General features: G+C 40.2%; 2 protein-coding genes, 1 non-coding gene and 1 pseudogene across 11 annotated transcripts; 2 read left to right on the top strand and 2 right to left on the bottom strand.

Moving 5' to 3' along the window:
• Positions 1 to 17,466: 17,466 nt before the first annotated feature.
• TRNAG-CCC (transfer RNA glycine (anticodon CCC)) lies at positions 17,467 to 17,539 on the bottom strand. Its single transcript has one exon. It is a non-coding gene; the product is annotated as a tRNA-Gly (tRNA).
• Positions 17,540 to 61,073: 43,534 nt separating this feature from the next.
• MOSPD2 (motile sperm domain containing 2) lies at positions 61,074 to 147,750 on the bottom strand. 5 transcript variants are annotated; one of them, XM_055564564.1, is made up of 15 exons: positions 147,591 to 147,750; positions 147,377 to 147,446; positions 127,406 to 127,561; positions 125,418 to 125,504; positions 123,592 to 123,746; positions 120,202 to 120,262; positions 117,863 to 117,901; positions 107,401 to 107,525; positions 77,534 to 77,710; positions 76,658 to 76,770; positions 74,560 to 74,656; positions 73,695 to 73,791; positions 73,195 to 73,324; positions 64,336 to 64,438; positions 61,074 to 63,809 (listed from the first exon to the last, which is right to left on the bottom strand). In XM_055564564.1, exons 1-15 carry the CDS (start codon positions 147,615 to 147,617, stop codon positions 63,657 to 63,659), a joined length of 1,590 nt encoding a protein of 529 aa, XP_055420539.1. In that variant the 5' UTR covers positions 147,618 to 147,750; the 3' UTR covers positions 61,074 to 63,656. The 5 variants fall into 5 exon arrangements, with proteins under 5 accessions (XP_055420539.1, XP_055420542.1, XP_055420543.1 ...); XM_055564567.1 differs by having other exon boundaries at positions 61,074 to 61,968; XM_055564568.1 differs by lacking the exons at positions 147,377 to 147,446; positions 147,591 to 147,750 and adding an exon at positions 143,961 to 144,095.
• FANCB (FA complementation group B) lies at positions 147,554 to 181,987 on the top strand. 5 transcript variants are annotated; one of them, XM_055564560.1, is made up of 10 exons: positions 147,904 to 148,173; positions 155,613 to 155,779; positions 159,704 to 160,768; positions 165,051 to 165,203; positions 166,001 to 166,093; positions 171,151 to 171,279; positions 174,150 to 174,316; positions 175,073 to 175,503; positions 175,622 to 175,859; positions 176,561 to 181,987. In XM_055564560.1, the coding sequence occupies exons 3-10, from the start codon at positions 159,836 to 159,838 to the stop codon at positions 176,973 to 176,975; spliced, it is 2,559 nt and encodes an 852-aa protein (XP_055420535.1). In that variant the 5' UTR covers positions 147,904 to 148,173; positions 155,613 to 155,779; positions 159,704 to 159,835; the 3' UTR covers positions 176,976 to 181,987. The 5 variants fall into 5 exon arrangements, with proteins under 5 accessions (XP_055420536.1, XP_055420535.1, XP_055420537.1 ...); XM_055564561.1 differs by lacking the exons at positions 147,904 to 148,173; positions 155,613 to 155,779 and adding an exon at positions 147,554 to 147,689; XM_055564562.1 differs by lacking the exons at positions 155,613 to 155,779; positions 171,151 to 171,279 and adding an exon at positions 171,956 to 171,997.
• On the top strand, positions 177,173 to 185,868 carry LOC129640236 (cardiotrophin-like cytokine factor 1; annotated as a pseudogene).
• The last annotated feature ends 29,208 nt before the right edge of the window (positions 185,869 to 215,076 follow it).

Genomic DNA, 215,076 nt, shown 5'->3' with positions numbered 1-215,076 from the left:
AAGAAGTACACGCTTTTCAAATAATGATGAAAGTCACATAAAGGAGAACAGTAGAGACAAGTCCAAGTTGTAAAACAGTCTTAAACTATAGAAATGTGAGTTCAAACACATTCAGCCTCTACTTTCACACCTGATAGGAGTTTTATTCCAGTAACCACGGATGTTCATAAAGTGGCAGAGATGAGAGAAGAGTAAAGTTAAGCTCTACTAAGGCAGGGACTGGTAATATAATAGAATTTCCTTTTGCTTTGAAGATTTAAATTTGCATAAACACTGATCTATGGTACAGACATTTGGTGCAAGCTATTTCTGGATATATATTTTACCTGTATCAGAACTATACTTTGACAGGTAGGTAATAATATCTTACCATCTAGAAAGGCAAAACTTCTCATAGAAAAATGTATACTAACTGGTGGTGGGATAATGGCAATATTATGGGGGAGTTGGGATATTCGAGTAAGAGGGGAAATCAATTAAGCATAGCATATCAATCATAAGATGCAGTACAAATCACAGTATTTATGAGAAGGACACACAATTACAGCCAAGGATAAAAAAATACGGGAACTTCTCCCTAGCATAAAGCGATAAGTGAGTCCAAAGAGCTGAATTGTGTTACCGCATTATGAATGAATCATTTGGTGCAAGCCTATGCAGCTAGCTGACCACAGGCACATTCTTTTTTTTTTAATCAAGTTTTACTGGAATATAGTTGATTTACAATGTCGTTAGTTTCTGCTGTACAGCAAAGTGAATCTGTTATACATATATCCACTCTACTTTTAGATTCTTTTCCCACATAGGTCATTACAGAGCACTGAGTAGAGTTCCCTGTGCTATACAGTAGGTCCTTATTAGTCGTCTGTTTCACAAACCCATTCTTGTCCTTGCTCTGGTTTAACATTGCCTGTTGACAGTTGTCTTCTCCGACTTGAATATTGATGGGGATGATTCCGAGACTCTGTTAGATGGCACCCCTTTTGTCAACCCAGGGTAGGAGAGTTGATCCAAGAGAGCACTCAGGTCACAAGGACATTCCTTCTACCTCTGCTTCCCCCCTTTCAAACAACCCTCTGTTTCCTTGGAGATTCACGGGTTTTAGGTGCATTTGAAAAGAACTAAAGAGCTTCTTGAGGAAATTGAAAGAGGAGAGTGAAAAAGTTGGCTTAAAACTCAACAGTCAAAAAACTAAGATCATGGCATTTGCTCCCATCACTTCAGGGCACATAGATGGGGAAACAATGGAAATAGTGACAGACTTTATTTTCTTGGGCTCCAAAATCACTGCAGATGGTGGCTACAGCCATGAAATGAAAAGACGCTTGCTCCTTTGAAGAAAAGCTATGACGAACCTAGATAGCATATTAAAAAGCAGAGACATTACTTTGCCAACAAAGGTCCATCTAGTCAAGGCTATGGTTTTTCCTGTGGTCATGTATGGATGTGAGAGTTGGACTGTGAAGAAAGCTGAGCACTGAAGAATTGATGCTTTTGAACTGTGGTGTTGGAGAAGACTCTTGAGAGTCCCTTGGACTGCAAGGAGATCCCACCAGTCCATCCTAAAGGAGACCAGTCCTGAATATTCATTGGAAGGACTGATGCTGAAGGTAAAACTCCAATACTTTGGCCACCTGATGTGAAGAGCTGACTCATTGGAAAAGACCCTGATGCTGGAAAAGATTGAAGGTGAGAGGAGAAGGGGACAACAGAGGATGAGATGGCTGGATGGCATCACTGACTCAATGGACATGAGTTTGAGTAAACTCTGGGAGTTGGTGATGGACAGGGAGGCCTGGCATGCTGCAGTCCATGGGGTCACGAAGAGTCAGACATGAGTGAGTGGCTTAACTGAACTGAACCAAGGTGCCCTTATTTTTCTCATGTGCCCATGAGTCAAACATGAATTCAGACAAGCTAGTCAAAACATGTCATCTTTCTGGCCATCTACTCATGGGTGGGTGTATCACCTATGCCTGTACAATCTGAGTGCATCTCAGGACTTCTTTGGGGCAAATCTGAAACACAGACCTTCTCTCCTTATGGATACTGTGGTATGCACATGTGAAGACTGGAACTTCTGCATCTTACATTATGGGGAAAGCCTGTCTTGGAAGAAGACTGACTCTTGAAAAAGGGAAGGGCTGCTGCTGCTGCTGCTAAGTCGCTTCAGTAGTGTCCGACTTTGTGCAACCCCATGGACGGCAGCCCACCAGGCTCCCCCGTCCCTGGGATTCTCCAGGCAAGAATTATGGAGTGGGTTGCCATTTCCTTCTCCAATGCATGAAAGTGAAAAGTGAAAGTGAAGTCGCTCAGTCATATCCAACTCTTTGCGACCCCATGGACTGCAGCCTACCAGGCTCCTCCATCCATGGGATTTTCCAGGCAAGAGTACTGGAGTGGGGTGCCATTGCCTTCTCCTCTCCATTGCCTCAGGGAAGGGCTGAGGGGATGACAAAGAAATGGAGCCAGAGCACTGCTCAGACCACACCTAAAGCGTGACATTTAGTCCAGTGAGCTCTCTGCTGTAAACTCAACAGATAATTTTCCTTTTATTTCAAGGAGGAAATCAAAATTATTAGACAGCCCATCACCAAATTTGCAAGCCAGATTTACAGTGGCAAAATATCTTTTCCTTTCTAAGCCTAGGTGTCACCCATGCTCTGGATCCAGGTCTTTCTCTATTAGCATTCAAGCTCACTCACACCTCTCCCATTTCAAAGTCCCTCTTGCTAGCCAATTTTCATCTAATGGATGCTTTATTTTTCTTCCCCTTCTCACACAAACTTCTCAAAAGGATTCTCAATACTATCCATTTCTTCACTGTCCTCTCTTACTCCATGTTTTATTCTACAACTTCCATGTCATCAAAACTACTTTTTACCAAGATCGTTGGTGACCTCCATGCTGCTAAATCCAATGAAGAGTCTTCACACTTCTCACTTCCTGCCTTGGATGATGATGTACTCTTTTCTTTTTTAAAATAAAAAAAGTATTTTATATTTATTTATTTTAATTGGAAGATGATTACAATATTGTAATATTTTTGCCATACCTCAACATGAATTGGCCACAGGTACACATCTGTACCCCCCCTCATGAACCCCCCCTCCCACCTCCCTCCCCCACCCCATCCCTCAGGGTTGTCCCAGAGCACCGGCGTTGGTGCCCTGCTTCGTGCATGGAACTTGCACTGGTCATCTATTTTACATATGGTAACATACATGTTTCAATGCTTATCTTTCTTTGGTTTATATGTACCATGCTTTTATGGCCACTCTAAGGCTCTCTCCTTTTAATCATCTCTTAAATGCTAGAGTTCTTGAGACACTGACTCTAAGCCCTCTTCTCTTACCTGAATGATCTCACCACTTTCCATGACCTCATTGTTGTCTGTGAGTCAATGGCTTCAGACTGGTTCTCTCTCTCATGAGCTCCAGATACATTTATTGTCTAAAGGCATAGTAGGCTAATTGTATCTAAACTTCAACTCATCATTTTCACCTCCAAAATCTGCTTATCCTTCAGCGTTTTGTACCTTGGTAGCAATCCTTCCATAATGTTGCCAAATGCTAAAGGCAGAAACCTGAGAGTCCAAGAATGAGATAACCATACCAGACAAGGTTGTGAACTGCGAGCAATACTTCAGAGTCCAAGATTTTAGAGGTGGAAAATTTTTAGGCAGTGTTTTGTTCTAAAAGATGACTAGGAGTGTAGAAGTCTTAAGTGGATGAGGAAGTGAAGAGCATAGATTGAGAAGGTTAAGACAGCTTTGACATTAACATGTTGGAAGTTTCTACATCGTTCTAGAAAAAGCTTAACTCTCTGCATACATTTAATCAGAAACAAGCATTAGTTTTTCTTAATTAACATTCCCTTGGTGCAAACTGTTTTGCCAGGAGTTAGTGGACACATGGTTCTAAATGATTTCCAGCAACATGCAAATGAATTCTGCGACAAATAGAGACATTCTATAGTGTTAAACATGAAGCTGCATACTTCTTTTCCCCAATTAGGAGAAAATGAATTTTTTTCCTCCTAACCTTGCCCTTTGAAGGTAGAGCTAATTTAAAAGCTCTGGTCTCTTAGCAACCATAGCTGATTCACACACTTAGCGTGGATAGTAGATGTGCTTTTCTGGAAAGATTTGAAGTTACTGTCTAAGCTTCCCAGAGAGTGTTTTTGAAATGTATTTAAACAGGATATAGCAAGGTATTTTAACAGAGATAAGAGTACTTTCATCTCAGTAGTCATCCCTTATTCATCATCTTTATGACAAATCTATTCCAAGTTTCTTCACTTCCCACTCTTACCTGGCTGCCTGGGTAGAACACACGTTTACTTGCTTTAATTAAGGGATTTGCATTGAAATTTGGTCTCCTGTGCTGCTCACAATAAAATGGGTAGGTTATTACCCATTACAACCTGTTCTTCTAGCCACTATACTGGTTGACGCACAAGTACATTCTGACTAAAGGCCCACTCTCGTCTTCAGAGTTCAGCTTCTAAACTGCTTAACTCAAGAGTCACAACCTTTGTTGAAAACTCTCTTATCACACTCAAGGTTTTAAATTATGGTAGTAGAGAAAGCTGTCAAAATATGGCTCGGTTAGCTGTTTGTGGGAACTTTAGTCCTGGCTGCGTGTTTTGTTCTGTTCTTTTTCCAGGGCAGAAATACACATTCATGTAATTGCTTTCAACATATATCAGTAAGAAGAAGGTCAAAAGTTCTCAAGTTTGATTTTTGTGTTTACCCCATAGGCTCCAACACTTAGTTGGGGGCTTTCAAATTGATTGAAGTTGATTTCTTTGCTTTTCCTCCAAATAATGAATGGTATAAGTGCATGGTCAGTAGTTCAGGGAAATTAATAAAAAGACAAAAACATCCTTACAGGCAATGCAGAAAGAGCACAAAGAACCAGAGAGAGAGGTCATGCAATTTTCAAATAAGCTCGAGGACAGTGCTGAAACCAGAGGAGGAAATTCATTAGAGGATAAAGTTCCTCCCGGGTGTAAGAGATTTTTGGAACCATTGACAGTCTGTTGGCTCTATTCAGTCACCAGTTTTTCTGTTCCTTTCCTTCTTAACTGGAGCATCTTCCAATCATACTCTGGTTGATAACTCCAATGAAATAAGATCAATGATATTCCCTTGGTTTCAGTTCTCTTTTGCCTCGCCTGGTTTAATTTATGAACTATCTCAAGCACAAGCCCAGGGTACCCTAGGCATTCACTAACTATGGCAGAAATAAACTCTTCTTTTTATCTTGTGAGACAACATACAAAATGTGCATAAGATGTAAAGATTTAATTTAACAAATTATTGAAAAGCATCAGTGTGTCTTCCCTGCAGGTCAAAACATAGTAGGGCATCTGTCCCTGAGAAGGCCTTCACCTGGCTCTTCCCAATCCTAAGCCCACCCAACCTCCTGCCAGAGACCACTGTCCTGACTTCCACTGTATTATTTTTGTGTCCTTTGGAGTTATGCATAATTATCATATAATTATAGTATAATTGATGTACAGTATATGTGTCTATGCTCAGTCATGTCTGACTCTTTGTGACCCCATGGACTGTAGCCCGCCAGGTTCCTCTGTCCATGGGATTCTCCAGGCAAGAATATTGGAGTGGATTGCTATGCCCTCCCCCAGAGGAATCTTCCTTACCCAGGGATCGAACCCATGTCTCCTGCATTGGCAGACATATTCTTTAACACTGAGCCACCTGGAAAGCTCACTGTATAATAATAGCTTAATTTAATTTGGATTACATTTGAAATATATATTAATGGAATCATACAATATGTCATCTGGCTTCCGTATCTCAGTCTTCTGTGCTTAAAATTGCTCCCTGCTGTTGTAAGGTGGTGTAGTTCATTCATTTTCTTGCTCTAAGCATGGTGTGGACCTACTATTTGGTGCTCTTGTTTGGAACATCTATTAACAATACTGCTGGGAACATTCAAGGGCATGTTTCCTAGTGCACATAAGCATGCATTTCTGTGGGGTTTAGAGAGCAACAACTGGAATCACTAGGTCATAGACTGTACACATTTTCAGCTTTATTGCCAGACACACTCAAAAGTGATTTTATAATATTTACTCCCATCAACAGTGTGTGGGTTCTCATTGCTCTCCATCCATGTTCAGTTCAGTTGCTCAGTCGTGTCTGACTCTTTGCGACCCCATGAACTGCAGCGCGCCAGGCCTCCCTGTCCATCACCAACTCCTGGAGTCCACCCAAACCCATGTCCATTGAGTCTGTGATGCCATCTAACCATCTCATCCTCTGTCGTCCCCTTCTCCTCCTGCCCCTAATCCCTCCCAGCATCAGGATCTGTTCAAATGAGTCGGCTCTTCGCATGAGATAGCCAAGGTATTGGAGTTTCAGCTTCAACATCAGTCCTTCCAATGAACACCCAGGACTGATCTCCTTTAGGATGGACTGGTTGGATCTCCTTGCAGTCCAAGGGACTCTCAAGAGTCTTCTCCAACACCACAGTTCAAAAGCATCAATTCTTCAGCGCTCAGCTTTCTTTATAGTTCAACTCTCACACCCATACGTGACCACTGGAAAAACCATAGCCTTGACTAGACGGACCTTTGTTGGCAGAGTAATGTCTCTGCTTTTCAATATGCTATCTAGGTTGGTCATAACTTTCCTTCCAAGGAGTAAGCGTCTTTTAATTTCATGGCTGCAGTCACCATCTGCAGTGATTTTGGAGCCCAGAAAAAGAAAGTCAGCCACTGTTTCCACTGTTTCCCCATCTATTTGCCATGAAGTGATGGGACCGGATGCCATGATCTTCGTTTTCTGAATGTTGAGCTCTAAGCCAACTTTTTCACTTTCCTCTTTCACTTTCATCAAGAGGCTCTTTAGTTCCTCTTCACTTTCTGCCATAAGGGTGGTGTCATCTGCATATCTGAGGTTATTGATATTTCTCCCAGCAATCTTGATTCCAGCTTGTGCTTCTTCCAGCCCAGCGTTTCTCATGATGTGCTCTGCATATAAGTTAAATAAGCAGGGTGACAATATACAGCCTTGACTTACTCCTTTTCCTCTTTGGAACCAGTCTGTTGTTCCATGTCCAGTTCTAACTGTTGCTTCCTGACCTGCCTACAGATTTCTCAAGAGGCAGATCAGGTGGTCTGGTATTCCCATCTCTTTCAGAATTTTCCACAGTTTATTGTGATCCACACAGTCAAAGGCTTTGACATACCTGTGGTATAGTCAATAAAGCAGAAATAGATGTTTTTCTGGAACTCTCTTGCTTTTTTGATGATCCAGCGGATGTTGGCAATTTGATCTCTGGTTCCTCTGCCTTTTCTAAAACCAGCTTGAACATCAGGAAGTTCATGGTTCACATATTGCTGAAGCCTGGCTTGGAGAATTTTGAGCATTACTTTGCTAGCGTGTGAGATGAGTGCAGTTGTGCGGTAGTTTGAGCATTCTTTGGCATTGCCTTTCTTTGGGATTGGAATGAAAACTGACCTTTTCCAGTCCTGTGGCCACTGCTGAGTTTTCCAAATTTGCTGGCATATTGAGTAACATCTATCAAAGCCGTATATGTAAAAAGATCTTGCCATTCTGATACGTGAGTACTGGCAGATGCCGCTCTGATGTGTATGTAGTGGCGTCTTAAGAGTTTCAAGTTGCGTTTACCTAGTTGCCAATGAGGTTGAACATTTTCTCATATGATATTGACCATTTGAATTTCCTCTGTTGGAATGTGCCTGTTCAGTTGGTTTTCCTATTTTCCCCCCATTGTCTTTTTCTTATTCATTTATAAAAGGTCTTTATGTAGCAACAGGAAAGTTGCTCTCACCAGGCGCTGGAGTTGCTAATGCATACATTTTATCTGTATGTACTTGACGGTATCAGTTTCCTTGATGGTTCATAGTGGGCTACCTGTAAAGTTGAAAAAGATTAAGATAGTTAACTAGAATTCCTTAATATTCAACATAGTTCTAAGTTTTTTGCAGTTCAATTGTTAATATTTTCCTTTCATTTTCATTATTTATAATGAAATGGTTTACTTAGCAACCATTTTATCACTTGAAAATCTCTACCAATCAGTCTATCTAATTTTCCCAAGTAAAGGACAAATTATTTTTTTTTCCAGTGGAATCATGTTTAACAATATGTGTAGTAATAAATTGAAAGAGATAATATTCTAAAGTGATTAGCATACAGTAAGAGCTCAGTTACACTAGTTAAAGATTGTATTTAAGAATAATCTTAATATTACCTTCCTGAATCTTGATTCCTTAAAAGGAGATAATCTATATCTTGTGAAAGTTTTAGGAACCAGAACTTTGATTAACCAGAATACTTTATTTCATCTGAAATATTGCATAACCACATTCCATTTGAAATCTAAAAGATAAAAATACTTAGTCTTTTATATATAATTTACAATATTTTATATTAATGCACCTTCAACTATCCTATATCTTTGCAAACATTTCTATTTTTCTTCCTTCTGAGCTCTACCAAAAGAGGAAGCATTTATCTGAGAACATTATCAGTTCTCTAGAGGGCTCTATTTAATATGGAACTCTGCCTCCTGTGGCTACATAACAAATTGCAAAAAGATATTTGCATAAATGAAAACATAACTCCAATTGCAGTAAATTACAAATTTCTAATCATGTTGCAACTCATCAGGCCTGAAACTTACAAAACTAAATGAGAAATTTTTAGTGTTAGCTGTGGAAAGCAATTTCTGGCAACTATCCCTGAAGAAAAAGAGTTCTAACAGAGAAACATATTTCTTCTGATCCTTTCTGAAGAATTTCTGTTTGCTTTAGAACCCACTTGGGACAGAAAGACACCATGGGCTTCAATGATTGATGTCTCCTTGGCATCATTTGAAACTGTGCTGTAGGAAACGTAGGGACTCCAGAACCTACCTCTTTAGTAGTTACAGCCTAAGTGACCCTCTTAGGTATTTTGCAAAATGTAAATGCTCAGTGCTTTGATAGATGCCCTCACTCTTACAGCCTTACAGGAGCCTTTCATCATAAATGGTCTTTGAAAATCAAAGGTTCCCCATCCTCAACGTGAGGACCCATAAGGCTAACATCTGAAGTGCTTTTGTAACTTCTTCTGACTTACTGCTATAGCTCTAGGGCACCAGATTTTTTATTTCTCTTTCTTTTCAGAGAACACATTTTATAATGGATTTAAATATAATGTTCTCATACGAATTCAGCATGACAGAAAATGTATAGAGAGTCTTTGAAAGCTTAGGAATTGATTGGATCCATTCATCAACCTGATGAAACTGGATGTCAGCAGCATAATCTATATTTCTTCTTGGAGCCGGAGTCTGTATACGATGATTGTATTGGGCCAAAGTCTAATAGGATACAGGCCATCTATTAAGAAATGTCTCAACCGTGAGAAAATATCTCTGCTGAATTTGCATTATTATTCTAGGTGTAGGTATGATGCTTTAATAATGGGGGAAAAATGTAATGACCCAAGTACATTCTGCCCATAGCTTCATGGATTACCAAATGAACATGGAAATGAAACACTAAGATTATTGATATAAGTGGGGATGCTTTAAAAAAAAAAAAGGCAAAACAAAAATTAGATATTTTATGGTAAATAACTCAGCTACACCACTGACTACTACAGGCATATATCAAGGTCCTTTTTACTAAAAAGCACAGAGAGGCTGTATAAAACATGCTTGCAAGTGTCCACATCTTTAGGGAAAAAAAAAAGGAGGAAAAACTTTCCTTTTGAAGACTATTTCAAAAATACTTTTTGAAATACAGTAAAGATGTTTAAAATAATATTAAAATATCATCCACTTATTTCTCAAAATAAACATACGTTAATTTGTGCATATTTTTAATATAAATGAAATTATGGAGATAGAAGTTGAAATCTCCTCTGTTCCCTTCCCTAGGCTGTCCCTGTTCCTCCCTCTTCAGATGTAGCTACTTAAAAGCTTTGGATGTATATCCTGTTGTTGACTATATGGACCTTTGTCAGCAAAGTAATGTCTCTGCTTTTTAATACACTGTCTAGGTTTGTCATAGCTTTCCTTCCAAAGACCAAGCGTCTTTTAATTTCGTGGCTGCAGTCACCATCCGCAATGATTTTGGAGCCCAAGAAACTAAAGTCTGTCCCTGTTTCCACTGTTTCCCCATCTATTTGCCATGAAGTGATGGGACTGGATGCCATGATCTTAGTTTTCTGAAAGTTGAGTTTTAAACCAGCTTTTTCACACTCCTCTTTCACCCTTGTGAATTTTTTTCTTTTTTAACAAATTTTTTTTATTGAAGTATAGTTGATTTACAGTGTTGTGTTAGTTTCAGCTGAATTTTATTCTTACTTGTGCTACATGAAAACTTTATTTCAAGTAAACTTCTTGATCATTTTGAATTTCTCTTGGCTGACCTTTTTTTAAAAAATTGATTGATTTTCATTTCTAACATGACTGATACACATCTCATCCCTCCTACCCCTGCCCCATGCTTGCATTATTAGTATTATTAATACTATTGTTGTTTACTGGTATCTTTTAAACTCACTTGTCCATTTGGGGGATTCAAGTTAATTAGCATTCAGTAACACAATCTGGAGACACACTGCATAGGCATTCATAAAGCGCACTATTTCGCGATATGCTGACAACCAGAAAATGAGGGCAGAGGAGCCACTGGCCACTCCTCCTTGCTGATCTAATTGTTCCCTTGTGTTATAATGAGAAAAATGACCATCAAGAAAAGTTTTCTTTCCCCTGCCCTACACTAGAATATCTTGTCCATCCCGGAAAGGTGTGGACTCTTTTGCAGATCTCTAGTCTTAACCAGGGCCTTCCCTGGTCTCTCAGCAGTATAAGAATCCACATCAACGCCAGAGACCTGGGTTTGATCCCTGGGTCAGGAAGATCCTCTGAGAAGGGAATGGCAACCCACTCCAGTATTCTTGCTTGGAGAATTTCATGGACAGAGACACCTGGCAGGCTACAGTCCATGGGGTCGCAAAGAGTCAGATATGACAAAATGACTAAGCAACAAAAACAAATTTCAACCAGGGGGTAATGAGCTTCCTCTATACAAGGGCAGAGTAAATATTTTTTGCCTTGTGAATCACACAGTGTTCACATCTACACAACTCTGCTCTTAGAGAAGAAGCAGAAAATACATGAGTGAATGAATGAGCATAGCTCTGCTCCAGTAAAACTTTATTTACAATAACACAGGGCAGCCCGTTTGGCCTGTGGCTGTAATTTGCCCACCCTCTTGATGAGGGCAGCGACAACTCAGGCTCTCACAAAGGGAATTTGACACGAAGAGTCTTCCTCCCAAGAAATAGTACAAGGTGATAAATACTTTTAGGCTCCAAGATTTCTAAATATAGGTTAAGGTTATGAAAGCAGGTGCCAACTTTGTGGGTCATTGAATCTAAGTCTTAGAGGGTAAACCGCCAGGTCCCAAGATCAGAGGGGCTCTCATGGTGTGTGTTATCTTGGACTGTATGAAAGTGCTGATAGTTGACTTTTTTTTTGGCCACACAGTGTGGCTTGTGTGATTTTAGTTCACTGACTAGGGATCAAACCCAGGTCCTGAGCAGTGAAAGTGTGTAGTCCTAACCACTGGACCACCAGGGAATTCCCTGAGTTGACCATTATTGACAAGCAAAGATGGCAGCATCCTATCGTTGTACTTATGTATATTTATATATTTATACATATGTGCAGAAATATAAATAATAATGGTTAGATTTTATTGAGTGCTTACTATATTCTTGACACTGGGCCCCTATTATGCATACAATCTTTTACTTATCAAACCTCTAATGTCACTATCAGTATTTACATTTTCCTGATAAGGAAAACAACATGTAAGCTGTTTATTAATACATACCTTGCCCAAGGTCTCATGGCTGGAAAAGAATCCAGAGTCTCTTTCCATACTGTCAGATGTGGAAATATAACCATTTGTGGAAAAGAACCATTCTGGAAAAGCAGGAAAAGGGTAGTTTTATTTTGATTCATTTTTATATAAGTGAGCCAATTATACCCCTGTACACTGGCCCCTGTTTAATTCTTCACAGTGGGTTGCGACTGGCTCAAAAGTCTGCTGGTGCCAAGCTCAAATTCATATGCATCCAAATATTTTAACTATAGCCCTACCAAAACATATATTTATAGAGTATGGACTCAAGAACAAGTTTTTGTTGTTCAGTTGCTAAGTTGTGTCCCACTCTTTGTGACCCCATGGACTGCAGCACCCCAGGCTCCTCTGTCCTCCACTATCTCCCAGAGTTTGCTCAAATTCATGCCCATTGGGTTGGTGATGCCATCCAATCATCTCATCCTCTGCCACCCCCTTCTCCTTTTGCCTTCAGTCTTTCTCAACTTCAGGGTCTTTTTTTAAAATTTATTTATTTTAATTGGAGGCTAATTACTTTACAATATTGTAGTGGTTTTTGCCATACATTGACATGAATCAGCCATGGATGGGGAACACATGTAAACACATGTAAACCTCAGGGTCTTTTCCATTGAGTTGGCTCTTTGCATCTGGTGGCCAAAGTATTGCAGCTTCAGCATCAGTCCTTCCAATGAATAGTCAGGATTGATTTCCTTTAGGATTGACTGGTTTGATCTCTTTGCTGTCCAAGAGACTCTGAAGAATTTTCTCCAGCATCACAGTTTGAAAGCATCAATTCTTCAGTTTTCAGCCTTCTTTATGTACCTACTCTCTGTTGTGTTTAAGATATTGGTAAATAAAAATATGAAGCATCCTAATTAGCAAGACTTTTAAGATCTGTTTTAGTTCATCTGTTTCATGTTAAGTTTGCAATTTTGCTTTCTTTTATAATGTATGTACTATATCAGAACTATAATATATGTATATAATTTAAAAATATACAACCAAGCATGTAACAGTAGGGGTGTGTGTGTGTGTGTGTGTGTGTGTGTTAGTCACTCAGTCATGTCTGACTCTTTGTGACCCCACAGACTGTAGCCCACCGGGCTTCTCTGTCCATGGAATTCTCCTGCAAGAATACTGGAGTGGATTGCCATTCCCTTCTCCAGAGGAACTTCCCAACTCAGGGATCGAACCCTGGTCTCCTGCATCGCAGGAAGTTTCTTTACTGTTTAAGCAACAGGGAAGTCCTGTAGGTAGGTACTTAGATTTCCTTTAGTTCCCCTTAGAGCAGTCTGCAATACATCAAAACTGGGCACCATAAGTCCAGGCTTCTGCATGCTGGAGCTCCTTTTGTAATGCCTGTATTCACTGGCTTTATTCAAAATTGTATTAATTACTTAATTATTTTTGGCTGTGCTGGGTCTCCATTGCTTTTCTCTAGTTGTGGTGAGCGGTACTCTTCGCTGCAGTACACAGGCTTCTCATTGCGGTGGCTTCTCTTGTCATGGAGCACAGGCCTCTCGGGCGTTTGGGCTTCAGCAGCTGTAGCTCCCAGGCTCCAGCGCACAGGCTCAGTAGTTGCAGCTCTCCAACTTAGTTCCCATGTGGCATGTGGGATCTTCCCAGACCAGGGATTGAACCCTTGTCCTCTGCATTGGCAAGCATATTCTTTACCACTGAACCACCAGGAAAGCCCTCACTGACATTTTTGTGGCTGCCCTCCTCCTCCCTTCCCACATGGGCTTGTACTTACAATCTCCTTGTTCATCTCCTAAACTAGTGACGTCTCCAAGGCCTTGCTGGATGATTACTGGGTAAACTTTAGACTTGGAGTAAATTTCCTTTAGACTCATCTTAAATATCTCTAGCAAGGGGGAAAAGCAATGTGTTAGAGTAGAAAAACTATGCAAGCCCTAGGGATATAATGTCAGTGGAAAGGCGAGTTTGCCAACTAGCCCAGTAGCCATGTGTGCTGACACATTTATTACTCCAGCCCAAGGTGGAGGGCAGAGTCTCAGCCAACCAGAGACCACAGGTTGGTGGCCTTTGGCTGGAAGTAGCCTCTTGTCCTCCTTATTCCAGTTTCCCTTGTAAATATCATTTTTCTCCTCATGCTTTGATGCAGAAAAGGGTTAGAAAGTGGTTAAAAACCATAGGCAAACTGCTGACCTCATTGAATCGTCATCCTCATACACAGACATACATATATAAAATAATAATTTGTAGAGTTATTATTTATAATCACTTTATTACCCTTGTGACAAGTACTAAGAAGTACTCAGTTCAGTACAGTTCAGTCGCTCAGTCGTATCTGACTCTTTGCGACCCCATGAATCGTAGCACGCCAGGCCTCCCTGTCCATCACCAACTCCCGGAGTTCACTGAGACTCATGTCCATCCAGTCAGTGATGCCATCCAGCCATCTCATCCTCTGCTGTCCCCTTCTCCTCCTGCCCCCAGTCCCTCCCAGCATCAGAGTCTTTTCCAGTGAGTCAACTCTTCACATGAGGTGGCCAAAGTACTGGAGTTTCAGCTTCAGCATCATTCCTTCCAAAGAAATCCCAGGGCTGATCTCCTTCAGAATGGACTGGTTGGATCTCCTTGCAGTTCAAGGGACTCTCAAGAGTCTTCTCCAACACCACAGTTCAAAAACATCAATTCTTTGGCGCTCAGCCTTCTTCACAGTCCAACTCTCATATCCATACATGACCACAGGAAAAACCATAGCCTTTACTAGACGAACCTTTGTTGGCAAAGTAATGTCTCTTCTTTTGAATATGCTATCTAGGTTGGTCATAACTTTCCTTCCAAGGAGTAAGCGTCTTTTAATTTCATCGCTGCAGTCACCATCTGCAGTGATTTTGGAGCCCAAAAAAATAAAGTCTGACACTGTTTCTACTGTTCCCCATCTATTTGCCATGAAGTGATGGGACCGGATGCCATGATCTTTGTTTTCTGAATGTTGAGCTTTAAGCCAACTTTTTCACTCTCCTCTTTCACTTTCATCAAGAGGCTTTTGAGTTCCTCTTCACTTTCTGCCATAAGGGTGGTGTCATCTGCATATCTGAGGTTATTGATATTTCTCCTGGCAATCTTGATTCCAGCTTGTGTTTCTTACAGTCCAGCGTTTCTCATGATGTACTCTGCATATAAGTTAAATAAGCAGGGTGACGATATACAGCCTTGATGTACTCCTTTTCCTCTTTGGAACCAGTCTGTTGTTCCATGTCCAGTTCTAACTGTTGCTTCCTGACCTGCCTACAGATTTCTCAAGAGGCAGATCAGGTGGTCTGGTATTCCCATCTCTTTCAGAATTTTCCACAGTTTATTGTGATCCACACAGTCAAAGGCTTTGGCATAGTCAATAAAGCAGAAATAGATGTTTTTCTGGAACTCTCTTGCTTTTTTGATGATCCAGAGAATGTTGGCAATTTGATCTCTGGTTCCTCTGCCTTTTCTAAAACCAGCTTGAACATCAGGAAGTTCACGGTTCACATATTGCTGAAGCCTGGCTTGGAGAATTTTGAGCATTACTTTACTAGCGTGTGAGATGAGTGCAATTGTGCGGTAGTTTGAGCATTCTTTGGCATTGCCTTTCTTTGGGATTGGAATGAAAACTGACCTTTTCCAGTCCTGTGGCCACTGCTGAGTTTTCCAAATGTGCTGGCATATTGAGTGCAGCACTTTCACAGCATCATCTTTCAGGATTTGGAATAGCTCAACTGGAATTCCATCACCTCCCCTAGCTTTATTCGTAGTGATGCTTTCTAAGGCCCACTTGACTTCACATTCCAGGATGTCTGGCTCTAGGTGAGTGATCACACCATTGTGATTATCTGGGTCATGAAGATCTTTTTTGTACAGTTCTTCCATGTATTCTTGCCATCTCTTCTTAATATCTTCTGCTTCTGTTAGGTCCATACCATTTCTGTCCTTTATCGAGCCCATCTTTGCATGAAATGTTCCCTTGGTATCTCTAATTTTCTTGAAGAGATCTCTAGTCTTTCCCATTCTGTTGTTTTCCTCTATTTCTTTGCATTGATCACTGAAGAAGGCTTTCTTATCTCTTCTTGCTATTCTTTGAAACTCTGCATTCAGATGTTTATATCTTTCCTTTTCTCCTTTGCTTTTCATTTCTCTTCTTTTCACAGCTAAATGTAAGGCCTCCCCAGACAGCCATTTTGCTTTTTTGCATTTCTTTTCCATGGGGATGGTCTTGATCCCTGTCTCTTGTACAATGTCACGAACCTCATTCCATAGTTCATCAGGCAGTCTATCTATCAGATCTAGGCCCTTAAATCTATTTCTCACTTCCACTGTATAATCATAAGGGATTTGATTTAGGTCATACCTGAATGGTCTAGTGGTTTTCCCTACTTTCTTCAATTTAAGTCTGAATTTGGCAATAAGGAGTTCATGGTCTGAGCCACAGTCAGCTCCTGGTCTTGTTTTTGCTGACTGTATAGAGCTTCTCCATCTGCAAAGAATATAATCAATCTGATTTCGGTGTTGACCATCTGGTGATGTCCATGTACAGAGTCTGCTAAGAAAGCAGATAATGGAGCTCTCACCTATCTGGGAATCAGGATAGGGGTTTACAGTGGAAAATATACTTAAACTGAGAGTTTCATAATGAGAGTTTTCTATGTCGGGTATGGGCAGAGGATTGGAGGGAAGAATTAGAATGTGAAATACCCAGGTAAGAATTTTGAGTCTTATACTAAGAGCAGTTGGAAGAAATTGAAATGCTTAAACATGAGAAGATTTGGGTTTTAAAATGATATCTTTAGTAAATTAATTGATGGAGACAAATTGCTTTTAAGGAAGCTTATATTGTTATAGCAAGTGAAGACTAATGGGGCCATGGGAATGGAGTGAAATACAGTGTCGGATGTTTAACTGTCTGGTTGGGATGTGGACATGAAGAAGGAGTATCAGAAATTATTCCTGATAAACTGTGTGGGTAGGTGGTGGGACCATCCCCAAAGAGAGGAATCCCTAGGATGGGAGAAAGAGTGCGCACATCCGGTTTGCAACATGTTAAGATGGAGATGCTTCTGCCACAAGTGGATGAAGATGGAGAGTTAAGAGTTAGGCATACAAGTCTTCTACCCATGGCCGAGGGAGGTGCAATGGCTAAAACAAGCCAGAGAATGAATGACGTGGGTAGAAAATCGGGAGGAAGAAGAAAGGGGAGAAAACAAGGGGATGAACTAGACTTCAAGGTGAAATAGAAGAGACAAGGGGGTTCTGAGGGAGCATTCAGAGCCTTAGGGAGACAAGCAGAAAAACTAGTGTCATGCTAGCACCATGAACAGGATGCTTCTTTTTTTTTTAATTTAAATTTATTTATTTTAATTAGAGGCTAATTAATTTACAATATTGTATTGGTTTTGCCATACATCAACATGAATCCCCATCCTGAACCCCCCCTCCCACCTCCCTCCCCATACCATCCCTCTGGGTCTTATTTATTTATTTGACTGCCCTGAGTCTTAGTTGCAGCACACGAGGTCTTTTAGTTGCATTATGCAGAATTTTGTAGTTGTAGCATGTGGGATCTAGTTCCCTGACTGGGTATTGAACCCAGGCCCCCTGCATTGGGAGTGCAGCGTCTTAGCCACTGGAGCACCAGGGAAGTCCCGAGGATGCTTTTGGAAGGGATGCATTTAATGATGCCAAGAGCTCAGGAAGGTTGGGAGCAGAAGAGTTTCTGTGGGTTTTAGCGGTTGGAGATTGTGATGACATGAGTGAAAGCTGTTTGGTGAAAGGCTTGTTGGGAAGTGAAAACATGCTGAAAGTTCAGACACGGAGTGTAGTTTAAAGGGAGAGGGAAAGGGGAGCATTTTCTGGGGATGGGAGATGGGGTCGAAATGAACTCAAAGGAGGTTTTCTTTTTGTCCAGATGAAGGAGACTCGATTGTGATCAAAACCTAATAGAAAAGTTCTTTGCTCAAAAGTCAGCTGTGTTCTAATGTTAATACTGTCTTATTCATGTGGAGAGTACTGGTCCTGCTAAATGCTAGATTAATGTTACCTGGTCCCTAATTATGAATGCAGAAAATGAGTTGACATAGTTAAATAATAGCACATACTTTTGAGTAAAAAAATTATATATTTATTTTTCTTTCAAATTCCAATTCTGCATTCATATATCCATTCACTATTCAGCAAATATTTATTGAACAGGTACTGTATGACAGACTGTGAGAGAAGCTTAGATACAGAGGTAACCAAGATCTTGTTAAGAAGAAAGAATGTAATTAGGCTAAAGTAAATAATTTATATATTATCAAAATTAATATAATACTTTTATTATAAGATTATAAAAATAAGTAAACAATGTCATTTTAAGTACAGGACAATAAATCAGGGTAAAGGTGTTGAGAGAGACAAATGACAGGGGTGGAAGCAATTGACAAGGAGTAGCCCACACTTGGCCAAATACATAATCTATTTTTTACCATTGCTTCTGACTGAGACCCAAAATAACACATTCAAACATAACCTCATGGGGACCTTAAATGAATGAATACATGCATGTATGAAAATAGACTTGTGGGCTTTTGGCATTTGAAATATGTCAGAATATTTGCAGTCTTCCCTTCCTCCCCAACCTGGTTTTGTTTTATTCATTTTGCATAAAAGTTTGCCTCTTGCTTTGGATTTAAATCTCTTGATAGGTAAGGATGCCCCAGAGGTGGCTTCTGGCTTGATTGTGCTTCTTCTACAAGGCAAGTAGTGAAATTTCTCCAGGAAGATGACTGGACCCTGAAATTGTGGAACAGCCCTAGAAATCTCAACAAAATGCAGAGGGGGCACATGACCTCTATAAATTTGGAGTGGGAATGCAGATCATGCATCTAAGCTCAGTGTTTCTGATTCTGTACATAAAGCAAAGTGGATTCTCCTGGAACTAGGCTCAAGGATGGATGTGTGCTTAATGGTGAAATTATTCAGTTAAGTAATGAATAGTAATGTGGTGGGTAGGTGAAATGCTGGAGGGGCATTTCACTTACCATAGATGGTGCAAGATTTCCTTATGCTTCATTAAAGATGGTGGTTAGCTGTAAATATACTGTTAAAGGACAGAAATGGTATGGACCTAACAGAAGCAGAAAATAGTAAGAAGAGATGGCAAGAATACACAGAAGAACTGTACAAAAAGGATCTTCATGACCCAGATAATCACGAAGGTGTGATCACTCACACTCACCTAGAGCCAGACATCCTGGAATGTGAAGTCAGGTGGGCCTTAGGAAGCATCGCTATGAACAAAGCTAGTGGAGGTGATGGAATTCCAGTTGAGCTATTTCAAATCCTGAAAGATGATGCTATGAGAGTGCTGCACTCAATATGTCAACAAATTTGGAGAACTCAGCAGTGGCCACAGGACTGGAAAAGGTCAGTTTTCATTCCAATCCCAAAGAAAGGTAATGCCAAAGAATGCTCAAACTACCGCACAATTGCACTCATCTCACACGCTAGTAAAGTAATGCTCAAAATTCTCCAAGCCAGGCTTCAGCAATACGTGAACCGTGAACTTCCTGATGTTCAAGCTGGTTTTAGAAAAGGCAGAGGAACCAGAGATCAAATTGCCAACATCCGCTGGATCATCAAAAAAGCAAGAGAGTTCCAGAAAAACATCTATTTCTGCTTTATTGACTATGCCAAAGCCTTTGACTGTGTGGATCACAATAAACTGTGGAAAATTCTGAAAGAGATGGGAATACCAGACCACCTGACCTGCCTCTTGAGAAATCTGTAGGCAGGTCAGGAAGCAACAGTTAGAACTGGACATGGAGCAACAGACTGGTTCCAAATAGGAAAAGGAGTAAGACTAAGAAGGGGTACACAGGGCACTTCAAACATCCTAGAATGTTTTTTATCTTCAGCTTGGTTGTGCATGCAGAGATGTGCATTTTATTATCCTCAGATATACTTATATATTGCATATACTTTTTGGCTATATAATTTTTCAAGATAATAAAAATTAAAAATTATGAGGATACAAATAAGTTGTAAGTGTAAGGAAATAGGCATGGAAGAAACCGAGGGACTTCCCTCATGGGCCAGTGGTTAAGACACTGCTAGGGATGTGGATTCGATCCCTGGTTGGGGACCTAAGATCCCACATACCACTAGTGTGGCAAAAAAAGAATAAAGAAACTGAACCTATTATCATACATGCATGCATGTATTCATTCATTTAAGGTCCCCATGAGGTTATGTTTGAATGTGTTATTTTGGTCTAAACCAGGAGCAATGGTGAAAAATAGACTATATAGTTGGCCAAGTGTGAGCTGCCCAAAGGGCTTCTTCATATGACTATGCCACATGTATTGAGGGTTCTCCAGTTGTTAGGGTTCCCTGATTCTGCCAGGTTCCTGCTCTGTCCAGCTGAAGTTTCACTCGGAAGACAGAGAAGAAACTACAGACACACACATTACCTTTCACTGATGGTTGGATCTCTCCCAGACCCTGAAACTGTCCAGTACAGTGGGTACCAGCGTGAGAACTGGAGGCAGGCTGCCTGGGTTTGCCTCTTGGCTCTGCCTCTAGCAGAGTAGTCAAGTTCATCTCTCTGGGCCTCTATTTTTGCCTTTGTGAAAGGAGAATATTAATAGTACTTAATGATTGAACTGTTCTGCAGAATGAATGAGGTAGTGTGTGTAAAACTGTATAACAGTGATGGCATGTGTTAATCATGTTGCTTATCATCACCATCATTTATTCTCCCTACCTTCTCTCCTTTCAAGTGTACAGCAAAATGCTCAGTTATATATATTCTTTTTCCGATTCTTTTCCATTATAGGTTATTACAGGTTATTGAATATAGTTCCCTGTGCTATACAGTAGGACCTTGTTGAGTATCTATTTTATATATACTAGTTTGTATCTGCTTATCCCAAATTCCTAATTTGTCTTCCCCTTTCCCTTTTGGTAGCCGTAAGTTTGTTTTCTATGTCTGTGGATCTATTTCTACTTTGTAAATAAGTTCATTTGTATCATTTCTTTTAGATTCCGCCTATAAGTGATATCATATATTTGTCTTTCTTTGTCTTACTTCACTTCATATGATAATCTGCAGGTCCATCCATGCTGCTGCAAATGGCATTGTTTCTTTCTTTTTTCATGGCTGAGTAATGTTCCATTGTATGTATGTACCACAACTTCTTTATCCATTCCACTGTTGATGGACATTTAGGTTACTTCCATGTCTTACCTATGGTGAATAGTGCTGCTATGAACACTGGGTGCATATCTCATCATTCTCATTCTTAAAACCAATACAAAAAGTAGATCTCAGCAGTCCTTCTTTGGCTCACCATCTCTCTTCTCTTCATAGAGAGACTCTCCTAAGCCCTCTTGCAACAGTCTAGCAGCAGAGAGGCAGAGTAAGAGGGATCCATGAAGAAGAAGGGACTCTCTTTCATTCCTCCAACAAACACTTTGCTCTCTAGTATGGGGTGCAGGCCGTGCTGTCAACTGGGTGACTCATGGTTCTCTCTCCATATCCCCAAGTTCTGCTTGTCCATGGAAAGTAGATTGTGATGGTTGCAAGGTATAGTAATTAGAATATGTTTAGCAGCTATACAACAAAAAACAACTTACAAATGGTAGGATGATTCAAACACAAAAGAACTGCATTTCTCCATAAAGACAAAAAAGAAGTGTTCATAATTGGCAGGAAGCTCCCTCTCCATCTTGTGGCTCTACCATCTGTAGCACATGGCTTCCAAGTTGCTGAGCATATTTGCACAAAGTTGGCAGAGGGGAAAGCACTTAGAAGAGTGGGGAGAGGGTTTTATGGGCCTGGTCTGCATGCCACACACATCATTTCTACTTACATTCCATTGGCGACAACCCAGTCACATGACTGCACCTAATAACACAGAAGGCTGTGATTGGTAGACTAATAGGGAAGAAGATGGTGATATTTGGTGAATTGCTAGCATGGACGGGGAGAGGGGAGGATGTCATTGAATAACATACGCCTGGTACAAATCAGAATTCTGGTGGTGGAGGGAGAGGGGAATGCCTGATGACTTAGAAAATTAATTGGCAAGGCTTAGTCCCATGCACACCATATGGAAGAATATGCTGTCCTCTGAAATCTGATTTCACTGAGCAATGCTGGTAAACATGGGATTACTGAGGGTTCATCGAATCCAACAGTCTGTCCAGAGGGCACAATATTCTATGCTAGGAAATGCTGAGCATTTCATGTAGTGAGGCCTGGTAAGAGAAATTAGGATTTCAGCTGTTGCCTCACCAGAGACAGGATATAACACTCTCAATGGGGCTGAATGGCTGATGTCGTCTTGATTTGATCTGGTGCTTGCTCTGACTCCAGCCAAACCAGAAGGTCTCGGCAGCTGGATATCTTTGCATTCAGTGGAGCACAACTTTGCTAGGCATTTTGCTGCTATTCATACGTTTGAGATACATTCCATCTAGGAGCTTGTTAGAAATGCAGTGTCTTAGGCCCCACTCCAGACTTACTAAATCAGAGGAGTCTGCCTTTTAGCAAGATACCCTGGGGAATCTTATTCAACTTAATAGATCAGAAGTTCTTCAAGACACTGACTGTTTGGGTTTTTTTGGCCACTCTGCGCACCTTGTGGGATCTTAGTTCCCCAGCCTGGGATTGAACCCATGCTCTCAGCAGTGGAAGTGCAGAGTCCTAACCACTCGGCATCCAGGAAATTCTCAGGGCACTGACTCTTAAGCTTAGTTGCACATTGGCATTGCCTGGGCAACTTCAAAGATGCCAGTGCTTGGATCCACTTGCAGATTCTGTTGTAATGGGTCTGGACTAAGGCCTGGACTTTGGATTTATAAAAACTCCCCCAAGTGATGTCATTTTGCAGTGAATTTTGAGAACCTCCGCTTTAAATGGCCTACTCTTTCTCACCAGAGATTCCTCCTTGATCAGTGCGAGTGCTTCTTGAATGGATTGTTCTAATGCGTGTTTGATGGCCAATCCAACGGCCCAGATCCATTCACCTTAAACTGAGAGAGACAAGGGGTATTGTGTAGGTCTTGGTCAGCAGAGCAGCAGCTGACCACGATGTCACAGCTAGGGGCTGTGCTCTTGCAGAAGGCCTGGGCTGCTGAACAATGAATGTGTTTTTTCCCCTAAAGGCCACTGCAGGTACCTACCACCACCACCTTCTTCCTGGCTGGCATGGGCTTGGATAGAAAGGAAAAAAAAAAAGAGTTTCACATAAGTGTTTTCTGTTCCCCTGTATCATTTTCTCAGAACACATTAGTTGATATAATGTTCTGATTTTGAGACAGTTTTCAAACTGTATTTCAGTTTGGAATCTGCACAGAAATAGATAACTTTACTGGCATTCCCTCCCGCCCCCCACCATTTCTTGAAAGATCCCAAGACTGCCAGAAGACATCCCTTCCTTTCATTGCACACTCTGCCCCAATCCCATCATATGCTTAATAAACAGTGAAAGAGTAAAGCTGGGTCACTCATGTCTGCTTGATAAAAATGAAAAATGTACCAGATTGCTCTCAGTGTATAAAACATGGCCTACATTTCTCCTTAGGTTGTGTTGACCTGTGTTTATTTCTGTTCACTGTCGGCCAGCAAAGCCTAGAGCAGTGGTTAGCCTGTAGACTCAAAGCCTGTATCATTCTTGTCCCCTGAGAACTTGCTAGAAATGCTAATTCCACAGTCCACTCCAGGTGTTTTAGCAAGCCCTCCAGGAGCTGATCCTGATGCATGCTCAAGTTTGAGAAAAGCTGGCCTAAAGATTGACTTCAACTCAATAAGCAAACAGACTATACTCTGCCATCTTCTGTCTTGATAAGTTTTTCAAACTTTATCAACTTCAGTTTCCTTAGCTATAAAGTAGCAATAATAATAATACCTAATCTGTGGAGTTGATGTGAGTTTTCCATGTGTCAGTGCAAGGAAAGTAATTTGCAGGCAGAAAGTCAATGTCCTATGAATGTTAATCATCGTTTGCTGTTGTTCACTTATAGACTTTTGCATTAAGTGTCATTTATGTATTTGTCAACAGTTGTAAGTATATTGCACACGCCAGTGGAGTTGTCTTAGGTAATGTAGGTGCCAGTTGGGCCAAAGCCCTACATTCAACCCCAAGGAGTTCTTTTTTTTTTTCTTTTTTTTAGTATTTGTTTATTTGGCTGTGCTAGGTCTTAGTTGCAGCACATAGGATCTAGTTCCCTGACCAGGGATTGAACCTGGGCCCCCTGCACTGGGAGTGCAGTCAACCACTGGACCACCAGGGAAATCCTGATATAAAGGAAGAGTCAGGACAAGCAGAGAGTTCCTAACGGGAGTAAATCAGGGCCTGGATGCTATGCTCTTCAGGAATCTAGGGCAGGGAAGGGAGGAGAACGGAGTGTTTGGCTATGTGGTATACATGTTGGTGAGAAATGTGAAAGAGAGCAGGACATGCCCCCCCCTCTCCAAATATGCCTCTTTGGCATACAGATTATTCTGAGCTGATTATTGTTAAGAAACAGCCTATACAGGAGTAGCTCTGAAAACAGAATAGAAGTTACCCTTTTGTTGTAAGTGAGATCTCCATTTGTAAGGGCTTCCCAGGTGGCTCAGTGGTAAAGAATGCCTGCCAACACAGGAGATAAAGGAAATGCAGTTCGATATTTGGGTCAGGAAGATCCCCTGGAGAAGGAAATGGCAACCCACTGTGGTGTTCTTGCCTGGAGAATCCCATGGACAGAGGAGCCTAGTGGCTGCAGTCCATGGGGTCGCAAAGAGTCAGACTTGACTGAACATGCATGCACACTCCGTCTCTGTACCAGGAAGAGAGGAGGATGATTCTTAATGTCTAGAAATTCTACCTGTGGTAAAGGTATCAATTTAAATCTGGTTAACATTCTTACCCTTGTTTACTGTGCTTTGCCTGCAAACCTCACCTGAACCCACTTCCCTCCACCCAGCATCTTTTGTCTTTAGCTGAAGATGGTATTTACAGTGGTGACTTGGACCTTTTGGGGGAGATACTGAGTTCTGCTAGGGCTTCCCTGGTGGCTCAGATGGTAAAGAATCAGCCAGAAATGCAGGAGACCCAGGTTCGATCCCTGAGTCAGGAAGATCCCCTGGGGAAGGAAATGGCAACCCACTCCAGCATTCTTGCCTGGAGAATTCCATGGACAGAGGAGCCTGGCCAGCTGCAGTTCAGGGAGTCGCGAAGAGTCAGACACGACTAACACTTCACTTTTCAGTTCCGCTGGGTCTCTCCCACACGTGCAGGAGGTATTCATGTTGTTAAACTTCTGTTCTTCTGTCTTTGATTATGGGGATCTCAGCCAAGTACCTGGAAAGGTAGAGGGAAAATGATTTTTCCCTGCTACAAACACAACTTAGAGTCTGGAAGCGCGAATTCCAATCCCAAGTGGGCTCCACCTGGCTATGAGACTCCAGGGCACATCCCTCATGTCTTGGCGTTGTCTTCTTAACCACAAAATGATGGGGTTATCCAAGAGCAGTCCCAGCTTTCCTCCTGCTGTAGATACCTTGGTTTTAAAAATAAAAACCAAGGAACCCAGTGTTGTTGTAACCAGTTAAATGATCCATCTGAAAAACAGACATGTATATGGATCGAGAATACAAAAATGTATATTTTTATATTCAAAATGGGGACTGACGTATAATAAAGAATTGGTTGGCCTTTGTCTCTGTAGCTCCTGGGAGGGAAATGTTAAATCCTTGGAATTTCCTGAGTTATAGAAAGTGAGCGTTAGTCATTCAGTCGTGTCCAACTCTTTGCGACCTCATAGACTGTACCCCTCTAGGCTCCTCTTTCCATGGTGTTTCCCAGGCAAGAATGCTGGAGTGGGTTGCCATTTCCTTCTCCAGGAGATCTTCCTGACCCAGAGATTGAGCAAGGTCTCCTGCATTGCAGGTGGATTCTTTACAGTCTGAACAACCAGGGAAGCCCCAAATGATAGAAGGATTATTATTCATGGTGGGTCCTTGTACCACATTGGTGTTCATGCTAAGGAGACAACTCAGGATGGGGGCCAATCATGTGATTAGACAACCTTGTCATTAGAGGGTTGTGGCTATGAGACAGATGATGTCTCCTGGACCTCCAGGAAGGTGGCGGGGGGTGGGGGGTGTGCTGGATATTGAGTTCCATCATGTAGCCAATTATCTAGCTGATCATACCTATGTAATGAGACCTCAATACAAACTCTGAACAGTGGGCTCCAGAGAGCTTCCTGGTTAGTGAGCACCGTGTGCTGAGTTTTACATGCCCTGATTCCACTGGAAGAGGATGCAGCAGCTCTGTGTTTGAGACCCTTCTAGACCTCACCCTGCAGGTCTTTTCATTTGACCCGTCCTCACTTGTATCCTATATTACAAAATTGCAATCATAACTATAGAGACTTCCTGAGTTCTGTGAGTCATTCTCATGAATTCTCAAGCATAAAGGAGTAGTGGGCTTCCCTGAGTAGTGGGCTTCCCTGAGTTAGTGGCCAGTTGGTCAGAAGTGCTGGTAGCTTGACGACCCCCATACTTGCAGCTGGCATCTGAAATGAGGGCGATCTCATTGGCAACTGCGCCCTTAGCCTTCTGAGTCTGCCCTACCTCCAGGCTGGCATCACAGTGGTATTGCAGGATGGTGGAGATAAAAGCTGCTGCTTCTTTCTTCCCGTGAGAGAGGGAAGGTGCTGGGACTCCATTTGCATGTCTACAGGCAATAATTACTTTGCTATCAATTATCTCCAGCTTACAGAGTTGTTAAATAGCTTTCAGAGACTCAGAATGAGGTCACAGGGAAGGGTGAACTATAGACAGTGCATAGCATCCCACTGAAGCACTGACTTTTCTTTACATGCTTTCTTTACCTAAAGAAGAAATAGCACTTGAGATATCATTATATCCATTCTCCTGCATCTAGGAGAGTCTAACTAAAACCAGCCCTGGCTGCCCAATAAACAATGGTCGAGTCCCAAATTTAAGTCTTCAGGGAAGACAAACTCCACTTCCACTGGCTCCTTACCCCAACATCACAAACCTCCCGAATAGGATATTCTTTCAGATGTATAGCTCACCACAAGCCCATGCACCCTGTGGACATTAATAGTCATGAGATTAGTAAATAAATAACCAACACCCTCCTGCTCCTTCCCTGAAGGCTGGTCTGTCTTCCATATAAAAGATGAGCATCTCATCCACAAAATAACATTCCTTCATCTTCTGAGTCTCTCACCGTGCCCTCCCCGCCTCCAACTCCATCCCACACACACTCTGCTTTCTGCGCGTGGGGTTTGGTATTTCCCTTTATGCTCCCACCAGTGTTTTAATGGTATTTTTCTTATTTGACATTCAGCTGCTATTTAGTATATGAAACCAGAAGTGGCTGTCACACCAGTCACGTCCTGGGCAGCCACAGTCAGCACCTTCCATGTGACTCCTAGTCCTGTGCTCACTTGACCTACTGGAGACCTAGATATTTACAAAGAGGTACTTGGGTATGAGTGCTCAGAGTCACGTGTAAGTCATCCTTTATGGTTAAACATCCCCAGCATCATCCTCAAAGCAGTGACTCTCAGAACATGACCACTGGCCCATTGGAGTCCTCTGAGAACTGATTGGAGATGGAGATTCTCGACCCTCTCACAGCCCTGCAGGACCAGAGACATGGAAACGCTGGGGGGTGGGGGCGTTCTTCACAGGCTCCCCAGGGGATTCTGATGCAGGCTGAAGTGTGAAAACCACTTGTACAGAATTGTATTTTTACTGGAATTTGAAACTCAGTCTGGAAAAGCCAGTGGGCTTAATGAAACACAACTGCTTCTCGTCTCTCTTTCTGGCCGTGACCTGGAGAGACAGCTCTGCTGGCAGAATCTGCTGCGCTTCCCTAACAGAGTGGTTTTCTTCTCCCTGGCTGAGTCATCTCTTCACCCCCAGACTGCCCTTGGTGTGGGAAGAGGACCATGTCTCACCAGGGGGTTGTTGACAAATAGCAGTTTCCCTTCTAACCCACAATTTTCTTGAGTCCGTATCTCCATCTGCATGTGGCGAGAACTCCCAGGGGGCTCAGCCAGGCCAAACCACCACCGTGTCTCCCAGATGTTTTGTATGTTCACTTCCAGATGGCTCAGCCTAAGAAAATCTGAGGCCACAAGCTTTCCTCCCGCTTGTCTGCCTTCAGCCATGGTTCAGAAGGCTCCTGTTACATACTGTTCCTTGCTTTTCACATTCCATCCCACTCGGCATGACTCATCATCTGGCATGCATCCCTTTCAGCCAGAGGATGGACTTTTCACCACAGAACAAAGCATCCACTTCTCTCTTCTGACATTTATTTAAACTCCTCTTCCATATCTCCCTAAAGATTGTTGCCAGGAGTGGCGACTCCTCTCTGATGCTCGTCTGGACATCGAGAGTGTCCTCTGCAAATGTGCAGAGAGGATATTTGAAACTGGGGAAAATGTCTTCCACCACTGGGGATCCTGGGAATGAATGCAGGAGGATAGTTTCAGAATGAGGCTGTGTAATTAGGCACATCTGATGAAAATGACAGTCCGCAGGTGGCACATTGCTTTGGAGGTGTGATCGCAAACAGCAGCCCCCCTCGGGAGATGAGGTAGAGGCAGTTAGGACTTAAATTAGTTTATCTGTAATTTGCATTTGATGTTGGTATAACGTTGGCCCACCAGGAGGTAGAGTTGATGAGTTAAGAGACGCTGTTATGCAGAAGTACTTTGCCTTCACATCTGTAGAACTGGCATGCCCATGAACTCTGCATAGATCATGCCAGAGACTCCAAGACACTGTAGGGGTCTTAGCTGTGGAAAGGGGCAATTTAGATTTGGAATACAGTGTTCCCAGTAATGATTCATCTCTAAGCATTCTCTGTTGCATTCATTGCATTGTATAGGAGTTCTTAGTTTGAAAATATGACAATTCTGCATAGCTGCTTGTCTCGTAGACTATTTTTGTTAGAATTTTTCGGTGCAAAAATAAGTTTCTCAACACTAAATCAAATTTCACTGGGACCAGTGGTTTTCAAACAACTGAACATTAGGATCTGCAGAGACTCTTAAAAGTCCTGAGGCCCTGGGAATTCCATGGTGGTCCAGTGGTTAGGACTCAGGTTCAATATCTGGTCAAGGAACTAAGATCCCACAAGCCCCATGGCTTGACAAAAAAAAAAAAAAAAAAAAAAATCCCAAGACCCAGGTTGCGCCCCAGACCAGTTATATCAGACCATCTGGGTGGGGCCCAGGCATTTGTATTTTTAAAAAGTGTTCAGGAAATTCTAACACACAGCAAACTGAGAACCACTGACTTGGACAATTGACATGGCTGTTGAATGGGTGGTTGGGAAGAGTCTTAGGGGCTCAGGATAGATGAATCCATTTCACAAGGGAAAGGAGGGACTGTGCTATGCCCTGGTAATGAGACTAAGTGGCAAGTTTGCTGCTGCTGCTGCTAAGTCGCTTCAGTTGTGTCTGACTCTGTGCAACCCCATGGACTGCAGCCTACCAGGCTTCTCCGTCCCTGGGATTCTCCAGGCAAGAACACTGGAGTGGGTTGCCATTTCCTTCTCCAATGCATGAAAGTGGAAAGTGAAAGTAAGTCACTCAGTCATGTCTGACTCTTAGTGACCCCATGGACTGCAGCCTACCAGGCTCCTCCATCCATGGGATTTTCCGGCAAGTTTACCAGCCTTAAAAACAGGTAAAGCAATCAGTGATTTTGGAGGAACAGATTGGGTTCTAGCCACCACCCCCCAGCCTGTAAAGTTTCTCCTTCCTATGGAAGCATTCACTGTTGAATCCTGTGCCAAAACACAACTGACATTGCAGCTGAATTCAGCCTCTGTACCTTGACACTGAATCAGATCTCTGAGGCAGAGTTCTGGGTGAAGCAGAAAAGAATAATTTTACTGCTTTGCGAGGCAAAGAGGGCCTCAGTGGGCTCCTGTCCTCAAAACTGTGTGTCCAGACCTGGAGAGGGTAGTGAGGAGTTTTACAGGAATGGGTCAAAGAGGGCGTGGTCAGCTCACGGGCAGTCTTCTGATTGGTTGGTGGTGAGGTAAGTGGGAGTCAGATCATCAGCCTTCTGGTTCCCACAGGTCTGGGGTCTAGTGCTTGTGGGCAGCATGCAGTTAACTTCTCCCACCTGGTGGGGGTTTCGCTATCTGTGAAACAGCTCAAATATTTTGTTCTGTATATGCCTTGAGAGGGGGGACCAGGACCTGCCCAAGGCCGCACTATTGTTTCTTTTGACTGTTATTCCCTTGTTGCCTCATCCCCTCCCTTCCGTAATTAGCATCCGTTTGAACCTGCTCCTTGAAACTCAGGAAGGTCTTGGAGGCTGAATGAAGCCTATTTCCTATAGTCAAGAAAGGGGGACATCGAAAGGCTTTTGTGCTCAACAGCCCCTCAGTATCAACATTGCTGTAGAAGATTAGGGAAGGTGAGTACCTAAACTAGTGGTTTTCAATCTTGACTCCATGTCGGAAGGAATTGGGGAGCTTTAAAAATCTGCTGACCTGGCCACACCCCAGAGCAATCAGGGTCTTTAGCTATCAGGCATCAGGAGATAGGAAAGTTCCCCTAGGTAATTCCACCTTGCAGGCAAGGTTGAGAGCCAGTGGCTTAAAACAGTGGTCCTCAAAAGTCCTTGCTGAAGGGGAGGAAAAGTAATTTTCCTCAACCCTTCTGAGTTCTTAGCTGAGATCCCTGTGATGAAAGATTAACAAGAGAAATACAATGAGAATTTTTTATAACATGTTTACCTCATGTATACATGGGAAATACCCAGGGGAAATGAGTAACTCATTAAAGTGGCCTCAAGATGGCCTAGGTTACCACCTTAAATACCATCTTCCCCTAAAGACAAAAGAAAAGTGGTGGGGAGAGAAAGTGACCAGGAAAAGAAGGGTAAACAGGGTAAGGCTTGCTATGAAGACTAAGTTGGTGCCTTCTCCATGGATGTTCTGGTTGGTTTAGTCATCTTCCTCTTCCCAGTACAGAAAGGGAGACCCCCTGACAAATGGAGCTTTCCCTTGTAAATGTCCCTCCCAAGAGGGTAACTTCTACTCTGTTCTCAGAACTTCCCCTGTGCCTGCTGTCTCTCAAAATAATCTTTGTGCTGAGCAGGCAGATTTCGGGTTGGCATATTCTGCTCCCCTTCACTGTATTAGAGTCCCTGGGGGAGATGCCCTGCTTACACTCTGCACCTAGGAAATGAGGATCACCAGAAGCAGGACCCAGGTATCCACATTTTTTAAAGCTGCCCTTCCTATAAGAAGAGCTCACAGTGTTTAATCCACCTGTTAAATTTGCCCAAATCCTGTTCTTTCCAGGGGTTAGAAATAGCTGGACCTCTGGCGTGACATTATGCTGGATTGTAAAACCTCCTGAGAATGAGCTGCATTCTCCTATTTGGGGGGTTGAGTGTGAAGATAACCCTCAATTCAAAAGCCCCAAGTCAGTTGCTTCCCGCACCTGCCTTCAGGCTTTATGTTATAAGTTACTATTAATCTATGCTCTTTATCCCCAAAGAATTGTCCTGAACCTTGGCTGTGCATGAAAATCACAAGGGGAGATTTTTAGACTCTCAATGCCCAGGCCATACTCTGGACCACTTAAATCAGAGACTAGAGGAGTGGGAGGATGGGAAGGGGAGGGTCGTAGTACTTTTGAAAATTGAAGTTTTTATTGAGATCATTGTGGATTCCAGTGCGGTGTTTTAATTTGCATCTCACTAATGATGTCGAATGTCTTTCCATGTGCTAATGTGCCATCTCTGTATTCTCATTCATTGAAATATCATGTTCATGTCCTCTCATTAGATGATTTGTATTCTTACTGTTGACTTTGAGCCTTCTCTGGGTAGTCTAGATACTTTATTACGTATGCGGCATCTCGGTATTTTCTCCTAGTCTATAGTTTGTCTTCCTCAATGGACTTTGAAGAAGCTTATTGGGGGTCGCCCCCAATTGAGATTCACTCCAATGAAATGAATTTCTGAGTCATATATGGGATTTGAAAGTGAAAGTTGCTCAATCGTGTCCGACTCTTTGCAATCCCATGGACTATACAGTCCATGGAATTCTCCAGGCCAGAATACTGGAGTGGGTAGCTTTTCCCTTCTCCAGGGGATCTTCCCAACCCAGGGATCAAACCCAGGTCTCCCGCATTGTGCCAAAGAATTGATGCTTTTGAATTGTGGTGTTGGAGAAGACTCTTGAGAGTCCCTTGGACTGCAGGGAGATCAAACCAGTCCATCCTAAAGGAAATCAACCCTGAATATTCATTGGAAGGACAGATACTGAAGCTCAAATACTTTACCTGATATGAAGAACTGACTCTGGAAAAGACCCTGATGCTGGGAAAGATTGAAGGTGGGAAGAGAAGGGGATGATAGAGGATGAGATGGTTGGATGGCATCACTGACTCGATGGACATGAGTTTGAGCAAGGTACAAGATTTGGTGATGGACAGGAAGCCTAGCGTGCTGTAGTCCATGGGGTCACAAAGAGTCAGAGATGACTGAGCAACTGAACTGATATGAGATTTTTGGTGTTTGTTTGTTTTTGTTTTGGCGTAATTTGAACAGAAGATTTTCAATTTCATGGAGTCCAGTTTTTATCCATTTTTTTCTTTTATGGATGGTACTTACATAAACATCTAAGAATTTGCTGTCTAGCCCTAGAACTGAAGCTCTTCCCCTCTGTTTTCTTTTCTACAAGTTTATAGTTTGACATTTTGCATTTAAATCCATGATCTGTTTTGAGTTAATTTTTGTATAAGATGTGAGATTTAGGTCTAGGGGGATTTTTAGTTTGTTTTGCTGATGGATGTCCAAGCATCAATATTTTTTAACAGGTCTCCAGTGTAATTTCCTCAGATTTTTCAGGAGCATCATAATAAAATTTAAAAAGAACAACAGAAATGTGTGCTTTTAGAACAATGCTGTCCAGTAGAAATACATAATATATATGACTATATTATTATATATACATACAACATTTAAAATTTTCTACTATAAAATTAAAAGTTAGGTGCAATTAATTTTGATAATATATTTTATTTAGCTCAGTATATTGAAAAATTACTTCAACTCATAACCAAGCTAGAAATTGTTGAGACATTTTGCTTTCCTCTTTTCTATAATAGGTCCTTGAAAGGCAGTATGTATTTTTGTTTTGTTTTTTTTTTAGTTAGGTGGCCTCTTTATTTTGGCGATGCTGGGTTTTTGTTGCTATGCACAGGCTTTCTTTAGGTGCAATGAGCAGGGGCTACTCTCTACTTGTGGTGTGTGAGCTTCTCATCGCGGTGGCTTCTCTCGTTGCAGAGCAGGGACTCCAGGGCACATGGGCTTCAGTAGTTGTGGTGCAGGGGCTTAGTTGCCCTGCAGCATGTGGCATCTTCCTGGACCAGGGATCAAACCCATGTCCCCCGCATTGACAGGCAGATTCCTATTTACTGGACCACCAGGGAAGTCCTATGTAGTTTATATTAATAGCACATCTCAGCTGGACTCACCACATTTCACATACTCAACAGCCACATGTGGTTAGTAGCCACAAGATTGAAAAATAGTTTTAAACCAAAATAGTCTTGTTCCCTACCCCCTGTTCTTTGCATGTTTGCTGACTGAATTAAATTCTTGAGCTACTCCTCCCTGGCGCAAATGTAGGGCTACTCATTTCAAATAATACAGGCTGTATTTAGAAAACCTTGCTTCTGCTTGCTGTGCCTGATGACACACTTCTTTTCTAGGCAGATGCACTCTGGGTGGAATGTGCTTTCATAAATATTTATGTTGCACTGACAGTAAGGGGCCCCCGGCCTTGGAGTCATGATGGTCTTCCCCCACACTTGGATTCTTATCTGATTTTCCCTCAACTCAAGTTATTAAATTCACATGAGTGTGCACAGTGTTCTAAATTCATGAGGACCCTGTTTATACATGGAGCCGTGCTGCAGTGAGGACAGGACAAGGTAAATCTTACATGTCATCCTTTAAACTGTCTAAGGAAGAAAGAGCAGAGCAGGACTGATTTCCATTCCACCAGTAAAAGCACACCAGCTTCAATAAGTGTCGCCTTAGTCATGCGGCATCGATCAGAACAGAGTTTCTCATCTTCCGCGCTATAGATGTTTTGGATTGGACCACTCTTTGTCAGGGGGCGGGGCTGTTGTGTGCACTGGAGGGTGTTTAGCAGTGTCTCTGGTCCCCAGGGTCTACACACTTCACAGGTGTGACTTCACACAGTGTCTCCAGACAGGACCAGATATTCCCTGGGGTTCACAGTCACCCCCCACTCCAGTCAAGGATCACTGGGCTCTACTGAAATGGATTTCTGCATCATGTATGGGCTTTTTGGTGGGTTTGGTGGTTGTTTCACTTTTTGTTTTGTTTTGGGCCTAATTAACAATTTTACTGCTAAGTCGCTTCAGTCGTGTCCGACTCTGTGCGACCCCATAGATGGCAGCCCACCAAGCAGCAGTTAGCAGCAACAATTTTACAGGGCTAACTACGTTCGAACTCTTCAAAGATAAACTGAGGCCTATTAAAGAATTTTAGTTTATTTGAGCAAAAGTGATTCAAACCAAGCATCCAATTTAGCCGATAGAAAAGAATTCTGAGGAACTGTACAAAATGAAAAAAAAAAAAAAATGAAAGACTCATAGAAGGAAGGCAGTGGAAATGAAGAAGTTATATAAGGGGAAAGAGCAGTTTGGTTATTGCAAGGTGACTTCCTATCAGGCAGATGACCTAACTAGTGCTGCTGGGGTGACTACTGATGGATTGGTTTAAGAGTCCATTTGGGGGAGATTCCATTTGGGGGAGAGCTAAGACTAATTAAGTCTTGCTTTGGTGACATGGGGCTTAGTCTAAGCCACTTCATTTGGGACCTGTGGTCTGGTTTGGTAACACTTCATTTCATGGAATATTTCATTCTCCAATTTGTCATCTTTGGGGGAACCTACATTTCTAAATGTGCCTCTAAAGTGAAGTTACTCAGTCATGTCCGACTCTGTGACCCCATGCACTGTAGCCTGCCAGGCTCCTCCGTCCATAGAATTTTCCAGGCAAGGATACTGGAGTGGGTTGCCATTTCCTTCTCCAGGGGATCTTCCTGACCCAGGGATCGAACCCAGGTCACCCACACTGCAGGCAGACTCTTTACCGTCTAAACCACCAGGGAAGCTATAGCAGACTTTAATCATTGAGAAAATGGTACTCTTAGTTCTGGGCTGTGGTACTATGGCTCATTGAGACACAGAAATAGGACATATTCTCATCTAATCTTCAGTGTATGATTTATCTTTGAAAAAGACCTCTATTCCCTGCTTGACAAATTCTTACTCATCCTGTAAGGCTAGCTCAAATGCCGCCTCATTTGTGAAGCCTTTGCTAATTTTCCAAGAAAAATGGTGCCTTTGTCAGAAGTCTCCTTGATTTTTGTTGAAGCTCTGCTAAAGGCATCTGTTCATTCCTACAGACATCCCGTCATGGTGAGTGAATGAAGGAATGATGTCAAGTGACATTACGGGTAGAAGCTAGAGGATCAATCACAGCCAGCTCTTATTAAACCAAGAAGCACACTTCATGTACACACAATGGAGAGAGCAAAAGCAATCAGAAGTAGATGCATCCTTAGAGCATGGTCGAGAAGCTCTCCAAAAACATTACAAAGTAAATAAAGAAGAGTGATAGCCTCCCTGCAGAGAACACCCAAGGCCAGGGTAGCTAAGAAAAATGGTTGTCAGTGCTGTTCATCCCCTTTGGTAAACCGGAATCCATGTTGCAAACTCTGCCCTATAATTTGTGACTCTCAAGATGTCTGAATCAACATTCACAGTAAATGTCCTTTAGAGTCAAGAATCCCTAGAAAAAGTTATTGTGCAGATGCTGAAATAACTCATTTATACAAAACGTGACACTTCTGTCACTATATGAAGATTTTATAGTTTTTAGTTTTACAGTTTTATAGATTTTATAGTTTTACTTTTGCTCCCTGAGCATCAGGGAGATGGCGAAACTCTGCAAGTGCGTCTGTCTGACTAAACTGGAATATTGGGAAGAAACGTGAGTCAGTTCACTTCTAGGTGTGACCAAGAACAGGATTCCAATGTCCAGTTCAATCTGCCTTTATTTTATTTTTTTTTAATTTTTTTTAAATTTTATTTTATTTTTAAACTTTACATAACTGTATTAGTTTTGCCAAATATCAAAATGAATCCGCCACAGGTATACATGTGTTCCCCATCTCAATCTGCCTTTAAAAAGAAATACTCGATTCAGTGGTCCTCCAACTTGAAGCTACAAGTTAGACAGTAATAAGCTGCCTGATTTCCTGGAGGATTCTGATTCAGATGGCCTGTTGGGGCTTAATAATCTGCTTTTTAAATAAGCAGGGAACTCTGCTCAGTACTCAGTAAAAACCTAAATGGGAGAAGAATTTGAAAAAGAATAGATACAAGTATATCTATGAGATGGGAATACCAGACCACCTTACCTGCCTCCTGCAAAAGCTATATGCAGGTCAAGAAGCAACAGTTAAAACTAGACGTGGAACAACAGACTGCTTCAAAATTGGGAAAGGAGTACATCAAGGCTGTATATTGTCACCCTGCTTATTTAGCTTATATGCAGAGTACATCATGCAAAATGCCAGGCTGGATGAAGCACAAGCTGGAATCAAGATTGCCGGGAGAAATATCAATAACCTCAGATATGCAGATGACATAATGGCAGAAAGCAAAGAGGAATTAAAGAGCCTCTTGTGAAGGTGAAAGAGGGGAGTGAAAAGGCTGGCTTAAAACTCAACATTCAAAAAACTAAGATCATGGCATCTGGTCCCATCATTTCATGGCAAATAGATGGGGAAACAATGGAAACAGTAAAATAATTTATTTTCTTGGGCTCCAAAATCACTACAGACAGTGACTGCAGCCATGAAATTGAAAGATACTTGTTCCTTGGAAGAAAAGCTATGACAAACCTAGATAGTGCATTAAAAAAAAAAGCAGAGACATCATTTTTCCAACAAAGGTCAGTATAGTCAAAGCTGTGATTTTTCCAGTAGTCATGTATGAATGTGAGAGTTGGACCATAAAGAAGGCTGAGTGCTGAAGAATTGATGCTTTTGAGCTGTGGTGTTGGAGAAGACTCTTGAGAGTCCCTTGGACAATAAGGATTGCAAACCAGTCAATTCTAAAGGAAATCAACCCTGAATAGTCATTGGAAGGACTGATGCTGAAACTGAAGTTCCAATACTTTGACCACCTGATGAAAAGAACTGACTCATTGGAAAAGACCCTGATACTGGGAAAGAAAGGAGAAGGGGATGACAGGACAAGATGCTTTGATGGCATCGCTGACTCAATGCACATGAGTTTGAGCAAGCTCCAGGAGCTGGTAAAGGACAGGGAAGCTTGGCGTGCTGCAGTCCATGGGGTTGCAAAGAGTCGGAGACAACTAAATGAATGAGCAACAACAGCAGTGTATATGTATAACTAAATCACTTTGCTGTACACCTGAAACTAACATAACATTGTTAATAGTCTATACTCCAATATAAAATTTAAAAAACATTTTTAATAAAAGACCCCCATAAAAGGAAATTTTAGATACCTTGATTTGAAGGAGGGGGGAGGCGGTCCTAACTATTAACACCCCCCCCTCACTTTGTAAAGGGGTTTGAGACTTTCCATCCCAGGGCTAAATAGCAAAGCTGCTGAAGATTTTGTCTTTTAATCTGCCTTGAACATCACCTCCCATGATCCCTTCCAAAAACGAACAGGCAGCTAGAGATAGTGAGAATCTGTAGCATAGATGTGTGACTATGGCTCATGGGTTATCATTGAGGGCTTCCCAGGGAAGGAATGCATAGTTTCGTAGCTACTGGTTCCAGACAAGACTTGCAAATTACAGAGGGGTAAAGATGAAGTGAGTGGAGAGCAAGGATGTGGGTGGCCAGCTTCTAGTGTGGGTCAAAGCCCCTAATACTGACCACTGGTTCCTTCTGTGAGAAGCACTCTCATGGTACCCAACAAGCCTGGGAGAAACAAAGATGGGTAAGATGCAGTTCCTTAAGGTGCAGAGCTTATCTACATTAGTTTGTTCATGATGCTTCTCCTGACCAGTCTGAGAGCACACAAACCATAACCTTCAATTTCCTCCTCTACAGCGTTTCTTACTTATAACTTTAATCTTTCAAGGGGGTTTCCCTGGTGGCTCAGTGGTAAAGAATCCACCTGCCAATGCAGGAGACGTGGGTTCAGTCCCTCGGTTGGGAAGATGCCCTGGAAAAGGACATGGCAACCCACTCCAGTATTCTTGCCTGGAGAATCCCATGGACTGAGGAGCCTGGCGGGCTACAGTCCACGGGTTTGCAGAGTCGGACACAACAACTAAACAACAACAATCTTGTAAGAGAGGGACGATGGGTAGGATCACAGTTTGGGATCCAGTGTGCTTGAGTTGGGATCTTAGCCCGTTTGCCCACTCCTTTTATAAGCTTGGCCAGGTCTTGTCACCTCTGCGTGCCTCACTTTCATCAACAATAAAGTGGGAACAATGGTAGTACATATTGTGTAGGTTGGTCACAATGATTGAGGTAATATATTTAAAGACCTAAGCACTTTAAAGATATTATCTCACTTAATCATTGTGCCCAACCTACACAAAGTGAGCCTTGCAAAAGTATTAGCTCTTACAGTTATAGCAGCCCAATCAGAGCTCTTATTATGGAATATAAGCTGGCAATGGCACCCCACTCCAGTACTCTTGCCTGGAAAATCCCATGGACGGAGGACCCTGGTGGGCCGCAGTCCATGGGGTCGCTAAGAGTCAGACACGACTGAGCAACTTCACTTTCACTTTTCACTTTCATGCATTGGAGAAGGAAATGGCAACCCACTCCAGTGTTCTTGCCTGGAGAATCCCAGAGACGGGGGAGCCTGGTGGGCTGCCGTCTATGGGGTCGCACAGAGTCGGACACGACTGAAGCGACTTAGCAGCAGCAGCAGCAAGCTTTATAAACAGCCTTTTAATAAATCAACAATGTAAAATTAACCACGTTCTTTATTTAAAAAATACCAGGCAACAGCAGAGGACAGATTTTTTTTTCCAAGGGGCCTCAGTCGAGATTGCAAAGACCTCATTTCCAAAAACTTCAGGAAATGTGTTGAGTTCAGTTGTTTACATGCATTGGCCCAGTGGCCAATGTTTATCTCCAATGAGTCATTGACCCTGCCAACATGAAGGAAAAGGATCAGGTCACTGAAAGAAAACTGAGATGAAATTATTTTTTGGAGCAGTGCAAATAAGCATGAACAACTTTAGATCCAGTGCTTCCTATTTTCTTCAGCAAAACTTGAGAGAGCCTGTGGACATGTGTTTGAGAAGTTCTGTTCCAAGAACTTTGAACAGCATCTTCAAGTCCAGCATGAAAAGAGTTTTCATTTAGTCCCCCTTGAGATGGTTGCCAGAAGGGTCAGCAGAGAGCTCTTTGGAATGTGAACATCTAAGCATTGCTTTCACATTCAAGTTCACATACATTCTAAATGCATGATTGAGAAACCAAAGAACCAGCTGTCAGAAAAACTGATGAGAGAGGGGGAAAGAGTCATGAGACCCTCTCATTGCAAAATCATCAGATTGTGATTCTCTTTTTGCTCTGCCTTGGAGAAATCAGGGGTTTCAGGAGGAAGAATCTTTGACCCAAAGAAGAATAAAAAAGCAGGGGAATTCTTATCAAATCTCACCCTGAGCAGGTTGACCATGTGACTCTCCCATTGGTGCTTACAATGGGCAGAAGCAACTCACCAGCTAAGAAGAGGCAAAGGAATAAAAAGTCTGAGGTCCTAAACTGGCTTCAGATTGTGGGTTTAGATCTTTAGATCAGGGTTTCTCACCCTCACAGTATTGACATTTAGGGCCAGATCATTCTTGGTGGGGGGCACTCTTCTGGGCATGGTGGGCTGTTGAGCAGCACCCCTGGTGTCTCCCCACTACACAGTAGTAGAACCTACCCCTCCTCTGCAGTTGTGAGGGTCACAAATGCCTCCAGTTGGTGACTGGGGTCCCCTGGAAGGCAGGATGAAGCCCCCCCAGTTGAGAACCGCTGCTTTAGATCTGACCCAGATGAGAGAAATTTGAGCAGTAGTCCCCAAATGATCTGTAGGGAAAACCAGTTGTGAAAAACTTTCCAATCCATTGTGAACCAATATATTTTGAAACACAATAAAAATTAATTACTGTAAAAAAGTGAAGTAACAAAAGAACATAAAATAGAAAGCAATTTGTTATGGTTAGATTCAAATGAGATAAAATAACTCTGTAAAGTTCGCAAATAGGTTTCCCAGTTCTTGTCCTCCCTTTCTGTACTCACTTCTGTGATTCATTCATTGGTTCATTAATTCAACATGCATTTGTTCAACACCCCCACAGTGTACCAGGCATTGGACTGGGGACTGGGGATCCAAAGATGAGTGAGGAAGAAATTCCATCCCTGGGGGGAGGGTGTGGCATCCAGAGAACCTTCCTGGAGGAAGTGATACCCAGCAGGTCCAACACATGAGTAACAATTCACAGGAAGAAGCAGAGGAGGCAGAGTGTGAATTTCAGGCAGAGGGTACTGTGTGTAAGGCAGTCAGCACTTATTCACAACCCTTCCAGGGAACTGAAAGTAAAATATGACTGGAGCTGAGAGTAGAAGGGGAAGAGGCAAAAAGTTGATGCTGTAGAAGTAAAGCAGGGTCAGATCATGAAGTCCTGGTCAGCCCTTGCTATGCCCCCCGGTGCCTGGGACAAGCACTAGTATCAACTGGGGAACTTTTTGGAAATGCAGACTTTCAGGCCCTACCCCTAGATCTGCTGAATCAGAGTCTGTTCTGGGACTTAGGAAGGCTGGATTATTTATGGAGCTTTTATCCTGAGGGATACAGGAAAAGATTATAAGGTTTTTCATTACCTGTATCCCTCAGGATAAAGGCATGGGCCTTCCCTGGTGGCTCAGATGATAAAGGATTTGCCTGAAATGCAGGAGATGCAGGTTAGATCCCAGGGTCAGGAAGATCCCCTGGAGGAGGAAATGGCAACCCACTCCAATGTTCTTGACTGGGAAATCCCATGGACACAGGAGGCTGGAGGGCTACAGTCCATGGGGTCGCAAAGAGTCGGACACAACTGAGCGACTGACACTAATCTTGTGGGGTGCAGATAACCATTACAAGGGTTTTAGGCACTGGAGGTCGGCTAAGCTGGTATCTCTAGGCACTGCCTTTGCCGCAGGTATGACAGGAAGATGCGCACGGAGCTCAATATCGACTTTCCCAGACTCCCTTGTGGCTGGAGGAAGGGCAGAGCCCCTCACTGGAGATCCACTGTGGTAATTTTTGAGAAAACTACTGTTTCCCTGATTCAAATAAAACATGTGGCCGGCAGCTATCTTGGCTGCTGCTTTCTGCCTTGAATGAGGCTGTGTTCCCTGAGCTGAAAGCACTCCTGTGACTAGCCCAGAATGGCATATCATTAATGTATCAGTCGGCGTTGTGTCTGTACATATGCAAAATCCAAAACAGTATTTGCTTAAAGAAGATAAATATGTTTACCACTGTCACATAGAGAAAATTCAGCAATGCACAGTCTAGGCTAGTGTGCAGTTCCTGACCATGAAGCCCCAGGAACTCTGTTTTCTCCCTTTGTCCTTTTCACTGCTTGACTTCTAGCCTCATGATATTTGCTGAAATTCCACCCATCACAACTGCCCTCCAGGTCAATGGACCACTTCTTAATTTGCCAGCAGTCACCCTTGAAGTCTCACACCACACTCCTACTAAAGCTCAGTGATTAGGACTTGTTACACATTCACACTTTGCTCTGAGGGACACTTGGTGATTATTTATTTAGTTGGACTGTGCTGGGTCTTCATTGCTGCTCGGGCTTTTCTCTAGTTGTGCTGTGCAGGCCCCTCATTGTGGGGCTTCGTTCATTGCAGAGCACGAACCTCGTTGCTCTGCAGCATGTGGAATCTTCCTGTATCAGGGATCGAACCCGTGCCCCCTGCATTGGCAGGCAGGTTTTTAACCTTTGGACCACCAGGAAAGTCCTAGGTGATTTATTAGTATTTGTTTTTCTGGGTGGCCATGTACTAAACTAAAAACTAGAACTCCATGACAGAGTAAGTGGGAGGAAAAAGATGCTTGATAGCCATATCTCTCTGGAAAGTTCCATCACAGGCAGGATTGTATTCCAGGAAGATGATTCAGATAGCAGTGTGGAGGGCAGGTTCTAGAGAAAGAAGACTGAAGGGAGGCAGGCCAGCGGATGAGGCAGTGGGATGCTCAAAGGCAGGGGCATGACCGACTACTGACCATCGGCTAAATTTGGCCTCCTGGTTGTTTTAGTTAAAGTTTCATTGCAGCAGAGTGAGGCCACACACTTAGACATTGTCTGTGGCTGGGCGGAGGGGGAGCAGTCATTGTTTTTCTGTATCATTCTGAGTTCTTGGCTGGGAACCGTGTCATCAAAGATACTTCAATAACATCTATACTTCCAGTATACATGGGAGAGACCCAGAAAAACTGAGAAAAACTCCCCCAACTGGCCCAAGCCATTGCTTTAAGCATCCTCTGTTAGGTTAAAGACAAAACGCAGATGTTGGGGAGGGGAGGAAACCAGTTATGGAAGGTTAGCAGGGAAGGAAGCATGGTAAATAAAGGTCAGGTTATGCGGATTCAAGTGGGTGCCTTCTCCACGGAGGAGAGTTTGTGGAGATTTTGTCATCATTCTCTTCCTGGTGCAAGAGGGTGACAAATGGAGATTTCCTTTTTAAATGGGAATGTTCTTTACTTGTAAAGCTACTTTACAAGAGTAGGTTCTGCAATGTTTCCAGAGAATGTCCTGTGTCTGCTGATTATTTTAGATCTCAAAAATAACCAGCTTAAAATAATCCTCGGGCCCAAGGGGCCCATTTTGGGGTGGCATATCCTGCTCCCCCTCAGCTGCTTTCTCTCTGCTTTCTCTCAGTGTTGAGTAATTTCGACAGAGGCCGTGGGAACTTACCCTAAAACATTCACCGTCTGGCCTTTGACAGACAAACTTTGCTGAGTCTTGCTCTAGAGGAGTATCATGTAGGGTTGGAGAAAGTGGACATCCTCCAGAAGACATCAGGGAGGTAGAAAGAGTGGGTGAAAGTTGGATGTGGGGAATCAGAGGCAGACTGGAGCTCTTCCTGGAGTAGGCAGAATATTCTGGAAATCTTAAACCACACCCAGATCACTGACCTAGCTAATGCAAGTTTACAGGGGTGGCTTCTTCTGAGACTTCAGATGTATCATTATTTATGCTCCATTAACTAAAGAAGCAAAATAGTAATTCAGGCTTTGAGATCTTGGCTATAATGAATAAAAGATGAAAGGACACTGCTGCCTGTTTGAAAACAAAAGAGCACAGCCGTGGAAACACGGAGTGTCTACAACATGGCAGAGTCTGTGCTAGAGTTGTGTTTATGCTGCTTGTTAATACCCAGTGACAGTTCTTTTTCATTGTGTTTTTGATGATTGGCAGTTAACATTTTTGAATGTCATTTTTAAAGCATCAAAAAATTATATAACTAACATAAGTCAAAATTTGTTTTTGTTTTGTCTTTATTCTTTGTCATTGTATGATCTTTGCCTCATTTTGGGTTCTGTTCAAAAAGTAAAATTCATCTGAGTAAGTTTGAAAGATCTTTTGGCTTTATTCAGGTATTCATGAAGGGCGGCACCCAGTCTAGCAGGAAGAAAGAAGCTCTGAGGAGCTGTACTGAGCAAAAGACTTTTCACTTAGGCAGAAGGCAGCAGGAACAGGAAGTTGTTCTGGGCAAAGGAACAGGTTGGTTAGTGCAAAGGTACTTTCCTCAGGGGATGTGTGTGTGTGTATGTGTGTATGCACGCACGTGCATGCGTGCTAAGTTACATCCGATTCTTTGCAACCCCATGGACTGTAGCCCTCCAGGCTCCTCTGTCCATGGGATTCAACATTGAGAGGCTCTCCAAAGCACCTATAAAAGAGACACCTCAACAGGTGCATTTACAACTTTCTACCCCCTAAGATGGTCCTTGGAAACAGAAAATACTGGAGTTTTTCTCCCAGGCAAGAATACTGGAGTGGGTTGCCATGCCTTCCTCCAGGGGATCTCCTGACGTGGGGATTGAACCCGCCTTGCTTTCATCTCCTGCATTGGCGGGCAGGTTCTTTACCTCTAGCACCACCTGAGATGGCAGGGTTCTATCAGGTGGATTACCTAACTAGTGCTGGTCAGGTGATTTTTTTACCAACTGGTTTGAGATTCTGTTTCTGGAAGAGTTGAAACTGTAATTATATCTTGGTTTGATGACGTGGGGTTTAGCGTAAGCAACTCTGCTTGGGGCCTGCTGTCAGGTCTTGAACAGTTAAAAACCATCCTGAGCATGTGTCAGAGGTGCCTGGATTTGCACAGACGTGTGAATTTCAAAGGTCCCCTATTTCCTCCCCTGGAGAGATAAGCCCCCGACTTGATATCCTGAAAAGTGAAAGTGAAAGTTGCTCAGTCATTTCCGACTCTTTGCAACGCCATGGACTATGAAGTCCATGGAATTCTCCAGGCCAGAATACTGGAGAGGGTAGCCTTTCCCTCCTCCAGGGGATCTTCCCAACCCAGGGATCGAACCCAGGTTTCCCACATTGCAGGCAGATGCTTTACCAGCTGATCCACAAGGGAAGCCAGAGAATACTGGAGTGGGTAGCTTATCCCTTCTCCAGCAGATCTTCCCAACCCAGGAATTGAACTGGGGTCTCCTGCATTGCAGGTGGATTCTTTACCAGTTGAGCTATCAGGAAAGCCCTGATATCCTGAACATCCTACCAACTACTCAGAGGGCTTTTTGAACCAAGAGCCCTTTCCAGTACAACAAGCACTTTCCTCACTTGCAAAGAAGGCATCTGATTGTCAAGTTGGCAGCAAAGCCTTCGAATCACTGCTTTTGTTCAGTGGTATTTGTAGAACCTATTTGTAGATGCAAACTTGCCCTTTTGCTCTCGCCTTTTGAGCGACAGACAGGGTTGCTCTCCCACCAAAAACAACTCTGCTTTCCCCATCTACCTTCCAGTGACATTCCTTGGCATTAATCATAATCTAAAACCCCACCCTTCTCGCCAGCCCTGGAAATACTTGGTAGCTAGCCCTAAATTCAGGAGTAGACAAAGTCGTGAAGTTATGGATTATCTAAAGGAGCTACACAAGAAATGGAGTCATTTCACAGATCTAGCAAATCCAAAATCCATTTCATTAGCACCCAAAGGAAACATACTTAATAGGAGCCGTTGCCAGGGGAGAGTTTTCGTGGTATTTTCTGTTTCCAGGGACCATCTTAGGGGGTAGAAAGTTGTAAATGGCACCTGTTGAGGTGTCTCTTTTATAGGCGCTTTGGAGAGGCTTACCATATTGAATAATTGGTCCCCAGAATAAACTCTGTTTTGCTAATGGGTTTCGAACATTAAATGAATCCGTTAGTTCTCAGTGGAGCATTACACATCAGAACTCGTTTTGCAAGGCTGAATATCGAAGTAGTTTTTGAAATGAGAATAAACCTAGAGCCATTTATTACTGGTGATCCCACCAGCAGTTCTAACAACTCGACCCTGCCAAGTAGAGGTCAGGCCATACCCTGCCTTCTTTTGTCCTACTGTGCAAGATGAATGCTGACCAAGAGGTGTGCTCCCACTGGTGTGGAAGAGGGTAATCATCAGTTTCCTCAAGAGCAGTGCAGGGATGTATTGGGCTAAGTGTTCTAAGCTATTTGACCTAAGGCAGATGTACATTTTCTTTCCTTCAGCAAATATTTCTTGAGGGCCTCCCCTGCTTCAGATGCTACATTTCCAGGATGTTTTGTTACAAATAAGGTAAACTATTTTCCACATACAATTTGCCTCTCCTGTCCTTCTGCCTCTGAAAGGCCCACACTCTAAACAGTGAACTTTGTCAGCCAGCTCCTAGCCTGACACATCTGTGCAAGTGGGAAGGAAAGAGTTAACAGCTGATCTGCAATCCCTGGGGTCACATCAGGGAAAAATAACCTGAACAGATCATGTAGATTTGTTTGCTGGACCTCGTGATGATATTTGCTAATGGGGTATCCTTAGTGATGGAATGTTTTTGTCAGGATATACCAGATTTGTATAGGATTACTTACAGTAAATGTCCCTGGAGTTGGTGGGTTTCATGGCTAGGTGGAAAATATCATTGTCATCCTTTTAATTATCAGAATATAAAATTAATAAGTTTCATGACAAAAATAGCTCCTTTTGTATAAGTGATTGCTGTTGCTCAGTCACTAAGTTGTGTCCGACTCTTCAAAACCCCATGGAAGGCAGCATGCCAGGCTTCCCTGTCCTTCACTATCTCCCAGAGTTTGCTCAAACTCATGTCCATCGAGTCGGTGATGCCATCCAACCATCTCATCCTCTGTCATTCCCTTCTCCTCCTACCCTCAATCTTTCCCAGCATCAGGGCCTTTTCCAATGAGTCTGCTCTTCGCATCAGGTGGCCAAAGGATTGGAGCTTCAGCTTCAGCATTAGTCCTTCCAATGTATAATCAAGGTTTATTTCCTTTAGAATTAGCTGATTTGATCTCCTTGCTGTCCAAGGGACTCTCAAGAATCTTCTCCAATACCACAGTTTGAAAGCATCAATTCTTTGGGGCTCAGCTTTCTTTATGGTCCAATTCTCACATCCATACATGACTACTGATACCCTATATGTTAAATCTGGGCCAGGGCCACCCCATCCCAAGGCTGTGATTTCCTGAGAATAGAAATCATTTCTTATTCCTCTTTGTAAGATCATGCCCAGCACAGTACCAGTACCTAGAGAACACTCATTAGATGTTTAACTTTAAATATGGAACATAACCCACTTATAAATGGCCACAAACTATTTAAATAGCAAAATCTGTAAGAAGAGCATAAAGTGAAGTGAAAGTTGCTCAGTCATATCCGACTCTTTGTGACCCCATGGACTATAGAGTCCATGGGATTCTCCAGGCCAGAATACTGGAGTGGGTAGCCTTTCCCTTCTCCAGGGGATCTTCCCAACCCACGGATCAAACCCAGGTCTCCCTCATTGCAGGCGGATTCTTTACCAACTGAGCCACAAGAAGAGCAGAACATCTCACCAAAACTGTTGCAACCAAGGGAGTGATGAAAAGTCAAATAAAATGGAAAGGGCCTTAGGTAGAAGGACTTTGGAATGAAGGTAGAAGTTGTTTTGATAGGTGCTTTTTAAACTTTAATGTGCTTGTGAGCTACTTGGGATCCTGTCTATATGTAGCTGCTTCTTTTTTCATGTCTTTTTTTTTTTTTTAAACTTTTTGGCTATGCCACACATCATATGGGATCTTAGTCCCTGACGAGGATCGAGCCTGTGTTTCCTGCAGTGGAAGTGGGGAGTCTTCACCACCGAGCCACCAGGGAAGTCCCTCTATGCATCTTCTAATGCAAGAGGTCTGCAATGGACTCTGAGATGGTCTTTCGTAACATTTCTAAAGCCTTATTAGTCAACTTGTGGTCAGGAGCTGCAGTATCAGCCTGACCTAGGTGCCTGTTAGAAATGCAGAATCTTTGGCCTTTCTTAATCAGATTCTGGCTCTGTTTTTCATAGGTTCTTGATTCCCCTGAATTCACTCTTTGAAAAGGGCCAAGAACTCTTTATTGTGCACGCTCTCTCTTTCTCAGGTCACCAGGTCCTTCTTGAGAAGTGATATTTTCTTCTTATATCACTATATATAATGATATATCCTCTATGGCTGCTTTACAATTGATTGGCTTTTCCAAGCTTATAGTTGAGGGGCAACAAAGCAGATTTCTCTTTCTTGTAACTTTCTGAAACCATAAAACTTTGAACTTGCAATCCATTTGAATCCATGTTTTGTTTAGGGGCTGCCTGGCAAATAGTCTAATAGTGTTTTTAAATAAAAGCAAACTGGTTCAAAACTGTGAAAGGTGTAGAAGAAGCACAAGTAGTACAGTCAAGCAGTCTAATGCGTGCTGTTTACACGGGCACGAAAATCCGATATTGAATAATGAGCCCTGTGGGCAGGAAAAGGCATGTGGAAATTTCACCTATAATTGAGTCAAAGAACATTAGATTCAATAACTGGAGAAGGATATACCAGAGGTAAATAAAATGCATTTGTATTTAGGTACCTCACAGAGTCAGTCACTTTTTTTCCTCTCCCCTGAACCTTTAACAAAAAAATGTATATGGTTTTTTAAAAAATGTTGTTTATTTCTTTATTTGGCTGTACCAGGTCTTAGTTATGGCATGCAAACTCTTAGTTGTGGCATGTGGGCTTCAGCTCCTCGACCAGGGAGCGAACCCAGACCCCTTGCATCGGCAGCACAGTCCCAACCTCTGGACCACCAGGGAAGTCCCTGGATTTTTTTTTAAATTAATTTTTAAAAATTTTTGGCAGCGCTGTGTGGCATGCAGCATCTTTTTTCCCCCAACCAGGGATGGAATCTGCCACCCCTGCAGTGGAAGCGTGGAGTCTTAACCACTGGACCACCAGGGAATTCCTAAAAACTGTATAGTGATTTTTAAACCATGAAATGGAAGGGTTAATAGGTACAATTAGCCAAAGATCAGAGCCAGAAACATTGAAATTCATGGATGTAAGTGAAGAAGAAAATACAACTGGCATGAAGTGGAGCTCTCAGCAGAATTTCAGTCTTCAGAGAAACATCAAGATGGGAAAGAAGGCTCAAAAAGGAAATGCCATTAACTCAGAGGGAGAGGCAGGGTGAGGTGAAAGCATTATATGCAGTTATATCCAAGTCAGCCAGTACTTAGAAAATGCAATTAACTTGAAACATACTTACATTTAGTGGCTATAATGAAATCCCCTAAGTTAAGATTCTAATAAAGCCCTTGAGGTCTGTTTGGATTTGCCCTTAATGAAGGAAAGCCAACAAAATTAGGGATGTTTCCTGGAAGTAATATCTGCCTGTGGGCTATGAGCTGGGGTCCAAAATCATGTATGGGTTGGCTGAAATCCTGCCAAGCTAGAGCAATGATGGCTGGCTTTCATGATAAGCTTCTATCTAAGGGAGTCACAAATACATTTCACATGTTTGATCCACAGAAAGATAACAGACAAATATTGGTCCAGATAGGGATGGGAAGGAAGGGAGAGTTAGACATCTGTAGTCTGGCAATGACTAAAATATAAACTAGCTATAGGGAGGAAATCGGATGTGGAAAAGGAAATCCATGAAAAGACTTGGAGACTGCAGGATACTTTGAGTTAAAATACTCTTTCTGCCATATTCAGTTAATTTTGCAAATGAAATTTAAAGAATGAGAGTCAAAAGAGCTGTAGCAGGTTGAACAATATAGAGCTGTATGTTTACAAGTGTCATGGCATTTTAACTTTGAAGCATCACTTTGGCCTTAACATACTTCTTACAGGCATACAGGATCCTTCAAGTGTTAATACTCCTAACACAATGTTTTCCCAAGTGTAGGCTCAGGATCCTTAGCCCCAAAATATATTGTTTGAAAAGGGGATTCCATGGTTAGGGAAATAATATTCTCATAGATTTGTCATGCACATTAGTACACTAAAATTCTGAGAAAGTCTATGGGGGAAAACTACAATTTCATTTAATACTGGGTTACTCAAAATTGTATGACAATGGAAACCTTTTGGCCGAGAGTAAACTATAGAATTGGAGAAGGCAATGGCACCCCACTCCAGTACTCTTGCCTGAAAAATCCCATGGGTGGAGGAGCCTGGTGGGCTGCAATCCGTGGGGTTGCAAAGAGTCGGACATGACTGAGTGACTTCACTTTCACTTTTCACTTTCATGCATTGGAAAAGGAAATGGCAAGCCACTCCAGCGTTCTTGCCTGGAGAATCCCAGGGACAGGGGAGCCTGGTGAGCTGCTGTTTATGGGGTGGCACAGAATCGGACACGACTGAAGTGACTTAGCAGCAGCAGCAAACTATAGAATTAGTACTCTGAGGATTTCCTGGGGCGGGGGCAGAAATGCAGGCCTATGGAAAGAGAAGGCAGCACTTGAGCAACCATTCAGGCACCATCTTAATGAAGCCAAGTTATCTCTGCTGTGATGTGAGTTGGGTAAGAAAAGCCAGGGGGGGCTCCTTGCACACTCAAAGTGGGCGAACCCAAACACCATCCTACCTCCATGAGCCCATGACAAATGATGACGGAAGCAATTCTGTCAACGTGAGTCTCGGAAAGACAATGGTCCTGCTGACCTATACTTCCCATTAGGGCTGCAAACAAGCTATTCTTGGAGAAGGCAATGGCACTCCACTCCGGTACTCTTTTGCCTGGAAAATCCCATGGACGGAGGAGCCTGACAGGCTTCAGTCCATGGGGTCGTGAAGAGTCGGACACGACTGAGTGACTTCACTTTCACTTTTCATTTTTGTGCATTGTAGAAGGAAATGGCAACCCACTCCAGTGTTCTTGCCTGGAGAATCCCAGGGACGGGGGAGCCTGGTGGGCTGCCGTCTACGGGGTTGCACAGAGTTGGACACGATTGAAGTGACTTAGCATCAGCAGCAAGTTACATGCTTTGCGTAAAGCTGGGTTTGGTAAATGTTAGTTAATTGACGTACTTGGGGGAAAAGGTTAGAAAAGAGGAAGGGGAAGGCTAGCCTTGAACTTCTGGATAGTCTGTTTTTGTTATTTTAAATTGATTGATGATTGCTTTACAGTATCGGTTTGATTTCTGTCATACATCAACATGAATTAACCCTAAGTATACATATGCCCCCTCTCTCTCGAGTCTCCCTCCCACCTCCCGTCCATCTAGGTTATTACAGAGCCCCAGTTTGAGTTCCCTGAGTCATACAGCAAATTTCCATTGGCTATCTATTTGCATATGTTAGTCTGTTTTTTAAAACCTAGGAATTAATTCCTTCATCAAGTAGGCTATACCCATGTGGCATGTATGTACTTGGTGCTAGGGATTTGATGGTGACTGTCATGTCTTCCCATGCGGAGTTTATAGTCTAACAGGGAGAAAGGCATTAATAAATATCACACAAGCAGCAACATGGATGGACCTAGAGACTATCATAATAAGTGAAATATATCAGACAGAGAAAGATAAATATTATATGATATCACTTATGTGTGGAGTCTAAAAAAAATGATACAAATGAACTTGTTTATAAAATGAAGCAGACTCACAGACATAGAAAACAAACTTATGGTTAACAAAAGCAGGAGGAGATAAATTAGGAGTTTGAAATTCACATATACACACTATTATATATAAAATAGATAATCAACAAGGATTTACTCTATAGTGCAGGGAACTCTATTCAGTATTCTGTAATAACCTAAATGGGAAAAGAATCTGAAAAAGAATAGATAATGTAAATGCATGTGGGCTTTCCTGGTGGCTCAGTGGTGAAGAACCTGCTTACCAATGCAGGAGATATGGGTTCGATCCCTGGGTTGGGAAGATCCCCTGGAGGAGGAAATGGCAACCCACTCCAGTATTCTTGCCTGGGAAATCCCATGGACAGAGGAGCCTGGCAGGCTACAGTCCATGGGGTCACAAATGCGACTGAGCAACTAAACAGCAATAACAACAACATAACTGAATCACTTTGCTGTACATTTGAAACTAACACAGCATTGTAAATTAACTATACTTCAGTTGTATTTGTGTGACAAATGTATAAGCAGCAATGAGTGCTGTGAAGAAAATATGGTGCTATCAGAGAACATCTGATAGGGGAGATTGACCAGTCACAATCACATCCTTGGAAAGAGAGGCTTTTTCTTTTTGCGATATCACTGATATAGAACGTTGTATTAGTTTTGGTTGTAAACATAAGGATTCAGAATAGGTATATATTGCAAAACCATCACCACAACAAATCTAGTTAATGTCTATCACCACATGTAGTTAACAATTTCTTTTCTTGTGTTGAAAACTTTTAAGATCTACTCTCTCAGCAACTTTCAAATATCTAATACAGTGTTATTGACTATAGTCACCATCCTGTACATTACGTCCCCAGAACTTGTTTATTTTATAACTAGTACTTGGTACCATTTAGGCCACTACCCCCCTCCACTTCCATGCTCTGTAGCTGAGTTCATTTTTTTCAGTGATTATTTTTTGAGCCCACAAATAAGTGAGATCATATGGTATTTGGCTTTCTCTGATTTATTTCACTTAGCATAATGTCCTCAAGATCCATCCATGTTGTCATTAATAGCAACATTTCTTGTTTTGTATGACTAATACTGTGTTGTGTATATATTGTGTATTTATCCATTCATCACTGGACACAGGTTGTTTCCGTGTCTAGGCTATTGTAAGTAATGCTGCAGTGAACATGGCGGTGCGTGTATCTTTTTGAATTAGTATTTTTGTTTTCTTGGGATATATACCTAGGAGAGGAATTGCTGGATCATGCGGTAGTTTTGTTTTTGGTTTTCTCAGGAACCTCCATACTGTTTTCCATAGTGGTTGCAACAATTTATATTCCCACCAACAGGGCACAAGTGTTCTGTTTTCTCTGAATCCTCATGAATGCTTGTTATTTCTTGTCTTTTTGATGATAACCATTCTGACTGACAGATATGAGGTGAGATCTCATTGTGGTTTTGATTTGCATGTCCCTGATGATTAGTAATGTTGAACATCTTTTCATGTGCTTTATATCTTTTACCTTGCTTACCAACCACCTATATGTCATTTAAAAAAAAAATTTCTTCAGATTTTTTGCCAATTTTTTGTCAATTTTTAAAATTGTATTTTTGGTGTTGTTGCCATTTGCCTATATGAGTTCTTTATGGATTTTGGATATTAGCCCATCATCAGATATATGATCTGAAAACGTTTTCTCCCATTCTGCTGGTTGTCCTTTCTTTCTTTCTTTTTTTTTTTTTTTTGTTGTGCTTTTTAGCTTGATATTGTCCCTCTTGCTTATTTTTACTTTTATTGCCTTTGAATTGGGAGTTAAATCCAAAAAATCATAGCCTAGAAGGAGCTTACTTACCCGCATGTATTCTAGGAGTTTTATAACTTCAGGTCTTACATTCAAGTCTTTAATCCATTTTGAGTTAGTTTTTGTGCATGGTGTATGATAGTGGTCCAGTTTCCTTCTTTTGTATGTGCTTATCTGATTTTCCCAACACAATCTACTGAAGAGATTATCCTTTTCCCATTGTACATTTTTAGCTTGTCATAAATGAATTGACCATATATGTGCATGGGTTTCTTTCTGGGCTCTCTATTCTGTTCTTTTTAATCTGTATGTCTGTTTTTATGCTATTTACCATACTGTTTTGATTACTATAGCTTTATGGTAGAGTTTGAAATCAGGAAGCATGATGCCTCCAGCTTTGTTCTTCTTTCTCAGTATTGCTTTGGCTACTCAAGGCCTTTGTTGCTGCTGCTACTGCTAAGTCGCTTCAGTCGTGTCCGACTCTGCGCAACTCCATAGACGGCAGCCCACCAGGCTCCCCCGTCCCTGGGATTCTTCAAGCAAGAACACTGGAGTGGGTTGCCATTTCCTTCTCCAATGCATGAAAGTGAAAAAATAAAGTGAAGTCACTCAGTCGTATCCGACTCCCAGCGACCCCATGGACTGCAGCCTACCAGGCTCCTCCATCCATGGGATTTTCCAGGCAAGAGTACTGGAGTGGGGTGCCGTTGCAAGGCCTTTGTGGTTCCATACAAATTTTAAGATTGTTTGTTCAATTTCTGTGAAAAATGGCAGTGGAATTTTGGTAGGGATTATATTGAATATGTAGGTTGCTTTGGGCCATTGGGCCATTTTAACAGTATTAATTCTTCTAATCCATGAGCACAGAATATCTTTCCATTTATTTGTGTCTTCTTCAGTTTCTTTCACTAATGACTTATTGCTTCACTGTACATGTCTTTCAACTCCTTGGCTGAACTTATTCCTAGGTATTTTAGTCTTTTTGATGCACTTGTGTATGAGATTATCTCCTTAATTCTCTGATAGTTCATTATTAGTGTGTAGAAATGCAACAGATTTTTGTATATTGGTTTTCGTATCCTGTCACTTTATCGAATTCATATAGTCTACATCTTTTGGTGAGGTCTTTAGGATTTTCTGTATATAATATTATGTCATCTGCCAGTTTTATTCTTCATTTACAATTTGGATGCCTTTTATTTTATCTTTGCTTAGTTGCTCTGGCTAGGACTTTCAGTGCTGTGTTGAAGAAAAGTGGTGAGAGTGGGCAGAGAGGTGCCTTTTATAAACAAGTGAGAAGCTGAGAACCACCTTGAAGAAGTGAGAATGGGAAGTTGGGATGGGAGGAAGTTCCAGGCAGAGAGATGAAACTAAACTTTTTAGAGCAAGAGAGAGGGGGAAATGAGGCTGGGAAGGTAGCAAAGGCCAGCCCATTCAGCAGCTTGTAGGCCAAGTTAAGAAATTTAATCATGGGCTGAGAGCCATGGAAGCCAGGTGAAGTTTTAACCGGGGTATAATAAGATGTTCATTTTCAAGGGTCCTCAATGTCCCTGACTACAGAAATGACTGCTGAGAGTCAGAAGGAAAGCCCAGACACTGCCTGAGATTGTTGCAGAAGTCATGTGAGAGACATTGTGGATTGAAGGAGGGAGTTTGCAGTGGGGAGGGGAGGGGCCCTGTAGGGTCAAGGATGAAGGTCAGGTTTCTAGCTGGTGTAAATGTGTTACCAAACCAAACTGGGTTTTCCCCGCTCACATCCAGTGAAGCCAGTCTATTGATACCAGGTTGTGGTGAAGGAAAGTGCAGGCAACAAGCAGGGAGTATGAGTGGTTAATGCTCAAAAGACCTGTTGGCTTTCAGGGAAAGGTCTCTAAAGATAGGGCTCTAGGGTGCATGATCAGCTTGTGGGCCTTCTGATTTGTTGGTGGTAAAGTAACCTGGCCTCAGCATCATCAATCTTCTGGTTCCAACCTATCTAGGGTCTATGTGCTTGTGGGTAACATACAGTTAACTTCTTCCAGCTGATGGGAGTTTCAGTATTTGCAAAATAGCTCAAGGATATGGCTCAGAATGTTATCTATAGTCCTGAGGGGGAACTAAAGGTCCTTGACATTGTTCAGTGACTAAACTATTGTCATTTTGTCTTGCTTGCTTGTTTTCCTTTGTTTTTGCATTTTCTCACCCCTCTGATTGAATTTGCTTATTGGAATTCTGGGAAGGCCTAAAAGGCTTAAGTTTTTCTATAAACAAGAGGCAGGCAGAGGACATGGTGGGGAGAGGGTCTCTCTTGGGAGGGTCCCACAGGGTCCTGCTTGGTTATGACCCTCCATTTCCCCTGATATTCCTCAATCTTGAGGGGGAATGGGTGCAGAACAAGAAAGGGAATAAGGTTTTGGACAGAGAGGTTAATCATAAACTCAGTTTTAGGGGTACTTGGTTTTACGTGGATGGAGGGTGGTACCATCCATTGCGATAGGACCTGGAAGACTGGGTATGGGGGAGGATCATGAGTTGTTTTTGACATTTTCTGATGGACACCTGGAACTGCTGAGTTGGGGCGACAGGGTCGGGGGTCGCCCCCCTCATTCCTCCACGCCACGTGCATCACCCTGGGCCCGGCTCCTTGTGCTCGCTTGGGCTTCCCTGATAGCTCAGTTGGTAAAGAATCTGCCTGCAATGTGGGAGACCCTGGTTTGATTCGGAGGTTGGGAAGATCCCCTGGAGAAGGGAAAGGCTACCCACTCCAGTATTCTGGCCTGGAGAATTCCATGAACAGTCCATGGGGTCGCAGAGAGTCAGACACAACTGAGTGACTTTCACTCATGTAGGTTTAAGACCTAGCGGGGGAGGTATGGTTAGACCATCAGAGGGTTAATGGTTGGCTGCTGCTAACTGCTGCTAAGTCGCTTCACTTGTGTCTGACTCTGTGCGACCCCATAGACAGCAGCCCACCAGGCTCCCCCGTCCCTGGGATTCTCCAGGCAAGCACACTGGAGTGGGTTGCCATGATGCTAACTGCAGGTCTGTGTATAGAGGAGGTCACCTTTGGAGAGAAAGGAAAGAGAGCCCACTTCTAACTTGAATGCTTTAAAGACATGGTGGAGGAAGAGGAGGCAGGGAGAAAAGAAAAGCAGGAGTTTGTTGTGTCAAAAACCTCGTGGTTGATACAGTCAAACGCTGCTGCATGGCTTCATTTCTGATTCAGACTGAAGCATGTGCAATGGGTGACCTGATAAGGAGGTCATTGCTCGACCTTAGCAAGTATTGCTTTGCTGGAGTGATGGTAATAGACACTAGGATGGAGTGAGACAGCATGGAGCAAGATGCAAGTGGAGATATGGTGAGGGCCCTTCCTAAAGAGGCTTTTCCAACAGGAAGACCATATTTCATTTCTGACTTTGGCCCTAACTATGTAAGCAACCTCACTTATATCTAGGTCTCAACCCTTAGAATCAAGACGATCGTACTCCACTGTGTATAGAGTGGTCAATATGTTTTCCTTTCAGTCATTTGCAATTTTCTTGTGTCTCTCAAGAGAATCTTGTTGATGGTGATTCTAGTTTTAAGACTTATTGCATGTATTTATTGTACTACATGATCTCCACCACTACCACCAAATGAAGCAAACCAAATGCTTTATCTGCTGTTAAAAAGGTTTAGACTCACCAGGATATGGTTACTATATCATCTCTGTTTTGGCATCTTCCTAATGAATTTTGAGGGAAAATTCTGACTATATTCATTTCTACCCTAAGCACTGACTTTATAATTTGAGTCTCTATAACACACCCCCACCTCTGATGACTAAGATCTCAAGTGATTTAAGAGATCTCAGAGCAGTAAATACTGGTTTGCAATGAAGCTTTGCTTTTTATGTCAGTTTCCTTTTAAGCAACTTATTAGTTCAGTTGCGTGAAAAAAAAATTAAGTTTGGGTAGACTGCATCATATGATTGTTATTCCCCCTAATTATAACTTTCTCCCTCTCCACCTCCTTAAAAAGAAGTCGCTGGAGTTACAGAGTTGGAAAAGTACCTAAAACACATTTCTGACATTTATTTTATGACCGAGAACAGTGATTTGGTATTTGACTCAAGCACGCTTGCCTGTTAGTGGGCGAAAGCGGTTCAGGGAAAATTGAACTGCAAATAGGAAGTTCTACTGAATGAATCTCTATGACAGTATTAGGGTGAGGGTTTGCTGCAGAAAAGAGAGGAGTGTTGGCGTGAGAAAGACAAATGATCCACTTCTTTGTTGTAGTCCGAGATTCTGCAAAAGGAGATCGTCATAATATTAGTGGTTTTAAAGTTTCTTGCAGTCAGAAAGAAACAAGACTACATACTTACATAGAGGGGAACATCAAGTTAGAATTTATGGGGCAGTTGCAAATCCACGTAGAAGGAGTTTAGAGTGGCTTCCAGAAACTACTGAGATTTTTTGACACTCACATGTACATACACAGCTCTAGGAGGACCTGCAAATTTGCAGAGGACTTTCTGGCATAATAGAATTCAAGGCTCTGGACTTTGATCCAAAGTAAATTAGACAGTAACTATTCTGGGAGTCACAAGGCAAGTCTCCATAAGGAAAGGAGTTTTTTTTCCTTCCTTTGTTTTGACCTTTTCTTGTAGCTACCTTAATAGAGTATATATAGGTCTAAGAAAACTAACTTAAATAAACTAACTGAAATGGATTATTCTGAAAGAAAAGGGAAAGTTAAAAAACAAACAAACTGATTTTCACTGGAGCTTTTTTGACAAAAGCACACAATTACCGGAAGTCCTCTTTGCCCCAGCACATGAACTCATTGTGAGAATGTTTCTTGGGTATTTTTTTTTTTAAATGACTGAATCAACATTTGACATAGTGGAATTCTTTCCCTTAACAGGTTATTTGCAAAAGTTTGAATTCTTGTGCGCACTGAAGTTATGAGACTGGAGGAAACCAGCTTGGATAGAGACATACTGTCCTCCACACCTGTCATCCGGTGCCTAACAGGTTCTAGTCTGTTTCCTTTCATGTGCAGGACGTCTGTGAATTCAGAGATTGGGTCAGCTTTCTGATCCTCTGTTTCCTGATCTGTAAAATGAGGGGACCATATTGGTTGAGCTTGCTGATTCCACCCAACACACACCCTGGATAACCCTTTCCCCTTGAGAGGGGCCTGGGGCTCGTGAATGTGATGGAATAACACTTTATCCCGAGCTTACACAGAGGAAGGGATTTTGCATATGTGATGTTTCTTTCTTTTCTAAAAAAATATTAATTTGGCTGTGCCAGGTCTTAGTTGTGGCACTCAGAATCTTCACCCTTCATTGCAGTATGTGGGATCTAGTTCCTTCCCTGACCAGGAATCGAACCCAGGACCCCTGCACTGGGAGCACAGAGTCTTAGCCACTGGACCACCAGAGAAGTCCCCAGATGTGATGTTTCTAATCAGTTACCTTTGAGTTCATCAGAAGGGAGATTGTCCTGGGTGGGTCTGATCTAATCGGGTGAGCCCTTGGAAGCAGACCTTTATCCAGCTGAGCCTCCACAGAGGACTCAGGTGACTTGACAGTTTGATTTTAGTCTTGTGAGACATTATCCAGAGAACCTAGCCATGGTGTACCACACTCAGCCACATGAACTAGGAAATAATTTGGGTTGCTTTAAGACGCTGAGTTTATTGTAATTTGTTACATGGCCATAGCTCAGATGGTAAAGAATCCGCCTGCAATGTGGGAGACCTAGGTTCGATTCCTGGGTTGGGAAGATCCTCTGGAGAATGGAATGGCTACCTACTCCAGTACTCTTGCCTGGAGAATCCCAAAGACAGAGGAGCCTGGTGGGCTACTACAGTCTATGGGGTCGCAGAGTTGGACACGACTGAGTGACTAACACTTTCACTTTACTTTTAATAGAAAACTTACATGATTTGATTTCATTAAATACAACTCCTTAAGGTGACTAGACTATGGCTGAGACAACTACTAGCTGCACCCTGCTAGATGCCCTTCTATAGACTGATGGATAAACCTCTCTGAAAGTTGATGAGGCACAACACGGCCCTCCATCAAAGTAAACAGGACATTAACCTGTACCTTTCAAACCTTTTTCAATGAGGTCTGTAGCTTAGAATACCAAGAAACTTTTCCAGCCAAGGGTCTTGAGTGGTTATTTGTGTTTTGTCAACTTTGCTTCTCAAGTATGCTATCTTCTCTCCTCTTCCTCTCTTGCTGTTTAGGGAATGTGGAGTTATCAGACCTGTCCTTCAGTATGGTAACCTGATGCTCAGTCGAGGCAGTTTTGAGTGGTTGTAACAAGCAGTGGACTTGGGAGACTAGTTGAACTCTTGGCTCTGAAACCAACTGGCCTGTGACCTTGGGAAAAAGGATGAGTTCTCAGGCTTTTGGTTTCCTTATCTGTAAAACACAAGATCTTATCATGTCTTCTCACACTGTTCAAAAACAAAGGAACACGAGCAACTGGTAGTTGCAAGCATCACTCAAATTCTCAAGTCTACAAAGACTTGGAAGGGTGCATGGTCTCATTTCTGTGGGTCAGGGAGATGCTCCTTTATATTCTTCCCAGCTGAACCAGTTGTCTCAAATATTGTAACATGTGCCAGAGATTAGTCTTAGTGTGGCAGGGGACCTGAGAGGGGTAGGGAAGAGGATCTTCGGACGTCACAGGGAAGTAATTATAGTCAGTGTTAAAGATGGTATTGCCATGAAGATATAAAGGATCCTATGCGATATTTTAATGGTTGTTACAAATATAGGGGGAAACTGTTCTGGGTGGAATATTGTGGTATCAGTTTAGGGTGTGGGTGCGGTGTTTTGAGGGGTCTGGGTGCCATGGTGGAAGGAAGCGTCAAAACAAGCCTTCCTCTGACTGGTGGAGGATACTCCTTCACAGGGTTCAAGGCAGCTGATCTTCACTGGCTTTCTCCATGTGTCCCTTCACCTGGAAAGCAGAATTCAGTGATGGACCAAGAAAGGGCTAGAACAAAGCGGAAAAGTCTGGGGCACTGATGTGTGGCTTTGAGTGATGTGATGTTCAGGAAGACCAACCCCAGTGTGAAAAGCTCTGGGGGCTGGGAAGGAAGGTGGTGGAGGCAACACCAGCAGAGCCAGGTGAGCCTCTCCAGGGCGGCTTTAAATGCAAGATCTCCTCCCTCTCACACTCCTCTTGGGAAGTAGTCCTTTGATGATCACAGGCACTTGGGGATGAGGAAACTGAGGCAGAAAGGTTAATGAACATTCCCGAGTCACGCAGGAATCAAATGTCAGTGAGAGGACTGGAACCCAGAAGCCTCACTCCCGACTACCCCTGCCCCAGTCGAGACAGATGGGAGGATTTCTGTTCTGTGCTCATGGTCCAGGGAGAAAAAGGGGAGCCCTGTGCTTCTGAGGACCCATGTGGTGCTGACATCAAGAAACCTCAAGTTGCTAGTAAAAATCTAGAGGAAGAGCTGGGTTGCTGTAAAGTAACTGATCCTTTTCTAGCTCTTCTGTTCCCTAGAAAACTGTCTTTTTGGGAAAGGTCATACCCTCACTGTCCCAGGTAGGTATGGCGCGCCCTCGTAGGTTACTGGTCTTAGTGGCTCTGTTTTTAATTTCTCAGGTGGTCTTCTCTCTTTTGCAGTTTAGAAGACGGACCTGTCCTTTTGGTTCTGTTTTATGGAGCTGCTCTTGGGAGTTGTGTTTTCCAATGGCGAGGAGCCCACACACTCCCTAGGGCCTTTGCGGTCCCCGTCCAGGGCTGCCCCCACCCCCAGCTGCTCTGATGCCCTCTCACAGGGACTTCCTGCCACGTGCCTGGTAGCCAGGTGTGTGGGTACTAGGATGGGGGATGAGGGGCAATTGTGACTTGGGTGGCCACTCTAGTGGTAGGGTTCAACGATGGAGCCCCAGCTGTGACAGTGAGGCCAACGCTGAGTCAGGAACATGGAGCGCGGCCCCGAGGAGCAGACCCTGACCCTGGGCGACAAGAAACAGGATACAATGAGGTCGGGTTCTCCTGAAAACACAATTGTCTTTGGAATTCTGCAGTGCCCTCCTTATAAAAAGGTAAGCAGGTCCAGGAGAAATTAATATGATCTTTGAAAGGTCAGTGTGAACCTGAGCATTGATTTTTTAAAATGCTTTATGAATTAGAGACCAGAGGTTTTTCCTGATGATATTTATTGCATAAATGTATTATTTTTCTAAAACATATTAAAATAGAAAGCATGTTCTTTTGATCAATTTATACAAAGAAAATACCAATATAGTAATAAAAATACTGAAAATATATGAAAAGCACCAGAACATTAGAGAAATTACACTGGCAACAATTCTAGGAATATATTTTTTTTTCGCAATTGTACAATAAAGTGCTATTAAATCCAGTCAAAATTAGTGGCAAGATATAAAAACAGTTATGGTATATTATGAAATTTGAGTCTAGGTTTACCAGCAATTGTATTTTTAGGCTCTTGCCTATAATGATACTTCATTAATGTTTTCATGGAAACGCGATGAATTTCCATTCCCAAGTGAAAACAATCTAAATCTAAATGTTGGTCCTTGGTAATCTGGTCATAAACAGGTAATGACATATTAAAAAATAATTATAGAGTACTCAAAATAATCATACAAATGTGATTAAATAAAGGAAGACAGAATAAAATCAAATATAAATATATGTAACCAATCAAGACAAGTACAAAAGTTTAGATGCCTTTGATTTTATGGTTAATTTTCAGTACATTTTGCTTAGTCACATTTAATAGACACACAAATGTTAACAAGATACGTTATTAAATTCAACTGGCCAGACATCAGGGAAAAACATTTTAGTGAGTTTATGTAATTTTCACGTGAATTATTATACATTTCCAATTTTGACTAATTATTTCCACATTTATTTGCCAAAGAACAAAACACATAGACAATTTGGGATTCGATTATAGTAAAGCCAGTGATCTACCATATAAGGGGAAAGCGCTGCACACACAGGGAGAAACTATGAACAGTACTTAGGGTGGACTGCAGTCACTTTCACGTCTGGAGGTGGCAAACTGAAACAGAAAAACCCAAATTAAGACAAAGTATCAGACCAGTATCCATTTAAGGTTTTATTTCCTAGGCCCATTTCCAAGGAAGCCTCTCTCTTCCTTCTTCATAATGCCATTTAGGGTCATCAAGTTCTCAGGATGAAAGCCGCCAACACTACAAGCTCAGAATAAAACATTCTCCAAACGTGGCTCAATCACAACTCAAAATTTATTTTACAGACTATTTTTTGTCTTTCATATAAAGTAGATTTACATGTGAAGCAACAGGGACCCAAACTGGTTATATTGATGAGAAAAGAAACTACTGTTATTAGGCTCTGCTCCCGCGAGGTGTTTCATGTTAGGAATTGAGGAACTGTCCTCAGTATTGCTGTTGACAAAGGTGGAAGATCAAGTCAGTTAACCTTGGTCTGAAGGTTGGACAGTCGATCACCAAGTACTATTTTTCACTTTTAAAACGGAGAACTGACAACCTAAGTTTCAGTTTTTTTTCCACCCTCTTAAATACTCCAGTGTTTTGTCAAGTTCCCCTCTCATGCCTGATTTTAACAAGAAACTGAAATGTAAATGAATTATACTGCTAGGCATCTTTTTCAAAAATTAACTTTTCAAAAAATATGTTTATCTAACTCCTTTCATTTAGAAAAGAAGGTGAAGATGATCCAATGGAGGATCAGGCCTTTATAACAGGTGAAGCAAAAAGGTATGTGTCCAGCCAGAGAGCAACATGAAACTGCATAAAAAAGACTGGAGAGGTTCTCCTTCCAGATGTTACTGACAGATTTCAGAGAAAATCCAACCAGACTTAGTTCCCCAGCCCTACCTCAATGAGAATGTGATTGTTCAATACAAAGTCCGCTGACTCTTTGCAACCCTATGGACTGTAGCCCACCAGGCTCCTCTGTCCATGGGATTCTCCAGGCAAGAATACTTGAGTGGGTTGCCATTTCCTTCTCCAGGGAATCTTCCCGACCCAGGGATCGAACCCAAGGATAGAACCCAGGTCTCCCGCATTGCAGGCAGACGCTTTAACCTCTGAGCCACCAGGGAAGCCCTAATAAAAGGCAGGCAGGCCTTTAAGGAAGACGGATAGGAAACAAAGGCTAAAGGTGGTTTGGCATTAAGTAGTTGTACATTCCAAAAGAACATCAACTAGCACGTGTTAGTAGTCCTCAAAATGACAAAGTCCTGGTTACAGAAATGACTCTGTATAAGTACGTCTTTTTTTTTTTCTTCAATATACATTGTTCTATATACACAGTATAGAAAAACTAAGTTGGCTCAGCTATAATAACTGTGTTAAAAAAAAAAGCAGATGACGTTTTTTGGCTGCAACAAAGCAAGTTACTTTTCTGTTCAGCTAACATGTACATATATATATATATATATATAAATACATACATATATATATATATACACACACACACACACGATAAAACAAGCTTTAAAAGTATTCAGGAGGGGAAAATAAATTATCTCTAAACTATTAAGTCACACAACAGATATGCCTTTACTTACTTGACTAACTACCTATAGACTCTCATAATCAATCTCTTCAGTGTTTGCTTATTCTACTAGTTTATTTCAAGAATGTTTCAGTTCTGCCCCTAAATGCCGTACATCTCCTTGGTGGAAGCATAGATGTGCGACACTTGGAGCATGGTGGTAAAGTTCGGAGTCTTAGACTCCCACTAAGGCCCACTTCTTGAACTGTACAACAGATAGAATGAAGAAACCATAAAGGTAAATGAGAGCATAGTTAGGGCAAGCAGCAGCTGCTGGAACCAGATACATCGTTCGACTTGGTCTTCAAGCTTCCTAGTGCTCGCTACCAAACGACTGAGCTGAAGAGGGAAAAGAGGATGAAAGGTTTGCATCAGTACATTAATCATGTGCGTGACAAACAAATATTAGAAACCCCACAAACAAGTACGGGAGAGAGTGTGTGCACTCTGAGAGGCTGGGTGGAAAGGCAATGAGGAATTAGACTTGGCTGGTGAGGGGATGTGCCTCTCTCTATTCTTGTTTTGAAAAGATCTAATTTTCAAGTTGCAAAAGGAGCGAAGCTATTATTTCCTGGAGGTACTGAAACCAACTCTTCAGAAAGAGGCCCTCCACCGTTTTCAAATGTAAAGGCACTACATGTGCCTTTTCTGGGAGATCGTGTTTTTCGATGAGCTTTCAGAAAGAAACGGCTCTCTGAAAGTATCTCACCGCTTACCATTTCTGATCTGGCTTCCCTTCACAAAGAGGAGAGCATTTCTGTCATGTCTATGCCAAAAGGTTTCCTTATGTCAGTGGGGAAAAATGGATTTCTAATACTGATTAACATTAAGGACTTTGTTTTAGTTCAGAAGAAAGAACACTTACCTGATGGCAGAGGTCTTCGCTGGTTTTATCTGACATGTTAGAGGCGTGATCTTTCCATGTAAGACTAGATGGTTTACAACTCGCAACAATATGGCATCTTAACCTACGAAAATCCAAGGGAAACGTAACTTCTTGAAGCTGTTAATGAATTTTTTAAAAAGTAAAATATAAGGTGAAAAAAAGTAAACACAGAAGTGTGTGTCACAGAGGGGAAAGCATTCACTTCTCTGCCCAGAGATACCTAAGGGAGCCGCTCAGTGCGTATTTATCTTTGAAGGGCAGCAGCATTTGTCACCCCCTCAAAATATGCCTCTGTGGCACAAGGTTTATCTTGAGCTGGTTATTCTCTAAGAAAAAGCAGACACAGGAAAAGTTCTGGAAACTGAATCAGTTCAGCTCAGTCGTGTTTGACTCTGCGACCCCATGGACTGAATAGCAGTTACCTTTTTGTGAGAGACATTTACAGTTACACAAGAAGTCGCCTTCTCTATAGCAGAAAGAGGAGGATGACTCTAAACCTCTGGAAACTCTTATCAGTGGAGAAGGTAGGGACTTAAGTATGTGGGACAACCTTACCTGTGTATACCCTGCTTGTCCTGCTCACCTCCCAGTCCCTCACCCCTAACATCATCTTTTATCTTTAGTTGGAGATGATATTTAAGGTGATGTCATGGGCCACTTCAGGGAGTTTCAGTTTTCCTGGGTATCCCTCCAGTATACAGGAGTTATACATGCTATTAAACTTCCGTTTTTCTCCTGTTTTCTTCTGTTCATCTGTCTACGATTATGCAGGCTGGGGGATGTCTCAGTCAAGAACCTAGAAAAGTAAAGGGTGAACTCTCTTTCCTCTCCTACAGGTTGGCAATCTCCCATGGGACCTGCCAGGACACCATCCTCGCTTGGGACCCTGGAAATACGGAAGAAGCCAGAGAGGGTAAAGATTCTTACCACAGTCCTCTCTCCCGGATTTCACTCTGGTGGCAGCTGAGAGACAAAGGTAAACATTTCACCTTGTCCCTTCTTTTCCAAATAGAGGTTAGCAGGAGAAAATACGTGTCAGCTAGTTCCTTAGGTGTCATGACTCTGGTAGAGACTTGTTTTCAGGACTTGTTTTCTACTGGTCCTCTTTCCTCCCAGAGATGGTCGTTGTTTTATCTCTGTCTTTTGTGGTATTTGGCATAAGGAGAACCACAGGACAGGCGAGACTTTGCTTTTGTTTCATTCTGTCCTGAGAGCTTGGCTTTATGACCAATGAGAGTATTCTCTCTGGTTGTTGCCAGCTAGATGATGCTTGTATCTACATGCATCTCATGACCAACTGCATAGGCTGGGGATCCAAGACACAAAGTGATAAGCAGCCTTCTCTGATCCTTCTAGCTGTTGTGCGAGTTTGGCATAAAGGGCCCTTGTCCTTGCAACCTTGCCTCCTTTAGTGCGGGAAAAGTCCTGTTCCTACAGCGCCCACCCCGTGTCACAGATGAGGAGGTTTGTAACTGAAAGCATTATCACATTCTTGTGGGAAACTGGAGACACTTCTCATGCCACTGTCCTTAGCACCTGTGACAGTGAAGGTCTTGGCTTCCTGAGGCTAACTCTGGAAGTGAGCTTTCTGAATTTTGAGGGCTGCATCTTTGCACCCCGTTTTGGGATGCCTCTTGCATCCATGGTTAAGCCATCAAAAGGCTTATTGGTGTGGGTTGCTATTGAAAGTAAATAAGATGTTACTTGTCAATGGCCAAATGATGAATCTTTGGAATTGGAGAAACTTTTGTGTTTAACATGTTGCAGACCTCTCATCCTAAACAGTTACCTTCTTTGCTATCTAGGGAAAGACTAACTTGAAAGGAGGACATGAAGGAGTATGGCAGTCAGCCTTAGGGACATCCTTAGCAAGATGAAATGACAAAGTTCTTTGTACCTCCACTTTTAGAACATATCTATCAAATATAGAGAAGAGTTAAAAAGATCAGTTCCCCACTCCCAGGGACCTTGATTGGCTGTGCAGGGGTGTTCTTAACATCCACAATTATACTGTAGTTATCAGATACACCAGATGGCCCCCTGGGGAAAACAGGCACACTCACACGGGAAATATGACCACAATTCCTCCCAAATTATCAGGAAATGGATAAACCAATATTCAGAGGCTGACAGAAGCAATAGTAAGGGCTTCCCCTACCCTCTCCCTGAAGGTGAATTGGTCCAAGGTGGAATTGTGCACTCAGAAAAAGGAGAGCATTGAAAGGCCTTGTTGAATGCTTTATCTGAACTTTGTAAAGCATGCTGCATTAAGCCCTGAAACTCCAGAACACACAAATCATTTGATTTCCATCTTAATTGGAAATCTTCTCCCTGATATAAAGCAAATTGAAGAAAATGTAGTTGGATGGGCAGGTCAGTCCCTTGATATCATTCAGGCTGCAATCCAGTTTTTTGAGGCATTAAAAGCAACTGTCTTTGTCCTGCAAATCTTGACAAAGCCAGAAATTCAGCTCTAGAAGCAATTCGGTGTTCACCTATCCTAACCAGTTCGAAAACCTGCCCTATTTATTAATACCTCAAAATACCTGTAGGCATTGTAAAAGACCAGGACACTGGAAATAGAACTGTTCTGCACTTGGAAAAACTTATATGGTAATTACTCTAAACCTCTGATATTAGGCAAAGTACCCCCCAAACTCCAGGCAAAAAACTTAAGACACTTTCGCAGTGCCTCTGTGATGTAAATTTTCTGTCCCCACCTTCTTTAGGACATGATAGCCAGCTCTTAGAAATGCAAATTTTCGGAAAATGATTCTCATCAGAAGGCAAAAAAGGAGCTATTTTGAAGCTGGACAAATGAAAAAACATATATATATATAAGTTAAAAAAATATATCTTAGCACCCTGAGGTTAACTTACTCCAGCTGCCAGAAACACAATTTGGATTCACCTGTTCTTTTATAAGCTAGTGAGTTTTGTGTTACTGTACCAAAAATCAGGGCTAAAATTTTAGAACCAAAGCTTTAAGATCTCTGTTTGCATCTGTATGTTTACATGTGTTTATATATGTGTTAACAAATGTGTGGTATTTTTCTATCTCTGCATGGTACTGTAAAAACTAATTCATAAAAGTTCTATTTAATTGGCATAAAGAAAAATAAGTGCTTTTCAAATTAAAAATTCCTAGAACTCTCAAATATAGAAACAAGCCCCATTTTTTTTTTCAAGTTCACGTGATCTGGGATAATTTTTGGTAAATAAAAAGCTGGGTTAAGTTTAACCCAGCTGGGTTGGTTTAATTCAACAGGCAAATCTTCAGAGTTATCAAGATGAATACAATGAGAGATGCAACTTTTATTCTACCTCGACTTACTACTCAAATAAGCTCATATTAGCTCTGTTACAAAATTTGTCAGCAAGAAAAACACCTTGGGATGATGGCTGACACCGTGCCTTGATGTTTTTATGAGTAGACTGAACAATTCTATCTAAATCACTTGGCCTAACAAGTCACAGGGATAAAAGTTTGTAGGTGAGCTTTTCAGCACTGAGGATGTTTTATAGCTCTTAAAAATAGTTTTCTAAATATCTTGGATTACTTGAGAGTTTAGAGTTTTGCTAAGTTAAATGATAGGGAATTAATTGAATATCTAGGTCATTTCCAAATAAGATAAAATACTGAAACATTACTAAACGTAGGTTTATCTACTTTGGGCTTCTTCGTACAGAATGAAAGATATTTGGATATGTAAGACATAGTCATATCTTGTGCCATGTTAAAAAACTATACTAGGAGGAAACATCTGTTTTTAGAAATGATGAACTATATTCATAAATTTGCCAGTTTAAAGAATGCTGGTGTAACAGACTGCAAATGCTTGTTTGTTTTCACTAGAAATTAGTTTCTAAGAGTTATGAAAATTATAATACTAGAAATAAGTGTAATAACTCCATATGCAAGAGAAGTAAAAGTAATTATATCCTAAAGTAAAGCTAGTTATTTCAGAATAGAAAGTAGGAGAATACAGGACAAACTAAAGGCATATAGAAAGCTGGGAAGAGAGAGGAAGAGAAAGTGTTACCTTGTGTAGTCAAGAGGGCTAAAATTGAATAAATTTGTTTTAAAGGTTTTAAAAATAAGCTTAATAGTGTAATTACATAAAATTTTCTTTCATTTATTGGTTAAAGGACAGTTTTATTAGACTACTGGTCTGCCCCCACTAGGAGACTGTGAAAGGTTTTTCTTTACCCTTTCTAAGTAATCTGCCTAGAAACCAAAGATTTTAGATTGTATTAAAATGATTTCCTGTGTTTCTAGTTGTTATCTTTATCATCAGGTCTTTGATTACTTTAGCAAACAGTCTTTTAAAGATTAAGAGCTAAGTTTTGGTCACAACTATGTGACCATCTGTATTTACCTTTGAAATTTAACTGTCACTTTGGTTAATTGGATATGTAAGTATTGTTCCATAATAATTTATGATTCTATTTAGTCAAGTGTCCAAACCTTTTGATATTTTTTGACAAACTTCCCCACATCAAATTCTAAATGAAATCTTTTTGACCTCTAACTTTGGGATTTTCTACAGGGCCTCTGTGGAAAGATGTGTTTTCTCTCATTATGAAAATATATTAAACCACTTAGGCTTATTTGATAGCTGAAATTATGTGAGTGAAAGTGTTAGTTGCTCAGTCCTATCTGACTGTTTGTGATCCCATGGATTGTAGCCCGCCAGGCCCCTCTCTCCATGGGATTTCCCAGGCAAGAATACTTGCCTGGAGTGGGTTATCCTTTCCTTTTCCAGAGACTCTTTCTGACCCAGGAATCAAACCCATGTCTTCCGCATCGCAGACAGATTCTTTACCATTCGAGCCACCAGGGACGCCCCAAATTACGTGAGACACATTGTCAAATAAGAATACTAAACCTTCTTGATTGTATTTGTAGAGATACATGTTTCACCTTCAAAGAGACTCACAAAAAGGACTCTGACAAATACTGTAGGAGTCAGGTTTCTGATAACTTCAAGATTATAAAACTGAACTGGGTAGGAATTTCCAGAACTAATGGAAAAACTGGACTCAAGCAGAACAAAAATTAATAACATGGAATTGAATGAAGCTGATGAAAATGATTATAATTTTTATGACTTTTGGTTAGAAATACAATGTTTTTTCCTCCAGATTTAAGGAAAACCTTTTCTCTTAAGGTATCTGTGATTGATTGCAATTTGGTGAATTATACCTTTGTAAGCAGAATTGAGACAATGTTTTTCCATACCTGATCCCTCCAAAATCTGGAAACACTTAGTGATATTCTCATTTTCATGGTGATACAGTTATTTGCATAAGTTCAATGAGAATCTGTTCCCCTTGTAACAGGACACAATTGGAAACATGGTTGTATTATCAAGGTTTATGACTCAAATGTCATATTGAAAATGAAATGCATAAAGATAGGTATGAGCAGATGGCTGTAAGGAAAGTCACTTCCTGGCAAGCTTAGAAACCTCAGGATACTTTGGGGACCTCAAGAAGAGAGGAATTTGGCACAATAACCTTACTTACCCATGTTTATCGTGCTTTCCCTGACAGCATCTCAGAACTGGCTTGCTTTGGTCTTCAGCTGGAGGTGGTGATGGCCTGCGCCATTTGGGTGAGTTACTTAGTTTTCCTCGGTTTCTCCCGCATTTACAGGAGGTATCCATGTTATGAAACTCCAGTTTCTCTCTTTCTCTCCTGTTCATCTGTCTTTATACAGTGGGTCTTAGCCAAGAACTTAGAAGGGTAGAGGGGAAATTATTTTTCCTTTCCTACATCTTCTAGCTTAGAACACAATTACACACAGTCCTCAATAACCTATGAGAAGTTTTCTTTTATATAAGGTACTCAATAGAATTCACCCAATCTTAGGATCTGAAGGAAACCACCCTTTCTACATGGGAAGCAGTGCTCTCAGCTGGCCTTCAGTACTACACCACCAAGTCTCCCTGTTTCTGTAAGTGATGGATTCTCTTTTGACAGTTATAGAACAGCAAGCCATTAGGACAAAATAAGACAACAAAACAACTCATATGTAACAAGACTAGGAAAAAAAACTGGTAATTTTAAGGTATGGTTTCATAAGCACTTCAAAAGTAGGCCCTCTTTGTAATATAACTTGAGATTTAAATATCTAAATACTCCATTTAAAAACACATCACAACCAGCATGAGCCTTATCTAGGATCTATGTTCCTTTCTCCCTCTTGACTTAAGGCTGACCTCTACCTGGGTTTTAGGTTTTGTTCCTTCTTTCTCAGGAATTTCATGGTCAGTGATTTACCTTGTAAGGTCAGCTTCTCCTTCTGAAATTGTTCTTACCGTGGTTTTAAACAGTGCTCAAACAAACAGCTCCCACTAAAACCCCCAAACTTAACACATTCTTCCTTCTAAAGATGACCCTGGTCCTGCCTAAATGAGCCAAACCTTCAGCAGACCCAAACCTTCAGGAGACTCATCACCTATGTTTCTTTGGCAGTTGACTCCTGCCAACTAAACTGATCCTCGTGAGGTCATCAATGACCTCTATGATGTCATCAGCAGTGGCCACCACTCACATGTCATCTTTGGCAGATACTGGTAGCAGTTTGCTCCTTCATGAAACATACTCTAACCTGGGTTTTGAGGGCGCAGCTCACTTACTGGTTTCCCTCCTGACTCCCTGTTTGTCCTCCTTTGTTTGGCCACTAAGTATTCCTCTAGGCTAGGTCTAACTATAACTTTTATCCTCTTTCACTGGGGAAAAGTCAGACCTAGCCTAGTGGAAATACAGCTTGTCTTTCTAGACCCTTTCTTATTTTTCTTGCTCTCTTACCTATGAATGACCTGAAAATGGTAATCTCGTCCAAGGCATTTCACATCAGGTCTGTGTTCTCCCTGTGGTTTTACAATGGTGACCAAGCTCCTCCTCTGGGTCCTACTTCCTCCCCAACATTCTTCCTTAGTATGGGTCCTCTCACATTCTGTTCCAGCCATATGTTATATAACCTCCTCTTTTTTTGTAGATTTAAATCAACCACAGCCATGAATAGACTTCCCAGCTTCTCATCTACACAGTGAGAAAAATAATTACCTATACCTAACTTTCCAAGGTGGCACTAGTGGTTAAGAACCCGCCTGCCAGTGTAGGAGACATTAAGAGACATGGGTTCAATCCTGGGTCAGGAAGACCCTCTGGAGAAGGAAATGGCAACCCACTCCAGTATTCTTACCTGGAGAATCCCATGGACAGAGGAGCCTGGCGGGCTACAGTCTATAGGGGTCACAAAGAGTTGGACATGACAGAAGTGACCAAGCACGCACGCAGAGTTGTCCTAGTGACTAAATGAATAAATATGAGTAACACACTTACACCAGTACTAGCATATAGGAGGTTCTATTTAAGTGTTAATATTCTGTCTGCCCACAGTCTATTTTCTACACAGCCTCCCAGAGTAACCCTTTACGTAAGTCTTTCACCTCATGGCTCTGCTCAGCACCAGGTAATGATTTCTCCTCTTAGAATCAGCAATTCTCACTATGAGAATGATTTGGCTCCCTGCTACCCCCCTTACTTGATTTAGGCTCCAATGACTTTACTGTTCCTCACACAGGCCAGGAACACAGCCTTTTCATTTGTGGTTCTCTCTACCTGGAAAGCTCTTGTCCCAGTTATCTATGTGGCTTTCTCTCATTTCTTCATGTCCTACTCAAACGCCATCAGAGTAGCCATCTTAACTATCCTCAACTGAGCTTCCTCAATACATTCTGGGCTGCACCATTCTTCAGCGGTGGGGGGGGAGGTGTATCCTGTACACTGAGTAGCATCCCTGGTGTCTACCTGCTAGATGCCCACAGCACCCCACTGTCCAGTTAAGACCAACAACTGTCCCTTGGGGGGCAAAACTGGGCACCCTGGGGAAAAAAAAGACCCATAACCAACCTTCTCTTACCTATCCATCTTTTTAAGATGTAAAAGGCTTGTATGCATGCACAGATGTACATGTGTAATATGCCTATACAGTCATAGGGTTTTCTCCTCTTAAATAGGATAACTGTCATACATATTTTTCTGTGAGTAGGTTCTTTTCTTTTCCTAATACTATATCAGATGTCATCTTCCTGTATCAGAGCAAATAGACATAGTACATTCGTTTGAATGACTGCATAGTACTCCTTCAGAGAAGGCAATGGCAACCCACTCCAGTACTCTTGCCTGGAAAATCCCATGGGTGGAGGAGCCTGGTAGGCTGCAGTCCATGGGGTCGGGAAGAGTCGGGCACAACTGAGCGACTTCCCTTCACTTTCATGCATTGGAGGAAATGGCAACCCACTCCATAATTCTTGCCTGGAGAATCCCAGGGACGGGGGAGCCTGGTGGGCTGCCGTCTATGGAGTCGCACAGGGTCGGACACGACTGAAGTGACTTAGCAGCAGCAGCAGAGCCTTAGTGTGGCTATTCTCGAATGTATTTCACTGTTACTTTCCTGATGATCATTTAGGCTCTTTTTCATTTTCCACTAGTACAAACAATGCTGCAGCAAACATTCTGGTACATAAGGTGAGCATTCCTACAAAGGTTTACTGCTGCAAGAGAAATACCTGTGCTTGTACTTTTGACACATCCAGAGTCTTGCACTGGCCTGCCAGCAAGTCTCTGCTATTAGCAATCCTAGAGCCACTCCAGGGCCCATGCACCTGGGCACCCTAGAGCCTTTCAGCAGTCGGAGCCCACAGTGTAAGCCTAGTGTCTGCCAAGTGCAACAAGGAAGGAATGCCTGCCTAGCCCAGGTAGGCACATCCCTCTTTGGGATTTTTTCCCATCACAGTTTGAGAGCTTATGAGTCAAAAAGCATACCTGTGCTCCATCACTTTGTTTCTAGGAACTTCCTTCCAGAACTGAGTTAATTCTGCTGGACCCGTGCCAGATGTCTGTTCCATTTCTGCAGCCATTACCAGAAAACGGTCTTGGGCAGAGACTGTTAAACCTGCATTCCAAAAGGGCAAGTTAATACATAAACAGGAACCTTTACAAAGGGTTGGGCATGTGGCTTAGGCATTGTTCTAGAAAACAACACTAAGGAAAAAGAATAATATGGAACTATTGTAAAACAGGCAGCTCTCCTATAAAGATGAGGACTTTTGTGGTTTGAAATTCAATTTCAGCTGGCATTAGTTTCAACAAGTTTAGTTGTTCAATTTTTTAAATAAGACTCATTCAACCATCTTGTTTTCCAGTTGGCCGAGGTGACTTGCTGACAGTCCTGTTTCGAGATTCCAGTCGAGCTCTGCTGACTCATCACCCAGCCCTAAGTCCCCCATAAATAGCCTGTTGCGGCCACTCAGGTGACAACTCACCGCCATGGGGAGACACAACTATATCAACTGATGCACCAGGGTCACAACTGCTGTTGCTGGGCTTGACTCTGTACTTTTCTGGAGCAGTTGTTCTCACCTGTTTATAAAGACAGTAGTCACAGTAACTTTCATGCTCTTTGGGGGGAAATGGTTTAAAAATGACTTTAAAAAACCAGTTAATAAAGTCTATAAAACCACCTTGGTTAAAATGTATCTTTTCCCATCAACAGGTAAAAAGCACCTCAATTTATTGGGAAGAAACATTCATTAGTCCAACTGTCACTGAGCCTTCCTCTTAAATTAAAAAAATGAGCCCAACTGTTAATTATTAAATTCAGGTGGTTAACAGGATAAATATTTCATATTCAGAAACACAACATACATTAGAATACATGTTACAACAGTGTTTAGAAATTGAAAAACATTAGATAATCAAAGGACATCCAGAAAGTAGATAATTTAAGGAAGTAAACCTACCATATGGGCAATAGTGGGCTCAGTCCTGTTATACTTACTGCTCAGCATCAGGTTAGTATCCAATATAAACTACACTCCAGAATATACCACACTTGGGGGGAAATGCACTTTTGATTTTATAGCTTTATTTTTCATTCTTACTTATTATTCATATAATGAAAAAAGGATTTTTTTTTAAAATAACAAACATTAAACCCTGGGACTAATTTGGACAGTACCCTATTACTACATATTATAGAAGATACAGACCTCAAGGGAACATTTTAGATAAGCTCAGAGCTAAAAGGCAGTTTAACAAGCCTAAAAATATCATAAAAACATGCAAGCTCAAAATGATCAATCTTTCAATTTCCACACATAACTTATAAATTATCTCTCAGATATTTACCTTAAATGCCACTATGTTTTTTGTTACATTTGTCAACACTATCAAAGCTTTCTTCTCTCCTGAGTCTGTACTTCCAAAATACAGTTCTTCCGCTGGGCTACATGGTAATAAAAGCATAAGGCATTGGTATTGCTCAGAAGAAATGACAAATCTAATCATCAGCTTGAAGAAAAATATCTGGCTATGCCCATTTATATAAAGAGATTTCATCAAAGAAGATTACAAAACAATTACCTAATACATTTTGTATTTTAATCTTACTGACTGAATGAATGCATGCTATTTGAAAAGTCCTATGGTTTCCCCCCAAGATCTAAAAGAAAAATAGGCAGGAACAGAAGGGAGAATTAGGAGGATTCTGAATTAGTCCCATAACCAGCACCGTCTTAAGGTTTATTTACTGAAACTCTTTGGCAGGTGACAGATAAGAACCAGAGAAGAAATTGCCACTTCAACTTTACCTAATTACAAACATTAGAATGGGGCACATATCTATACACCAAAAAGTCAGAGATATATTTAAGCAACAGAATAATTCCTGACTATATATAGTTTTTTCTAAGTAACATGGAAGGAGAATAACATAAGATTTGCTGTGGGAACTACAGGAAAATTGGTCAAAAAATCAGTAAGCTTCAAAATGCAATTTTTACTGTTATTAGCCACTGTAATGCCCACGATCTAAAATAAAACTGAAAAGACTCAAGCAAAGATTGTGTAATTTAATTACATGAGCTAAATTTAAATTGCATCAGGTGCCTCTCCAAACAGTACAAAGGACTATGATTTTTAAATAAAAAGGTGAATTCGCCAGATAGCCCTTGACTTTGAGCTCCATCTTTATAAACAGACTCATTTTATATCAGGAATGTCTGCATATCGGATATTTATTCATGTAGAGAACACACATTGTTAAAAGCTCTCCCTGGAGAGCTGTGCCTAGCTTTGGACAAGACATAAATTGGCATGACTGCTGGCTTCCTTTAAAAACCCAAGTGAAATATACCACGGAAAAGATAGGAAGTTTCTGTCAATTGTTCTCAGTACCCAGCACAAAAACCATGAAAAGGTCTGGGAAGACAGAGACTGGTTAGGTCCCCGGGTCTGTGGAGGAGAAGCACTGTGATTTTCTGGTGGGCACTGCAGAGCTGGCTTTCTCCCTAGTTGGCTCTTCCAGCCATATCTCGATAAGGTTGTGACAGGCCTCCAAAGGAAAAAAAAAAACTAGTTTGCAATCTAGTAGAGGGGAAAATGGGGAAAAAAATTCTGAAGCAGGGAAAACGACAAAGCAAAACCATGGAAAGGAGAACAGGCACGTGTGTTTCCCTCCCTGCACCCGCCACACACACACTCATGCAGATGGTGAAGATAAATCCAAATATAACAGTAATCAAAATATGTGTCAACAAATCACTGTCAATTAGAGAATTTCAAATTCGATCTTTAGAATGTCTGGCTCTACTGTTCATGAGTCTTTAACAGTTATATAGAAAGGTTTCAAGTAAAGGGATAGAAAATGATACAGTAGGCCGTTACCAAAGACAGTTGATAAAGCACTGTTAAATAAGGCTATATAGATTTACCAACCACAAGCATCATTAGTGAGAAAGGTCTCTACATAATGATAAAGAAATGATACTAAATTTTGTGGATTGAACACCCTGGAGAGAAAAAATAGAGATGTGCTGAAATTTGGCTTTGGTAGAAATCCTATTTTTCTGGTTCAGCTTTAGTTTTGGAAGGTTAAATCAATAAAGGGCTACTTCAGTGTCACTTCTGGCAACCTCATACTTAAGCAAGTCAAACACTATCAATAAAATGAGAAAAATGTATGTCATTCAGATTTGTTGTTAATATGGGAGTATTCATGATTACCTAATGTGGGATAAGGGCCTTTTAAACAAACTCAACAGAATAAATAATAAAAAGGTAGCTACAAATATCCACTATGTTTGAAAACCAACGTGAGTCTTCAGATACCCCTTAATTTTATATTTCCACAGTTTCAAAAACAGTCCAGAAATTTTAACTTTGCAGTTCTCTCAAAACAATCAAGATATGTTACAAAAGCACAGCTAATAAAATCCACAGCCATTACCTGATGTGTAATAAGGGCCCTTTAAACACACTCAGTGGTTTCTTGAAAGTTTTCATTTTGGAATCAACTTTTTCATTCTCATCTGCTTTGGAAGTAGGTTCCATTATGTTACCCTAAAGACAAATTATATATATATATGAAGAAAGATAAAAAAAATTGAGTTTCACACAGGCAGTTCATTAGGTCACAAAGTAAGCATTATAGTGACTCGATCCATATTATAATCTTTAAGCTAGGTTTACTATATGTTAAATATATAATTTAGATATAATAATCAGATCATTAACCTATATTTGAGTGCCTACTATATAAAGAAGCCCCTTTAGAAAATGTAACATGGTCTTTCTCTTGAGTCTTTTTATTTTTAGTTTTTTTGGCCACACTGCACGGTTTGTGGGATCTTAATTCCCCAACCAGGGATTAAACCTGGGCCCTGGGCAGTGAGAACACTGCATCCTAACCACTGGACCACCAGGGAATTCCCCTCACTTATGTATTTTAAAATCTTTTCTACACAGAATATATTTATATCTCTATCAAGTTCCTGATATAAAAACATAACAACTCAATGTTCTTTAAAAGTGACAAAGAGGGGGTAGATCAAGGGTACGTTTTAAGTTACTTTTATTTTAGATAAAACATTTTTTGGATAAAAGGATTCTTTCAAGGTGTGTTTTGCCAATTTTTATACAAAGCATGGAATCAGCCTTTTATATACTGTAGTGGTACTAACAGTCAGCTAGTGCCATCCTTGCTCTTTTTACATTTCAAGATATAGAAGGGCAGCAGGTTTAGTGAATTATCTAAATTCACATAGCCAGCTAGTGGGATGAGATCACATCTTTTGTCTCTCTCAAATTTTTTTGTTAAAATTACCTTTTTAGGAAGAGTTGTTTGTTCTTCATTAGAAATTGTTTCCAAGGTATCTTTGCCATCACTTTCTATATCTTCTTTACTTGAAGCTTCATCCTCACTGGCAATAGGCCCATTTTCACACAATGGTGTTTGGAAATCATCATCTACAAGTGGTGGGTAGCTATACTTGAAAGGATCCTGAGGAAAAAGAATTTTGTATCAGCTTGCTGAGAGGTGGGTGGAGAAATAATTCTCTTAGTAAAGTTAAAATCCATTCCTCTGGCCAAGGAAACAGAGTTAATTAGATAGTGAAATTTAAAACAAAGCAAGCATTTCAAAACAGCATGGGAAAATGCAGTAAGTGGTGCGGGACAACTGGCCAGCCATCTGTACAAGAACCAAGTTGGATCTTCAGCTCATTCTTTATACCAAAAAGAATTTCAGATGGATAAGAGCTTTAAATGTGTGTATTTTAAAAAAAACCATGTAAGTTTCAGGAATAGGGGGATTAAAAACAACAAAATGAAGAAACACAAAACCTAAGTAAGGAAAGGCCTTTTAAGTATAACACGAAACCTAGAAGGCATAAAAATATTTACAAAAAATCAAACATTTCTGATTGAGGGCTGAGACAAGATGGCAGAGTAGAAGGATGTGAGCTCATCTCTTCTCATGAAAACACCAAAATCACAACTAATTGCTGAATAACCATTGAGAATAAAACATGGGAACCGACCAAAAAGATACTCTATATCCAAAGACAAACAAGAAGTCATAAGGAGACAGTAGGATGAGCACAAGCATGGTCAAATCAAATCCCATACCTGCCAGGTGGGTGACCCACAAATGAAAATAACTGTATCACAGAGGTTCTCCCACAGGAGTGAAAGTTCGGAGGCCTACACCAGGCTCCCCAGCCTGGGGGTCTGGCATTGGGAGTAGGAGCCCCCAGAGCATCTGGCTATGAAGGCCAATGGGATTTGACTGCAAGAATTCCACAATACTGGGGCAAACAGAAACTCCACTCTCAGTAGGGACACACAAAATCTTGTGACCACCAGGACCCAGGGGAAAAGCAGTGACCTCGTGGGAGCCTGGGCTAGACCTACCTGCTAATACTGGAGGATCTCCTGCTGAGACGGGGTGGTTATGGCTCACTGTGGGGACAAAGACACCGGTGGTGGTAGTTCTGGAGAGTATTCATGGGTGTGAGCCCTCCTGCAGGCCACCATTTCCTCACTAAAACCTGGTCCCTCCGAACAGCCTATAGGTTCCAATGCTGGGATGCCTCAAACCAAACAACTAACGGGGTGGGCAACACAGTCCTGCCCATCAGCAGACCGTCTGCATGAAGTCTGAGCCCACAGGTGCCCACTAAACACACCCCTTCACATGATCTTGCTCACTAGAGGTCTTATAGGAAAGAAGTAACTCCATGTCTGATCTTTTTTTTACTTTTAACCGTTGCCTGATTATTGCAACTGGATTACAACTAGTTACATGAATCATTGTTTTGTTTCTTGTCTCCAAAATGTTTGTGCTTTGTGTCTCCCTGCTGCATTATGTCTTTGTAAATGTTGCTCCATGTATTATTTATATCCTGTCTCATTTATAAGATGAGTTGTCTATCACAGTACCAAGTGTGCAAACAGGCCTCCAAAGAAACACACTCCAAAGGAAATATATCACATTGATAACATAATTGTAATAGTGTGATTCTAGATATGGGAAGAGGCAATAAGTGAAAATGTCTCCTGGATCATAATTAGACAGATCTAGAGAATCATTAATTATTGATGGGGGTCTATCGACTTGATAGATGTTGAGTTTGAGCAAGCTCTGGGAGTTGGTGATGGACAGGGAAGCCTGGTGTGCTGCAGTCCAAGGGGTCACAAATTAAGTATTTTTGCCTGATCTGGGAGGGGCCACCCAGTGTCATGGGACAAAATTTCATCATAAAATGTCTCCCAAATATTGGTTAAATTCCTGACCAAGAGGGGAGGATCTGAGAAATGGAATGTTTCCTGCCATATCAGCCATCAGCGATTGCAGCCCCCTGCCCAACATGAGCTGGTGAGCCCTAGGACACTCAGGAAGGAGAATATCTCCTATCTAGCAGCCATTAGACTTCAGCCACTTGCTATGGTGAGTCCTGAGGAAACTCGGGATATGAGAATACAGGATTATAGGCCCCAGATACCTGAGGTACATGTCAAGGAAATGGTTTCAATGAGCCCTGACTCTTGCATCTTCACATACACAGAAAAGTTGCTAAATTCTTTACCTGAGCAGCTGCCTGTCAGGCCTTAAGTCCTCAAAATTCCCACTGAAGAGAACATAACTCTTAACTTTTAGGTTGTGAGTATTTTTTAAGTGTACAGGTGTAAAGTAGACACTTCCCATATAGGAACAAAAGAAGCAACATTTGGAACACCGGCACTGATGGCAGACATTCCCAGAGACATCTGTCTGACAAGATGCAACAGGAAGCAATTAGAATGGTCACGGCCCCCTTTCCTACAAGACTGTGGATGGATGGTGACAGTGCACGACTGTTACTGCGAAGAACTGACTCCACGTTGGCTCTGTTTCTTCCACTTTAACCTTTGCTTCCCATTGCTTTTGTTCACTAAAAGGACACTGTCCATACACAGTGGCCTGCCTTGGGGAACCCTGCCCCACTGCCTGAGTGTTAAACCAAAATGCCTTTGTTCCAGGCCCTGTGGATGGCTACAGGAAGGAATTAACGGATCCTCTCCACGAGGCTGTCTATTCCAGGAGATATTTGCAAGATTAATGGAACTTTTACTTGACTTCCTCGCCTTCTCCCATCCCTGTTCTATAAAAAGAACCTGGCATCCAGACCCTGATATGATGGCTTTTTGGAGACACTAGTCTGTCATCTCAGTCTGCCAGCTTTCCAAAGAAACTCGTATTCCTTGCCTCAACACCTCATCTCTCGGTTAATTGGCCTGTCATAGCAACCAGAGCAAACTTGGATTCGGTAAAAGAGACACAATACTCAGCTCTGCCCACAAGTTGGCAGGAACCAGTCCCTCCTAACAGGAAGCCTGCACAAGCCTGTTAAATAATTTTTCTTTTTTAACCATGCTGTATGGCTTGTGGAATCTGTTTCCTAACCAGGAACTGAACACGTGCACTCAACAGTAAAAGTGTGGACTCCTAACCACTGGACCACCAGGGAATTCCCTGCACAAGCCTCTTAGACCGGCCTCATCCACAAGGGAACAGAGGGCAGAAGCAAAAACGAACTACAACCCTGCAGCCTGCAGAATGGAAATCACAATCACAGGAAGTAAGACAAAATGAGACCAGCAGAGGAATAAGTCCCAGATGAAGGAACAAGATAAAATCTCAGAACAACAACTATGTTTAGTGGAGACAGGCAATCTACCTGAAAAAGAATGCAGAGTACAGACAGTAAAGATGATCCAAGATCTTGGAAAAAGAATGGAGGCAAAGACTGAGAAGAAAGAAAAAATGTTTAACAAACACCTAAAATATCTAAAGAACAAATAGAGACAAACTACAATGAGTGAAATAAAAAACACACTAGATTAAACCAATAGCAGAAAAAATGAGAGAACAGATGAGTAAGTGGGAAGACAGAATGGTGGAAATCACTGCCACAGAATAGAGAAAAAAGAAATGAGGACAATCTAAGATACCTCTGAGATTACATTTAAAGCACCAACATTCACATTAAAGGGGTGTCAGGAGAAGAGATAAAGGACCTGGGAAAATGTTTGAAGAGATAATAGCCGAAAACTTCCATAACATGGGGAAGGAAATAGTTACCCAGGTCCAGAAGTGCAGCGAGTCCCAGGCAGGATAAACACAAGGAGGAACATGCCAAGACACATGTTAATCAAACTGACAAAAATTAAATAAAAAATATTAAAAGCAAAAAATAACGTACAAGGGAATTCCTGAAAGATTATCAGCTGATTTTACAGCAGAAACTCTGCAGACCAGAAAGGAATGGCACGATATATTTACAGCGATGAGAGGAAAGAACCCATAACCAAGACACCTTCCCAGCAAGGCTCTAATTCATAGTTCGTGGTGGAATCAAAAGCTGTCATGCAAAAGTTAAGAGAATATAACACCACCAGACAAACTATGCAACAAATGCTAAACAAATTTTTCTAGGTGGAAGGCAAAAAAAAAAAAAAAAAAAAAAAAAAGGCCACAACTAGAAACAAAAAAACAATTAATGGAAAAGCTCACTAGTAAAGAATGCATATAGTAAAAGTAAGACATCATCCACACAGAAATAGGACATGAAATCAGCAATCATGAGAATAGGTGTGTACAAACTCAAGATATTGGAAATGCATTTGAAATTAAAAGGCCGCAATCTGAAAACAATCTCATTTATAGACTACTATATCAAAACACGGTAACTGCAAACTGAAAATCAACAATAAATACATACACACAAAAGGAAAAATGAAATTAAACACAACACTAAAGTTAGGCATCAAATCATGAGAGAGAAAAAGAGGACGCAGGGAAAAAGACCTATGAAATCAAATTTAAAAATTAATAAACTGGCAATGACAAGGGAGTTTCCTGGCAGTAGAGTGGGTAGGATTTGGTGCTTTTACTGCCACGGCCTGGATTCTATCCCTGGTCAGGGAACTAAGATCTGTAAGCCATGCAGCAAGGCCAAAAAAAAAAAGACAGTAAAACAAAAAGATATCAATACTTACCTTAAATGTAAAATGATTTAATGCCCTTTCCAAAAGACAGACTGGTTGAATGGACACAAACATAAGCTGTCTACAAAATACCCACTTCAAATCTAGGGACACAGACTGAAAGTCAGGGCACTGAAAAGGGTATTTCATGTAAACAGAAATCAAAAGAAAGCTGCAATGTCAATACTCATATCAAACAAAATAGATCTTAAAATACATACAGAGTGTTTTAAGAGAGAAAGAAGGACACCATACAATGATCAAGGGATCAATCCAAGAAAAGAAAACAACTGTAAATATACTTGTACCCAATATAGGAACAGCTCAATATATAAAGCTGGTACTAAAGGCTAGAGCCATAAAATGAAAAATTTACAGTAACAAACTATTAGTGTGGGACATTAACACCCCACTTTCATCAATGGAAATATCCAGACCAAAAGTCAATCAGGAAAAACAGACCTTACATGACACATTAAAATAGATCAACGTAATATTTATAGAGCATTCCATCTGAAAGCAGCAGAATACACTTTCTTCTCAAGTGTACATGGAACATTTTCTAGGATTGATCACAAGTAAGGCCACAAAGTCAGGCTTGGTACATTTACAAAAACTGAAATCACATCAACTATCTTTTCTGACCACAATGCTCTGAGATAGAAATCAACTAAAAGGAAAAAAAGTAAGAAACACAAACTTGTAAAAGCTAAACAATATGCTAAGAAACACCCAGTGAGTCACTGAAGAAATCAAAGAGTAAATTAAAAAATACCTAGTGACAAATGACAATGAAAACATAAAGATCCAAAACCTATGGGAAACAGCAAAAGCAATTCTAAGAAGGAAGTGTACAGCAATACAATCTTACTTTGGGAAACAAGAAAAATCTCCAATAAAAAACCTAAACTGAGTTCTGACAAAACATGGTCCACTGGAGAAGGAATGGGAAACCACTTTAGTATTCTTGCCTTGAGAACCCCACGAACAGTATGAAAAAGCAAAAAGAAATGACACAGAAAGACGAACTCCCCAGGTTGGTAGGTGCCCAATATGCTACTGGAGAAGAGTGGAGAAATAACTCCAGAAATAATGAAGAGACGCCGTGAAAGCGAAAACAATTCCCAATTGTGGGTGTGACTGGTGATGGAAGTAAAGTCTGATGCTATAAAGACCAATACTGCATAGGAACCTGGAATGTTATGTCCATGAATCGAGGTAAATTGGAAGTGGTCAAACAGGAGATGGCAAAAGTGAACATCAACATTTTAGGAATCAGTGAACTAAAATGGATTGGAATGGGTGAATTTAATTCAGATGACCATTATATCCACTACTGTGGCCAAGAATCCCTTAGAAATTGGTGTAGCCCTCATAGTCAACAAAAGACTCTGAAATGCAGTACTCGGGCACAATCTCAACACTGACAGAATGATCTTGGTTCATTTCCAATGGAAACCATTCAACATCACAGTAATCCAAGTCTAAGCCCCAACCACTAATATGGAAGAAGCTGAACGGTTCTATGATGACCTATAATACCTTCTAGAACTAACACCAAAAAAGATGTCCTTTTCATCACAGGGGATTGAAATGCAAAAGTAGGAAGTCAAGAGATACCTGGAGTAACAGGCACGTTTGGCCTTGGAGTACAAAATGAAGCAGGGCAAAGGCTAACAGAGTTTTGCCAAGAGAATGCACTAGTCATAGCAAATACCCTCTTCCAACAACACAGGAGACGACTCTACACATGGACATCACCAGATGGTCAATACAAAAATCAGACTGATTAGATTCTTTGCAGCCAAAGATGGAGAAGCTCTATACAGTCAGCAAAAACAAGACTGGGAGCTGACTGTGGTTCAGATCATGAACTCCTTACTGAAAATTTCAGGCTTAAATTGAAGAAACTAGGGAAAACCACTAGGCCATTCAGGTATGGTCTAAATCAAATCCTTTATGATTATACAGTGGAAATGACAAACAGATTCAAGGGATTAGATCTGATAGAGTCCTTGAAGAACTATGGATGGAGATTCATAACATTATGGTACAGGAGTTGGTGAACAAAACCATCCCCAAGAAAAAGAAATGCAACAAGGCAAAATGGTTGTCAAAGGAGGCCTTACAAATAGCTGAAAAAAGAAGAAAAGCAAAAGGCAGAGCAGGAAAGGAAAGATATACCCAAATGAATGTGGAGTTCCAAAGAAAAGCAAAGAGCAATAAGAAAGCCTTCTTATGAGAACAATGCAAAGAAATAGAGGAAAACAACTGAATGTGAAAGACTAGAGATTTCTTCAAGAATATTAGAGATACCAAGGGAACATTCCATATAAAGATGGGCACAATAAAGTATAGAAATGGCAAGGACCTAACAGAAGCAGGGGAGATTTAGAAGAGGTGACACAGAAGAACTGTACAAAAAAGGTCTTAATGACTCAGATAACCATGACAGTGTGGTCAACAACATAGAGCCAGACATCCTGGAGTGTGAAATCAAGTGAGTGTGGGCTTTAAGAAGCATTACTATGAACAAAGCTGGTGGAGGTGATGGAATTCCATCTGAGCTTTCAAATCCTAAAAGACGACACTGTTAAAGTGTTGCACTCAATATGCCGGCAAATATGGAAAACTCAGCAGTGGCCACAGGACTGGAAAAGGTCCATTTTTATTCCAGTCCCAAAGAAGGGCAATGCCAAATGATGTTCAAACTACTGCACAACTGTGCTCATCTCACATGCTAGAAAAACCAAGAGAATTCCAGAAAAACATCTGCTTCATTGACCATGCCCAAGCCTTTGACTGTGCAAGTCACAACAAACTGTGGAAAATTCTTTAAAAGATGGGAGTCTGAACCACCTTACCTGTCTCCTGAGAAACCTGTATGCAGGTCAAGAAGCACCAGTTAGAATTGGACATGGAACAATGGACTGGTTCCAAAGTGGGAAACGGGTACGTCCAGGCTGTATATTGTCACCTTGCTTAATATATGAAGATTACATAATGTGAAATGCCAGGCTGGATGAATCACAAGCTGAAATCAAGACTTCCAGGGAAAATATCAACAACCTCAGATATGTAGGTGATACCACTCTAATGGCAGAAACTAAAAAGTAACTAAAGAACCTCTTGATGAAGGTGAAAGAGGAAAGTGAAAAAGCTGGCTTAAAACTCAACATTCAAAAAACTAAGGTCATGGCATCTGGTCCCATCATCTCATGGGAAATAGATGGGGAAAAAATGGAAACAGTGACAGACTTTATTTTCGTGGGCTCCAAAATCACTGCAGATGGTGACTCCTGCCATGAAATTAAAAGGCACATGCTCTTTTGAAGAAAAGCTATGACAATCCTAGAGAGTGTATTAAAAAGCAGAGACATCACTTTGCCAACAAAGGTATGTACAGTAAAAGCTATGGTTTTTCCAGTGGTCATGTACAGATATGAGAGTTGTACCATAAAGAAGGCTGAGCACCAAAGAATTGATGCTTTAGAACTGTGGTGTTGGAGAAGACTCTTGAGAGTCCCTTGGACAGTAAGGAGATCAAACTAGTCAATCCTAAAGGAAATCAACCCTGAATATTCACTGGAAGGACTGATGCTGAAGCTCCAAAACTCTGGCAACCTGACGTGAAGAGCTGACTCACTGGAAAAGGCCCTGATGCTGGGAAAGATTGAGGGCAGGAGGAGAAGGCGACGACAGAAGATGAGATGGTTTGATGGCATCACTGAGTCAATGGACATGAGTTTGAGCAAACTCTGGGAGATACTGAAGGACATGGAAGCCTGGCGTGCTGCAGTCCATGAGGTTGCAAAGAGTCAGACACGACTTAAGAACTGAACACCACCACCTAAAGCAAATAGAGAAAGAAGAAGAAGCAAACCCCAAAGTGAATAGAAGGAAACAAATCATAATATCAGAGCAGAAATAAATGAAATAGAGAGGAAGAAAACAACAGAAACAATCAATGAAACTAAAAGCTGGTTTCTTTAGATCATAAACAAAACTGATAAATCTTGTAGCAACACTCATCAGTAAAAAGGAGAAGGCAATGGCACCCCACTCCAGTACTCTTTTCTGGAAAATCCATGGATGGAGGAGTCTGGTAGGCTGCAGTCCATGGGGTCACGAAGAGTCGGACACAACTGAGCAACTTCACTTTCACTTTTCACTTTTATGCACTGGAGAAGGAAATGGCAACCCACTCCAGTGTTCTTGTCTGGAGAATCCCAGGGACAGTGGAGCCTGGTGGGCTGCCATCTATGGGGTCTCACAGAGTCGGAACAACTTAGCAGCAGCAGCAGCAGCAGTAAAAATAAAATAAAATAAAGTGAGGACTTCCCTGATGGTCCAATCTTTAAGAATCTGCCTGATAATGCAGGGGATACAGCTTTGATCCCTGGGCCAGGAAGATACAACAAGCTGCAGGGCAACTGAGCCCATGTACCACAACTATTGATGCCTGAATGCTCTAGAGCCCATACTCCACACATAAGAGAAGCCACCACAATAAGAAGCTGGCACACCACAACTACAGAGTAGTCCCTGCTCACAGTAACTAGAGAAAGCCTTAACAGCAACAAATACCTACTGCTGCCAAAAATAAATAAGAAAAAAAGGTGGAGGGTTCCAGTCAATAAAATTGCAAATAAAAAAGAGAAATTATAATAAATACCACAGAAATACAAAGGATCACAGGAGACTATTATAAACTATACGCCAATAAAATGAACAATGTAGAAGAAACAAATTTTTAGAAAGTTACAATCTCCCCAAAATGAACCAGTAAGAAACAGAAAAAATGAACCAACCAATCACAAGTACTAAAATTGAAACTATGTTAGAAAAATTCATAACAAACAAAACTCCAGGATCCGATGGCTCCACAGGCAAATCCTTGTGAAAATCTTCAAAAAATCCACTGAGGAAAAAACACTCCTAAACTCATTCTACGAGGACATCATTATCCTGTTACCAAAACCAGACACATATCACACACCCCTCAAACAATCACAGGCCAGTATCACTGATGAACACTGATGCAAAAATGCTCAACAAAACACTAGCAGACAATATTCAACAGTACATTAGAAGGATCATACACCAAGATCAAGTAGCATTTTATCCTTAAGGACACAAGGATTTTTCAATATTTGCAAATCAGTGTGATATACCACACTGACAAACTAAGAATAAAAATCATATGATGATCTCAATACATGTAAAGAAGGTTTTGACAAAATACCAATGAAAACAGTATGTAGATTCCTTAAAAAAGCTAGGATAAAACTACCATATGATCCAGCACTCTTACGGCAGAAAGTGAAGAGGAATAAAGAGCCTCTTGATGAAGGTAAAAGAGAAGAGTGAAAAAGCTGACTTAAAACTTAACATTCAAAAAATTAAGATCATGGCATCCAATCCAATCACTTCATGGCAAATAGATGGGGAAACAATGGAAACAGTGACAGACTTTATTTTCTTGGGCTCCAAAATCACTGCAGATGGTTACTGCAGCCATGAAATTAAGACACTTGATCCTTGGAAGAAAAGCTATGACAAACCTAGACAGCATATTAAAAACCAGAGACATTACTTTGCTGACAAAGGTCTGTCCAGTCAAAGCTATGGTCTTTCCCTTATGATTATACAGTGGAAGTGAGAAATAGATTTAAGGGACTAGATCTGATAGATACAGTGCCTGATGAACTATGGACGGAGGTTTGTGACATTGTACAGGAGGCAGGGAGCAAGACCATCCCCAAGAAAAAGAAACTCAAAAAGGCAAAATGGCTGTCTGAGGAGGCCTTACAAATAGCTGTGAAAAGAAGAGAAGCGAAAAGCAAAGGAGAAAAGGAAAGATGTAAGCATATGAATGCAGAGTTCCAAAGAATAGCAAGGAGAAATAAGAAAGCCTTCCTCAGTGATCAATGCAAAGAAATAGAGGAAAACAACAGAATGGGAAAGACTAGAGATCTCTTCAAGAAAATTAAAGATACCAAGGGAACATTTCATGCAAAGATGGGCACTATAAAGGACAGAAATGGTATGGACTTAACAGAAGCAGAAGATATTAAGAAGAGGTGGCAAGAATTCACAGAAGAACTGTACAAAAAAGATCTTCACGACACAGATAACCACGGTGGTGTGATCACTCACCTAGAGCCAGACATCCTGGAATGTGAAGTCAAGTGGGCCTTAGAAAGCATCACTACAAACAAAGCTAGTGAAGGTGATGGAATTCCAGTTGAGCTATTTCAAATTCTGAAAGATGATGCTATTAAAGTGCTGCACTCAATATGCCAGCAAGGCAAGAACACTGGAGTGGGTTGCGATTTCCTTCTCCAATGTGTGGTGAAAGTGAAAAGTGAAAGTGAAGTCGCTCAGTCGTGTCTGACTCCTAGTGACCCCATGGACTGCAGCCTACCAGGCTCCTCTGTCCATGGGATTTTCCAGGCAAGAGTACTGGAGTGGGGTGCCATTGCCTTCTCCGATACCTAGGTATAAACCTACCTAAAGAGACAAAAGATGTATATGCAGAAAACTAAAACACCGATGAAAGAAATCAAAGGTGACACAGATGGGGAGATACACCATGTTCTTGGAAGAATCTATATTGTGAAAATGACTATACTACTCAAAACAATCCACTATCAAATTACCAATGCAAATTACCAAATTATCAAGTTTCAATGCAATCCCTATCAAATTACCAATGGCATTTTTTTACAGAACTAGAAGAAAAAATTTTACAGTTCGTATGGAAACACAAAAGACCCGTAATAGCCAAAGCTATCTAGAGAAAGAAAAACAGAGCTGGAAAAATAATCCTTTCTGACTTCAGACTATTCTACAAAGCTACAGTCATTAAGACAGTATGGTACTGGCACAAAAACAGAAATAGAGACAAATGGAATAAGCAGAAATCACAGATATAAAGTGCCCATAGGTGCATGGGTTTATCTTTGACAAAGGAGGCAAGAATATACAATGGAGAAAAACCAGCCTCTTCAATAAATGGTGATGGGAAAACTGGACAGCCACATGTAAAAGAATGGAATTAGAACACCTCATAACACTATACAAAAAACAAACTCAAAATGGATTAAAGACTTAAACATAAGGCCAGAAGCTATAAAACTCTTTAAGAGGAAAACATAGGCAGAACACTCTGACATAAATCACAGCAAGATCCTCTTTGACCCACCTTCTAGAGTAATGGATAGGAAAACAAAATAAACAAATGGGACGTAATTAAACCAAAAAGCTTTTACACAGCAAAGGAAACTATAAAAAAAAAAGACAACTCTCAGAAGGGGAGAAAATAATTGCAAATGAGGCAACTGACAAAGGATTAATCTCCAAGATATAAAAGCTGCTCGTGCAGCTCATTATAAAAGAAAAAAATGACCCAATCAAAAAAAGGGCAGAAGACCTAGACATTTCTCCAAAGAAGGCAGACACATGATCAGTAAACACATTAAAAGATGTTCAAGATCATCAAATATTAAAGAAATGCAAATCAAAACTATAATGAGGTATTACCTTACGCTGGTCAGAATGGCTAACATCAAAAAGTCTACAATAACAACAACAAATTCTACAACAAATGTTGGAGAGGGTGTGGAGAAAAAGGAATCCTCCTACACTGTTGGTGGGAATGTAAACTGATGAAGCTACTATGGAAACCAATATGGAGATTCCTTTAAAATAAACACACTAGGAATAAAAGTACCATATGATCCAGCAACCCCAATACTGAGCATATACCCTGAGAAAACTACAATTCAAAAAGACACACACATCCCAATGTTCACTGCAGCACTATTTACAAAAGCTAGGACATGGAAGCAACCTAGATGTCCATCAACAGATGAATGGCTAAAGAAGTTGCAGTACATATATACAAAGGAATATTACTCAGCCATAATAAGGAACAAATGTGAATCAGTTGAACTGAAGTGGATGAACCTGAAGCCTGTATACAGAGTGAAGTAAGTCAGACAGTGAAAGACAAATACCATATATTAACACATATATATGGAATCTAGAAAAATACTACTATTGAACCTATTTGCAGGGAAGGAATGGAGATGCAGATGAAGAGAACGCACTTGTGGACACACTGGGGGAAGGAGAGGGTGGAATAAATTGAGAAAATAGCACTGACAAATATACACTACCATGTGTAACACAGAGAGCTAGTGGGAAACTGCTATATAACATGGGGAGCCCAGTCTGGTGCTCTGTGACAACCTAGAGGGGTGGGATGAGGGGGTGGGAGGGAGGTTCAGGAGGGAGGGGATATGTGTATATGTGTGTGTGTGTGCATGCATAATTATGACTTATTTGCAGTGTTGTATGGCAGAAATCAGCACAACTCTGTAAAGAAATTATCCTCCAGTTAAAAAATAAATTAACAAAAAACTATGAACTATCACTTCACACCAATCAAAATGGCCATCATCGAAAGGTCTGCAAACAATAAATGCTGGAGTGGGTTTGAAGAAAAGGGAATCCTCATGAATTGTTGGTGGGAATGGAAATTGGGATAGCCACTATGGAGAACAGTATGGAGGCTCCTTATAAAAAAAGAACAGAGCTACCGTATGATTCAGCAATCCCACTCCTGTGCACATATTAGGAGAAAACCATGTTCAAAAGGTTACATGCATCCCAATATTCACCAAAGCACTGTTTACAATAGCCAAGACCTGGAAGCAACCTAAATGTCCAGACAGAGAAATAAATAAAGATGATGTGGTACAAATATTCAATAGAATATTCAGTCAGTTCAGTTGCTCAGTCGTGTACAACTCTTTGCGACCCCATGGACTGCAGCACGCCAGGCTTCCCTGTCCATCACCAACTCCCAGAGCTTGCTCAAACTCGTGTCCATTGAGTCGGTGATGCCACCCAACCATCTCATCTTCTGTCATCCCCTTCTCCTCCTGCCTTCAATCTCTCCCAGCATCAGGGTCTTTTCCAAAGAGTCAGCTCTTCGCATCAGGTGACCAAAGCACTGGAGTTTCAGCTTCAGCATCAGTCCTTCCAATGAATATTCAGGACTGATGTCCTTTAGGATAGACTGATTGGATCTCCTTGCAGTCCAAGGGACTCTCAAGAGTCTTCTCCAACACCACAATTCAAAAGCATCAATTCTCTGGTGCTCAGCTTTCTTTATAGTCCAATTCTCACACCCATACATGACTACTGGAAAAACCATAGGTTTGACTAGACAGACTAGATGGACCTTTGTTGGTAAAGTAATGTTTCTGCTTTTGAATATGCTGTCTAGGTCAGTTGCTGCTGCTGCTAAGTCGCTTCAGTTGTGTCCGACTCTGTGTGACCCCATAGATGGCAGCCCACCAGGCTCCCCCGTCCCTGGGATTCTCCAGGCAAGAACACTGGAGTGGGTTGCCATTTCCTTCTCCAATGCATGAAAGTGAAAAGTGAAAGTGAAGTCGCTCAGTCATGTCTGACTCTTAGCGACCCCATGGACTGCAGCCCACCAGGCTCCTCCATCCATGGGACTTTCCAGGCAAGAGTACTGGAGTGGGGTACCATCGCCTTAGGTTCTGATAATAATGCCACAGGAGGGTAGGCTCTGGTTAACTGGTTTCCCCTGATGACAGAACTGAGTCCTCTGGTGTATTTATTTCAAAATGTCTCTTCTTCCAGATCCCCCTGCAGGAAGTTCTAGGAGATTTTTCCCTAGTATTTACTGAAGAAATCCGGTGGAGCTCCTGGAGGTAAATGTCATAGTGTTGTGGAGGCCCTCCTGTTACTGGATCCCTTGGAGTTGTTAACTCTGAGAATTTTCCAGTGAGCCTCCAGCAATCGATCAATTGCCATTTAGGTTTTTAACTCCTGCAGTGAGTCTCCACTCTGGAAAACCTAGACTCCCTACATAGACTTGACTGTCTCTCTAAGTAGTCTGCCTTGTGTCTACCCCTGTCTCATGAATTCAAGAAGAGCTGTTGCTGTCGTCACTCTCTTCAGCTTTTTACTTTTAGGACAAGGTAGCAACTTCCAAGCATCTAATGTGCAAAACCAGAAACTGGAACTCTCTGTCCACTTTCTAAAAGGAAAGGATTCTGGATTTCTATGTCACCTTTCATGCTCTTTGTCATACTGAAATTTGGATAGCAGGCTATTTCTCCAGATAATCAATGAGAGGCAGAGTAGCAATTTTACTCCTCAACACCTAGGCTCAGAGGAGCAGAAAAAGGAAAACTGTGAGATAGTAAGTTGAGAGTTGAGTCCAGTTGCTCAGTATTACTCAGCCATTAAAAATAAGGAAATTATGCCATTTGCAGAAGTATGGATGGACCTGGGATGATCATACTAAGTGAAGTCAGTCAGAGAAAGATAAATATCATATGATATCATTTATATGCAAAATCTAAAAAAAAAGATACAACTGAATTTATTTACAAAACAGAAACAAGCTCATAGGCTTAGAAATCAAACTTATAGTAACAAAAGGGAAAAGATGGGAGGGGAGGAATAAATTGGAAGTTTCGGACTGACATATACACACTGCTGTATTTAAAATAAATAAAGGGGAGGGGACACATGTACACCTAGGCTGATTCATGTTGATGTTTGACAGAAAACAACAAAATTCTGTAAAGCAATTATCCTTTAATTAAATAATAAATAAATTTAATAAAATGCAATAAATAATGAACAAAGATCTACTGTATAGCACAGGGAACTCTACTCAATATTCTGTAATAACCTAAATAGGAAAATAACTTGAAGAATCAGTTCAGTTCAGTCGCTCAGTCATGTCCAACTCTTTGCAACCCCATGAATTGCAGCACGCCAGGCCTCCCTGTCTATCACCAGCTCCTGGAGTTCACTCAGACTCACGTCCATCGAGTCAGTGATGCCATCCAGCCATCTCATCCTCTGTCGTCCCCTTCTCCTCCTGCCTCCAATCCCTCCCAGCATCGGAATCTTTCCAATGAGTCAACTCTTCGCATGAGGTGGCCAAAGGACCGGAGTTTCAGCTTTAGCATCATTCCTTCCAAAGAAATCCCAGGGCTGATCTCCTTTAGAATGGACTGGTTGGATCTCCTTGCAATCCAAGGGACTCTCAAGAGTCTTCTCCAACACCACAGTTCAAAAGCGTCAATTCTTTGGCGCTCAGCTTTCTTCACAGTCCAACTCTTACATCCATACATGACCATTGGAAAAACCATAGCCTTGACTAGACGGACCTTTGTTGGCAAAGTAATGTCTCTGCTTTTCAATATGCTATTTAGGTTGGTCATAACTTTCCTTCCAAGGAGTAAGCGTCTTTTAATTTCATGGCTGCAGTCACCATCTGCAGTGATTTTGGAGCCCCTGAAAATAAAGTCTGACACTGTTTCCACTGTTTCCCCATCTATTTCCCATGAAGTTATGGGACCAGATGCCATGATCTTCGTTTTCTGAATGTTGAGCTTTAAGCCAACTTTTTCACTCTCCTCTTTTGAATAGATATATGTATATGTATAAATGAATCACTTTGTTGTATACCTGAACTGTGGCTCAGTGGAAGAGAATCTGCCTCTAATGCAGGAGATCCAGGTTTGATCCCTGGGTTGGGAAGATCCCCTGGAGAAGGGAATGGTAACCCACTCCAGTATTCTTGCCTGGAGAATCCCATGGACAGAGGAGCCTGGTGGGCTACAGTCAATGGGGTCGCAAAAGAGTCAGATATGACTTAGTTACTAAACAACAAGAACTACTCTCTAATTTGCAGGACGTGGTGGGGGGCAGTAGTTTAGGGCTTCCCTGGTAGCTCAGCTGGTTAAAAATCTGCCTGCAATGCAGGAGACCCCAGTTTGATTCCTGGGTCGGGAAGATCCATTGGAGAAGGGATAGGCTACCCACTCTAGTATTCTTTGGCTTCCCTGGTGGCTCAGCTGGTAAAGAATCTGCTTTCAATGAGGGAGACCTGGGTTCAATCCCTGAGTTGGGAAGATCTCCTGGAGAAGGGAAAGGCTACCCACTCCAGTATTCTGGCCTGGAGAATTCCATGGACTGTATAGTCCATGGGGTCACAGAGAGTCAGAACTGAGCAACTTTCCTTTTCACTCTCAATAAGCACTGTAAATCAACTATATGCCAATAGAAAATAAACAATAAAGGGAAACATTTCTGAATGGCAACATAAACAAAACCCAACCAATAAACCAACCAACCACAAATTAAAAAAAAAAAAAAAACCTTAAAAAACAAAGCATGTTTTAAAAGTCTGTAACTGGGAAAATATTTATTACATATAATAGAAACAAAAACCACTTTTTCTTAATATAGAAAAATCAACAAGAGTAACATCTCAACAAAATAAGGAATAAAGGAATGATGGAGAGTTCATAGAAAAAAATAGATTGCGTTTTAAACCATTAAAAAATGCTCAACATCACTTACAATAAAAAAATGCAAATTCAAACCATAGTTAAGTATTTTTCACCTGAGACTGACCAAGATTAAAATAAGGAAAATAGGTGGTGTTGGCAAGGATGTGATTCAAGCATTCTCACACATTAAATAGGCACAATCTCTTTACAGGGAAATTGGTAACAGGTATCACAAATCAGCCATTGAAGTTTAAACTAAATGTAACGACTGACCTAATGATTTCAACTCAAGGAGTTTATCTTCTACAGATACTGCTGCTTCCATGTATTAAGAATTCGTTATAAGAATATTCACTGAATCAGTGTTAGTAATGGTAAAAGATTAGAAAATTAATGGTATTTAAAAGAGAACATAATAATAATACATCATTAGATCCATACAATGGAATATTCTGCAATGGTTTAAAGAATCTATTAGATCTCTAGCAATCAATATGGTATGACCTAAAAATAAATGATATTAAAAAAAAACTACAACAGAATAATATACTAAATAGCATATAATGACTACATTAAAAAACAACAACAATGGACTGAGTATTTCTAGAAGAAGAAAAAACTCTGAAACAGTGACTGCTTGGGGGAATTGGAGTGGCAGTGATTTGGAAAAGTAGACATACTTTTAATTTTCATTGTGCTGTTGTAATTTTCAGTCTTTCATATTATTTCCTTTATTTAAGGAAGTGTGTATGTATTTAGGGGAAAAATGTACTTTAATGAACAGTAGTCCTATTACTTTTATAACTACAATTCTGAGGAAATAAATCTCCAACAACAGAGAAGGGAAATAAAATACCTTTTTCTACCCATAAAAATAAAATTAATAGCATGTGGTAAAAACTACTTTTAAGAAACAACTGTATTGGCAAATTATTTAACAGAACAAACCAATCAAATAGTTATTTTAACCAAGGGTAGTATCTGAAATGAAACATACTTTTTGAAATGAACCATACTTTGTTTTTCTAGGTTTAAAAGTGAAATATAAAGCCTCAGAAGAGGAAAGCAGGAAACATGAAGTTTAAAATAGTGCTTCAGGGGGAGGAGTCAAGATGGCAGAGTAGGAGGACATGGAGCTCACCTCTTCCCACAAATACATCAAGAATACACCTACAATTGGAACAATTCTCAGAGTACATGCTGAACACTAGAAGAGGACTTTGGGCAGCTGAAAGGACAACAAAGATCTCTGCATAACCAGGGAGAATGAAAGAAAGAAAGAAAAAACAGGAAGCTGAATGGGATCTTGCACCCCAAGGAGGGAGGTGCAAGAGACGAGAGGGTCCTGTACCTGGAGAAGCCCCCTCATTGGCAGGGCTATCAGCTGGGACAGAAGAGGAGTTAGAGAACACAGCAACCAGTCTGTGGCAGGCAGGACAGAGTGAGACCTCCACAGGTGGTCCATGCCACAACCCTGTGCACCCCAGCCTGAGATGTGTTTGCAGATGCAAATGGGCTGGATGCTGGAACGTTGGGTCTGGAGAGAGCAGGCCTGGGGAAAGCCTGCTGCCCGTGGTGACGAGAAAGCCTGAAGGGATAGGAGGGTGGAGCTCTACAACCAGGAATATTTGTGGAAGAAGCCTGGGACGCCATAGAAGCAAAGTGCCATTGTTCAGAGGCATGTAAAGGGTGAGGCTGTCACTGCAGGCTCTTTCAAAATGTGGTGGGCTTTGCCCACCCACTTTGCCTTGGTGGGCTCTAGGAGGGGCTACCTCCTCGGTGGTCCACACACCCTGACCACTGCCCCAGAAGTCTACTGCCTGAGCAGGCTCTACAGGGCTGGGGGAAGACAGATCCTTCGCTCTTGGAGAGTACACACAGGTCTCAAAAACTGGGCCCCAGGGCAAAGCAATGATTCCATAAGAGTCTAGACCTACTTATGGGTCTTGGATAGTCTCCTGGTGAGGTGCAAGTTGGCTGTGGCTCCCTATGGAGGCAAGAATACTGGTGGCAGAGGCCTCAGGGAATATTGATGGGTATGAGCTTTCCCAGAGGGAGGTCCCCATTTTGGCACCAAGACCTGGCCTCATCCAACAGTCTGCAGGTTCCAGAGCTGAAATACTTCAGGCCAAACAATCAACAAGACAGGAACACAGAGCCACCCAGCATCAGACAGGCTGCCTCAAGTCATACTGAGCTCAAGTGAAGTTAAGTGAAAGTCACTCAGTCATGTCTGACTCTTTGTGACCCCATGGACTATACAGTCCATGGAATTCTCCAGGCCAGAATACTGGAGTGGGTAGCCGTTCCCTTCTCCAGGGGATCTTCCCAACCCAGGGACTGAACCCAGGTCTCCCACATTGCAGGCAGATTCTTTACCAGCTGAGCCACACAGGAAGCCAAACAATACTCGAGTGGGTAGCCTATCCCTTCTCCAATGGATCTTCCCAACCCAGGAATCAAACTGGGGTCTCCTGTACTGCAGGCAGATTCTTAACCCGCTGAGCTACCAGGGAAGCCTTTACTGAGCTCAAAGACACGTCTAAACACACCCCTTAACATGGCCCTGCCCAGCGAGGGCAGGCACCAGAAACAAGAAGAACTAGGATCCTGTAGCCCGCACAAAGACAACGACAAGCACAGAAGGTTAGACAAAGGAAGATGACACAGAAATATGTTTCAAATGAAGGAAAAATGTAAAAACCCACAAGAACAACTAAATGAAGAGGAAATAGGCAATCAAGCTGAAAAAGAATTCAGAGTAATGATAGTAAAGATGATCCAAAATCTTGGGAAAAGAATGGAGGCACAGACCGAGAAGATATAAGAAATGTTTAACAAAGAGATAAAAGATTAAGAGAATGAAGAATTAGAGATAAAGAATTCAATAACTGGGACCTCCCTAATGGTGCAGTGGATAGGAATCCACCTGCCAATGGAGACAATATGAGTTCAATCCCTGGTTGGGGAAGATTCCACATGCCAGGGAGCAACTAAGCCCATGTGCCACAACTACTGAAGCTGGTGCACTCTAGGGCCTGCGAGCAACAAGTACTGAGCCTATGTGCCACAACTACCGAAGCCTGTGTGCCTAGAGCCTGTGTTCTGTAACAAGAGAAGCCACCACAGTGAGAAGCCCATGTACTGCAATTAAGAGTAGCCCCTGCTTACTGCAACTAGAGAAATCCCACACAAAGCAACAAAGATTCAGTGCAGCCAAAAATAAATCATAATTAAAAAAAATCTAAAAATCAAAAAACACAATATAAATTAAAAATATACTAGAAAGAATTAATAGCAGAATAACTAAGGCAGAGAATGAATAAATGAACTGGAAGACAGAGTGATGGAAATCACGGCTGCAGAACAAACAAAAATAGAATGAAAACGATAAGAAATGAGAAAGAAAGAGGGAAAGGGCCTGAGAAACTATTTGAAGAGATTACAGCCGAAACTTCCCTTGAAAAAGGAATCAGTCACCCAAGAGCACGAAGTGTAGACAGTCCCTGGCAGGATAAATCCAAGGAGGAACACCCTGAGATACATATTAATCAAACTGACAAAAATTAAAATACAGAGGAAAAAATATTGCAAGCAACAAGGGAAAAGCAATAAATAACATACAAGGGAATTCCCATAAAGTTATCTGCTGATTTTTCAGCAGAAACTCTGCAGGCCAGAAGAGAGTAGCATGATATATTCAAACTGACAAAAGGGAGAAAATCTCCAACCAAAAACATTCTAACCAGCAAGGCTCTTGTTCAGACTCCACAAAGACATGAAAAGCATTACAGACAAGCAAAAGCGAAGTGAATTCAGCATCACCAGACCAGCTTTGCAACAAATGCTAAAGATACTTCTTTAGGTGTTTAAAAAAAAAAAAGGCCACACCTAGAAATATGAAAATCCACATGGGAAAGCTTACCAGTAAACATACAGTGAAAGTAGGAAATCATCCACACACAAATATGGTATCAAAACCGGCAATTGTGAGGAGAGTACAAATGCAGAAAATGGGCAATGCATTTGAAATTAAGTGAACAGCAACTTAAAACAATGTTGTGTATATATATACATATAGATAGATAGCTATATCAAAACCTTATGGGAAGAATTCCCTGGTGGTGTGGTAGATAAAAATCTGCGTGCCAATGCAGGAAACACAGGTTCAATCCCCAGCCCAGGAATATTCCATATGCCTCTGGCAACTAATGCCCATGTTCCACAACCACTCTGTGCTCTAGAGCCCATGAGCTGTAACTATTGAGCCCACATGCCTCAACTACTGATGCCTGTGGACTCTAGAGCCCATGCTCTGCAACAAGAGAAGCCACGGCAATGAGAAGCCTGCACACTGAAACTGCAGAGTAGCCCACACTCTCTGCAACTAGAGAAAGCCTATGCACAGCAATGAAGACCCAGAGCAATAAAAATTAAATAATATTAAAGAAACGTTATGGGAAATGTGAACCAAAAAACTATAACAGATACACAAACAAAATAAAAAGCAATACAAACACTAAATCATGAGAAGAGAACAAAAAAGGAAGGAAAAAGACTTACAAAAACAACTTCAAAAGAATTTTAAAAAGTGGCAATAAGAATATACATATCAATAATTACCTTAAATGTAAATAGGTTAAATGCTCCAACTGAAAAACACAAACTGTCTGAATGGATACAAATATAAGACTCATATATATGCTGTCTATAAGAGACCCATTTCAGACCTAGGAACACATACAGACTGAAAGTGAGAGGATGGAAAAAGATATTCTATGCAAATAGAAATGAAAAGAAAGCTGGAGTGGCAATACTCATATCAGACAAAACAGAGTTTAAAATAAAGACTGTTATAAAAGACAAACAAAGACACTACATAATGATCAAGGGATCAATCCAAGAAGATATAACAGTATAAATATATATGCACTCAACACAGAGACCCTCAATATACAAGGCAAATGCTAAGGGAGATCAACAGTAACACAATAGTGGGAGACTTTACCCTTCACTGTTCACCTGAACTATCACAATATTGTTAGTTGGCTGCTGCTGCTGCTAAGTCGCTTCAGCCGTGTCCAACTCTGTGCGACCCCATAGACGTCAGCCCACCAGGTTCCCCTGTCCCTGGGATTCTCCAGGCAAGAACACTGGAGCGGGTTGCCATTTCCTTCTCCATTAGTTGGCTATATCCCAGTAAAAAATAAAAAGTTTAACAAAAAATAGAGAATAAACAAATAAACAGAAAATAATGGGGGACTTTACATCCCACTTCCACCAATGGACAAATAATCTAGACAGAAATTCAATAAGGAACATAGGCCTTAAATGACTCATTAGACCAGATAAACCCAACTGATACTTACATAACACTCTATCTAAAAGCAGTAGAATATACTTTCTTCTCAAGTGTACATGGAACATTCTCTAGAATACATCACATCTTGGGCCACAAATCAAGCCTTGGTAAATTTAAGAAATCTGAAATCATATGAAGCATCTTTTCTGACCACAACACTGTAAGATTAGAATTAAATTACATGTAATAACTGTAAAGAAAAAAAACACACACAATCACGTGAAGGCTAAACAATATGTTACTAAACCAATGGATCACTGAAGAAATCAAAGACAGAATTAAAAAATACCTAGAGACTAATGACTCAGACACGACTGAGCGCCTTCACTTTCACTTTTCACTTTCATGCATTGGAGAAGGAAATGGCAACCCACTCCAGTGTTCTTGCCTGGAGAATCCCAGGGACGGGGGAGCCTGGTGGGCTGCCATCTATGGGGTCACACAGGGTTGGACACGACTGAAGTGACGCAGCAACAGCAGCAGCAGCAGCAGAGACTAATGACAATGAAAACACGACAATCTAAAACCTATGCAAACCAACAAAAGCAATTCTAAGAGGGAAGTTTATAGCAATACGATCTTACCACAGAAAACAAGAAAAATTTCAAATAAACAACCTAAACTTACACCTAAAGCAACTAGAGAAAGAGGAACAAACAAAACCCAAAGTTAGCATAAGGAAAGAAATCATAAAGATCCGAGTAGAAATAAATGAAATGGAGACAAAACAATAGAAAAGATGAATGAAACTAAAAGCTGGGTCTTTGAAAAGATACACAAAATTGATAAACTTTTAGCCAGACTCATCATGAAAAAAAGGGAGGGCTCAAATCAGTACAATTACAAATGAAAAAGCAATTACTATAAGCACCACAGAAATACAAAGGATCATGAGAGACTACTACTACAAGTGCCAATAAAAAAGACAATCTAGAAGAAATGGACAAATTCTTAGAAAGGCACAACCTTCCAAGACTGAACCAGGACAAACTAGAAAATGTGAACACACCAATAACAAGTGATACTGAAACTGTGATTTTAAAAACTCTCAACAAAGTCCAGGACCACATGACTTCAAAGGTGAATTATATCTCACATTTAGAGAAGAGTTATCACCTATTTTTCTGAAACTCCTGCGGAGGAAGGAAAACTCTCAAACACCTTCTAAAAGGTTTTCATCACTCTGATATCAAAATTAGACAAAGCACAAAAAAAGAAAATGATAGGTCAATATCACAGATAAACAGACGCAAAAATCCTCAACAAAATACTAGCAAACTAAATCCAACAATACATCATGATCAAGTGGGATTTATCCCAGGGATGCAAGGATTCTTCGATGCAAGCCAATTAATTAGTGTTATATGCCATATTAACAAACAGAAGAATAAAAACCAAATAATTATTTTTGTAGATGCAGAAAAAGTTTTTGACAACATCATGCATATTGATATTACTTTAAATGTAAATAGATTAAATGCACCAACCAAAAGACATAGACTGGCTGGGTGGATGAAAACATGTGCATGTACACACTTCTACTTACCACATCACTCTGCTTGACCCCTCCCCAAATTGTATGTAATTATTTTATATTGTTAAGTTAATCATGTTCCCATTATGGCTTGCAATTGTAATTAACTTTTATTTTTTGTCTGGCTATTGACTGTGAAAACTGATAAACATCTTTTACTTTTGTGATTACATTACTCACTTAATACCACTATATCATGATTGGTACAGAAAAATAATAGATCTCTATATCACCAAAACCCGGGAGCAGTTCTCCTGGGTTCCTTTACCCTACTGCTCTCCACCTGGGTGCCCTTTCCCAATAAAATCTCTTGTTTTGTCAGCACATGTGTCTCCTCGGACAATTCATTTCCGAGTGTTAGACAAGAGCCCAGTTTTGGGCCCTGGAAGGGGTCCGCCTTCCTGCAACAAATGGTGACTCTGGTGGGATTCTTCTTCACTGAGACTGACATCCTGACCACTCGGGGTACTCAGGGGCCAGCTTGCCTGCCAAAGGACCAGACCTAGCGGCCACAACTGGGACCCTTTTGTCCCTGGTCTCCTCCTGATGTAGACAACTGGCCAGAGTGCCCCGACCAGGTAAGGAACAAGAGACTTTATTGACCTCTCTCCCCTTCCCTCTCTTTTTCCTTTCCTTAACCCTTCCTATCCTTCCCTGTTTTTCTAATCCCCCGGTCCTGGATGCAGGAATCTGGTCAAAGGGCCCTCAGCCTGAGCTGAGGATAGGAGACTGATCACCTCCTCTTGGTAGAGAACTCGAATTCTGGTTCTGATTTCTGGTAGGGCCGAGTTCCAGTCCTCCCTTCTCTGGAGGCCCTGGGAAAAGTCTCATAACACCTGGGTATCTGTATGTGGCAGGAGACGTCTGTAAGGCCACCCCTTTCATCCCCCTCTTCCGCCTCCTCCCGCTTCTTCTTTCAACCTGGCTTCCTTTCCTCCCTTTGAAATCTTTGATGTTAGTATTCTTATATTTAAGGGCTTCCCTGGTGGCGCAGAGGTTAAAGCATCTGCCTGTAATGTGGGAGACCTGGGTTCCATCCCTGGGTCAGGAAGATCCCCTGGAGAAGGAAATGGCAACCCACTCCAGTATTCTTGCCTGGAGAATCCCATGGACAGAGGAGCTTGGTGGGCTACTGTCCACGGGTCGCAAAGAGTCGGACACGACTGAGCGACATTTACTTCACTTTCACTTCACGTATCACCAAAACTAGGATCTAACAGAAAAAACTTGTAATCACTTTTTAAAATCCAGATGCATATCAGAATTATCTTGAAACTTTTTGAAAAATACAAATGCTCAGGTATTTCTTTTTCTCTCCAGAGCTCCAGATATGTTTCTAATGAGCAGTCATGTTTAAAAACAACTCGACTATATGATGATCTTTCAATTTTATCTAGTACATTTCACTTTTTCTATTTCATATTCAGGGCTCCCATTTCATTTAGTATATGTTCTCTAATTTTTCAATCTCTTTTTTTTGTATACTCTTTCTCAAACCTTTATCAAGTGTAGTAGAAAAACTTTTGTATACACATATGTAAATGTATTATATATATATATAAGAAAACTTATGAATTTTTGCCTAAAATATTATGATATTTTGGCTAATCAACGAATATAGTAAAGTTGCAGGATATAAAATCAACACACAGAAATCCTTTGCATTCCTATACACTAATAATGAGAAAATAGAAAGAGAAATTAAGGAAACAATTCCATTCACCATTGCAACAGAAAGAATAAAATACTTAGGAATATATCTACCTAAAGAAACAAAAGACCTATATATAGAAAACTATAAAACACGGGTGAAAGAAATCAAAGAGGACACTAATAGATGGAGAAATATACTGTGTTCATGGATTGGAAGGATCAATATAGTGAAAATGAGTATACTACCCAAAGCAATCTATAGATTCAATGCAATCCCTATCAAGCTACTGACGGTATTTTTCACAGAGCTAGAACAAATAATTTCACAATTTGTATGGAAATACAAAAAACCTCGAATAGCCAAAGCAATCTTGAGAAAGAAGAATGGAACTAGAGGGATCAACCTGCCTGACTTCAGGCTCTATACTACAAAGCCACAGTCATCAAGACAGTATGGTACTGGCACAAAGACAGAAATATAGATCAATGGAACAAAATAGAAAGCCCAGAGATAAATCCATGCACCTATGGACACCTTATCTTTGACAAAGAGGCAAGAATATACAATGGAGAAACAACAAGCTCTTTTAACAAGTGGTGCTGGGAAAACTGGTCAACCACTTGTAAAATAATGAAACTAGAACACTTTCTAACACCATACACAAAAATAAACTCAAAATGGATTAAAGATCCAAACGTAAGACCAGAAACTATAAAACTCCTAGAGGAGAACATAGGCAAAACACTCTCTGACATAAATCACAGCAGGATCCTCTATGACACACATCCCAGAATATTGGAAATAAAAGCAAAAGTAAACAAATGAGACCTAATTAAAATTAAAAGCTTTTGCACAACAATGGAAACTATAAGGAAGGTGAAAAGACAGCCTTCAGAATGGGAGAAAATAATAGCAAATGAAGCAACTGACAAAGAATTAATCTCAAAAATATACAAGCAACTCCTGCAGCTCAATTCCAGAAAAATAAACAGCCCAAACAAAAAATGGGCCAAAGAACTAAACAGACATTTCTCCAAAGAAGCCATACAACAGACATGAAAAGATGCTCAACATCACTCATTATCAGAGAAATACAAATCAAAACCACTATGAGGTACCATTTCATGCCAGTCAGAATGGCTGCTATCCAAAAGTCTACAAGCAATAAATGCTGGAGAGGGTGTGGAGAAAAGGGAACCCTCTTACACTGTTGGTGGGAATACAAACTAGTACAGCCACTATGGAGAACAGTGTGGAGATTCCTTAAAAAACTGGAAATAGACCTGCCTTATGACCCAGCAATCCCACTGCTGGGCATACACACTGAGGAAACCAGAAGGGAAAGAGACATGTGTACCCCAATGTTCATCGCAGCACTGTTTATAATAGCCAGGACATGGAAGCAACCTAGATGTCCATCAGCAGATGAATGGATAAGAATGCTGTGGTACATATACACAATGGAGTATTACTCAGCCATTAAAAAGAAGACATTTGAATCAGTTCTAATGAGGTGGATGAAACTGGAGCCTATTATACAGAGTGAAGTAAGCCAGAAAGAAAAACACCAATACAGTATACTAATGCATATATATGGAATTTAGAAAGATGGTAACGATAACCCTGTATGCGAGACAGCAAAAGAGACACAGATGGACTCTGTGGGAGAGGGCAAGGGTGGGATCATTTGGGAGAATGGCATTGAAACATGTATATTATCATATGTGAAATCAATCACCAGTCCAGGTTTGATGCATGATACAGGATGCTTGGGGCTGGTGCACTGGGATGACCCAGAGGGATGGGATGGGGAGAGAGGTGGGAGGGGGGTTCAGGATGTGGAACACATGTACACCCGTGGCGGATTCATGTCAATGTATGGCAAAACCAATACAATATTGTAAAGCAATTAGCCTCCAATTAAAAGACATAAATTTTTTTTTCCATTCTGTTTATTTATTTTTTTGCTCTTAAACTTCCATTGACTATTTTTTATTTTTTATTTTATTTTTTTTATATTTTATTTTATTTTTAAACCTGAAACACTGTATTAGTTTTGCCAAACATCAAAACGAATCTTTTAATTAAAAGACATAAATTTATATTAAAAAAATTATGACATTTTGATTCCACCTGTTTGACTTAGCATGACTAGAATGCTAGATTTCTAATTAAAAAATAGATATGCAATAAGCAACAAAGTTTTACTGTATAGCATATGGAACTATAGTCAATATCTTCTAATAACCTATGATAGAAAATAATTTCAAAAATAATATATGTGTATTTGTGTAACTGAATCACCTTGCTGTGCACCCGAAATACTATAAGTCAACTATTTAAAAAAAAATGGCAAAGTTCAAAAATGCAAAACTGCAATTACTTTTGCACCAACCTAATAACAACAACCTACTATATAGAACAGGGAACTCAACACTCTGCAATAACCTATATGGGAAAAGAATCTGAAACAGGGTGGATATATGTACAACTGATTCATTCATTTTGATGTACACCTGAAACTGACAATAAAAGTTAAAAAAAATACAGAAATCAATATTTAGGGGAAGAAAAAGAAACATCTTTGAAACCATCTTTAATGACCATCATTCAGTAACAAGAGACTTTTCATTTGGTTTTTCAGATGTCTAGGAATCAAAATACTCATAACCAGTTTGTTTATTTATTTTTTAATTTTATTTTATTTTTAAACTTTACATAATTGTATTAGTTTTGCCAAATATCAAAATGAATCCGCCACAGGTATACATGTGTTCCCCATCCTGAACCCTCCTCCCTCCCCATACCATCCCTCTGGGTCGTCCCAAGTTCAGTTTGGCTGAAGAAATAATTGTGCATGTCTCTATATGAAAAAATTTCTATTTTTGTTACCCTCATCCCACCCAATTTCCTTTGCAGTGAGTTGAAGTGTTGTGGAGTTCTCTGTAGGACTATGTCCAGTTGTGATAGTCCGGAAACAGTCTCAGACATAAGGATATAATATATTTTATATCTTTTAAAATAAATTTGAGTCTCAGTTCATAAGTATTATCTAGGGACCTCATACTATTCTTCCTTTCTTTTCTTAAAATCATCCTTAGCTGGTTGCCAAAAGCTGCTGAGAACTTTCTGTATAATATACCACTCTCACGGAGAGCCACTTTTGGTTCAGATATTTTATCCAGTCTTTCATAGGTTCCATATGTATTGTACAAACAAAAGGTTGATAACTTCCCCCCAAAATGACCAATTCAAGGTTTTTTTCTAATGAAAGAAAACATAGAAAAGGATACACAATAACTTTTCATTTTGCTACTCCTCTGATTCTAGTTGAACGTAATTTTGCCAGTACAAAGCAGATTGCAAAAGTCAAATAACTGAAGTATTATCAATCAAATTAACCTAAAGCATACAAAATCCATAGGTTTCACAGTTTATTAAAAAAAAGTCATTATCCAATTATGTTTCATTGCCATGGAGTACTAAAAATGTAACACATAGCTACTTACTTCTGGTCTCTTATTTGTAAGTAGCAAGATCATTTCCAAAAAATATTATAGTATATATTAACTTTAAATTAAAAACTGTTCAACAGTAAATAACTGAAATCAAACTAAAGAGACAACAAAAGGCAATTAAGTGATTTAGTGTCATCCATTATACAATTTATGGGTCAGCTCTAGACAGTAGAATACTATGCAGCCATGAACAAGAATAAGATAGCTTATCACATAATGATTTTGAATGATTTCTAAGAGATTTTATGACGCAAAAAGCAGCACACACAATAGTGTATAAATACACTACTTGGTTAAAACCACATTGGGAGGGAAAAAGAATTATATATATATGAATACTATAGTTGTTTATATATTACATATTTAGTACAGTTTTTTTATATAGGTAACACAGATCCCTGGAAATAAAAAAAAAAAGAAATTAAACTAGAGAGGAGAACAGGATGGTAGCCACATCAGTACAAAGACTTTTTACTGAATACTTGTTTCTGAATACTTTACTGAGTTATCTTTCAGTTTAAAATCAGTTTAAAAACTTGACCTATTCAAAAATAATTTAACAACTCAAAATTTTTAATTAAAAAATGTCTATAACTCTGGTTGCTATTTTAGACTATCTATAATTTTTCTTAGGATGTTTAGATATTGCTTTTCTGTTTCTGTTGAGGAAAGAATACAGCCTCATGTATGTGTCATGAGCCAGTCTTATTTTAAAAACAGGTTTTAGGTACTGTACTTACAGTTCCACCCATGTGAGGAGGCAGGTATTCTACACTGACATAGTCTTGGATGTCATTTTTACTCGTAAACTTCAACAAACTCACTGCTTCTGGACCAAGCCAGGTTTTCACAAGTTTGAAAGCGGCTGAAGAAAAAGACAATCACTGTATTAAATTCCTTTCATTCTCTTTCTCGATTTACTTACCGTATGTGCTAATGTAGGTCCTCTGAGATTAATTTGGGCTAAAATCTGTTAATATGTATTTTTCAATGGCATGATAGTTATATTCACATTCTCTAACCTCTTACGGCAGAAAGTGAAGAAGAACTAAAGAGTCTCCTGATGAAAGTTAAAGAGGAGAGTGAAAAGTTGGCTTAAAATTCAACATTCCAAAAACTAAGATCATGACATCTGGTCCCATCACTTTATGGCAGATAGATGGGGAAACAATGCAAACAGTGAGAGACTATTTTTTTGAGCTCCAAAATCACTGCAGATGGTGACTGCAGTCATGAAATTAAAAGATGCTTGCTCCTTGGAAGAAAAGTGATGACCAACTTAGACAGCATATTAAAAAGCAGAGACATTACTTGCCAACAAAGGTCTCTAGTCAAAGCTGTGGTTTTTCCAGTGGTCATGTATGGATGTGAGAGTTGGACTGTAAAGCAAGCTGAATGCCGAAGAATTGATGTTTTGAACTGTGGTGTTGGAGAAGGCTCTTGAGAGTCCCTTGGACTGCAAGGAGATCCAACCATTCCATCCTAAAGGAAATCAGTCCTGAATATTCTTTGGAAGGACTGATGCTGAAGCTGAAACTCCAATACTTTGGCCACCTGATGCGAAGAACTGACTCATTGGAAAAGACCCTGATGCTGGGAAAGATTGAAAGTGGGAGGAGAAGGGGACGACAGAGGATGAGATGGTTGGATGGAATCACTGACTCGATGGACATGAGTTTGAGCAAGCTCCAGGAGTTGGTGATGGACAGGCAAGCCTGGAGTGCTGCAGTCCATGGGGCCGCAAAGTCGGACACGACTGAGCAACTGAACTGAACTGAATCCCTGTAAGCATTTATACTTTAACTGTGCCTTATGGGTTTCAAATGTTCCAGGAAGATTCTGGAGCATTAAATTATCTTGATGTTCATTAACAAACTTATGGTTTTGGCCTCTGAACAAATCCATCAATGATCCCAACTTCTAAGATTTCCAGACAATGAATCAAACTTGGGGCTAGTGCACTGGGACGACCCAGAGGGATGGTATGGGGAGGGAGGAGGGAGGAGGGTTCAGGATGGGGAACACACGTATACCTGTGGCGGATTCATTTTGATATTTGGCAAAACTAATACAATTATGTAAAGTTTAAAAATAAAAAAAATTAAAAAAAAAGAGTCTTCTCCAAAACCACAGTTCAAAAGAAAAAAAAAAAAACAACTGCATTGTGATTCACTACTTGTACAATAATATGGGAAGAGTCATTTGCCTTATGCTTCTCTGATAAATCCCCAATCTGAAAAATCTTCTAAAATGGGAAGTCAGGAAGAGAAAGAAAAAGCCCTTCTCTTATGTGTGTGAGCCAGACCCAGACTTTCCACCCTAGACTTTCCACCCTAATCTTAAACTTCTGTGCCTTTCTCCTAAGCCCTGCATCTTAAGAGTTACGATATTATAGAATCTCCAAGAATAAAATTATCAAACACAACCATTTAGTAACTACAATTTTGTTCTATCATGCCATTTTGATAAACTTTTTAACCTTCTTTCCATCATGAGTTCCTAAGCACATTTTAATGGAATTAAAAGAGAAATCCTGAATTACATTTGCAAAAGCATCAATGAAAAAGTCAGGAAATAAAACAGCATGATAATGAACATTAAAAAGTAGTTCAAAAAACTGCATTGTTACTTTGGCTAATTATGTTTAAAATTTTCTACATAACATTTACATTTTCATTAATTTCAATTAAAAAAAGTCTGAGTTGGCATGTTTGAAGCTAGTACTTGAAAGTAACTGAAGTGCTAAAGCTGACTTTTTATAACAGCTTTTATTGAGATAAAATTTACATACCATAAAATTCACTTTTTAAATGTATACTCATCAATGATTTTTCTTTAGTATATTCACAGAGTTGTGGAACTCATCACCACTATCTAATTTTGGAACATTTTCATCACCCCAAAAGAAATCACCACCCATGGGCAATCTCTCATCTTCCTTTCTCCCTGACAACCATTAATCTAGTTTCTGTCTATATGGATTTGCCCATTTTTATAACTGTGTTTTTATAAATATGAATTTTTATTTCCTACTAGCTTTGTTCACTCAGCATGTTTTTAAGGATCATCTGTAATGGAGCATGTATCATATTTAATTCCTTTTTATGGCTGAATAATTTTTCATTTTATGGTTATATAACATCTGTTTATTTGCTGTTTATTAGCATTTGTTATTATCAATAACCTCAGATACACAGATGACACCACCCTTATGGCAGAAAGTGAAGAAGAACTAAAGAGCCTCTTGATGAAAGTGAAAGAGGAGAGTGAAAAAGTTGGCTTAAAACTCAATATTAAAAAACAAAGATCATGGCATCTGGTCCTATCACTCCATGGCAAATAGCTGGGAAAACAATGGAAACAGTGAGAGACTTTATTTTCTTGGGCTCCAAAATCACTGCAGATGGTGACTGCAGCCATGAAAGTAAAAGCTGCTTGGTCCTTGGAAGAAAAGGTGTAACCAACCTAGACAGCATATTAAAAAGCAGAGAAACATTACTTGCCGACAAAGATTTCTAGTCAAAGCTGTGGTTTTTCCAGTAGTCAAGTATGGATGTGAGAATTGGACTATAAGGAAAGCTGAATGCCGAAGAATTGATGCTTTTGAACTGTGGTGTTGGAGAAGACTCTTGAGAGTCCCTTGGACTGCAAGGAGATCCAACCAGTCCATCCTGAAGGAAATCAGTCCTGAATATTCATTGGAAGAACTGATGCTGAAGCTGAAACTCAAGTATTTTGGCCACCTGATGCAAAGAACTGACTCACTGGAAAAGGCCCTGAAGCTGGGAAAGACTGAAGGTGGGAGGAGAAGGCAATGATAGAGGATGAGATGGTTGGATGGCATCACCGACTCAATGGACATGAATGTGAGCAAGCTCCAGGAGTTGGTGATGGACAGGGAAGCCTGGCGTGCTGCAGTCCATGGGGTTGCAAAGAGTAAGACACGACTGAGCCAATGAACTGAACATTTGTTTATCCATTCATCAACTGATGAACTTTGGATTATTTCCACTTTTCACTATTATGAATAATGCTACTATGAACCTTTGTGTAGAACTCTTTGTGTAGACACACGTTTTCAATTCTCTGGGACATATACCTAGGAGTGAAATTGCTAGGTCACATGATAACCCTGTATTTAATTTTTTGAGGAATGGCCAACTGTTTTTCCAGTGGCTGTGCTATTTAACATTCTCACCCACAATGTATGAGGGTTCAAAATTCTCCACATCATTATGGACACTTGTTACTTTATTCTGTCTTTTTGATTACAGCCATCCTAGTACGTGTGAAGTAGTATCTCATTTGGTCTTAATTTGCATTTCTCTAACGATGTTGAGCAGCTTTTATGGGTTTATCACCCATCTGCATATTTTCTTTGGCAAAATAATCTATTAAAATCTTTTGTCCTTTTCACCTGGGCCACTTGTCATTTTATTGTTACATTATAAAAGTTATTTATATATTCTACTCACAAGTCTCTTTTCTCATGTCTGACTTGTAAATATTTTCTTCCATTCTGAGAATTGTCTTTTTACCTTCTTGGTGGTGTCCTTTAAGGTACAAAAGTTTTCAATATTAACAAAGTACAATATATCTATTCCTTTGTTGCTTGTGCTTTTTTGGGGTCATACCTAAGAAACCACTGTGTACTCCAAGGTCACATTGATTTACCTCTATGGTTTTTCTAACAGGTTTATAGTTTTAACTCTGATCCATTTAGAGTTCATTTTGTTAGATGATGGAAGGTAGAGGTCCAACTTCATTCTTTTGAATGCTGATATTCAGTTGTCCCAGTATCATTTGTTTAGAAGGCTAATCTTTCTCCACTTAATTGTCTTGGCACCATTGTTAAGAAATCAATCATAAATGTTAGGATTTATTTCTGGACTCTCAATTCTATTTTACTGATCTTTATTTCTCTTATGATGTTCACACCACAATGTCTTAATGCTTTATAATGTATTTTAAAATCAAGAGATGGACTTTCCTGGTGGTGCAGTGGATAAGAATCCACCTGCCAATGAAGGGGACACAGGTTCAATTTCTGGCCTGGGAGGATTCCATATGCCACGGAGCAACTGGGCCCGTGTACCGCAGCAACTGAGCCAGTGCTCTCGAGTCTGCGAGCTGAAACTACTGAGCCTGTGCACCATGATTACTGAAGGCCACTTATCTAGAGCCAGTGTTCCACAACAAGAGGGGTCACCACAGTGAGAGGCTCATGCACTGCAACTGAAGGGTATCCCGCATTCTCCGCAACTAGAGAAAAGCCCAGACAGCAGTGAAGACCCAGCATAGCCAAAAATTTAAAAAATAAAATTATTTAAAAAAATCATCAGTTAAAAATAGTTTAAAAATTAATAAAATCAAGAGGTGTGAGTTCCTCAATTTCACTGTTCTTACTAAAGACTATTTTTATTACTCTGGGTCTCTTGCATCTCCATATGAATTTAAGGACAAACTTGTCTGAATCTGTTAAAAAAAAAAAAAAGTGGGGGCAGCAGTTGGGATTTTGACAGAAACTGCACGCAATCTGTAAATCAACTTTGAAGCACTGCCATATTAGTAATTAATAGGTCTTTTAATCTATGAACAAGACATGAATATTTACCTAGATCTTGAATTCCCTTCAGTGGTGTTTTATAGTTTTCAGTGTATGAGTCTTCAACTTTTTATTATTTTTATTTCTAAGTATTTTATTCTTTGTGATGCTATTACAACTGGAATGATTATATAATATCATTTTGGGTTATTCATTGCTAATGCATAGAAACACAATTGATTTCATGTTTTAACTTTGCATCAGGTCACCTTGCTGAACTTGTTTACTGGTTCTAACAGGCTTCTGTGTATATATGGTTTGTATTTCTTAAAAATTTCCATATAGATATCAGCTGCAAATATGAATAGTATGACTTCTTTTCCAATCTGGATGGTTTTTCTTTTTCTTGCCTAAGTGCCCTGACAATCTAAGTGGTAAGAGCTGACAACTTTATCTGGCTCCTGATCTAAGGGAGCCTGATCTATTCATTCTTTTACTAAGCATGATGCTAACTGGGGGTTTTCAAAGATGAAGTTTTGCACAGATGTCCTTTATCAGGGTTAGGAAATTCTCTTCTGTGAAGAATTAACTTTACCCAAAGAAAGGTCTGGCCTTTATCCTCAGCTTTCAGAAGTAATCTTCATGTCTGTTGGAGTGTCTTTGTTTGCATATATGCCTTGAGTCACACTGGAACAATATGATTTAGTTTGGGGGCTTTGGGTCACACAGTATCTGTAGACCTCTGGAGAGACCGGAGAGTGAGATGAACCATGTGATAAACTGGTCAGGCCTAAGCAATGGAGCTCCAATAAAAACTTTGAACGTCAGTGTTTGGGTGAGCTTTCCTGGTTGGCAATACTCTACGAGCACTGTCATGTACTGATGGAGGGAAAGTAATGCACTTCACATTTGGTACTTTCCTGGATTCTGCTGTATGTTTTTCTTCCTTGGCTGATTTTAATCTGAATCCTTTCTCAGTAATAAATCATAGCTGAGTATAACACCTTTCAGTGACTTCTGTGAGTGACCGTAGTAAACCTAAGGGTGGTTTTGGAAACCCCTTTACATTACAGTTGGTATGAGAAGTAAGAGTAGTCTTGTGTGAACTACTGTGATCCCCACTAACTTTTCAGACATTCCAACTCTTTCTGCCTTCTATTCCTAGTTCTTGGGTACTGTTATCAGGAGACTGTAGTGGATTTTCTCAAATGTTTCTTGTGTCTATTAAAATTATCGTGTGTTTTTTTCCCTTTATTAATATGCTGAATACCTGGTTTATTTTCATATGTTGAACCAACTTTGCATTCCTGAAATAAATCCCACTTGATCATAGCATACAATACCTTTCACATGCTTGCTAGATTCAGTTTGTTAATATTTTCTTGAGGGTTGGTTCATTTATATTCATAAGGAATATTAGTCTCTAGTTTTCTTTTCCTGTGATGTGTGATATTAGGGATATAATTGCCTCATAAAATGAGTTGGGACATGTTTTATATTTTCTGGAAGAGTTTCGGAAGAGTTGGTATTGATTCTTCTATATAGGTCTAGTAGAATTTACTAGTGAAGCAAATACCTTGTTCTAACAACCCAAGAGACAACTCTACACAAGGACATCACCAAATGGTCAATACTGAAATCACACTGATATATATTCTTTTCAGCCAAAGAGGAGAAGCTCTATATAGTCAACTGAAACAAGACCTGGAACTGCCTGTGGCTCAGATTATGAGCTCCTTATTGCAAAATTCAGACTTCAATTTGAGGAAAGTTGGAGAAGGCGATGGCACCCCACTCCAGTAATCTTGCCTGTAAAATCCCATGGACGGAGGAGCCTGGTAGGCTGCAGTCCATGGGGTAGCGAAGAGTTGAACACAACTGAGTGACTTCACTTTCACTTTTACTTTCCTGCATTGGAGAAGGAAATGGCAACCCACTCCAGTGTTCTTGCCTGGAGAATCCCAGGGATGGGGGAGCCTGGTGGGGAGGTCGCACAGAGTTGGGCACGACTGAAGTGACTTAGCAGCAGGGAAAACCACTAGGCCATTCAGGTATGACCTAAATCAAATTCCTTATGATTATGCAGTGGAGGTAATGAACAGATTTAAGGGATTAGATCTGGTAGCGAGTGCCTGAAGAACTATGGATGGAGGTTAGTAACATTATACAGAAGGCAGTGACCAAAACCATCCCAAAGAAAAAGAAATGCAAGAAGGCCAAGTGATCATATGAGGAGGCTTTACAAATAGCTGAGGAAAGAAGAGATGAAGAAGGCAAGGGAGAAAGGGAAAGATATACTCAACTGAATGCAGAATTCCAGAGAATAGCAAGGAGAAATAAAAAGGCCTTCTTAAATAGACAATACAAAGAAACAGAAGAAAACAATCAACTGGGAAAGACTAGAGATTTCTTCAATAAAACTGGGGATATTAAGGGAACATTTCACGCAAGGATGGATATGATAAAGGACAGAAACAGTAAGGACCTGACAGAAGCAGAAGAGATTAAGAAGATGTGGCAAGAATACACAGAAGAACTGTGCAAAAAAGGTGTTAAAGACCAAGATAACCATGATAGTGTGGTCACTCATCTAGACTCAGACATTCCCACAGTGTGAAGTCAAGTGGGTCTCAGGAAGCACTACTAAGAATAAAGCTAGTGGTGGTGATGGAATTACAGCTTAGCTATCTAAAATAGTAAAAGATGATGCTGTTAAAGTGCTGCACTCAATATGTCAAAATTGGGCAAACTCACTGGTGGCCACAGGACTGGAAAAGGTCAGTTTTCATTCCAATCCCAAAGAAAGGCAACACCAAAGAATGTTCAAACTACCATACAACTGTGCTCATTTCATATGCTAGTAAGGTTATGCTCAAAACCCTTCAAGCTAGGATTCAGCAGTACGTGAACCTAGAACTTCCAGATGCACAAGCTGGGTTTAGAAATGGCAAGGGAACCAGAGATCAAATTGCCAACATCCACTGATCATAGACAAAGCAAGAAAATTCCAGGAAAACATCTACTTCTGCTTCACTGACTATGCTTTAGCATAGTCACACAATTGTGTGGATCAAATCAAATTGTGGTAAATTCTTAAAGAGATGATAATATCAGATCACCTCACCTGCCTTCTGAGAAACCTGTAAGCGGGTTAGGAAGTAATAGTTAGAACCAGACATGAAAACAACAGACTGCTTCAAATTGGGAAAGGAGTATAACAAGAATGTATATTGTCACCCTACTTATTTAACTTATATGCAGAGTATATCATGTGAAATGCTGGGCTGGATGAATCACAAGTTGGAATCAAGATTACTGGGAGAAATAGCAACAACCTCAGATATACAGATGATACCACCTTTATGGCAGAAAGCAAAGAGGAACTAAAGAGCCTCTTGATGAGGGTGAAAGAAGAGAGTGAAAAAGCTGGCTTAAAACTCAACATTCAAATGGTTATATTTGACTAATTTTAAATTAAATACTCTGCCAAATAAAAGACTTGTTTTCTAAGTACACAAACAAAAACACTGAACATTTAAAAAGCTAAGACCATGGAATCTGTCCCATCACTTCATGGCAAATAGAAAGAGATAAAGTGGAAGCAGTGACAGATTTTATTTTCTTGGGCTCCAAAATCACTGTGGATGGTGACTGCAGCCACGAAATTAAAAGACACTTGCTCCTTGGAAAGAAAGCTATGAGAAACCTATTCAGCATATTGAAAAGGAGAGACATCACTTTGCCAACAGAGGTCCACAGAGTCAGAGATATGGTTTTTCCAGTAGTCATGTATGGATGTGAGAGCTGAACTGTAAAGAAGGCTGAGCGCTGAAGAATTGATGCTTCTGAATTGTGATGCAGAAGACTCTTGAGAGTCCCTTGGACAGCAGGGAGATCAACCCTGAATATTCACTGGAAGGACTGATGCTGAAACTGAAGCTCCAATATTTTGGCCATCTGATGGGAAAAGTCAACTCACTGGAAAAGACCTTGATGGTGGGAAAGATTGAGGGCAGGAGAAAGGGGTGACAGAGGATGAGATGGTTGGATGGCATCAACTCAATGGACATGAGTTTGAGCAAACTCTGGGAGATAGTCAAAGGACAGGGAAGGCTGGCAGGCTGCAGTCTATAGGGTCACAAAGAGTTGGACATGACTTAGTGGCTGAAGAACAACAACTAGGGAAGCCATTTTGGGTCTTGGCTATTTTTTATGATCTTTTAAATTAATAATTCAAGTTCTTTTGTTATAATTATTCAGAATCTTAAGTCCATTTTCATAGTTTGTGTCTTTCTAGGAATTTGTCCATTTCATCAAGGTTACCTAATTTCTTGGCAGGCAATTATTCACAATATTCCCTTACAATCCTTTAAATTTCTCTAAGGTCTACAGTGATGTCTCTTCTTTTATTCCTGGCTTTAATAATTTGAGTGGTTTTGTTTTTCATTCATCAGTTTAACTAAAGTTTTGTTAATTTTGTTGAACTTTTCAAAGAACCACATTTTGATTTCATTGCTTTTCTGTACTGCTTTCTATGTAACAACTGACTTTGGCAAACACAAATGAAAATGCACATTCTAAAAATAACATTAAATTTATAACCAAACTGAAGCTGGTAAAGAATCTTTTTCAGTGGTTTAACTTTGTTTTGTCAAAGAACATATCATGACTGTTATAAGGATCATGTGACAATAGAGATTTGGGTAAGTATTCAGTTCAGTTCAGTCGCTCAGTCGTGTCTGACTCTTTGCGACCCCATGAATCGCAGCACGCCAGGCCTCCCTGTCCATCACCAACTCCCGGAGTTCACTCAGACTCATGTCCATCGAGTCAGTGATGCCATCCAGACATCTCATCCTCTGCTGTCCCCTTCTCCTCCTGCCCCCAATTCCTCCCAGCATCAGAGTCTTTTCCAATGAGTCAACTCTTCGCATGAGGTGGCCAAAGTACTGGAGTTTCAGCTTTAGCATCATTCCTTCCAAAGAAATCCCAGGGCTGATCTCCTTCAGAATGGACTGGTTGGATTTCTTGCTCAATTCTTGAAGCCCAGGAGAAAACCTAGCCAAGGCCTGCATTCTGTGATATAGCTCATCTGAAGGTGACAAACTGAGGCTTCTGGCTACAGTTTTACCTGAATGGTTCAGTATTTAAAAACTGTTTTTAGGCATGACCCCTGGGTGTCCCCTGGAGAAGGCAATGGCACCCCACTCCAGTACTCTTGCCTGGAAAATCCCATGGACGGAGGAGCCAGGTGGGCTGCAGTCCATGGGATCGCTAGGAGTCGGACACGACTGAGCGACTTCACTTTCACTTTTCACTTTCCTGCATTGGAGAAGGAAATGGCAACCCACTCCAGTGTTCTTGCCTGGAGAATCCCAGGGACGGGGGAGCCTGGTGGGCTGCCGTCTATGGGGTCGCACAGAGTCGGACACGACTGAAGCGACTTAGCAAAGGGTGTCCCCAGAGCCTGGGAACACAATGTTAGCCCAGTTTGCCTAGGAGCAGCCTTTGACTATTCCAGCTCCAGCCTGTTAAAAGTACACACCAAGCACAATACAAACATTTTTTAAAAAACAAGTATAGAAATATCACTAAACTGGGAAGAAAAAAAAGGAATCAGATATTTTGTATTAGGAAAGTATAAGTAATATACTCACCATTCATTATCCAAGGCATATCGAAGATCACTATTTTTGCTGAAAGATGGGAAAAAAAAAATCACTGACTGTAACTCAGCCCTGCAATTGTAGTATCACTTATACCTGACCAAGAAAAAACTAGTGATGTAAGTGGAACTAAAAGCTGAGATATATGACTCAGTTTTAATCCCGTGAAGTGTGAGTAGTGCTAGAAGTAAACTAACTTCTCACAATGGTGAGGGGTTCGCCTAGGAGGACGGCTTATGTGTAATGAAAAATGCACTATCACTGCCCGCTGGCAAATACCCTGTTCCTTTATTCATTTATAGCTTTTGTTTTTTGCAGAAAAGTACAAAAAATAGTTAAGCGGGTAAGTGGAGACTATGGATGTGGCATGTGGTATTAGTGCTAAAGTTCACTGAGCTTTAAAATGATTTCAATGTCTAATTTATGGTTTCAATTATAATTTTATAGAGATTATATTGTTAAACCCACTGTTGACAGTTGTCCTCCTCATTTTTAGTAAGTCATGTTTTAAGAAACAAAACTTGTTTCAACTTTTCTTAATATTATCAGCCCTAGGAAGCCAGTAATTCCAAAGTACACAGAAATATTAGTTGTATACTTAGATGAAGATATTAAACAGCTCTATTAACAATTGTGACAAAGAATCAGAACTCACAAAGGGGACTTTTGATATAAAATTCATTCTATTTCAGATCAATCAAAAGACAATTTCATTCTTCTCTGAATAGGGAACCTCCTAGAATAATTAATGTAGGACAAGTAAAGTACATGTAGGGAAGAAGGTACATGGAAAGAGGTACCCTGGTGCTTAATACCTCAGTTTTCATCTGAGATATGCCTCAAAAGATCTGGATTCAATAGTTTAAGAAATAATAGTTACATTTCATGACAAATTTTAAAGCATAATCTAAGATTCTATAAAATTCAATGTCTGCAAGCATTATGAAACTAGAATATATACATTATATAGTTATTTGGAATGATTGTGTTCAATTCATCTTCATATAGACCATGAATTTATTAACAGTTTCCTCAGAAGAATCTTAGATGTATTTTATAAAGAGTAATAATATCTGTGCTCTTCAAAATGGCTCTTCACAAACTGCTTTGGATATTTCAATAAACAAGTGGAGATTTTTTTTTCATTTTGTACATAAAAAAAAGAAAACCTAATAATATGGGGTAGTGTTTCCCTACTGACCAATGACTGGCACCACTCAGCAAGTATTAATGAATCAGGATACATGCCAAATCAAGCAAGAATTCAGAAGGAACAGCAGATCCTACAGCTTCCCCAAACCAAACATTCCTTTTGCCTAAAAATCTTCATGAATACTCTCTCTGAAGACATGAGAGCACAGGGCTATGAGTGGCACTGATCCTTGATATGCTCTTCACTTCACATTAACACTTCACTTCACATTAACACTAACGTGAAAGCATGCTAACAAAAACCATCAAAATATTGTAACGTTATCAGCCTCCAATTAAAATAAACAATTTAATTTAAAAAACCCACCAAAAAAAAAAAATACAATGACTTAGGGATTCCATGCTTTAGTGTCACCTGAATTACAAGTCCCAAAAGACCCCAACTGTGGAATTTGCCAGGGGTGTGTCCAACCAGACCTCAGTTCCCATTTTCTGATATCCCTGTTGCATCTCTCCTGTCTCTTTACTTTAATCCCCCACGGGTTACAAGTTTTTGGCTATCTATGGGGATGGCATTTTGATTCTCCAGGGGGAAACCATCATATAAATCTAATCAATCAAACATGAATACATAACACGTAGGAGTGCTTCATTTAGGTAATTAACAAAGACTCACAATTAAAAAACAAAATCTAAATGCCAACTAGTCAAATGTTTTCTTAGTAACAATTTAAAAATATCAAATTGATAGAAACAGCCCATTTTATGTTTGAGTTGCTTATCACACAATATACTTATCAATACTGCTCATCTGTGTCTTGCATGTAAGAAGCTCCAAATAATACTTAAAATTAATTTCTCAGTTGAAAACATTAGTAAAAATGGTACAATCTTAGAAATATATATGTTTTTATGTCTCTATATGTGTGTGTATGTGTGTGTTACAGGATGATAAATACACAGATTATAACATACTCTTACAACTATAAAGAACAGTGATTATTTATGAAAAATTTCTCCTGTACCTACTAGGATATGCATTTAAACTTCTATTAACACATTTAAAGCTCTTCACCCAAATGTAATGTCTCAGGTTTTAAAGGCTATAATAATATAAAGCTCACAATTGTCATTGTCTATGGTTTCACTATATTTTTATAAACAAGAAAGTTACTTACAGAGGTATTTAGGGTAATAAACCTTAAAGCAGTTGATGATAAAGCGTACAAAGTCCATGTCCTAAAATAAAGAATATACATTTAAATCTTTCAGACTGTCCACATTAGAAAATTTTAAATTGCATATTTCTAAGGGTGCTCAATTAAATAAAAATGAGGTAATTATTAAATTCTTTAAAAACAGCTCATAAAATAAGTATCTATATTCCCAGAATTTGGTTTTAAGTCATTAAGATACTTAAAATAATCAATCTTAAAACTGAATTAAATATATGGCTGAGTCCCTTTGCTGTTCACTTGAAACTATCACAACATTGTTTGTTAATCTGCTATACCCTAATACAAAATAAAAAGTTAAAAAAATTGAGTTAAAGAAATTAAATGCTTATACATCATTCATGTTACCTCAAACTAGTTAGATACTTCAGGCTTCTAAGGTAACGTGGCATTATCAAATGGATCTAAAAAGGAGCTCTCATAGAAAAATTCTAAAAATCTGTTGAACAATTAAAGAATTATTAGAACAAATATACAGGCTATAGCCTGACTACTGGGAATGGCAATATATATGTATATAAATTCTGATATGTCTCTTTTTTAAGCCTAATTTCTATACCTCATAATAGTCAATAAAATATATTTTATTAATCTTTCACACAACAGTTAATCTGACCATACCAGTTCACTGGATCTACTTTTACCTTTGTTCCTCTTATGTAGGAATCAAGAATTTTTTTTAGTTTATATTTAAATACTGTTCATTGACTTCAATTTCTGGGAGATATAGCTGACTGTTGGTTCTACTGCACTGAACACAGCAACATGAAATTAGATTATCAGGGATACTATCTACATGGATCATTTCATTTCATTTTGTATGTTTCCACTAGCCATGGGATGACTTACTCATCAACCATCTTGTAAGGACTGTAGGATGAAAAATACAACCAGGTAAACTTAAAGGCATCAATTACTAAAAGGTAAGCTGTCCTGGAGATCTGAGTCTATAAAGTTATTCCTAGCATGTGAGTTATAGCATCTTTTAACTTCAATAAACTGAAAATAAGCATCCTTAAGTATTTATTATGGAATAAACCCTAGCATATAATAATACTTTTATAACTAGTCATTATATCTACTGTACACAGGGTTTAATAATCTGTAGTAAAGTAAGAATCAAAGAGAATACCTCAAAATTTATATATTTAATTACCTAGTACATGATCTGTGGCCCCCAGACTTTGCCTAAAAAGTCCTTGTCCAATATTCTTGTTGGAAATACCTTTTATTTCTAAGGTATTAAATAAAATAAATAAAAGGTATTAAATAAAATAAATACCTTTTATTTAACTGAATCACCTGGCTTATAAAATCCCAAATTACTGCTAATTCAAGTTGAATTTTATAGGCTGCCACTGGTGTACGTATATTGGTAGGTACTACATAAAAAAGTTCCATGAAACCCACTGCTCCACATTCTGTGAGGATATTTTCAAGGATGCTATTCATTATCCTGTAAAACGTCTTCCCTTTGAAGAGTCATGAAAGACTTTTCTTCTAGTTCAAGTATCAGGAATGGATGAACTTCTCTTAAGACACAGATTTTAAAGTATGTCCACTGAGTAATTTTAAATGCTTCCATTTCTTTCAGGCAAGCTTAAAGCCAAATTGGTGGCCTAACTCAAATAATGGTAAAAAACTTTTTGACTTACAATTCTGTATACACCTTAAAGGCCAACTTAAATCTTCTGTGAATTGTGAGGATTATATATAATTATATATATAAAAACATTATTATGTATAAACATGAAAATATCTAAACATTATATAAATATAATTCAGTAAGATTCTAGTACTTGGAAACATTAATGATTTAAATACTAAGTAATGCAAATAAATCTTATTTATAAATTAAAAAAAAAGATAATGAAATAAAATATAAGTAGCTTGAAAAATTATCAGACAGCTCAACTCTCTGCCCCTGTATTTGTTAATAAAAAACATTAACATTTATTTTTTTTATGATTCTGGGTTAATTCAAATACTAATTATTAGAATAGTATCATACATAAAGAATAACAGAATCATAATTTATTTTCATGGAATATTTATTTATCTAGGCATTTTGGTTTAGATTTGAGATATAAAATGATTTACTCTGTAATCTAGAACTCACTGACATGGAAACTAGATTGAAAAATGAATCAAGGGCAAATGACTCAGAGATACAGAAAAATGAAAGAAAATGTGGGCCTACTGCCTAAAAAAACTCTATCTAGCTTTTTTTTTTAATGTCTAAAGTTTCCCTTTTGGGGGTGAGGGTATCACTATGATACAATTTCATTGCCTTTATCATCTAAAAAACAGCTATTTTCCAGTATTACTGCGAATTCTTTATAAACACCATTGTACATAGCTACACATATGCCATCAATTACCAATAATTCACCACTTCACTGTGTTGACATTTACATTTTTTTCTAATTTTTCACCATTTTAAATGACACTCTGAAAAAAAATTCTGATGCACAAAGGTTTATTTTTTGTACCAAGGTTTATTTCTTTAGAATAGGTTTCCAGAAGTTAATTACCAGGCAAAGAGTATGGATACGAACACTTAAAAGATATTAACATACTTTGCTAACTGGATTTTCAAAAAGATTTCAACACTGATGCAGGCGGGTCCCCAAATGCCACTTCACTGCCACCAGCATTAGCCCAGGTTTGAGTGTTAGAGACAACAGCTCTAATAAACAGACAACAAATCCCCACCACTGCTAAAGGGTTTGCAGTCAGCACTAAGGGCTCAAATGAAAGACTGGTAAGTTTTATTTATTTTTTTAAGATTGGCAAGAATCACCTGAAGAAAACTGGGTTTGAAAACTAACTAAATCCAACAGAAAGCGAATTTAAAGGAGCAAACAAGAACCCCAACAAAATCTCAAAGTGCTGGATATGCAAAAATGCAAGTGAACATCCTGCCACTGCAAAACAGGTAATGGTATGCTGGAGAGCTCCACATTTTCAGAGTGCATTCCTCTGTGACAGGCACAGGGGAGGTGCTATAGAGGATACTGGCTTTGATAGAAAAGTTCACTGTTACCACATCTACTCATTACCCTGCCAGCTTGACACCCAATATCCTCATATCAGGCAAGGAACATTTCTAGGAAATATACAGTTTCAATGCCAAATATGTTTAGTTTTTTGCAAATCCTATTCCATGTTTGACTTCAATCACAATTCTGGGCAGGGGAAATAAATTCCAAACATGACTTGATTAGCTCAATTTTATAGGATTCTTTGGTTGAGTGGCTGGTGATGGGAAGGACAGGAGAGGAGGATGACATCATGATAAACAATGATTCAGAATTAATGAAAAATTCTTACTATGTTATTTAGTCCAGTCTCTGACAGGTCAAACATCACTGTAACAGGCTTCCCATTTTCTCTCTTAGCATACCGTTCCAACCAGAATGCAATAAGCTTCTTTTTGTCCAACATGGTCTTATGGTCTTTTATATGGTACTTCACCCTGATCCAGACTTTAAGCAGAACATAAGATAAAAAGAAGAAAAAATATTTATAGCATTTTAATATTATTTTATGCATATATCATTCATTTCCCTTGACATTTTAAAATTTATATTTCATTTTGCTTCTCAGATTAAAAACATCTCTTCCTTCTTTTAAATGAGAAACAGTGTATACTTGTGAATCTTAAAGAGTCACAGAAAGGTGTCCCCCCCCCCCCAGAAAATACACTTTCCCCCTTAGTAAGCAAGGGAAGAAAGAAAATACAGGTGAACAAGTAATATTTGCTAATAACCTACAAGTACTCTACCCTGTGCTTAACAATAAAGAAAGCACTAGAAAAACATTTTATCCAGAAGAAAAGCCCAGACAGAAGCACAGTGGTGGCAAAAGCGGGTGTCGTGCGTGGGGGCAGAGCATGGCGAGCGTTCAGAGTGGCAGCAGCTAGGACAAAATGTGACGAGCAGTGGGAGGAGTAGCTGAACAGAGAGACAGAGCTGGGCTCGAAGGACTCTGCGTTAAATGCTAAGGTGTTTTGATTTTCCTATTTCTGGGCAGCAGCACAGAGGGGAGACTGCAAGAGGCAGAGAGGGAGGCCCAGCAGGCTGTGTCCTGGGAAGGGCCTGGGGTGGGGATGGGTTGGGACTGAAGCGAGGAAGTGGTGCTGAAATCAGAGGAGGGGCTCAAGTGAAGCTCTGTCCGGGGAAGAGCCAATGGCTTGTGGACCAGAGCTGGGCAGTACAGGGAAGGCAGGGGCGGGATGTGTGTGGTGCACTGAGTTGTGTTGAAGGCGGCCAACCACCAATCCGGGGCACAGCTGGCCATGTATGTGCATGTGGCCTGGGGGACAGCCTGGGGTCACCGCTGTTTGGGGGATAGGGGCTGAAGGAGCCCAGGTACTTGACATCACCAAGGAGGCTGCATCAGCCGGAAAGGAAAAGAGGCCAGGAAAGGAACAAAGCCTGGGAAATACATGTGAGGCACCAAGTGGAAGAAGAGAAATGGAAAAGGAAACTTAAGCAGGAGGAGCCGGCACTGGGAGGAAAATGCTCTGAGAGGGCAGTGACACGGGAGCTGATCACAGGCCGCCGACCAGGCGTGCGAGGTGGGCACGGAGCGTGCAGCACACTGCTTTGGCAGGCCGACTGCTCAGGATGGGGGCTCCGACGTGGCCACTGAGTGCCAGCCTTGGTGCCAACCGAGCTGCATTTTGGGCAAAGGGGAGAGAGGACTGACGAGGGAGACCCTGCGACAGCAGGCTGATGATCGCCTCACTCTCACACCGATTTAGGAAGAAGCAAGGGGAGAAGACTGTGGGTAACTTGAGAAGGAAAAAAGTCATTTAGCCATCCTCAGTGACTGTCAAAAACATTCTCCATCAAGATACCGGGTTGAATTTTAATATCAGTAAATTAGAAAGAAGAAAATGACTCTGAGTTACATCATTTTGGCTGTGTGATGGGATGTGGCATTTGGGCCTTTACAGCCTGCTTTATTATAATGCAAATGGTACATTCAACTATTAAGTACCTGATGCTTGGTCCACCTGGCCCTAACCACTCCCACCGTAGGAAACCTGACGTGTGGTTCATACACAGAAAGTTCTGCCTATTATCAGTTCAGTTGAGATGGATGACATCTCAAAATCCCGAAAAGCTAGTACATATATTAAATATACTCACATAACTTGTTGCCTTCTTTGTCATAACCATGGAGATAAATGCCACCAATTTCCAATAGCCACCTGGGAATGGAGGCTTCGGTCAGGTCTAAAAGGTGACAAACTTTAATGAGTAATTCTAACTCAGAGGTCTTTTAAAGAGAATACTTACAACATATAGATTACTACTATATAGTAGTTCTGGTACAGAAAACGATAAGGTTATTTTTTTAAAAAGATACAGCTTTTGCAAACATCTGGAAAGTACCTCTGATGATTAAAAAAAAAAATAGTGTTTCTTACTAAGTAGGAAAAAACTACATAAAGACAGAGATGAGAAAAATGGAAAAAATCCATTTCCTTTTACATGTTAGCCATTATGATGTGGACACATTTTCATGTTTTGATTTTATTTCTCATAATGATTTGCAAACAAATATCACTATTGGACAATTTCGGAAGAACATGGCAGTAAATATCCACATCATAGTCTCAGAGGTGATGTAAGAAATCACTATGGTTTCTCTAGTAAAATGTTTTAGTCTATTTTTCTACAAAGTCTGATAACCAGCAGAGGCTAACACATTTATAATCTTGGCACAGGTGGGAAATACTTCAAGAAAAATGCTAGATCCTTTAGCAGGAGGCCTGCTCTCTAGCAAGGTCAAGAACCAACACAGCAAGGCAGCAAATGCCAAGGCTTTTGTGTCATTCATCAGTACTTCCCTAAGAACTCTCAAAGATGTCTTTATCTTTCCTCACCCCTCTTTCATCATATCTCTGCTACTGGCCACTAGAAACTAGCAATTCTATGTAAGAGAAAACTATTGTTGAGTTTAAGGTTTATCCCATACTTAAACGATTTAGGAATATCAGGTTTACATTTCTTGCTTGGTTAATAAATGCTCACTGTTCAAATTACCTACAGTTTTTATATTTCCAATCAAATGATTTTTTAAATACCCTCCTTCTGATAGATTTCTTCTCCAAATATGATGACTGGAAAGAGTATCTGTCCTGGATTTATTTGTTGACTATTTTGTATTAAATCTCCAGACTCAGTCACTCCAGAGTTTATAATCCTTATGGTCAGGAAACCCTTCTTTAAACTTCATTGAAAACAGTAGTTTCAATGACTTATTTGAAACTACTTTTGCTGGGAAAGATTGAAGGCAGGAGGAGAAGGGGATGACAGAGGATGAGATGGTTGGATGGCATTGCCAACTCGATGGACATGAGTTTGAGTAAACTACAGGAGTTGGTGATGGACAGGGAGGCCTGGCGTGCTACAGTACGTGGGGTCACAAAGAGTTGGACACAACTGAGTGACTGAACTGAAACCAGCAGTTATGCCAGTTTCTTCCTGTTAAATTTTTTAGGAGGAGAGAGATAATGGGTAACCTTTCCTGAAAAGAGGTCTTCATTACTACATAATCCCCTCTAAGATTTAAAACTCTTTTTTTTTCAGGGAAGGGGGCGCAATTTCAATCTAGAATTGGACCTTGAAATCAAAATGTTAGGAGGTGGCTACAGGCATCCTTGGGGATAAGCTTGCATTTTGGGGATTCCCATTCATCTAGTAATTCCACATGGAGCACCTATTAACACAAGCAACCCTGGGAATAGAGGCAGACACCAGGCAACAACTGAGAAAAACAGGCAAATAGTATCTCTCTCTCTCCAGGCTTGGTGGTAAAGATGCTGAGCTGCTAGTTTAAGTAAGGTTCTAAACCAAAAAACTACAGAATAGGAGACTGTGCTGTTAATGAAGAACGTGAGTGTGATTTGGCTCCTTGGCAATCTGATTTCTTGTGAATAATCCTACTTTTAAGACTTATTTATAAGATGCTTCTCTCAAAGCGTTACTGGGTCTTTATAAAACTTCGTACCCTGATATTTATGATGACTGCCAAGAATATTTCCAAATATGCTATTCGATACATGTAAAATAGTAACATTTATGCAGGGGAGGGATACAGTACACAGTCAAGGTTAAATTGAACAGCTTACCATTGACAGCCATTTCTTTCCTCCACTGAAAACTCTCATCAAGCATCTTCAGTGTTTCATCTATGACATTATGCCTCCAAGCCAAGTAACTTTCAACCCAGTTATCATCTTGCTGTAGTCTTTCAACATCACGTGAATCATACTTATCTGACTTATCTAGGGGAAAAACAGTAATAAATATCCATGTCAGATAAATTCTGCAGTGAATGATAACCAATACTAATACCAAAGGAGAAGAAAGACCCGAAGGATAAAGCTAAGCTATTTGAAGATAGACACAGGGATGCAGTTCAGATGAAAATGCAATTTAAAGGATTGATGGAATTTCTAAGTGTGACTAAAAGTTATCTAAAAATTGCAGCTTTATTTTAAGACAAACCACCACAGGTGTAAAAAAAAAATAAGAACGTAGTAAAATATTTTGCATAACCCTCTCTAAAACCATAAACGAAGATCTGGGAAGAGCAATTATGTTATCGGAACTTGAAGTCCTCACCCTAGTCAACGAAAAATGAATTTTTGTGTAAAGAAATAACTAAGTCGTACTTAAAAAGACGACCCAGAGGGATGGTACAGGGAGGGAGGAGGGAGGAGGGTTCAGGATGGGTAACACGTGTATACCTGTGGCGGATTCATGTTGATATATGGCAAAACCAATACAATATTGTAAAGTTAAAAAATAAAATTAAATTAAAAAAAATAAAGAATGAAAGATTAAAAAAAAGAATATATTCGTAAGAAAAATGAATAAATAATTTTATTCTTGAAAAAAAAAAAAAAGACATATGTTTGGCAAATGTCTTTTTTGAAAAGGAACTAAATCCAAAATGGAAATGATGTATGTAGCAGTCAACATTTCCCATAGTTCATTGGAATGTGTGTGTGTGCTTGTGTTAGCTGCCCAGTCATATCTGACTCTTTGCGACCCTCTGGACTGTAGCCTGCCAGGCTACATTCATGGACAGAGGTCCATGGAATTCTCCAAGCAAGAATACCAGAGTGGGTTGCCATTTCCTTCTCCAGGGATCTTCCCAACCCAGGGACTAAACCCAGATCTCCCACATTGCAGGCAGATTCTTTACCATCTGAGCCACCAGGGAAGCCCTAGTTGGAATAATTGTTGCCAATGATGTCTCATTATCCACCTACACACAAGCTGTGTTCTCATCAACCTCTACATACCTCTATACCCTCCTTCCACGCCCCCCTCTATTTTCCTGTAACTGAAGTTTCCTTGTCTTCTTACAACCACCTCTGCACATCCAAATTCTACCATTCTGTAAGACTCGTTTCAAATGCTTCCTCTTCCATAAAATTTTCCCTAGGCCCACAAGTAATTCCTTCCCTGTGAATAGCTAGTGGACCTGAACTATGCCTTTCTTAAGGCACTTACCGCATTTCCCCTTGAATCAGAGTTACTGGCATTTATGCCATATCTTCCTGTACAGAGATCTTAACAGCACAGTCTATACATCCTAAGAAGCCCCCAGAGTGGATTACAACAGAGCCAATGAAAAGACTTTGAGGAAATATTTGTGGACTGAATCTTTCCCTTCCTTATTTTTATTTTCTCAGGCAATGGTACCCTCCCAGGGGCCCAAGGAAGATATTTCAGAAAACTGCCTTCATCTCCAAATGTTTTTGCCCCTAGTTAGTTGCCAAATTGTATAGATTCTATCTCCTCTCCATTTGTTCTGACTTATTTCAGGCCCTCATGGATAATAGATGAAAGGGCAGGGGAATATAAAGTGCATTCATGGAATTATCTTCTTTGAGACCCAATTTCCATATCTTTAAATTGCATTAGATACTCACAGGGTTGTGTGAGGATTGGATAAAAATGTATATATATATAAAAGTACTTGAACGTTTAAAGCACTATAAAATACAACATGAGACCACAAATCATGTATTGTAGAGTGTTAGCTTGGATATGGCTTTCAATATCTGGTCTCTACTTTTCTAATGCATACTCTGTTGTAGATAAACCTTAGAAAATGGTATTTTAGCTCTGCTATTCAAACATTCATCAATATTCAAAGCAAAAAGGCCCCTGGGAACACCTGCCCCTCCAGAAGGACCATCCAGTTTGGCCACTGGACAACTTTCTCCAATGGACCAATATGGTGTTTTCCTTGAAATTACTGTCTGCCTTCAAGAAAGTTTCTCCCCAAAACCCAAGTCTGAATAACCACAGTTTACTTAACAGTTGTTCTTTCAAATAAAAAGGGTGGTCTATGAAAAATATGACTAATTTAGTTGATAACTCAAATGCACAAAAGTATTTTATGAGTACTTCTCAATTTTGTTACCCAGAACACTTAAAGAACATGCACTCAAGGGTCAAGATTTAATAAAACTTATTGCTTCATCAGCGGCTTTCTAAAATAACACTGACTTAAAAAAAAAGTTTTAACTGAGCGTGCTGACAACAAAGACTATATTGGCCATTCACCTTGATTCAGGCTGAGGAGGCAACAGCTTTGCCTACCAATGCTTCCATGTAATCAGAGCAAATGAAAAATGCAATAGGCTTCTTAGCATCACTGTGAAAACAGCTCTGACCTCATGGGTTCCTGAAGAGCCCTTGGCATCTCCAAGGATCCAGAGACTAAACTCTGAGAACCACTTCCCCAGGAAAACATGTGGTAAGTGGTGAAAACTCAGAAAATTATTAGCTATAAGCAGAAGAATCAAACACACTTGCCATTATCATCATTATTCCTACCCCTATTGGTATTATCACTACAGTGTCCCTTACCAAGAAATGCAAAGCTTACTGCTCCTGGAGAGCTTTTAGGAATGAAGATTTTTGCAACCAGAAATCTCCATTTAGATTAAAATGACTGTTATTAATAAAACATGTACTTAAACATATGAGATGCCTGCTGTTAGACATTATCCCTAGTTAGAAAGAAATGGAAATAAGAGCGCTAGGAAAGAGAGAGCAAGAGAGGACTAGGGAGAAGGTTATGTAGGTGGAGGGAGAGAAGCAAGAGACAAGTAGGGGCAGAAGAGGACCGAGAAAGGGGCTAAGGTAAGGAGAGGGACAGAAGGAAGGAGACCGAGAAACAGAAAACTGAGCATTCGAGGTAAGGAAAACTTGACCTGGACCACAAGACCAAGTGCAATATTGTTTACGACATCACAGTTTGCTGCAACACAGCCCCCAGACAACTGAGCTGAGGGGAGGCAAAATACACAGGCCAAAACATGCTTCTCTGGTATACGGATTATTTTGAGCTATTTTTAATAAACAGCAAATATAGGAAAAGCTCTAAAAGGTGAGCAGAAGTCATCCTTTTATATGAAAAAGTTATCCTTTTATAAGAAGTCTCCTTTTATAAGGGAAGTCTCCATTTGTAAGGATGCTGCCCTCTGTAATGGGAAGAGAAGAATGATGGGAAATCTCCTGAAACTCTTTTTAACACAGAAGGTGAGGACTTAAATCTGCACAACCATACCCTTATTTACTGAGCTCTTCCTGGTCATCTTTAATAACTGACTCCCCACCCCAACATTTTCTTTTGTCTTTAGCTGGAGATGGTAGTGAAGGTGGTGGCTTGGGCCACTTTGGAGAGTGACTCAGTTCTCCTGGGTCTCTCTCAACGTATACAGGAGGTATACATGTTATTAAACGTGTTTGTTTTTCTCCTGTTCATCTGTCTTTTATCAATTTATGAGATCAGTTAAAGAACCTAGAAGGGTAGAAGGAACTTCCACAGAACCCTCAAGTGTTAGGGAGTTTTCTGAAAGCCTACTAGTACTACTACTAAGTCACTTCAGTCGTGTCCAATTCTGTGTGACCCCATAGACAGCAGTCCACCAGGCTCCCCCATCCCTGGGATTCTCCAGGCAAGAACACTGGAGTGGGTTGTCATTTCCTTCTCCAATGCATGAAAGTGAAAAGTGAAAGTGAAGTCGCTCAGTTGTGTCCAACCCTCAACGACCCCATGGACTACAGCCTTCCAGGCTCCTCCGTCCATGGGATTTTCCAGGCAAGAGTACTGGAGTGGGGTGCCATTGTTCTGAAAGCCTGTCCCTTGGTAAATCCAGATGTTACAGGGAAAAGCTAAAGATGTACACCCAGAAGGTATCTGAAGATATCAAAACACACAGGAAGATATCAAAACCTTCCCCACTCCCCACCTAAGACATCACTTTACCTCTCAGTGATTAAAGCACAGAGATAAAGACGAGATCAGTCTCATACAGAGATATATGTGTACACTGTCTAATACCTTGTCCTTATTACTTTCATCTTGCTGAGGACCAGGGAAAACTGCATCACAAACCAATGTGAATCTCAAGTAGCAGACTTTTAAGCCTCATCCTTGCACTTGTTCAAAACAGCTCAAAGCTCATTTCTGGCCACTCCTCTGTTAAGAAACATTAATGAACTATTGCCACACTTACTACAGTTTACTGTCTCTTTCTACTATTTCTCCTTATATGAATTTTGCTCTATAAATTGGTCTTATATTTATACAGTATATCACCAAGCCAACTGGACAATCCTAATTTTGCTGAGAAAGAACCAGATAAGTGGCAATGGTGATTAACCTCTGAGTCAGACAGGACTAACTGTTCCAGAGAAAAGATGACTCCTCTCAACTCTCTTTCTTCCCCCGCGTGCACATGCACACTTCCTTTGAGCTCTCTCACATACACACTTTTAAATGTTGCAAGATAAAGAGAATACAGTGCTTACTCATAAAACAGCAAATTCCATTATTTTCTCTCTCTTGCATTTGTTGGCTGGTGAAATTACAAACCAGCCAGAAACTATGTTTTAACGTTAACTAATATGAAAAAAAATTCATAGCCAGATTCAGGATATGGGACAGTGATGGACAGAAGACCCCTGCTATTAACTATGTTCAGGGAGACTGAGCAAGTCACTCCAGGCCTGACGTTTCTTCTCTGTAAAATGGAGATAAGGTCTGCCTTTTCAGTCTTATGAAGATCAAGGACACTTTGAAAACTTTTAACACAATACCAATGAATTTTTATTAACATAAGGTAGAATGCTACCCATGAACAGAAACCTAAATTCTAATTGACATATCAGTCAGTTGAGAAAGTCTTGAAATTATATTGCAGTTATTATAAATGTGCCTAGAATTCATATAAAAGGTTAAAAAAATGCAACAGTATTTTGATAATGAAAAACAGAGAACAGTTATCAACTGGGTGTCATAATGTCAAAAAACAGCAAATATACAACTCAAACATTTCAGTAGTGTGAAATCTCATGTGTGTGGGTGTGTGTGTGTGTTTGGTCACTAAGTCACGTCCAACTCTTTGTGACCCCCATGGACTGTAGCCCACCAGGCTCCAATGTCCATGGGATTCTCCAGTTAAGAATACTGGAGTGGGTTGCCATTTCCTTCTCCAGTGGATCTTCCTGACCCATCAAACCCGAGCCTCCTAAATTAGCAGGCAGATTCTTTACCACTGAGCCACCAGGGAAGCCCTTAAAACCTCTTAGCATCTGTTATTTCTCCAAGACTCTAAGCACTGATCCACTTAAAGTCCTGGTGGGGCCCTGGAAGAGCATTTGTACTGGATGGACGATTTCTATTGGCTGGAGCCTGAATATGTCAACAATGGGAGTGATCAGGCTGAAATAACAAATATTCCCTTAAGGGCATACTCTGCTGATTGGCCACAACCTACCCTGAATCTCCTCTTTCCTGTGAAGCTTCTGGTGAAAGACTGACAAGCAGGTGACTGTCTATGGTGGGATTAAGCCACTGGCCTCCAGCAGCGATTCTCAAACTTTAGCAGCTATCAGAGTCACCAGGAAGGTGTGTTAAAACAGGGATGACTGGGGCCCTACCTCTAAATTCATGGGGCCCAGTAATTTGTGGGTGAGATCTCAGAATCTGCACTTGCAGCAAGTCCCTACAAAATGCTGCTGCTTCAGAGACCACACTTTGAAAACTCTGGGGCTACTACAGGGGTTGGCAAAATTGGTAAAGGGCCAGAGGATAAACATCTAAGGATCTTAGCCTCTGATGGCCACATATGGCCTCTGTTGCTGATTCTTTTTCTTTTTTTTTTTAGCAACGCTTTACCAATAGAAAAACCATTCTGAGCTCAAGGGCTATTAAAAACACACACGGGGACTTCCCTGGTGGTCCAGTGGATAAGAATCCACTTGGCAATGCAGGGCACACGGGTTCGATCTCTCGCCTGGGAAAATTCCACATGCTGCAGAGCCAACTAAGCACAAGAGCCACAACCACTGAAGTCTGCACACCCTAGAGCCCACATGCTGGAACTACTGAGCCTAAGCGCTGCAACTACTAAAGTCCGTGCACCCTACAGCCTGTGCTCTGCAAGACGAGAAGCCACCGCAATGAGAAGCCTGCACACCACAACCAAGAGTAGCTTCCGCTTGCTGCAACTAGAGAAAGCCTGGACACAGGAAAGAGAGCCAGCGCAACCAAAAATATATTAATAAGACACAACAGAACTTTGCTGACTTCTGGTCTGTTGTAGAGAGGGGAGGGGCTTTCTGCTTCAGCTCCTATCCTTCAAGAACTGAGTTCATATGCTCAATATGTACAAGACATTATATCTTGGTGACTTACTTCTCTAGTTGGAGTCTTCTTTCAATGTTCTTTAATAACAATTCATTAGAAAGTTTAGAGATTTTTGTGTTGCTATCATGAGCCAATAATGACAAGACTTGAAAACCTTACACCTCTTATTTTCCTTGCCACATTGATAACTAGGTTGTTTTATATCCTGTTGAATTATATAAATAATATTGAAGATCATTGTCTTTTGCCTGACTTTCTGGGAATCATTTTGAAGTTTCACGATTAACCATGACTTTTGCTGTAGGATTTTTAGAAGAGTTAAGAAAACAAGTTATCTTGTTTGGTAAAAGTTTTGTTTGCTTTTCATAAAGGTGAATTACAGCCAATGTGGTTTCTGTCTTTATTGACATACACATTTTCCCTCATTTAATCTTGTTACTGCAAATATGTTTGTATTTGTTTCAACAAATATAGAAAAAAGGAAGAGAAAACAGATACGGCTAGCTAAAAAGGCAAGGAGAAAAGGGAGTGAAGAGGCACAAGAGATGAAAGACACTTCTAAATACTTGCCTTTCTAAACAGTTTTGGTGGTTGAACTGTGCCCATTAAAATTTCACTGAGAAGCATGTTGTGAATGTAGTAAGTTCCTCCCCTGCATTTTCTAATTATGAATTATCTTTACATTCCTGGAGCTAACAAAAATGCTTGCATGGGCCTTATGCGTCTGTGTGTGCCTTTGTGGTGGTAGGGCAGGGAGAGTGTAGAGGACTATGGCTACCAATTCAATTTCCTTTCACAGTCATTGATATATTCAGGCTTTTTACTTTTTATTGAGACAATTTTAGATGCTTTTTCTTTTCTCTGGAAAGTTTTCCATGTAATCTAAGTTTTCTAACTTACTGTGACAAAGCTTGCCATTGTATCCTCTTTTATGATGTTTAAAATCTCTGCCACAGCTATAATTCGATCTGCTTTCTGTTCCTAGTGGATGTTTTTGGCGTCTCCTTTTCTTCCTATTCGGTCATCCTAGGTTTGTCTGTTTTACTAGTCCTTTCAAAAAGTCAGCTTAGGTTTATTACATCGACTATCTTTTTTCCTATACCATAATTATCTGCTCTTATTCCCTTCTACTTTCTCTATATTTACTCATGTTCATTTTTTAGTTTCTTGAATTCAATCTTTTTAGTTGATTTTTATTTGGGCCTTGATTCCTAAGAAATAAATGTAAAGACCACAGGCATCCTCTTGGTCAGCTTTAAGTATTTTGTAATTTCCACTGTGATATCCTCTTTACTCTCTGGGTTATTCAGCAGAAGAATTATGTGCATTGCTAGGAAGTTGTTAATCCATGGTTATTTAGAGGTGTTATTTAATTTCCTAACATTCAATTTACTTTTAAGTACCTTTTGATTATGACTTCTCATACAGTTGCTTCCTGGGGTGAGACCATGGTCTGATCTAGTTGCTTTGGAATTTCTGAGACTTCCTTTGTGACTTAATATGTGGGGACTGTTTACAAAAGTTCTCAAAGCACAACTATATATTCTACATACAAAGTTACTAAATCATATTACATGGTCTGTAGATATGCAATAAGGACAAAAATTGATAAACTCTTAACATCTTTTCCTCTTACTGTGACCATGACAACTTTAAAAAGTTGACCTGGAAAATGTCAGAGCACAATTTAAGGAAATCGAAGTGTCTGTCTACCTACCTATTTTCTAAAGGCTTCCTCTCTTGGGGATAAAACATAATTCAGTAGTTATGAGGACTAATTTATGATCACTCATCATATGTTAGCTCAAAAGAGAGCTAGGAACTGCAGATGCAAAGATGAACAAAGCCTGGGTCGATCCCTTGGATGGTTCATAATCGAGAGAGTTTATGTAAACTATCCAGGAGTGTAATTACACTTTAAAAGTGTAATTCCACCCTTCCTTTCCAGAGAGGGCAGTTGATAAGAAAAATTCCAGTTTTATGTACTTTTACCCACAGAGGTTCCTTCTATTCACTACTTATCTTCCTGTCCCTGAAATTCTCCTCTCAGAGATCATCTATGATACTAAAGTTTCCTGGTTCTTCTACTTCTCTAACCACTTCCTCTCCCTCAGCCTAGTAAGGTGAAGACATTCCTCAAGGTTAACTGTGTAATTAAAAAGGCAGTAAAAATAAAGACACTTTCAAAATTAAATTTACCACCAAGATCCCACCAAGGGAAAATCTAAAGATTATACTCAAGATGAAACAATAATGATACCAGATAAAAGATCTGAAACTTAAGAAGAAATGATAAAGATATTGGCAAATATAAGGTATAAAAGCAAACACTAATATAAAACAACAGCAACAAACTGGAAGAGCAGTAATTTATGAGGAACCAAGTTAGAACTACACAATGACCATTTCTTTCAGGGAGAAAAGAAACACTCCTAACTGATTTTATGAAGCCTGAATAATTCTGACATCAAAGTCACACAGGAAAAATACAAGAAAGGAAATTTACAGACCAATTTTTGAATACAGATGCAAAATTTCCAAAGAAAATATCAGCTACTGAAAATATCAACTGACTACAGCAAAATAAATATTTTTAAAACCGATTAATACAATAAACTATATTAACAGATTAAAAGAGAAAAACTAAGTGAACATTTCAGATACAATGTATTCAACAGATGAAGAAAATGCATTTAGTAAAATTCACCGCTTAATTGTGATGGGAACAAAACAATGAACAAAAACCAAACCTAGCAAAGGAGGAACAGAAGGAAACCTATTCATTCTGATAAAAGACATCTACAGAGATCTTGTTTGGGGCTATCTAAGATCAGGAATAAGACAAGTAGGCTTTTATCACTGATTCAACAGTGTTCTTAAAGGTTCCAGCCAGTATAAAGCAAAAGTACTTAAAAGTTGTAAAAATCGTTAATGACAATTAGTTTTCTTTCTAAAAAGTCAGAAAGAAAACTATCATTATTTCAAGGTGATACTATAATCTACAAAGAAATTGCCAACTTATCTAGAGATAAATTCATTGAAACGAATAAGGTTCTTGAGTCCAATATTAATGTAAAAAATCAAACATACTTTCTATAAACCAGCAACAATCATCTAGAGAATACATTCTGAAGAGATACTCTTTAAAGCACCACAAAAATAAAACATATAAAGTATGTGGAAATAAACTGAATAAAAGTGGGTTAACCTTTATGGAGAAAATTATAAATCTTTCCATAAGGAAGCGTTTGGCTGATATGTATACCAAGTTCTCCGAAGATTTAACCATTATTATGTCAAGTTTCCCAAAACTGATCTTCTGATTTAACACAATTCCACTCAAAATCCCCAAAGAGGTTCTTTTTTTTTGCGGGGGGGTGGGGGGGAATTGCAAAACCATAATAAACTGATTCTAAAATGTATACATAAGAACCAAGGGCCAAGAAGAATCTGAAGAAGTTATTTTCATAAGCAGAAACCAAATGGCCCATAAAAATATGAAGAGATGCTCAATCTCACTTGTACTCAAAGAAATGCAAATTAAAACCACAATAAGATATTCTAATAATGGCATCAGATGGGAAAAAATAAAAAAACAAAACACTAACAATGCCAGTTTTTAAGGTGTGGAAAAACAAGGACATTCAAAAACTGCTGGTTAAAATAAAAGCAGGTGAAATCACCTTGGAAACTAGATTATCTAGTAAAGTGGACTGAGAATCTATTCTACCACTCACCCAGTTCACAGCTGGCTACAGAAGTTTTCAAACTTCTTGGTCTCTGGACCCCTTTTACACTGAGGGCTCTACATTCCATCCAAGGCAACAGAATAGGACTTCCCTGGTGGTCCAGTGGTTAACAATCCTCCTGCAATGCAGGAGACATGGCTTCAATCCTGCTCTGGAAGACTGCACATGCAGTGGAGCAACAAAGCCTGTGCACCACACCTACTGAAGCCCATGCGCCCCAGAGCCTGTGCTCTGCAATAAGAACCCCATGCATGGCGACAAAGAGTAGCTCCCACTCACCACAACTAGAGAAAGCCTGCATGCAGTGGCCAAGACCCAGCACAGTCAAAATTAAGCAATATTTTTTTTTTTTTACAGCAGCAGCAGGAGAGTGTGGGGAGAATGGATACATGTATATGAATACCTGAGACCCTTTGCTGTTCACCTGAAACTATCACATTGTTTGTTAATCGGCTATACCCCAATACAAAAAAAAAAAAAAAAAAAAAAAAACCCAAAACACAGCAGAATACTCATTCTTTCCAAATGCATATGTAATGTTCTCGGGGACTGACCACATGCTGGGCCACAAGTTGAGTCTTGGTAAATTTAAGACAACTGAAATCATATCAAGCATCTCTTCCAATCACAATGCTACAAGGTTAGAAATAAACTATAAGAAGGAAAACTATAAAAAAAAATACAAACAGGTGTATGCTAAACAATATGGTACTAAACCACCAATGGATCACTGAAGAAATCAAAGAGGAAACCAAAAACTAGCTAGATATAAATGAAAATGAAAGCACAATGATCAAAAACCTATGGAGCGCAGCAAAAGCAGTTCTAGAAGTGAAGTTCAGAGCAATGCAATTTTACCTCAAGAAACAAGAAAAATCTCAAACAGCCTAAACTTACACCTAAAACAAATACAGAAAGAACAAACAAAATCCAAAGTGAGTGGGAGGAAAGAAATCATAAAGATCAGAGCAGAAATAAATGAAAAATGAAGAAAACAATAGAAAAGATCAATGAAGACTAAAGACTGGTTCTTTGAAAAGAAACACAATTGCTAAACCTTTAGCTAGGCTCATTAAGGAAAAAATGGAGAGGTCTCAAATCAATAAATTTAGAAAAGAAGGACAAGTTACAACTGACACTACAAAAATACAAAGGATCCTAAGAGACTACCACAAGCAACCATATGCCAACAAAATGGACAACCTGGAAGAAATGGACAATTTCTTAGAAAGGTACAGTCTCCCAAGACTGAACCAGGAAGAAATAGAAAATATGCACAGATCAATCACCAGCACTGAAACTGAAACTGTGATTTAAAAAAAAACTCCCAACAAACAAAAGTCCAGGACCTGATGGCTTCACAGGCAAATTCTATCAAACATTTAGATAAGAGCTAACACCTATCCTTCTAAAACTCTTCCAAAAAACTGCAGTGGATGGAAAGCTCCCAAATTCACTCTATGAGGCCACAATCACCCTGATACCAAAATCACATAAAGATACCACAAAAAAGAAAATTACAGGCCAATGTCATTGATGAACACAGATGCAAACATCCTCAATAAAATATTAGCAATCTGAATCCAACAACAGATTAAAAGAATCTTACACCAGGATCAAGTGTGATCTATCCCAGAGATGTAAGGATTTTTCAGTATCTGCAAATCAATCAGTGTGATACACTACATCAACAAATTGAAGAATAAAAATCATATAACCATCTCAATAGACTCCAAAAAAGTTTTTGACAATATTCAGCAGCCATTTAAGATGAAAAACTCTCCAGAAAGTGGGCATAAAGGGAACCTACCTCAACATAATAAAGGCTATATATGACAAACCTACAGCTAACATCATACTCAATGGTGAAAAACTGAAAGCTTTCCCTCTAGGATCAGGAACAAGATAAGGATGTCCACTCTCATCACTTTTATTCAAAATAATTTTGAAAGTCCTAGCTACATACAGCAATCAGAGAAGAAAAAGAAATAATGGGAATCTAAACTGGAAAAGAAGTTAAACTGTCATTGTTCACACATGACATGATACTACACATAGATGATCCTAAAGATGCTACCAGAAAACTACTAGAACTCAATGAATTTCATAAAGTTGCAGGTTACAAAATTAATACACAGAAATCTGCTGCATTTCTATACACTAACAACAAAAGATGAAAAAGAGAAATTCAAGACACAATTCCATCTAACATCATCAAAAAGAATAAAATATTTAGGAATAAACCTACCTAAGGAGAGAAGAGATCTGTACTCTGACACAGATGGATGGAAAGAAATATCATATCATGTTCATGGACTGGAAGAATCAGTATCATGCAACTGACTATATTACCGAAGGCAATCTATAGATTGCAATCCCCATCAAGTTACCAATGGCATTTTTCACAGAACTGTATGGAGACACAGAAGACACCAAACAGCCAAAGCAATCTTGAGAAAGAAAAATGGAATTGGAGGAATCAGGCTCTGACTTCAGACTGTACTACAAAGCTATAGTCATCAAAACACTATTGTACGGACACAAAAACAGAAATACAGATCAATGGAATAGGACACAAAGCCTAGAAATAAACCCATGCACCTATGGCCAATTAACCTATGACAAAGGAGGCAAGACTTCACAATGTTGGAAAGACAATCTCTTCAACAAATGGTGCTGGGAAAATCAGACAGCCACATGTAAAAAAATGAATCTGATCATTCTTAAACACAATACACAAAAATAAGCTCAAAATGTATTAAAGACCTAAATGTGAGAGCAGACACTATAAAACTCCTAGAGGAAAACATAGGCAGAACACACTTTGTCATAAATCCCAGCAATACTTTTTTTCAATCTGTCTCCCAGAATAATGAAAATAAAAATAAACAAATGGGACGTACTTAAACTCCAAAGATTTTGCACAGTGAAGGAAACAATTAATAAAACAAAAAGATAACCCAGTTCAGTCGCTAAGTCATGTTCAACTCTTTGCGACCCCATGGACTGCAGCATGCCAGGCCTCCCTGTCCATCACCAACTCCTGGAGTTCACTCAAACTCAGATCCACTGAGTCGGTAATACCATCCAACCATCTCATCCTGTCGTCCCCTTCTCCTCCCATTTTCAATCTTTTCCAGCATCAGGGTCTTTTCCAATGAGTCTGTTCTTCGAATTGGGTAGCCAAAGTGTTGGAGCTTCAGCATCAGTCCTTCCAATGAATACTCAGGACTGATCTCCTTTAGGATGGACTGGTTGGATCTCCTTGCAGTCCAAGGGACTCTCAAGAGTCTTCTCCAACACCACAGTTCAAAAGCATCAATTCTTCTAACCCAGAGATTAGGAGAAAATATTTGCAAATGATGTGACTGACAAGGGATTAGTCTCCAAAATTTACAAACAGCTCATGACGTTTAATATAATCAAAACAATCCAATCAAAAAATGAGCAGAAGACCTAAAGAGACATTTCTCCAAAGAAGATACACAGATGGCCAAGAGGCACATGAAAAGATGTTCAACATCACTAATTTTTAGAGAAATGGAAATAAAAACTACAATGAGATATCATCTCACACCACTCAAGATGGCTATCATCAAAAAATCCAAACAACAAATGTGAGAGAGGATATGGAGAGAAGGGAACCTTCCCACATTGTTGGTAGGAACGTTAAGTTTCTACAAGCGTTATGGAGAACAGTATGGAAGTTCCTTAAAAAACTAAGAATGGAGCTACCATATCACCCTGCAATCCCATTCCTGGGCATATTCAGAGAAAAACATGATCTGAAAGCATACATGCACCACAATGTTCAGCGCAGCATTGTTTACAATAGCCAAGACATGGAAGGAACCTAAGTGTCCACCGACAGAGGAATACGTAAAGAAGATGCAGCACATATACACAATGGAATATTACCCAGCCATAAAAGACAGTGAAATAACACCATTTGTAGCAACATGAATAGACCCAGAGAGAGTCACACTGAGTTACCTCACACAAGAAGAAATACCCCCATGACATCCCTTATATGTGGAATTTAAAACAAAATGATATAAATGAACTTATTGACAAAACAGAAATAGACTCACAGACTTAGAGGATGAACTTATGGTTGCCAGGGGGGAAAGATGAGGTTAAGGGATGGCTAGGAGTTTGGGAATGACAAGTACAAACTGCTATATTTAAAACAGACAACCAATAAGATCCTACTGTATAGCACAGGGAACTCTGCTCAGTGTTACACAGCAGCTGGGATGAAAGGGGAGTTTGGGGGAAAATGGATACATGTATATGTATGGCTGAGTCCCTTTGCTGTACATCTGAAACTATTACAACACTGTAAATCAACTATACTTCAATATAAAATAATGTGTTTTAAAAAATAACTGAGGCCTCTAAAGACTTTTTTGTTTCTATGGGTTATATTTACTGGTAGTTACTACATTAGGTATCGTAACTGAGAAAAAATTTAAATATAACCACACATAAGCACTTTATTCTATCATCTGTCAGAGTAATATCATCACATGCCATGTAACCTCTGGGAAACCCCACTGTGTGCTTGTGAGAGAATGTCAGTGAATAAGGAAAATGATGTCTTAGTGTTATTATGGAAATAGTTTGGACTCTGAAGCTCTTTGAAATCATCTCAAGAAACTATAGTTCCTAGACCAATTTTGAGAACCACTGCTCTAGACAAAGTCTAGGCATCAGATATTTAGGAATGTTTATAGCAGCATTGTACATAGTAGTAAAATCCAGAAAGAACACCAAATTCATCAATTGGTATTTCCATTCTGTGAACTGTTGATACACCATGACTGTAAAAAGGAATCAACTACAGTAAGAATGACTCTTGAGCAAAGAGATGAGCACAGATGCAAATCATGAAGAAATATATTCAGCTTTTATTTCAAGTTCAAAAAAGAGGCAAACTTAATAAAGCAGTGGTGAGGAAAACATCACAGGTGGCAAAGCTAATGAAAAGCAAGAGATTGCTGCTGCTGCTAAGTCACTTCAGTCGTGTCCAACTCTGTGCGACCCCATAGACGGCAGCCCACCAGGCTCCCCTGTCCCTGGGATTCTCCAGGCAAGAACACTGGAATGGGTTGCCATTTCCTTCTCCAATGCGTGAAAGTGAAAAGTGAAAGTGAAGTCGCTCAGTCCCTCAGCGACCCCATGGACTGCAGCCTTCCAGGCTCCTCCATCCATGGGATTTTCCAGGCAAGAGTACTGGGGTGGGGTGCCTTTGCCTTCTCCGAAGCAAGAGACTGGGTAACAGCAAATGCAGGATAGGCAACTACCGTGTGAATGGCAGAGTTGGGGATACACAGAAAGTTCTGAGTAGCGAGTATATGGGTGTTTATGTTTTACACATTTTATATGTAAAATATATTTCAAAATTAAGAAATAAGAGACCAACACAAAACAATAGCACTAGAACAAGTTACTGAATAAGAGACAATTATTTAATGTAACAGCAATGGAAGAAAGCAGAGAGGAATGGGTAATTTTGAATACATTCATTCAAAAAATGAAAAAAAGTCAGAGTGACAAACAAGAAAAGGCCAAACCAATCTTAAAAGCCACACACTAATGAAAAAAAGAATTTTAAACTACAAATGGATATAAATAGATGAAGTTTATTCTCACTAGTAATCAAATGCAAATTAAAACCAAGAAAAAAGCATTAAGAAATGATCCTAATCTGGGTAAGGCTATAGTGACCTTAACACTTTCCTATGTAATAGTGGGAATTAAGCTTGGTGCAATTTATATGGAGGAGAATTAAGCACACATGTCAAGTGTCCTAAACTATTCACTCTTCAATAATTCTATTTCTAGACATGACTCTTCAGGAAACAATCTGAACTACTGCACAAATATTAACAAACAAAAAAAAGGGGAAATAATCTAAATGTCCAAAAGAGGCTATTTCAGATAAAAGAAAATTCTCTTTTATTTACATAACTGAATATTAAGTAATGTTAAATGTTGGTTACTTCCTAATATGGGGAAATAAAATCATGGCAATAAAAAATAGAACACAGAAAACTACATACAGAATGATCTTTTAAGTGTTTGTTTTAATGTATAGAAAAAAGTTCGTTCACTGTTAGAAGAGCTGTATCTCTGTATGATAAGTTTATGGGACATCCTCTGGACTGTTTTTGGTATAACACAAATTTATTTAAATAAATTCACATACTTGTAGAATCAGATAACAAGCCTAAAATAATAAAACCCACAAACCTCAGTTGCATACAAATGTATTGCTTCAGTGGCCATGGATCTCCACGCCATACGCCCACTGTTTTTGGTCAGATGTGCTCCTTAAGGATCATCAAAGTGGACTTCCTCTGGCTTCTCAAACATGCCCCATACCTTCTCACTTAAGCAGCTCAACCTGGACTATCTGATCCACCTGGATCACATTCGCTATCTGGCTGGCCGAGTTCTAACATCTCCCCAAGTTCTTGAGAAATACCGCCTTTTCTGAGAAGGTTTTTCCAACTCTGTGCTAACTCAGTCACCCAAATTAGATGTGATTTTTCCTGGTCTTGGACTCCTGCAGAAATTATTTTAGCATTCCTAGTCCTCTGGACAGCATTTGCCTTTAATATTTCTGTCTTAACACCTTTACTAGATTATAGTAGTTCAGGAAGGGGCTCTATCTCTAATATTGGCAAACTGCTTCCCAGAATGAAACAGGAACTGAATAAATTTTTGTCACAAGAGACTAGTCTCTTGCCCTGGCCACAAGGAGGAGGAAGAGAGAGTGGGACTCAGCATGAAATTTCTCAGAGAAACAATGAGGGATAAAAAGGACAATTAGCAGTGCTACAACAATTACGACCTTCAAATTTGTTCTTTTAGCAGCCAGAAATCTATCCATAATTGGTAATAATTTCTGTGGAAACAAAAACATGCTTGGAATTTCCAAGAACCCACCCCCAAAAGAGCTGTTGGAGTTCAGCCAGTGTATAAACTGATACACTGCAGATAATATTTTCCTTTAGGAAAAACATGTTTGCTTAAGTCTGCCTAAAGCCACTTCTGAAACAAAATATTGTTAATGGTGAGAGAAAAGGGAGAATCAAAGAGGAAGGAGGAAAGTGGTTGTTCTGAACATCTAGCTAACTTCTAAAAAGTAAGCTTGAAAGGGAGAACACAGATAAATCATCAAACCCTTTGCGCCAGTTTCCCACTCTACCTTTACCCAATGCTCTATTTCACGAAACAACTGAAACTTTCAGGGGAGAAAGTCTCAAGAATTTTTCTTTTCCTTACCAATGCAAGTCTTTAAATTAATTAAATCAGTATTTGCCATGGCTGTGCAGATAACTCATTCACACATACCCAGGTGTGACAAAACCCTCCTTATACTTAATGCCAGACAGTGCTTTACTTTGAAATAACACTGGTCTTTATGAGACATTTTGTGAGGACTGCTCTTTGCCAGATTTTTGTGGGGGAGAGGAGACAGGACAGCCCTTCATACAGACTTGGACTCATCTTCATATGTATATGTATGTTTATATTTAAGTGTTGCTATATTCAGTCAATGACTATGTATTGAGAACTGTGCTAAGTATACAGAGGGGAGTCAGACCCTGCCCTCATGGCCCTGGCCCACAGGTTGCCCCAGACCCACATTTTACTGAAGGAAATGAACAATAATAAGTCAACAAATGAACGAGGGAGGTTACAGGTGATGATAAAAGAGATAAGACAGGGAGGCCATTTAATAACCAGAGTTATAGGTTATGATAAGAACTGTAATGGAGACAAGACAGGGAGGCCATTTAATAAACAGCAAAGGTCTCTCAGATACATTTAAACCAAGATGGAAAAGCAGAACCTAGCTATGCTTGGTGGAGTCTTCCAGGCAGAGAAATGGAAAGGTCCCGAGATGGAAACAGACTCAAGTAAGTTTGAAGGGCATAAAAGAAGCTGGTCACACTATTCTGTGGGTCACATCTGTAGGTTATGATGTTAATTTTGTACATCAGTGTACCAGGGAGTCAGAGGTTTTCAACATAAGTATTCTTTAATGAACTGTTGCTTCAGTGATGTGTATGAGTGAATACTAGACTGCAATATATAATATATTTCTTATTGTGGGCAGTGGTGAAATCTGCACTGAGCAAGAAAAGTAGTAACATGAGGATGGTGTTGCAGACCACCAAAAATAACTGAGATTTTTTTTTTTTTCCTAAACACAGTAGAATGGTACTAGAGGGTTTCAAGCTGAGGAGGGCCATGATCTAATTAGATATGCTGGCGTTGCCAAAAGATTACTACAGTGAATTCAGAGCAATTATTTGAATTGAATTTGAGCAAATTATTTACTCTCTCCAGAGTTCACTTTCTTCACTGTAAAAATGAGAAGGTTGGACGGAGATGACCTTTAAGATTTTATCTATTACTAAATTCTCCTGGCTGTATCCTGCTTCCTCCCTTGGGCCTAAGTAAACAACTATTGTTGAGTACTAGCACATTAGGTCAAGTTCTGGGCTACTTCACAATATTATAAACTATACAGCTAAGAATTATGTTTCCATAGAAATCAATGTTAGAATTATCTCTTTACTGGAACCAGCTATCTCATTGGGCTAAAAGTGAATTAAATGCTTTTGCAACTCTCCGGTACAAGATTTGGGTTGTGAAGAAAATTGACAGGGAGGGATGAAAAGATTTACTGACCAGGTTATTCAGAACAGATTTCTTTCTTTGTTCTAGGTTATCAACTGACATACAAGCTAGTGCCATCTGAAGTTGCAGGGAACCCTCAGCACTGAAGTCAAGATGTAGAAGCTGAACTTCTTTCATGTAACCAAAAAGGCTACTGAGGAAAACTACTTACTGCGAGCCTACTATATGCTAACCCCATGCTACACAGTTTGCTATACATATTTTCATTTAATCCTCCTAGTTAGTCAAACTTCACAAATATGGAATCAGGGGCTCAGAAAAGACAAGCAAGCTATTAAGAGGCAGGGTCAGGACTGGTCTTTAGTCTGTACTTACAATAAATTATCCTGCAGGATTTTGAAAATTACTGTACGGGTATTAAATCATCAGTTAAATATTGGACAACTCCAGTTATCTGTGACATAGGGACAGAGAGGTTCACCCAATAAATCAATTTGGGACGCACGGGTACTTTGCTAGGTACAGTGTGAGATGAAAAGAACCTGCTCCAGCACAGGGGGGCCTACTTCGCGGGCACCTGCTGGGTTGTATAAAGTAGAATTAGGCAAACTAACCTAGGGAGTCAGATACTCAATTAAGCACACGTGAATAGTATTTCGGCAATTTCCAGGTTCATTTTCTCGGTTGTTGTTCCTGAGAGGTCAGCACAGGAACGGCGTCACCTGAGCTGAGGGCCTAACAAGTGTCCTGAAAGTTCCATAAACTCGAGATACTCGAAACATGAATTTCTAACTCACACTAACCCTTTAGGAAGCAAGAGACACGTCACTTGCCCAACTGGAGCAGTATCCTTGCCATATTAAGGAGAGAAAACCTAGAAAACGTGGAAGGCACGGTCCTCGTGAGGATCGAAATGGTCCCTATCAGCTTCCACAGAGACCCCAGCAAACATCTCAGCAAAGTTGGGGCCGCTCATGGCACACCTGCCTCAACACCAAGATCGCGGTACCCACCTGTCACATACTCAGCTTCAAACCTCCGTCGAACCTCAGAGATGAGCTTGGCTTTATTCTGGGCTTGATACTAGAAGAGAGACACGAAGGGACGCTTAGACGTTACAGGCACCATCTCACTTCCCCTAAGCCCAGCCCACCTGCACCTGAGCGTGCGGCCCCCTCGCCTCAGAGGCGGCTTCGGGGTCCGGCAGTGATCCGGTCAGCTCCTCACCTCGGCGATAGTCGCGGTCGTGGACATGATCAGAGTTGGCGTCGCTCCTTTCCACAGCTGCGGTCCGAATATCTCAGCACTGGGCAAGCTGGCCAGGAGGTAAAGAGGGAAGAGAGGGAGGTGGAGGCGGTCGCGTGACAACGGAAGGAAGGCGGAAGCGTCGCCACGCCGCCCTATCTGGTGCGTCCGCTCGGGTCTGGAGGCGGGACCAGGCCCTCAACCTGGCTTTCCATTCGCTTCACGTTCGGGCCCCGCCCCCGACGTCCTGAACTGCGGACCCTCCCCCGCCAGCCCGCGAATCTCGGGCTCTTCCCTTGCAGAGGTCCGCCCGTGCGAGCTCCGCCTGCCATTCACTTTTACAACATTCCCCGGAGGCCCCGCCTCCTCAGGCTCCCATGGCAACCGAGTTCTGGCCGGATGGGCAGGCTCCGCCTCCTCTGCGCTGGACGCAGCCTCCGGCCTGGACCTCCCAAGATGCAGCGCGAAGGCGGGAGGTTTGGAGCTGCAGGACACTGGACGTATTTTTGGCGTTGCTGCTGCGGGATTGTTGCTGTTGTGCTGAGCAAGGGTCTCACGCGTAGAGGTAGGGCTGGCGGCTTGTTCCTTGACCCGACCTTCGCCGAGAGGTAGCGGGGCTGGGCTTGGCTCCCCTAGTCCCGTTATTGCGGAAGACCGGTTAGGAAGTGGGCATCCCCAGGCCTGTGCACCTCGTTCTCTGGAATGACAACTAGATTATTACTAGTGCTTTCTCTGTTTGGGAATTACTTCACTTGCAACTTTCTTCACTTCTGCAGCATCTTTCTCACTTGGAGTGTGAGGTACTTAACAAAGGATTTAACTTTGAAATCTTTGAAACAGCTATGTAAAGTTTAAAGATATAAAGCATCTTCAGTTCAGTTCAGTCGCTCAGTCGGTCATGTTCGACTCCTTGCGACCCATGGACTGCAGCACGCCAGGCCTCCCTGTCCATCACCAACTCCCGGAGTTTACTCAAGCTCATGTCCATTGAGTCGGTGATGCCATCCAACCGTCTCATGCTCTGTCGTCCCCTTCTCCTCCCGCCTTCAATCTTTCCTAGCATCAGGGTCTTTTCCAGTGAGTCAGTTCTTCGCATCAGGAGGCCAAAGTATTGGAGTTTCAGCTTCAGCATCAGTCCTTCCAATGAATATTCAGGACTGATTTCCTTTAGAATTGACGGGTTGGATCTCCTTGTAGTCCAAGGGACTCTCGAGTCTTCTCCAACACCACAGTGCAAAAGCATCAATTCTTTGGTGCTCAACTTTCTTTATAGTCCAACTCTCACATCCATACATGACTACTGGAAAAACCATAGCTTTGACTGGACCTTTGTTGGCAAAGTAATGTCTCTGCTTTTTAATATGCTCTCTAGGTTGGTCATAGCTTTTCTTCTAAGGAGCAATTGTCTTTTAATTTCATGGCTGCAGCCACCATCTGCAGTGATTTTGGAGTCCAAGAAAATAAAGTCTCTCACTGTTTCCATTGTTTCCCCATCTATTTGCCATGAAGTGATGGGACCGGACGCTTACTCCTTGGAAGGAAATTTATGACCAACCTAGATTGCATATTCAAAAGCAGAGACATTACTTTGCCAACAAAGGTCCGTCTAGTCAAGGCTATGGTTTTTCCTGTGGTCATGTATGGCTGTGAGAGTTGGACTGTGAAGAAGGCTGAGCACCGAAGAATTGATGCTTTTGAACTGTGGTGTTGGAGAAGACTCTTGAGAGTCCCTTGGACTGCAAGGAGATCCAACCAGTCCATTCTGAAGGAGATCAGCCCTGGCATTTCTTTGGAAGGAAAGATGCTAAAGCTGAAACTCCAGTACTTTGGCCACCTCATGCGAAGAGTTGACTCATTGGAAAAGACTCTGATGCTGGGAGGGATTGGGGGCAAAAGGAGAAGGGGACGACAGAGGATGAGATGGCTGGATGGCATCACTGACTTGATGGACGTGAGTCTGGGTGAACTCCGGGAGTTGGTGATGGACAGGGAGGCCTGGCATGCTGCGATTCATGGGGTCGCAAAGAGTCGGACACGACTGAGCGACTGATCTGATCTGATCTGATGGGACCAGATGCCATGATCTTAGTTTTCTGAATGTTGTTTTAAGCCAACTTTTTCACTCTCCCCTTTCACTTTCATCAAGAGGCTCTTTAGTTCTTCTTCACTTTCTGCCATAAGGGTGGTGTCATCTGTGTATCTGAGGTTATTGATATTTCTCCCAGCAATCTTGATTCCAGCTTGTGCTTCATCCAGCCTGGTATTGTGCGTGATGATGTCTAAATTAAGATAGTTCTCACTTGGGGCAGTTTTGCCCCCGGGGGGACTTTTTGACCATGTCTGGAGACATTTTTGCTTGTTGCAACAGAAAACTGCAAAGAAATTATAAGAAGAAAAGAACAGTCCCCGTACTCCCACCAGCCATAGTCAAACAGGATGGACACTTGAGCATCTTTTTCCCCAAACTTTCTTATCTTTATTATGGGGGAAAATGAACATTGTGTTCATCTTATTTGTAATATTGTATTTGAATATAACCTTGAAACAGTATCTCAAGTATGGCTAAAGTCTCTGTCTGGCTCCACTCCCCTACTCTGATATCCTTCTTCTCCAGACTAGACAGTCACCAGGATTTGTCATGAATCCTGACACCTTTGCTTTTTAATTTTGGACCAGGCTGCCTATGTTGGAGGGAGAAGGCAATGGCAACCCACTCCAGTACTCTTGCCTGGAGAATCCCATGGACGGAGGAGTCTGGTAGGCTGCAGTCCATGGGGTTGCTGAGTCAGACACGACTGAGCGACTTCACTTTCACTTTTCACTTTCATGCATTGGAGAAGGAAATGGCAACGCGCTCCAGAATTCTTGCCTGGAGAATCCCAGGGACAGGGGAGCCTGGTGGGCTGCCGTCTATGGGGTTGCACAGAGTCGGACACGACTGATGCGACTTAGCAGCAGCAGCAGCAGCCTATGTTTGAATCCTGTCTCTGTCACTTCCAATCTGCAGGCCTTTGTGAAGATCCTTAACTTCCATGTCTCAGTTTCCCCATCTGAGGATAATAGTACCTATAGCATAAGGATGTTCTGAGGAATAAGTACATTAGTCCAAAGTGCTTAGAACAGTGCCTGGCACAGAAAATGCAGTCAGGGAATGTAGCCATTGTAGGTAAACAAAGTATATTATGCTATTTTATCTGTTTTGATTTTTATACATAATATTCTACAGTATACATATTTCTGCAACTTAATATTTTTTCATTTGATTTTTGAAATCAAGCCACAGTGTTGCTGTTCAGTCTAAGTCCTGTCTGACTCTTTGCAGCCTCTTGGACTGCAGCACACCAGGCTTCCCTGTCCTGAGTTTGCTATCTCCCTGAATTTGCTCAAATTTATGTCCATTGAGTAGATGGTGCTATCTAACCATTTCATCCTCTGCCTCCCCCTTCTCCTTTTGCCTTCAGTCTTTCCCAGATTAGGATCTTTTCCAATGAGTCATCTGCATCAGGTGGCCAAAGTATTGCAGCTTTAGCATCAGTCTTTCCATTGAATGTTCAGGGTTGATCTCCTTTAGGATGGACTGGTTGGATCTCCTTGCTGTCCAAGGGTCTGCTCCAACACCACAATTCGAAAGCATCAGTTCTTTGGCGCTCAGCCTTCTTTATGGTCCAACTCTCATATCCATGCACGACTACTGAAAAAACCATAGCTTTGACTAGATGGACCTTTATCAGCAAAGTAATGTCCCTGCTTTTTAATATGCTGTCTAGGTTTGTCATAGATTTTCTTCCAAAGAGCAAGCGTCTTTTAATTTCATGGCAGCGGTCACCATTCACAGTGATTTTGGAGCTCAAGAAAATAAAATCCGTCACTGCTTTCATTTGTTTTCCCCATCTATTTGCCATGAAGTGATGGGACCAGATGCCATGATCTTAGTTTTCTGAATATTCTGAGTTTTAAGCCGGCTTTTTTGCTCTCCTCTTTCACCTTCATCAAGAGGCTCGATGATACACATCTAATTCATTCCTCTTAGCTATAAGATGATATTCCATCCGTATCTATTCATTCCCCTATTGGTGGTCATTGAAGTTTTTGCTTTTTTTAAAAAAAAATAGCACAGTGAACATTCCAGAAAAAAGTCTTCATTATTATGTAGGATTATTTCCCTCGGTTAATATCTAGAAATGAAATTTCTAAGTGTATGCATTTCTGTTCGCTGCCAGATTGTCTTCCAAAGTCTCCCTTTAATTAAGTACTTGTAACTATTTCCTAATTTATGACTTCACCTCCAGTGTCACTTCACTCCCCCATCTTCAACACTGTCACCAGGATCTTTATTACTCAGAAGTACAATCCTGTGGTTTCAAATTTTTGAAATCTTTCAGTGGTTTAACATTCCTTAGAGAAAGTTAGAAGTCCTTAGTATGGCATCAAGAACCTTTAATCTTTCCTGATTCTCTCAGTGGATCACATTCATTCAAATTTCAGATACACTAAGTGTTGCTGGGAAAGGCAAAGGGGAGATTTGACTCTGGGCAGGCCTCAACAAATGACTTCTAGTTATATAGGTAGAAGAAGTTTTAACAGTGAACCTATTCTGTAGCCAAGTTAATTTACTAGGTAAACAATGTCCTGTATGTTGGAAAAATGATTATCTCTGTGTATTATGCTCATAAGATTATGTTTACTATTATGAGGTGAAGTTTACAGTTGAGTGTCGTAATTCTACCTTTTTCCCAAATGTAGACTTCCAAAGACACTTTCCACTGGTTGCAGTCTATCGATTGGTTTCTTAGAGAATTTTATAGCTTTCATATGTAGATAATATAGTGCTCTTTTAGGATCTTCCTGTACCAGACCTGGTTCTGAAATTTATAATGCCAAATGTATTTATTAGCATTTAACAGAAACATTGTTTATTTGTTGGCAGACTTGGAGAGAAGGATGGATACGGGTGATAATTTGTTGCCTATATTTAGGTTAGCATGTATCATTTTTCTAATATACTCACACATCTGTTTTCATTTTATGTGTAAAATATACAGTCAACTTTGATGTGTGGTGATACAGAACAGGAAAAGCTCAAATTAACTGCCTAGTATTTTATAAATAATCTGCATCCAAATCTTCCTTCCTGCTGCTTTCTTTCCCCCAGCCTCCTCCAGAGCTGCGACTGGAGGTAAAACTTAACTGGTTTGAGTTACCTGTTTTTTTCTGCAGCCACTGTTGTAAGAGTACTAAGTAAAAAGTCAAATGACTAATAGGCTAGAATACTAAGCCTGGTGTCCTGATTTGATTAATCAAGACTTGTTTATATTGGTTTAAGAACCTCTACGTTGAACCGTAGTTTTACTTGTTTCCAGATTATTTCTATCTTAAAAATGAATATTACCACTTATTCCATAGCTTTAAAGTTTTGTCTTATGAACATATGCTCAGAACTTTTACCTTTAATGTAGATGTTGCATTAGTATAAAATAAAACAGATATTCACAGATATGTGAATTCAGTAAGCATTGAGATTATTATAGAAAGTTTGAAGGAAAAAAAGTTATCTTTATAAATTAGTAGTTTAGCTTCTGATTTTTAGCTCTGAAGATGATCCATGTAAAATAACTTATCTTGAAAATATGCATGTTTTTGCAGTAGTACTTAAAAATAAAAAATAGCCTTTCATATAACAGCTGTGTTTTTAAATCTATTTGAATCTAAATCCATGAGAAAACGTTTGCTTTTTGCCTAGAGCTCACGCTCAAAGCTTGTAGCAGTGGTTTGCAATTTTTTATCTCTATTATCACTCAACGTCTATCTTTCCAGGTCGTAGTTCAGGGATACAAATCATAGATTTGGGGCTGGTTGGGGTGGGGGTGGGGGAGTACAGCAGTAGGTGCATGCAAAACTTTTGAATTAGGGGCCAGTTACCAGATAAGTTTATGTTTTAGAACAATAACTGAGGTAGCATAAATGAATGGACATATTGGAGGAGAGAGAGACTAGAGTAAGGAAGGCTGATAAAGGGCGTTCACTGCAGCCTAAATGAGGGATGAAAGCCTGAACCATCACAGACACAACTGGGACAGAAAATTGTAAGAAAGAAGTTTCTAAGTTAAGGAACTAAGTGATAGCATTAAAAGAATACAATGTAAGGTGCCTGATTTTCCTAACTCTTCACATTTTGAAGGGGCAACAGTATATACTCTAAAGTTTATTGAAGGGGATGATTCTACTGACCTTTTAGCACTGAGATCCTCCTTACTCCTGCTACACTTGTGGGTAAACCAGAGCATTGTGTTGATGACCTATTAGTTGTGACATTTAATATTAAAATTACAAAATCCTTTTCTGGATGCAAGTTATTTTTGTTTATTTTCAGTATTAGGAAGTCAAGACCTTTTGAAGTGAATAGGTGGTAAAACACAATGAGTTCTTAGATCTTTACCTCCTAATATATAATGTTAAAAAAATATCATTTAGTGCCAAAAAAGCAAATTCTGTTAGAAGTCTCCTAAGAGGTCTGAGATGTCTGTGGGAAATTTGAAATCAAGAAGTTATTAGTCATACATTTTCATGTAATGTAACTAATTTCATGTAAAACAGTTTCACAAGTAAAAGCTATGCCTTTGGTTTCACTACCTATCTGCTTTACTGATAAAGCTGAAGCTGCTCTGAGATACCTGTTTTCCCAGATCTTTGCATGAGTTGCCTAACAAGCCAGGAAGTCATTTGGCTTTTGCTAGTTTGTATTATCCAGTATCTCCAGTTGCTTCAGTAATTCTTCTAGAAATTCTCAAAAACAATATCATAAATTTGATTTGAAAAGAAATGTGTAACAGATTACTCCCAAATTTAGCAATGTAAAACAACAAACATTCATTATCTTAAAATTTCTGAGGACCAGGTTTTTGGGAACAGTTTAGGGGTGGTTCTGGGTCAGGAAGGCTTGACTGGAGCTGGGAGATGTGATCCCAGGAAGGCTCACTCACATGGCTCTTGGCAAAAGGCCCCAGTCCCTTGCTGGCTGTTGGCAGGAAGCCACAGTTCTTTGCTGTGTGTGCATCTCCACAGGGCTGCCCAAGTGTCTTAATGATATGGCAGGTGATTTTCCCTAGTGCAAATAATCCAAGGAAGAGGTCACTGAGGAAGCCACCATGCTCTGTGACCCACTCTTCTTCTGTATTCTGTGCCTGGAAATGAGTCATGATGACCAGGCCTCACTCAAGGAGAGGAGATTTAAGTGCCACTTCTTAATGACAGGAGTTTCAAAGAAATTTGTGAGGGTCTTTAAAACCACAAGTGATGTATTTTCAGAAGTTTGACAATAAGGTGCAGCGTCTCCAATTTGAATGATCTAATATGCTTTTAAGTAGAGTTGCCTGTAAATCAAGTCTTTTTAATAAAATGCAGGCTACATTAAGTTAAATTAATAGATTATGCTTCAGTGATACTTTTTTTCTAATTGGATTGTTGGTAGATTTTTATAATAAAAGAACAAAACCTAAGCCTTTGGAGTTTGCTTCTCATTCAAAAGAGGAAAACTATATTACTTACTTGTACATGACCTTGTTTTCATTTATTTCTAAAGTACTTGATTTTCCTGGTGTAAATAATCCATGAATAAGAGAAAAGAGAGTATGAGTTAGAGTTATTTAAAGTGACAAGAGACCTTTCAGCATTCACAAATCATTAAGTATACAGTTGCTCTGATGTTTCTAAGATTAGGTACTGTATGAACCAGAGCTAGCCATGATGATGAGAATGATAGTAGCTAACCTTTTCTAGCACTTTCTATGGGCCAGGTTCTATTTCAAGTGAGTTCTATTCGTTAATTCTGGTACCTTGTAGGTTTGGCGCTGTTACTGCACCCTCTTACATAGATGTGGATGTGAGGTGGCATAAAGAGACTAAATAACTTGCTCTAAATCATACATCTAAGGAAAAGCAGGCCCACCATTCAGAGGGTGCTCTGATGGTTCTTAGCATATGCTAAGCGTTTGGTAACTGTTACAGGAGTGACTCCTGGGGCCAAACTATGGTGGAGGTAATGAAGATAATGGCCACCTCCTTCCAAAGGTCCCATACATGCACTGCTACACTCAGTGCCCCCGACCCTGCAACAGGCCACTGCTGACCCACGCCTCTGCTGGAGACTCCTGGACACTCACGGGCAAGTCTGGGTCAGTCTCTTGTGGGGTCTCTGCTCCTTTGTCCTGGGTCCTGGTGCACACAAGGTTCTGTTTATGCCCTCCAAGAGTCTGTTCCCCAGTCCTTTGTAAGTTCTGGCAGCTCTATGGTGGGGTTAATGGCAGCCTCCTCCAAGAGGGCTTATGCCACACCCAGGGCTCCTGCACCCAGAGCCCCTGCCCATGTGGTAGTCCACTGCTGACCCGTACCCCTGCAGGAGACACTCAAACAGTTCTGGCTCAGTCTCTGTGGGGTCTCTGGGTCCTGGTGCACACAAAGTTTGTTTGAGCCCTCTGAGCGTTTCTGGTGGGTATGGGGTTTAATTCTAAACACGATTTTGCCCCCCCTACCATCTTGCTGGGGCTTCTCCTTTGTTCTTGGGCCTGGGGTATCTCCTCACAGTTGCTTGAGCACCGCACAGCTGCTACTCCATCTGGTCCTATCACTTCATGGCAAATAGATGGCCAAACAGTGGAAATAGCAGCAGACTTTATTTTTTGGGGCTCCAAAATCACTGCAGATGGTGACTGCAGCCATGAAATTAAAAGACAGTTGCTCCTTGGAAGAAAAGCTATGACCGACCTAGACAGCATATTAAATAGCAGAGACATTACTTTGCCAACAAAGGTCCATCTAGTCAAAGCTATGGTTTTTCTGGTAGTCATGTATAGATGTGAGAGTTGGACTATAAAGAAAGCTGAGTGCTGAAGAATTGATGCTTTTGAACTGTGGTGTTGGAGAAGACTCTTGAGAGTTCCTTGGACTGCAAGGAGATCCAACCAGTCCATCCTAAAGGAAATCAGTCCTGGGTGTTCATTGGAAGGACTGATGCTGAAGCTGAAACTCCAATACTTCAGCCACCTGATGGGAAGAGCTGACTCATTGGAAAAGACCTTGATCCTGGGAAAGATTGAGGGCAGTAGGAGAAGGGGACGACAGAGGATGAGATGGTTGGATGGCATCACTGACTCAGTGGACCTGAGTTTGGGTGGACTCCAGGAGTTGGTAGTGGACAGGGAGGCCTGGCATGCTGCGGTCCATGGGATCGCAAAGAGTTGGACATGACTGAGCGACTGAACTGGACTGACTGGAGTGATTCGGCATACATAGCCAGTGAAGGAAGAGACTTCACCATCTTTTTCTTACATGTTTTCTCACATGGGTTCAATGGAGGGGGTGTTCTTTGTTCTTTATTCTGCCTTACTAATTATAATTATCTCAAGTTGCCTTTCTTATACCCAGTCTTCAGAGCAAGGGAATACATGCCAGGACAATGTAGTGGTTAGAAATATAGGGTCAGGAGCCAGAGGGCCCCTCTTCTAAATCTAATGCCATTGCTGATTAGCTTTGTAACTTTGGGAAATTTTCTGACCTTCATTAAAATACAGTTTTCTCATTTAAGAAGCAGGGCATCTAAAGCCAGTGCTCTGGGACAACCCAGAGGGATAGGGTGGGGAGGGAAGTGCGAGGGGGGGTTCAGGATGGGGGGGACACATGTATACCTGTGGCCGATTCATGTTGATGTAAGGCAGGAACCATCACAATATTGTAAAGTAATTATCCTCCAATTAAAATAAATTAAAAAAATTAAAAGATGGAATATTAAGAATACTTTAAAAGAATATTTGTGAGTATTAAATAATGCATGTATTGTACCTGGCATATAATAAGCATGAACAATTTATGGCTATTTTTTAATTCTTGTGTTCATTACAATATCTAATCCTCTGTTTTTTTCTACTTTGAATAAGAGTAGTGACTTCCTTAGGATGTAAAACTGCATTGCTTTTGCAAAATAAGATTTAAATTTTATTTCTATTACTCCTATGAAGATTTTTTTTTAAAGTCATGTTACAGCATTTCCTGGTTTCCACCACTCCCCCCGCCCCTGTCCCCCACCTCACCGGGCTTTCATTTTGTTTTTGTTTTTGTTTTTTTTTTTTTTATTTATTATTATTTTTTTTAATGGATTTAGTTTATATTTTAAAATAAGTATCTTTACAATAAACATAGTATTTTGTAACATACTCCATTCACGTATATGCCTTCATGTTATTTTAAATATTCTTTTATATCATAATTCTAAATTTCAGCTTAGAAATTCATAGCAGAGATATAACAATTTATTTAACCGACTTGCTGTTTTTGTTCTTTTGGTTTATTTGTTTGCAACTACACTATCATACGGAGAAGGCAATGGCACCCCACTCCAGTGTTCTTCCCTGGACAATCCCGGGGCAGGAGAGCCTGGTGGGCTGACGTCTATGGGGTCACACAGAGTTGGACATCATTTTGGCTATCAAGTCTGTAGAAACTCCTTTCTCAGGGAGGCAGAAACCCAAGGGCCTGGGCTATGGAAGCAATCTGATATGAATCCTTGACTGACTGAGATGTCATTGTAGAGGGTCTAAGACGTAGAGGGAGAAACCAGGTTAGGACTGTATGTTTGAGAGACAGAGGTAGAACCGTTAAGAAATTCTCTGAGCCGGAAAGTTTGTGGTTCTTTATAATGGAGCACATGTACCTTTTAATAGATGCTGTTAACATTCACTTATCTTCTGTGATGTGCTTGTTTGCCTTCTTTGCAAACTGTGTTTTTTAAGGGCTCTACAGAAATGATATTTGGGATACAGACTTTAGTCAGACATGACTGAGCGACTTCACTTTCACTTTTCACTTTCAAGCATTGGAGAAGGAAATGGCAACCCACTCCAGTGTTCTTACCTGGAGAATCCCAGGGACGGGGGAGCCTGTTGGGCTGCCGTCTATGGGGTCGCACAGAGTCGGACACGACTGAAGCGACTTAGCAGCAGCAGTAGCAGATGCAAGAATGAATATAAATTGCAGGACACATTGGGCTTCCCCCGTGGCTCAGCCGGTAAAGAATCCCCCTGTAATGCAAGAGACATGGGTTTGATCTCTGGGCGGGGAAGGTCCCTGGGAGGAGTGCATGGCAACCCACTCCAGTATTCCTGCTTGGAGAATCCCATGGACAGAGGAGCCTGGTGGGCTATAGTCCCTAGGGTTGCAAAGAGTCAGACAGGACTGAAGCAACTGAGCACATAGTCAATTAACAATGCGGTTTCAGCTGAACAACTGAGGGACTCAGCTCCGCATACACATGTATCCGCTTCATTCTTTCTGGGGCTATTAGTTGTTCTCCACTCTTCTCAAGTAGCATATTGGACACCTTCCAACCTGGGAGACTCATCTTTCAGTGGCAAATCTTTTTGCCTTTTATACAGTTCATGGTGTTCTCATGGTAAGTATACTAGGGTGGTTTGCTATTCCCTCCTCCAGTGGATCATGTTTTGCCAGAACTCTCAAAACTCTGGTCTGACCTGTCGGTTTTGGGTGGCCCTGCATGACATGGCTCATAGCTTCATTGAATTATGTAAGCCCCGTTGCCACAACAAGGCAGTGATCCATGAAGGGGATACATGTATCCATTCTCCCCTAAGCCCCGCTCCCATCCAGGCTGCCACTAACACTCAGCGGAGTTCCCTGTGCTATACAGTTGTTTCTTGCTGGTTATCCATTTTAAATATAGCAGTGTCTACATATGTATCCCAAACCCCCCAACTATCCCTTCTCCCCATCCTTTCCCTGCCCCGCAACCATAAGTTCATTCTCTAAGTCTGTGAGTTTGTTTCTGTTTCATAAATAAGTTCGTTTGTGTAATTTCTTTTTTGATTCCACATATAAGGGATGTCATATGATATTTCTCCTTTTCCGTCTGACTTCACTTAGAGCGACAGTCTCTAGGTCCATCCATGTTGCTGCAAATCGTGTTATTGAGATATAGTGTTTGATAAATGTGACATTGTTAAGATAGCATAAAAAGCTAAAAAATGTGAATAATGTTTATAGTTACCTGTGTAATAGTTCTCTAACAAAAACATGTGTTTTCTTTTCAGCTCTGCCTACTCAGTGGCAGTTTCCCTCATTTCATTTTTAGGTTTAAAAGCATCAACTGGAATTGACTTACTTTCAAAAACTGGACCAACACAAATTGGACTTGATACTGTAGATTCACTAGCAAACAAGCAATGTCATCTACTGAACAAGAAAGGTTCTGCTGTTATAATGGAGAAGTCCTTATTTTTCATTTGTCTGAAGGAAATTTTGTAGATGAAGGGCCTAAAAAAACACCTGTGTTACAAGTCAGAAGAATGGTATTTGGCAGAGGACCAGAGGGATTTGTTCAGAAATCCACTGGATTCTTTAGCATAAAAGAAGAATACTCTCATTTAAAAATTATGTGTTGCGACTGTGTTTCAGATTTCAGAACTGGAATCAATCTGCCTTATGTTATGATACAGTGCATTAAAGAAGAGAACATTTTCAAATATTTTCTACTGTTTCTTCATGGTACCAATAAATTTGAAAAGTGTTTGAGTTTTAGACTAGGCTATGAGATGAAGGACTGTATAAGGGTCCTTAATGGCCCTTTAGTTTTATGGAAACATGGTCAGACATTCTTTTATATCTCTTCTCAAACTGGCAAAGTTGTCACTGTGCCCATGAACTTTTCCTCTGTTGAGTGGGCAGGGGAGATTGAAAATCTAGGTATGGTTTTGTTAGGACCAAAGAGATGTTATTTATCTGTAGAAGGATGCACTCCAAAGCCTTCAAAATCAGATTATGCAACTTGGAATACCCACTTTTGTGCATACTCTCTTGAAAGGGCAGAAATAATAAGTGATACATACATCATCCCTCCTGCTTATACCAGCATGATAACGTTTGTGCATGTCTGTTCAACTGAGATTGTCAATGACCAGTTAAGAATGTCTCTGATTGCCTTTACTCAAAAAAATCAGCTGATTTCATTCCTAAATGGGACTCCTACGAGTGTGTGCCAGCTTCCATTTGGAGATCCTTGTGCAGTTCAACTTGTGGATTCAGGTGAAGAAGAACTCCTTTTCATCATATCCTTTAAGTCCAGTGATGCTTGTGCTGTTTGGGAAAAGAGCTTTCAGGTATGGTACTTATAATCATTCAGTTGGCGTCGTCTTAGACCTACTAAGCATCCCTACGCTTCATAGGATTCATCCTAGAGTCTTATTGTCCAAATTGATTTTTAGTCCTGCACTTAAAAGGAAATCATGTATATTGCAGCATTCCTTTTTCTTAAAATGATTATCTGAATGTTATTTAGTAAGTTTTGCCTTGCCATTTTGAGTCATAAAACCCTCGAGTTTTTGGAAATACATGAATACATAACTACAATTATTATCTATCTATTTGTCTTTTACCATAACTGTTTCTAATTTTTATTAATGCGATAATAATTGGATTTGTATTTTTACTTAGAACAAGACCATAACCTTTCTGGGAAACTCAAATCAGTTGTTGAACTTTGAAAAAGTTGGTAGTTGTCATTTTAAAGTTGAAATCTAGAGGAGTTCCTTGAAACCTGTCATCGTCCCTTTAGAGACAAATGATGGTTCTCCAGAGAAAAGCAACATGTTAATTTTTCTAGAAATTGTTGCTTAGAGAATTGCATTATGTTACATTTTGAAACTCAGAGTTGTCCTCTGAAAAACCATTCACATTTTATCTATATGTAGTCATATGTCTTTTAATGTAAGGTTTGAAATTGCTTTAAAATACTCACTGGTATTGAACGTTCGATAACAAGTAAAAAGGTGTAGAAATTGAAAAGGAAATTGGAGGACTGGAATTATGTATCTCCAATAATATCTCTCTGACCCTGATGTTTTGTTAACATTGCATCCCCCTGGCATAAGGTGTTTATCAGCATATTCAGTTATGTGTGCTGAAGTGTTAATAGTTTGGGATCTTCCAAAGCAGTTTTTAGTACTTTTTACAGCTTTTTAAGTTCTTGTGCTACTTTGGAAAACAAAAAGCAGATACTGCCTTACTTGGTGTGCCCTGTCCATTTCATTAGAAGCTCAGTTAAAATTTCTCTCATTGGATTATCACCTTGATATGAAATATTGATAAATGTTTCAGAAAGCTTGAAAGGCTTTTTTTTTTTTTTAATTTGAATGTGTATACGTGTGTTTGTGTGTGTGGAAATAGGTTGAAATTATGTTTTATGAGACTTTTCCTTGTAGATTACCTTGATGCTAGTAGGAATTATGTGACCATGTGCAACCTCTGCAACACACAGAGGACTTAAATTCTCAAAAGGAAAATAATTTGAAAACTGTCCTGTTTTTATTTTGAGAGCAATCTTTAAAAGCGCATCACACTTTTATTTCAAGGTTTTGTGGGAAGGTAGCATTTTCTGTTTGAAGAAGTAGTGTGGGGAAAAGCATCTGTTAATAGTAAAGCCTATACTCCGTATTGGGGTCAGAGTAGTGGGAAGAACACTGTTAACCTTGGGTTTCAATCCCAGATGAACACCATACTAGTGTTACCTTAAGGGATGTATTTACATTTTGTGAACTCATTTTCTGTCTGTATGAATTTGCGATCATCCTGCCTCGGAGAGGGGAGAATTCAATAAAATGACATTGTAAAGTGACTTGGACAGCACCTGGTGCTCAAGACAAGCCCAGAAAGTGGCAGCTACTATCATGTTGGACGAGGGCTAGGGCTGTCATCAGCAATGGTGCTCACCTAAGGTTCCCTCTTCACCTGGCTAAGGAGTAGTAACTTCCTGTCTCATTCGTTCAGTGGAATAGTCCTCTCTTACTTGAAATGGATTCCCTGCTCAGACACCATAGAGCTCTGCCACCGACACATTACCCAAGGCAAAAGACTGTATCACTGTTTGTACATGGGCCTGTAACTGGTGGGCTCCCTGCTTTGAAATCATATCCTAGGGTTCTTTTTCTACACTAGACCACCAGCCTTTCCACAGGGTATTTACCTCCATCTCTACTGACAATCGCTATGCTACCTCTTCAGGGATTCCGTACTTCTAAGCTATTCTCAAGTGCCCAGTACTGAATGCTCGGGAGCTACATCCTGATACCTACAAGTTAAGCGCTTCTAGATTGTCTCTGATACCTTGCCACTCTGGGAGTTTCACAGCTCCTGTCCCCTCATGGTGTTTGTTTATACACACCTACTTAAAAAGAAAACTTGATGTAGCTTATGGTAAAATACTTGATTACTTTAGCAACAAGAATAAAGGTTAAGAATCCACAGATAGAAGGGAGAATAACCATGTCAGAAAACCTGAGTTAAGGGAAGTAATTGCATTTGAGCAATTACACTTCGTTTAGCAGTTAAGAGAAATATAAAGTAAATACAGGAGGTTTTGTAATTGAATGGAACATACTATTAAGGGGAAAAATATTTTTCTCATTGCCTAGTGAAAGGAATTTCCTGTTTGTGGTATCAAGAGGTTTTAAATAGTAAAATGAATACATTATTGAGTAATAAAATGGTGCCTTTGATGGTTTTGCCCCCAAATGGGAGAAAACATCAGATGCAGTCTTCCTTTGCGTTGGCTATGGATTTCATCCATCCATCCTTTTGCTACTTCATTACAAACAGGAATTAAGGCAACTTACAAAGATAGGTGAACTACAAATAAGCATAAATTAGAATAAATAATGAAAATCAAGGTTACTGTGTTCTGAGATCAATGCTTCATAAAGGCCCTAGTCCTCAATCCAGTAATAGGGCTTGAAAGAGAGAGCTGAGTGTGGAGAAAAACATGATTAGCTTTTCTCCTAGGCTTTTTCTTTTGAGTAGAAATTATCTCTGCAAGTTGTGACAAGTATCTTTGTAGCAGGCATTTCAAAATTGAGATCATTGTCAAGTATGTGTGAAACAGATAGTGGTGTGTTGTCAGGTAGAAAGAGGCCAGTATGTTTAGAGGCGTGCTGTCTGATATGGTCAGTAGTCACTGGCTCCAGGTGGTGAGCCAGCATTTGCAGTGTGGCTGGTCAGATTTAGGATGTGTTGTCCATGTCAAATACACAGCAGATTTCAAAGGCTTAGTAGAAAGTGGGAGTAAAATATTAATAATTTTCTTGATTCTGTTGAATTGAAGTGATAATATTTTAGCTAGACTAAAAGGCCTTTCAAAAGTAAAATCACCTTTTTACTGCTACTAGAGAATTTTCTTTTATTGGCTACTGGAAAATTGAAAGTCATGCATGTGCCCTGCCTTTGTGGTTCACCTATATTTCTTTTGGACAGCCCTCTTCTAGCGCTAGAGATTGCAGGTGTGTGTACATGCATGCGTGCATAGCTCTGTGGTGTTTGCGTGCTGAGCACATTCTTTTTGCCAGTGTCTCTTGGCATGGTTCATTATAATGCATGCTACTCATGGTGGGGTGGTGGGAGAAAGGGAGGCTATGGGCTTACAAATAAGCTTTCTCCCTGCATGAGTGAAAACTCACTGTTTTGAGTGAAATATCACTGATTTGGAATTAGCCTTATAGGGGAAAGATCGATATTTGATTATGTAGCTTGAGGAGTCTTATGTATTCTTGCTTGAATGCAAGCTCCCCTCTACCTGGAAGATGATGTATCCATTCTTCTGGGGTTCTGCATGGGGGTTTCAGCTTTTCTGCCTGAGGGAGAAGGAATTTCTGATCCCTCTGTGTTAGTTTTCCAGGGGATCAATCTGGAAGCCTTCAGCTTTATGGATCTTTAAGAAGTTGTCTTCTATTTTAAACTTGGGATTTCACGTTCTGGTATAAATTTAACAAATCATTCCAATAGGCTATGATGATTCTAGGTGCCCCACTATTAGGATCTCTTCCCTTCTGTGCCCCACATAATCACTATGTTCTCTCCTACCAGAATTCAGGATATATTAATTAATTATAATTTCATATGGACTCTTACTCTGCTTCGAGAGCTCTTAAAAGTGTTTGCTAGTACCCTCTAGTTACCTAATGCAACTGAATTCCTTGTGTAATTGGTTTGATCATAAATACATATCCACTAAGGCTCATGGAGTGAGGGTTATCCTTAAATTAACCAGTTAGAGAAAGAATCTTCATTAGAGTTAGTCATGAGAAGTGTTAACATTTATAAATTATAATAAAAATTTTACATAGGAATCAGGAATGTGACAGCCCCTGGACAAATGTTGATAAAATATTAAATAGAAGTATCTTGCTATCTACAAATTTATGACTCCTTATGTCTTCTGATCTCCCAATATCTGTATTTTAGTTTGGTTCTTGGTGTTTGCACTACCATTTTCATGAATTACTTGTAAGGTCGAAGATGACAAAGTAGAACTACGTGCAGCAAAAGGATTTAGCTCACTTTATATGTATTCATGTGTTCCTTCTCTGTTCCTTCTTTACCACTCTCTTTCAGGTCGCTGCCAAATGGGAGAAAATTCGTTCAGTACTGATAGATGACTTCTTTGGAACTGGAATGGAACAAGTACTGCTACTTTTTAAGGACTCCTTGAATTCAGATTGCCCGAGTTCCTTTGAAATAATAGGCCATAACACCTTTAACTGTTCGGTAGGTTCTGTTTACTTTTTATACATTACTTTAAGAACATTTTAGAAAATTTGAGTACTTTAAAGCTTTTGACTTACTTTTAAATATTTATTTCATGCTTTTGACCCACCTTTTAAATATTTTGATTTCATACGTAAAACTTTGACAACTTAAAAATACATACATTGAATCTTTTAAATAGTATATTGACTCTCCTTTCAACAAATGTTATACAATTGTATACCAAGTGTTATACAAACAGTATACCATTACTGTTTTTGGTGTAAATTTGAAATATAGTGTATCTGGTATTTGCTCGTGACAATACTGTAAATTAACTTCATCATTGCTTCTGAAGAGCACATTTTATGCCAATAAAGCATGGTGATATTATATTTATTAAGGAATAAAATCAAATGAAAGTGCTTTATTAAAAGAAGTAACAGTTCACAATGTGTTAAGATCTTGAACATAAGAGAAATAATACCCCGAAAGTTTCAGGCCTATCTTAAATACCTCTGAGCCTCAGTTTTTTTATTAGTAAAATGACAATAATTCTTATTTTCTCTAGTTAGGACATTTTATAAAAACCTAGTAAGCTAAAAAAAGAAAAAAAAAGCCTAGTAAGCTGATACTTTTTGAGGCAGTATACAAATGTTCCATGGGTGGTAATAGTGGTATTCATTTTTTTCCTAGTTAGGAGAAAATGGTGTATATTGTGGTACACTGCTTTTTGGATAAACTTTAATTGTATTTAATTGTAGGAATTTTCAGTTTATTTCAAAATTTCAGTTTTAATGTGCTGTTTTGTTAACTAGGATGAAACGTTGGATTGCAATGAAGATGACCTATTTGACGACAAACATGGGAATTGTTATTTGGTGGTTCTACCTCTGGAAAGAAGATTGAAAGTTAGTGTCTGTTTCCTTTTGCTTTTTTTGGATTAGTGCTGTTCTAAATGAAGGAAAGAACATTGAACGAAAGGTCCTTAAAGTATAAGCAATGCAGTGATCGGGGAAAAAAGAAATGGTACAGGTTATCTCCTGCTTTTCAAAAGTTTGCTTTATGCTATTTTGCTTAATGCCATTTTGCTTTACACCACTTTGCTTTTAAGAAAGACCCCCATTAGCAAAAACTGTTTTTGCTAGCCAAAAGAAATCTGAAGAGGAGTTTTGCTTTTATGAAAAAAGGGGAAAGCGAAAAATAGTGTTCAGCGTTTGTTTTGCAACAAGCCATTGCAGCACACATCCCAAGCAGCAAGAGTAGTCCTGCCAAGCTCCTTTTCTGGACCTTATCTCAGCCTCTCAGCAGGCAGCCGCCATGGCTTTCACCCGGGTCTCTGAGCACCTGGGCTCTATCTAAATTTGGTGCATCCCTTACCAAGACGTGTCCTAAGGTAATTGCTTCTTTGCTTTACACCATTTCCTTGTGGCTTACAGAAGGTTTCATAGGCATGCACTGCTTTTGGTTAGTGGGGGAAACTTGTATTTCAAAGGATCTATTTCCTTTTTTGGTCCCTCTGTAAAAGCTATTAAGACATTACTTTTAAATGTATCGTCTAAAATGATAGTTTTTTGTAGTAAAATTGTGTGAATTTGATAAGACTTATAAAACATAAACATCTGTCTTTTGGAAAACACGTATTTTGTAGTTTTAGGGTCAGTATACCATTACTCTTTTAAAAGAGCAGTAAATAAGATGAATGATGACATGTTCCAAATGTGACTAGTTTACCTTCACGTTTTCCATACAAAACTCTCTAAAAAAGATTTCAATATTTTCCCAAGTGTACAAAGTTACTGCATATTCCCTGTAAAATACTCAGACTTTAATGCCAAGAAATATTAAAAAGAGACTAACAATTATCTTTAATTCTACTACTGTGATATAACCAGTGTTAAAACTCTGACTTGCATATTCTTATTGATGTTTTTAATGAATATATACAAGTTTACATGGAAATGTGATTATAAGATGCCTGTTCTCACATAACCTGCCTTTTTTCTTTTACTTTTTTTTCTTTTTATTTTTTTTAATTTAAATTTATTTTAATTGGAGGCTAATTACTTTACAATATTGTATTGGTTTTGCCATACATCATCATGAATCCGCCACGGGTATACACGTGCTCCCCATCCTGAACCCCCCTCCCACCTCCCTCCCCATACCATCCCTCTGGGTCATCCCAGTGCACCAGCCCCAAGCTTCCTATGTATACAGAAAATTCATAGAATAATACAGTGATCATCTCTAGTCCCCATGTAGATTCCCCTATTGTTACTTTATAAAAATCATATTTGCCTTATATGTTTCTGCTTGTGTGTATGTACATGTATTTGAAAGTTGCAAATATTCAGTATCTCACTCTTATGTGTTTTAGCAGGAATCTCCTAAAATAAGGACGTTCTCCTGTGTGACCCCAATACCGTTATTCACTTAGAAAGTTAATATAATCTCTTAGTTTTATTTACTATTCAGTCCATATTCAGAGGGCTTCAGTTGCCACAAAAATGTTTCATAAGGCTGCTTTCTTCAGGATCCAGTCAAAGTTTGCACTTGATTATTATATGTCTCATTGGTCCTCTTCTCTAGAATAAGCCCTCCCCACCTTTTGAAAAAAAGGACACTGCTGAGGCCAAGCCAGTTGTCCCTCCTTTTGGATTTGTCTGACTGTTTCCTTGTGTTGACCTCTATGGTTTTCTGTATCCCTGGCAAAGTTTTTTGGTGAAGAGCCAGATAGTAAATATTTATACTTTGCAGGCCCTTAAAAAGTTTTTTTTTGCAAGTATTTTAATATTAAAGTGAATTCACTAAATACTTAGTGAACACATATTAGATGTAAATGTGAACAGTAGATAAATAAAGCATCATAATGGACAAAGAACTGTAAAGGAAAAGGTGGATTACATTAAACACTTTTGTGCTCCAAACAAAGTAAAATAAAAAGACAAATTTTATAAAAGGAAATTATAAAATTTGACAGAGGATTAATTTACTTAATATAAAATGCATTCTAAAACAGTATTGTTGAGTATATAAGGTGGCCCAGTCTCTTGAAAGGAAGTTTGTTATAGCTATTAAAATGTGAATTGCATGTTTTTTTACTCTTGCAATTTCACTTCTAGAAATCTGTTCTAAGGTTGTACTTATATATGTAAGCAAAACTGATTTTACAGGAATATTTAAGTAGTATTTATAAACACAATTCAGTCAAAATCTAAATAGCCATCATTAGGAGTATGGTAAATAAATTATGATTTAACTGAATCATGGAATACTATGTAGCTGTCAAAAAGGATAAGGTACCTTTTTATACAATCTTTAAGTGATGACAAATAATTTAATTTATGAAAGCATGGCTTTTAGAAATTCCACTTCTGATAATGTCACTTGATTTTTTTTTAATCAACTCTGATAATAAAAAGCAACTTAAAATGGTAGTTGAAATATATATTTTTAAGCTTCAAAAGCCAAAAATATTAATATAAGAATAGATTAGCAGACCAAACTCTAAAGGCTGGAACCCAGAGAGACAAGCAGAACACAATTGCCCTGGGAGCATTCTGTATTTAAACTAAAGCAGTAGTACCCTAGTCACCCAGCAAAACCAACATAAAGTCCTCTGCAGGAACACACATTTATCCTAGGCCTCTTCTGAATCTCACAAATAATTTTTTAAAGAAAATGAGCCACCCACATGAGTGGGTGAGTGAGCACATGAAGAAACAAGGCATCCTAATTAATTATTCACAGAAAATAACCAAATACCATTTCTATAAGCAAGTATCCACATGTTACCACTAGCTCTCATTGTGGCTAAAAACATTTCTAAGTGCTGGAAGACCTTTTAGAGATGAACAGATCTACCCTCTCCACCATTGTGCATACAGGGAAGCTGATGGAGAGCCAGAAATGTGAGGTGGTTTGTGGAGCTGGAACTGGAGTTCAGCCCACTGTCTTTCCCCTCTATAGTTTATTTTCCAGCCACTCATTGAAGGGGATAAGGCAAGGCCAGGACCTTGGAAACACTTGTACACGTGTCTAAGAAGGTTCACAGTGTTGGTGGTAATGCTCCACAACTGGGCCCAGATGTCCACTAGCGGGAGGGGGAGAGGGCAGCTGGGTAGTGAGCTGATGGGATGCTGCAGAGCAGTGACAGGCACGAGCTACAGCTACTAGTGAGAAATGGGTGAGTTGAAAAGTGAGTGCATACAGAATGACTCCACCTACAAAAGTTCAGAAGCAAAAGACACACACAAATTAAACATATTCTTAGGAGTTGATATGATGATGGTAAAATGATGAAGAAGTTACCTTGAAAGGGGAGAGTAGTGTTGCCTCCAGTGGAGAGAGGTTCTCGATTGGGGAAGGCCCATGGGTTGCTCCGAAAGTGCTGCTTTTTTGACCTGAGTGTGATTCCAGTGGTTCCTACTTCATCCTTAGTCTGTGAATTTTTTTTTTTTTATCTTGTGCACTTTTCTGCATGTATGAGAGTGGTCACAATAAGAACAGGAAAGCAAGATTCAGCATCACACAGTACAGGGTGCTCCGGTATTTGGTTTGGGGTGGGTTTTATTTGTTTTGGGGGAAAAGAATGAAAACATACCTTAACATACACATGGGAAAGTTCTGGAAAGGTAAACAATCTTTTGTCTTTACCAGTGGGATTGAGGGTCTAGGAAGGGAAAGTGAGATGTCTTTGTATGTTGTTTCAATACATTGTCATGGGCTTATTTCATAGTGTTATAACAAAACTTGTAACAACATAGAACATTTCAGTAGTCTAATGACTCATGATTTATTCTTGGAGAATTGGGATCATGTTGACAAGAGTCAGGAAGCGAGAACACGGAAGATTTCTGAGGGGGTCCTCATTGTCAACCTGCCCGTGTGTCCCTCTTCTTCCGTCCCCTACCCCTCCAGCATTTTCAGACTTGGTTCTCCACCTTGGACAGGTACATCTCACGTCCCCTCGGTCATGAATTACTCAACCAGTGAGTGATGGAGTGTGAGTGATGTGGAACCCTCAGAACTAGGCCAACATAGGAAGTTTTAAAATATTACCTAGACACTTGACATATTTTGTGCAATGAGATAAGATAGGGTTCAGTCTTCATTCTCCAACTTCTATTCATTGATAAAAGGAAAAAAATCTGTCTTAAAATGTAATTTAAAAGAAAGGCAAATACAGGATGTATCTTGTTTTTTTCAGTCTAGAAAAACATATATTAAAAGCCAAATTAATACTTGAACAGTCTCAGATCGCCATCTGCAATGAAACAGCTTCTGAAAGTTCCTTGGCACAACTCTTTAAATTTTCAGAAGTAAAATATATTTCATGAATGTTTTATCCTTAGTGTTGATATCTATGTATCTGGTATAATAACAGGAACAGTTTGCTCTTTGCCCACTGAGAGCCATTTTATCCCCCTGATAGTTAAGAGTTAACCCCAGCATTGAGTTTATTTGCACAAAAATAAACATGTGACAGTTTGGGATCTGTTATGTGTTACCTTTAAAATTTTGCTGTAAAGATCATATAAACAGAAGATTTCAAGCAATATTAAATCAAAAGTAAGCATTTCTATTCATAATGAAACATCTTGTTCTTGCAGAAATTATTTCAATAAGAAAATGTTTTCTTGTTGGGGTAGTCCTTATTTTTTATGCATATTGATTAAATTTATTCATATTCATATCGATACTTAACTCAGTTGTGAAACATGTGAATACACTGACATTGTCTCAATTTGATATGTAAGCTATTGCATTTATTTGCTGTATTATTTTCCTTTGTAATTAGAGATTTTATTTTTTTAATAAAATAGTTTTGCTCTGAGTATTCATTGCTATCTATAGGAAAATGAATTCATAAGCAAATTTGGAGAAGATACCTACTGAATTATTAGTATATTTGGTTTCATTTGAAATTATATCTCTGACAATGGTTTTTCTTTATGCTTTATAGGTTGGTTTCATTTCTATTTGGGAATTACAGCAGCATCTCTTGCTTAAGGAAAAAATTATATCAAAATCTTACAAGGCTTTAATGAACCTGTTTCAAAGAAAAGATGATAGTACATTAAGTGCAGAGGAGGTAAAGTTAAAAATGTGACCATTTTATCATTTTACGAATTGAAAATCTAAAAGCTATTTAAGAGTTATTTAAATTGGAATATTGGAATGTATTAGAAAGTGCTGTTCAGTGAATCAAGAAGCACAATGGCAGGGATTATGTAATGGTGGGCTTTTATGACATTGAAAACTGGTTAAAAAACCAATATTTTAACCAGTTTGCAAATTATTCTATATTAAAATCTCAGTTGTCAGCCACCTTGAGGAACAAGTTTTTTGTTTTTTTTAAAGATGTAACTATTAAACTGTTTTATTTGTATAGTTTGAATAGAAATTACTCTTAAGTGAATTACAGTTAACCCTTGAACAACATGAATCAGGGGCTCCAGCCCAATGTGCAGTTGAAAATTCACAAGTAGCATTGCTGTGGACCCTCTGTATTGTGGTTCCCCATCTGCGGATTCAACCAACCGGGGAGTATGTAGTGCTGTAGTATTTACTATTGAAAAAAATTCACATATAAGTGAAAAGTGTAGTCACTCAGTCATGTCCAAGTCTTTGCGACCCCATGGACTTTAGCCCACCAGGTTCTTCTGTCCATGGGATTCTGCAGACAAGAATCCTGGAGTGGGTTGCCATTCCCTCCGCCAGGGGATCTTCCCGATCCAGGGATTGAATCTGGCTCTTCCGCTTTGCAGGCAGATTCTTTACCATCTGAGCCACCAGGGAAGTCCTCACATGTAAGTAAGTGGACCTGCACAGTTCCAACCCTTTTTGTTCAAGGGACAACTGTATATGTTTTCTGACTTCTTCAACAGAATATATTAATTATTATTTTATTTTGTGTTAATGGTGACATAATTTCATCTTTAATATAATGATTGTTCTTTTAGTCTGTTGCATGATTCATTTCTAAGAATATTTATTCCTCTAGTTAATGTCCCTAAATTGCTATGCCTTTTCAGTCCTCCTATTTGCTTTTTATAATTTTATTCTCATTTTCCTTGTGGTTGACCATCATAAGAACCTCTTCAGGTAACTTGCAGTTACTTATGCCAGTGTGGTAATGTAGAATATTAGCAAAAACTGCTTTGACTTAATAAAAAATAGTGTTTATACATATTTGTTTCATACAGAGAAAGACAGTATAGTTGAACTACAGATAAATCAAGATAAGCTGGACGTAGACACACTTGAAGTTGCATATTTTCTTTCCTCAGGTGACTCTAACATCTTACTCTGACTTCCTCTAAAATTTACCATTCTTATAATGGTCTTTGCCTTTTGTCTGTATGTCAGTCTTAGCAACATGAGGATTTTGGCCCAAAATGATTCCATTAATGTAAGAAACAGAAGCACATCATGTTGCATTTCTGTATTACTATTCTCATCTCCTGGGGACCCTCATGCAAGTCCTGTTGAAAGCCATTGTTCAGTCTCCCCATTTCCCTTTCCTACTTGAGCCCAGTGATTTTGCTGGTATTAGAAAAGGGGGAGAAAGGTTAGAAAGTAATGCATTGAAATCACTGTCTGCAAGGCACTGTTTTGAGCCCTTAACATTGCCATCTTTAAAAGCAATTCTGGCAGGTAATAAAAATTTCTGTTTCGGGTGTATACCCTGCCTCAGATCTCACAGCTAGTGGCAGAAGTATCAAATTCCTAGGAACACGTTTAGTTCACTAGAATGTAGATGCCCATATCTTTTTTCAGTAATTACCATGCAGAGGGGCAGCGTAGAGTAATAGTTAATATGCACCATGGGCTCTGGAAGCAGTTGGCTCTGGTCAGATCCCAGCTCTGCCTCTTGTCAACTGTGTGACCTGGGACAAGGTACTTAACTTTCCTCTGCCTCAACTTTTCCTTATATGGGAAATGTAGATAATAATACTACCAACGTAGGGTACTAGAGTTATTGTGATGGTTAAACATATTTATACGTGAATGGCATTTAGAATAGTGCCTGACATATAGTAAACATTCAGTAAGTGTTGTGTATTTTTTTTTATTATCATTACTCCTCCTCCTATTTACATTTGTATTATAAATCCATATGTGTGTGGAAATGAGTGAGTGTGGCCTGGACTTTTAAGAAGAAAACTTTACCATCAACTGTACTTGAATTAAAAAAAAAAAAAAGGAAAAAGAAGAACATTTTAGCAATAACTACACTTGAAAGAAAAAAAAATGAAGAAAATTATCACAAATATAGTTTAATCAGTGTTATTCATACAAAAATGTCCAGTTCTAAGTTTAGTGTTAGTCACTGATAAAATAAAGATTGCATTGTCTTCAGCATGCCTTGGGCACATTTTGTCAGATTATTTTTCAAAATGAACTCAAGGTTATATCCCTGCTGGCTCTGTGTTGGGTATCCAGAGCCTTATTTACAGTTAGGCCATGCTTCTTGATCCAAGGGTTGTTGTTCAGTCGGTCAGTCGTGTCCAACTCTTTGCAGCCCCATGAACGGCAGCACGCCAGGCTTCCCCGCCCTTCACTATCTCCTGGGGTTTGCTCAAACTCATGTCCATCGAGTCGGTGATGCCATCCAACCATCTCATCTTCTCTCACCCCCTTCTCTTCCTGTCTTTAATCTTTCCCAGCATCAGGTTCTTTTCTAGTGAGTCAGCTCTTCACATCAGGGGCAAAGGATTGGAACTTCAGCTTCAGAGTCAGTCCTAATGAATATTCAGGGTAATTCCAAGTAGATAGTTAATTGTATGTTTTATAAATTTTATTTTAGTGAATTATGTATTATCTGTATCATTGATAATAATTTACTTTACAATATGTAAGCCATAAGGCCCAGCCAAAAACTGGTTTACATTGTATTTTTTGTTTTGCTACATTTGGTATATTTTTGTAATCAGTTATTTAAACATATTTTTCCATAAGGAATGTCTTGTTACTCTTTGTGGTGAAGAAGAAAATCCTGTCTGTACCTTCGACGAAAAGTTATCAGACAATTTTCAAGATTTAGAACAGCTAGTAGAGAAGATATGGTATCGGGTAATAGAAGATAGCTTGGTTATTGGAGTGAAAGCCACATCTTCTTTGAAGGTGTAAGTAAATTCTAACATGATAATGTCATCTTGATCTATGGAATAGCACTGTCCAACAGAAGTATAATGCATGCCACATAATCTAAATGTTCTAGTTGTCATATTAAATACAAATAGAGGGCTTTCCTTGTGGCTCAGTGGTAAAGAATACATCTGCCAGTGAAGACACAGGTTTGATCCCTGATCTGGGAAGATCCCACAAGCTGGGAAGCAACTAAGCCTGTGTGCCACAGCTATTTTGAGCCTGCGCCGTAGAGCCTGTGTTCCGCAGCCAGAGAAGCTGCTGCCATGAGAAGCTTGTGCACCACTGCAACTAGAGAGTAGCCCCTGCTCTCCTAAACTGGAGCAAAGCCCGCACACAGCAATGAAGACCCAGCATGGCCAAAAATAAATAAATAATATTTTAAGTGAGTAGGGTTTTTTTTCTCTTATTTAAGAGGAAAGGTGAAAAATCTACCCTAGAAAGAAAATACTGGCATTATTCTACCTTTCCTTTCTCTTAAAAATTCCCTTTGTAAAGTCCAGCGTATTTACAATGTTTTTGCTTTCTGGTTTCAAGAAAAGTGCTATTACAGGATCTTTGGAACTATGTTTGCTTTTATACTTAATTTTAAAATCTATTGTACATTTCAAATGATGTTTCCTAGGAAAAGAGAGAATAAACAATTTTTTTTTTTTTTTTTTTTACTGTTTAAAGGCATTTAATCGTGTGGTTGATGACCTTTTAGACTTAACTGAGCTCTGTATTTTTTACAGGTCCCTGAATCATGTGACTTTATTGCTGTCAGTGGATCAAGGCTCTAACTCCACCTTTCCACTTATTAAGTGTCAAAATAAGATATTTAAATTGACTCGGAATTCATCACCAGTACTAAGCTCAGTGCCGTATGAAGTAGGATCAGAGGTAAAAAGAATCAAGTTGAGTGTTGATAGTAAAGAAGAGAAAGAGGAAAGCGTTGTTTGTGAGCAACCATTGAAGAAAGAGTATGTACAGATGATTACTGCTGTAACAGCTCTTCCACCACTTTTAACATTCAGTAATTTTTGTTGTATTGTGCTGCTACAAATGAGAGAGAATGGTAACTCTTCTGAAGCTCATTATGTCCAATGTGGCAGAATTGTTCTAAGTGTAGAAGATCTTTCAAGTGGGAAATGCGTGCTGACATTTCCAGAGAAGAAACCTATAGGTAATTTTTGTGGCTCCTTTTTAATCATATACCTAATTGAATCAGAAAATTTTAAGAACTCCTTTTCTGTGATCCTGGACAGAGTTTAATGACGGCGCTTGTGATGTTTTTGCCGTAGAACACATGGAGGATCTCTTTACACTTCTTGCAGCATGGCACAGAGCTTGTTTTCAAATCACATCACCCATGTTTGCTCTGACCTCAGTGAGGGTATGGCTCTTAGAACACATGAAGTGTGAAGTCCTCAAAGACTTTCCAGAAATTTGGTTTTGCAAAAGGCCAGGAAGTTTCTATGGGACGCTCTTCAATTGGAAACAAAGAACACCATTTGAAGGAATTTTAGTAGTCTATTCCAGGTATTTCACGTCAAATTGGAATCGATCCAGGGAAGTGTGTGTGTGTGTGTGTGTGTGTGTGTATATTCCAACAGGGATCCCTCTGGTAGTGTTCTGTGCCATTGTAGGACGTGTCCAGGTCATCACCTGGTACAAGGTGAATAAACAGGTGGTCTCACTTGGAAACTGAAGCCGTTTTAATTATGTTTGTTTTTGGTTTTTTTGGTGGGGTTGATTAGGTAGGGCGTAATAATTTTAGGATTTCCCTTTGCTCCCCCACAATGAAATTTTACAAATATAATTTTGATTTTATGACTCAGAGAAAAACTTTAATCAGGAAGCAGCCTAATCAGGTTATTAGTCAGTACTAACTGAATTGGCTAGGATATATATACAGTTGTTCCTCTGTATTCACAGAGGATTGGTTCCAGGACCGTGATGGACACCAAAATATGGATGCTGAAGTTCCTTTTATAAGCTGGCTTAGTACAGTCTGCCCTCCATATCCATGAGTTCCACATCCACAGATTCAACCAACCACGGGGCTGCCTGTATCTGATTACTACTGTCTGAATCGTATCAGTGACCACCTGCATGCATTATAGGTTCTATTCATTACTAGAGGATGTAGAAATGAATGGTAACTGATTATTACAATATGTTGTACATGACCATTTTGCACTAAGTTTTGTAATATTGTGTTTGATTTTTTTTTATTCCAGGAATCAAACAGTTTTGCTCCAGTGCCTTCATGATCTCAGCACAGTTCTCCCTATAAACAGTTTCTTCAAATATCTAGAGTTAGAAAGTGAAGATTTTCTAATTGGTCATTTGGCAGTAGCTTTGGAGAAGGAATTGGTCATCCTTGGTTCTCCTCCTTCTGCCTTAGTGAAGGTTGAAACGAGCTTGGTGCAGAATTGTGAAGTAAGCAAAGAAAAGAGTAGTGATGATGTGGCTGCTCTATCAGACATAGAGAAAAGCATCCATCTCTACAGAAAAGAACTTCAGAGAGAAAAGGAGCAAATGTTGGGGACGAACTTAAAAGTGAGTGGTGCTCTTTACAGAGAAATGACTTTAAAATTAGCTGAAGTTCAGTTGAATACAGACCTTGCTGCCAAGCAACTGACAGATTTATAATTATATTCTCAGTCTGATTATATTTTAGAATATTTTTCCCTGCCATAGTGCTTTGGTCCTACTTTTTCATTTTACATTATATGCTTCCTCTGTAAAATGAAGATTGAGGCTTACTGTAGAATCTTTGGTTTTGAAGATGCATAAAATAGCCTGCCTTAGAGCAACACTTCTCACCTGGGCTCATTTTGCCTCCCAAAATGGGCAAAGGGGCATTTGGCCGTAATTGGAGATACTGTTTGGTTGTCAAAAGTAGTAGTGGTGGGTGGGGAGAGCAAGAGGTGGATGCTATTCGAATCTATTGGGTTGAGGCCAAGGATGCTGCTAAACTTCATACTCTGCACAGGACAGCTCCACAGCAAGGAATGATCCAGCCCAAATGTGAGTACTGCTGGGGTGGAGAAATCCTGCCTTAGCGTTTCCACTTAACACACAAGTGATGGAACAATATTTTGTTTTAAATCTTCTAGAGAACTTAAATAGTCCTTTTATTATTTTCTGCTTACTGAAATCTTGTTGTTGTTATTGTTTAGTTGCTAAGTTGTGTCCTACTCTTTGCAACCCTGAAGACTGTAGCCCACCAGGCTCCTCTGTCCATGGGATTTCCCAGGGGAGAATACTGGAGTGGGTTGCTATTTCCTTCTCTAGGGGATCTTCCCGACCCAGGGATCGAAGCTGCGTCTCCTGCATTGGCAGGCGGATTCTTTACTGCTGAGCTACCAGGGAAGCGCCCTAGTAAAACCTAGCATATAAAAATCAACTTAAAACAGATAAACAAGGTTTTCAGGATTCAGAAGATTCTGTAAACATCAAGCCCCTGTGGAAATTTAAATGGCAGAGTGTCTAGGTAATACCACTAAAATGAAAATGGTGCAAACCCTTATTAAATTCAATTTTATTAGAAAACCTCTCTGAAACTGTAAGTCTACAGGCATGTGAAAATTGTTGGGCATTTCTCTGAAAAGCATCTCTTTTAAAAGGCTAAGTATACCTCACAGGCCACTATTTTCAAATAGTTGAAAATGCCTTTAAGCCATCTGAAATTCCAACTCTTAGCAAAGCTAAAATGTAAAATCCTAACTAAAGTAACTTAAAGAATGGGACACTTTTTAAGGACTGAGAAATTTAAGTGAAAATTCTCTTTAGTTAAGTGATTTTTAAAGGGTTAAATTAGGCATTTTAAAGGGATAAAAATTCAACTTATTCTCTTTTCTTTTGGGAAAAAAATAAGAATTCTGAAATAATAAGAGAATGTCAGGAGAAGGGAAAAGACACAAAAAGATATGGGCCAAAAAGAATGTTTCTGATCCTTTTTGCTCTAAAATCTGTAAGTGAGAAGTTTCTGTCTCAGTTGAAAGAAAGATGATTTTAGAAAGCAGCATTTCACGCGAGCAGCAGTGAAGTGCTAATTTCCCCGCGTGCCTCAGATGTGCTTGTCCTTAATGATCAGATGATACAAGTGGGTTTTCACGAAGCTAGGTTATTACTGTCTTGGTTTTTATGGCTGTCCATATAATATGCTACTTCTTTTTTTAGTAATCCATTGCAAATTGAAGTAGAACTTTATAGCTCTATTTCTATGAAATTTCAATGAAAAATGTTTCAGACTTTCTGGAAATGGAAATGTGATAATTTCAGGATTAATTGTGGAAATCTGGAGGCAGTATATGTCCATAGATGTAATGAAGCTGCCCATGACATGTTCTGAAAGAACAACCAGGTAGAAAATATAGGAACTAAATTGTAAAATGGACGCTGCCAAAAACCTAAACAGAATTTAATTATAATAGTTTATGTGTAGAAAAGCTATTTTTTTAAAGCATGTTTATATTTCATTTATAAAGCAACTAAAAGTTATTAATCTGTATGTATCAAATAACCTCTTTACAAGTGAGCTTTGTACTCCAGTATAATTTTTCTACTTACTACAGACTAGAAAAGCCAGAGTTTGAGGAAATGACGCCCTTGGCTGTGCTCTCATGATTCAGTTGTGTTTGCCTCTGTAATAATCATATTCCTTTGACCACTTCATCAGGAATCTGAGACTCCCCTCAGAAACCTGTCCTCCCAAAAGGAAACCCTCCTACACTGTTGGTGGGAATGTAAATTGGTGCAGCCATTGTGGAGAATAGTATGGAGGTTCCTTACAAAAAACAACATACAATTACCGTATGATCCAGCAATCCCTCCTGGGCATATATCAGGCACCTACTGTCTCCTCCTCACCATGCAGTTTTTCATGTACTACAGATGTCAGCAGCTTTATGGGACAAAAGTGCCTGTATGCATAACTGCAGGTCAACATAATCGTCCTGAGTTCAGCAAGGAAACTTCTTTAGCATCTGTAACTTCACCTTGGATTATCCATTTCCCCACAGCATCAGTCACTTACCCCCAAAAAATAAGCAGTGTTGAGTTCAGTTCAGTCGCTCAGTCGTATCCGACTCTTTACGACCCTGTGGACTGTATCCATGCTCCTCCATCCATGGGATTCTCCAGGCAAGAATACTGGAGTGGGTTGCCATTTCCTTCTCCAGGGGATCTTCCCAACCCAGGGATCTAACCCAGGTCTCCCACATTGCAGGCAGACGCTTTAACCTCTGAGCCACCAGGGAAGCCCAATAAAAATATAAATTTATTAATATTATTGTGATATCAGGGGAAATGTGGGGCATGCTATTTTTAATATTTTTTTTGAAATATAGTTAATGTACAATATGATGTAAGTTACAGGGATATGATATAGTAATTCACAATTTTTAGAGGTTATACTCCATTTATAGTTATAAAATATAGGTCATATTCCCTGCATGTACAATATATCCTTATAACTTGTTCTATACATAATAGTTTGTACTTCTTAATTCCCTACTCTTATGTCACCCCTCCCCCATTCCCTTGCCCCACTGGTAACCATGAGTTTGTTCTCTATATCTGTGAGTCTGCTTCTTTTGTGTTACATATATAGTTTGTTGTGTTTTTTAGATTCCACTGTATAAATGATTTCATACAGTATGTGTCCTTTTCTGTGTGTCTTATTTCATTTAGGACAATGCCCTCCAGGTCCATCCATGTTGCTTCAAATGGCATTATTTCATTCTTTTTTGTGGCTGAGTAGTAGTCCATATATATATATATATACACACACACACACATACACATGCACGCACGCACATACACACACACACATACCACATCTTTATCCAGTTATCTGTTGATGGACACTTGGGTTGCTTCCATATCTTAGCAGTTATAAATAATGCTGCTATGAATAATCATGCATGTATCTTTTAGAACCAATGTTTGTTTTGGTTTTTTCCCGGATATACCCAGGAGTGAAATTTCTGGCTCATATGGTAGTTCTATTAATATTTTTAATTTTTTAAGAAGCCTCCATAATGTTTTCCACAGTGGCTGTACCAATTTACATTCTCAGCAACAGTGTACAAGGGTTCCCTTTTCTCTACATCCTCACCAACATTATTTGTATTCTTTATGATGGTAGACATGAGGTAATGGTAGAAGTGATGACAGATGTGAGGTGGTTTTGATTTGCATTTCTCTAATGATTAGTGATCTTGAGCATCTTTTCAGGTGTCTGTTGGGCATCTGCATGTCCTCTTTGGATCTAATCAGGTCTTCTGCCTACTTTTTAACTAGATGGTTTGTTTTCTTGATATTGAGTTGTATGAGCTGTTTATTTATTTTGGATATTAACCCCTTAACAATTATATCATTTGCAAATGTTTTCTTCTATTCAATAGGTTGTCTTTTCATTTTATCATGGTTTCCTTTGTTGTCGGCTATGTTATCTTAAATCCTATAATAGGTGAGTTCTTAGAGGTGATTGCTGGCTCCAGCCAAGTTTTCTCTCTTGACTTGCCTTCAGCTCTATCTAGATACTTGACTCTCTATTTTTTATTTCATTTCAGTTGTCTTTGTTAGAACCGTAACTATGTAGAATTATTGTATAATAATTTATATTTGGGAATTTCTTAAATGAAAGTGTCAATTCTTTAAATAATCCTTAAATAACTTCTCTTTGAGACATTTCTAGAAAGTCTTGAGATTCTCTGAAGTGTTTGTCATTGGCTGGTAATCACTGCTGTAGAGCTTGGAATTCCAGGAAAACTTAGCTCTTTTAGAAAACTTAATGTCTTTATTCCACATTAGTACATCACTTGAGAAGAAAAGGAGTGGGATTCTATTTTCTTTTTTCATCCTTTGTGTGCACTAATCCTTCCCAATGATGTGCCTATAGAAAACATTTTGTCTCTTTCAAAATATCAATGGTATATGAAGTGGAAGAGGATGTGGAGATCTTTCATCTAGTCATGTGTTTATTGATATTTCATTGAATACATGTCTTGCTCAAGTGTATAAGTAGCTGCTAGGGATCTAAAGATAAATATGACTCTTTGCAGCTTGGAAAAAACTTGCAGTCTTAATGGGAGAGACAGTGGCACAGAGCTCTATGCTATACTAATTCATAAAAGTATTCCTGGGGTCTTATGGGAATACCCTTCTGGGGCACTGTACCCAATAGGGACAGTGTTTGAAAGCATGAATTCTTCATTTTGCATGACAAGACTCTTTAGGGATCTGATAAACTAAGGATATTCTTGTTGGGGTGGTTGTGGACTAAAGTGGTATTATCATATACTGGTATTGTGCCTGATGATTCAGGGATCATCCACCAGACATGTTGCTGTCCCATTAAGAAAGGGCCAGAGAGGGACTTCCCTTGTGGCCCAGTGGCCACAACTCTGCCCTCCCAATGCAGGGGGCCCAGCTTTCATCCTTGGTCAGGGAACTACATCCCATACGCCACAACTAAGAGTTCCCATGCTGCAGGGAAGCTAGAGGATCCCTCGTGCCACAACTAAGACCTGGTGCGGCTGAATAAACAAACTAGAGAGTGGCCCCCACTCACTGCAACTAGAGAAGGCCCATGTGCAGCAACAAAGACCCAGCACAGCCAAAAATAAATATAATAATTTTTCAAAAACACTTTATTTAAAAAAAAAAATGAAAAAGAAAATGTTCAGAGAGTTACATATACACAAAGAAAGAAGTTCAAACCGGAGCATTTGGCACAGTAAGAAGGGATCTAAAACATTTAAATCATGCAGTTTTGAAATACTGATTAATTGAAATTGATTATCTGAATTATTTACCTATGTGATAAGTGCATAATATTAAATTTGCCGTCGTAATCATTTCTAAGTGTACAGTTCAGTCATGTTAAGTATATTCATGCTGTTGCACAATAGATCGCTAGAACTTTTTCATCTTGTGAAACTAAAACTATATTCATTAAGCATGAATTCTCAGTCCTCCTTTTCCTAGCCCTTGCTTTACACTAATAAGTCTCAGCCATGTTGTTGATAAGAACCACCTAAGGACTTCTTAGGGCTATGCTGACCCTAAGCCTCACTCCAAAGATTCTGATGCAGTTGGTCTGGGTTCTGCCTTGGGCCTTAGCATCAGTTTAAAATCTCCCCCAGTGATTCCGATGTACAGCCAGAGCCGGTGCCTTACAACAGGCAAAAAGTCAGCTTGACTGTTTTGGGGGCACGGCTTCACAGATTTCTCTGTCATCTTTCTCTTCGTAATGTAACATGCCGTTGTTTCGCATGCTTTCATGTACATACAAATCATCTGAGGATCTTGTTCAACTCTACATTCTAACTCGGCAGGTCTTGGGTGAGGCCTGAGACTGCATGTCTAACAAGCTCAAGGCTGATAGTGATGCTACTGCTTCATGGACCATACTCTGAAAGGCAAGGTGATAAGCAACTTTATGGTATTGTTAAAGTCAGGACTTTTGTGTTGGGAGAAATTCAAGTTTTCAGATATCTTATTGTCCTTCCATAAAATCCTCACAGTCTACTGTGTTTTCTGGTTAGCTAACTACAAGGTCATCTATCTCTGGTATTGTGCTTCCACTGGTACAGATTCTACACAAAAGTATTGCCGTGCATTATCTGTGTCTCAGCAGCTTTGGTGATAAGAGGAAAGCCAAAGAATACATTAGCTTACTCTTACTTTCTTCTTTGACATTTCCCAATTTAGATTATCTTCCATGCCTTATATCCAGAATCATTGTGGAAGGGTATCTTCTCTTTCATTCCAAAGAATGAAAAATTACGCCAAATACTGAAACAATGGAAAGACAATGATTGTACAATTCCAGATGACACCTTTTATCCGTTAGGTCTTCTATTAAGGGAACATCCAACACAAAACAAACTTACCAGTGGAGGAGATGTCATGGTTACTGTAACTGGCTTGAGATGGCTTGATTCAGCAGCTCAGTAGTATATTAAGGTGTATATCTTCACACACCAGTCCATCCAGAAGGAGGAAGCTTATAGAAGAGTGAGGAACCTTCTTTTCCAAAGCATAATCTCTCCTCAGGTCTTGCTGCCCACATTCAGCCCTGAAATGGCCTGTGGTCATTTGAATATCCTGTATTGATTGGCCCAGGCCTGGATTATGAAAGGGAGATTTACCTGCTTCCTGTTTAAATGATTTTAAACTACTATTTAAATGATTTTATGTAGGCATTTGTTATGGGTTGAATTGTGTCCTCCCCTCACCTCCCCCGCCCTTCCCAAGATAGATTGAGGTCCTAATCCTTAGTATCTCAGAATGTGACTTAGTTTGGAAGTAGAGTTGTTACAGATGTGACTAGTTGTTGTTCAATTGCTCAGTCATGTCAACTGTTTGCGACCCCATGGACTGGAGCACTCCAGGCTTCCCTGTCCATCACCATCTTCCAGAGCTTGCTCAAACTCATGTCCATTGAGTCAGTGATTCCATCCAACCATATCATTCTCTGTTGTCCCTTTCTCCTCCCACCTTCAATCTTTCCCAGCATTAGGGTCTTTTCCAGTGAGTCGGCTTTTCACATCAGATGGCCAAAGTACTGGAACTTCAGCTTCAGCATCAGTCCTCCCAATGAACATTCAGGACTGATTTTCTTTAGGATTAACTGGTTTGATCTTGCAGTCCAAGGGACTCTCAAAAGAGTCTTCTCCAACACCACAGTTCAAAAGCATCGATTCTTCAGCGCTCAGCTTTCTTTATGAAGTCCAGCTCTCATATCCAAACATGACTACTGGAAAAACCATAGCTTTGACTAAACAGACCTTTGTCAGCAAAGTAACGTCTCTGCTTTTCAATATGTTGTCTAGGTTGGTCATAGCTTTTCTTCCAAGGAGCAAGGGTCTTTTAATTATATGTCTTCAGTCACCATCTGCAGTGATTTTGGAGCCCAAGAAAATAAAGTCTTGTCACTGTTTCCATTGTTTCCCCATCTATTTGCCATGAAGTGATGGGGCTGGATGCCATGATCTTAGTTTTTTAATGTTGAGTTTTAAACCAGCTTTTTAACTCTTCTCTTTCACTTTCATCAAGAGGCTTTTTAGTTCCTCTTTGCTTTCTGCCATAAGGGTGGTGTCATTCGCATATCTGAGGTTATGGATATTTCTCCTGGCAGTCTTGATTCCAGCTTGTGCTCATCCAGCCTGGCATTTTGCATGATGTACTCTGCATATAAGTTCAATAAGCAGCGTGACAATATACAGCCTTAACATACTCCTTTCCCAGTTTTGAACTAGTCCCTTGTTCCATGTGAGTGGGTGTAATTTTCAAAACTGTGGAGACTAGCATGGAATTGATATCTTTTTGTTTTACCATGTAAAAATGAATGTTTTTCAAAATGGCTCCCACACCTGTGTCATTTTGTAGAACAGAATATACTGATGCTAAAAATATAATCATAGAATGCACATTATTTAAACTGAATAAATTTAGTTTCATAAAAAAATCACCATGTTGTCTTAATTGTTCTCAATCTCATTGTGCAACATACCAATGGAAACTTAGGGACTGGCATTTGTCAATGGATCAGTGTTTAGGAATCATAGATGGGAAGTTTTGAAGGAATTTATGTGAGCATGTGGCACAGTCTGCATTTTCTTTTACATATATGGCCCTGTTAGCTGTTTAGAGGCTGGATTATAAGAGACAAAGAGTAGATTGAAGAGTAGCAATGAGGAGATTGCTGGAGTGGTCTAGGCATGAGATGATGAAGTATTGGTTTAAATTGGGATAAATAGAACTGAGCCGGGCTGGGCTGGGCTGGGCCAGGCAGCAGGAGTTGCTGCTTCCTGCTTGGCTGGAGCCCACCAGGCTGTCCATGTTGGAGAGCTGGTGGCAGGGGACTCACTGGGGATGCTCACATGCCTGTGAACCTTGCTCTGGCGCCACCCCCACCCCACCCCCACCCAGCCCTCATGTGCATACAAAACCCAGGGCCTGGCCTCTCCATCTAGAAAACCCATGATCTCACCTGCTACGTGGACACCAGCTCCACAGCTTGGCCGGCACCTCTCTGAACTACCTGAGTTCCCCCTTTCAATGAGCCTGACTTCAACACACCTCAGCTGGGGGCAGAGACTCTGCTCAGGCCCTCTGTCATCCTGGAGGTGCGGCGAAACCTCAAGGACAAACGGCTGCTGACCCAGAACTACGAAGCCTGCAGCCAGCACCTGTGCTACTTGAGTGGCCTCACCCTCAAGGCCATCACTCTCAAACAGTGCCACAGCCTGGGCCACCTCTGCACCAGCCTCTAGGGTGTGCTGGGAGACATTGTGGGTGTCATGGCAGCTCTGGGCTACCCACTGCCCAGCCTCTGCCTGGGACTGAGCCCACCTGGGCCCCCAGCTCTGCCCACAGTGACTTCTTCCAGAAGATGGACAGCTTCTGGCTGCTGAAGGGGCTGAAGACCTGCCTGTGACACTCGGCCAAGGACTTCAACTGGGTCATAAAGAAGATGAAGCCTCTGGCCACTGTAGTCACCCTGCCCCTGGAGGTCTGTGACTTGTAACCTCTGACCTTCCTTTACCACCTTCTCTTTCCCCTCTTCCTTCAAACCCTGCTCCCACGCTGGGAACAAGAAACCTATACACCAATGCTCATTGAGCCAGGAGGCCGAAGCCATGAGCCTTTAGCCCTCCATGGACTTGGAAGAGGATGTGATTCAATAAGACCCATCCACTCCCAGCCTTCCTGACTCCTCCAGGCCTGGGGAACAGGTGCAGTAGGCCCCATCCCATTTCCACCTAATGTGATGCCCAAAGGAGCCCAAAATGATTGGTGCAAGGCTCTCATAGCTTCATGCTTCCTGCCCACTACTTGCCAGCATCCACCCAACTCCTCAAGTGGCACTTCCAGGAAGTGTGCCTGTAGGGTTGCGAGTGGGCCACCGTCTCGTGTACCTTTCTGGCATGAAGCCCTTTGGCTGCCATCCTCTCCTTAGATGGGTATTGCTCCACTTACCCCCAAATAACTCAATACATCCCATTCAGGAAACAATTTGAAACAGGAAGAGATGGGATTAAAAAGGGAAGAGGTGGGGTCTGCATTGGAGGTAATACTGAAAGCAGAGTGGGAGGGACAGACCAGACACAGGGGTCACCAAGGCAGTCGGTGTCACAGGGTGGCAACCAAAGGACATTGCTAAGGATTTTCTTGCCAGCTTCAGGGCCCTTCCCCTCCACCCTCTTTCCCAGAGTATGTGGGTTGTCAAGGCTGAGGAGGGCAACCAGAGCCACAGCCACAGAATTTCCTCAAAGTTTATATTGCAATAGCATTTTGAGGTGTGGGGGCAGCTCCCCCAAGCCCTAGGCCTCAGGCCCACCCACTCATGACTCTTCAGTTTATTTATTTATTTATTTGAAGATGTTATATATTAGGTGATATTTATTGCCGAATTTCTATCCTTGTATTAACAAATAAAATGCTTGCCTCAGGAAAAAAAATTGGCAAAGGTAAAAATGAAGAAGTATGTGGCAGAGATATTTAGAATGTATGGTCAACAGGACTTAGTTTTTGATTTATTAATAATTCTTAAAAGGAGAGGCATCACAATCACTGGAGTTGAGTGTGTATACACACATATACACATGCCTAGACTTACCCTAGACCTGAATCAGAAGGGTCAACCTGGCTGTATGTACTTTTAAAAGCTACAAGTATGAGTCTGATGTTCACCATTGGTTAAAAACCTGTGCATAGATGGTCAGCAGAAGGAGACGGGGGTAGCCAAGGAGTGCGCCCAGGTTTTTGAGTTAACGATAGAATGGACATGAATCTGAGCAAACTCCAAGAGATGGTGAAGGACTGGGAAGCCTGGCGTGCTGCAGTCTATGGGGTCGCAAAGAGTTGGACACGACTGAGTGACTGAACAACAACGATAGAAATTGTGGAAAAGAATAGCTTGAACTCCTTCAGTGAAATTACTTCATTTTATGAAAACAGTGTTTTATTGAATAGGCTGAACTCAGTGTAGGCAGTCTTCTTGTTTCTGGAACATCCCTATAGCTTCTTTGGTACTTCTAATAGTGAAGAGCAATCTCATTTTCAAGTATTGAAAAATTAATTCCAATCCATTATCCACAAAATGAAACTATATAAGAAAGCAAATATAGCATAATTATAGTAAGAACAAAAAAGTACCCCTAGAAAGAAAGGTGCAAGACCAGAATGAAGGAAACAAATACTGCTAAGGACCCTCCCCTCCAGAAAAATCAATAGTGACACATCTTTTTAAATAGAAACTCAGTGTAATTAAGTTGTCAGTTCTATGTTCGTTAATGGATATAACCCAGTTCCAATAAAAATACCAATAGATTCTCTTTGAAACAAGTCATCCTGATTCTAAAGTTTTGTGGAAAAATCTGCAAGCCAGAAAAGTCTTGAAGATTCTGAAAAAGAAAAGCAAGTGGAGAGTCACCCTACTGCTTATTAAGATGTATAGTAAAATTGCTGTTGTTTAGTCACTCAATTGTGTCTGAATCTTTTGCAACTCTATGAACTGTAGCCTGTCAGTCTCCTCTGTCCATGGGATTTCCCAGGCAAGAATACTGGAGTGGATTGTCATTTCCTTCTCCGGGGAATCTTCATGACCCATGGATCAAACCTGTTTCCTACATTGCAGGCAAGGTCTTTACCACTGAGCCACCAGGGAAGCCCATATAGTAAAATATCAATGAGGAAAAGTGTGTTTCTGGTGTACACATAGACACACCAGAATAGAACAGAACAGAAAATTCAGAAATAGAACCAAATGCTTATAAGAATATGTACATTGACAACATTCCACTTCAGTGAGTAAAAGGTGATCCTAGGAAATCCAAGTAGCCATCTGGAGAAGACATGGGAGAATGTGCCCATTACCAGGATCAAAGTTTCAAGTATAAAAAAAGGAAAAAAAAAAAAGCTAGATGAAAATAAGGGATAACTTCCAAAGATTATCAATTTATTTCACAAAGTCCTGAAGCCATAACATTCAGTCACATAAAAAGAAAAACTCAAAACATCTTTATTAAAAAATAAAGTCAAAAGACAACATGGGAAAGATGTCATTTGTGATACAGCTTAAAATAAGGACTAACATCTACAATACAGAGAAGATATCTTGAAAATGGTAAAGGGAACATGTCAATAGGGAAAATGTTAAAGAAAAAACTAATGGAGAAGGAGATGCAAATAAACATTTTAACAACATGTACAACTGAAAGCAAAAAGAAAAGTGTATCCATAAAACTGGACTTTCACTAACAACTTTCAGCTCTGTGATGTTGGTAAACTTTGTGGATGTATGTGTTGTTTCAGCAGTCCTAAACCTTGAAATGCATGCTGGAAGAAGCTTTCAGAATGGTAGGAAGTTTTGTACATAAAATTCAAAGTCTATAAATGAAAATAAAGAGCAAACAAAAAAGACAACCCTGACTTTGATTTAACAGTGAAATGAAATACATTGCCACTCTCCCACCAGACAAAACTGGATACACTACAAAAGTCACATTTTAAAGGATTCAGAGAGCTGTGGAAACAAAGACTGGATGAACTGAAATTACAGAAAACAGAGAGTTGTTCCAAAAAGACTCGATAATTGCCGGTCCTTTGTTTATCTCGGAGCAGGCTGTAGATCACGCTTGTTCCAGGCAAAGGGCTTCTGCTTGAAGACAGAGAAGTCAGCAGCCTTTATGGCATTGAAATATTAAGGGGCTCTAAAGGCACATAGTTTTCACCTTGGAATATTTTCATCATCAGTGGCTGTACAAGAAATGGAGGAGCTAGCACAAAACTTTTAAAAGACAAATATCTGAAATATCTTTCAGTTGTACAGTGCTGCCAGAGAGGAGCATTGCTTCAAACACATGGTGAGTTTCCCCTTAAAAGATATTTCCCAAGTTTTAAAGCTGAGTGAAGTAGGAGGCTAATGGAGGCTGAAAACCTCTGAAAGTCAGAACTATCTGTTAGCTTCTAGGGCCAAGGAGATCTGTATTTCCAGAACCTATGAACAGGAATATACCAGGAGACAGGGCCTTACAAAGTTTGCAGTATGTTCCAGATCAAGCTGAATTTCTGATTGGATTGAGATTATTAGCTACTCACCTTAATTGCATAATAAAAGGGAAACCCTCTTTTCTGTGAAACTTCTTTGGTTTTTCTATTCACACTATCTGGCACACAGTTAAGTTTCTAGATGAGCAAAAAGCAAGACTGGCAATTAAGAGGGAAAAAAAAATAGATGTGGATCCATGGATGTTGCTGATACTGAAGTTAGCTTATAAGAACTCTAAAATATGTTATAGAATATATTCTAAATAGAGAATAAAGACAAAAGAGATGAAAGAACAGAAAACTTAAAATGATTGTGATGTCTAAATAATCAAAACGAAAGTTTAGAACTGAAAAAGGCAGTATCTGAAATTTAAAGCATAATGTATGAGTTTGGCATCAGAGGCGACATGGCAGGATGTAGGATTAGTGAACTGAGATATGCGTCAATGGAAAATGCTCAAACTGAAGCAGAGAAAGAAAGAGTGGAAAAAAGATTAGTGTATAAGAGACATGTAAGTGAAAGTGAAAAAAGTGAAGTCGCTCAGTTGTGTCCGACTCTTTGCGACCCCATGAACTGTAGCCTTCCAGGCTCCTCTGTCCATGATTTTCCAGGCAATAGTACTGGAGTGGATTGCCATTTCCTTCTCCAGGGGATCTTCCCGACCCAGGGATCGAACCCAGGTCTCCTACATTGTAGACAGACGCTTAACCATCTGAGACACCAGGGAAGTCCCTAAAGAGACATGTAAGACCTACTCAAATGGTTTAACATTCATGTAACTCACATTCCATAGGAAAAGAGAATGAGGCAAAAGCTATATCTGAAGAGGTCATAGTTGAGAATTTGTTTGAAACTGATGCAAGACATCAACTCAAGGACTCAAGAAACAAGTAGGAAACTGCACTTAATGTGCATTAAGGAAAAACAGCTGATAAAAAGTGGAAAATCTGATAAAGGGTTAGAGAAGAATACATTGCCTTCAAAAGAACAAGAGTATAACCAACAGCCAGTGTCTTAAAAGAAACATTGAAACCCAGAAAGCAATGGAATTTCACCTTTAAACTGCTTATAGAAAATAACTGAGCTGAAAACTATAGATGTAGCAAAAATATGCTTCAAAAATGAAGATAACGTATATACATTTTCAATCAAAGACTAAGGGAATTCATTGCCAGCAGACCTGCTCTAAAATATAAGGGGATTTCTCCAGGCAAGAACAAAATGATGTTGTATGAAAACATGAAAATTGCAGGAGAGAATGAAGAGCATATTAAAAGATAAATAGTAAATAAACATGAATCAATATTGTACAAAACAGTTATTGTTATGTCTTCAAATTATTTGTAGAATTAAAATACATGATGACAGAAGAGTGACATTCTGTCTCCCTCCAGAGAACAACAATCAGCAATCCACAAACAAAAATAGCTATGGGAGTACTCAGGAGTCCACTTAGGAAGCTTCAGCAACACAGTGGACCACCAACCTGAGAATAACTATATAAAAAAAGAGTAGGAAAAACAGCTCCATTTTGCCTGCATCATCCCAGTCCCAAGTGAACACTGGTCAGTGCCCGGAGGGAGCTCCCTGGCCCAAAACAGTTCCCTTTGCCAGGAAAAGAAGAAAGGAATGAGTGATGAGTGACCAGCTTACCCAGCCTTTCAGGATACTGCACAAAAGACCTGCTTCATGTCATGCTACCCAGAGACTGGCATAGTTGTGACATCTAGAGATGGCTAGGAATATGGAAGATGGGCAGGGGCTACTAGTATCAGCCATGCAGTGGGAGTGAGTGTGGCTCCCAGTGACCTGCTCTGCAGAAGACCCCAGTAGCCTTTGCCACTGAGGACCTCCACAAGCCTTGAGGATGCTGCGGACCCCTGCAGCTTTCTTCACTGAGGACCTCATCACAGGCCCCAGCAGACTGCTCCACAGAAGGTCCCAAAAGCTTTTGACACTGAGGAAACCAGTGGCCAGCACAGCCACCGTGGCCCCCTGCAGCTTCTGTTCCTGAGGGCCTCATTTTGCCTTTGCAGATAGATGCCAGCTGCCTGAGTCCCTTCCTGTGTTCCCCTGTCTTTGCCCAGAACTTGCTGCAGGATGTCCAGGACCCAGGATCTGCACTGGCAATTAGCCACAAAACCCACTCCAGTAGTCCTTGCCTGGAAAATCTCATGGACAGAGGAGCCTGGTGGGCTGCAGTCCATGGGGTCGCAAAGAGTCGGGCATGACTGAGCAACTAACACCCTTGTGACTGTGTGGGTGCATAATGCCAGCTTAGGTCCATGCACTACCACCCTGTGGCTACCTGCAGCTAGCCCCAGGAGAGGCATGAGGGTGTGCCAAAAGTCCAGGCACCTCAGCTGCTTGTGTGCCTGGACCTGGCCCTGCCTCCTTTGACTGGACCTTACTGCCATGCGTGTACCTGCAGCTAGCTCCTGCAGCCACATGAGGGCACATTAAATAGCCTGGAACCCTGCAGATACTTCTGTGTCCACCGTTGGCCCTTGACATTGGCCCTTGTCACTGCATGTGTCCCCTCAGCTGGCCTCCACCCCCACAAAGGCACCTACTGTCAGTGCCCATAGTCGAACATGTGCACACCACCAGCTCTGGCCAGAACTAATACCAGTCCCAGACCCTCACTTCTGGACCTAGAGGTATCACTAAGGACCCCAACATCCATTGTAGCCACCAGATACCCTGCAGCTCTCACCACAATGGATCCTGGAGTTGTCACCGTTGTGATCAATGACTGACTGAGTCGATGAGACGCTTTGTACCACCCCAGACCCAGAGACACCACATGCCCCCACACTTGGCACCTCACACCACTAGACCAAATGCCACAGCATGCACCGGCATGCCCTGACTCACAGGTGAAGATTTTTCCTTAACAAAATCAGTGCGTTAAATCTGGAAGAGGTGACTACTTTGAATACACAGACAAGGTTACACAGATCACAATGAGTTGAGAAACATGACACCACCAAAGGAATACAGTAAACTTCCAGGAACTGATTCCAGAGAAATGGAGATCCACAAACTGCTTGACAGATCAGATCAGATCAGATCAGTCGCTCAGTCGTGTCCGACTCTTTGTGACCCCATGAATCGCAGCATGCCAGGCCTCCCTGTCCATCACCAACTCCCGGAGTTTTCACTGAGACTCACGTCCATCGAGTCAGTGATGCCATCCAGCCATCTCATCCTCTGTCGTCCCCTTCTCCTTTTGCCCCCAATCCCTCCCAGCATCAGAGTCTTTTCCAATGAGTCAAGTCTTCGCATGAGGTGGCCAAAGTACTGGAGTTTCAGCTTTAGCATCATTCCTTCCAAAGAAATGCCAGGGCTGATCTCCTTCAGAATGGACTGGTTGGATCTCCTTGCAGTCCAAGGGACTCTCAAGAGTCTTCTCCAACACCACAGTTCAAAAGCATCAATTCTTCAGTGCTCAGCCTTCTTCGCAGTCCAACTCTCACATCCATAACTGCCTGACAGGTTGTCCAAAATAATTAAAGTTCAGAGAGCTATAGACTGACAATTTAACAATAGCAAGAAAAAGATACAAGAACAAAATGAAGTTCAACAGAGAGAGAAAAAACATTAAAGAGACCAAACACAAGTTTGGAGCTGAGGAATATAATGATTGAAATTTAAAAATGCAATAGACAGTTCCAACAGCAGACTTGATCAAGAGTAGTAAACTAGAAGGCATTTCATTTGAAATTATCCAGTCAGAGGAGAGAAAAGAATGAAAAGGAATGAAGAAAGCTTACAGGACAACTCAAGCCAAATAATATAGAAATCCTAAAAGGGAAAAAGAGGAGCAGAAAGCTTATTTAAAGAAATAATGGCCCCAAACACCCCAAATCTGGGGAAAAATATGGATGTCCTGGTACATAAAGGTCAAAGGTCCTCAATCAGGTTCAACCCAACCAAGACTTCATTGAAACACTGTAATAAAACTGTCAAAATCAAAGACAAAGAGAGCATTTTTCCAGAGAAAATGAGATCAGCAAGAGAAAAGAAGCTCATTACATACAAGAAAAACCACATCCCAATGCCCAGCCCTCAACAGAAGTAGGTTTCTCAGCAGAAATCTTGCAGGCCAGGGAAGAGAAGGATGATATATTCAAATTGGTAAAAGAGTAATCTGCCAGCTGCAAATACTTTCCCAGCAAAGTTGAGGGACTTCCCTATAGCTCAGATGCTAAACAATCTGCCTGCAATGCAGGAGACCCGGGTTCGATCCCTGGGTCAGGAAGAACCCCTGGAGAAGGAATGGCAACCCACTCCAGTATTCTTGCCTGGAGAATCCCATGGACAGAGGAGCCTGGCAGGCTACAGTCCATGGGGTCACAAAGAGTTGGAGATGACTAAGTGACTAACACACACACACAGCAAAGTTGAACTTCAGGAATGAAGGAGAGAGAATTACATTCTTAGGCAAACAGAAGCTGAAGGAATTCCTCACAACTGGACATACTTAGAAGAAATGCTAAAGGAAGTTCTTCAAGTTGAAAGAATGCTAAGTAGTAACAGGAAATCATATGAAAGTATAAAACTTACTAGTCAAATTAAGAGTACACTAGTATTGTAATGGTGGTATCTGGCACACTTATAACTTTAGTGTAAAGGTTAAATAATGAAAGTGTTAAGAATATAGCTGCAATAATTTGTTATTGGATATACAATATAAAAGATGTAAATTGTCACATCAAAAACATTAACTGAAAAAGCAGTGTACTCTTGGTGAGAATGTAAATTGATAGTCACTTTCCTCAAAAAATTCAAAATGGAAATATAATTGGAAATAAAAAATTCATATTATCTATCAATTCTCACTTATGGGTATATATCCAAAGGACATAAAATCAGTTTCTTGGAGAAACATCTGCAATCTCATGTTCATTTCAGCATTATTCACAGCAGGCAAGGTATGTCCATTGATAGATGAATGAATAAAGAAAATGTTACATATATGCAATCAAATATTATTCAGCCTTAAAAAAGAAGGAAATCCTGCCATTTGACAACATGAATAACCTGGAGGACATTATGCCAAATGAAATAAGCCTACAGAGAAAGAGAAATATCACATGATCTAACTTATGTGTAAAATTGTTAAAAAAAAAAAAAAAAGAAGGAAAAAGTATTGAGCTCATAGTACCAGAGAGTAGATTGGTATGTACCAGAGGCTGAAGGGTAGAGGAAAAGGAGAAGTAATTGATCAAAGGGTACAAACTTTCTATTATGAGATGAATAAGTCCTGGGAGCCTAGGGTATAGCATGGTGACTGTAGTTAATGTATGTTTGAAATTTGCTAAAAGAGTAGATCTCAAGTGCTCTAATCATAGAAGAAAAAAGTAACTACAGGGAGGTGATGGAAATGTTAGTTAGATTGTGGTAATCACTTCACAATGTATCAAAATATGTTGTACATCTTAAAATACAATTCTCACTTGAGAAAAATAAGTATATAAATGATTAAAATAGTAATATAAAATGCATTGCAACAATTACAAAGTAGTCTGGAGGGGAAATGGATTTTAAGACTGTTAGGTTCTACTGAAACAGCAGTGTAAAGCAACTGTACTCCCAATGTTTTTAAAAAATGAGTATTAGGTTCTACACATATCAGGAAAATGAAAAAAAATAATAGTTTGTATTAGGCTATAGTAAGCCAAAAAAAAGCATTTTTTAATCTATAAGTTAAACACTAAAGATTAATAGATGTTTGGATGGCTCAGAAATTCCACGCCTAGGTACTTACTCAAAAAATATATCCCTCAAAAGTCTTGTACACCAGTGTTTATGTGGCTTCATTATAATAAACCCTGAAGGAAAGAACCCACATGTCCTTCAATAGGAAAACAGGTAAACAAATTGTGGTATTGTATCCCTACCATGAAATACTATTCAGGAATAAAAAAGAACAATGATATAGATTAAGTTCATAAACATACTATTGTATTGAACAAAAATATAAATGAGTAAATAATTTATGATTTTATCTATGTTAAGTTCTAGAACAGACAAAATTAATCTATGACTGTGGAAAATGTTAACTAGAAAGGGGCATGAACTTTTTGCAACTATAGAAAGTTGTAAATCTTGATTAGAATGACGGTTACATAAGTGTATAATATATATTTGTTAGAAATCATCAAACTATACCTTTAAAATCTGTGCATTTTATTTTATGCAAATTTACCTTGATAAAAAATTATTGCTAAAACAGCTAGGGAAAGAGTAGTCAAAATGTTATTAATTAAAAAGAAGGCAAGTGAAAAGGGAAGAAGGAACATAAACCAGATGGGCCAGATAGAAAGCAAATACAATAGTAAGATTTTGTTGTTATTCAGTTGCTCATTTGTGTCCAACTCTTTGCAACCCCATGGACTGCAGCATGCCATGCTTCCTGTCCTTCACTATCTCCTGGAGTTTGCTCACACTCATGTACATTGAGTCAATGATTCCATCCAACCCTCTCATTTTCTGTCTCCCCCTTCTTCTGCCCTAATCTTTCCCAGCATCCGAGTCTTTTTCAATGAGTCAGCACTTCATGTCAGGTGGCCAAAATATTGTAGATAGTATAGTAAGATAGTAGATATAAATCCAACAATATCAGTAATTGCATTTAATGTAAATGGATTGAATATTCCAGATAAAAAACACAAGTTGTTATCGTTATTTGTATATTTCTTAGTTTAGGTTTGTCTGTCTTATATGTAAGAGATACACTTTAAATAGTAAGATACAGAAAGGTGAAAAGTAAAAGTATGGACAAAGATATACCATGCCAACATTAAGCCAAAGCAGGCTAGCATAGTGATGTTAATCTGCAGACATTAAGAATAGAATCAGTTTTCAAGTTACACGTTGTCTAGAAACTGTAGAATATACCCACATATAAAGTTAACACCGAATGTCATGTGATCCCCATTTTCACAGTGAAAAACTACCATGGTTCAGGTTTGTGAGAGAGCATTATGAAAAGAGCAAGCAATGTTTTGTAGAGTCATTAGAGGGAAACAAACTTAGAAATATAGTTAATGGGAATTTTCTAGAGTTTGTAGAACTGGGAGAGTCATTTCTCTCAACCACACACCTGGCTTTAGGAGGGATCAGATCAAAACTTAATACTGCCAGAACCCTGTGAATTATTTGCAGTGAGTATCAAGTCTTAGGGTTGTTGCTGTTCAGTCATTAAATCATGTCCGACTCTTCGTGACCCCATGACTGCAGCCCACCAGGCTTCTCTGTCCTTGTGGTGAAGTTTACTATTTTTGTGAACCCTGCATGGCTCATTGTGGCTTTATTTACTCTCAGCTAATCATGTATGTTATTCTGATTTTAGAAGACATTCCAAGTTCAAACCTGGGACCCACCACTTTATAGCCAGGTACATTAGGCTAGTTATTCAGCCTCCAGCGGCCCAAGTTTCTGTCTGAAGCTCAGCTGAGCTAGGAAGAGCTGAGCTGCCAGGTGTCAGAGTGGCTGATGAAGACAGCCAGCCAAAGAAAAGTAGCGTTCAAGCATTTACTAACCTACTGTGATAGTATAAGCAAGAGCAGAGAGAGCACCAGTGACCTACTCTTCCATTTTCCACCGAGGAAGGGCCCACTAGGTGGATCAGCACAGGCAGAAGGGTCATCTGCCTGCTGAGGGAGGCCCACACAAGGGGCTGCTGCTGCTCTATGGACCTGGGAGTAGGGGAAGGGAGAGGGGAAAGGCTAGGAGTGGAAAAGGACTGAATCTGAGTGGAGGAAATTGTGTTCAAGGATCTCGTCTTCTTCCCCTGATCTCAGGGGAGGCACCAGAGGAAGGCCCCAGATAAGAAGGAGGCCTTTGAATCAAGGTGCCTGGATTAGGAAGTCAGATACACACCAGGACGCCTGCCACATAAAGCATTTGTAACTGCCTCTGCTTGGGTCTGAAAAATCACATGTAGGTTTTTGGCCAGAAGCTGGACTCAGTTTCGACTGTAAAGTGGGGGAACATAAATGGAATGATGGAGACTTCCCTAGCTCTCCAATGGTTGGAACTCCACAATTCCAATGCAAGGGGCATGGGTTCAATCCCTGGTCTGGGAGCTGGGATCCTACACGATATATGGACTGGCAAAAAAAAAAAAAAGAAAAAAAATGGCATGATATATAAAATGTTTAGGAGAACTCCTGGCACCACATGATAAATTCCCAAGTGTCTATTATTTTAGTGTCGTTAGCGTTACCCTTGAGTTAAAACTCCTTACTTGTGATGTTGTGATATATAATAAGAAATGTATATATATATATATATATATATATATATGTGTGTGTGTGTGTGTGTGTGTGTGTGTGTGTGTGTGTGTAGTTGGCCTTTGAACAACATGGGTTTGAACCTCAAGGGTCCACTTACACTGGGATTTTCTTCAATAGTAAACACTGCAGTATTACGTGATCCTTGGTTGGTTGAATCCAAGAATCCAGAAACAAGGATATGGAAGAATAACTATGTTACACTCTGATTTTTGACTTTGAAGAGAGTAGGCGCCCCTAACCCTTGCATTTTTCAAGGGTCAACTGTATTTAGTCTTCATCCTCATTTCTGGTGGGCTTCCCAGGTGGTGCTAATGGTAAAGAACCCACCTGCCAATGCAGGAAACATAATGAAATGTGGGTTTGCTCCCTGGGTCGGGAAGATGGATTGGAAAAGGAAATGGCAGCCCATTCTAGTATTCTTGCCTGGAGAATGTCATGGACAGAGGAGCCTGGCTGGATACTGTCCATTGAGTCACAATGAGTTGAACGGGAATGAAGTGATTTAACATGAACATAAGCCTCATTTCTGGCACAGAACTCCTAAAATCCTTGGAATTTCCTGTAAGTTCAGTTCAGTTGTTCACTTATATCCAACTCTTTGTGACCCCATGGATTGCAGCACACGAGGCCTCCCTGTCCATCACCAACTCCTGGAGCTTGCTCAAACTCATGTCCATTGAGCCAGTGATGCCATCCAACCATCTCATCCTCTGTCGACCCCTTCTTCTGCCTTCCATCTTTCCCACCATCAGAGTCTTTTCCAATGAGTCAGTTCTTCACATCAGGTGGCCAAAGTATTGGAGTTCCAGCTTCAGCATCAGTCCTTCCAATGAATATTCAGGACTGATTTCCTTTACGATTGACTGGTTGGATCTCCTTGCAGTCCAAGGAACTCTCAAGAGTCTTCTCCAACACCACAGTTCAAAAGCATCAATTCTTCAGCGCTCAGCTTTCTTTATAGTCCAACTCTCACATTCATACATGGCTACTGGAAAAGCGATAGCTTTGACTAGATGGACCTTTGTTGGCAAAGTCATGTCTCTGCTTTTTAATATGCTGTCTAAGATGGTCATAGCTTTTCTTCCAAGCAGCAAGCATCTTTTAATTTCATGGCTGCAGTCACCATCTGCAGTGACCTTGGAGCCCCCCAAAATAAAGTCTTTCATGGTTTCCCCATCTATTTGCTATGAAGTAATGAGAAAAGGCAGACGAACCAAAGATCAAATTGCCAACATCCGCTGGATCATCGAAGAAGCAAGAGAGTTTCAGAAAAACATCTATTTCTGCTTTATTGACTATGCAACAGTTAGAACTGGACATGGAACAACATACTGGTTCCAAAGAGGAAAAGGAGTACGTCAAGTCTGTATATTGTCACCCTGCTTAAACTTACATGCAGAGTACATAATGAGAAATGCTGGACAGGATGAAGCATAAGCTGGAATCAAGATTGCCAGGAGAAATATCAATAACCTCAGATATGCAGATGACACCACCCTTGTCAGAAAGCGAAGAAGAACTAAAGAGCCTCTTGATGAAAGTGAAAGAGGAGAGTGAAAAGGTTGGCTTAAAGCACAACATTCAGAAAACTAAGATCATGGCATCCAGTCCCATCACTTCATGGCAAATAGATGGGGAAATAGTGGGAAAAGTGGCAGGCTTTATTTTCTTGGGCTCCAAAATCACTGTAGATGGTGATTGCAGCCACAAAATTAAAAGAGGCTTACTCCTTGGAAGGAAAGTTATGACCAAACTAGAGATCAAATTGCCAACATCTGCTGGATCATTGAAAAAGCAAGAGAGTTCCAGAAAAATATCTATTTCTGCTTTATTGACTATGCCAAAGCCTTTGACTGTGTGGATCACAATAAACTGTGGAAAATTCTGAAAGAGATGGGAATACCAGACCACCTGACCTGCCTCTTGAGAAACCTATATGCAGGTCAGGAAGCAACAGAACTGGACTTGGAACAACAGACTGGTTCCAAATAGGAAAAGGACCCTGCTTATTTAACTTATATGCAGAGTACATCATGAGAAACACTGGGCTGGAAGAAGCACAAGCTGGAACCAAGATTGCCGGGAGAAATATCAATAACCTCAGATATGCAGATGACACCACCCTTATGGCAGAAAGTGAAGAGGGACTAAAAAGCCTCTTGATGAAAGTGAAAGTGGAGAGTGAAAAGGTTGGCTTAAAGCTCAACATTCAGAAAATGAAGATCATGGCATCTGGTCCCATCCCTTCATGGCAAATAGATGGGGAAACAGTGGAAACAGTGTCAGACTTTATTTTTGGGGGCTCCAAAATCACTGCAGATGGTGACTGCAGCCATGAAATTAAAAGACGCTTACTCCTTGGAAGGAAAGTTATGACCAACCTAGACAGCATATTCAAAAGCACAGACATTACTTTTCCAACAAAGGTCCGTCTAGTCAAGGCTATGGTTTATCCAGTGATCATGTATGGATGTGAGAGTTGGACTGTGAAGAAAGCTGAGTGCTGAAGAATTGATGCTTTTGAACTGTGGTGTTGGAGAAGACTCTTAAGAGTCCCTTGGACTGCAAGGAGATCCAACCAGCCCATTCTGAAGGAGATCAGCCCTGGGATTTCTTTGGAAGGAATGATGCTAAAGCTGAAACTCCAGTACTTTGGCCACCTCTTGCGAAGAGTTGACTCGTTGGAAAAGACTCCGATGCTGGGAGGGAATGGGGGCAGGAGGAAAGGGGGACAACAGAGGATTAGATGACTGGATGGCATCACTGACTCGATTGACGTGAGTCTGGGTGAACTCCGGGAGTTTGTGATGGACAGGGAGGCCTGGTGTGCTGCAATTCATGGGGTCCCAAAGAGTCGGACACGACTGAGTGACTGAACTGAACTGAACTGAGACAGCATATTAAAAAGCAGAGACACTACTTTGCCTACAAAGGTCTAGTCAAGGCTATGGTTTTTCCAGTAGACATGTATGGATGTGAGAGTCAGACCATAAAGAAAGCTGAGTGCCGAAGAACTGATGCTTTTGAACTGTGGTGTTGGAGAAGACTTGAGAGTCCCTTGGAGTGCAAGGGGTTCCAACCTGTCCATCCTAGAGGAGATCAGTCCTGAGTGTTCATTGGAAGGACTGATGTTGAAGCTGAAACTCCAGTACTTTGGCTACCTGATGCGAAGAGCTGACTCATTTGAAAGGACCCTGATGCTGGGAAAGATTGAAGGCAGGAGGAGAAGGGGACGACAGAGGATGAGATGGTTGGATGGCATCACTGACTCAATGGAAATGAGTTTGAGGAAACTCGGAGTTGGTGATTGACAGGGAGGCCTGGCATGCTGTGGTCCATGGGGTCCTGAAGAGTCGTACACGACTGAGTGAATAAAGTGAACTGATGGGAACAGATGCCATGATCTTAGTTTTCTGAATGTTGAGTTTTAAGCCAACTTTTTCACTGTCCTCTTTCACTTTCATCAAGAGGCTCTTTAGTTCTTCTTCTCTTTCTGCCATAAGGGTGGTATTATGTGTGTATCTGAGGTTATTGATATTTCTCCCTTGATCACAAGGGAACACTCTTGATTCCAGCTTGTGATTCATCCAGCGTGTGATTCATCCAACGTGGCATTTCACATGATGTACTCTGCATATAACTTCAATAAGCAGGATGACGATATACAGCCTTGACATTCTCCTTTCCCAATTTGGAACCAGTCTGTTGTTCTATATCCAGTTCTAATGGTTGCTTCCTGACCTGCATGCAGATTTCTCAGGAGGCAGGTCAGGTGATCTGGTATTCCCATCTCTTTAAGAATGTTCCACAGTTTGTTGTGATTCACAGGATCAAAGGCTTTGGTGTAGTCAATAAAACAGAAGGAGATTTTTTTCTGGAACTCTCTTGCTTTTTCAGTAGTCCAGTGGAAGGGGTTGGCAATTTGATCACTGGTTCCTCTGCCTTTTCTAAATCCAGCTTGAACATCTGGAAGTTCATGGTTTACGTACTGTTAAAGCCTGGCTTGGAGCATTTTGAGCATTACTTTCCTAGCATGTGAGATGAGTGCAATTGTGCGGTAGTGTGAACATTCTTTGGCATTGCCTCTCTTTGGGATTGAAATGAAAACTGACCTTTTCCAGTCCTGTGGCCACTGCTGAGTTTTCCAAATTTGCTGGCATACTGAGTGCAGCACTTTCATGGCATCGTCTTTTAGGATTTGCAATAGCTCAGCTGGAATTCCATCACCTCCACTATCTTTGTTCATATTGATGCCTACTAAGACCCACTTGACTTTGCATTCCAGGATATCTGGCTCTAGGTGGGTGATCACACCATCATGGTTATCTGGGTCAGGACCATCTTTTTTGTATAGTTCTTCTGTGTGTGTTCTTGCCACCTCTTTTTAATATCTTCTGCTTCTGTTAGGTCCATACCATTTCTGTCCTTTATTGTGCCCATCTTTGCATGAAATGTTCCCTTGGTATCTCTAATTTTCTTGAAGAGATCTCTAGTCTTTCCCATTCTATTATTTTCCTCTATTTCTTAGCTCTGATCACTGAAGAAGGTTTCCTTATCTCTCCTTGCTATTCTTATCTTGCCTTGCTATTCTTTGGAATTGCCTGTAAAGAGAGATACAATTGTTAAGGGTCTGCCCTGGTGGCTCAGAGGTTAAAGAGTCTGCTTGCAATGCGGGAGACCTGGGTTCAATCCCTGGGTCCGGAAGATCCCCTGGAGAATGAAATGGCAACTCAGTCCAGTATTCTTGCCTGGAGAATCCCATGGACGGAGGAGCCTGGTGGGCTACAGTCCATGGGGTCACAAAGAGTAGGACTGGACTGAATGACTTCACTTTCTTTTGTTAAGTTAATGAAGTGACCTTTGGACTGCACTTAAGGATGGGGCCTGGTTGTCAGTGGAGCCAGCCTTGTGATTGGAGGGTTGGAAGGTTCAGTCCCACCTCCAACCTCCCCTCCCCTGTAGAGGAGGGGCTGGAGATTGAGTTCCCATGCCAGTAGACAGTGATTATATCAGGCATGCCTACCTAATGAAGCCTCCAGGGTTTGGGGAGCGTGCAGGTTGGTGAACATGTGGGAATGTGGGGAAGGTAGCACCTGAAGAAGGCAAAGAAGCTCTGTGCCCTTTCCCCATACCTTGCCATATGTGTTTCCTTCACCTGGCTGTTCCTGAGTTGTATCCTTTTATAATAAATTGGTAAGCTAGGGAGTAAATTGGAGAAGGGAATGACAACCCATTCCAATATTCTTGCCTGGAAAATCCCATGGACAGAGGAGCCTGGCAGCCTATAGTCCATGGGGTTGCAAGAGTTGGACATGACTTAGTGACTAAACCACCAGGGAGTAAGTGGGTTTCTGAGTTCTGTGAGCTGCTCTAGAAAACTGATGGAACCCAAGGAAGGGGTCATGGGAACATCTGATATATAACTGGTTGGTAAGAGGAATAATAATTCTGTTGTTGGTTTAGTCACTAAGTTGTGTCTGACTCTTGCAATCCCATGGACTGTAGCCTGCCAGGCTCCTCTGTTCATGGGATTCTCCAGGAGAGAATACTGGAGTAGGTTGCCATTTCCTTCTCTGTACAAAAGTCTACTATCTTGGGCTTGTGACTGGCATCTGATGTGGGAGGGCACAGTGTAGGACACCCAGTAGCTGTCCAGAGAATTGTTTCTTGGAGATGTGTGGAAATCACCACCCCCACACTTTGAAATTGGGTCCAGAAATGCAAGAGCCTTGTAGTTGCTTATGGATGTGTGCTCAGTCACTCAGTTTTGTCTGACTCTTTGTGACCCCATGGACTGTAGCCCTCCAGGCTCCTCTGTCCATGGGCTTTTCCAGGCAAGAATACTGGGGTGGGTGGCCATTTTCTTCTCCAGGGAATCTTCCCATCCCAGGAATTGAACCTGAGTCTCTTGCATTCCTGGGTTTCCCTAGTGGCTCAGTGGTAAACAATCCTCCTGTCAGTGCAGGAGATGCAGGTTCCATCCCTGGGTCAGGAAGATCCCTTGGAGTAGGAAATGGCAACCCACTCCAGTATTTTTGCCTAGGAAATCCCATGGACAGAGGAGCCTGGTGGACTACAGTCCATAGGGTCGGAAAAGAGTTGGACAGGACTTAGCCACTAAACAACAGCAACAACAGATAGAGCTAGTTCCTAATCTCTGGAACCTGTGTCTATTTCAGTGATCGCAGACACTGAAGAGAAGGCAGTGTGGCCACAAGGGCAGAGAATAGAGTAGTGTAGCTGTGGTCAAAGATGCCAGCAGCCAAGTTTATGATAGTCTGATTCAGTAGCCAGAAGAAACTCATTCAGAAACTAATAAAATTACCCCTTATGAAGAATTCAGTGATTGAAACAGAGTTTGGAATAAGATTTTTTCATCAATGATCCTTTTATAGTATCTTTTTTGTTAAACAAGATGAGTACATTTACGTTTAAAATGTAAATCGTAAACCTTTCCTTTAATTCAAAGATTTCCTCTCTTCACAGCTCAGGCTGGGACCCTAGTCATGCAGACCACTGTGAGGAAGGGGAGTAGACAGTGTTCTGGACTTCCACTTGCTTTGCTGTGCTGGCTGGCTCCTGACGTGGAGATTCAAGACAAAGAGCTTGGCTTTAGCACAATCTGGCTATTGGTACCTCTGTCCAGGCAGCCGGCCTAACTATAGGCTCTTCATCTCACCACTCGTTTGCATGAGCTCTTTGGAGGCCTTCACCCTGCCACATTCCAGGACCAAGGTGAGAAGTGACTTCCTATGATTCCCCTATATCTCCTTCCCTTTGAATCTTGAAGCTGGTATGCAGTTCCCACAAGTCTTCCCAGGCTGAATAGTGCTGCCTTCTCTTCTTATATTTACATCACAGAAGGAGTTTGGTAGCTTTTACACAACAATGAAAATGAGTTTCAAGAGTATATCACCCACCTTGGGCACTCCATTCAACATCTGCCTTAACTGGTGATCTATTACACAAACAGTCAGAAAGTTCTGCCCTTTTCAATGCCAAAAAAAGGCAAAATGTTTCCCAATTCCTTTCAATGCCAAATGTTTCCCAATTCCCTTCATTTGCATTGCCACCACCTTGTTCAGGCCACATCTTTCACCTGGATTGTGGTGGTGGCTTCCTCACATTGCCTGCTGTGTAGTGCTCTGGTCCAACCTACATCCCAAACAGTAACCAGAATACTCTTTCCAAATGAAAATCAGTTCTTGTCACCTCCTGGTTCAAAACAAGTCAGATGCTTCCCACTGACCTCCTAGTGAACCCCTTGACATGATTTTACAAGACCATCGTGGTCTGGTCACTATGTATAATACTTCTTCAGCGTTATGTGGCATCCTCCTCTGCCTCCCCCACTGCTCACTAATCATCCCATTCCTTCTTTCCTAGTCCTATCCTCTTATTTATTTTACCTTTCTGGCAGATGCTCATCAATCAATATCTCTTTCTTCCTCTCTCCCTGTCTGGGCTCCCCTCCCAGCCTTCCCCCTCTTGTTCCCTAGCCTGACGTGATCTTCCCTCCATTCCTCACTGGCATACGTCCTGCTTCTCCTTTGTGTCACAATTTAAAGCCAGTTGATGGGAAAAGTCTTTCCTGATCCCTCAAGACTAGGTTAGAGTCATGTTTTATATATTCCCACAACTATTGGACTAATTTTATTGTATTGTAATACCTATCATGTGGGAATTATAATTTCCCATCTCATTTGTTCTTTTTTGTTTGTTTGTTTCCCAACTAGAAAGGAAGCTCATTGAGGGCATGGACTTTTAAGAATTTAATCAATAGGAGGTACAGAATAAAAATGTGATCATTGGAGGTCACATACATGAATAAAACCTAATAGAATTTAATATCAAAAGTAACTGAACTATTCAATGCAAGAAAGTGGTAATAAATAGCATTTGTTAGGGTACAAATCCAGTTAGACCTAGAAAAGACAACTGAGAAATGTAGATGGCAATAATCTCAGCTGTCTAAATTTTTACATAAAAATAGTATTTTATTACTAAAATTCATTTTATTACAGTTATATAAGATGCTAATGTAAAGAGAGTTTGAAGGACTGGTATACAGGAACTCTATATAGAAACTCAGGGCTTCCCTGGTGGCTCAGGTGGTAAAGAATCTGCCTGCAATGCAGGAGACGTGGGTTCAATCCGTGGGTCAGGAAGATCCCCTGGAGAAGGAAACGGCAACCCACTCCAATATTCTTGCCTGGAAAATTTCATGGATGGAGGAGCCTGGCGGGCTACAGTCCACAGGGTTGCAAAAGAGTTGGACATGACTGATCAACTAAGCACATTCAGGAACTCAAATTTAAAAGTTTTAAAAATGCTTTTTTTTGCATGCATTCTTTCTTTAGCTATGTAATCCCCTTCAAAAAACTGAATTCCACAAATATGTCAAGACAAAAGAGAACATTTTTCAAAGTTAATACTGATCTAGAAATTCAGATATACATATTTGAAGTACCTAAAATAGTCTGTTCATTGCTTTATTAAAGTATAATTATTTTGATCTGTTACAAATTTCTTTTATTGCTATAAAGATAAATGCATATATAGAAAATTGATATTTTTACTGTAAACAGCTTTGAGTCTCAAAATTCTATAATGCCTACAATGGCTAAAATATTATTTAGGTAAGAAACTGCCACATCAATTTAGTTGAAATATACTACAATTTTACCACAATTCAGTAGTAGGTTATATGCCTGAATTACAGAAAACCCTTTAGAGAGGAAAAAAAATCACATGAAAATGAAGCCCTATACTGAGGGTATAAGCTTGATAAAAGCCAGTAAAACAGGGAAAAAGACATCTATCTAATTTCATGTTTTCATTTTATATATATATATATATATATATATATATATATATATATTCAGAAAATGCTGCCCTCTAACAAATTAACCCTCTGTCATACAGCTGACAAATGATAATGACATATGACATGACATGGGACTTCCCTGGTGGCTCAGATGGTAAAGAATCTACCTGCAATGCGGGAGACCTGAGTTCAATCCCCCGGTTGAAACATCCCCTGGAGAAGGGAATGGCTACCCACTCCAGTATTCTTGCGTGGAGAATCCCATGAACAGAGGAGCCTAGGGGGCCACAGTCCATGGGGTCACAAAGAGTCAGACATGACTGAGCGACTAACACTTACACTTTCATGACAATTACATAGAACATAACAGAATAAGATAAAACATTGAATGTGATATATGATATACACAGCCTAATTATTTAAACAGATGATTATTCCAGAAGGTTCTCTTTTAGTCTGCTACAAATTTGTATAGTCACATAATCAGGCCATGTTAAACTAATGTCAAGTGATATTAAGTGGGGCCTTTGTTATTGTCTGGGGTGTCCCATAAGCCCCCAGAGCTGAGACCAACAGGTGTCAAATGTCTAGTCACTCTCTTGGCAGGTGATGACTGAATCACAGAAGTGGTTGGTTCAGTGCCCACCTCCTACCTCCACCTTATTCAGGAGAAACCTAGAGAGACTTATTAGAAAAATTAGACAAAATGAAAAGCAATGAGAACAACCTGATATTTATGAGAAAGAAAACATTTTGTTTTCTTCTCTTCTTCAAAGTTAGGTCAGGGAGGTCAAGGAGGCAACAAGAAACTCCTTTGGGGAAATGGGAGCATAGGACTAGGAAAGAAGGAATGGGATGATTAGTGAAACCAGACCACGATGGTCTTGTAAAATCATGTCAAGGGGTTCACTAGGAGGTCAGTGGGAAGCATTTGACTTGTTTTGAACCAGGAGGTGACAAGAACTGATTTTCATTTGGAAAGAGTATTCTGGTTACTGTTTGGGATGTAGATTGGACCAGAGCACTACACAGCAGGCAATGTGAGGAAGCCACCACCACAATCCAGGTGAAAGATGTGGCCTGAGCAAGGTGGTGGCAATGCAAATGAAGGGAATTGGGAAACATTTTGGCATTGAAAGGAATTGGGAAACATTTTGCCTTTTTTTTGGCATTGAAAAGGGTAGAACTTTCTGATTGCTTGTGTAATAGATTGGCTGTTAAGACAGATATTGAATGGAGTGCCCAAGGTGGGTGATACCATTGAAACTGATGTTCATTGTTGTGTAAAAGCTACTGACTCCTTTGGTGATGTAAATATAAGAGGAGAAAGCACCACTATTCAGTGTGGGAAGACATGTGGGAACTGCATATGTGCTTCCCAACATTCAAAGTTAGGAAGACTTATAAACTTGGGCCAGAACAACCTCTTCTGCAAACCAGTGGTAGAGACAGACAATGGGATCCTATAAATACAGTGAGTGAGGAAAGGGGGGCTTGTGAACAGAGACCAGGGCGGGTCTTGGAGTTTATGGGGAAGGGCTGGTTTAGGCATAGTCTGTGGCTTTAGCTAGAGGCTCCTCCAGACCTAACCTCCCAAGCTATTATGGTCCATGATGTGGACTGTAGCCTGAGATGGGCTATTGACCAGACTTCCCAGTAGAAGTCAACTGTACAGAACTTGTTTACAACTGCAAAATTGTGGAAGAACTCTGACAGAAAGCAGTTCTCTACTTGCTTCTCTAGTGAGTGTTTGTATGAAAAACTAATACCATACTTTGTGTCCTGGTCCCACCTCTGGGTAAGGCCCTTGGAGGCTGTGGTCAATTGTGGGGAGATGTGATATGGAGGGAGGAAATGGACTTGCTGTTACCAGCAGGGGTAGAGCCTTGAATGTATAATTGTTCATGTCTGTATTGTCTTCAGTGACGGTTGAAACAGGTGACACTGGTTCTAATTGGGTGTTAGGACTGAAGGAGAAGGAGGAATAAAGGATGTTTCTTAGGATTTTGCTTTGGGATCTGAGTCAACAATGGCACCATTCCCAGACATATGGAATTTACTTTCTATCTATGTCCTGTACTTGGCTAGGTTTTTATGTCTCTATCCAGACACCAGTTAGTAACTAATATTTGTATAGTGCATTACCATTTGTCAAGAGTTTTCACACATTATCAAATGTGGTGCTTTCCAGTGTCCTAGAAGTTCACTGGGCAGTCCACTATTTCTCTTTATTATGATAAGGAAATTGAAGCTCAGAGAAGTGGAGTGAGTTGCTCAAGGTGGTAAGAATTCCAACTGAATATTACCACCTGAAGATTGAATCCAGTTCTTCTAATTCGTTTGCTTGGTCATTTATATATCCAATTCTTTATTTCTTAGACAAATATTTACTGGATGCTTCCTAGACCAGTTAACAGGTACTCTCCAGAGATACAAAGATGTGCATGAAGGTCCTTCCCTGAAGGTCTGGCGCAGTCAGATGTGTTCACGCATAAGAAAAACACAAGTAGATTTCTCCAAAAGAGTAGAGGTTTTGTAAGGGCGCAGAGGAGTTCACTTGAATGATTTGTAGGAGATGTCAGATGAAGAGGGCTTCCTGGTGGTTCAGAGGTTAAAGCGTCTGCCTGCAATGCAGGAGACCTGGGTTCGATCCCTGGGTCGGGAAGATCCCCTGGAGAAGGAAATGGCAACCCACTCCAGTATTCTTGCCTGGAAAATCCCATGGACAGAGGAGCCTGGTGGGCTACAGTCCACGGGGTCGCAAAGAGTCAGACACGACTGGGCGACTTCACTTTCACTCAGATGAAGAGGGAAGAAAGACAGCCAGGCAACTGCTTTGGCTTACTACATGTTCTATGGTTCTCTGATTTCAGAATCTTGAATATCACTGAGAGAAGTGTGGAGTTAATGAGACTGAATTTTACCTTTTATGAAAAATTTGGAAAGAAGGGCTGAATTGAGATAAAGCATTGTTTTATGCAAATGGTTAAATTTAATGAATAAATTGTTCCTTTAAAGTTCTTTTTTTATAAGTCAGCTATGCAATAAAAGGAATTACATTTCCAAGATGGGTAATTTTCTCTATTGTATTTCACAGTTTGAACTCAGAATACTAAACATTCCTCCAAATTAAAAAGCAGAGGAAATAGAAGTTTCGTAACTAACAAATGAAAAATCACAACTGTTCACCAGGGTAGAATGGAAATCTATTTGGAGCAAGTGAAAATATGGTGGTCCCATTGATCCATAGTGGAAAAATATTATGACATTTCTATGGGAAGAGAAGTTACAAAGTTAGACCTTTCTATCCTAATTCAGTTTGAGCACTATTCCTCTCCAAAATTAAATGGTATAATGTGCCAACTGTTCATATTGAATTGGATGTCCTCTGGATTTTCTTGCATCACAATTTATGTCATTTCTATACCTCCACACCCATCTTTTTGTATCAGCTAATGGATGAGAGACCAACACTAACTTCTCTCTCCCAAGCTCTGTGCTGCCTCTAGCACCATCTCTACCATGAAGAAGATTTCTCCATCATCCCACCTCTCCACAACCCCATCTTCTCTTTTCCCTTTAAGATATGAATCTAATTACTTTGCTGTTGGTAGTAACAGTAAGATCTTCCTTGAAGAGCATTGTTAGAAGTGGCCATTGTTAGAAGTGGCAAATGAATCATCAAATGGAAAGAATATGATTTAGATGGACCCATCTCTGAAGCCAGAACCTTGCCAGTGACACAGGGTGTGACTTTGCTGTGGACAGAGGGCATCTGGGCTTTAGTCCTGGCTGAGATCCTAACAGGGCTCTCCTCCAGGGTGGTCCACCTCACTTGAATCTAGAATGCAAACACTGAGGCCTTTGTCTCAGTAAATGTTGACCAAGTGAATGAGGCCCTGGAGCAGACCCCTAACCTGTCTGGTTCAGTTGCTTACCACATTGGAAACATTCCTTTGAAGGCTTCTCTGTCCCTGGAAATGAATTGATCTCTGTCACTCAGATGGTTTGATCTATCTATTTGTTGGTAAATCCTAAATTCAGAATTAATAGCCTCTCCTTCTGTGTCTCCTCCCCCCTTTCCTCCCTTCCCCTCCTCTTTTCTCTTTCCTTCCTAACAATAGACCCTTTGCATTCCCTGGCGTTCCATCTCAAGAATCCATGAACTCCTGGGAACTGCTCCGGACTATAATTTTTCCTGTTAATCCTCATAGAAGAGAGAATAGAGAAAAAGCAAACACAAAACAGACACCCAAACAAAGCACAAAACCAGGAAACAAAACCCAGGTCCCTCTGACTTCTTCAGCTGATGGCCCTTCTTCTGTGTCCCATCTATTCTTCAGTCCTGTCAGTTCTTCTGTTTAACAAACAGCCTCTCAGATCAACTCCTTCCCACTTCCAGCTCCAGTCCTCATTATTTCACAATTTACTTATTACATTGAACTGTTCCTTGGTCTTCCTGACTTTGCTTTTTTCTCTTTTGTTTTCTCCGTTCTGTTGCAGATTAGTCTCCCTGGAGATCTATTTTTGTTTTGATATCTCCTGTCTTCTTGGCGAGTAGGAGAGGGTGGCACCCTTTGGTGTACTAACTCATATGCAGAGTCTGCCTCCAGGCACTCTGAGTCAGCCATCCAAGGGCCCCGGGTCACCTGGCTGCTCTGCTTCCCACTCCTGACACCCACATCTAGACCTGCAGAGCCTAAAGCATAGCCACTTTTAGTTTATTTAGTTTTATTTGATTCATTTTTAAATTTAAGAACTGAAGCACTTTTGTCAGTGTGGATGGGAATATTAACAGGAAATGATTTTTAGTATTTGATTATGTTATGGAGAAACTTTTGTGTATATGTATTTGCAACAGCTCGGGTAGGTGAATTCATCTTTTTGATTGTAAATTTTATAGAATCTAAGTGCAGATTATTTCTGATGAGTTTAACATCCAAATTGAGGTATGCTATAAGTGTGGGCTGCATGTTAGATTTCAGAGACTTAAAAAAAATGTAGAATATGACATTAATAATTTTTGTATAGAGAGTACATACTGAAATAATATTTTATATGTATTGATTTAGATAAGATATATTTTAAAAGTGAATTTAATCTGCTTTTTACTTTTTTTTAACAGGGCTGCTAGAAAATTTTAAATTATACATGTAACATGTATTATATTTCTATCAGACAGTGCTAGTCTAGAGCAATTGGGCCATTTTATTTATTCTCTCTTCAATTTAGATTTTCCAGGGCAGGTTAAATTTTTAATATTTCCTGTAACCACCCCCTCCATCTTCATAAATAATTCATAACTGTTAGATGACCTGTTCGAGTGAATGATTTAGAAAATGTGATCTAGGCTTCCAGCCCCTTCTAGTGTTTTCTAACATTGTTCTCTACATCTGGAACATCCAACTCAGATGACCTGTCCCACCCGACCTTGACCATCCTTGACCACATGCCATGGGTTGATGTCTCCTATCTCTTAATTCCCAGAGCATCCAGATTTAGTTTCTATACACTCAGATTCATTGCCACCCTCCACACCACTTTGAATTGTTCTGACTTCTTACATGTAAAACTTCCTTTCTCTTCTAGAAAATTCAGTCACTGAGTCAAGCATCATGCTTTCTCTTTCATTTGACCCATCTACCAGATTTAAACTATGATTTCCTTTTGGAGCAACACAAAGGCTCAATAAAGACCAGTGCAAGAATATTCCATATAGCCGAATTGTACCCTTACCAAGTTGCCAAATATTAAACTTGGCAATTATAATAAATTAAGGAAATATATTTACAATTTTGAAGATGCACTGTAGTGGAAAAGCAGTTTGCCATGGAGTCAGCAAACTAAGATTTTAGTTCTTTTCCTGCCTCTCTGGGCACCTGACCTTGGACAAGTATACTTCACCTTTCCAGAACTTTCTTCATATAGAAAACAGATAAGCTCTAAGATACATTGCAAATCACATGTTTTATAAGTCTGTGATGGATATCTTTCTCAAATACCTTGTATACTACTCTGAATTTTTAAAATAGAACATGCTGAGCAGAAATTAGCATTTTCAAAATGTCAGAGTCATTATTAGGGATGTCAATTATACACTGACAGTGTAATGTAGCTAAGGGGTTATTGTGATGTGTATGACTGCTTACTCTCCAGAGCACTGGTTTGTATTTGTTAATTAATGTCTGCCCTTTAATGTCCTCTTTTAATGTCAGACTGTCACCTGTCACTTACTGCTAACGCTGGTCTTTCCTGTCCTCATCCCATGTAATTTGTGATTCCTAACCTAAAGTAATGTTGGGAAACCCGATCATGAGGAGCTTGTTTGACTTCTGTCTGAAATTGGGAATTTAGTCCCTCAACAACCATTTATTGGGTCCCTGTACCTGTGTGCAAGGCACAAGATGGTACAGGGGCTGAAGAAGAAATTATTTGTGAACCATCTGCACAGTGAGAAAAGTGTCTGAACTTCAGTGCAGAAGGGTTGTAGGCCTTTTCTTCACTTGTTAGTTTCCAGCTCCTATCCTGATGGCCAAATTTCCCAGACAGGTCACCTATAGATAATAGAGGGCCTAATGATAATAATGGAGAAGGCAATGGCACCCCACTCCAGTACTGTTGCCCGGAAAATCCCATGGATGGAGGAGCCTGGTAGGCTGCAGTCCATGGGGTCGCTAAGAGTCGGACACGACTGAGCGACTTCACTTTCACTTTTCACTTTCATGCAATGGAGAAGGAAATGGCAACCCACTCCAGTGTTCTTGCCTGGAGAATCCCATGGACGGAGAAGCCTTGTAGGCTGCAGTCCATGGGGTCGCACAGAGTTGGACACGACTGAAGCAACTTAGTAGTAGTAGTAGTAGTAATGATAATAATGGTTAATCAACACAGTGAGGAACTCTCACAGAAGTATGCAAAGAGACAGAACAGAACAGAAAGTTGAGATAGGTTCCATGTATGTGCTTGAATTTGATATATACAAAAGTAGTTTCCTGAGACAGAGAAAAGCATGGGCTATTTAGTGTCTCATTCAATTCCTACAAAAAAACCTTGTGAACCAGGTAACACTATTCTCCCCACTTTATAGATTAGATAAAAGAGAGGTTCTGAGATTTGTCTAAAGTCTCCATGGTAGATCTGGTAGAAAGTATATTATCGTTGGTCTGTTTCTCCCCTTCTTTAGTACTGAGTCCCATTATATGTTAAATGATCTGAACACTTCTAGAGGTCCAGAGAAGCAAATAGAAAAGCAGTTCTCTACCGGTAGTAATTTTACCCCCCAGTGACATTTAAGTGTCTAGAGACATTTTTGGTTCTCCAAACTGAAGTGGGAGAGATACTATTGGTATCCAGTGGATCGAGACCAGGGATGCTGCTAAATGTTCTGCAACACAGGACAGCTCCCAAGGATGGTCCAGCTCTAAAGGTCAATAATGCCAAGGGTGAGAAACCTTACAATAGATAAAAAGAAAGCTTAGTCCTTCTCTAGTACTGTGGACTGGATTAAAATGAATAATTGTTTGAAGTCTGTTTTTATTTTTTTTTTTTCTTGGTCACACCATACTGAAGCAAGGAACAAATGGGAGGAAGGTGGCAAAGAGCTTCTGATGCTTGAAAATACCTGGACACATTTTTATTTTATCTTTTCTATAGAAATATGAATAAAATCTAAAGATCTGCTACATTTCTATAGCAAACGGTACTAATATTTGCCACCGAGATTTCTCATCTTTTTGGGGGCTGCAGTAAGGGGTGGAGGGCGTGTTCAGCACATGCCTCTTGCAGTTAGGTGTAGTCATGTGACTGAAATGGGAATTATGGGTGGAAGCCTGTTCCTGATTTTCCATGCTCTCATCCTAGACCACAGCAACCATGGGAGTGTATATTGGTATGGAGAAACCATAATATCTAAGCGATGTGGAAAAATGTACCAATGGAGAACAGCAATCCCGCCCAGTCTCCAGGAGTGCTAGACTTTGCATTAGTAAGAACCAATCTTTTATTGTGCTATATTACTGAGAATTTTGAAATTATTATTGTAGTGTATTCTAACTTATCCTTTCTAATACATCCAAGTTAATTAGCAAGTACTCTGGGATTCTTGAACCCCACCCCCCCAGCCCTGCCAAATTTCTGGGGTGTTGCTTCTGCCTAGGGTTTCAGGATGTATTGATATTTTACATATGGATTCATTCACACTGCTTTCTCAAATTCCGATTAGCATTGAGGTCCTAGAAAGACGTTAGTCTTTATGAAACTCCAGTGAGTTGACAGTAAGCACCAAATGTTCTCACACATAGTTTCTGGGACAACGTGTGAAAGAGTATATTTTTTAGACTTTGAAATATACATTTTTATGTCTGAAATGATTTATGTTGACATTAAAATATGTCCTGAATTGTGACATCTCAAGCTTGATGGCTTTTACCTACTCATTATATAAATTCTGTTATGTAAGCTAGAATGTAAACTTTATTTCGTTTACCTGAGTTTCTAGATTAGAGATTGTGAAAATGGACAATGGTAATCAACCTCTCGTCTTCTGTTCCA

This window comes from Bubalus kerabau, chromosome X, assembly GCF_029407905.1.
Source record: "Bubalus kerabau isolate K-KA32 ecotype Philippines breed swamp buffalo chromosome X, PCC_UOA_SB_1v2, whole genome shotgun sequence".
Classification (NCBI taxonomy): Eukaryota; Metazoa; Chordata; class Mammalia; order Artiodactyla; family Bovidae; genus Bubalus; species Bubalus kerabau.
Note: the sequence above shows the minus strand (reverse complement) of the source record. Positions and strands in the feature narration are given on the sequence as shown.

Coding starts and splice junctions, on each gene's coding strand:
- MOSPD2 (XM_055564564.1), bottom strand. CDS start 147,617: ATGTCCACGACCGCGACTATCGCCGAG. Junction 127,562..147,376: donor TGAAGCTGAGTATGTGACAG/GTGGGTACCGCG, acceptor TTTTTCCCCTAG/ATAAGTCAGATAAGTATGAT. Junction 117,902..120,201: donor TTATTACCCTAAATACCTCT/GTAAGTAACTTT, acceptor CCCATCTTTCAG/CAAAAATAGTGATCTTCGAT.
- FANCB (XM_055564561.1), top strand. CDS start 159,836: ATGTCATCTACTGAACAAGAAAGGTTCTGCTGTTATAATGGAGAAGTC. Junction 165,204..166,000: donor ATAACACCTTTAACTGTTCG/GTAGGTTCTGTT, acceptor TTTGTTAACTAG/GATGAAACGTTGGATTGCAA. Junction 175,860..176,560: donor ATTTTAGTAGTCTATTCCAG/GTATTTCACGTC, acceptor TTTTTATTCCAG/GAATCAAACAGTTTTGCTCC.